The sequence below is a fragment of the Strigops habroptila genome, chromosome 8 (genome assembly GCF_004027225.2).
Source record: "Strigops habroptila isolate Jane chromosome 8, bStrHab1.2.pri, whole genome shotgun sequence".
NCBI classification, from domain to species: domain Eukaryota; kingdom Metazoa; phylum Chordata; class Aves; order Psittaciformes; family Psittacidae; genus Strigops; species Strigops habroptila.
In genome coordinates, this window is record NC_044284.2 from 2,833,889 (window position 1) to 3,105,274 (window position 271,386).

Genomic DNA, 271,386 nt, shown 5'->3' on the forward strand with positions numbered 1-271,386 from the left:
TGTCCTGTCAGTGATCCTCTGTAAACGCAAGAAGGCAAAAGCTGCAAGAGAAAAGGAACCACTTAATGGTGTCTAAGGAAAAGTTACTATCAACACTAATGTTTAACAACAGTCCAAAAACAAAGGAAAAACCCAAACCCCAAAAAACCCAACCAACAACAACAAAACCCATAAATTGGGAAATATGGCAAAGCCTTTTAGCCTCTCTAATATAGGAATTTTGAAGCCCAAACTTTACATGGATTCAAAAATCTGTTACAGTCACAGATGAAAACTCTAGAGGAAAAAATCCTGGGTCATCAGTGGCTGGAGGAGTTTTCTGGTGACCTGTTTCAGTAGCCCAACCCTGCTCATACACTCTTCCCAAACGCCTTCTGTTGTCCTGTTTGAAACAGGATTCTGAACTAGATGGACTTTGACTTGACCAGGTACAGCCATTCTGGAAGTATGGCCTTTTTGAGCCAGGAGATTTATGGTACTTGTGAGGGGGAAAAACACTACTTTTGAGAAATATGTGTCCTTTACCTAAGGAAAAGGAACATCTTTTTGTTTCTATGAAACAAAACCTGTATTTATCTGACTTTCTTTTAACATTATTAACTGGGGAAATGATCTGGTAGTTCAGGTGTGACAAAGACGCTACCATGATTTCTGCACTTCTTGGATAAAATTAACTTTGTTTATTTATCTTTGGATAGAGACAAAGGTAAATCAGCTGAAACTACTGTACTGGTGACTTGTAAGGAACACTCTTGAAGCAGGTAGCTGCTATCCATCCAGAAAGTATGTCCAGATTACACTACACCTAGAGCTATGCAGACAGGCTAATCTGATGGTTCCAAGTAAGTGTTACAACAAATGCTTTGCAGTTTTTGAGTCAGTAGTAACTCACTTCATGCAAGCACTGAGTAGGTAGCAGTATTTACTGCATTTTAAACCTTGGTTTTAATTAAACAGTTAGTGAATGCATAGCTTATGTGGTACAGAATCAAATCATCTCGGTGATGGGCCTTGGAGGTACCTGTTGCTTTGACTATTTTAATATTTATTTTATAAATGAGAATCTAATTTTTATACTGGTGATGTGTGTATTTATGATGGTAATTTATACTTTTCTAGGGAAATAAAGGTGACTGGCAAAATCAGACTTTGGCTTCTTTTGTTTTAAATGAAGCAAAATATTTATTCCAGAACCAAATTAGAAACACATGTAAGAGACTTCTCTTGTGCCAGCAGTGGAGGCAAGCTGCAGCTAATGCTGGGATTTGCTGCTGCTAATGATGCTAAATTGCTAACCGCTGCTAAACCAAATCAGAACAAATGGGAAAAAAAAAGTGCATTTTGTAGTTAGTACTAACTGACTGTATGTCTCAAAGCTTTGTATGTGTCTTAAAAGAAGATATTCACTGCATTTGGGAGAAGAAATAACATCAGGTAAAATTAATATCCCAATCTACCCCTTTTTACAGACTTGTATTTTATGTTTTTCACCCCTGCTCTATTACAGATCCCTTCTTTGTGTAGATTAAGGCTCCTCTGAACTTGAGTGTGGTTGACAGCAGTTTTCTTTGTTCTTCAATTCCCCTTTTATACAGAAGGAGGAAAACAAAACACCACATTTCTGCCACAAAAACCCCTCTTTACTTGCTATTGTGCAATAGATGCTTAATGAACTTTGTGCTGATGTATAAGGCTTGTAAGGAGGAGGAATTTTACAACAGCAATCAACCATAGAGCTTGTGGAATTAAATCCAAAACATTCCAAAGTTGTCATCACTACTTCCCTTCCCAGTGCTGTTCTGCTTCCTCAGCTTCATTCGTGCCAAGCTTAGCAAAGAGCTTGCAGGGAAGGAAAGCCTGAAGGGTTACAGCATCGCCTTTACTAAACTATAGCATGAGTTGATTGTCATAAGCTATGTAGGCAGATGTTATAAATCATGCTTCCACAGCTCAGAGTTTCTGAGGTTTTCTGAATATGTGGGTTGTTTTAATAGACAAAAAGAACCAACACCCACAGGAATGCAAACAAGTGCCTTAAATGGCATAAGAGTAAGCCACTGCTGCACGAGTGCTGGAGACTTGAAGTGCTTCTGTTCCCAAGGTGTGCAGTGTGTTACTATCCAACCACCAGTGTCACAGGGCTCACAGATCCCATTGCAAACAGGGTTTTTGCTCTGTGGAGCCGGTTGAGAAAGGGGCTTTTTTTATTGCAAACTTATGCATTACTGTCCCTTGGGCCAGTGCACTGAGCCCACACGAATGCCTTATGCAGAGATTTAGCTTCTTGAGAGCGTCAGGGTGGGCAGAAGGGGTTGTTGAATACAGGTATTGACACTAGGAAGAAAGATTAGGTGCTTGCTTCAGCGCTGTGCTGATTTAAGATGGAGCCAGCTACCCAGGGAATCAGTGTAAGGAAGGGAAGGCTTTTCATACATGCCTAAGTTCCCTGGCTTATCTTCTAAGCAGGTTTCTGTAATGTGTTCCTAATGAGGCTCCCGAATCCCCTGCTCCGCTTTGCTCCCTGTTGTCTGTTGCAGGAAAAGGTATCCAGTTATTTAAAGTAGATAAAAACATTTGCACAGCTCCCTGTGAGAGAACACAGCACTTGTGTTCTCTGCTTATACAAATGAACATGCAACACTGCATACTGGAATAAGCTACTTTCATTTTATAGCACTGTTTAAAACCACATTATTCTTCTTCACATGAGTGAATAAAGGCTGACATTGTTCTGCTTGTTTTCTGCTAGCCCTACTGGCATTACAGACAATAAAATTACTGCCATTACTTCAAACGAACAACTGCACAGGACTACATAAATGTGTATATCATGAAATCACAGAGTGGTTTGGGTTGGAAGGGACCTTAAAGATCTTGTAGTTCCAACCCCCTGCCACGGGCAGGGACACCTTCCACTAGCCCAGGTTACTCAATGTATGTATCAGATATATATATATATATGGTAGATAGGGCAGCAAAGAGCTTAGCTAATCTATTTCTAGCAGACTCAGCTCTCTGCTGTGAGAAGGCTGCTACTGAAAGGCATGTAATGATAAGAATGTGATTATAAGCTTAACTTGGATCACTAGTTATGTGGCAACTCAGGAGAAGGAGTTTCTGTATGAAGTAAGTGAGAATAAACAGCTGTGCTGGATTCTTTCTTGGTTCTGTAATGCTGATCATTTTGCAGGTTAAAAGTGATTGCTACTCAGTTTCAGAACCTTGTAATACACAGGAATCAGTGGGCTTTTGTCTAGCAGACCTGAGTCAATCAAGTAGTCTTCTAATTGCACAGTATTTATCCAGATACAAATAACCACACTTCCTATAGTCTACATTTGACAGGATGGGGCAGCCACAGCTTCTCTGGGCACCCTGTGCCAGCGCCTCAGCACCCTCCCAAGGGAGAGCTTCTTCCTAATGTCTGATTTAAATATACTCTCTGTCAGTTTATTTATTTATTTATTGAATAATGGTAATTAATTGAGTATTGGATCAATAACTTCCAGAATATTTCCTAGCACTGCTCTGAGTGCCTTTCTCAGTGCACCTATTTACCTGTAAATATTAATGGTTTTAGTGGCTTCTTTAGACTAGCAATGAAGTTACAAATCTGAACTCAAAGAATATTCACAGATTTGTTATATTTGCTGATGCATTTTCTCCTATTTTAATTTTCAAACTTTCTACCTTATTACTTCAAGAAATATTTAAATAGATTCTGTATCTTTTCAGTGAGTATATTCTGGATCCTTTTGAATACTTATGGCCTGAGATGTGTTGCAGAATTCTTCCCTGGAAATAAATGTGCAAGTCTAGTTACTGTATCTGGTGGAATAATTTAATTCCACGGTCATTTTGGTTTTAATGACTAATTTATAAACCTGACAATATTTGCTCAGATGAACAGTCATAAATGATATTGTTGGTGATGGATAACTTTAACATTTTAAGGATTACATTGTGTTGCTTGATAAAATATGTTTTAAATTATGCTTTAATAGGATTATATCTATTTTTAGCAGTATGTCAGCACTACTGCTTGTGTTCTCTCTTAAGCCCCAATATGAATATTCCTCAGCTTTTCTTTCTGTGACATTGGTTTCAATGGCCGGGCTAAGGTTGGGGGAATGCTCTTGTAGCATGAATGACAAAGGTGTTTGAATCAGCAGGGTGGGAAAGGGGCTTCATCTTCTTCCTGTGTCAGTGGGAGAACTCCAGCTGAAGCACAGTGAGGATCTGCGTCCCCATAGACTTCGTATGCTTGTAAAAAGGAATCAGCTTTTGATTTTGTTTTAGATTTCTTGTCAAGATGATGTTCACAGCATCAGATTTGGTTCTTGTTTGTATAATTCTAAATACTTCTTCCAGGAATGCTCATAAGCTCATAAAATCCATCTTTGCTTAGCAAAATACTTAAGCAACAATTAATTTTGAGGTGCATCTATAAAGTGATGTATATAATTTTAATCTAACTGCATGTTTTCCTGAATAGTTGCAAAAAAAAGTTATGAAGTATAGCTAAGGATTTGGGAATATAATCACTGGTCTGATGGAAGAGTAGTTAAATCTCAGCATTAAATCTTGGTGATGTCCTTTAGAGACTCTGACCCTTGATCCTATGAGCAGAATTTAGCAAGATTCCTTTTGAAGTAACAGGACCATGTGCAGAAAATCTCTTCCAGGTTCAGCTGGACCAGGACATCGATTTCCTACCCCTCTGCTGGACATTTCTGCTGCTCCTACTCTGCTGGTTTAACAGCCTCTGATTCACGTGAACAAAATCAGGCAGATTAGCTCAAGTTACTGGGTGGAAGTGCTGGAGGTAGCCCAGTGAAGGGTGGAGGTGCAGCAGGCTGCTGATGTGGCTGGTTATTGCTCCTTTTCTGTTGATGTGTGCTAGCAAGAGCAATCACCGTTACTGTCAATGGGATTTAAAAGGAAACATGTCAAAGTGTGTCAGTCTGGGTGCTGGGCGAGGGAAGACAGTTTGACTTCTTGCTTGCTTCCACTTCTGAGATGAACCTGATTGTTTTCTCTGATACTCACTACTTTGTGACATTCTTTGCCAGTCCTACACCGTATATAAATATGTGCTATTATTTTTATGCTTCCCATGGCTGTAGTGTGAGGGAACTGACTTCTGCTGGGATCTAAAGCTTAAGAGTCAAAGTTCAGAAGGAGGCAAGCCAGCCCCTAACGCACAAGGCTGCACGAGCAGCATGTGGGTTTTGTGAGGGCTTCACTTTGTTACACAGCAGGGTTTCAGTCTTAAAGTGTTCACATAAAGTTTGAGTCTGCTCCTTTGGTGGCATTTGATTTGTTTTAAACACAAGATAATCTTTACTCGAATATAATATAGTGTTTACTTGGAATTACAGTTGAATCGTTCAGTTGGAGTTTAACAGGCAACTTATTGTACTCTGTGATACCCTGTGTCTAGGTCTCCAACTAAAAACGAATTGTCATTTTCGCAGGAGGAATATGGAGTAACTTCTGTGGGCAGTCTTTGCTTAGAAGAAGAAAACTGTAACATTGAGAAGAAATATGAAGATCTTAAAAGGTAACTGTTTAAAAATCTGACTGCAATTAATTCCTGCACTGTCTGCTGGAGTGAATGACACTGCATTGATCTGTTCTGCATAAAGGCAATTAGAAAAGATGGAATTTCAGAATAAAGAACTCGCTTGTCAGCTCAGAAAAGAAGATGAGAGTCTGCAGTGCAGTCAATTGCAGCTTGAAGAGAAAATTGCAGAATATGAGGGATTAACCAGACAACTGGAATCGGCTTTGGAAGAAGGGAGAAAAATGGTATTGATGATTTAATACATCTCTTCGGCTTGTTTGCCATTTTTAGTTAAAAATAGCATTAAAACCAAACGTGCTTGAGAAGAAAAGATGGGACAAGATTGTTTTACATGAGGAGAGCAGTACTAAAAAGTGACTGGGAATTTTGGCATGTTTAAATATGGATTGTACAACTCAATTGCTCTGTGGAATTCGGATCCTGTTGAAATTAATGGCAAAGTTCAGAGGACAAACATTTCACCATCGTGTTTTTTAATGACAAATGAAAATGCTTTAACCACCTAATATTAAATCCCACAGAAAAGCCTCTGAACAACATCTTATTTTTTCCTGATTTTCTTTGAAAGAGGCAGCCCCCAAGAACTTCACTGTGAAGTTCTCACTTTAGAGGAAGGCTTTGCTCACTTCCAGTAGTCAGCAGAAATTTGTTATTCGTAGGAAGGATGCAAACAGTAAATCAAATGGAAGAGGAAGTGAGATTGCAGTTATTTGTTTAATCAGAAAATATGGATGAAATTGTCATTTCTTTCCCCGATGTTGAAATGTTGATCACTTGATGTGGAAATGAATGATCTGAATTTTCTCAGCACTGCCTGAGGATGTTGATTTGGTTTTGAAAAAAATAACAACTTTGGCTTAACTTACAAACGAGTTACAAAAGTAATAGCTCCTCCCTCCTTATGTTTTATCCAAATTGAAATTTCTTTCAGATTTAGCTAGAATATTTCCAAGGTTTGTTTAGTTTGTTCTGTGTATGGGGAATAACCCCCCACTTGTGGCACTGTGTGCGGTGCTGGTGTCCCCAGCGTCAGAAGGACATGGAGCAGTGTCTGAAGGGGGCTACAAGGATGCTGGGGAGGGACTCTGCATCAGGGGCTGGAGCGATAGGACAAGGGGTGATGGGTTCAAACTGAACCAGGGGAAGTTCAGGTTAGATCTAAGGCAGAAGCTCTTCCCTGTGAGGGTGCTGAGGCGCTGGCACAGGGTGCCCGGAGAAGCTGTGGCTGCCCCATCCCTGGCAGTGTTCAAGGCCAGGTTGGACACAGGGGCTTGGGTGACATGGTTTAGTGGGAGGCATCCCTGCCCATGGCAGGGGTTGGAACTGGCTGATCTTAAGGTCCTTTCCAACCCAAACCATTCTATGATTCTATTAGATGTCAGGATAGGCAGTGGAGCTATTAATGCTCAGGTATAAGAAAATAATTCGGTTTGGGTTTGAAATGAATCTACATCATTTCTCTCTCATTACCCTTACAGGTGGCTGAGGAACTGGAAAAAACGTCATGCAGAGAACAAGCCCTTCGGACAAAAATGCTGGTTCTTGAAGCTGAACTGAGAGAGGGGCAAGAACAGAGAAACCAACTCCTCTGTGTGTTTCACCACGTGAGTAAATAATGCTGGTTGCGACTCAAGGAGTTACTGCATCACCACTTACAGTCAAAGTTCCTCTTGCTGAAAATCACACTGCGGTGAAATTGATACACACTTGTGGGGAAGCAAATGAATTCAATCTGGCAATATACTTTGTGTATTGGCGTTTCTAATAGACTTACAGGATGCCCAGGCCAACTAAATCACTCGAGTAACATCGAGTTTACATCTCTTCTTCAATCCAGTTTTCCCAGCAAGGCGGAAATCAAAGAGTATGTATGAAGTTGTAATTTCCTTCCCAGATTAATCATGTTGAGCAAACACACCTAGATTTTAGTAAATGCATGATAGTTCCATGATGACATAGTGGTATCTTTTTAGTTTTTCCTGATTTGGTGACAAGATTCTGATCTAACTGGAATTTGTGAGAAGCTTTTATCTTACACACTGATGTTGCACAGAAACACAGTTAGTAACAGAGGAGATGTTCTCATTTTTCAAAGCATCGAGCCTTTAAATGCCCACGTTTATATGTTGTTACTGACCTATTCAGCAAAGCCACACTCTGAGAAGGTGTTTTGGGTGAGTAATATTCTCTGAAAATAAACAAAGGAATCTGTTTCATTGTTTCATCTAACCCAGAAAATTTCGGCACATTTTCTGTTAACAAAAGATCACACACGGCTGAATTCTCCAGACCAGCGATGGCAAATCAAATGCTTTAACCAAAGCTTTGATTCAGTTAGAGATGTGTCCTGTGATCAGCAAGAACAAGCTATGAAGCCATTTAAAATGAATATAGAAGACACTGAAAAGGTTTCCTGCCACTCTCCTAGACTTCCAAAAGCAATATTCTGTATTCTGACTTGCAGCATTCAAGATGAAATTCAAGCCAACAAAATGCAAACTCTAGTCAAGATTTAAATAAGACGTCAGAGATGTGGTTCTGAATTCAAGATGCCTTCACTAATTCTTATCTGTATCAAGTGCAACTTAATGTCTGCATTTACCCTAAGACAAAAGTGTTCTTAAAACAAAATCATTGGCTGGTGTTTTATTCTGCTTCAGATATTCTTCCATAGGAATTTCTTGCTATGTCAAAGTAAAATAGAAAAGAAATTGTCTTGTATTTTGTCCCAGGAAAGCTCCCAGTATGTTTTCAGATGGTTTCCATTTGAAGTTTGCAGGTAAAATATAAATGTGAAAGGTATTTATGTCTGAGAGAACTGTTCTAGGTGAAGTAGATGCTTTTTATTCCAATTACATTTACACATAACTGAGGATGCATTATGGGAAATGATGAAATGGCCTTATTCCTGATGTTGTAGTGAAACTGGGAAAAAAGAGGACTGTGAAGGTAACTTTATTCAGTTATTCATTCTGAGCTGATTATTGTTTCCTAAGGCTGGATTTAAATCTGAAGCTGTAATTCCATTTCTTTAAAAATGAATTTATTTTAACCAACCAGCTCTGAAATCTGTAACAGACATAACAGTAAATACCTGAATATCTGCAGTAGGTGTGTAACACACAACCTACGGTGTGCCCAGGGATGGAGCCGCTGAGCAGGCAGGGCTGCTGTCAGCCACCTGCTTTATAGCAGGAGCCATGGGCAGCAAAAATCACGTTGCATCAAATCTCAACAGCAGATGTTTCCTTGAGAAATCAATGTGAGAGGGAGCGTCGAGTCCGGGATGGATTTAAGCTGCCACGAGTCTCTCATGACAAAAATTCGGGAAGTTGGTTAGTTTTTACATTCCCAGGCCTTTTCCTGACCATCAGCCCACTCAAACACATCCATTTTGGCCCTGACTGAGCATAAATAAAGCTTTGATATTTTGTGGTCTTTTTGCAAACCTTCAGTTTTGTGGCGCCCCTGAAACCTGTTGCAGGTAAATAACACTTATAACCATTAGGGACCAGTTGTCTTACATGATTATTTGGTTGATTCGTGTTTTGCTTGTAAGTTCATTACATTTCTCTTTGTTTTTCCCTTTAGAACAGAAAGCACCATGAAGTGCATTTGAAAGAGCTGCAGAACAGCCTTCAGAAGTCAGAGAACAGGAACCAGAGCATGCAGAATTACCTGCAGTTCTTGAAAGCTTCGTACATAGTAACGTTTGGCTGAATTCTGTGTTTCAGTGCAAAGCAGCTTCCCAAGGTTTGGCTCTAAGTGTTGCTGCAGGCAGGGCAGGCTGCAGCCCAGCAGTGAGGGGTGTGAGCGCGGGCTGTGCACAGAGCTGGCTGTGCTCTGTGCATTCACGGCGTGTTAGCTCCTGTGCTCTGAAGTCTTGTGTGTGTCCGTCCAGCCCATGGTAAATACAGATGATCACAGGTTGCCTTTCAGGTCAGTGGGGGAAAAGAGCAGCCATGGGTGGGTTGCGCAGCACTTCGCCTATTTTAGTGATTAATAATTAAATGATATTTATCAGACATGACACGTCTGTAACTGTAGAAATGTGGTTGCCCAAGACAGTGATGTCTATCCTATTAAGACAGGCAAAACTTTAAGGAGCATTAGGTTCCCTTCCTTTCTTTTCCCTGTCGCTCAGCACCAGTACAGCACTCACTGCTGCTCTGCAGGAGATGGATGCCATCACAAGGCTGTGCCGTCCCACATCCCATTATGATCTGGAGCACGCTATAGTGATAGTTTAAAACAGAAGTAGGAAAGTGTTTTAGATACAGATGGAGTTTAAGCGCTGACTGTGCTGATGGACCCTTTCACAGCGACACGGCTCTAGTCGGGTGCTGAAGTGTTTGTGTACAAGAGCTGCTGGGCGCTGAAGTAAGACGGACTCAACTCCCAGGTTGCACACGTGTAACTGTGCAGCTGACACAGGGCTGACACAAAACCCAGCTCTGAGCGAGCAAGTGTTTTTATAGAAACATGCTGCGAGATGTTTGTCAAGAAGTAGTGTAACTTTCAGGTAAAAACAAGCAATTTGGAATGTGTATTTGTCTGCTTTTTGACTGAAAATGTAAGTTACTTCATGCACAGACACAACCTGTTCGTTAAACGTAGGATTTCCTTGTTAGTTCTAATGTGCAGAATGTTGATGTGTTCTTCTTTCCTTGCAATACTTGTCCATCGCGACAAATACTGACCTGTGCTAATGAGCTGCTTGGGGGCACTTGTAAAACATGAAAGTATTATTGTATATATTATTGTATATGACACACAGTAGTAAATATTTCTGTTAAATTTGGGGGTTTTCGTATTACACGCACACACTTAGACCCATGTTTGTGTTCATTTACTTCTGCTTGTGCTACTTTGAAAATAGCAAAACCTTTCTGAAAGTCATCAAATATGAAGAAAAGATTCCAGCAATAAAGTGTTGAATCCATGAAATGTATTTAAAAGCTCCTCATGGGCAATTTTATGCTCTTCATTGATGGATGATACACAGAGGGACAGCACCTGCCTTTTAGCCTGCAGGAACTTGGTGCACGGTGATACTAAAACCCACCCCCTGAGACACGAGCCCCTTGCCCACAGGGACCCTGACTCATGGGAGGTGTTGTTCCCCCGAGGAACACGCACCTTGCTCTCTGCTGTTCCATACAACCCCTATTCCATGTGCCTGGAATGCTGCGATGTTCCCGCAGCACCTCCCTGCTCCCACCCCCACCATTGCCCCCCCACAGCCGCAGGCACCGCTGTGCTGCCCCCCGATCCGCTAGGGGGCGACTCCGCTGAGCTGCCCGTGCTCCGCTAGGGGGCGCCATCACTCTGCTCTGCTCTCCACTAGGGGGTGACATCACTGTGCTGCCCTCCCTCCGCTAGGGGGCGCCACTTCTGTGCTGCCCTCCCTCCGCTAGGGGGCGACAACACACTGCTCTGCCCTCCGATAGGGGGCGCATCTGTGCTGCCCTCCCTCCGCTAGGGGGCGCCATCACACTGCTCTGCCCTCCACTAGGGGGCGACATCACTGTGCTGCCCTTCCTCCACTAGGGGGCGCCACAACTGTGCTGCCCCCCCGCTAGGGGGCGCCACAATTGTGCTACTCTCCCCCCGCTAGGGGGCGCCTCTGTGCTACCCTCCCTCCGCTAGGGGGCGCCACTTCTGTGCTGCCCTCCCTCCGCTAGGGGGCGCCATCACTCTGCTCTGCCCTCCACTAGGGGGCGACATCACTGTGCCGCCCTTCCTCCACTAGGGGGGGCCACAAATGTACTGCCCCCCCCCCCCGCTAGGGGGCGCCTATGTGCTACCCTTCCTCCGCTAGGGGGCGCCACAACTGTGCTGCCCCCCCCCCCCCGCTAGGGGGCGCCACAATTGTGCTACCCTCCCCCCGCTAGGGGGCGCCTCTGTGTTACCCTCCCTTCGCTAGGGGGCGCCACAACTGTGCTGCCCTTCAGCCACGGGGGGGGGGGTGGGGGGGTGGGCGGGTGGGGCTGCTGTGCTGCACCACCCCCACCCCCCTCTGGGGGGCACCACAACTGTGCTGCCCTCCCTCCACTAGGGGGCGACATCGCTGTGCTGCCCTCCCTCCGCTAGGGGGGGTGCCACAACTGTACTACCCCCCCACGCTCGTGGGCGCCTATGTGCTACCCTCCCTCCGCTAGGGGGCCCCACAACTGTGCTACGCTCCCTCCGCTAGGGGGCGCCTCTGTGCTACCCTCCCTCCGCTAGGGGGCCCCACAACTGTGCTGCCCTTCGGCCACTAGAGGGTGCCGCTGTGCTGCCCCCCACCCCTCCGCTAGGGGGCGCCACAGCTGTGATGCCCTCCCTCCGCTAGGGGGCGCCGCTGTCCTACTCTCCCTCCGCTAGGGGGCGACACCGCTACTGCCATTCCTCCCCTCCGCTAGGGGGCGACACCCCTGTGCTGCCATTCTTCCCCTCCGCTAGGAGGCGGCACCGCACCGCTCCCGCACCACCCCCCCGGCAGCCGCTGATTGGTCGGCCGAGTCCCGCCGAGTCCTGCCGAGTCCCGCGGGTCCAACCGGCCCCGGGGGTCTCCGAGGAGCGGGCGCAGAGACCGGGGCAGCTGCAACTCGTTGGTGCCCGGCGTCGCGGAGCAGCCGAAGTCGCTCAACTGCCCGCACCTGTCCCCCCGCCCGGCTCCTCCGCAGCTGCCGCCGGGTCCTGCCTTGGCTGCGGGTTTCCTCCTCCCCGGCTGCCTCCTGCTCCCGGCTCCCTCCGGCAGCGGCTGCCGGGAGCACGGACCCTCCAGCCCGGCGCGGGCTCTGCCGGGGCCGGGGAGCGCCCGGAGCGGGGAGTGCGGGGAGGCCGCGGGCAGCGGGTTCCCCCGGGGCAAGGAAGCCATGGGGGAGGAAGACATGGGCACGGGTTGGGGGTTTGGGCCCTGGTTTGCTTTTGGGTTCGTTTTTGGGTTGGGTTTGGGTTTTGTTTTGCTTGTTTTGATGTTGCTTGTTTGACCCGGATTTGGGTTGGTGTGTGTGCTGGTGTGTCCCTCAGGCCCAGCTCCTGCTCCGTTGCAGCTCCCGCTGGTTCCTGATCCGGGCTCAGCTCCAGCTCCCAGACAGCTCTGAACAGTTCGAGCTCCCAGTCGCTGCCAGGAGCTGCCGGTGCCACGGCTGCCCCTGCACAGGGATGGGCAGAGGAGCCCCAGACACAGCGTGTTGGGTGCGAGGCCCCAAGAAACAGCTTGGACATGGCTCCCGGTTGAGGGCTTGGGCCCCCCTTTCTGGGTGTGTGTGGGGAGTTTTGAGGTTGGGTTTGGGTTTGACTTTGGGTTGGGTTTGGGTTTGACTTTGGGTTGGTTTGTTTGATTTTGGGTTTGGATGTTGAGTTTGGGGTTTGGATTTGGTGGTTGTGTGTGCTGGTTCAGACACAGCTCCTGGACACCTCCAGCTCAGTTTTGGTTCTGGGTTCAGCTCCCGGCCGTCGTGGCTGCGGCCCATTTGCAGCTCCAGGGCAGTGGTTTCTGCCCCCCCAACAGCTCCATCTTTTGCAGCTCCAGCTCATTCCTGGCTCGGGCTCGCTGCAGCCTCAGGTCTCTGTTTCTGCCCTCCTGTTTCTCAGGCCCAGCCCCTGGATGGCTCCGGTTCCGCTGCGGCTGCAGCTCGTGTCCATCTCCAGCCCCAGCCAGTTACAGCTTGTGCCTGTTGAAGGGAGCCGGGCCTGTGGCCAGGCCATCAATCTGTCACTGTCAGGACGTGCAGATGAACAGGACCTGCCACAGCTGCTCCCTGTGCAGCCCCGGGCACTGGTTCTGCACCTGCAGTAAAGCAAGAGTTGGACCCAAGCACACTGTGAAAAGCACCTTTCGCCCCAGAGACCATCATCTCATGTGCTGAATTCAGGCTGGTGCGGGCCGGCGCCCCGGCACTGGGGAACCCCCCCTCCAGAGGGGGCCCGTGCACCACCCCCGCCAGGTCCCACCGTCCCCCCCCAAACCCTTCCTGAGCCCCCAAACCCCGGTGTCTGGGGCAGGCCCCGGCCGGCAGGACCCGGACCCTGCTCCGGGCACCGAAGCGCAGCTCTTGGTCTCGGTGCTTGGCTCAGCTCCAGCCACAGGACCCGGCTGCCGGCACCAAACGCGGCGCTTGGGCTCTGGTCCAAGCCCCCAAATGCAGCACTGGGCTCTCCTGGGGAGCCCCAAAGCAGGCCGAGGGACCCTGGTGCCCAGCACCCAAATGCAGCACTTGGTCTCGGTGCCTGAGCCCTACCATGAGCCACATCAGCCTCTGCACGGGCTCCAACACACAGCACTTGGTCTCCATTTCTCAGCTCTAACAGCAGCCCCATGAGCCCACTTTTCAATCCCCCAAAACACAGCATTTATTCTCATTGTGTGCCCCAAAATGCAGGACTCGGTCTCTGTTTCTCAGATGAAACACTGGCCACCTGAGCCCAGTGCTAAGTCCTCCAATGCAGCACTTAGTCTCTGTTCATGAGCCCTGCACCGAGCCCCCAAAACACAGGACTTAGTCTCTGAGCCCTAAATCTGGCCATATGAGCCCTCAAACTGCAGTACTTAGCGGGGTTTTTTGTGTTAGAGCCCGCCAATGAGCCTGGTGTCAAGCTCCCAAAACTGGCCCTGGGAGTGTGGTTTTGAGCCCCCAAAGGGCAGGACTTGGTTTCTGGTGCTGAGCAGCAAGAGGCAGGACTTGGGCTGTTTCTGAGCCCCAACATCAGCACCAGCTTTCGGTCGGGGCCCCTGAGGCTTCGCAGCAGGGTCTGGACGTTCGCACTGGGGGAACCTGGGGCACCCGATGGTGCTTCCCAGAGAGGCTTTGCCCACAGGGAGCTTCAGGGACTGGTGCCGGGGCTGCGGGAGCAGCCTGGGCCGAGCCGGCTCCTCGCTGCCAGGGGGAGCATCGCCCCGTGCCCCCCATCCCCAAGCACCCGCTGGGGGCTCTGCCCCGGCCCCGGGGCTCCGGTTCAGCTGTATCAGTGAAGGACTGACACCCTGAGAGCCACCTCTGCAGTACTGATTCTGCAGCTGTGGGTCTGGGCTTATGTTCCATGTGCCTAAAAAGGGGGACCCCGGGTGGCAAAAAAGGCATAATCAGCACGTTACAATCCAGGCAAGTACACGTACACCCTGTTTGAATCCAGGTTTCACCCACATTTGAAGGAAAAGGGCACGTGGAATTTGTTAAATCTTCTCTTTCCTAACAGTGCAAAGCAACAGTTTGAGCACTCAGTGAGGGCTGGCAGCAAGGGCAGAAGCAGCTCTGCCCCTGAGCACTCCTGTCCTCCACTGAGCCTGTGCTTCCCTCTGCCAGGTTCTCCCTGCCACTTCCCAAGCACTGCTGGAAACAAGGCTCCAGCTGACAACCCAACAGGCAGCAACAGGCGGTTATTCACCCAGCGTTTGCACAGCGGTGTCAGAGCCTGCACAAAACCACACTCCCTGCTCCTGACAACGTTCTCCTTTAGCCTCAGAACACTCAGGAGCAGCTGAGAAGTGGGAGAGTTTCACATTGAGTTTAAGCTTCTCACCAGAACTTTCTCCCTTGGTGTGGTTCAAACAGAAAACAGGTTCCTCTTGCTGCTCTTAGAGGAATGGACTGAGCACCCCAGAGAAGGGACTGACGTTTTCTAGGAGCACTGGCAATGTGTTACCACTGCACGTGTCCAATGGAGCTGTCAAAGTCCTCCAAGTCCTGCTGCAGTACAAGCTATGTCTGGAGCTGTGATAACGTGCTGTCAGGCCAGCGGCAAGGAAAAGAAAGGCACGGGTGGGAACAGCTGGAACGCAGCCGTGTTTGTAATGGGGCTATTTTGGGCTTTGAGTTCAAGAGTGTGGCCCCGCAGGGACAGTGACAGGCACAGGAGCCGGAACAGCTCCCAGCTGAGGGGCTGCTCATCGTACTGAGCCTCTCAGGTGGGTCACTGCCCTGTGGAGCAGCCTCAGGGACAACACTACACACGGTGTGCACAGAGTTACTGCTGCCCCTCAGACCCACCTTCTGTCCCTGCAGCGTGGTGCACCCAGTGCTTCAGAGGCGACACCCTGAGCACCAGGAGATTCCTGTCACCACTGGAGCAGTGACCTCGAGCAGCCTTTCCAACGCTCCCTCCTCAGGGCTATTATAAATACAACATTTCTAATTAAAAACCCTACTTTAAACGTTTTAATCATCCAGTTGGCATTTGTGGGTTAAAACAAGAGAAGAATGTCCATGTGCAGATCTGACCTTGGCCTTTAATTCCCTCCTAAGCTCCAAAACAATGTGCTAGTGGCTCCTGGCTTTCCAGAAGCCCTGTTGCAATACGTGGGATTGCAGCTGAGTTTTAAGCAGCCTCTCACACACATGCCTGTCTTTTTAACCACTGTTTTCCCAAATCCCTCTGCTCATCAGCCCCTCAGGACATACTCCATTATCTTTCAGTGTTTGCTGAGTCTGTCACATTGGCACCTCCTGGCACAGCTGGTTTCAGAGCTGTTGCTTTTATGCCAACACATTCCTGCAGTAGAACACCACAATGAAGTAACTAAATAAAGGCTTGTTCACACTATTCACCTTGTCCCAAGTCACACCAATTAAAACCAGGCAAATGGGGTTTAGCACCTGCTTGCACCCAACAGCTCAGCCTAAGGAAATGGTGCATTTGGTTACATACATCTCTTCAGTTGCCTCTGAGGAGTGCCCTTTCCCAGAGCAGCATCCCCCAAACTTTCCATTATCAAGCTTAAAAAATCAGCTTTGATTTGTGCCAAACTCTAAAGCTATTTTAACGCAGAAAACTGGCTCAGTCATGGAGGTGGAGCTCCCTATTTCTACCCAAGTGAACCAATCTGAGCAGTCTGAGTTTTGTCTGGACAGCACTGACCTGGTTTTTCCAGTTCTGCTCTATTTTGGTGCAGCACCATGTGTGGATGCCATTTGTTTCCCGGAATGAGGGAAGGGTGGGTCAGAAGGATGCTGGTTTGTGGACAAGCAGAGCAGGGAATGGGGCTGGGCACTGCAGCACCAGAGCTCCTTTTGCCAGGAAAAGCAGGGTCTTCCCTTTCTTTTTGTATTTTGTTTCAAGATGAAACCAGTTTCATTTGATGTTTGAACGCACACGACGGGATGGGTTTGACAAACAGATTGTAGGAACCTGTAACGTGCACAGCCAACCTAAACTTCCAGGTGAAGTTTAAGGCATCATCAATACAGGTCTGTCTGTATCCAGAGCACGAGCAAAAGCCTGGAGCCCCAACACGGGAAGGGAAAACCAACCAAGCAACCTCCTCCCAAAAGAGCTGCCCATCACTGGTTCATAAAACTAAGAAACCTCTTTCCATGCTCATGAGCAGGACTGGCACAAATCAACTGCTCTCTACACCTAATAGAGCAGCAAATACATGTACATTGAAATAAGTGTTTGGAACAGCAGTTCTATAAGCAGAAATTTGAGCTTCCACATTATTGATTTTCTTCTTGACAGGTGAAAGTTGCCCTTTATTTTTTTCTATATAAGCAAGGTAGCCTTTTCTTTTTCAAGGTAACCCTACTATTTCTCACAGTTGGGTTGCAGGTGCTCGTTAGCATGGGTGTTTCTGTGGACATCCCATAGTATCTATGACAACTATATATACATTTTAATAATGGATTTTTAACTCCTACCTTGATGACAGGCCAATCTTAATGGGTTTTTCACATTTCTAGCCCACTTCATAACACCAAGGATTAGGTGATGCACTGGTATCTGTCGAGTGTGCCGAAAGCTGCATCCAGTGGAAGAATCACCAAATTAGTTCTTTCTCTCCACTCCTAAGCCACAGGATATTTCTTCTTTATAGATTTAAGCAACATGATGACTGAATTTCCTATTCTGCAGAAACATAAGTCATTTGTCAACACTAGTTAGGATTGAATGAAAAGCCTGTCACGTAAGTGTCACAGTAGCACTTCACGCTGCACTCTTTTCCCTGGTCATTCTCCTCATCTTCTTTAGCACACAGCACAGAGCTAATGAAGTGGCAGCATATCCAGAATTTTCTTACAGTACAAATCACTTTGAAATGGTGCTAAAGTAATCTTGTATTTGGGATGTCCAGCCACGTGTGTCTACTCCACTATTGGTGCCACATTTGGGCAAGAAACATCCCTGCAGCATGCAGACTGGCTAGGATGCCAACTGTTCCCAGAAGCATTCAAACACTGCACCAAGGCTCCTCAACATCCTCAAAACATGGTGGATTGATCCTTGAGAAACAGCTGGAATTTGTTGCTCCATGGCTTCAGTTCTACTGTTCCAGGAACTGATGTTTTCACTCTACATAAGGAAGAATTAAAGTGTCAAGGCACACAAACCAAGCATTTGGAATGGCCTGGGTAGCAGAGAGCCCAGATTTAACAGCTGATCAGTGCATTCAGGCATATCTTGGTTTCACTCTTACACTACCAAGTTTCAAGTATCCTGACAGCTTGTATGTCCACCACAACAAAGGAAAACCATTAAAAATCACCAACACAAGTAGAGAGTGATTATCCCATTTTCCTTCAGTTAGTAAGATTAAAGAACACTCAAAAGAATCACCACATTAAGTACTTATATATTTTAATCTTATTCAGGCCCACTGTCATGGTTTAAGCCCAACCAGTAACTCAGAACCATGCAGCCGCTCGGTCACTCCCTCCCTTCTTCCCCTGCGCTCCTGGAGGGATGGGGAGGAGAATCAAAAGCATGTAAACCCCACGGGTTGAGATCAGAACAGTCCAGTAACTAAGGTATAATACAAACCACTACTGCTACCACCAATAATAATAACAATGATAAAGGAAATAACAAGGGGAGAGGATACAATTGCTCAGCACCCACTTACCGATACCCAGCCCAACCCGAGCAGTGATCTGGGCCTTCCCTGTGACTCCCCCCAGTTTCTGTACTGGGCATGACGTGCTGTGCTATGGAATACCCCTGTGGCCAGTTTGGGTCAGGTGTCCTGTCTCTGCTCCCTCCTGGCTTCCCATGCCCCTCCTCACTGGCAGAGCATGAGACTGAGAAGTCCTTCATCAGGGTAAGCATCACTTAGCAACAACTAAAACATCAGTGTGTTACCAGCGTTGTTCTCAGGCTGAAGTCAAAAACACAGCACTGCACCAGCTACTAGGAAAGAGAAAAATGACTGTTACAGCTGAACCTAAGACAATAAGAAATTAAATCAACTTTAAAATGCATTACATAAATACATTGCATAATAAAATTGTAAATGCGAATGATGAAAATAGAATTTTACATTTATTCCATAAGAATGTATTAGAAGGAATCTCAGCAGTAAGAATGAACTGCAAGTGATACCATTCTAACCAGTCCCTACGCCCTCACCGACTGCATCAGCACAGAAAACAATGACTAAGATCCAAGGATTGTACACCGGGTATTGAAAAATACTATTAAAAAATTACTTATGCAACATGAGGAAAGGGGTTCAAACTTTTCCATCAACAGACTGTATTATCTCCCAGCTGATCTCTTCATGGAGCTACACAGAATTAACATTGTATGTAGAATTAACCTTGTACCCCTTGTAGGAGTGATTTAGCATAATTGCTCATGTTCCCTTAACTCCTCCAGACACTGTCCTTGGGAATTACTCCTACCTACCCAAATACACTTGAGAGAGCAGAACATGTATTAGTCCAGCAACAGCCATAAACAGGATAATTGGAAGAGGTTCTTAACAACAGTCTCCCTGCTGGCAGCCTGGCAAATAAAGAGGGGAATTCTCCAGTGCCCTGATAGTCACATGGAGATTGTAGCCCCCACTGAGGAAAGGGCAGAGATGCAGAAGCATCTACAACATGAAGCATGTTAAGAAAATTAATAATAATAATAAAATTGCAAACTACCAAATGAAACCCTCCCTGAAGGAGTTCTTTTCAGTATCCTCAGGCCCTGTGCATCCCAACATTTTCCTGACCAGTTCAGAGTGCTTTCTCTTGCTGCACTACACAGAATTAATCATTCTAGCAGTAGGGTTGTAATAATCCCTGCTTCAAGGATGAGAAAGGGAAGAATCCGAAATGTACAGATTGTGTAACGGTCCTATTTAGGTGATCTGTACATGACAACCTCTTTGTCTGCAGCATTCTATGACCTCTTGCTCTCAACAAGTGTACTTACTATAAAGGTTTTTAGAGAAAAATGATGGTAGTTCCAACAAATATCCGTGGACGTGCTGTAAATTTGGAAACTGCCTTTTTAACAAAGTCACTAAATAAATTCACCAAAATTAGGTGGCTATACAGCACATAGGGCTGTTGGGTTCCAGGTACCAGCACAGATTAATTTGCTCCGTTGTTTTTGCCTAACACACCGCATTTCGTTAGTTCACGAACGCGGAGCTCTCCTGTTTCTCATGCAGCAGCTCCATCTGCTGCCCAAAAGGAAAGGCGGACTTTGCTTTCGGACTACATTTACAGGATACAATAGGCAATTGACTTGAATAATTTGAAGCATCCCTAGAAAATTTCCAAGCGCTCCCCCAGTCAGTCCTCCTGCATAAACAGAACCAACAGCCAGGCTTTACTTACCTGTGGAAACCAAGTGACCCAACCAAAAACATTAGAGGAAATAACGATCATGGGAGTGTTGGGATTGTTCACTTGCACACCTTGCACACCTTCAGTCTCTCAGCAGACTCTGATTCTTCATTATCTGCAGCCATTTAGTGCTGTGCTGCTCAAAAGTACCATGTTACCAAATCACACTGGTAAGGTACTGGCAATCACTTCACTGTAAATGTGCCCAGCTATTCACAAACTACAAGATGTTAATGGTGATTCTTAGTTACTTAAAGTGGTTTATTTCAGTTGCATAAACATAAAACTATTCTGAAGATCACCTCACTTCTTAAGAATGAAAATTCTGTTTCTTTTACGCAGTGCAAGGCCTTGAGAACTCAAAGGTTCCACACTTCACATTCCTTTATCAGGAGCACTATGAAGAGTTCTGTCCATAACAGAACAGTTGTGCTAATCCCATGGCGACCCAGAGCTTGTAAATGCGATCAGACCTGCTCTGAACCTTGCACAGCCTAGTAGTGATTCTTATTCCGTGTTTACAACACTCTGGCTCCACAAGAGTTTGTTAGCTTGGGGGATGTACTTGCTGTAACTACTGAACCCTTCCAGTAACCCCCCAGTTTCTGGGCAGCACTGCAGGAGCTATTTAGTAATCAGCCAGCTCATGAGCTTTGGCTCACTGCAGGCCACAGGCACACCAGCTGGAATCACGGGACACACTGCCAGTGTGCCTTCATTACCCAAGTCACCTTGGTACCTTGCACTCAGTATCTCAGCCCTTGATGCAGTGGCTGGTACATTGTGTATCCTAATCATTTTACATCAACTTGATTAGCTTCCTGGTTCCTCAGGTTTTAGAGTGCTGCCCTGTGCCCCCTCGCCAGGCCCAGCAGGGAGCGCAAAGCTATAGGCTTCACCTGGACCTGGCATTCAGTTTTGGGAGGGGCTAAAGAAAGAACAGCCTCATACTCTTGTCTTCTTGGGTTTCTAATATGGCTGCTCTTGATTTAAAAATAAAGACTTGTTTCAGACCATAATTACAGCTTTTAAGGAAAAAAATCTTGTTTCGCTGAATCCACTGGGGGGTTTTACTGTGGTTTTAGAACAGATACAGTTCCGTTATTGCTCTCTTTAATGGATTTAGGAATACGCATTCACAGCGTTTGGAATAATGACCCAAATAATACTGTAATGTTTTCACCCACATTGAAAATATTGTCACGTAATAGAATATTATTTCCCTAATTTATTTTCCTTTTTTTATTCTTTCCATTTACAAGGGTTTCTGTTCTCAGTCACGAATTTCCAGGTGCGTTTCCCACATCTTATTTCTCTACCTGTTGCCTCATAGAAGTTGCTGCAGTGTCTAGCAGAGGCTGCATAGACACAGCGTTACTGGTCACCTATGTAATGTCTTCCAGATTCCCAAACAGTATTTTTTTGTCCCGTGTGGCTCTGGAAAGCCAGCAAAACACTGCAGTGCATGGAATGACCAGTAAATAGAACCACAGCTTTCTAGGTTCCTTTAATTCAGACGCTGTTGTTTAACACACACACACACACACACACACACCCCCTTTAGACTATCCCTAAGAACCTACAGTGGTGGAAATCACCAATATTATAATATTTTCATTCCAAATAACTTTGGAACTGAAGCAGCGCTGCTTCCATATCTCTGATGCTGTGAGTGAAAGGTGGGGTTTTTGCCTGAAAAGTTCATGTTTACTCCAGGAATGGAATATTGTTAAAAGCACATTAAAAATTACTACAATATGAGAAATGTTCATATTTGTTAAAGCAAAATCATTTTATCTAATCCAGCAACGTGTTACCTTCATCTGTGTAACAAGACTCAATCCTCTGAAGGAATTACATTTTGCACAGAGGAATAAACCCTTATGCAAATTCATGGATCTTCAAAGGAACAGTTCCTCAGTATAAGGCAATCGTGGAATATAATTATACATCGAGGATTAACACTGAAAACGCCCAAATGAGATGATGACAGATACTGTGTATTGATTTACCGACGAACGTAAGAAAAACAGTCAGTCTTCCACAAGAAATAAGGACGCAGCCCTGTGGTGAGCACCTACCAGCAAGCTGTGGGCCCCCCCGGGGACGGCGCTCACAGCGGCACGGAGAGGCTGCCTCCAGACCCGGTTTATAAGACTCGGCCTATTCATACTGTTAAAAAACCCCAAATAAAAGGGATAAATAAAGGGAACAAGGACAGAGTGCTGCCCGCTCAGGGGCAAACATGGCTCCCCTCAGCCCGCGGCCCGCCGCGCGCAGGCTCTCTGCGCGGTGCGCAAAAACTCCAACAGGTGGCTCCGTGGCGCAATGGATAGCGCATTGGACTTCTAGAGGGTTGAAGGGATTCAAAGGTTCCGGGTTCGAGTCCCGGCGGAGTCGTGTAGTCTCTTTTACCTTTTTTGTTGTTTTTCCCCCCATTTCGGCTGAAACCCTTCTACCCCGCACTCCCGTCTCTTACCTCACCGCCGGAGCAATCCGGTTCACCGGCCTGGCGCTTCCCGGTGGCTGGCTCCCTCTCTCCAGCGATGCTCTCCGGTCCCGCCTCCCGGCGCGCCCGTCACAAAGCGGGCGGAGGAAACGGACCCGCCGCCTGCGCTCCAGCCGCGGCGGCGTCACAAGGCGCTGCGGGCACGCGCGGAGGCGAGCGGGAGCAGAGCTCTCCTCATGCCCCGGCCCGCCGCCCCACCGCGGTCCCACACACACCAGAGCCCCGCCGCAGCGACAGCCCCGGCAGAGCTGTCACGGCTCCGAGCCCGGCCGCCAGGTCTCCGGCACGGGAATGGGGCTGTGCCTTTCCCGGAGGCGCTCAGTGAAGGTCCACGGTACGGTTATGGTTATTTTCAAGCCACAAAACAAGCCGTAGACAAAACTGAAGCATTTAACCCTCGAATGAACACCATCTCTACTCCCTGACTTACACATGCCTACGGGAAGAAGATGAAGAGCCGGTTTAGTAACTGCAATCAGATAAAATCGAGTGGTAAAACACAAAACAGTAGCAGCACTGAACAAACCTCTATGGTTTTGCTCAGGCTTGAACCAATTATAAATTAACCTGAATTAAATCGTTCATAAATAAAAAATGAATCTGGGTTTGGGGTTTTTTTTGTTTTGCTCTTTAATAAATTGTTTTTCATCCTGTATTTGTGACTAAAACTGTTTTTTTCAAGCTGTAGTAATGTTTATTTAAAAGGAATGAAGGAAAAAGCCGTAATTGAAATGGAGCCATAATTGAAATTCCAATCTGTGATTGAAAATGAAACACACCATCTGGAATATTAACTACCACTGTTTTGCAGCACAGTAACCCACTCAAAAATGCCATCTAGCCATAAAATAGATATAGCCCTTTACAGAGTAACCATCAAACTTTATCCTAATTTGCAGATAAAGAGCAAAACCAAAACCTCTCTACACTAACCTCAAAAAAGCCACCAACTCATATGACACAAGACAAAACGTTCCTCCTTATTCAGTCACTTTCAGCAATGTATCGCAGTCCAAATACTCTTTCTACTTTTTGTATTTAAGGATAGCTTCGTAAGATTTGCTTAGTTCCTAGTTAAAAAACATTTCAAGGCAGAGGCTTTTACACACACGTTCGCATGTTGCAAGCAGTACTTACACTATCAATACTCCAGAAATGCATTTGTTAATTAAGGGCTTGTAATGATGATAAGGATTGTATCCAAAAGGAAAAGAGAAAATTGCAGGATCAAGGAGCAGTCCATCTCCTAGAGGTAAGCACAGGGACAGCATCCTGCAACACTGGCTGTGTAACAGATTCTAATGTGAACTCCATCCTTCAAGACCTGATTGTATAAAGCCCTGAGCAACCTGGTCTCATCCTGCCATGAGCAGCAGACTGGACAGGACACGCACTCGTGGTCCCTGCCAGCCTGCATTATCCCAAGTCTCAGCAGGACTTACCTAGGAAGTAAGACTGTGATAAAGACAGGACTTCTCAAACATTAAGAGATCAGAAAGTTTTATCACATGGGAAGTAGTAATGACGAGAAGAAACCTTCACTTTTAAGGAGACCGAGTTGATGGCAGAGAGAAAAGATCCCCAAAGGAAAAATGAAAGCACAACAGAGGAAAGTGAGCAGCATTTTACTTCTGTTCCTAAACTAAAATCATGCCTACTAGTGGCACAACACCAGCAACACCTCAGCCACTGTCAGCCTATTTTTCATTAGTCTTTTGGTTGTGACACCTAGGAGATGGACTGTGAACTCACTGGGCTGCACAACCACTGGATACTCTCTGCCCCAAAGGCAAGAAAAGAAGAAATATTGTCAAAACCAAGGGGAGCAGAAAGAGGTAGGAACTACTACCGTCCATACAAAACACTCCAGTGACATCCAAAACAGCAGTAGGTGCATATATAAAAAACCCAGCATGGTACCTCCTGCCCTTTAGTCTTAGGGAAATTTCTTGTTAATAATGATTTATGTCAATAAAGGCAGAATTACAAATTAACACAAGTATTTCTGACAGCCATTAAAAGAAAATATTCCTTGCAATGGACAGGCAAAGTTTCTGAAATGATGCTAGTATTTCACAAGTCATTTGTTGAGGTATTTGAGTATTTTCAGAGAAATCCAACAAGCTTAAGAAACAGACACTGAGTTGTTGCCTGCTGCTTAACACCAAAGCTTGCACCTCTCTTTTAAGGTCTTTCAGAGTTGCAGATTGCTTTCCCCAGGTTGCACTTGAACATCCAGGACGCAACAGAATGACAACTACTGTGGTGCCTTGTGTTCTTTCCTCAGCCTTCAGACTTAATCTTTCTGGGCTTCCATGTCTCATCCACAGAACAAGACACCAGAGTTGTTTTTATTGGCTTTTGATCATTTACAGAGAATCGAGATACTAGCATACATGTCATTGCACTAGAATAGCATCTATATAGCATGTTAGCTGGGACTTGGGGATAGGTGGTTCTACTTGCATGCGTTTGATACTTCTCAAGGAATTCACTTTACTTTGCACACCATTCATCTCCAGGCAGTCAAGACTTCTTAAGGAATCTAGAATCCCATCTGTCTCTGGCAGCGAAACATTATGATCAACTTCAGAAGAATATAAAAAACCCCCTAACGATCAGTGGAAAACTTCTTTCAAGCCTCAATTGGTGATCAATACATACCATGGTGCTCATTTCAGTTTAGCTATTTCCAGCACAAATAGCTAATCCTTACAAAAACCACCACTTCTCAGTAGTATACACTGTCATGGTTAAACACTGCTCAAGAGCATATTTCTTGCTTAAGATCTGCAACCTGTAAAATTCCATGTTCATATGATAAGAACACATTCAATATCACCGGTCCTCCAATAATCACTTCTAAACCTTTCTCACCCAGTGCACCTAAGACAACGTAGCGACAGTTTTATTTCTTCTATTATGCATCTTTTCTGTTACCTGAGGGCAGTAACCGAGTTACACTAATTGTAACAGCAATGTAATAACCAGGTCATTGGAAACCAACCAAATGCCACAAGAGTTCCAACAATCACAAAGGTTATGAACTGTCACTAAAGGGGAAATGAGCCATCTCTGGTTCTGTAACAGCAGCAGAAGCCTTCAAGCTCACTCTGTTCATTTACCTGAAGAACTACTCCGAGTCAGCTACCAGACCACAACCTGCACACCACAGCCCAGACAACGGACCCCCCCGCCAAGTTATTTTCTGAAAGATCATTAGACAATCATTAAATGGCCAAAACTTATAAAAGCAACATATGACAGTGTCAAAATTTTATATATCACATATTTATGTTGTTTTATTCATTAAACAATCTATAATTTATATATTCTTTATTACTTGCCTGTATTTATTTATAAATTACGTATCTCTCTGTATTTGAAAGAAAGCATATGTGTATATGCCGAATTCCAGGACATTCTCAATCCTGTTACGGTCAGTGTTAAAATAAACCCTTCACAACCAAACTATTTGTCCATATTTCCTATGACAGAATTGGCCAGCAGCACCTCTGACAAGACATGGAAAAATCTGTTCTGGCATGTAATGGGTGCCAAGGTGAATTATGGACATGATTTTAAACTGAATATACCAATTCACTGATGTAAAGACTGAAGGCTGACAAGACCACAATCCATGCAGTTGGATTTTGTGCTCAGATTTAACAATATGCTTTCATATCATTATCTTTTTCACATAAACATTAAGTAAAAAAATACTTAGATTTTTAAATCTAAAGTAATTTCAATTTAGATACGTGATAATTGGATAAAGCTCCCTACAAAACATTCTCACTGCAAGAAATTCCCTCTCAATTTGCAATCTTCAAAAAGAAAAAACCACCACAACCAAAGCATTCTGTAAAAAGTTTTATAACAAGAAGTTGTTCCACCTTTTTTATTTTTCTTGAAGTCTTAATTGTGAAATTTCTTCTTTTTCCGATTCCTCTTCCCTGCTGCAAAAGCTGCTTTTTCACTCATGATCTCCTGATACTTCTTTTTATTATATCTGAACAAAATAGATAATTTACTTTTAAGCACGGTAAACCAAAGTTCAGGAAAAAATAACATGGAAAGTACTCTACATACATCATTTGCCAAACTCAGTTCTCTCATGTTTTCCAAGGCAGATTTCTTCTGCATAGGTAAAAGGGAATCAATGCTTGGATTAATCATAAATATGGGTAAATTTGTCATGGAAGTAGATTTGATTAAAGGATCATTAATTTTGGCATAACCAGGGAGTTGTTCATTGCGCATACAATCACATTTTGGAGAGTTTGCCAAAACACTGCTACTGCTCATCAATTTTGACTATACCATGGACAAATTATACCCATCTTTATACTGCCTTCTCGGCAAACTCAAGATCATCAACTTTTCTCTACTCAAGCCTGAAAACAATGAAACACTAAACAATGAACAGGATATACTTACTGAGTATCAGTTGCTAGCTCCTAATACAGCTTCTTACGTACCTGTACCAATTACCACAACGGATCACTGAGCACTGAGCAGTACTGAGGCTTTGAACGGCAACACTGAAACCTGCCTAATACCTGCATTAATGCTGATGTATCTGGTTAAAGCCTTTGATTAGCCACACCATAAATTAACTGATCACATTTCAAAGACATCAATTGTTTAAAACAGTTTCTAACAAATATCAATCGGGTCAAGCTAGCTAGGTCAACTAGGTAAGAAACAGCTACACCAACACGCCTTCCCAACAGAAATAGTTAATTTACAAGCCTGACAACATTAACCTTACAATCCCAAATCATGCACTGCTTCCAAGAAACATTTCCTTATGTGAGAAAAAACAAGTGCAGGTTAACATCATGTAATAACCAATATAAAAATGGATCAACTGAGGGGTCTACTCCAGAAATTGCAGGTTAGGCAGACATTAATGAATCCAGTCATATTCCTTAAGTAAGACTTCTAGTGCTGTTTTGATTCCTATGACAGATGGCAGACTGCCATGCTTATAAAAGGAAATCATACCAACTCTCCTAGAATTACAGTCAGCACTTTTCATTTGGATCAATTATGCCAAGAAAAACTGACCTTTAAACAATGCAAACTAGTGCACGCATAGGCATAAATCACTTAGAGCCCTTGATCTTTGGTGTAAGCCTGTGCAGACACTTATCTTAGAAGTGAACCAGAATAGGGCTGATAAGTTATCTCTTCAACACTGACAGTATTTTAAGAGTGGCTGCCAATAGTGATGACCTGAGTTGGATAAAACCCTTTTATGAAGATAAAATATGCTGTCTCAGTCTAATTATCCCCTGTCCCTTAGACCTTCTCAATGGCAGTGCTGGTGAAGTGCTAAAAAGTTTTCTTTGATATATTAAAAAACCCCCATATAAACTGAGTAAACCCAAGTTATATTAAAAATACTCATCTCTTACACAGGATATTAGAACTACAAAACCATTTTTACATACCTCCTGAACTCAGAATCTGCCAGCAGCTCTTCAACAATTGTTCTCTTCCTTTGTTTCTTAGGGATTCGACTATGGTAAAAGTCTATGGGAGAATCAACCACAGTTCCAACCTAGAAGACAGAAATGAAACATTCTCACTGTACAGCAAGATGTTGATTATTTTGCCCCTTTGTTTTTTTAATCCTCCAAGTATAAAGCACCTCCAGAGAAGATCAGATTGGTATCATAAGGAAGTGCAAAATAGCAAGACACCTTTTGTGCCATTGTTCAGTGCACAGAGGAGGGTCTGAGCTTTAAGGCTCTACAGTTTTTAACACTGGACTGCTGCACCAACGCTTGTATTAAAAAACAAATCCAGTTCTTAACTTTTAAAGATTTTCCCAAGGAGGGAAAGGAAACCCTTAACGACCATCTTAACTGTCTCTGTCACTGTGGTGGTTTTGCTCGATGGCTACACAGCAGTTAATCCAGCTCTAATACAAGGGCTTCATTCTGGAATGCATCACATTGTTTCCAGCCAGCCAGTTCTGATGATTCAGGTCAGTAGTGGAGATAGACGGAGTCCGTGTTCCATGTAGTGAAGGCAGACCTGCACAGATCTCATTACGTGGAACACTTCCATCTGAAGTTTCTCCATGCCCAGAAATTTCAAACCATACAAGACCCACCCTTCAGAGTGAAGTGCTACTATGTTGGGAAATTAAACTAATTTCCTCAAGAATGCCAACTATTCAAACAGGCCTGAGCTGGTGGAAGCCCATTTCTATAGCTTCTGCATGCAAACCACTTCAAAACTCTCAAGTTCCAGCAGCAGCAATTCTGGCTGATCACAAAGCTAGCTGTCTCCGTTCAAACTGTATTAGCTGGTAAGAAAATCAAAGCTACTTATTTTCTACATATTGGTTAAAAAAAGACTAATACTTGAAAAAGCAGTAAAAATCTAGTCCACTGAGGCCTCAGAATACAGATTAAGTCAGATGTTTGTTCACTACTATGAGATCAGCTGAAATTAAAAAACCCCAGCATATACACATACGTAATAGAGAGTTAAGCAGTTGTAAACTGCAGCCAAGTAATGAAAACCACTTAAGAATTAAGCTGTAAAATTGTATCAACATGGAGGCTACCTACAAAATAGGCAGGGAAGAACAGCTGTTTAAAACTTCAGCAGTGCAACGCCATCTTCTGCTGCTTCCTTACCTGGAAGTACTTGGGTAGACCATCTCTATCATTCTTCTTATAGAAATGCTTCGGGTCCAGCGAAGCTCTCATCTTCAAAACTTTCAGATCATTCTTCAGTTCAGCTGTGATTTCTGGGGCTTTCATACCAAACCAACCGTCACCTGTGGTCTTCTCTCGCTCTGCCTAGGATGCAGTACCAAGAATAATAAATGTGCATTCAGCAACCAGGAGGCGATAGAGCAGGGAACTCTCCCCTCCAAAAGGTATTTAGAATGTAACTCTGTCCCTTTAAGAAGTGTATTTTATGACCCTTATTATAAGGTTATTGACACTGTATTAATGACAGGTTTGTACCATCTGAGTACATAATCTTTCACTTCACTGTCTCAGTGACTAAAAGGATGCTTTTCACAGGATGGCTCAAGAAGACATTAAACTGCACCACTTCCAGTGAGGCCAGTGCATGCACACAGTCCCAGCATGGGCTTTCTGCCGAAGCTTCTGTTGTTACCTGAGGCATGATCAGCTCTTCACTTACCCTGCGCTGTTTCTTCAGCTGGCGAAGTGATTCCCTGTAGGGTGGGACACATTCCTTTTTTTCAAAATCTGGAGTTATTACACTCTTCTGCAAGAGCTGTAAGAATTGTTTTTGACATTAGACAGTCATCTCACTGATACAAATCTTCCTGCTTAACAGTACGTACAGAACCTACTGAAGGAATCATGCAGAATCTAAGCAGCAATTGTAATAGAGCGCTTGAACTTCTTCCATCTACAACAAAAGTAGTAAGGATCTTCTGAACAGAACCCTGGCCAGCAACAGACAGCAGCTGGCTACTTCTGGAGATAGCAAATGCTCTACAATAAACAGAGGTATCATGGATGAGCCTACCAAGACAACCTTCCCGAAACACCACATTCCCTTTACCTCAAAGGGTGTTTTTGAAGTAAAACTGCTCATTCCAGACTGGGAAGATTATAGACCTTTATTTACTGAAATTCATTCTTGCTACAGAGTAAATACCTTGTTAGGAGACAGCTCATGTACCACTCAACTGCAAAACTGCAGGCATAATCAACCTGGGGTTATTTTACAAGGTAATGCTGGTATTTGCACTGCTTTCAGTTTCCAAAATGTCACATCTATTTAAATTCTTATCATTAAAACCAAACCCAAATCCACACTTTGGCCAAAAAGAATGGAAGTTCTCAGCAAACCTTACTTCTTTAAAAACAAGTAAACCCACCTTATTAAATTAACATCTTTGTGTTACTGTAGTCACATTACTTGCATTAATTGCAAACACATTACCTGGTCCTTCTTTTTCTCCTTCAGTTGTTTAATTACACTTGATTTAGGCTTCTGGTTTTCAGCATCAAAACTAATATATAAACCTCCAAGCTTCTTGATATTCAAACCAGGGTCTATGCTGCTGGAAAGATGTAAACTGGAGGAGAAATAGTTAATGATTAGTACATTGTAACAAGCATGCACCTAAACCTCCTACTGTCTTCTGAGAAAGATAAACTCATTCTTCTCATTTAGGTTCAGTTCTGCAATGATTTTAAGTCTTGGTATCTAGTAGATAATTTAAGGTGACAGAATTTGGGGAGGGAGGGTAATATAAATTGAGAGGCTATTAAAGAACAGTATCTGTGGAATCACTTCCACAAATCTTCCCTATTAACTCTAATACTGCATTCCTATCTTAGATAGTACTATCTCCTATAAAAGTGAATTCTTAATTTGTTTCACCTTGCTAAAAGAACTCAGGACTAGCATACTACTTCTATACACAGAGAAGCTTGCTAGCTAAAACTAAAAGGAAAACCACCACAAAAGCACAAACATATTGGTAGTAGAAATGTTGTCAGCTCTTAGTGGAAGAAAGGAGCTAGAATTCCTTCTAAGAATGTTTAAGACCTTTACTGTTTAACAGTACTAGGAATAACGTTATTAAACATTTCAAAGCTAGTTTATTTCAGTTTTTCATTACTTCAATCAGGCAGCCAAAGGAATGTATCCACAAAAAAAAGGTACAATGGCTCGGGTTTTTGATGACAAGAATGCTTAAAAGCTATAAAGTATTACAGAGAAATATGGCACAACAAATATTCATCATAGCCTGAACGCTTATTAATACAAACTCTTTAAAACTTTCTACTAAACCGTGACTAATCTTTTATAATGCCTTTACACTGAGTGCTTGGCTAAGTTTTTGTAAGGCTTCTGGCCCACCTCAAGGTTTTTAGAACATTAATAAGTAAGACTTATTTATCCAACCTGAACAGAGTATTATGTGGTAAATATATAAAGCATATAAGGAGATTTTAGCAGGAGCCGGATTACAAGAGTTCAGGAGGTCCTACCCCACCTAAATTATTCTATGATTCTATGCTGGGCTGATTTCACTTGAAGTGCCACTGTCCCACAGCATGAGAACTGAACACATTATTAAAGTATACGCGATTATTTAGGATTAAAAAGCATGATAGAATTAGCCAATGTGTAAGGAATTTACTGCACTTTTTGTTATTTATATCCAAACTAAAAACACAGTTAAGAAAGCTGCAACCCAAACAAGCTTTAACCCAGTTTCACACTCTGGTTTCTAAGCTGAACACATGCAAGGCCTCCAGATGCCCAACTATTTCAAACAGTTCTGTTCTGCTACATACAACACTGAAAAAAAACCCAAACTCTCCATTTATGGACTAAATTTGTACGTTATAATCTGTTCAACCCCACTTCACATGTCAATGACCTATGTGATGAGACTACTCCCTCATTTATTCCACATCATTTAGCACTGAATGTACAGCTCTTATGCATATGCTTGAATGAAATGCAGATTCTTTAGTTACTGCCAGAAAGATACTTACACATCAGTCTTATTTTTCAACAAATCATCTTCATCTTTCTCATCTTCATCTATGAATTCCTCTTCAGCCTTTTCCAGATCTGACAATTCTTCACCTTTTTCACTTCCTTCATGCTTACTTCCAGCATCACTAACTTGGTCTATCTGATCTAGGTAATACTTTTGGTCGGAACTTATGCCAGGCTTGGTATCAATTACGAAAAGCCCTTCAGCATGCAGTGAACTGGTTTCTAAAGATTTGCTGGGGGAAGGAGGCCCCTTATATACCTCTTTATAATACAGATTCTCTTCAGTTGTATTTATGTCTGCCACATCACTATCTTCAGATTCACCACTTTCATCTTCGGCCAGAAACAACGCAAGAGAATTGTTTCCACTGCTTGAAATTCCACTGCAGTGAGCTACAGGTTCAGCATCTTCTCCTGCTTGATCTTCAGCACTGTCCACACCGATTTCAAGCATCCCGCACCCGCTAACACTGTCGGTTCTCTGTGCAACAGCTTCATCCTTTCCCGGGCTCCTCACTTCATTAGCTTGCTCACCCTTTCCTAAGTTATCAGCATGGATGAGAGGCTGCTGTGGGTCTGCCTCAGCATCCGCTCTTTCGCATTCTGGTTTTTTTTTACCTTTATTTAGTGTTATTTGCCCCTGGAATTCTAAAAATTGTTTGGGACTCATGCACTCGGACAAATCCATGTGCTCTAACTTTTCCACCCTCACAACGATTTTACTGTGTTCTTCTCGTATTTGGCCACGTGCTTCCTCTGAATCATCAACCCCAACAGACTGTGTATTTTTAATTGCCCTTTTCTCGTGCAATTCGGTGTCACTTTGTTTCATTTCTGTAAGACTGCTGGGTGTCACATCATTCAAAGACTCTTCTTTCACGTCTCCACTCTGGGTTGTATTGGCAGATTTGCTTTTAGGTGAATTGGGTTCTTCATTACCCTCGGTGACAGGGGAAGCATCTTCTGTGTCAGAAACAACTTCTGCAGCAGGTCTAGAATCAGAAATGATTACTGGCTCAGATTTAACGGCGTCCTCAATTAAATTCTCATCTTCTGAAACAATTCTGTTTCCTTTCTCAGTCTGCTTAGTATTTTGTGCTTGTGATTTGATTTGCATGCTCCTAGTAACTCGTCTGTTAGTGACGGATGGTTCCATATGGGAACTTAAGCAGCACGAGTCTGCATCAGAAATATCTTCACTCTGGGCTTCATGAACTGTATCTGGCTGCAATTTCTTTTTGCTTTGCCTGCTTCTTCTAGTTCTAGTAACACCAGAAACAGCAGAGGAGCAAGACTCAGCTTCGGAAACATCATCTTCATCCAGAATCCTGTTTAACTTATTCAGAAAAGCTGTCTTGTCATGTCTTTTTTTGTCAGGAGAATCCGGCTGATAAGGAACTACAATTTGTCGTCGTCTCGTCACCCTTACAAACAAAGGTGTCTGAAGACCAGACACAGCAGAGCAGTTCGATTCTGCTTCTGACACATCCCCATCAGCTTGTGGTTCAGCAACTGATTGTGCTGAATGGACAGTTGTGTTCTCACTTCTAGTCGCTTCCATCTCTGAGCTATCTCCGACATCTGACTTGGTTTCTGCATGTTCCAACCCTTCAGACTGAGATTCCTGAATTACCTCTGGCTTATGAATTGATTTCGTTCTTCTCCTAGTCATCCTCATAGACACAGGAGTACTAAGTTTGGCAGCTGCCATCTAGAAAAGGAGTAAAAAACCATAAGTGTGCTATTGACAGATAAAATAACCCTATAAAAAGGATGCTATACAAATCACTAACCATCTTTTTAAAGAACTCCACTCAAGCTGACAACATATTACATGTCTCTGTGTGGAAGAAGTATTAACAAACCATCCTGTGCTCACGTTTGTCTACTCTCTTTTGGTCAAAGCAGGAGAAGAAACACACTTGTCCATTAAGAAATACAGATAAATGTCTTCTAATTCTGCAAGTTCTGGCAAGCTATCATAGGAAGGAAATTCAGAAGCGATGTACAGAAACATTCCAAGATCTGCTCAACTACAAAACCTAGCAAATGGCAGAATATGCCCCAAAATGGTTTCTCTGACCGATTTTAGCATTTTTAGGCACAGACTGGCCTCTCAGCAACTGCAACACTAGGTATAACCTGCTTCTTTAACGATGCTTCTAGTCCCCTAGGAAGCAATTCAAAACCTGGGAAAGAAGAAACACTGCGACAGCACGATATTCCCAAACCGCAGAACCACGCTGGATCAACACACACCACGCTACCTCCAGATCAGGATTTACGCAAGTGCTTGCCTGCCTGGTGGAAACGCCACAGAGAACTGCTAAAACAGCAGCAGCAGCGCAAAGGAAAACAAGATGTCATTCCCTCACCCTAAGCCGCGTTACACGTTGAACACGCGCCCCGCCGCCACCCCGCACCCGCGGCGCCGGCAGCTCCTTCGCGTGTGGCAGCGTGCGAAGATGGCGCCGCCGCGCTGCCGCTGCCACAGCCCCGCTCCGCGGCCTCCCGCGCCCCCGGCCCCGCTCACCTCCACCGCGCCGCCGGGCTCGGGCTCGGCCCCGGCGCCGGCCCCGGCCGGGCTGCCGCTGCCCCCCGCGGCCGGCGCCCCCGGCTGCCGGCGAAGTGCCCCGGCCCGCCTGGTGGCCACCATCTTGTCCCTGCGCCCGCCCCTTCCGCCCGCCCTTCCGCCGGCTGTCTCCGCGCTCCGCGTTAACCCGATGGGCGCACGGTGAGGGACACACGGCCTTGGATCACAGGAACCGCCGGGGGAGTTTGATGGCCAAAGTGTGGGAGACCGTGATTGAGGTGAGGAGAATTCATACAAAGCACAGATTTAAAAGCCTACAAGAATTCCAACTTTTAATTCAAACTTTCAAGTTACGGAAGGAAATCCCATCTCTTTGATGCAAAACGAGTTAATGAAATAACCTGATAAAATGTTACGCTGTCAGCAACTCTCAAAAAAAATCATCTCTTAAAATTACCATGTCTCACAGGAGGCTTTTCTACACAAGCAAACTGTCAGCAGGTTACAAACAGGAAATAAATAATTACCCCATTAGTGCAGCCTGCACATTTGAGCGCAATTCTTGTTTTGTAGCATCTCCATTCATAAAACTGAGCACACATGTGAGCAATACAATATAGAACATCAGCGGGCAAATGGAGACAGAAGGTACAGGTAGTGGTCAGCGGCAGCAGCACACAACTCAAAGCCGGCAGAGTAGTTTAAATGTAATTGATGCAAAGGAACCCAACATTTAAAAAAGAGCACATTTTGATGAGGATTAAAACAACCACCACCCCAAGCCAAACTTTTATTGATGCATTACTAGTCCCAGTTCCCCATCTCTCTCATTGATCATAAGAACTGAAGAAGTCCAGGGGAATTTCCCAGTATTTGCCACCTCCAGCTATTTAGGACTCAAAAGGTATCTTGAAAAATATTAATCTTATTAATTAAGATTAACTTAGTGGAATGGATTATAGGAAGCTGACACTCTAAACACTACCTACAGGCATTCAAATGCCACTAGCTGCCTACATGACAATTTGAAAGATGGTGGTGAAAATTCATTCCCTTTAGAGCCCAAGTCTCAGAATATACAGAACTAAGTTAATGAGTACGACTTGTATGGTCCTGCTCCTGCCTGAAATCAAAAGGAAAATCAGTATTTTAGACACTCAGCATCAAGCTCCTGCTGAACTACAAGTTGAGCTTTTGCTACCTATTCTGATTCAAAGGCCAAGGAAATAAAAAGGCGTTTCCAATGGAAAGACTACGTTAAACCAGAGGCCTTGCCTTAGCTGCAGCAATCTCTAGGATTCAAAAGCCAGTTTGCTAAGCTACTGCCACAGATATATACCTAACTTCAAGCTAACCCTTGCTTGCATCATTCCTGAATGGCACTCTAGCGATAAAGTTTCCTGGGCATCCTCAAAAGAAGTCATTTACCAATCCTATTGTGAGCAGCTTCAGCATTTGCTGTTCTGACTTGGCCCATTCCGATTGTGGAGTTCACAAGTGTCAAACACAGAAGCCATGGTGAGAAGACAGGCACAATTCAGCTTTTGATTAATAGGTTTTGTCATCACTTGTTTTCAACGCTTATTTGAAACATTCACACAATGATACATGTTCTATTTGAAACAGCAAAGATCCCATCACACGTGTGCAAACACTAACCAAAGCACACTGAGACACAGAGCAGCCAGAGGGAATTCAGGTAACAGTCAAAGTAACTGGGAAGATGCATTTTTTTCTAAAGCATAAAGGTCTTTTACACTATATTAAAAATAAACCAATTTTCCCACCACCCAAATTAAACAGCTGACTTGCCTATATATACATACCAAGTAATGAGATACCATTGCATTTTTCTGGGTAATTTTTCATAAAAGATTACCATTTTCTATAAAAAGCAGTCCGTGAATGCTTGAAATCTATGTGCCTCCCAGGTGAGGAACTCTTATTTAAGAGAAATTCATTCTTTTTAAATAAAAATATATAAGTTTCTCTCTACCACCCAATGGCAGCTACAATATAATGATAATTTTACAGTGAACTGGTCATAAAAAGAAACATATCTTAAACTGTTTCTCTATCGATAATTCAAACCACCCCCAAATATTTCATCTTTTAAATTAACTGGTCAATAGGTTAAGTAAGAAAAATCGTGTTAGAGCACTGTAGACACTCCTGCTGACAACACACCGAGTAATTACAACTTTTGGTCTTTGTTACAAATGCTGTAAAAGTGTTTCTATGAAAAAAGCAATGTTTCCCCCATCCCCAAGAAATGAAAACAGAAAGCCATTAAAGAAAAAAAAAAAAAAAAAAAAGTGTTTTAAAAGGAATTTCTTTTAGCTTGCATGATATAGCCTTTGGACTTGATAATTCCTCTGCTTTTAACAATGACTGAATACCGGAGAAGCCATAAAGGAATCCACTCATGTGCTTTCGTGTCCTGGATGCTTTCCTGAAGAACTTCTTGGAAACTCGCTTCACAAAGTAATTCTGAAGTTAAAAAGGGATATTCATGCTTTAAATAGTGTCATGTAAACAGCTGCAAAAAGTAACACTTAATAAGAGAAGCCTTTTCCTACAGTCAAAAACCTTAAGCAGTGCCAGATACTCCACAGATCCACTCTTCCGGAATGCACGTACAGTGAAAGCAGCCGAATATTCCTGAAGGAATCTTCAGGGCACCTTTGTTTGTTTCAACATTAAGTATATCCCACAAAACTGAGATTTCTATGGTATCAAATGGAGTTGAGCAACAGAGCCATTAGCAGGAGGAAAGTAAAATCTGAGAAGCTAGCTAGACAAACCAGAGGTAAGACATAAGGCTGCAATCAGCCAAGGACTGCGCGTTCTCAGTTACCTCCGCAGTCATGGAAAGCTCAACATTTACAGTATCTCCCACAACTGGGCTCATAACAACTGCAAGCCCAGAAAGCATTAAGAAAAATGGGCTTAAACGCCACAAAACGGAAAAGGAAGCCAAATACAAATCCCCCTGGTTTCCTCTGGAAAGCCAGCCAAGGGAACAATCTCTTTGATGAGGAGTGTTCCCAAAACATCAGTCTGAATACTCTTCAGCTGACCATTCCAGAAAAGTTAAGCTTAGCAAACAATGCATAAGGGAATCACGACTTGCTTTGTTTTCTATCCAAATCCTCCTCTTCAGTTCATGACTCTCATATTTATTAAATTAAAAGTTGCAATTTGGATTTCACAGTACATGGAAACGGTCAGACTGAATGGCAATTCATCTTGTACGCTGCCAAAGCAGTGCTGATACATGCTCAAGCAGTGATGAAATTCATCAGTTCTAACAGTGGTGCTATGAAGCCTGTAAATAAATAGCATTTCATACACTTTTTTTTTCAGGAGGGGAATGGGAAGAAAAAGAGAAGAAAAGTATGATCAGCAGGAATAAGGTCATAAGGAAGAATACAGGGAAGGAATTAACTGAATATTGTTTCAGACCTCTCAATTCCAGCAAGCTATTTAAGGTGTCATTATAGTAAAGATTAGATGATGTTTGAGAGAAACTAATCCCAGAATATTCTAGGGAGCTGGTAACTCAGAGCTCTCAAGTCTAAAGAAAACCCTCCAAGTCCTTCAGTCATTCAGTAAATTAATGACTGCACAAACCAAGAATTTACACTGACTGTTTTTGTAATAATGGGTTTTTAACAAGTCACTACTTTGAGCTTAAAGCACAGTAATGTTACATGTCTAACATTACCAAAGCATCGAAATCAACTCGAAAAATCAACTGACCATCAACATTTCCATGCAAGCTCTTTCACAGACAAGTTCTGGACAAGTGGACTTTCATTTGTCACTTACTGACCTTCAGCAACAGAACTGTCATTTCATTCTCTGTTTTGTGGAAATGAGCTATGCTAATTTTTGAACATACATAGTACAAATTTCTCTGTAGTTTGTTCTTCTGTTTATTTTCTCTGACAAAAACTATTTCGCTAAACTATCCAAGGGTGGAAGATTGCCCTTCCCCTCCTTTCCTGAAGGAAAAGCAAGAACTCAATGGAAATCTTTTATAAAGGAAAATCTTTTAGAATCCTTTGTTCCGTATTCAAATGCAATGAATGTTGAAGTTCAGAGAAAGATTATTCCGGATTTTTTACTGAATAATGCACTCAGAAGTCTTCCTTTAACTTATCTGCCCAAGCCTTACCTTTCGGGTCATTGTGAGTTAACAGCTGTATGTCAAACTGTTTTGCAAATGCTGTGAGATCAGGTGGCATCACACAACAGGAAGCTAGGTTCACCTGATTACTACTCGGCTTTACCTGAAAGTAACAAATACTTTTATAAGAAAAACACATAAATGTACTCATTGTAGTTGTTTCCCCTCATGCCCTTTATTACAACAGAAAGTTTTCTTTGAACAATTTGTTTTGAGCTAATTTAGCCTGCATGATGCTCAACAGGCAACTCCTGTCTCTGCAATTTCCTGCAGCACAGAGCCCAAAACAAGAATAGGATCTAACTTCAAGTGCTGCCACAGCAAGGTGAATACTAACCAATTCTGACTTCCTATCTGCTGTGCTCCCTAAACAGCAGCATTCCCCACCCCCCCCACCTCTGTAAAACCATAACGCGGGCATTAGTTTGATAAAGACTTTAAATAAAATGCAAATAAACTTTTTTAAGGATATATAATTTGCAGTCTTCCATGCCTTCAGGATTAAGTTAAAAAGGATGCTCTTCCACTGACTCTCTCAGTTAGTCACAAACTGCACTCATGGCCACCATGCAGATGGCTGTTAATCCCCTCAATTATCCTCCTCAGTACACACAAAACAGCAAGGAGCACAAATGAGGACTCTCAGCAGGACCTCTTCTGCAGATACACAATGTTCACATATCACAAGAAATGTCGTAAAAGGAGTATTCAAAGAACTAGTAAGGCAACAATAAATCCTTACCTGAGCATGGGGACATACTAGTACAGACCTCCATCAGTCTAAAGTTAGGAGTGGTTAGTCACATTGGACAACAAAATATTGTGCCACTTCATTCGTAACCTGTTTTCCTCTTTACATTTAACCTTAGCATTCAAACAGCATCTTTCCAAGGGGAAATCCCTTCATTCGTAACACAGCTTAAAGTGAAAACGGCTGTTTTCAGTGTCACTGGAGTAAATCTGGGGGTTTAAGAGTACTGTTTATACTCCTTCCTAAATATAGAAGCATTCAAAACTCAAACCTTCACTACTTCAAAGAACCTGCTAATGAATAGACCTGTGGTTTCCAGCCTTTGCTGGTCTGTATCCAAGAACACTGAACAAGTGACAGTCACACTCTGAGCCTCCCCCACCGTGAACAAGGTTGTGACCATCCATAAGATGCTAAAAATAATAGGGCTAACAAATATTTTGTATATAGACCCATCTATAACAAAAGTTTATAACAATGTGGCAGTCAGCAAAAGCAACAGTTATTCTGTCCTAGAAATCCTACAAATAGGAAGTTTGTTCTCACCTGTGCCCAGAGATACAGCTGTTCTAACAGTGTTTTATCTAGGTCAGAGGTACCTATGGCAACAATCTTGTTGTTTTGAACTAAATTTTCAAGTTCTTGCCAATAAGGCTGCAAATACTCCAAGGAGAAGCTAGTTCCATCTTCAACAGGAGGTGGGGCAATAATGACCGAGTCCAACTGAGCGACGCCGAGGGCAGAACAAGCTGAGGAAAAAGAACAGACACACTGCAGTCTTTGGTAAGATACAAACAAAAGCATCATGACTCAGCAAAACCCACACCTCCCGCCTCACTCTGCTAGCTTCCCATTCAGTTTCAGACTCTTCAGTGTATCAGCAGTCAAGGATAGCAACACATCGGTTTTAGAAAAGAATCAAACATACACCTGAAAGCCAACGTTCAGTTGTAGGTCTTGGGAAAAACAAAACCACCACCAAAGCAAGCCTGAAGCTTTTTTCTCTTTTTCTGTGTTAAAACTGTGTTTTTCTCTTAAGGCAGTACATGCAATTTTTGATTCCTTCACTCTCGATTTCTTCCAAAATGTGTAACTTCCACTATGAAGTCTAACTCAAGTACAGGGCATGGACTAGGAGGACTATTCACTACATGTGCGGAGTTAAGACTAAAGCACACGAAATATGGGGATTTAAAGTGCCAGAGAAGTGGCAAGTCCTGGAATATCACTGAGCTTTAAGAAAGATGCAAGTCATGAGGCCTCTTCTGCAAAGCAAAAAGAATAAAGCTAAGTAGCTAAATAAATTATTTTCTTCTGGAGGAGGATTCTATCAATGCATTCTTAACAAATGGTACCACAACTTACACTAACGAGGCTATTAACTGGGGTATCGAGAGAGAAGAATTATACCTGACCCTCTGTTCTTTGGTAACCCCTTATGCCTGACTATCTTCCAAAGTAGTGAAGTTCAGTGCTGCTCACAATACGTTAGGCTAACAGAACTTCATGTATCAGTGCAACCATTATTTTCAATAAAACTTCACTATTTCAGCAGTTGCTTGCAGCATTGTTTTATTTCTTAAATAATCTCTGAAATACTGCACAGTTAGTAGCAAAGTTCATCATGTTAAAAACAACTGGCAACTAACATCCAACTGCTAAGACCTATTGTATCACTGTTACTAAAACATAACATGGTATTCATTTTATAACAAGTTTTGTGTGAAAGAATAAAAACTTGCTCCTGCTCGAAGCAAGGAATCAGATTTGAGTTTGTGGACCCAAGGTTAGTGATCCACATTTAATAAGTTTGCTGACTGAACTAATGCATATATAGACTTGATTACCTGGGAAAAGAGGATATACTGTGGCAGTCACTAAACACACCTCTTGGATGGAAAAGGTTCTAATTTTATTTCTAAGCAGGGAAGTAAAAAGAAACCCTCCCAGAAGTTCGAGTTTCATACTTACCCAGGTCAACTGCATTTCTGATTGATGAAGAGTTTGATCCAACGATGAAGAGTTTTGCTGTTTCCAAAGAAACTATAATCAGTAACTAAACGCTATGATTGAACATATAGCTATTTACTTTTGCTATATACAATACTTACGAGTTCTCGGGTAAAGGGTTCTTACAATACACACCATTACTTTAAAAACTGGGAAAAATAGCCTGTATTTAATGGTCACTGCCCATTAAATACACTGTTCTCAAACTCCAAGGTTGTTGTGCAGTCTCAGAACAAGAAATCATTCAGTTAGATGATCTAATAAACTCTAAAGCTGGGACTTCAGCATCAAGACACTAAGCAATAACCATAACAACCTGTATAAAAACCCCAGATGTCATCGTACAAATGGACCTCTTCACAACTTATTAAGACTCCAATGTCCTAGTGTTATTGGACTGTGTCCTTCAAGTTCATCATATTCAACCTGGAGAAATCATACAAATGAATGTGCTTCCATTCCTATGTCTTAATTCCAGTGTTATCTGTAACATTTTGCTTCAGGAAAATCAAAGATTCACAGAATACATATAAAATGTCTTGAAGAAATGCAAGTTAAACTAAACTACAAAAATGCTGAGCTGCTTTAAAACCTGAAATATGAATTCAAGTCTTTCTTAGCCAACTTCTGGATTACCCGAAGTACAACAGTGTGCACTGATGTCATTTGACTTTGCAATTGCAAAACATGGGGGGGGAAATATATATGTATGAATATCCTAATAATGACTGCACACGAAAACTTCTTATGCCGCCAGATATTTTACCAGATTCTTACCTGATACTTTCAACTCATCCCTTTCTTCAGGATTTATTTTTTCTATAGCTTGAGCTACAGTACATTCCAGAACCTCCAGTATTTCCTGTAGTAAATACACGAGACTTAGGAACAAAAAAAATAAAAAAAATCAGGAAAGTTTGGGAGATTTCACCCTCTGAACTCATTTAAGACTAGGCTGACGTCTCATGTTAGCTGGCACAAGATGACTTTTTAGAGTCTTGACCTACATTAGATTTTGTATTATACACACAGAGAATATATTCAGTGAGTTCAAAGTATATTCAGAGAATTCTCCGTGCCATGCACCACCTCGCCCCCAACCAAGAATACTGGCAATTTTTGCTGCCCTATAAAGAAATCCTCAAGCAAGTCCTCGAGTTATTCCATACAGTCAGCATTTTAAACAAAAGTTGGTTTGGTTTGGTTTTGTGTGGTTTTGATGTTTTGGTTTGTTTTTTAATTACTGGAAACCAGTATAATCCATAAAAGAATGTGGAATTATGTAGTTAACACGTTTGGACAGTAAAACTTAGCTTACACTAAATAATTAACTTCAAATGGATCACTACATCTTACAGAGACAAGTGTTTGTGTTATCTTCTTAAGCAATCATTAGATCCTCCACAAATCATTCAACAGCTACTGCTTCTCCACACTCATGTGGAATGCAGCAACATGCAGCTGATGCCACAAGAACTGCTAACGAAACACGCGTACCACCTCTCGTACCTGATTTAGGTCTTGTCCAACCTTTGAGCTCCATTCAGTCAGTGTTTTCTGAATGCAGTCCCGCACCTACAAAATATTTGTTCATGTTGAAGAGGAGCTTCATGTTACAGCTGCACAGAAACACAGTGATTCATAGGCATGTGAGACAGACTGAGCAGGCGAACTAAGGACACCATTGGAGCAACCACAGAAGATTCTTCCTTCATAGCTTCCATGTGAAACTTGTTCAAACTAGTTTACTTGCTTTCCTCTCCTCTTTCATGAAGAGTTTTAGCAGTAATACAAGTACTGTACTAAACCTATTTCTCAGACCAATGCCATCTTTAAAGGAAAGAACAATACTAAGCAAGCAAGAACTACCTATTCCACTGTGCCAAACCACTAATGCTTTTAAATCCTTCATTAATGAAGGGGGAACCTTCAGATCCCACCCCACACTTGCATTTTCCTGCATCAAGAGATACAAAATAAACTTTACTAGAATTCTGAACATGGATTTTCTTGAACCTAGTAAGGTGTAACAATTAAGTCAGCTAATTAACTGCATATTATACCAGTGCTTCAGCTGTACCAGTGCTCTAGCTTCCCTCTGATACACCCTGGGAATTGTTACCCTGCAGGCTGAGTACATGCACTGTCAGGTCTGCTGTCTGCCACACACAGGAGCACTTTCCTGAGCTGCCGCTTCACTTTCAGCAACACATTTTATACCTACGTAAATACCTAGTTTTTAGACCATTAAATAGCAATTTCCTGAGACACCTAACATGAATTCCAAGAGTTCGTAATACCACACACGAACTAGAAGCCAAACCCACCCCACCCCTATAGAAAAAAACAACCCCAAAAGCCCTGGAGATAACAAAGTTTAAGACATAATACTGTAATACTACTTCACAAGCACAACATCTGCACATTCTTTCCCAGTCATTTAAAATGGCATGGAAAAAAATAACTAAGTCAAACAGCAAGAATTTATTCCCCCTCCTGAATCCACAATGCTGGAACACTTCAGCCTATTTCGATGCAGCTTTTAATGTTATCTTTTTCCTTTCTGAGGGAAGTGAGACAGTACTAAACATATATATTGAATATATTGCTACTTTGCAACTGTCACACTTGGTATTCCTCTTGCAGTTAGCACGGACCAGCCTCTGTCTCCAAAGCACACCGTTGCCATGCCCTCAATACAGTGTCTGACTGCTTTGGCCAGCTTTTCCAGACACAGCTACATCCCCAAACTTCTAACATTAGGGTTCACAGTCTGCAAAATCTTAGCTTACATTCTGCCACTGACAGTTATACACACACCACCTACACCAAACAAGAGTTAAAAGCCAATTTGTTTCTCATAATTAACACCAATTGTTTGCTTTTGGAATCCCAGCAACTCTGGAAAGCAGGCAGCCTTATATTTAAGTGCAGATTTCCCTGTAAACAAGTTGATTTGAATACCTTAACTGATCAGTTATGTACAGTGGCCACTCTTTATTTACCAGCCCTCCAGGAACTGCTCACACAAGTGTGCCCATTAGGATTCAGCTACCTCTCTGCTGCAGGATCTAGCCTTATTTCACACAGCTCACATGTTGTAATCAGCAGCCAAGCTAAATAAAAATGTTATTACTGCAGGACAGCTAAATTAAAGTATCATGAATCCTTCCTTGTCATCTTTCTTACTGTTTGTGCATGATTAATATGCAATAAACCAACTTCTAGACTATCAACAATGCCACTACGTAGTGATAAGCAGCCAAAACCACACTTCTTCTGATTAACTGTTAAATGCCCATTTTCAAATGGCTGTGTCATGACGAGACAGCAAATATAGCGGTTCTGAAGTTCACGGCTGCAGGATCTCCAGGCATTTTATCAGGATTACTAAGCGTTGACACATACTGCTAAAGGTAACAGTTTTAAAGTGACAATTTAAAAGTCCTTCCAACTTTTTAACAACGAACGGCCGCAATACTACTTCAAGACGACGACAGCGGCTGATCTTCCCGAGACCTTATATGAATTTCAGGTTAGAAAAAGCAATTTAGATCATTTGTAATGCAAGCTCCTATCCGTATCTTCCTCTTGCTACAGAAGCCTCGCGGTTCTCCTCTGCCATTACGGGCAGTACTTGGACAGCGGTTTAACTCCTCGCTTCCAAGCGCAGCGGCGCGCTCTGGTCTCTGCTCTGCCCACAGCGCCTCAAGCACAGCGCCGCGCTTCCGGAGGCAGCTCTTCCCTCCCACGGCGGGCCTCGGGCCACGCCACAAGCACGAACCCGGCGCTGCCCCGGAGCCCGCCCCGCCGCGGCGTCCCGAGGGGAGGCCCGGGGCCCGCCGCGCTCACCTCCTCGCCGGGGGTGGCCGGGCACTTCTTGCGCAGGCAGCCCCAGTTGAGGAGGTTGCCGGTCTGCAGCGTGAGGGTGCCCGCCCGCTCCAGCAGGACGCGAGCGCCGTCCGTCCCCATCGGGAAGCCGGGCACAGCCACAGCGGCGACCGCGCTCCGCGGCACCGGGCAGGGCCGCGCCGTGACTCAGCACAAATACCGGCGGCGGGATGCTTTGTAACCGGCCCCGGTCACATGGCACGAGCACAATGGGCGGCGGGGCGGGCCCAGTGCGGGAAGCAGCGATACAGCCTGGCACAGCGCCCCGCCTCGCCGCACCGCCCCGCCTCGCCGCACCGCCCCTCCGCTCCGCCCCGCCCCGCCTCGCCTCACCACACCGCCCCGCCGCGCCGCAGCGCCCCGGCACACGTCTCTGCCACACGGCCCCGCCGCACGGTCCCACCGCGCCCCGCCTCACGGCCCCGCCGCACGGCCGCGCTGCACCGCCCAGCCGCCCCCCCCCGCCGCACGGTCCCTCCTCACGGCTCTGTTACACGGCCCCGCCTCGCAGCCCCGCCGCACCGCCCCTCCGCACGGCCCCACCGCGCCCCGCCGCATGGCCCCACCTCACGGCCGCCCCGCTCCGCCCCGCCTCACGGCTCCCCCTCACGGCCTCTCCACACGATCTCGCCTCACGGTTCCCGCCTCCCGATCCCGCCTCCCGGCCCCGCCCGAGGCGGCTGCTCTCACCGCGCAGCGCCCCCTAGGCGGTGGCCGCGGCGCAGCGGTGCCTCGGGGGCGGTGCTTGGCGGGAGGGGCGGGGCGATGGTGCCGGGCGGGGCGCGGCAGGCTGAGCGCGGTCCCTGTGTCCGCGCATCGGTCTGTCCGGCCGGCGCAGGGTGGGCGAGGGCACCCGGCCCCGGGCACACGTCTCTGCTGGTACCACCCGCCGGTTTGGCCGCCGCACCCCGAGCCGCCTGCCCCGCTCCGTCCCTGCGGCGGGCCCTCGGTGGCTGGTGAGACTGTCGTACCACCGTAGAACCATCAGTCGTCAGCTGCTCCGCAGGCCTGGCCGAGTCAATGAAACCATCCGGATTGTAGCCGTGGCGCCTTTAGGTGACGGATAGTCGTTGATAGACCCTAAGTGGCCCAAAAGGGAACCAAGTGCTTACGTGGTTGGGCCATGTCTACATTTGATGGCACTTAAAACCTAACACCTAACCCTAACTCCAGTTTTACACCAGCCGATTTCAGTGCAGACACACCAGGGAAACTTAAAGGGTTACGGCTTGGAGGTATTTTTAAGACCAGGCAGCTTCTGGGAAGCCACACACTGAACCTTAAACTCCTGTATTGGAGATTTGGGGTAGTGGTGGTTGGTTTTAACTACAGTTAAGGGGAACAGTGAGGCACGAACTGTAGTTGTGCTGTCAGCACAGCGATGTGAGTTGCGTTTCTGACAGATCTTCCCTCTCCAGGCTGCACGTTGTGCTAACACAGGGGACTGATTTGCATAACTTCTGTCAGCCTGAAGAGCGCTGCCTGATCGCTCTCTGGCACAGAAGGTTATTTTAAATGTTCTTTCTATTTGCCTTCTGATTACTTTTCCATATTGGACTACTTTCACGTGTTTGAAATGTTTTCCATGCTGTACGAACACAGAGCATCTGAGACTGACACACACAGAGAGAGAATAGTCAGCTGATGTCAAAAAGCGGTAATCTTGTTTTCTTTTTCTTTGATGTAAAACCCCAAAAGGTCTGACCTGGCACAAAGTTAGACCATTCAGACTTGTGGTCATCTTGAGAAGGAGTGTACACATCCATACACCTCTCTGGCTTGCCCATATTTACACTAGTAGTAAATCCCGTCCTGTTGGGTGCCCCTGATCAGCCCTCTCTATCTTCCCAGCAGAGGCCTTTTCTTTGGGTGAAACTTCTTCTTTAATATTTCATTCAAGTAGCTTTGATAGTTAGAATTCCACAGAAGCAGGTTAAATTTAGGGGTTGCAGAAGGTTTTCAAACAGCACGTAGCATGTGTCTTTCTGTCTGATGGAAATTTATGGCAGTGAAAAAGCTATGTTCCTTTAGAGCAGCGTAGAATTTGCTGATATTTAATTAGCTTAGCTCTAGAAGAAGGATATCACATAAGGAAGACTGGGTGGAGGAAAAGCAGCGTCAGGCTCTGTCCTGCTTTATGCCATGCATTTAATTCTCAGTGGCGGCAGGAACACATCACAGGAGAAGAAGGGATCTCAGCAGAGTTCTGTTGTCAGTCCGATCCCCCCGAAACACAATGTAAACTATTAGAGGAAGAAAGGAGGATGTTTCCAGTGCACTGCCAGTTGTATTTTTGCAGGTTATCTCACGAAGCTACTTCAGAGCTGCTAAAAAACCCTGAAACACGATTGATTTCCTGCAGCATTTCTGCAACGCTCAAAGCAAAATACCCCCCCGTTCCCTTGACAGACAGGCCACAGAACCGACACGCCAGGCGGTGGGTGAGCATCGCTCTCCTCTCCCAGCCGGCCGCGGGCAGTGCACGGAGCCGCCGGGGCCCCGCAGCATGGACCCGGGCGGGGCGGGGGGTCCGGGCGCCGCCTGATTGGCCGCAGCGCGGTGCCCGGGGCCGGTGCCGCGGCGGGAGGCGGCGGGAGGCGGCCCGCAGGATGGGCACCAGAGCCGGCTTCTTCGAGGTGGGTGCGGGCCGCGCCGGGGGGGCGGACGGGGCGAGCCCGGGCCGGGCGCCGCAGCATCCTGCCGCCGGCGGACGGGGCTGTGCGGGGTCCCGGCGGGCTCCTCTCTTTTCCCCCTCCATCTGCATTGGAGCACCCGGGAGCCGGAGCCCAGCCAAGTGCCCGCCGTTGGCGCCGGGCGGAGGGAGCCGGGGGGGGGGGCACGCCGCTCGGGAGGGGGTTCCTCGGGGCGAGGGGGAGAAGCGGCTCCCGCCCGCCCTGTCCTTGCCTTCCCCGAGCACGCTCCCGTCGCCGCTCCTCGTCCCCGTGGCCCCGGTGGTCCTCGGACGTGGCCCCGGAGAGAGGGAGGCGAGGAGGAGTCCGCGGAGGCGCCGGATCAATAGCTCTGGGCTTCCCGGGGATTCTCCGGAGCCGCGCTCGGGCTGCCGGGGTGGGTCTGGCAGCGCATCCCGGCCGTAGGGAAGGAGCGAGAGCGAGGAATGTTCTCGGCACCTTCTGTCCCCAACTTCTCGGAAGACCCCGCCGCCCGGGGCATTCGAGCCTTGCGTGGGAAACGATAAATCGCCAGCCGGAGTTGAGTATAGCCAGCTCCTTGTTGCGTGCAGAAAGTGCAGAGTAACGTGCACTGGTGAGCGTGAGGGGTAATGGATCTCACCAACTTATATAAATAGCCACACCGACTCTTCGCTAGAATTAGTGAGGCTGGCGAACACAAAAATCCTGAAGAGTGGCTTGTGTTGCAGAAACAGGTCGGTACAAGCTAAACGGCAGCAATCCTGTGCTCCTGCAGGCTCACGCTTCAGTTTCCGCAGCACGACTTGCCTAAAAATGAACGCACCTCCTCCTCCCGGGCAAAATCCAAACCCTGATAACATTCACAGAATTCAAAACAACCTGAAAAGTGGCTGCTCCTCTAGTTACTTACCAGGGCCTGAAAGTTCCGATTTTGCTTTTCAAAGCTATCATGGAATCCTAGGTTGGAAGGGACCTTTCTAGGCAAAGCATGACCTAGACTAGATGTCCCAGCACCCTGTCCAGCCAAATCTTAACAGTGTCCAACACTGGGGAATAGAAATACTATCAAAGTGTTCTGGAAATGACAAACTATTTAGCAAAATAAGCTGTCTCTGGCTCTTGTGGGTGCGAGGTAGGGACCCACAACCTGCCTTTTCCTCTGCACTGTTGACTTCCCTGGTTTGTTAGGGAAAACAACCAAGCTTTTCACTGCCTCCTGCATTTCTACCAGTGTCCCAAACTCTTGGGAGATCCAAATGGAGGAGCAGGCACATGGGTACTACCCTTCTGAACGTCTTTGGTCATTGTCTGCTCTTGCAGGTTTGCTCTTCTGCCTGAACTCCTAAATAGCACTTGTTACTGGAAGACATCAAAAGCATGGACATCATTATTGTTACCTGACTTTGCAGATGGGGAAACACATGAAGGTGGAGTGACCTGCTCCATCTTGCTAGGCACAAATTCAGTCTTAGGTAGCTCTGAGCAGTGCTGTTGTGTATCATTTTCTGCACTGGTCTCCCCAAAGAGTTCATTTCTGTTATAAATTCAGTGAATTTGAATTCTGACTTGCATTTCTCCACCGTGCATTCAAACCTGAGTTTTCAAAAGAGAGAATATAAGTGTCTCACCTCTCCCAATCTCTATAGGTGCTACAAATGTTAACATTCCCATCCGAGGCACTGTCTCGTTCCGAACTTTCCCCCATACATCTTTAAACCATTTACCCTTTATTGCTATTCTATGGCACTTCCTTATAGGAATCATGAGGCACTTTACGATCACCAAACTGTGGCTGACTGAATTGTTTAGGATATGACTGTTACAAGTTTAGCAGAGGTTCATTGGTGAAATGTTTCTTCCTGTTTTGCTGAGTTCGTGCATTTGATCACGCCTAGAACACAATCAATTTCATAGGTTCCTGAGTACACAGTATGCATGGATAAAATTACTCTTTAGTAAACGGACCTACAAAAAGATGGGCAAGAACATCAGGCTGATTGTGAATGTCCGCTGGCTGTTAATTGCCTTCCTTTTCTTTATCGGAGTCTTTCTCAGTGCAGCTAAGACAGAAATACTTAAAAAATAGGCAACATGGTATTACAGTGACTATTAAGAAGCCTGCAAAAGACAGATTCAGCTTTGGAAGTACCTTTAACTCCTTATTTTGAATTGGCTAGTGTTCAAACAGAAACAAGAATTATGAGCAACTACCTAATTCAGCCAAAGTATGCTGAGTGTAATGGATGGACAGCAAAAAACCCCAGAGTATCTGAGTGATTTCCCTCTACCCATGTCTGTGTCAGAACCAGTGTGCTAAGCCAGGTCCCTGCACTCCTGCCTAGACCTGTGTCTCCCTGACTGCCTCTACATTTCTTATTGTGTAATAATGCCAGATTAGGTCTTGTTTACTTCAAGTATTGGTATGGTTCTAATTTCACCTCAGCTTTTTTATCACTTAATCACGTAGGAAAAGCTTAGCAAGAACAACTAGAGTTTAAAGAAATACGTGCATACCTGAAAGTACTGCACCTGATAATTTGAGGAGATTCACCTCCACGAATGTAGAGATTTATGAGAGACTTGTATGCAGATAACTAATATATTCTCTAGGAGTGCTCATTTCTCCAAACTGCTTAGAGAAGAACTCTTCTGACCTATTTCAGCTATGCTTCAGAGCTTATGATACAGTTTATCCTAAAAGTGCCTGCTTTTCTCCTTTCCATACAAAGGATGTCTATGTGCCATGCTCGGATGTAAATGTCTGCAGTAGAGAGCTCTGAAGTTAGGCTGATGAATTCCACCCTTTCTTTCTACTTGACAGGTCCAGGTCTTCAAAAGCATTTCATAGAAAGAAAATATTATGGTGCTCTGACTTCCCGGGGGAAAGATACTTGAACAAATGCACTCATACTGTAGAAAACCAGTGTCATAAGAGCCACAGTTGTACTTTTGCTTCCTTAACTGGTTTGGATGCAAAGTGCCTTTTGTGAGGAGCCAAAAGTGTTTTGGAGCCTTCACTCCCTGACGATAGACTGAACTGACATATGCAGTACAGTCTAAAGGCAATAATGTACTGCCCTCCCTTGCTGGCATTTAAAGTTTCCCCCCTTCTGCCTGTCATGAAAACCCTCTGGATGCAAGGCAGGGGGTGCCTGCTGCCAAGCTGACATTGCTGAGATGTCGCAGCTCCTGTTACAAAGGCTTCTCCCACTCAGAGCTTTGCTGTCTAGAGCCTCGTCGACTAAGAGCACTGAGAGCAAGTGCCAAAAGCAAGACTGCAGAGGAGTTTAAGAGCCTGTATTCTCCAAGAGCTGCCTGAACACGACAAGGCCACATATGAGATATTTGAATGATCATTTAAAGGGACACTGGTGGAAATTACCCTCCTATTTGGAGACGTTTGCTCTGTTCTCACAAGTAACACATAGATTATTATCACAGAAAGAGATGAGATGATAGAGAAAAACATTCTCCCTTTCTCTTCCTTCACCACTTCTCCACACACTTACCAACACATTCTAACACTTGGTTGTGCTGCTTCACTTAAAAGACAGCAATTTGTCCTTTTTTCTCTGTGAAGCTTGAGGGAGAAACCCAATTTTACATAGGAAAATATGCTAGTAAAACATTACTCAGCAGGAAGTACTCAGAATTTGAAGGCTATGTTTGAAATCAAGTCTTATTTTAGAAAAAATAATGGACTTCTTTGAAGCATATTTTAACCAATTAATACAAATCTTGTAAGTTCACCTGTCAGTGTAAGGTCCAAGCTTCCTAGGGCTTCCAGTCTTCCTGCCCTCTCAAAAACCAGCAGACCCACCCTTGATACCAAAGAGGTAAAAGGAAAAAGAAAAAAGGGAAAAAACATATCTCTCTTCATTCTCTTCAATTCCATGTCAAAAGCATACACTGGATATACATTTTTGACATCCATACACCAAATGATCCATGAAGAGTAGTAATGGAACTATAGACACTCTAGTTAAACATTGCAAATCACAGTGCAAAGAAATTATTATTATTTCAGTAAGAATTTATAAACCTCTTCTACTTGAATACTATCACCATAAACTAAAGCCCTGAGGCAAGAAACATTCTCTTGCACATGGAAAAGGCTACGCAGTGGTGTTGAAAAACTTGGATGTCTACTTAGTGTTGAGTCAAAGCTGGCTGAGGTTCTCAGATGGAGTTAATCCAGCCTGCTTCATAGTGACAGTGATACTCAGTGAATGATGTGACTCCTCAGTATGCCTGGGAAACTGGCAATGTGCAGCTCTCTGTTAGCCAGTGTAACTGAATACCCACTGAGTCAGTATTCACTGGTGCAGGTTCCTTTCCCATCTTGTGTATCCTCCTGGAAGATGTCACGCTAGTAAAAGCTGGAAACCTTTAGTAGGCTTTCAAGAGCCAGAATTCGCTGCGAAAGCACAAACCTCTAACAGATCTTCCTTTTGTGAGAAATAAACCAGCCTCCCACTCTGAGGGAATACACCTGCCTGACCATTCTTATACTGACTCCTTTTATCCCCTGTCAATTATATAAATGGATTTGTCTTTCTGAAGGATGACCATTTATTTGTGGCTCTACACCTGTTACCATCCTGGTCCAGGTCCACAAAACTACTTGTGGTTTGCCATGCCTTCAGGTTAGGCACCCAGCTGCAAGAGCAGATATGACAATTTGGTTAAGGTACCCAAGTTTACTTCAACTCTATCCCTTCGCTGTGTGGTATCCCAAAAGGCATCCACTGTAGGGAAATGCTGAACAGAATTACAATGGAAGGGACCAGGGCTTGAAGCAGCCCAGAGACAGGAATTCAGAATTCCTCTTTGTTAGGAGGCTGCCCTTTTCACTGCCCTTTTCACTGTCCTCTCCTGCCTGTACCTTTTGGTCTCTCTCGAATCCTTTATTCCTTGATGGTGGCTCAAGCCAGCTGTGGGCAGAGTGGGGAACGGCAGAATGCCTCTTCCTGGCAGTGTGTTCTAACCATTACCTATACAGCATGAAGAAGTAGATCATCTCCTTTGCTAATGGTTTAGTTTCATTCAAAAATAATCTAAATGCTGTGCACTGTGCTGACCTTGGGATAAGGATGCTTACTGGATCAAGGTCCTCGAGGATTTAGATGCAAGCATGCCTAACTAACAGATCTGAAACAGGTGAAAGAGCTAAAAATGCACCATGAGTTTCAGCACAGTTCAGACAGGGGTGCTCCTTGGTTTGCATAGGCGCAGAACTTAGGAAGCTGAGGAGTAAGCACCTAGTGTATATCTTGTGAACCTGTAAATGTTAAACATCTGAATTCTACAAAAGTGAAATTTAATTGCATAAAATCTTCCGAGTATGGGTGTCACTGTATCCTTTCTCTTTATACACAGTGAAATAATGTAATAAGGTTCTAGTTTCTTGAAATGTGAGCCAATTGCTTCAGAGAGGTAAGGCTTTACTTAGTTGGAATACTTACAGAATAAGGTACAGCCCTCCACAGGTATGATGATGACCTTTCACTTTGTGGTTGAACATTCGCCCTTGGTTCTGCTTTGGGATTCCTCATGCAGCATGTGGCTGAGCTATGGAACTCCTCGCCTCAGGACACTGTGCATGCAACAAGTTTACACAGGCTTAAAAGGCCCTTTGGCTTAACAATATTGACTTCAAGAAAGTTCTTCTTGATATGCTCTCGTGTGAGATCGCACTAAGGCATGCTTCCTTCCTTCAGGAATAAAACAATCTACCAGAAAAGTCTAAGGAAGTAGAGAAAATGGCTAACTCCATGGAAAAGAAAAAGGTTAGAAAAATGTAGTTAGGACTGGGCAACCTCAAAGTTAAACTCAAGGAACCTGACTTGTGTAAGCACTCTAATAGTTCAGACAGAATGAATTCTGCATTACTCTTTCTCAGGCTGATTAGTTCCTACACTGCAAAATAAGCAGGTTTTTTTTACTGAGTGATTTAGAAAGAAATCAATTCAATATATGCTTATGTCAGTCTCACAACACCTCTTTCAGCTGCAGTTTACTCAATCTGCTGAGTACAAATGGCTGCAAATACGACTTCCAAGATGCACAGACGTAAGTGTGCCAGTATTGCCATAATAGTTATCATATAATTTTTGAAGATCTGTTGATCCTTAAGCACTTGATATGGCTTTAAACTATTTAAACAGGAATTCGATCAACCATATTTTTTGTAATCCTATTGCAGGAACACTGCATCCTAAAAATTCATTTTTAAATGCTGTTTGCTCAACTGTTTTTCCCCTATGAATAAACTTTCCCCCTTCTGTTTTCTGAATTAAAGTTTAACTGTTGAAGGTACTTTTCTCTGCTTATCTCATACACCAATAATATCCTTTGCCCTCAAGCTTTTCTAAACAATAATAATCAAGATTTTTTCTGTTTTTAAAGACATTATCAATCTTTAATCCTTATACAATTTGTCTCCTAAACATTGGAGATACAGATTTATAGTCACTTATAAAAGAGTTTTAATATAGCTATCTTGCACAAATCTGCCTATTATTGATTAAGTTCTACTCAAAGTAGTTATAGAGAAGCTGTAATTTAAAATACCTTTAAAAATTCACAAAAGAAGTGGACTGTAAGTCATCCTGCACTAGTGCAGGCCAACAGTCAGTGTCTAAATGTGCTAAATGCTTTGAAAACACATGGAAATTCAAGTTCTCTGAGCCAAACAGTTTCTGTTTGAAAGAGATAATACCCATCAGTAAGTGTTCCAAAAACAGATTGCTGGGTATCTAGAAACTGTTGCCAGCCAACACATTAACTGACTTGGTGCTGTGCCTGAAGACTGGAAACACTGTGTTCAGTGCTACCTGGGTTCATGTGGTTGGGCCATTATGTTCAGAAAAGATAACATTTCTTGATATCAGAAACGATATCATTTCTGTCCCTTATGCAGGGAATATCTAAACTCTGGGGGATGCTCTGATACAGCTAAGAGGTGTGAAATTAGAAGAAATGATCACCTTGTTTTCACTCTCTCTTTGCTTTCTATGGAGTGGAGTGGAATCTGAAGTTGTGTTCCTGAATCCATCTTTCTGAAAAGGGAAAGAATGTTTGATATTTGCTTAGATCTTAAAAGTAACTGAAAGTAACTGAAATGTTTGAAGTTCAGGAATGGGTGTCCAAAAAAAAAAAAACCAAGGAAAAATAAAAATAGAAACACCATTGAATAATTTAGGTTGGAAGGGACTTCTTGAAGTCATGTAGTCCAAATCCTGCTCAAAGCAGATACAACTAGACCAAATGGCATTGGGTCTTGTCCAGTCCAATTTTAAGCACCTCCAAGGATGGAGATTCCACAGCCTCTCTAGGCAACATTTTTCCAATATTTGGCCGAGATCATGGTGAAAAAATCTCCTTGTATCTGATTGGATTTTCTCATATTGCAACTGGTGTCTGTTGCTTCTCACCATTAGCATAGAATGGTTTGGGTTGAAAGGACCTTAAAGCTCACCCAGTTCCAACCCCCTGCCACAGGCAGGGACACCTTCCACTAGAGCAGGTCGCTCCAAGCCCCTGTGTCCAACCTGGCCTTGAACACTGCCAGGGATGGGGCAGCCACAGCTTCTCTGGGCATCCTGTGCCAGCGCCTCAGCACCCTCACAGGGAAGAGCTTCTGCCTAAGAGCTCATCTCAATCATCTCCCCTCTTTCAGTTTAAACCCATTCCCCCTTGTCCTATCACTACATGCCCTTGTAAAAAGTCCCTCTCCAGCTTTCTTGTAGGCCCTTGTAGGTGCACATTATCACTGTGCATCTTCAAGAAGAGTCTGGATCCATTATCTTTATAGGCTTCCTTTAGGTATTTGAAGAAATAGGCCAGTACAGACAGGTATGTCAGTTTGCCACTTCAAAGAGACATGCTAGAATAGAACCAAAATCAGTACAGAAGATCTTGGATAATTTGTTTTCCCCACTGATTCCAAAGGTTCACAGAAATGCCTAAATTTCTGTACAGCCACTCCCACGCAAACCACAAAGCAAAAGAAAATGCTCTGTGATTTTCAGTCTTGCCTTGTGCATAATGAGAATAACCCTGTTAAAAGAGAATGAGTGGCAGAAAGACATCCAAAACCACTCTGTAATTGGCCTGGAGGAGGTTTCTCTAATACAGCCACTGAAGACCATAGACTAAAACTACCCCTGGGGAATCCTGATCCAAAATATATATCTGCTGGGAGTGGGTATGGAATGGGACGGAGAATGCTAAAACTGTGGGTACTGCTGCAATCTGTAGGGCAGCCCAATGGTATCCACTGACATAGAGCTTTGAGATACACCAAAGGTTTCAATAATCCTTGTAGGAACTCAGCATCAGAAGGGACAAGAAATGGTTTACAGGCCCCACAGTACTTGTTCTGTGGACTGCAACAGCCAAAATGCTATGTTTCAAGAACCACCCTCTGGGAAGGGAATTCACTTCGTTTGCTTTCCCAAGGAGATGATCCACAGGGACATTAAAACTTGAAACTTGCGTTATTTCAAATATAAAAATGAAGGGAAAACACATAATATCCCAATCATCTATCACATATTCGTTCCTTATCCCAAAGGAGGAAAAGTGCTTACCTCCCTTGATGTCCCACTTAGAGCTTACAACGCACAGGTAGAAAATATCACTGCATTGGTATCCCTTGTGGAGATCAAATTTGATAGTTTTGGCTGGAGCTGAAGTGCTCCATTGCTGCACCAATACAGAAAGAACAATTTGGGACAAGTAAAACACAGAAATAAGATACTCTAACCAAGTGATCCCTTCAAAGCAACCCTATTAGAAAGATACTGGACTGTGACTCCTATTTTTAGTGAGGAATCATATTTAAAGTCTAACGTTAATCCATCCTCTTGGCCAGTTAATACCAAACGTAATTAATGCTAGATGTTTATTTTAAATACCCCCACAAATCCAAACAACAAACTCTTTCGGTACAAGGTAATGACAGTCCCAGTCATTTAGTGTGACACATAAGCTCTGGACTTTCATTCTCAGCTCTACCACAAAGTTCCATTACAGTGTTTGACGAGAACAAATGAAATTAAAGCACCACCACTGTATTTCAGGTTTTGCTATCCTGCTGCAACTGGGCTTTGAGACATCTGGGACCTTTTCTGCTTGGCTGTTGATTAAAATCATAACCTTTTGCCAAAGTGCCATTTGATCATGGAAATAAACTGCTCTTTCCTTTTCAGAGCTGTAGCTAAACCATGGCTTGGAATATAAAATGCTAATATGTAGTTACTAATACAGGTGATCTGAGAGGCACGAGTAACGCTGAATATTCCTATAACAACCTCTTAAGGATCTGTGAAGTCCAGATCTTTAGCTGCATTTGTTTATTATGTCCACTGTTTTCCAACCTCTTTACAATTAAAATATTTTGGGAACAATGCACATTAATCTTCAATATGTATGTACTCTGAATATTGCTCACAGGCATATATATGCACTTCCCCCCAACTGTCTTTCTAGTCTTGCAAATCATAAACATTCTGTTCCTTAGTAATTCCTGTGACACTTCTCTATCCCTTATTTATTCCTCTTGCTCTAGCATAATACCCCAGATCAGTGTGTTTTGATCAATAAGTTAGCTACTTCTGCTTCTGAATATATCCAGGGATAGAATTTATTTGGCAAGAAGACTAGTTTATTTGCAAGTTGAGTGCTTTGAGAACCTGGCTATGATTAAAGCTGTCTCTTGAGCACAGCAGAAGTGTTTTCACCACAGTGCACAGATCTGAGAAAAATGGTGTCTCACTCTGAACAATGACTGTGAATTTGGGAAGCAACTGAGAGTTTAGAGATTATTTAGCTGATAATTAGTAATTCTAATTTTGTGTCCTATCAGGTGGAAATCCTTGACTGGAAGACAAAGGAACAGCTATGCTTCCTAGATAAGGTAAACCCAAAACCTGTTTAAAAGGCTAGGTGACTATTTAAAAAATCATAACTTTTCTTAAGTAAACTTAGTGTTTATGAAGGGTATTTAATCTCCTGATAGACTTCCTTTGGCCACTAAAGAGGCAATGATTACGCACACTTCATACTGACTATAGACTACTTCACCTCTTTTCCAAAAGGAGCTTTTGGGCAAAGAGGACAACTTCATCTGCTTCACTGAGACGGTGCCAGTTGTGTTTTATTCACTCATAAGCCACCAAAGTATCATTGCTGCTGTAGTAACTCTTGGTCACTGCTAGAGAAGCTGCCTCTGAAGCAGATGTTATGAATTATCTTCCCTTTTTCCTGCAAGAAGTACCCTGAATCACCCCTACCAATGCTGCCATCTGTAAAAAAGTTATACTGTCACATTGCTTGAGTAACATTTCTGCTTGAACAGTCTTAGACCTAGTAGTTGTCTTTCAAAATATGCATCTCACATATACAATGTTTTTTTGTTGCCTAGGTGGAACCAAATGCCACAATTAGGGAAATCAGATTGATGTTCCATAAATTATGTGAGTATAACTTTTGCAGCAGTTTGCATCACGACAGAATATCCAGTATATAAATAGGACAAAATTATGTCATTTGAAACATGTGATGTGCACACATAATGCTGAGTAACCTGCACATGAATGCAATCACAGGGAGATTTCAGTAGTTTTTTTATCCTGATACACCTTTGTATTTTTTCTGCTGCATAATTTCTCACAGATACTCCTATTGAATAAATATTCCTAAAGATTTTAACTAAATCTTCTCTTGTTGTGTTGCACTCATTATAGTATTGGATGATCTAAAGCAAACGTTGTATATCACACAATTCTGTATGGTCTTACAGATCCTCGGTGGTACCCAGCAAGGCAGTCAATAAAACTTGATCCAAGTAAGTACTTGTGAGGAACAGAGTAACAAAGCTCTGAGCAGGGGCCTGGCATAAAAGGTGTACTTTGCATGGGTATTAGCTCTTAGAAATGAGTTTCCAGCTATGTTAATTAGCACTACGAAGGCTGAAGAATAAATTTAGTACTTTGAAAGTATTGAACACATTTCCACCCATGTGCCTGGTGCTCGGTAATTAACTCAGGACTCTGCACATTGTTCCAATGCACTTTTTAACTACTGAGCACTTTTGTTCTCAAGACAGGCAGCACAGAATCGAGATACTAATTTCCCTTAGCTGCAGTGAAATGATCTCCACAGTGATACTGAGCTAGGAGTACTAAAAAGGGCTACGAGTTAGAGCTCTCAATTCACATAATCCTCTGCTATCAGGCAGGAATTACAGTTCTTTTGAGGTAAGCTAATGCAAAACACATTGCCATGGATGTAGGATTTGCTGACAAAGCTGATGCCAGCTGGCTGGCTTCGTTAATGCAGTAGTAGGTATTGCTACTAGAAGCCTCTTAGTACATGGCCTGGGTACACAAAAGAAAGTCTCATTGCTAAGCTGTGTTAATTCATCTTAGCATTCTGTACAAAATGTGGCACATTCTTCTTTTACTTCCATTAAGCATAATTTTATTTAAACAGTCCCTTACAAGTATACTGGTGAAAATCAGTTCAAAATTCAGAATCTGTTCATGGAAACAGGCCTATGAGTATCTTATATTTCCTTCTTCAAAGACCCACCTTGCCAGATTCCTCCATGGACTTACGATGTGAGACTTGCAATGAGAAAATGCTGGCCTTCTGGAGATTCCCCCAAATCTAGGCATTAAAAACTTGAGAATGAGCTAAAGTGCTGTGGAATCACCTCCTAGCTGGTTTGCTGGGCAAAAAATGAGGCATTGAAAATGTGTAGGAAAGCCTTCCTATCTCAGATTATCCTAGCTTCAGTTTGTCTGAGAGTGAGCAATAAGAGAGGAGAGAGATGGAGCTGCAGCTGACAAGGAGGTCAGTGAACGATGATGAAGGTCAGTGACCCATCAGTAAATTCTGCTGTAGCAGTAATGAAGCAAGTCTACGAGACTAGGCAGGCACATAGGACCAAGAATTCTCCTAACTGATCTAGAGGATCCAGGCTCATATGTGATTACAGGGGTAAATGGTAATTAAGTATAAACATCCTTAGTTTGTTTATCGAGATTCCGATAAACCCACATCACCTCAAAGACTCTCACAGATGGGTTAAAACACAATATAAAGCTAATACGCTGCCAAAGTTGACTTGAATTTCACTGATGTAATTACTTCTTTCCTTCTCAGAAGGAAAGTCCCTGAGGGATGAGGAAATCCTGCAGCACCTCCCTGTTGGCACAACTGCTACCTTATACTTTAAAGATTTAGGGCCACAGATAGGATGGACTACGGTGAGCTATGCTTCAAGCCTGAACCACTTTAATGGCTATTTTTCCTTACATCATTTTTTGTCTCCAATATTTCTGCATGATGCCTGCTCTGATAATGGATGCAGGCAATGAATCTTCATTGCTTCAGTTCATTTAATCAGGGAAAGCAGTAAGAGGATATTCTGAATGCCTAGTTCCCTGGGAGAGCAGCAGTGGAAAACTCGCTGCAGGGTAGGCTGGCTCTGCTGAACTAAACTGCAGGTTCGCAGATGGATTTAGATGTCTACTGCAAAATTAGCAGGAACTAGGTGCCTAAATGCTTTTGGGGATCTGCTTCACACTGCCTGTGTAACTCTTCTGACTAAGATCAGGATTATACTCCTACAAGTTTGTCCTGCAGAAAGGCATGTGACAACTTCACATGTCAGTAATTGAAGTGAGTTCACCAAGTCAGATCAGTAAGTAGCTGTCTGCGTGTGGCTGCTGGTGGCAGGCGAGTGACAGCTGATAATTTCTGCAGCATTAGCAGCCATTCACAAAGACCTCGCATATTTACCGTCTTAGCTCAAATGCAAATCCTGTACTTGGCAGGCAACTTGTTTATGCAGTAAGGTGACCAATGACCCTTCCAGTTCTTCAGAAAACCCATGATGCACAGATTACACTAGTTCTAATGAAACAGCACAGCCCGAAAGAAAAAACACCCCATAATTTAAAGGCATGTTTGCCATTTCTTACCTATGAGACATTAATAAAGTCTTGTGTTAATGACAAATAGCAAAGACAACGTTCATAGGAGGGAAAATAAAAAAAGTCAAATGTTCTGCAAGACTGAATCTTCACATCATTACTTGGCATGCAATGCTGATAAATCAGGCAGCTATTTCACAACAGTAAGACAGGCAAAAGCTTCTAATGGCCATGGAGACTCCAAGACACACATGCATTAATATATACCAAGATACCACAGTGCAGAGTAACACCAAACTTCTGCCATTCCATAAGCATTCCTTTCCATTCTGCTCTCCCTGGCCTTCAAGCTACTTCCAATGTGAACCAAGAAATACTTCAGTATTATAAAATAAAGAAGTTAAACTTGTCATCTACAACCAAATCTGATCTTCACTGGAGAAAATGCTGATTTTTACAGAAGTTGATAACACAGCTTGTCTGAGTGTCAAAATAACTATAATACGTTAGAAAACAGTGGTTGGGGTTTGGTTTCTGGTTTTGTTTTGGTTTTTATTGACAGAAGTACAATCAATTTCCCTTCTTTCTCCACAAATGAGGTATGGGCCTACCTTCCTCACCTACAGAAGTGTGAATAATTCAACTGTTAATGCTTGGTCCAAGGTTAACTTGAATTTAAAGCGATGCTCCTCAGAAATGCACACCTATCTGAAATGAAACCTAGTTAGATAATAGCTTCTTTGCTTTCCTCTCTTTATTTTTTTTTCCTATTTGTGTTCAAATTAAAGACTGTTTGAACACAGAATGTAGTGATTTTTTCCCAGGCTATCTGCTGTGCTAACTGTTCATACAGATGGGGTCACCTGTGAACACTTACAAGCTGTGTTTCCAGTTTAAACAAAATTAATTTATTAGAAACAAAGCTCCTCTTTTTCAAGACAAATTCTTCACCAGATTTCATTTTAACCCAAAATAAAGCAACAGTTTCTCAGGGCTAGAGGAGGGTGAGAACTGTGCAAATGTAACATGCATGCGTATTTATCATGATCTCTGGGCTGCTGTTACTATCTTTTCATACCCACACTGTGGCAGCTGCACTGGCAATGGCTGTTTGTGTGCAATGGAGGCAAACGCATTGCAAAATGTTTACATGCATGTCTACCAGTTTCATAGCCTAAGCCCAAACCTGCTGTTCCCTTCCTGCCTCTCTAAATGTCATGTTGGGTCAGTGGAGGGGTTTATCCCACTGCATCAGTTATCTCTAAGAAACCAAAGCAAAACCATCATCTAATTCAGCTGTCTAATGATTTTCTCTCTTTTTGCAGGTATTTTTGATAGAATATACAGGTCCATTGTTCATCTATTTTCTGTTTTATTTCCGCATGCCTTTTGTCTATGGACTGGATGAGAGGTTTACATCAAGTCCGCATCCAGTAGTTAAGTAAGTCCTTTTGGAGGCTTGAGCAAGTATTTCTTGTTAGCATTGTAGTCTTATTCCAAATGTCTTGCCACACTTGTTTTTTTAAGCACTCTTAAATGCTTTTGTCTTGCTGTTTCTAGCTTGGCATGTATCTGCCATTCTTTCCACTACATCAAAAGGTTGATTGAAACAGTATTTGTTCATCGGTTCTCCCATGGGACTATGCCACTGAGGAATATTGTGAAGGTAAATTGTGTCAGAATCTATCCATGGCCCCCCTTACAAATCCAACCTAGCCAACCTATGCTCTGCCTCTGCAGCACAGACCTTTTGGTGTGGCTTTTGCAGTAACGCACAGCGAATCTCACCTGTAAAGCTGTAGTTCTATCAAGAGGTTTCTTATGTCGCTATTGTATAACCCATATGTTGCCATACTGTTATTCACATTATAATAGTCTCATTGCTCTTTTAGACTCACTCAGCTAGCTCCCTGGCAGAGGTGGTTTTAGTAGCAACGTGAAGTTTTAACATAGGACAGGCAGGCACAGTGTTGAAGGGTTTTGCCCTCAACACTCTCTTTGCTGTTAAGCAACTGCTAATTTACCTTGGATCCAGCACAAAGTGGTTTGGTTGTTCTGCATTTTCTTCTCCCACAGGAGCACTCCCTGATGTTCCTGCTGCTGTTGTGCCATAGGCCAGTTGTTGAGATGCAGACCCCCTACTTCCTAGATGTCTGTGAAGTAGTACAGTGAACTGCATGGTTATGCATGGGCTGTAGTTATTTTACAAGTATTTGCAACAGAATACATACTGGTATTCAAATACATGCTTTATACTCAGGAAGACAGGGAACTGGAAAAGCATATAGTATCAGCATCTGGGTATCTAACCTTTGGTATTTAGACAGACCCTTGGAATTTGCCTTATGGCCATCGTACTTCCAGCAGCTGAAGCTCTACCTTGTGGCTAACTCCTAACAGATGTGTTCTGGTAGTTCTGGTAGTAGCTCCATGCTTCCCAAGTGGAGGGAGGGTCTGTAGTTGATCAGCGGCCCTCGGGAAGAACCCTTCCCAGTAATTTACTGTGTTTTCTGCAGTGCAAGAGTGCAGGGGTTGTTAAAAGTAGATCTCTTAAAGATTTGTTCTTGACACAAGAGTAGCTAATGCATGCTAAACAGCAGAAAAATGAGCAACTTTACCTTGAAAAAGGATGTGTGCAGTGTGATAAGTTTTGATCTTCTCACTGCCGTCTCTGACAACTACTCATTCCTTTCAGACCCCACAAACTGTTGTTGCTAAAATTGACATTTGTACTAGAAGCAATCATTCTGACTGCTTCTAGTTTTCCACCATCTCAGGTTGGTGGTACTTGCTTTCACCTGTAAAGTTGCTCACGGTTCTTCTACCTCTTAGCAGTGCTTGGGTTTGATTTGCTTTTATAATTTCATTGACTTCAGTGGTTTTGTGCCAGTGAGAAAAGTATCATATCCTCTTCCTTTTTTCTCTCACATGCAGATGGTAGACAAAGCTTCTTGCTTCAAGTGTTTGATCACATACATAGCAGATACACATACCTTATTTCCCAAGCACCTGGAATGTTATCTTTAATAAGACCCACTTCAGTCTCAGGAAGCAGAGATATGAGACAGGAATTGATGAGATTTGTGATTGTCATCCTTTGTTTCCCAAATGCAAATAGGAATAAATGGTGCCATAAAATGCAGCAGAGGTTCATCAAAAGCAGAAAGATAGAACACCTGATATATGTGGGTTTAGTAAACTCAGATTGAACAAGATAGGAATTAATACAAAAATTGTGTGGTGATAAAGGAATAACTAAAGGAAAGATGATCGTGGTTGTGCTGGAAAAGCATGTCAGACCTTTAATAACAGGGAAGTACCAGTGGAATTCCTCAAAGATTACAGCCTTCTGACTGGTCTTACTGAGCACTTTCACAGGTAAATACAAGGGATATTGCTGCTTTCTATAAAAACATCTGGAGGAAAGAAAACACTAGACGTAAAGAAATACCATTTAAACCAGAAGACAATGTAATGAGACAAACAGAAGGGTACATGCTAGTCATGAATAAACATAGGCAGGGCATTAAGAAATGGGTTTGGTCATCATAGGGATCGTCAGAATAGAAAAGACAGAAGTCCTAATCATAACTTTATAAACTTAGGAATAGTTTATTTATGGAATCCCTGCAATATTTGAACTTGATCCACGCTTATTATTTTATTAGAGATTGTTGTAAAACTTTATCATTTACCTGGAATATGAAATATGCACAGAAACAATTTCTCTCAAGTGAGTTTATGAAGTCTGCACGTACTCTGCTGTTCCTATCTGAACCTCACTGGAGGCTTTATGAGCAATAAGACTTCTAGTGGCAGCCGGACATTTGTAGTGTTACTGCTAAGGACCTCAGCAGTGGCAGACTCCACTCTGCTTGAAGCTCCTTTTCTTATAACTGAGGAATACTCTTGCAGCAAAACATGTTCTTTGCATGAACAGAACTTGCTCAGTTTAATTACAGCATGTATTTTTGGGAGCTGAGCCATGTTAATTTATTTATTTAATTTTACTTTACTGAAATACATTGTCATATGACCCATCCTGTGCCAAGCTCTGAAGTTAGGGAAAGGTTTTTCATAAGATGCATTTCAAGGTTACAAGAAACTGTTTCCACCTAAGTTCGTACAGCGGTTAGTAAACTGTAGGTTATGGTGGAAGAAGCTAGTGTTAGGCAGGAAGAAGTAGTTTATGGATAGAACACTAATGAAACTCTTCCTCACTGGAGTCATTCTTCTGGCTCTGCTGCTTTTCCTGAGGAAAAGGGACGTAATCACAGGGCACGGGGTTGGAACTAGATGATCTTAAGGTCCTTTCCAACCCTAACCATTCTATGATTCTATGATTTTCTTATGTCCCACCTGATTTGTAATTACTGGTTATTAATCTGCTCTTTCTCATCACTTATCTATTAATATATAATCTCAGAGCAAGGAAATACCATGTGCTTGTATTACAGCATACCCCAAAGGGTGTCCATTTTGTCTGAGGTCTGGACACTTCAATGGTTCAATTAACCCTGAAATGGAACTGGGAAGACAACAAAATGTTTGATACCAACATTTGCACAGATGGGAGGGCTTACCCTTCACCAGCATTTTCAGCAAAACACACCAGCAGACACTGCAGTCAGGTAGTGTGTGGGCTGCAGATGCTGAGATAATCACTTCTTTGGAGTATTATTACTAGCAATTCAGTTCTGGTTTGTATAGCAGAAAAGGCTGAAAAATTCCAAGTAAAAAACAAAAGTTAGACCAGCCAGGACAGGAAAGAATGCAGCCTTTGACAGGAATTTTGGCTTCATGAGCAGGAAAGGAAAGCTGTGAAGGAGGAAGCAGAAAGACCTAGAAATGTCTAAGGTACATGAACCTATTGGAAGGCCAGACAAAAGCATCACAAGAAAGAGTAAGAAGAGCAATGTTTCACTTAAGTGAAAATAGGAGGGAAGGAAAGATCAGAGAAAGGAAAAGAACCAGAGAAATGGTGAAAGGAAGATGAAGAGCTCAGTTTTGGTCTTGCTGAAGTCCAGGTGATAACCAAACATGCCCTAAAACATGAAAAGCTGAGGCACTAGGTTTGATAAAAGAAGAAACCTCAACCGATGAGAGGCAAATTTCTGAGTTGTGACAAGGGTTAAAGTCTGTCTCTGCAAGACCTAGAGGTGGGAGCATAGAGGAAGAGGAGGAATAGGCCAAGAAAGGGCCTTCCTCCTACCTACGGATATATAAAGTGGGAGAAGATAGCCTGTCACCAAGATAATGAATGTGTGTCATAAGAAAAGCCACAAATGGCAGGGCCAGGAAATCCAAATGAGAGGTAGAGACTGTCATTGTAAGTAGGTTTCTTTTCATGGATGAAGCCTGTGAACAAGCTTTGAGATTGGTCAGGAATGAGTCAGCCCGGCCATGAGGTATTTTAGCAGAGTTTAGAGAATGGAAGCTCGGTCACAGACAGCCAAAGACAGCAGCAAAAGAGACAAACTAAAGATATCGCAGTGCAAGGGCAAAGGAAAGCGTCAGGCACCATGACGGTAGGTAGGAAAAGTTAAAGCTTGGGAAAGAGGAAAGGCAAGAGATTGGGCAATACAAAGTTATAAGCAGGGAAGAAAGCCCAGTGCCTAAATCTGGTTTTACAAAGTCTCAGTGGTCAGCAAAACAGGTCTCTCTTCAACATACAGCCTATATGGATCTTCATTTTTGGCCAGTGGCTTGCCAGACAAAATAGATTTGTTTTCAGTAGTATCATCATATTTTCTAAAGCAGTTTATAAACTTAACAGCTCCAAGATATGTGGCAGGAAATCTTACTCTGTGAGCACTATGTCCTTCCTGTTATCTCCTGTTGTCTGCTCCCACCTTACCACACTTAGTATTGTCATTTTCTGTTGTATTATCAGCAGCTTGAAGAATCAGCCCAATTCATTGTTATCAGCGGTCCTTGCAGTGAATACTAGCCTAGAGGATTGTACTAAAACAAAGAAAAAATTCCCTGTTTTTCAGAACTGCTTGTATTACTGGGGATTTGCAGCTTGGCTTGCTTATTACATCAATCATCCTCTTTACACTCCTCCTTGTAAGTAGCAAAACAACTCTCAATATGATTTAAGTACTTATGTATTTGTCTATTTGTGCTACTCATATGTAAACTTTCTTTTTTTATAGCTTATGGGAAAAAACAGATAAATTTTGCCGTGATCATGTTCCTGGTAGGTTTGTTGTTCTTTTCATAAAATGACAAAACACATTGCTTTATATCTTATGTTGTATAAGCGGAGGAGTGAGTAGGATAAGCAGATACTTAGAACTTCCACACTTGGGACATACTATGAAGCTGACCACTCGCATGCTGAACAGATATATGTCAGTTTTTAATATGCTCTTGTACACAAGGGAAGATTTTGATTCAGTATCCATTCCAAGACTGGGATATTTATCTCTCATAATCTTTAAAAGCATCCTTGAACTAGCAGTTTGTGACACTGTTTAAAAGCCAGTGAGTTGGTTTTGTGAACTGGTTGAGTGTTAAGGATCACAACAGATCACAGAACTCAGAAAACTGGCCAACCAAGCAAGTACATACCTGTTGTTGATCATTTCCAGGGATAGACATTCATTTTGCTGGGCTTCAGAAATTTATTACAGCTTTCCTTACGAAGAAAAAGTCTTTAAGTCACTGCCTGTTCATTCTCACAATTCCTAGGAACATTTCATACATGCAGAAGCAACATTAGAGTAGCCAACAAAGATGTACCCATTTTTTCTACGTATACGTAACTTGTTTAGAACATCAGCTGTTCACTTGCTTTGAGAAACTGTCAGTGACCACAGGATCTCAAAGCAGCTTCCCAGTAGGAATATTCTGTGAGTTCATCATCCGTTTTCGTTTTATAGAGAGACTACATAACTGAAAGCACAGAGCTGGCAATAAAACTCAGGAGCTCTCACCAGCAGTCATCTGCTTCAATAGTTATGCTCTGCAGATGCTGGAGACTGCCCATAATCATTTAAATGGGTCATTTCAATACACTTCCTCCATAATTGGTTGGTGAAGCATTATTTCAAACCAGTGAAGGAAGCTGGGTCAATTGTATTTCATGATTTATATAAATTATACTCTAGAGAAGAAAACTTTAAGAGTCCTTAATCTTCCTTAGGATTTTAGCAACTTTTGAGAAACCAAAACTATTCAAATTAGGGGGGTTTTGGTGATTTTAAAGACATGAATATAATCAAAAGATAAAGCAAGTTTTTATCACAAGATAAGCAAGGTTTACTTTTATCCCCTTTGGTTTATTGCCTTTAGATCTCATAGGGATTATATAAATAGTAAATTTGATCCTTTGGACGGAGAGTCCACATTTGCTGGCAAATCTCATAAATATATGTGAGTATAATATGAGTACATATAAGTATAATATGGGCTCATGTTTGACCAAAGACATTCCATCCCCCTGTCAGACAGCGATTGTGGTTAAGGATATTTATTATGTTTATAATAGATTCTTTCTCCCTGTTTCTCCCTTTTTTTTAAGTACCCCAGGAAATAACAAAAGGAAGAAGAGTCAATAGAAGGAAAGCACGTGTTTAACTCTCTCATGCTTTTTTCTTGCAGCTGTGTGAAGCTGGGAATTTTTCCATTCATGTTGCACTCAGTGACCTCCAGAAAAATGGTAAAAACTGCACTTTGGTGCAGCCATTCAGTACTTCTACAGTTACTCTACCTCATGAACGATTGGTCCTGGAGGGTGCTGCTACCTGCTAGCTGACTGCTGTGGGAGCACAGGCTGCTCAGCGCTGTCAAGATTGGATCCTAGGGGAGATCAGACAGTGCAAGGAATCCAAGATTGTTAAACAGCACTTCTTATCTTACTGGGATTTTCATCAGTTCAGGTTGTGGTGGGGGGAGCAGTTATATCAGTTACACTGGTAGTGCAAAAGGAAACAGTGCTAGTGTAAGCTATGCTTTGGTGAGCCAGGGAAAGTAATTTCACTGGCTTCTATAGGGGGCACAAGATCTCTGTCCAGGCTGGGATTCCTTGGGCAGGAGTCAAACATCTTACAGCTATCAACTGTGACTGCTAAAATCCCATTTTGTGACAACCCAAGAAAACCTTTTACTTCTAAATCTAAAACTTAAGGTACCTCTTCTTACAGGAGTGGCTGTGATCAAAGGCACGTGTAGGTGATTTTCTAATGCCCAGAACATTTCCTCACAGCTATCCCATTCCTTCTTGTGGGTCCAGAGGACATCCTATTTTCCCCCCACATACTGCTTGTCCCTCTGACAGTGATGAGACACAAGAGTAAGCACAGTTGGGTTGTCTTTATAGGAAATAATGTATTTAGGAATGTGAATATTTTGTGATTTGTTTTCTAATCTATAGGATCCAAAACCCGTAAGATCCCATATCCAACAAAGAATCCTTTCACATGGCTGTTTTTCTTTGTATCTTGCCCTAACTATACATATGAGGTATGTATTTTCAAACAAGATGTTCAGACTTTAGTTTGGCTGAATATATTTTCATTTCTTTTGGAATGTTAAACGAAACAGTTCAGCTCAATACCTTTCCCCTCCTCCCCTAAACCCCGTGAAGTCAGATTTCAGACAGGAACTTGTCTGTTCTTCCTCTCCTCCATTGGGGCAGTACTTACAGGGCTAACCTTAGACAACCCAGACCCTGGGCCTGTGCTTCAGGTTGGACTTGATCTTAAAAGTCTTCTCCAGCCTAGTTGATTCTATGATTCTAAAGCAGTGCAAATTTTGCAGACAAGAACAGGGAGATTGGCACTGAATGTGTGCTGCAATGAGGGGATGGGGGCATCTGGTGGAGTTATAATATGAGGAATATCACAGACAAATAGAAGATACTGTGGTAGAGGAAAATAGACCCAGGTCATCCTCCCCATCTTCTTGTTACACAGTCGCTTGTGTTGGTTGTGATTGCTTTAGAAGCTTGAATCTGTTTGTTGCTTCATATTCCTCATTCAGGAGCCAAGCTAAGTTCAAAAGCAGTTAAAACCAGTGCAACTCAGTGTAAAATTCACTCTTGCACAGAAAGACAGCATCAGGTTTTAACTTCAGGGGTGATTAACAGACATTAATGAGAACAGAATTTGCCCTCAGACAGAAAGTTATCATTCCTGGCACTGGTGACAAATACAAAATAGGCAGAGAAATGGAAAGGACACCATGTTGTAATACTTACCTTTTTTTCATGATAATAGCTATGGAAGCAAACACGAAGGTTTTGTTTGTGATAATAAGGCACTGTTCACCTTTTTGGCTAAAGGTTATTAACACTAGAAACTGATCTGGCTGACCTTGGCTTTTTTATTTACCTATACTAGGACAAGGTTGGTTTTGATCAATAGAGACATAAATGCAAATGCTGTCACCAGAAATATTTTAAATTTCCTTGGCCAAAACAGGTGGGGACCTGGATCAGTTTCACTATCATGACTCAGTGTGTTCCAGGTGAGTAATGTTTTGGTACTTCATCCTGAAGTGATGTCAGCAACAAGAGAGAGTTTTTAATCTGATAATGAAATGTATCTTTTTCTCCCTTCTTTCCAGTGGGGCTGTTCACCTTGCTTTGCTTCATTCAGATGACAGTCTGGGCAAAGGATAAACACTGCACCTACCTACGAGAATTCAAGGATTATCCAAGTCTTCGAATGCCAATTATTCCCTTTTTGTTGTAAGAAAAAAGGTTTCATTTGAATATTGCACGGAACTTCAAGAAGAAAAAGCTCATAAGCCTCCTGCCAAATAAGTGAATAAATTTAAAGGGTTTTGATGCATGTTGAATCTCCACTGCTGAGGGAAGTTGTATGCACTTGAAAGCTACACTTCTTTACATTCAAGAATTCTCAACTCAGAAGCACCTTCTAGAAATAAGGCTTCGCTGCACAGCTGGCAGTCAAAAGCCTCTACAGTTCACTGTAACCTGATTGACTTAGATTTTCATGTACAAGTCTATTTAGATTGATGGATCAGAGATACTGAGAAGTCTGTGCTGAAAAGCAGCTCCAAATTTAGCAGTGGCATTCTGCAAGACATAAGTACATTGGAATGAGGACATACCAGCTAACTACTGGGGAGCTCAGTTCAGCCAGCATGGCCAGCTGGCCTGAAGACAGTTGCATGATCTGCCGCCTTCTGACTTGAAGAAGAGTGTGCTGCCTGGAGGCAGGTGCTTTGTAACACATAACATTACCAAAGAATACGAATGGTTTTATGGAATAAAGAAATAGGCAATATCTGCAATACCTGATTTGGGTCTAACCCCTAATTTGCCAAAAGAATCTCAAGTGAGAAGCATTTGTAGTATTTGGGGATGTAACACCCTGTGTTGGTGTTGATGGGGTTTTTGTTTGGTTGGTTTCAGTCTTCTTCATTAGTAAATTGCATACTAGTAAAAAAGGTTCAGAAGATCTGATCTAATGCTGTATCTGTGATATTTGGCCTGTTTTCATATAACAAGTCCTTATGATACTGAAGGACCTTTTACCCTGCATTTTATGTCAGTATTCTCTGAATATTTTTTTATACACTTTGTAGATACATGAAGTGACTGCTAGTCCTCAGCTCCCTTCCTATTTTCAGAGCCAAGAAGAAAAATCGGCTACAATTTTGGACTTCCTGTGTTTTCTTTTTCACAAGATGTTCAGTGGGACTTAGTTGGGTTTTGTGCAAAATCTAGTAAAAAAAGACTATTGCAATCTATCTGAATTACATTTTCAAGAAGCTATTTTAGCATATGAAGAGAATGCAGAGATACTGTTTTGTTTCATGATTCATTTATTTCTCTCTAATGGATGTATAGAAAGATTTTTTCCAACTATTTGTAAGGGTGAAATATGCAATAAATTCTAGACTCTATTTTGAAATCAGTTGAAATAATTATGGCAAAAGAAGAAGACTACAGCTGGTTGCTGAAGTTTCATAATATTTTGTACAGTAAAAGAATGTCCTTATATTAAAAAAATTCTACATCAAGTGATGAAAAAAACCCCTAACAAAGCAAAAAAAAAATACATGACCCAGATTTTATTTCTATATAACATATCTCAGAGAGGATTTCTTAGAAATGGTTAGATCTGGTAGGTAACTGAAGCAATACATCATCATGAATTTGTTTTGTGTTGTCGTTTTCCACTGGTTTAACCGTGAAGCAGACAAAAGAACTAAACATCAAATGGTTTCCCACTGAGTGCAGCGTGGAGTTGAAATTCTCCTTCTGAGCACAGAGAAAAGCACGTACCTTATTCACACTTTACACCCACTTCAGGTCCAATCACAGGAAAGAAATAAAAATTGATCTTGTTTAGTAACAAAGATACCTTTCCAGATCTCCCTGAGGAAACGAAACTTCTGGCAGATATGGACATACTTTCTTTCCTTTTAATCTCCATTTTGACATTTCTTCTATTTGAGAAACTGGAAGATGAGTATGAGATCATTTTCATTAAGGTTTGTTTAAAGCAAATTTCTTGCCTGGGTCTGAGATCTGAATTAATTCTTCCCATTCAGGCTGAAACAACTGTCTGTTTTCACTGGTAGTCTGGTGAGACAGCGAAGAAGTCTCCCAGCACTAGCCCCATCAGCCAGCACTGATGTTCTGACCTTGTATACTCAGGATGGCAGGAACCCACTTCTCAGCTGGGCAATGCTCTTTGCCTTGGGACCTGTCTGCTGACTGGCAGCAGTTGACTTAAGAGTTAAAAAAACCTACCAGCCTGAAAGGACCAGCTGGAGAAACTGTCTTTAATGCTCTTTACATGTCAACAAGGAAGAATGAGACATATCTTCTTGTATCTCATAATGAAGAAATATGTTAGAGGAAGATCTTGTTCTATAGCAAGGACCTGCCTTTCCTTTGACACTTTCAGCATATAGTGTTCCATATAGAGCAGCAGAAGTTTACTGTTGCTAGGGCTGTTGCTGTTGCAAGCACAGTGCTCAGAAAGGTGCAAAAAAAAGTCAGTCTAATACTCAGCGTGGGGACCTTTGTTTGAGCCTTGTACCGCTCTGGTATGGCACATCTTTGCACTGTGCACACTCTAAGTGCTAGTGACTGGAGGAACAGTCTATGCAACTGCCTGCTGACGCAAAGCAGGGGACACCTTTGCTTCTCGGCTGGCTCCAGCTGCACGGGGGTGCAAAGGAATTTCCTCATCCTCCATCTGCTGTTTAGCAAAGTCCACAAAAACCTGTGTGAGGAAAGCAGAAAATGTCACCATCTCATCAACTGAGATGACTAAGTGGAATGACTCTGTGCATTTGCATCCTCTTGGCCTCTCAGTAGGGAAGAGACAGGGAATTTGTAGATGTGAACCGAGACACTGCGCATCAGCAGAGATCATTAATTCCTTCTTTATTTTGATAAACTTCCTTGAAACTTCCTTCCTTTGGATGCATTTGCTTGTAACTAGAACCCTTTTCTCAAGCAGAAGATGGATTCAGCCAGGTTTGCATGGCATGAGTGAGTTTGGTTGTGATGGGAAAAAGGAGACTGAATATTTTAGTAGGAAGCTGTGAGGCAGCCAGGAATGTCTCTCTAGCATTCCCAAAGACACCTTTGAATATGTGGACCCTCAGCTGCCTCGGAAAGCAGGCAAATGAGGCTAATACCCCCTAGCAAGTGGGTGTTGCCAAAAGTCCCAGTGAACTTCCCAGGTTTTGTGTGTTTAACGCACATAAAAGTGCATGACAGGGAGATATAAACATTTAAGTAGACATCACGCTATCTCTGACACAACACAGTCCAAATCTCTTGTTAAAATAAAGCATTATTCCTGGCTCAGCAAGCCTCGTTCTGAATATCTGACCCTGCTCAGACTGCTGCTCCTGAAGGAATGGGTTGTATGAATTCTGCCATCTGGGAAACTGTCTTACCAGCTTTCAAATGACACTTATTTACACAGGGAATTAATCACAGACTTCATATCTGATCCACCCTCCTTGATGAGGGGTCTGGGAATTTTGCCTGAGAAAGAGGTGCGAGATACTTCTCTACTCTGAACAGTTTGATCCTTCAGTTGTTGGGATACATCCCCATTGCATTGCCAAGGTCTAGCCAGGCTTTCTCAGGGATGCTTTATTTTTTACTCACCTGATCTAAAGTTGTTTGAGACACAGAATATTCTTCAATATGCAAGTTCTCCTTATTGGAGACTATTAACCGAAAAATCTTCGCCAGAGAGGAGGAGCAGATCTGATACTGCAGCATATTGTAGTGTTTCTCTCTCTGTAAACTCCCTGGGAAGTTCATGCGTATGAATTGCTCAGCAGGAGTAGGATCTGGAGGCAGCCCAGACTTTGGAGCTTTGATTTTCAGAGTGACAATGTAGCCATCTCCAAACCTGGGAAACACATGTGGATGAAGAGATGGTTGCATTCTACAGGAAGGAAACTAATTTTCTGCAGCTATGAAAACATTAATAGTATCTGAAAGATAATGCATAATATCTAGCTTTGTAGGAGGCCTGGTATTTGCCCTGCAGAAGTGGTGGGTAGCACAACAGAGTTGAAATGACATCTGCTCAAATTGTCTAGGATACCACCGAGTTGCACCCAGAAATGGGTATGTTTAAACAACAGCTCTTTAGATTGGATTACTGTTTCGAGAATGGTACATGTCACATACACAAAGTTTTCCCATTAAAAACACCATAAAAGTATTCAACTTACTTGTATTTTAGCTGCTGAATTGTGCCCAGGCATTTGAAGGTACCTTTTACCATGATGGCTAAACGAGTACAGAGGGCTTCACATTCTTCCATACTGTCAAAACAGAGAACAGATACTTGAGGTAAAAGGCAGCAGATGAACTTCAGCTACTCTGGAATTCTGAATTCTAACTGTTTACCTGTGTGAGGTTAGAACCACAGCTCTCCCATCTCTGAGCACACTGACAATAGAATCCCACAGGAGGCGCCGGGACTGAGGGTCCATTCCAGTTGTTGGTTCATCCTGTAAGGGAAACGTTAAGACAGTCGGAGTCAGAGAAGCAGGTAAGAAAATCTATTTTGAATCAAGTCATTGTGTGTTTAGGTCTTAGCAAATTGCTGCTTCCTTGCTGAAATCTGTGCCTTCAGAAAGCACATGCAGCTTGAGAAGTATATGAGTAAATGGGTACTACTGTGCTTCTTGGCAGAAAGCAGTAAGGAAACAAGTACAAGAAACTGTAGGTGAGGATGTAATGCTGCCTGTGTAAGGCGCAGCTACAGGGAAGAGAACGCAGTGACCATCACAACAAAGGCAGCACCCACTCTAGGGTCTTAGGTATAAAAAATGTAAGCACTTGTGATACCCCATTATAAAACCACCCAAAATGTAACTAAATGGAAAGAAGCTTATGCAGTTACATCAAATTGTGTCAAGTTTGGCTCCCACGTTTTGATGGACACTAGAGATGTAGGTCAATATGCTGGAGAAACAAAGAGAAGAATCTTATATGTGTAATACTAGCTTTAAAGCAGAGATGGACACGTCAAATAAAATCTTTCTTTTCTAGGGCAACAACTCTTCTAAGAGGAGAATGAGTTCTCCTCACATAACCTTCTTGCGTACATAAACATATAGGAGAGATTTCTCCACCCAGGAAGCCAGTAAAGTTACTCTGATTCACACCAGCTAAGGATCTGGTCCTGCAAAAATCACTTAACCCAGTCAGTAACAAAAAAAGATTGAAAAAATCTTGGAGAAAAAAATATTCATTCAACATTTTGTCTTAAGAAATCATGAGAAAATACTGTAGCTGTTACGTACAGGCAGAATACATGTAAACGCAAATTAAGTGGCACAAGGAACCATACCATTATTAAAGTCTTTCTTTCAGCCTACAAATTACAGTGGCACAGTATAATCAAAAGAACTTTTGCAGTAATTGCATTGAAAGTTTTCCTCAAGATACACAATTATCCGATACGTTATTTGATGAGAGCTGCATTTCAGCGTCTGTATAGTTTAGCCTAAATTTGTATAATTTATTCCAAAGACACTAAAGGCTGCAAAATGATGGCTATTTTCCTCTGTTCTGCTGGATAAAGCAGCAAGGTATATGTCGTAAGATCATCTTTTACATGAGTGGTTCTAATCTGACAAAAAAAGGCAGACTGAATCCAAACAGGGATTTAAATTCAGACTTGTCTGGGCTATGGATTTTATCTCAAACCACTCTTTATTGAAGATCTTTCTTTCCTAATCACTTGGGGTCCACCGGAAACGGTTATGCATCCAAGTCTATCCCTGAAATTAAAGAGCTCAAAACTACACTGAAGTAGGTTTAAGTTGAGAGCAGGAAGGAGCTTGCAAGAACTGTCATAAACATCCTTGTACCATTTTAGCATGTAGTTTTATGAGATGTTATATTGAACTATTGCAGAGCTATGTTACCATGACACTTACAAGCAAGATGAGTGGTGGGCAGCCTATCAGTGCAATGGCAGTGGAAAGCTTGCGCTTGTTGCCACCACTGTAGGTACCAGCCAGGTGGTCTGCATACATTGGAAGCCCCAGCTTCTGGATGCCCCACTCAGCAACCTAGGAGAGAGACCATCTTTTTCACACAGCAGCTAATGCATAACAGACAGGACTGCTGATACATCCCTCTCCTGGCAGAGACATGGCAATCCCCTGGGTTTTAGCACTTTCATCTTAGAACTGGAGCAGGGCAGACCAAAAAATTTATGATGATGAGGGGAATTCTAACAACTTGAGGGAAAGCCATAAACCAGCCTTAGCTGTAGACTTCCTATCTGTGCAAGTATTTAAATTACTTTCTTCTGGAACCTTGTGTTTTCTTTCTTATTCATAAATATCTTTAAAGACAAGAACAAAACAGCAACCAGCGCAGTTCTGAGTCATGGCAACTGCATCTTTAGTCTTCCACAGTTAGCGCCACTATTTTTCAAGTACCATTAATGCTGAAGAATCAGCATTTGATAGTCTTGTATTTTACTGTCCAAATGACAGGAACCACTCCCAGGATTTCAACACAAAGAATGGCAAGCCCACTCTGGAATTTCTGGCCCATGGCATGTTATGAACCCAGATAATAACCACAAATATTTACTATAACTACATGTAAGTCAGAGGCAAGAATGCTTTACCCTTTCAATTTCTTCTGCTGGAACCCCCCGCAGACGTGCATATAAGTAGAGATGTTCTCGTCCTGTGAGAAGGTCATCGATGGCATCAAACTGAGGGCAGTATCCCATGTTTTGGTGGACATTAGAAATGTGGGTCAATATACTGGAGAAACAAAGAAAAGAATCTTAATTCTATAATACTACCTTTCTGACAGAGATGGACAGCTTGAATAAAATCTCTTCTTTACTGAGGCAACAACTCTTGTAAGAGGAGAATTAATTCTTCCTGACACAACATCCTACTAAAATACCTGTCTGTACAGAATAGCAAGGAATGTATTCTCATCTAAATCATGTTGGACTGGTATCTTCTGTTTGTGAGCTCTTGCCATTAGATCCAATTGCCTTGTCTCACTATTAGCATTACTATAACCAACCACAGATTTTACAACAGAGTATTAAAGGTATAAAGTGCCAGTGTGTTAGCTGTGCTCTCTCCCAGTACCACAAAACTGGAAAAGAGCTGCTAGGTCATTAAGACAATGATCTGGCCCATTCTACTGCGGTAAATGAACTGTCACAGTTGGTTTTATTAAGGTACTTACCTACTGCCAGCCACTACAGCATCTCCAGATGTCACATCAGTGTCTCCAGTTAGCATTTTGAATGTTGTTGTTTTGCCAGCACCATTCACTCCCAAAAGACCAAAGCACTAAATCACAAAATTTATCACATTCTTTAGTATTCCCATTTCAAATCAGCAGGGGCATTAAATCTGATCTGATCCATGGAATGTAATCAGTGTTATTGAACAACCTACCTCTCCGGGACGGATGCCAACGCAGAGTCTGTCCACTGCAGGCTTGTGCCTTCCTGCATAAATCTAAATCAATAGGAAAAAACCCAAGAAAAATCCTATTTAAAGACATCTACAGCAAAGAAAATATTCTGAAATGTTTAGTTTAATGCTATTGGGATGAGGCAACTTTAGAACCAAGTATACAAAAATTAAAATAACAAGAAAGAGCATTCTACAAAATCAGACATTTATTTACATTAAATGTGTTATGACCTCTAAAAATTCCTCATTTTCTGTCTGCAGCCTTTTACTTCCTATCTTTAGCACCAGAAGACAGACTTGATGTTTTGCTAGGACAAAGTATGTATCAAACCAAAGTGGGATGATGCAGCAAGATAGTCTGAAGAATGATACTCCAGTTCTCTATTCATGAGAACCCAGCAATGTGTGTAATCTTTGAATTTCTGTAGTTCAAGCTTGCATGCATTCTCATAGCATAACTCAGATGCCTTCAATGTCTGAAAAGAAGATAAATTAGCAACAGCTATAGCCCTCAACATGAAAGCAACCAAATAGTTAACTTGAGATTGAAACTCACCTATGGAAAAAACAGCACTGCAGAAGAAAAGACTAGTAGTAGGAGTGGAGATGCAATAGGTACCAGTCATGTCAGACAATGTGAGGTAAAAAAACCCGAAACCCAACCAAACCTTGTTTTCTAAGGCACAAGGTTGATTTTGAAAACAATACCATCTGAATCCACAGCTGAAATAGATTCTGAAAGAACAAATTGACACTAATTTGTTTCATTCTTCTCAAAGTATTACCTTGGTCAGTTCTTGTAATTGTAAGATATCTGTTTTGTTCCTTCCATTCATAATTCTTTTTCTTTCTTCTGCAACATCCTCATCTTCATCAATAATAGGTGACATGACAGTCTCAGCAAACCTGGAAAAACCCCAAGAGATTGACTGCAGAAACTACGAGTTGCCCTGCGTGCAGTTAAAATAACAGTGAGAAACAATAGCTGATCAATTGCTAAAAATGTGACTGGTGGAAGCAGTGGGGTTGAAACTTCCCAATGTGACACTGGCTGGAGCATTCCTGCTGTTGGGAGAATCCCTGACCTTTGAAAGTTAATCTCTAAATACTAAAAAGGAGGAAATGGCTTGCCCGAAAGAGCATGCCTTGTCAGCCACTGACATGACATAACCTGACCCGCAGCCACAGCTTTCGCTGTTTGGCTGCTCTTCAGTAGCTGGTGATAGTCCTTCTGCAGATCTTTTGAGCAGACCTCCCTGTAAGCCAGTATTTTATAACTGTATTGCAAGATAGTCTAAATGTACAATTAGTCCATTCAGCATTGCTGGCAACATTGAACAGAGTGAGTGACCCACTCACACCTGGAAAGTAGCTGCTTTCATTGAGGTGGAGGCACATTTGTAAAGCAGAGAGGGGAAGCTTGCACAGTGTCCAGACAGCAACTGCCCTGTCCCATTGGCTAGAATTCCTGCCCTGGGCTGTCAAGCTAATACCTCATGGCTGTACTTATGACATGACAAACTTTCCAAGTCAGTCTGTAATCTCACTATTACAGTGTCTTAATCTAAAAAAAAACCTACATTAAAACCTTAATTCAAGAAAACTAATTTCTTTAATAATACATTCCTAAATCCTATTAAGATAATGTAAATTTTTAAATGCTTTCTTGGACCAGGATGTCAACAAATTAGGATGAATTCAGGTAAGTAACAGCAAAAAGAAAAGCTGATCAATTCAGAGAAAAAGAAAGAAAAAAGAAACAAGGGACATAGAGAATAACAAAGATACACTGTTACTAAAGGAACATTAATACAGGATTTCAGACATACCATCTCATGGAGAACAAATGGTGCTGCATAAGCAGGTTCAGAAAGAAGAATGCAACCCCTTGAACAGCCATGGCAACCAGGTTCTTTCCAACAAAGCCCCACTGAAAAGGACTGGAAACATGTTCCTCACCTTTGGAGAAAGAGCACCAGAAAGCAAGGTGAAATACTGCTGAAACCCCCCACTGCTCCTCAGAACAAAAGGAATAATCATAACAGTTTAGGATGAAAATCTGCGCTTTATGTGATCATGATCAGGCAATGTCTTCATTTTCCAGTGTCTTACAAAGATTCTTAAGAAGATACACTTCCAGCTCAGCTGCTTGCTGCATGGGAGTAAAAATGAATATAAGCTCTCTCAATATGCACTAATTTGTATATCCTAACAAGCAATTTGCATGAATTATGTGAAAGACACACGTTTTCTGAATCAAACCAGCCGAGTTTTGCTATATGACTACTCTTTTAATAAGAAGTTGTCAGACAGCCATATCCCAAGAGGATGAATTTAAAGAGGAGAAGCCACTTTAAGAGTTAACAAGAAGGCCACTGAAGTATTCAAATGAAATGAAATAATAAATCCTCCTGTAATGTCTAAGGATTGTAGAACAAATGATAAAAAGACACTGGAGTTTGACACTGAACAAATGGGTTCATTTCCAATACAGACAAGTGGCTGGGCTGTAGAGTTCTGGCAGCTGTATCAGAAGCTGTGATTCCTTCAAAGAGGTTGAACTTTCATACTCATCATCCACCTCATTATGTGAAATGGGAGTATTCCAGAAACAGCCACTAATTTTCCAACACAACACTTCCAACCATCCCATCCATGGTCAGGACACGTGACACTGATAAAACTTGTTGCTTACTGTCTTTACTTACCAAACCTGGCATATACTTCAGTTACAGCTTGGTTCACAGCCAAGTCAATGAGTCCACGGCCCAGGCAAAAATGTGGGAAGACCATCAGCACATTTTTCAATGTTTTATTAAACTTCAATAAAGACTATGAGACAGAGAAACAACATAACAAGCAGTTGAAACTAGAAAACATAGCAACATGAGTGAAAAGTTCTTTGTCATGTCAGAGATACTGGATGTTCTGTGTTCTTACAACAGAGAAAACAGAGCATTTATCACGTTACACCCAAACGTATGCTTTGGTGCAATGTGGAGATACCCAAAACACTGTGCTAGTAGCAGCCTAGCTGCACCAACACCAAATCTCCCTCTGCTGACACAATGTCTGCAACAGAGACAGGGCCCTGCTGCCCCACAGATCGAAAGGCATTAGACTGAGCCCTGTGCTATCAAGAAGCATGGTTGAGAAAGCAGGAACACTAGAGACAAAGTATTGTAAATTTGGCCCTTGAATCCACGAACTTAACCAAAATCTGTTTCTCCTTTCTGGCAAATAACAATGCTTGATCAGCACACGGTGTTTGAAAACACACTATCACACGTAATGATAGCTAACTGGATTGCTGTCAGATGTAGAAAGGGTGTCAGTCAGTGGCGAGAGTATCGGCAACTGTAGAGGTGTAGTAGTGCATACAAGATACTGACCTCTTAGCCTAAGAACTAATTTTGGCACTCACTGTATTCTGTCTATTCTTGTATTTTCTGTCACCTTCCTGGTGGTGTTAAACCATTTTTGAGCAATTCGCAAAACGTTACTATAAGCAGAACATCTCCTCTAACATAATAACTTGCAGGAGTGTCTTTCCTTCCTTAGTGGTGACTCCATGATTTTCTACCATCTACACCTTCCTGCACAACCCAAGCTGTGGAAGCCAGCACAAAGTGCCATGTCCCTTCCTCCCCAGCTGTAAAAGTGTACAGAATTTTGCTCATAGGGATGAAAAACACTCAATGTCACTTGTGTGTGTGTAGCCCAAGATACCAAATGCCCTGAGTCGCTTCTCTGGGTTATTCTGCTCATCTGTCCTGCAGCTACTCAGCAAGTTGCCCACCCGTTTACTGCCAGAAAAAATGGGAAGGCAAAGAAAGACAGTTACTGTTGGAGATGGTTATGCTTGGACACCCTTTACACAGCCCTGTAAAACCAGGTGTTAACAAAAACATTACTTACCGGGTTGTTTTCAAATAACTCCAGGATGAATGTAATAGCACTGCTGTTGATCCCCACAAAGAGATTAATACAAGATAACGCAACATAAGCAGTGCTAGGGACATTGAAGAAAGAAGAAGCAGGGTACATCATGGGAATTACTGCCCATCTGCATGCAAAAGACAGAAAAACTATGACAACAGCTTCTCAGTATCCTCATGTCAGTTGACTTGATGAGAACACAAAGTTGAGTTTTGTTCTCATCCCAAGTGTAATGAAATGGTGTGACCCACCAGAGATGCCACCACAGCATTCTTGCCCCGGTTACTAGACAAAAAGCATTTTCTGCTTGGTCTTTTTTGCTGTTAAAATGCAGGGCAATAGAAACTGCTAGAACAGAGAAAACTTAACAACAAGCAGCTTATTATCACCCCAGTTATCCTTGCACATCTGACTGGATTGTACACCAGGAGGGGGAAACAAAGAAATGTCAGAGAAAGCAGATATGACATACTACTTTGCTAGATATTTCCCAGCCTTTGGAACAGCCCAAGTCAGAAATTCTGTAAATTTTGGTATTCTTTCTTTAACTCCTACACAATTTTTTTTCCCTACTCCTGATGTGGAGCTTCATGTGCTGTGGTTTCTGGGACATAGCAAATGCACATAGCAAATGCACATGCAGCAACACAAAAGGAGCATTCCTCTGGAATAAACTTACAATACTTAGCAACAATTAGTCCAACCAGGAAGAATTCAGTAACAACCACCTGAGTTGCTTAACAGGACAATACAACATGTTCAGAAAGGATCATCCTAAGTTTCCGCTTGTGACTGCAGCTGGCTACAAGGGCTAGTAGATGATTCTATGAATTTACCACCTTTCTGTTTTTCTGAGGAGCATATTATGAAATGATCATTGAGTGACTGCCTTGTGATTAAATATATTGCATCTTGGTAGATGTGTTAAAAAATGCAAATACATTTTAAATGTCCATCCACACAGCCATGAATGTACAGCCATTACTGTATTTGAGATAACACACAGAGCCACAGACAACTTGTTAAAGATACCACTATTATTGCACTTTAAAAAGAGAGAGTGACAAATTAAACCAAAAGAACATTCTGAACTGGGTATTTTCTGAGATTAAATGATGATCATGCTTTGCATTTTCTCAGGATTTTCATTCAAAAAACACAAAAACTTCAGAAAATTAAAGGTAGTCTGTCCTGAAAAGGACTGTTCCCTCTTAGGCTTAACTTGTAATATACATAAGGAGGATGCAGAAAGCTTCATCTTTCTCTTTAACTCTAGAAATAAACCTGGTTGACCATTTTGCCTAGACCACACTAGCTGCAGGGCTATCAGGAATATGATTTTACAGATAAAAGGATATGATCACTAATTAAATGAAAGTGAATTTCAGTCAGCCTTATAAAATGCTATTTTGCTAACAAAAATGCTCATTTTAAGTCAAAAGAAGCTTTGACTATGCAGTGCTCTTTGCCCTTGGGTCAAATGCTGAAAGATATTTTAGTATTGGCTGTGAACGAGATGAACGAACAACCACTGAATTCCTACACAATGTACATAGAAAGCAGCAAACCAAACGAATATATTTTCCTGTAAGGATCACATTTAATGCTTAAAAACACAAGGCAGTGACAAAAAAAGTCTCCTTTGCAGCATGTGGCCAGACAGAGTGTGTAAATATCTTGGAGCAGGGACAGAATCCAGTTCTAACCTGTATTGTACCCACTCACTTTTATTCTTTAAAGCTGGATTTCACTAAGTACTGAGCTCAATAACATGAAATCATTTCCATGTGGAATACAGGGCCCCATATGTAGGAGTAACATTGAACACTCACCCATACAGAAGCAGCAGGGCAATAAGCACAGGGAGGTTAGTTGGTGAAGTGTATGCTTTCTTGTTGAAGCCAGCGAATATAACCACAACCATTCCAGCACTCACTGCGTAATTCACCTGCCACATGACAGGGTGAAGAACAGTGTTTAAGACCTGAGAAGGTTTGCAACCATATCCAGATCCTACACATTATTCCAAAATGATTTTGTATTGAGGAACGGCAGAATTTATGAGCTAGACCAGTCACACTCAACCTTTTGGATCAATGGGTCCTTGGCAGTGCTCAGCATTTTTCTGAGACATCTTTTATCAGACTGTTCATCAAGAATACAACAGATATTGTTGTTTCTTAGATTATGGTTTGGGAGCCAATTATTTCATGGTCCTATTGGCAAGCTGCCCACAGAAAGAGGCTGTGGGTATGCAAGGGAAGTGCAGTTTCTGCTGATGCAAAGGCTGTGTAGGAGGGGAAAAGCTGGTTACTTGAGCCACATTCCCGTGAAGAGGCTAAAGTGAGTGTGCTTGGCCACCGCTCTTCTAAATTTCTCTGAGTGCTACTCTACTGCTATGCACAGAGCTCCTAATGCAGAATGGGGTGTTTCACGGAACTGCTAACACCAATAAATACCTTTGCATCACGCTGTCAAGGGCCACAGCCAAGCAGAATTCCTGCCAAGTTGCTGGGAGGCTGCTGTGACCAGCAGGGGACAGGAACTCAGAGACCTGCTTCTTTTCCCTCCTTTACTAAATGAATGCTTTGCTTTACCTTCTCCTGAAAGAGCACCTTCTGAAGCCCATAGAGTTTGTGCCTTTTCAATTTTTTTTCTTTTTCATTTTCTCACTTCCATGTTCATGCTTTTCTTATTGCACAGCCCTTGGCCACTCTCTTTGCTGAGAAGGCATGGCTAGAAAACAAGCCCCTTGCTCTGTTTCATCCAGGCAAAGAATTTGCTCCTTTGTGACAAAGCGGCCTGAAGTGTAATGGGAGGGTAACTGAGCCCTGACTGAGCAAGAGTGGGTTGTGTTCTAAAATCCTTTTGGAACAACACACAAATACATCTATGTCATTTTAGACACCCTAAACTATTTTGTCTGGCCTCCAGCTACTGTTCCAGCAGCCTGTGAATCTCCCCCACCTAGATTTCTTGAACATTTTGAAACATGTTATGGTTCTTCTAGAGGGCAGGAATGACTAGCATCAGGCAACTGGGCTTTCCTCTGCTTTGGTAAGTTGTACTTTATTGTACATTCAGTTGTAAAGATTGGAAACCTTAAGATTACAACAGTTTAAGCTTCATTTGTTGAATAATGAATTGTGCACCTGACTTAATTTTTACATCTGTAATTAGTTAGGAGGTCAAATCCTTATCCTGCTTTGCAATGCTCGGAATCACATTCACTCAATTCACCAGTTAGTTCCCAGTTCATGCAAACCCAGGAATAATTGCAGACTATGAAACCAGACCAGCAGTTACTCACTATGTCCCACATGAAGTTGGTTAGCCAGTAGATTGCAGGGCTCACACCACTGACAAACTGCAGATGCTTGGCTTGTGTTACACGTTCTTGAATCAGATATAAAACAAAACTGGCTGGTATAAAGGACATGGCAAAAATCACACAGATGGCAACAACAGCATCCACTGAAGTGGTCAGCCTACAACAGCACAAGAAGGGACTGTGAGCAAGGGAATGGATACAACAAACACTATAGTAGCAACTGGGGAATCTGGGAGGAATTTTAAGATCTAGAAGTAGCAAGGCTATTTCATAAGCAGAAGACTCTTCCAATTTCAAACGTGCTGCTGTATTTTCCCAAGTTGTGCTGGAGACTATAGCTAACAAGTAAGGATGATGGTATTTTCCCAAGTTGTGTTGGGGACTGTAGCTAACAAATATGGATGATGGTGGCACTATTCCCTGATTTTTCACTTGCTTTCATTCTCTGGGAACAGTTCAACTCCTATACATATCTCAGTTTGAAAGCCTTTCCTGTATGGTATGTCTTAGACTAGACATTAAGGCACAATAGTCAAAGGCCTGGGAGCTGGGAAAAGGGGGACTCAAAAAGCCAAGTTGCAGGTAGTGAGATGAAGCAGATCTTACCTCTGTGCTAAGGCAGGAGTTTTCAGTTTCACTGAATTCTGAACTTAACAGGAAACATGAGTGGGAAGCCATGTCTTCTTATGTCTTTTTCAAGAAATCAATGGCTTTTAGATTCTGGAATACACCAGCCCTACTATGTGCCACTGAAAATCTACCTATGTGCTGTCCTTGGCACCAAGACAGAGGTTGTTGACTACTGCCTACCTGTAGCCAAATTAAGAACAATTTCTGATTCCTTTTTTGATTATGATCTCTTGTGTTATTTCACAAGTAGATCTACTGGCTTTGGTGCATGAACAAAGACTTCAGAATCTTTGTGCTTGGGAATCAACATATGTGTGTAATCATATATAACCAGTGCTCATAGCTCTTACTTGGGATGGGAATGAACTCTTATAGGAATATAACGAGACAGAAAAGAATACATTGTATATGTAAATCTTGATTAGAATAAAACTCCAGGGAAATACCTCCAGGTTCTGTCAATTGAACTATTTCCCCACAGAGTATGAGTACGTTAGAGGTAGCAAGCTGCCAGGAGCGGGAGGGGTAAGAGCCAGCAGCAGAGCACAGGCAGACTTACACAGTGACTTCAGAGAGTTGCTCCTTAGTGAGGTTCAGAGGATGGTTTACAGCAGTGATCCCAAATTCTTCAGGGGCTTGGCCAGTCCGCAGGTTAGCTCTAAGGATTGCATTATTGGCTACATTAAGGAAACTAACCATAGCATGCCAGCCTTTATTGTTAAACCACACCTAAAAGAGTCAGAAAGCAGAGATTCATTTAAGAACCCTTCATTAATAACCCTGAGCTGCAAGAAAAAACTTGGCTGCCTTTTATCTACTTTGGTGGGCATTGTGAGCAGGGAGGAATCCAGGACCAGGAATCCATAGCTCCCAGGCACAGTCCAGCAGGAGGAGCTCACATCCTATGCTTTTAAAAGGGTTGGACAACCACTGTCAAGGGATTTTACAGAAGTACATTTGAAAATTTAGCAGAATGTGTCCTACTCAGCAGTATTTGGGACAGCCAAAGTACTAAGAACATGGTTAAAATCTCTCAAATTAGAAATAACTTTGCATTAACAATGTATCCCATCTTCACAAGAGTATTTCAGCTGTGGATGCATCTGAGAATGCGACCAGCAATATTCTCACAAGTTGAAGTCTATGTCTAGAAAGAATGGGAGCTAGCAGACTGCTTCCAGTAAAATACCTTAATATTATCTTCAGTTTCCATGTATTTTAGGAAATTAGTCATTTCTTTAGCAGCAGCCAGTGAAGTTCGGCCCTAAAATAAAGAAGAAAAGGTTAAAGCTCTGCTGTCTGGGTGAAATCCGGTGCTCAGGTCTTCAGCTTCATAATAATTCTTTAGCAAGGGGACAATAAAACCAAAGGAAATCTTGCTTACTCCTGTGATATTCATCACGCGGCCAAGATCACTTAAAAAATTGACAACTTGATCTCCAGAAACATGAAGGACTGGGAGCTTTCCTCCTATTGAAATTCCTCCGTATCTAACAAAGAGAACAGTATCATCAGTCACTTGTACCACACACCCAAAACTCTGTACTTTGACGGAAATACTAAAAACTCACTTAATGTAAGTTTGTTTTCTATACATCATATAATTCATGTATAGCAATCTTCACTCTTTTTCTAACAAGTTGTATTAGATTTTTTAGGGCTTACAAATAACAGACATTCTATCAGTTCCTGAGGGGTTCATGCCAAGATCCTGAAAAAATTACTTAGATGATAGAAGATTTGGAGCAAACAGTTCTTTGTACAGTGCAAAATCTTTAAGTCAAGATAATTGGCACGTAAATGTTTAGCCAGCATGGAGGACTAAGGACTATAAACCTCAGTTAAAATTTCAGTTGCCCTGAGAGGAGCAGGTATTCACCAATGCTGGTGCCAGGCAACACTCCATAACAATAAGTACTATTGCACGAGATGAACCATAATCTCATCCCATATAAAGTAATGCTTGCACATGAACAAGCAGATATTCTGTGACGGAAGCCAGTCATCCAGCTGCTACCTTTGAACTCCTGTTGCTGAAAAACTAAGTATGTTCTTCAGGCTAATCACTCATCTTTCTAAGCTTAGTATCTACACTGCAGACATCACACTGGGGTTGGCTGATGTCTCTACGTAAGTGTGGAGCACTAGTGGAATCTGTTTTATAACTACTGCACATGTTCAGAGCAGGGATGAGGAGTTGTGGTTGTTACTTCTATATCTGATAGTTTGGCGCCCAGGTTTCATCTTACCCTGGTCATTTCTTTTAAGGGTTCATATTTTCCTGCTGTCCTGTGAAAGAGCTGCGTCAGAGCACTGTCACAGTGTACGCATTATTGTATTCTAACTTTCCATCACTCAGATCCCATTAATCTGACTGCTGAGGTAATACAACTGTGATTGTTCCATTGTGTGCCTCGGGCCTTTATCCTTGTGGGTGTAGTCCAAATAAATGTAAACTCTTGTCTTTATAAAACCCTTGCTGACCCCCAGCCCATTTCCCACCGAAGCCATCTTTGTTCTATACTATCTGCCACAATTCCCCTTGTCCATTCAGAGAAACATTGTGAGGCTCCAGGTTAAACAGAAATCCATTGTTCCTTTGTTTACCACTATAATCTGTGAATTGGTTTCTTACCTTTGCTCATTGACCCAGTATTTGCTCTTCAAGCTGAAACAGACAAACAGAATCCCATCTCTTAATGCACAGAACCAGCCAATGGTATTGTCAGGCTTAAATGGAAATTAAAGGTGAATTCATGTGCTTTGCAGATCTCTAGTTTCCCCTAGATAGCCTTTCCCCCCTCTCTCCCCCTTTTTTATTTCTTTTTTTTGCTTTCTTTTTAAATGAATGTGATAACTGTGAGTTGTGGGGTTGTCAGGACTTTAGGTATTCCTTCCAGTGGTTTGGTTTTCTTTTCTGGCATGATTCATCTCCAGCTTATACAGAGATAAGAAAGATTTTGGAAGTGACACATACCGGTTCTATCCTAAATCCATAATGAACTGATTTAAAAAGATCTATCTATATGCTAAGAGGAATCAGTCAAAGGCAGCCAGCATATAGCTAGTATAATGGGAATTTCAAGAACTTTGCTGGGAATTGAAAAGGTAGGAAGGCCTGAATCAGAAATAATAGGCCATGGGCACTGCACAGCTAATGACCATGCATGACAGTCAGGCAAGTGAGGAGTTATCAGTAGGATAGATTGATCTAACATTATCCTTTGGCTCTTAAGCACTTTTGGGAAGCAAGTGATAATTCACTCGGGCAGATGGTCATGCTGTCATGGCTGCAGTTCTTCAGGGACACAAACCAGGATCTCTGCAAGGCAGTTCTCCATGCTGTGCAGAGGCACCAGTTTTCTCACCACTCACAGTTACCATTAACATCAACATTCCATCAACATCAGAACTTAGCTCTGCCTATAAAAGAGTACCTGATTATAAAAATAGGTACAATTAAAACAATTTAACTCCCCTAAAATGAGCATCTCTAGTTTTACATTAGGGATATGGACATGATGCTTGAGTCTACACAATACTGTGGCAAATCAGGTGCTTATGTTATTATTAAATGAGAATTTCATGGCCAGGTACAAAATACCACATGTGAAAAACAAAGATTCATCCCTACCTCCCTTTTATCAAAGTGGGGTATGTTTTCACCAGAAAATCTGAAATATTTCTGTGGGTCAGATCTTGAAGAATTTCTGTGCTGTGCTGCACCCTCTGACAAGAAAAGAAAACCTCATCAATCACAGGAAACTTTACAGTCTCTAAAGCTACTAAGTGTTTGCCAGGAAAAGAGCAGAAGTAGCTTTGGTCCAGAGGAATTGCTCAGGTTCATAGTATCAGTGGATTGGAATGGGTCATTCACTTTCTAGCCCAAACATCCTTACTTTACTAAGATTTCAGAAGAAATCATGCAATCACAGAAGTTTGCGAGGGCTGACACAAAACAGTTGCACTTTACTCTGAAACTTGGCCCAAGTTATTTGCAACAAAGGCCAAGGTTGCTCAAGGCTTTTTTTTCACTGTGACGGAAGCTTTTCAAACAAATTGAGGTCCCAGTGAAGATAAGGTGGTTTTCTATGATTTAACACATTGAAGTAAAAACTATGGAAACTTCACCTTCACTACCATGTTAGATACTTTGACTAAAGATTACTCTCTTTTTTTTTGTACTGAAAATGATGCCAAATGAAAATGATGCCAAATGAAAATGATGTATTTGTGAGGCTTTTGCAAACACAGGGTCACTGTGAAATGCAAGACCTCAAACTTGTTGAGTTTATCCCAAGGTAGAATATACTGTAAAAGGTTCCTGAGCAGTTTCAGAAGGGAAAGTTTGCAACCTGAAATGACCTAGTAATGACCTAGAAACTCTAATGAACTTTCCAGAAGTTCCTCCATTTGTCCACAGAGAGGCAGCACTGGAGGATACAGAAGATCATTACAGCTCCTTAGCTCATTCTAGACAATACAGACTGGTAGCATCCTCATAGTTCCTTCACTGAATGAGCTGTCTATGCTCAGACATCCTTCACAATTAGTTACACACTGTTGCTTCCCTGGAGGATCAAATGTAAACTGTTTCTTCCTGACAAGTTATACAAAATTATCATAACCTGCCAAATTGTCAGGATAGTATTATAATCAACACATTTTCCTTAGATGAGTAGAATCCCCATAAACAAGCAAAAAATTAGTTTTGTATCCTATTTGAATTTGAAGCTTTAGACTAAATTTCCTTCTTAAATACATGCATGCACTTCGCAAAATTCAACCTTTGCTGTTGACTGGACATGGATTACTTGGAAATCAGAAATAACTTGGGATGCTGTGAATAATGTCAGAATAGAATCTCTTTATTAATTTATTTTTTTGCTTCATAGACAGGAATTCTATCGATATTTAAACCAAGTTTATTTTGTTGTTTTGTGAATAATGGTAGAGAAACCAAAGCAAGCCAGGCCAGTATTTAAGAGATTTGGATTCAGAAACTTGTGACATCAGTATTAAAACTAGAATTATTTCAGTCATTTGGCTAATGTGTGCAGCCTGGCAAAGAGAATATTAAAGTTGAGACATTAAATGAGTGAGCTATTCCTCTGGCAGTGCCTCCAGTTCTGCTTTCTTTAACTTGTTAGAAAAACACCTAGAGAATGCAAACACCAACAGGCTATGATTTTCCTTTGCTCTCCAAAAAAAGCAAACACATTTTATAAAGGGCTCTACTAAGATTATTCATTGATAGAAGCAGGTAGGAATGTACTTCTCATCTCTTCTCCATATAGCACCAGTGGTTATTAACTGACTCATCTTCATGCACATGCATACAAATATAGAATCATAGAATCGTAGAATAGTTAGGGCTGGAAAGGACCTTTAGATCATCCAGTTCCAACCCCCCTGCATGGGCAGGGATGCCTCACACTAAACCATGTCACCCAAGACTCCATCCAATCTGGCCTTGAACACTGCCAGGGATGGAGCATTCACAATTCCTTGGGCAACCCACTCCAGCGCCTCACCCTCCTCACAGGGAAGAGCTTCTGCCTTAGATCTAACCTGAACTTCCCCTGGTTCAGTTTGAACCCATCACCCCTTGTCCTGTCGCTCCAGTCCCTGATGAAGAGTCCCTCTCCAGCATCCTTGTAGCCCCCTTCAGACACCGGAAGCTGCTCTGAAGTCTCCAAACAGCTTCTCTTCTCCAGGCTGAACAGCCCCAACTTTCTCAGCCTGTCTTCATATGGGAGGTGCTCCAGCCCCCTTAAATATTTGTTTTGCTAGCTGAGAACTAACTTTCTAGAACTAGAACCAAGGCATGCAAAAAAATAATCATTTGGGGTTGACTCAATGTTAATTTTTCCATGTTTAACGTGATGACCCCATTCCATGTTTTTCAAAACCATGACAGTTTTCTTTCCTTCCTCTCCTCTTTCTCCCTCCTTCAAAGAAAGGCAAACTTCTAAATAGAATTATCTTTGAGACAAAAAAAGGGTTTTTTTTTTAAATTATTTGATAAAATTGTTAAATTTTTGTGATTTTCTTCTAGATGAAAAAGTTGCAATTGAGATGAAAACAGTGATTAAATTTCATTGAAATGCGCAAGCTTTTCCAATACCTCTGAAACTCAATTCCAAATTCCAGCACCTCTTGCTCCATTAAGAAAACATACTCCATTCCTTTCATGCCCATTGGCACGGCAAGGTACTTCCATATTTATCCCTTTCCCAGCACTTGCCATGAAAGTTTTCTACAGAGATTTACAGCACAAGGACCCAACCTGTGGTGGGGGGAGGCCTCCTGCACCTGCAGGGCATTCGGGCAGCATAGTGAGTTTCTTGTGAGTGCTGCACTTGCAGGAAGGTGATGGATTCTCTGGGCTCCACTTGTGGCTCAGCAGGAGGCTGCTGAGGTTGGGATGAACAGCGGGTGTGTTCCAGGCAGTTGGCATATTGTTGCATGGGTAGTTCCTGTGTGGAGGAACACTCTTTAAGCTGTGCAGTGATACAGTTCATGAGAGCTCACAAAATTGCTGAAGCTATTGCTTCCAAACACACCAATGGGAACAGGAGAAACCTGAGGGGACTCACGTGTGGGAAGTGCCAGGGAAGCCATAAAGATTCTGTCAGCTGTAAAGAGCCTGACCTACTGACCTAAATTTTAAGGTTGCTTAATTCTCAATAGAAGGCTACATGAGCTGCTTTCCAGCTAGTCATATTGAGCACTCAGAATAATTCTTAATCCAGTGGCATTGTCACCTTGTCATTTGCTTGTTACTTTTGACCCGATACTAAATATTATTGTCAACAGTATATCTGAAGCACTGGCTGTAGTGAAAAGCCAAGCCAATTCATTCTTGTTTCTCTCCTCAAGACCCTGTAGTAATACCCTGCTAGAATCTTGTTCCAGAGAGGTTATCCAGCAACTTACGGAAGAGGCTGATTCTTCATGCAGCGATTTCCAAATCCCGGTTTATTCAAGAAAGCATCAGTGAGGGAGACCATCTGCTCACTGCCAGGACGCTCATTGCTAAGGGAAGAACACAGGACTTTCTCTATAGAAATGTTTTTCAAACTATTGCACTGGAATACACATAGCAACTGGTGAAGGACACCCATATGGCAGAACCAGCTGCCCCCCTCCAAATGCTTCTGATTTAGTTGGTTTATTTCTTTATGCAAAACCCTAGAGCCTTCCAAGATAATTAACAGGCTAAAGCAATGGTCCTTTGCTCCTAATATTAAAGCATGACTTCTGACACAGACTGATAGCAACAGTCTCCAAAAAGGCTTGAATTTCTACCCTCTCAGCCCCGTCACAGTCAGCAATCAGAAGATGAGAAACACTCTGCATTCTCATTTGCTGAGGCCAAAGAGATAACACTGCTAATAGTGAAGTGTCTGCAACCAACAGAATAACACCAGACTACAGAATATCGCTAGTGCCAAGTGTTATACAAGTATGAATATCAAACTCTGTTCCACACACTGCAATGTATACATTCAATTAAAGTTCCATGTGAATTTTCAGTATGAAACTCAAGGAAAAAGCTTCAGAATTATTGCCTTCAGTTTTGCTGCTTTCTGCTAGTTGGGGTCTGGTCTAGGACTTTAAACTTAGTTTATAAATCTCCTCTGCATTGCACATGTTTTGACTCGGTGCAAGTTCAGCTTTGGAATGTGTGGAAGTGAAGGTGAAACAAGTGTTCAGGAGAGCACAGAGTTGCTGTGCAGGGACTTGGAAAGAACAGAACTGAAGCTTCTATGAAGAATGAAAGGAGACATAGTGCTGGTAGACCAAAAAAATCAAATTCAGACCCAGCCAAAGAACACTGTGTGGGGAGAAACTGCTGAGCAGCAGCACTAATAAAACCTGAGAGTCTCTGCTTTCATCTTGTTTCCATAACTTTGCCCAAATGCTGTCCTAACTTTAAATAAATCTACCACAGGTCAGCAGATAGGCTTGAATCTCATTGTTCTCTAAGATTATGAATATACGAGTAGTTCAATGGCATATCAGAAAGTCAGATTTCTTACTGTCCTGGATCTCCTGTTAGGCAGGATATGTAACTTTGTAAGTGCTGAGGTAATGAATTCAGGTAGGAAGAGGAGAGTACCAAAGATAGCAAGATATGTGAAGCACTCTTAGTTTGACATACATGCAGCTGTATTCTCCACTTGCACCAATTTCATGCTATTTTAAATCCTTTTTTACACCACATAGAGTGAGAAAAGCCCACTAAGACAGGGCCCCATAATCCTAAAAGCTAGGGAGGAAAGGATGTATACATGACAGACATACTTTTACTCTATGATTCCTCTCACCTGAAGAAAGTAAACTGTTGTCCATAGATCCAAGGGTGTAAGGTTAAGGCAGGATATTCTCCAAATGGAGGAATAATGACTGTAAGTATTAAAGACAGCAACACAAAACTAGCAGGGAGAACAATCTGCAGGGAACATGAAAACATCACATTAGGTTATTAGACATGTTGTAGAGCGACACTATACAGGCCTCATAATATATGGAAACAAAGGAGGGACAGCGTGAGCACACAGATCAGATCTGGTTTATCTCCTGCACACCAAAAATTTAATCTCTAATGCTTTCAGTTAAGAGTCTGTTTGTCACAGAACTGTATTATGTTAAAAATAAAATGCCAGGCTAGTAGTGATTGAATCATGAACTTGGTGTGGGTGACAGACTCTAGGCAGAAAGAAATAGAATAAGAGGCAGAACAGTTGGAATCATAATCAGAACAGGGACATTGTTACCCATTTGCAATAAATACCTCTGTTGCTTTGCACATAGACAATGCTGGGAAAGACAGCATTTAGGATGTTGTGAGAGAGTCAGGAACAGCAAGAGCCAGCCAGTACCTGGGCTAGGAAGTCCTTATGGCTGCGGGACGCGTGGTGGAACCGTTTGATGAGCAGCGCTTTGATCTGCTGAAGTACAAGCTGAAAACCTTTATACTGTCGGGACCCTTTGCCTTCATTTTGGTCTCCTGCTACGCCTACTGGCATTCGAGAAGTGGCATTAGCTTTCAGTGTGGTTTGTTCAGCTGGTTTGTTCTCAGTAGAAGTTTTGCCAAGGGGAGAACCATTTTCTTGAGTGTCTCCTAGGTTAAGATGAAAAGGAGCAGAGAACACACTTTATCTTTCATACATGAACGTAGCACAGACATTCTAGTGAGCTCCAGATTTTACTGACTGTACGTATCACATCACCAGATTGCTTTAATTATAACTGTTCCACTGTGGCTGTATCTAGTGGCATCATACAGGTTAACACTCTTCTTACTCGGCAGGATGAACAAGTTAATCATGTATGTAGTTTCTGGACTAATGGTCAGCTTATGGACTAATGGTCAAGTACTTTCTACAAAACTACTAAAGCCATTGACATCTGGGGCCTTGACACTCCCTCTACTTACACAGTTAAGAATCTCATCCAATCTAAATAAAAGTCTTTCTGCTGACTTCATCTTATTTCTCAGGTGTCATGTCAGGCCCTAAAATCAGATATCTGCTGACCAAATTTGTTTTGGCAAGAACACCTACAGAGACTAAAAGTTCTGAAGTTCCTCTTTACTCGGCAGTCCCAGGAAAAGTTTATCAAGTACTGATTCATGGATCTTTACCTGCTTTCTGCATTCCAGGGTCAGCTTCTGCCGTGACCTTTAGGAAAACCTGCCATAGACAAATACATCTCCTGGTTAGGAATGGGACGGGTACAATAACCTGACTTCTGGAGCACTATATATCATCATCTAATGTAAAAGAAAAAAAATCAGATAGCTTTGCAGGACTCCTGCTTATTACACAACCAGAGGTCTCTTATGAAATATCTCAGAAAATAAAGAAAGGAACAAGCTAAGATACAAAGACAGATTTCAGGCTAATGAGTCATGTTCCACGAGGCTATCACGAAGTGATGCTTGGATCCTTTCTCTACGCCTATTCCAAAGGCTTCCTGAGTGTGCCATAGCATATGTGAGTAGGTTTTGAAGGGGGTATTAGAATCACATGTTTAAGAACAGGAACTGTCTCAGAAAACATTTTGGGGACTGATGGTAAGATCAGCAGGTATCAGAGGTCTGTTACCTCTTCAAGTGGTGTGTCTGAAACTCCAAAACTGCTGAGTCCCAGGTCATCCAATGTTTCCTCCAGTTCTCTGAAGAGACTGGCGTAAGATCGCTGTTTAAAGTGTTTACTGGGCAGAAGGTAAACTAGTTCCTGACCAATGCTTTCAATTAATTTTGCTTCTGGGACATGATGATGAATGACTTCTGTGAGCTCATTCAGATCTCCTGTGAAAATTGAAATCAGTGTTCAAAAAATGAATATTTAACCATGCTAAGCATGACTTCAAAAGCTGTTGTTTGCACTATATAAATGGGGACTGCTCTATTGCATAACTTAGATATCTCAGTTAATTCTGTACTAGGCTGGGCTATGTTGCTAATTATGCCCTGGAACTATGTAGCAGGAAACTATTTCAGGTCTGTTAAGAAAGCACAACAAAATCTTCAGCAATATCTACTTAAGTTCTTAATATCTTCAGCAATATCTTCCTAAGTTCTTCTCTTATGTAGAAAAGTCAAAACAACCTTTGTCTGAGAAAGACAGTTTCCTTTGCTCTAGACACGCTTCAGTTTTCATGAACAAATAACACATTTTGGTGCAGAGTAGCTCAAAACTCAGCTTACACTTCTAAAGCACACAAACTTCCAGTTCATCATCTGTACCTGAGACCACATATACATCAAAAGGGGGCAATAGGAAGCAAAGCCACAAAGAAGCTTTATCAAATTCATGTTACAGTGCAATACAGATGTTAGACACAAGCACCGAAGAAGTGGGTATCTGAAGCATTGATACGTAAAATGAGATTGCAGCATAACCAGAGACAGAACTACCTGTTGGAATGCCAAACCATCCCACTTCTTACCATCCAGTTCCTGCTCTGGACCTCCTTCGTCCCTGTGTGCACAGCTGGAGCAGGAGCAGGAGCACTGAGATCCACAGCTGCAAAGTGACTAGCATGGACAAGCGACAGATACAAAGATGAAAGTGCTTCAGATACATGCAAAACAGGCTGTAAGTAAGGGCTGTCAGACTTTGAAGGTGGAGACAGTGAAAAATCGGTCATATCTGGAGCATCTTGAACATATTATACTGAAAGTCATCTGAGGAGTGGATTCAGCAATGCAGAAAATATAAATCCACTTGCACAAAGCGTATCTGTCAGTTCTAAACTGCATGCAAAAAACCTGGGGAAATGTGATCAGCAGTGGCCATGAGCATACAAATCATGTTGTTGCTAAGACTGGAAGCACTACTAACAAGAGAAATAATCCAGATCCCTATTTCAAGCTGTGCGAGGCTGGTTTAGCTACGGATAAACGTAGACTCTTCTGGTGTCTGAGCTAGTTACCAGACAACATCATGTTTACAACCAGTGTACTGCAAAAGCAAGCATTAGAAAGACCTGATCATAAAATCATGGAATGGTTGGGGTTGGAAAGAACCTTATAGATCATCTAGTTCCAACCCCCCTGCCACAGGCAGGCACACCTTCCACTAGGCCAGGTTGCTGAAAAGACAAAGGCAACTTGACTGGTAAAAGTTGAGACATACTTAACTGATGAGAATGAATTGCAGACCATGGAGGGCTTTCTATCCACCTATGATTTTCACCTGTCTGGCTGGCCGTATATTTATATATTTATAATATATTTATAATATATTTATATTTATTTTCTCATGGTTTTCTCCATTTGGAAGTCAGTTTTGTACATAACCTCGAGCAGCATTTAACTGCTTTCTACCTTGGTGCAGTGCATGACTGTGTGCAAGCATTTTTCACATTCCATGTGCAGGGAGGGAGCCACATACTTACTGAAGCCCTCCCAATTTTGGTGTTTTTCATCTTGCGAACAAGAGTGAGGTAGAAGCCAGACCCAAAGCAGTTCTTTAGGAATACAGGAGAACCTGAGCAGAAGAGTTTCCCTTGGGATATGATGGCTACTCTGTCTCCAAGAATGTCTGCCTCATCCATGTGATGAGTTGAGAGGATGATGGTTCTGCCTAGAAGGAATAAGGAGGAATGTTCAAGGAATGGACTCTCTCTTGAACTCAACTGTGCTTAGTGTTTTGGCAATTAAGGTAGGATTTTCTCTGCACCAGAGCAAGGTCTCAGGTTTGCCACATCCACACGTATCTGTTCAAAGAACCTTGTTTGCCTGTTTTCATATCCCACTACTTGTGAGTTTAACCAGCAGCCACATGTTGCATCTACAACAGGTTTAAATAAAACCAACCAAACAAAAAAACCCCACACAAACAATTTCCACTCTCAGAGCTGTTACCTGAGCGATACTTCAGCAGGAGATCCCAGATAGATCGCCTGGAATATGGATCAACTCCAGAAGTGGGCTCATCCAAGACTACCACTTTCGCTTCACCCACAAAGGCAATGGCAACAGACAGTTTCCTTTGCATTCCACCTACCAGAGGACAGACACGTCCAGGAGTCTGAGATGAGTTACATGAGTGGCAAGGATGCAATGACACTGCTTTTCACTGGGGGGACTGGTACAAGTTACAATCAAGGATAAAGTAGTATAAGAGCACCTGGCTATTTATTCAAATCAGCTTCTGAATCTCAACATGAGATGTGTTCAAACACACTACATGCATGTGCACATTTAGAATGAAAGAAATTACTCCTACCAAATACTACAGTAGCATAGAGTACTGATCCAAACAGTGGAGCTGCATGATAGTATAATAGTTCATTTGCCTTTAAATAATAGAACATTGAATTTTGGTTTTATTCTTACATTGACGGATTTTTTTTTTTTTTATATACTTATTAAAAAAACCAGCTTTAAGTATATTTAAATTTGTTATGTATTTGAATCTGTTGTATATTTAGGGACAGGTTGTGCCAGCTTTACAATTTGTACAATCCCATTTACTCTTAAGAGAGTGCACTCCCCAGTGCACAGTGATGTGCCAGAATATGTCTTCAAACATGTAATTCAAACTATAATTGCCCAAAGACAAAGAAAAAGCAGCAGAAAAAACATCTTAGAACAATCCTATGGGCACCTGACAAATTCTGAGCCTCTTCATTCCTTTTATGGGTGAGGCCCATGTCTTCCAGCATTGTTTCCAACTCTTGCTCAGCTTCATCCCTGGATCTCCCTTTCAGTTGAGAATAAAACAAGATGTGCTCTGCTACAGTAAGGCTGTGAAACCAGACAGAAAGGCACCAGGGCAATTGAAATGAATAAGCAGATTTTTGTTCCCAAGCAGCAATAAATTCACTCTAGATAAATTTCCTTTATCTTGCTAAAGGAAGAGAGGCTGCTTTACCCTAAATCTGGATTACAGATCTTATTTGGGATCAATATGCTTCCCTCAGATGTCATAGGCTCTTTCTCTGTCTTTTCAAAGCAGAACCTGCTCCTAAAGGAACAGGTATAGCAGGCATAAGCTATCCATTTATGTGAATAAAACGGGAGCTAATGTAAGAGCTGCATTAAGGAAAAGAGTCTGCTTTAAGATGAACACAAACTAAAGGCAGTGAAGCTGGAAATCACCCAAGAAGGTAGTAAATAGCTGGGTGATAGTGGAAAATGGGCATTAAAATATCCTGCTACTGGGCTGTCGGCCTAGATTTTTATGCTTTAGGAGGCATGAATCCCCAGGCTGAACTCCTGCTAACCCACCCTGCAACAGAATACACCAACACCAGAAGCACCATCATTTTCCTTGGAAACTTCTTTGTTCCCAGCTAAATGATGCAGGAGATTTCTACTGGAGGAGGACGCTACCTACCCTATGTGAGTGCTAAGAGCTGGAGGAGCACCTCTGAGATGTATCTACTGTCAGCACAGTAAGAGAAACAACACAGGCTTTGTGGCTTTGTCAAGCATGCAGATTGGAACCCTTACTCTTAAAAAGCTAGTATGGAATATTACTTACTGGTTGAATAAGATGTTGTACTGAGGGCACATGCCTAATGTGGGCCGAATGGAGTCCATGTGAGTCTGAATATCCAAGCCGCCAACCAGCACAGTGCCAGAAGTGGGTGGGAAGAGGCCTGTCAGTATCGACCTGAGAAAATAGAATGAGAACATTCCCACTCTCCTCCTTCCCTGCCACGTTAGGAAGATGCATTGCAGGATTCCACTAGATGGAGCATGATGACTTCTTACTATGGGCCTCGATGGAACAACTGCAGTCAAAAAGCATACATGTAAATACTCTTGCCCTGCTACACTGAGAATCTTGTGGCTCTGCAGATCAGAATGCTTTTGCTTTGGGTCAACCATACTTATTGTGGAACAATTACAAAAAAAAATAAAAGGCAATTTAAAGTGCATTTGAAATAAAACTAATTTGTAATAAAAAACCCCTAAAGTGTTCTGCTGGGAAAAAAATCACAATGAAACACTTCAGTTCTTTCAACGTTTGTTGAACTTGTCACAGACTCATGAAATATATTGTTCATCAATTCATCCTATTTTGCCAAGTAAAGTTCTGTATAAAGGAAATTAAATATTCCTAAAGTCCAGCTTTCTGAGATGCCAGGGCTCTAGGACTAGAGGAACATTTTAATCTGGACATGGATCTTGCATATATATAATCATTTTGTCTAAACAGGATCTATATTTTATACTCCTTCGCACATCAAGATAAAAAAAGACGACTGGCAAATTCAGACAGAGAAATTAAGAACATGTGGAGTGCGGTGGCTTTCAAACCTTCAGTTCTTTCAGCCAGATCCTTCTCTTTCTCCACCTACTGGGAGTCTGGCCATGGGAAATGAATTGTGAGGGAGAGAATCGCTTCCTTCTCTCTAGACTTTCACTTGTTTGTGTCATGCATTGCCTCCCTCCCTGGGCTTTAGCTAATCCAGGATATCTTCTCTTTGCCTAAGGGCAGCATTTCCCTGTCTGGAAAATCTTGATGTTGTGCATCAAGCTAGCTGCAGGGGTGGTAGAGAGACAAGAGAAGAGTGAAAAGAGGAAGGCTGCTCCTCAGGACACAGCAACAGAGCATTTCCCTGAGTTTGCTGCTTCTAAAACACAGACTTACATGGTGGTTGTCTTTCCTGCTCCATTGTGACCAAGGAATGCTGTGATCTGGCCTTCATAAAAGGTGATACTCATCCCATCTACTGCTGGTTTGGGCCTGTTTGCAAAAATCTTCACCAGGTTCTGAATGCATACTCCAGGAACCAATCCTGTTGGCTCAGGCTCAAAGAAGGTATTTACTTGAAAGGCAAGAAATCAAGAATGAAAACAGAATAAAAGCACATTTTAATCCTAGTTCTGATGATGACATATCAATAAGTGCAGAAGCAACAGCACATACCCAGTAAAATACAGCATCATGTGCCAGTGCCAGATTCTCCAGTCACACCACTACCAAACTGAGGCAAGATTTCTAACCACAGTGCAATTTAGTTGCACTCACCCACAGATCAATAGAAGGGGAGCCCAGAATTGTAATAATCTGTGGAGAGATAACTCATTGGGTCAGGTGAAGCTGAACGTGCTTTCTGTTTTCATTGTGTAGCAGGAAGATTATTTGGGAATGTTGTCTGAAGATACTTAGATAGGCTGAGAGATTAAACAAGCAGCAGGTTGCCTTTCTAGCCAGGCTGAAATCTGCCATTCAAACCATGTGCCCAGCTGTGCATTCTTTTACCACGCTGCTTTAAAAATAACCCCCATTTGCCTTTAATCCTGGTAGGTGAAATTTCCCCCCTTGCTGAGGCCAGCTCAAGATTTCGGCAGTACCTAACGTGAGCACTACACTGGATGGCTTTCTCTCCGGATTAAAAATGCATTATTGCAAATAGCACCATCAAGATGTTTTATTGCATCAGCTTCTAGACAAAACAAACTTCCTTTGAAGTAAATTAAGCCCTTGGGCAATGTGAATGATGGGAGTTGAGAAATTTAAAGACCCCCGTCCACTTTTGTTTACACAGAATGCTTAAGGCTTTGTAGGGAGGCTTGTTTTGCAATTGCAGCTCAGTTAAATTGCTCAGTACCCAGCAGGCCTGTGTGGAGGGCAGCCAATGCCATCTGTGTGAAACCAGCCCCACCTCCAGCAGTGGCTGCTACGACTGTCATTACAAACAATACTCAGGAACACGTCCCAGATCTGTTGTACATGCCAGGGCTGTACAGAGCTGAAATAATTCATTCAGAACAGGTAGCTTTATTTAAAATAAAATTACATTTATGACAAACTTTTCTTTTGCTTTGTGAAGGAATTTAGGTTTCCTTTTGTCCTGCTAAGCCAAATGCATACATCCCTGTGTTTACAGAAGTTCACATGGAGTCTGGCTAGATAGTTATGCATATATTGGCAACTGAGGTACCATCCTTTTACATGTATCATGAGCTCAAGTCGTATTTGCCTGCAAGACTCACTGACAAGTTCTGAGGCAAATTTTCTGATGATCTGCTTTGCATCACTTGAAGGACACTCGTAGAGGGTTAAACTCCCTTTTTTTGTGATTCATATTTCTCCATTCTGACCCTATTCCCTCAGTGCAATTTTGGGCCATTTAGGTTTTCCTTCAGAGATGGCAGCAGTTGTTGGGGAGGTTAATGGGGCTTTGGTGAAGGATCTGCTTAAAGCGTATCAAGCAATTAGGACAGGTTTATAGAGTCTCTGCCCTGTTTGCTAACCTGTGCTTTGGACTGCACTAGAGTTAAGCCATTAGAACTATTCTCCATTTCACATCCCATTACTCTTACACAAAGCTCTAGCTCTTACATGAAGCCATTTTGGAAACTGCCCTTGGACCATACCAGGTCTGCTCTTGGCTTCTCCATGTCTCTCAGACCCTGTGTGGCTGGCTGAAAGGGAAGGCAGGCTTTCTTGTGCAGTGACAGGCAAAGCCCTTCCTCTGTGGCCACGGAACAGCTGGAACCTGGGAGCTGACGAGTACAGCACCGCAAAGATAAGGCAGCACTAGGAGAAGATTGGCTGAAATAACCTTTGCCCTCTGCCTGTCTTTTTGCTTTTGAAGTCTGTCCTGTTTCCATTCACCCTGAATGCATGTTTTCAGTGCCTACGTGAGGAGCTCTGATGACCCCACTTTTATCTCTAGCTTTTCAAGAGTCAGAGTGGGCTCAGAGCTCTCTGTAGCAGTTACTTTTGCTACAGAATCCACATGCATTCCTCTGAGCATCACATTCAGAAAACTCCTCTGGCTCCCCACAAAAGAAGACATAGGGACAAGGCAGGTCATTCAGGAATTCTTAGGTGGTGGCTAATGTCAGCATCAGAAAAGGCTGCAGACAGACACACAGAACACTTCAGATAAACCCCTTTGAAACCAGCCTTTCCTTATAGATGCAACACGCACTAAAGATAGGGGGGATAAAAGAGGGAGGGGGGGTTGAAGAACATTCCTCCCAGTGTTAAGTATTTCTATTGAAGTCATGGGTCTGTTTAATTCTAAGAAGTTAATGTATGTGTCTCTGAGGCTCCCCTCATAGCATGGACACTAACTTGCCATAGAAACAGCCTGCATTTGCACAATAAAGAACAAGTTACAGAGATCTTCTGGAAGGCAGCTCTCATATATGATGGCTAAAATAGTCTAAGGAATTGTGAATGTAGAGGAATCAGTAAGAAGGTAGCTGGGAGAGTCAGTGCTTCCCTGAGCTTAGCTCAGGCAGTCTCATGCTATGCTCTGTAGCCTCCTGGGCTCTTCTAGTTTGACTCCAATCAGTCCTACTTCTAGTTGGTTACGAAATACAATAAGTATGGTATCTCAGATGTATTCAAATTTCCCTCTCTGCTTACTATGAATTTCATCTTTGTCCTGGGCACCTGTCTGAGGCTTCCCCTGCTCGCCGGGTTCTCTTTCTCGTTTGTGTTTACACTGCTTGTTTTTACCATCCTTCTCCCCCTGGTTGTCACTCTTTTCTGCTGGCTTTTCTGGCTCTTCAGGTTTCCTTGTTCTGCTTTCATTTTTTTCCCCTTCCATGGTCTTCTGATCCACGCAGCCTCCTGACTCCAGGCTTTTTTCTAAATCAACCAAAAATAACCAAGATTTAATTAACCAAACTTGAATTTCCTCTTAAGTCTGGAGGTGCTTTGAGGAAAAGGAGGTAGTCCTTCCTAAGCCTTGAGCTCTCCAAGAGCATTAATCATCAGTGCTTTACTCAGGTTAGGTACAGCACTCAAAGCCCTCTACCTTAAAATCTTCACAGTGTCAGGAACAGATATTTAAGGAACATGACTGACAATTTTGCAATTAGAGACTCAGAGTAGAAGATCCTGACTAATATTAGGCACATGCGTTATATTTTGTCCACGCAGCTCTAGACCAAATTCTTCACCACTTGAAGAGAAACACCATACAGACATTTCCCAGACTTGCAGGGAGTGAGAGGGAGAAAAACAAAACAAGGTTAAATGAAAAGCAAACTGCCACTTAAGAGACTTGCTCCAGGCTGGAATGAATGAGCTGCTGTTAACTTTTGTACAAGAATTTTACAAAGGAAAACAGTCACATAAAGCCACTAATGGGGACAGGCTTAAAGCAGGAAGTACAGTGATGATAGAAGAGGGAGCTCCTGAAGCAACCAACTCATTAATTAGTTATGATAAATTAAGAAAATGCTTAGTATTATCCCTGAAGGAAAGATATGAGTTGAGAAAAGTTCTACAGTTGTTCATGTAAGCTGAGGCACTGAAGAGTCTTAGTTCTTCAAATAGGTAAGAATCACGTGCCTCCTACAAAGGCATTAATCAGAGATGAGTTTTCCAACTGCCCCTGCTTGAGAAAACACAAGGCAATCAGCATCCCATGTATGTTATATGCTCCAGCTCCTAAACAACTTGGTGGCTCTTTCCCAAAATCCCTCCAGTAACTCTTTCTTTCAATGAGGATCCCTAAACTGGACAACGCAGTCCAGATAATCTCACAAGTGCTAACTGGAAGGGAAGAATTACTTCTCTTGAACTGACGGCTATACTCTTGTTTATAAAGTTCAGGATGCCTCTGGTCTTCTTGGCTACTCGGGCACACTTGGTGGCTCATGTTCAACATGTCACCCAGACCTTTTCTCCAAAGCTGCCCGCCATCCAGGTGGTGGCCAGTCTGCACTGTCCTGTGGAGTTATCCCATCCCAGACACAGTATTATGCATTTACTTTTGTTGAACTCCATGAGGTTCCTATAAATCCCTTTCTGCAGCCTCTCTAGGTTGCTCTGCAAAGCTGCCCTGCACTCCCTGTTCCCTCCAAATTGGTATTTTCCATTAACTTGCTCCCACCCAGGCTGTTAATAAAGGTATTATACAGTATTAAGCCCAGTGTCAGTCCCTATCAGGCCCCTGCTACTAAGAACTGGCCCCCAGTTATGCTTTGTACTGCTGATCACAATCCTTTGGGCTCACCAGTTCAGCCAATTTTCTACCCACTTTAGCGTCCACTCAAACAGCCTGTATCGCATCAACTTGGCTATCAGAATACTTTGCAAACGCGTGCTAAAGCCCTTGCTAAAGTCAAGTTAAATAGCTTCCACTGCTCTCTCTTTGTCCATTGATACATTCATCACAGAAGAAAGTCAGACTGGTTAGGCAAGATTTGCTCTTCATAAATCCATGTTCATTATTTCCTATCAATCACCTTATCCTTCATGTTCTTGGGAATGGCTTCCGGAAGGATCTACCACTTAATCTTCTTAATCTTACCAGGGACTATCAGCAGAACTAGAATGAGAGCTGTGGAGGGGACTGCAAGATTGCCCCATTATTTCTCAACAGTGAACTGTTAGATCAGCTCAGCTACCTGATGTAACCTCACCTGCAAAATAAACTCCAGGCTTCACTTAAGCAAAATGTTTTATCCAAGTAATCTAAAAAATGCTAATATAAACTCATCAAATTTATTTCAAAAATGGCAATAAAGTAGTAGCCATAAACTTTTCTGTTGCTGATCTACCTGAGCAACTGAATATTTTGGGGCTTTCAAGCTTTCTCACAACCTTTAGTTTGGGTACTAAGAAATCATGAGTCTGCCTTGTACTGGAAATATGTTAAGGAACACATAGAACTTATTAAGCATTAAGAAAACCAGACAATCGATTTTATTTCTACTAAATTTAGGCTCAAACTGAAAAAAAAGATAATGTTAAAATCCTGTAAGTAACTGCTCCAAATTTGAGACTTGGAGGAGGAAAGAGCCAAAGGAGGACTTGGAGCTCTGGTGCGGGATGTGCCCAAACTCCACCTAAAGTCAATGAGATGCAGTGGCTGACATCTATGAGAGTCTTGGGAAATATTCCATTCATCTATAAACATACTCCAAGTCCTCCTTCGGCTCTTTCCTCCTCCTTCCTGTACAGACACATTCTAACCTGGTGCGCAGCGTTTGCAAAGCTGAAGCAGGTAACAGACTCCATAACATCTAGGCAAGCCTCTATCATTCTGAATACTCTCACATCAAGGCCAAAGGAAAACCTGATCATTCCCTCAGAATGTACCAGAAGGCAAAGCCTCTTCGAAATCCCCCGTTATAACCTCTTTTCTGATCAAAATGTGAGCAGTGGATGGCACGTTCACAGAAAGGATTAACTCCCTTCTGATTTATAGGTATCATCCGGAGATGAGAGTGCCTTGTCAGCAGTCTGAGTTGATGAAGGGAAGGATAGTAATGAGATTATTTCTTCGTCTGTCATTTTGACTGGTTTCACTGTTACCTTGTAAATTTAAGACAGATTTCAAAACACCACCTTTAGCAAGCCTCTAGTCTAAACATTAATTATTCTGCATTAATTCCTATTTAAATAGTCACCTACATGTTCTTAACTACTCCAGTATCAAAGCACAGATAAAAATAACCCATAAAAGCAGGACTTTTGAACTCATGTGCACTGTTGGTCCAAGGGTAGCATGAATTTTGATCTTGCTTACAAACCCAAAGTAAACTGACAGAAATTAGTGTCAAACTAGATAGAAAATAACCCATTTTAGAAAGATGGGAGAGCCTCAGTGTAAGAAAGATCAACATTTCACAAATGCTATGTTGAGCAATAAGAACTCCTCGAGTGTCTCAAAGAGTGTTGGTTAGAGAGTGGGGGTTTGATGTTGCTTGTTAAGCCCTGCTTTAAAGGCTCCCAGATGGAACAGTGACTCACCTCTAATAACTCTAATAATAGCAGGCCACTGCAAGTTCAAAGGCACCTGCTGATGTTCCCAGTGTATGGGTGCCTCTAATCTTTGCAGCAGCTCAGGTAATGGAAACGTTACGTAGCCACCTCTAAGCGGATCAGTGGGTTTGAAGTTATTTAAAAGAACTCACCATCAGCAGTTGCTGTTTTCTCAGCTTTTGGGTTTCTAGGGCCAAGCCAGTAAGATTCTTGCACAGGGAAATACCAAGGCTGCGGTAGCCCATAGTCCCCTAAAACAAAAATAAGAAGGCAAAGTGCACTGCATAAACACATTCCTCAGTAGGCACAAATTCATCTAGGGGAAGTCTGAGCTGTAATTATAAACACTTGCAGTCCTAGTGTTGTGTATCAGAAGGGTAAACCATCCACCAAGTACCTAACAGAGCAGATTCTGTTTGCAGGTATTTTCTTTTCTTTTGGACAGGAGGAAAATATGCAGAAAATATGTGATCTCATTGGCCTTACCTTTGCTGAAATAGAATGTGGTTTAATTACAAAATGAAGCTACTCCTTGCATGGGACAATTTGAACCCTCACCAACAGGGCAGCAGCTGCCAAGGAACACCCTGACTGCTTCAGATGGGATCCCAGCTTCACTCAGGGATTTTCTTTCAAGGCCCCTTGAACACTTGAGGGTCGACATGAGTGAAAAGCTTATTATATTTACACTTATCACCCTGGGCCTGAATTCACAACTGGCAGCGAGAAAAGAGACTCTGGCTGTTATTTCAGCACACAGGAAAAGTGACAACAGAGTAAGCAGAAATGGACTTTTTTAGTCACAGATTAATTCTGCTTTGAAAAGCTAAAGTACAATAACATTATCAGTTGTTGTCAGGCCAGGGCAGTGTTAGTGCAAGCCAACACTGCTTTCTGGATCATACTGATACATACAATGCAGGGATTTGAGCTGCTATGTTTAAAACTGGCATCCTTGTGAACCCAGATGATACTGGCCTTGTGCTACTTACTCAAAATAAGCTTAAGGAATTTGTGATGTTTTCTGAAAAGTGGTCAGTTCTTCTATATTGAAGATCACTGTTGACAAGTGTCTGTTTATTTCTGACTTACCAAAAATACCCTGTATTTCAGGCAACCACTTGTACACATACACCCTGTCTGCATCCGTAAGCAGTTTGTCTTGTACTTGTTACGGACTGAATTACACCTCTTTGAAGCTGGTGGCTAAAACAACTGCTTCTCATTCAGGATGAGTGCAAACCCCTCCATTACAGAGCAAAAGGCTCAAACATCCAACAGCCCAGTGTGCCAGTGGGAGGTTGGCTGCAGAGAAAGCTTGAACAGGAGCTGAACCATGTGGTTCAAAGGGTTATCCAGGGAATTCATATAGTAAGCTCAGAGACTACAGTATTGATTTGGTAGTTCTGCATGTGTGTGATGGAGAAATGTTATGGGAAATTCCACAGAAAGAGAGGAGCAGAAAGCCAAGGAGGAATTGAAGCTAATGAATAGAAGCCCTGAGAGGCATTGATTTTGTGTAAAGTGCAGGCATGAAAAAACCTCAACTTGGATCTAGGAGCAAAGAAACTCCTGTTATTGAATTCCTGCTGTGTTCATGGAAATAGTACATTGTCCATTCTTTTTTAAATGAACAGAGTTGCAACATGGGCTTCAACGAGGAACTTTTAACGAAAATTACTGCAAATAAGCTTTTAAACAAGTGTATTAAAATTGCATTAAACTGCTTTGTGAGGACACATTTGTTAAAAACTGAGTAGGCATGAATTTGGTGTAGCACAGCTCACTTTGGTAGGGACACAAAGCAGGCTTTAGGTCATATTTTCATTTTGAAACAAAATGTCCTCAGGCACACCTAAAATCATTTAGCAAATCCTTCTCTTTTCTTGATTTGGGTTAACTACCATAAATGACGTGTGCAGATAAACACCATCTTACCTTGCTCATCAGTCACTTTCCTCCATAGCTAGAAAATCTGCAAGATCTCAAATTCTGCAGAACCACTCAAGGGAGAAAAAATAAATAAAAGAAACCCCACAGCCATCTGCCAAGATACACATTCTGGAACTGTGGAACTGCAGTTCATATGTGGGAGTAATAGATTGATGAAAAGAAAGCTCACTTGCTCGTACAGCAGAAGAGTCTGCATTTATTATACTGCAACAATGTTCAATAAAAAGATAACTATTGAAGCTGCAAGGACAAACTGTTTTCTTACAAAGAAAGTTCCCAAACTTTGTAACTCATGATAAAGAAAATCCTTTTGTGAACTTGCACTGGAACCAGGATTCCCATTTAGACATACAATCAATCCACACAGGCTCTTTCACAGCTGCCTAGGACACAGTATGTGTCTCAGGAAACAGTACCATCCTTTAAGAAACCGTTGGCCTAACGTGGCCATAGTGTATATGTGAACTAGATCTGCTGTTTCCATTTTCAAAACCTAAAAAATTCTCACTAGAAATGGTTAAAACTCCTCAAATGAAATGTAGGTACACAAATTGGCTGTTGGCAGATGATATCTCTGTAGATTTATTTTCTATTTCAACTTTAAAACAGGACCAGAAATTGCATCTTTGTCCTTACTCCTTCCTCATTTTCTATTCTTTTCAAAACTAAAACAGGAGAAAGGAAAAAGAAAGAGAGTAAAGTGAAAGCCCTTACTAAAGCAGTGGTGCTATACTGGGTAAGACTCATGGTCTACAGTGTCAAATATCCTTTTTCTGACAAAGCAATATTCAGAGACTGATGAGACTAACGGTTTACAACAACTACCACTACTTTGTATGAATAAGAAATAGACATACCTGGAAAAACGTTATCAAGATACCAAGAAAGTATTCCATAGAGAAAAGCATCAAAAAGCATCATTTTTATGGAGAAAAGAAAACTATATTCATCTCCTTCCAAGGGACTGGTTCTGATGTTACCCCACTGTAGGCCAAGACCTTGCTCTTCATAGCGTGACAAGTATTCTGTACCGAACCCAAAGGCTACTTGAGAAAGCAAACTCTGGAATAGAAGAAAAATGACATTCAACTCAGACAGAGGGGTATTTTGTAAAGAAAGCACAAAGAAAGATGACCTTTAAGGACTGGACTTCAAATCATAGAATCATAGAATCAACTAGGTTGGAAAAGACCTTTAAGATCATCAAGTCCAACCATTAGAACTTGATAATGCCTAATGAATTATTAGGGAACAGTGGTTTCACTTTTATGTTGGACTGGGATGTTTAAGCCTCTGAATGGCAGCAATTCTAAGCAGTATTTAGCCTTAACAGATTGAATTCAACTTTGGCTGTACTTTCTTTAGCTACCAGGCAACCTTCATGGCTTGTTTTTTTCCATTAGTGTCTCTGCTCAGAAAGTACTATAGATGCTTTTACAAGTTTGCAGGGTAGACCTTTGCCTGCCTTGGAGAAACAAAGCATTTCTTGAGTGTATGGGGCAGGGCCACTGTGAGTAACAAGACAGAAAGTACACCAGATGCTCAGGAGAAGAAAAACCACAACCATCGCCTCTCCTCTGGTGTGTCTGCTACCTGCTTCTCACACTACAAAGTAACAAGTACAGTACCCAAACATCTTCAATGTTGCACTGCAAAAACAGAGCAAGAAGTGATATAGAGCTGTTTTATGGAATGTGTATAGTTCAGCCAGGAATGCCAGACCTTAGGAAAATGAGGAGTCAAGAGGGATCCCAATAGCAACTCTGTGAGGCACTCCCCTGGCGTGCTAAGTAAAAACTGTTTGGTTTTCAGCAACACATACTTTATTCAATTACATTGCCCTTAAAACCTTTTCTTTTTTCTCCAGCCCCCCTCCACATCCATACCCTGCCCCTTATCCTCCCTTGTAATCAGCTCTTCTTCAGAACTAACCTTTGAACAACAAATGAAAGACCAAACCTATCAGGAACAGATTAAAATATTCATGGCTTTCAGCCAGCAAATATCCTTCCTTACACTGGTGCTTCCTCCTGCACTTTAGAGTGCTTAAACTGTGTGCTAGTCTCAAGATTTCTTCCCAAATCAGAATCAGGCCAACCCTACTTCTTTCATGACTTAATGGCAGGATCAAGTTTTGCACATGATTGCCTTAATCAGTAGAACTAAAAAAGTTATATACTACATATGCATAGTATAGCAGTTAAGAAAGCTAATTCACAGCCATATTTACACTTAGGTACAGCTTTTGAAGTGTTTTGTTTTCTTTTTCATCTTTCATTAGATTTCCAAGTGCAAGAGAAGACAGTTCTTCTCTTTTACCTACGTTGTGAGAATGCTCATTCAAAGATGGGGAGACTGGATTCAAACACTTGCTCCCCTACCTGATCCCTTGAGTAACAGAAAATGATGTTGTAATCTCACAGTTCCATTTCAGAAAACAGAAAGAAATTTTCAGCTCCACTGAATTATTAATTATCTTACTTATAATGGAGAGAGCCAGCAAGGAAGCACTGCAGGACAATGTCTACAACTTCTTAGATGGAAGATACTTCTCAGAGCTTTGGGTTCAGATCCTAACTCTATGTTCAGATCCTAACTCTGTGTTCAGATAAACAAGCAATGTGAATTTGAGGTCTTCTCATCCTTAGATATTACCCTGTTAACTAGGTTAGAACACATAACTGTTCTCATTTTGTGAATTGCCTTTGTATTTATTAAACACATGACAAATCAAATTTGCTTTGATTTCTAAGGAGGTGTTCAAAACATTATGCTTATTTCCTAGCATTCAAAAAGTAGAATAAATTCTGTTGATCTTTCTAAAAGCCACGAAAATCTCTCTCAGTTGCCAGGCCTGCTAAAGGCTTACTCACTTTCAATCCCTAATTATTTGAGAGAGATTCAGAGGTCTCCCTTTCTCAATCAAAAAAGCAAAGAGGAAGAAGAGTGCAATGATTTGCTACTCACATATGCACCATGAGAAGGGCAGTTAAAATGTGAAGCCCAAGATACCACATAATCAGTGAAAGGCTTACTGCTAGGATCTTCCCTTCCACAGTCATGCGGTCTTGCCAGGCGAAGCAGACAATGTGAGGCAGGTACAAGGTGAAGTAGATGACTCCACTGCAGGCAGCTGCCAGATTTGCTTTGGAGAAGAAGGTGCTGAACAGGAAACACTGCATGATGGTGGCTGTGGTGAATGTCAGAAGGAACAGAAAGAAGAGGAGAGGACTGCTATAATGTAGTACTTGTCCGTGCTGTAAGGAAAAGGAAAATGGAAACATTTAGAAGTTTTGCCACCTTCTGAACTAGCAGAAAAGGTCAGAATTGCCACTGACATGTAACATGCGATGAGTAATAAGGCAGTCTTTCTTACCTAACATGACTTCTAACTCTTCCAGGCAGTAGTTTCAACACCTGAGCTCATTACAGTAACAAATCCTCCATCTAATTTTATCCCTGCTCCTGAATTGTCACTTAATAGTCACTTAATAGTACAATAAACTGTGGAGTTCATATTGACATTTGATGACTGAATTAAGATCAAAACTGATGGAAAGCAGACATTCTGTCCCTGCCTTAATAACAAAAGATTCCAAGCAAGATGTGCTTGGAAGTTCATACATTTTAAATAAAACTATTTGAACTATCATAATCAATCTTTGTTGGTCTCATTTTCTCCTCAGTCCACTTGCTTGATGTGCAGGAAAAACTATGTATGGAATCCTGACGAAATGCACCTTAAAAAAGCCAAAGCAAATCAGGAAAATGATAAAGCTTCTGCACCTAAATGACATTCAAACTCCAGAAGGGTACCACAGCTGAGGAATCCAAGTGCAGTTTCACACAGATCCCTGGGTACTAACCAGCCCACTTGGTAATCTTTTATTGACCTTTCTTCCTTAGAGCTGTTGTAGATCAAACGCTCCCTCTCAAGAAGAGCATGGTCTGCTGTTGTATCTATTTACTCCTAAAAAACAATGTTGAGGCCTTATATAAGGCTCAAATGGGTCTATAAGGGTATAAATAGGTCTCGATATTGTTGCAACATCCCACTGGGCCTCTGAGACTGACTTTATCAACAGTGACACAACCTCTTGTAAGAATGTATTTACAAAGGTGCCTCACACTGGCAAAGTGAAATCCAGGAAAAGAAGTGAATTATAGGTTTAAGCACATTCCTCTCTGGCATGAACTACCTCCTGATTTTTAATTAAACCACTGTAGCAAATAAAGCAAGCTTTCTTTATCCACCTAAGGTATAATGGAACACAAGGAATGAGAACGACTCATCAGGGCAGGCTGATAAGATAGAGCAGAGTGAACCCTAACAATGCATTTATGCCAATACCAGTTCCCCACAACAAAAAAGATGCAAGTGCATTCTTCCTTATCAAAATGCTATAGACTTGTATCATTAACTAGAGTAGCCAGGAGGAGCTTGGGTCTCAGGTGGCAGAGAGAAGAGGTAGTCCTTCAAGACAACACCCAAACTGGCCTGAAATGTTACACAACACAGCAATTGGGGTCACAGAAGCAAAAAGCAGGTTTTTATTAATTTTGGGGGGTTTGTTTAGGGGTTTTTTTGTTTTGGTTTGTTTTGCAGGTTGTCCTGAAATTTGTGTCCTTGCAGCCTCTTTTTCCATCGAAATAGTGGCATAATTGCTAAGCAGGTAAGCACTGAATATTATAAATGAATCACATATGGTGAATTACAAGATTAAAATTCTTCACGTTATGATCCCTTCTATCTAAAGCAACAATTTTTATTTACTGCAAGATCTGCCTCTGTCTACAGGAAACACAATATACAGAGTAATCAGCTGGATGTATTGTTCTGTGGGGGATCTTACAATAAATCTTATTAGTGAATTCATCTTCCTGCCAAGTGCTGATGATGGCATGAAGTCTGCTTAGCACAATGTGCCTGCTACGTGCTGCTGTCAGAACAAGCCACCAGCCATTCACATCACCCTAGAACAGGCCACTATTTTTTCTCAACAGCAAAGTGGTATCAGCAGTGCAAACACAACAGTGAGGTGGAGAGTGGCAATCCTTACCATGATCAGCGCTGTGAGGAGGAACGTGCTCACAGCCATCATGAAGAAGCTGTCTAGGAACCAAGTGCACCAAATCACCCCATTAGTTATACCCCTGTTCTTCATAGCCTCTTTCAGACGCATTTCCTTCTCCAGCACTATACTCTTCACAGTCATGGAAACTGAGTATACCCAAGCTAGCACCATGAAGATGGGAAAGGCGCGGTTTAAGGTGATCATGAAGCTACCAAAGCAAAAAGGGAGAGATGGATTAAATTTAGCTAAACCAGAAATATTGAGATGAGAAGGAAGAACAAAAATGGAGTGAGGAAGAATGCATTTATTCAGCATGGGACTGGAAATTCTCAGTCTAAACATCAATAACATGTTGCTAGTGAACTTCACAAGCGACCTAAATATTAATGAACTAATGGTTGCTGCACCCCCATGAGAAAGATAAATGTTATTTCTATTTTACAAAGGGGTTCTAAGGGTTACTGAAGGCTTCAAAAACATGTGGTGGCTCATGAAAATACATCTTTCACAGTGAACTGCCATAATGCTTTTACTATGATGTACAAAGAGTATTTTAAGACATGCTAATGTTAATAGTTTGGGAGTGTCACTGTCTTTTTATGCTCCCAAGATTCACTGGCAAAATAATTAAATTAGGCATTAGAAGCACCAGATACTGCCAGGAAGGCTGCTGAAATTCATACAGTGATGGCTCTGGGATGTGATGGGACTGTCTCACACAGTACAGTGCTGGGACAGGCTGCTGAGGGTGGCCCTCCATGGGACGAAGGTGCTGCTCCCTTTCTCCATCACTCCACCCAGACTCCATGGCTGCTCAGCCCCTGGAGATGCTCCTTGGAGAAAGACTGCCCCAAGTGTGCTGTTACGGTGAGAAAGATTTTGGGGTGAAAAAGCCAAAACCATTTTCTATGACTTTGGCTTTGTAATTTTTCAGTGAAATTACCTTTAAAACCAGGTGGAATTGATTGTTTCAAGGCCAAAAGCTTAGAGCTGCTAAAAATAAAATGGAGCAAAAACCCTTTGGCTTCCTAAATCTGAGCCCTACAGAACTACATTTTTGCCATATGCTCTCATAGCTACTCCATTGTCAAAACAAATGGAAAACTTTCACTTTTTCACCAAAAAATTCATGCAGAGCAATCTGGCTGCTGAAACGAAGCCATGCTTTAGTGGAATGGCCTGGGGTACACTGGGGTTTGCCTGCTGGTGGATGCATGTAACCCAGCACTAGGCCATGCACAACATCCATGTTTTCCATTAGGATACCCTTGCTTCACCTAAGCAGGCTCTCTACAGAGGCCATCACTGGGTTTGGGTGTGAGCCCTGAGCTCTGTGTGGCAGCTGCAGAGAACTTCTGCACAGATGGGCTTTCTGCCCCTGCAGTATTCCCAAAGCAGGCTTGCCAGGGACACATTGTGTCAGACCAACAGGTAACGACTGATGTAAATGACAGGTCAAATTACGCACATCTGCATTAGCTGAAGTATCAGCATTTGCCTGCACAGAACACATTGACAGAACTATGAAATAAGTCCTATAGTGCCTTTTTCTTTTGACGAAATGTATATACCAAGACACTTGCAGTAGCATGGATTGCAGCACTGGAACAGGCACACTGTCAACAGGGAAGCACATGTGCTGGTTCAGGTAGTGCTAATGGGGGTCACAGCATCTACAGCCCCTCTGCCTCCATGGAGTCACAAAATCTCCACACCCGGGAGCACATTCTCTTTTTTGTTACAGAGCAACAAACCGCCTTCTTCTCCCTTAGCTTCTTTATTCTGCTCTTCACCAGGGAAAGAAGCTCATGGTGCCTACAATAACAAACTGCAGCCACAGTCCTGGAATCTTTTGCTGGATTCATGTGGAATTTAAAACAAAACCCAGTCAATCTGCACAAAAATCAGGGTCAGGAATTAGGGAGAAGGTTAGAGAACATCAGGTTATTGTTGAAAACTGTAGCATCTGCAAGGGAAGGAAAGGGACTGATGTTAAAGAAAATGCTACATAGCCAGTTTGATTGCAGATAACAGTCATGTAGTTATAATTGAAATCCTGTTTAAGGATGTGGTTAGGATTTTGGAAAGAAAGAGTTTCAAGAGCCTAAATTGTCTTGGGATTCTGCAAGGCCTGTAGGTGTTTTCAACGACCAAAACCTACAGCTTTGGGTATTGGTATACCTATATATGATTAAGTCTTTGGTTAGCATTTGGTAATATAGTTGAAGAGACTGGGCTGCTTGATTCTTCACGACTTACAGAGACAGCAAGAGAGGTACAAATTCCATTGGGACAAGCACTTTCTGTTCAATTTTTCTTTAGGACATGATTCTTTGGGTATAAAGAAAACTGGGGTTTAGAAAAGCACTTAGGCAAAAGAAGTTTACTACACTTCAGTGGGTCCTGCACAGTTAACTGAAGGATGTGGTGTTTGTTTTAACACGGGTCAGTGCTTTGTGTTCAGTTTTGCTACAGGCACTGATCATATGCTATAGCATGAGGCTTAGTTTTAGTTAGATAAAACCTATCTAAAAGCTCACAGTTTTGCTGGGTCCTCCCAGGGGTAGTTCCAGGGCTGACATTGTTAGGGATCAAAGTGCTATAGATGGGGTGCCATGCTAACAAGGGATTCTGGGCTGCAATCAGTGTGAAAGTTCAGCTTAGGCTGTTATTATTGCCTGGAAAAGGAAAACCAGAAAAGCCCCAGACTATTTTGTTTTGTGTGATATGCAAAATTGGAAGAAAACCACTGCTTGCAAGGGGCAGTGTTTAGTGTTCATTTTAGGTCTGGACACTGGTTGCCTCGATACAACATAGGCCAGGACTGGGATTAGGGGTAGAAACTTGGCAAAGGCTGCTTCTGGAGTTAGGGTTATGACAGGATAAGGAAAAGAACAAATTCATTCAGTTATGTCTCAGTTATTGCTTTTGCATATATACCTTAGGACTAGGTGCTTGAGAGTCTTAAAGCACCCAGTAATGCAAATATTCATGAGAATTAAGACAGCTTTTACTCACACATCATCCACAAAACATGGATATGGCATTTGCTGGAGATAAATTCCTATCGGCACTTCAGTGTTGGTCTGGGTCTTTATAATCCCATGCTCAATCATGTCTTGGAGATATGCAAAGCCTCCCCAGATATAACGTAAATCATCCACAGGATCAGCTCTTGGACCAGGATCCCAGTACCTCAAAGGAAAATTCACATGGCAATCACTTGGGTAAGCAGTGGCTTTAGGGGAGGGGCAGGAGGGAAATGAATAGGTACATAAAAATCTTCCTACTGAACTGTAGGAGCACTGCCTGGAGTTGTCTTTTCTAGATTTTGGTCTGTCAGATGATATTGCTTGAGAAAGTTTCTGACCTAGAAGGTTCCTTTGCTTTAATTTGCTCTACACTGACACAGAATAGCAATTTTGGCAAAAAATGTACACAAATTAATCATGTAACAGAGTAACTGTTCTAGAACAGAAATTACTATATTTGGAGTACAGCATCCTTGGAGATTAAACTGCAACAATTGGATTGTAACTACCAGACAACATTGTATTCCTCCATGTAGACAAACCTGAGAAAATATTTCTACTACCCCTTTAAGTCCATTTGAGGGGGACTTGAAGGGGAACAGCAGAGCAGTTCTGCTGTCCTGGTGAAGGAGACCTAGGTCACAGTCCACATAGGACTTCCTTGTCTGCCTCTCCCATTGATGGAGCCAACTAAAAACTTCAGGTTACTGAACAGATTCTGAGCAGTCATTCCCTTTGCCATGTATCCATGTACCGACCCACTGCCTGGCCTGTCAGAAGAGTGATAGCACTTGTGGTACTGTTACCACCTGGTAACTGGAGATGGATTCTGCTTTGCATTTACATCCTAACTATTGGTGAATACAGCTGGATTTCATGCATGTATGCGATGCAGGTTCCAATGTCCTTATGTCTCTCATATTCATGTTATGGCACGCAAGAACTGAGAAGGAACCATCACTTACCTGTCTTTGATTTTGTTTGTTTTCTGCACTGCATCTATGTCCATCCGGATCTTGTATTTCACATGTGGAGGAAGACTGCTGGCTGTAGGCTCTATGTCTGGAAAAACCACACCAGCCCAGAATTTGTTTTCCTCCAGCAGATGAAGGGCTTGATGAGTCAGTTGAGTTTCATCAAGATAACCTTCAAATTTATCCAAGGTCAAACACTACAAATAATCACAAAGGTAAAAAATCACGTGAGAATAGACTAGTAAGAGGTACACATTAATGCAAACAGCAGTGGCTGAAAACAGAAAAGGGAGGTAGGTTCATTTGACATACTTGCTATTTTCACCTTTAAAAGCTTATGCTGAAACTACTAAAAGACTTTCACCTCCCTCCTGAAACCTTGCCCATTCTTAGTCTAATTCTTATGACAAATTCAAACCACAGCATTAGCAATACAAGCTCAGAAACATCATTCTCCCTAAGAAGGACTCTAAACCTCAGATTTAGCATTGCTGCGGCCAATGTGAGTGAATGGAATCATTTTGAAAGTAGTTTATTCCTGATATTTAAGGATCACCTTCCCCAAGCTCAAGAAATGTCCATTCTGATGAGCAAGAAATTAAGCAAGAAATAAAGCAGGAGCTGCTGTTGCAATCTAAGTATGAGAGGGCAAATCTGATGTATCCATGCAGGATATAGTCAGTACTAGGTTCAACCAAAACCCATGCTGCCACATTTACTAATTAGGTAGAACGAAATAATAATTCACAATCCATTTATGCCACTGAAATCAGCCAGCCATGGACACATGAACTCTGCCACTTGGACTATACTTGGAAGATTCCCTCAAAAAGGCAAATATCTGAATTGGAAGGGCTAAAGCTGTGGCAAAGATGAGATCCCAGTATCGGGAACTGTCTCCGGAATCTGCATCCAGGAGATAAATTAACTCAGCTATAAAATAAATCTGGCCACAAGAGTTTTTTAGCAGTCCAACTGAACCAAAACATGATCCTTCTTCAAGTTTTGGGACTTCTTTTCAGCCTAGGAAGTACCTGAGTGAACACCGCAGAGCTAAAGGATGACTGATCCATAAGAAAAGCACATCAGCCAGAGACTTCAGTTGAAAAGCACTTTGTCAAGCAAAGCACTGGGAAAGTCAGAGCATAAATTTGAATCTTAGGTATTGAGGCATTTATTCCTATTTAATGCCAGTCAAGTAGTCAATTGATTTTACTGATAATATTGTGTCCCTACTGAATTCTGGTATGTGATTAACCTGCTGGCTTCAGTTAATATGCTTTGCCTATCTCAATAATAGAATGCAGTTTCCACTTCACAGCAAACTGTCGTATTTTAGTGTCTGTCATTATTACAAAATGTATTACCAGTCCATATACAAGACATCAAGTCAACAAAATCTAAGCCCTTTACGTCCCCCCATTTAAATCCTACTTAACAGGCACTGTAAGACAAAAGGATTGTGAACACTACAAACTCTGTCATTAGTTAGCTGTAAAATGATGGACTGATGTTTGCCTGTTTAGCTTCTGCCCTTCAGAACTGGCAAGACATTACCAGAGAGTAGAAGTGCACAATCCCTGCTGGAATGGGAAGATACTTACTGAATCACCTTGCTTCGTAAAATTCAGGAGGCTAACTTGGGTGATCTGATCTTCTTGATCACCTCTTGCAGGTCAATAACCAAAAATCACGCTACATCAAAGTACTCATACAGGCAACTTACTATTTAATGGGAAGACATCTTAAAGATTCCTTTACTTAACCTTTCCCTGTGGAAAATCATGCTCTGTTTCCTTTAAAACTTGAAGTATCACAATTTAATGGGACCTATAGCAAAGTGTATTTTTAACTGGCAGCAAAACAAAACAGCTTAAATTGATAACTTAATTATTTTGTAGCTTTACATTTCCTGATGTTTTGCAAATGTTCATTCTCCAAGTTTGCTTTACAAGATTAAACTACATAGAGCATCATATCAGAAAGCAAAATAAAGCAGAAAAGCTTCCTGGCTTGTATGCCAGAAGAGAAATCAGACTGATGGGTCAGGTTGTATTAATTTTTTTAATTAACCCTATCCTATGTTTATCCTACATCGTTAATGAGTTTAGTTCTTGCCAAAGTGTCAGTGTTTCCCAGCAAAGTCCTACTGTGGAACTGTGTCTCTGCAGTGTCTGGAGGAATATCTGCTGTTTCTTTGTTATGAGGAATGTTTTTCGAGGTACTCATTGCAGCTGCAGAACTCTTGCAGTTCTCCAGGGGAATCTGTGGGAATGGCACTGGCAAAGTACTGACAGACAACTGGGGTTAAGATTTTCACTGCAGATTAGATAGTTTTGGGACTGTGCTGAGGAGCAATATAGGCCATCCAGGCATCTAGCTGAGGAAGCAGCAAGCTTTTGAAACATAAACCAGAAATGCTTGTAGATCTTCTGCGAGAAGAGTGAAACCAAAGCTTGTATAAGAACATAGGCTAAGACACCAGTGTTGCAATAACTCACATAATTTGGAAGTGAAAAGAGATTTTACATTGTAATCTACTAGCCAAAAGCTAGAATTTCTTTCTCGTAACATTAACTGTATTCAAAACAAAGGGTGTCTGCTACTAACTTTGCCTTTTTTTCAGTGAATTGCAATTCAATTTATGAAGGCATTTACGTGCCTTCATAAACCTCACTATATCAAAACTCATTCATCAACCACTTGGGGAAATTTATGTCATATTTTCTCCCAGTAACTATTTAACAATTTAAAATGGTCCAGGGAAGATGGGAAAACCAAAACTGAAATACAAAGAACAGGCTTGGAAAAGAAAGCCGGAAAATAGTAAGTATAAAGAGGTGACCAGGTAGGTCTCACAAACAGCTTAGCTCTTCTGTGGCCTAAGGTAATCTAAGGGAAGAACAAGAAATTCCTGGGGTAGTGAGGATGAGCAGCCACTGCATAATCTGTGGGCTTCTCAGCTGCACCAGAGGTGGAGTTTCCCAAGATAGTTGCTGACATCACACCTCATTGCATATTACGGCAAGCAGTAGGGTGTCCCTGAAAGGGAGCTGTTTGTTCCCATTGTGCTTGGCACAGTGTGAAAACATTCTCAAATGTTAACATCTCAGTGTAAGCAGCATTCTTAAAAGAATAAGCTCATTACAAAGAACTTTAGGACACAAAGATCTACTACCAGGCACAGTAACTGCCCTGATGCTGTGGATGTTCCAGTACTGAGGTGCTGCGAGCAATATATTTAACTCAGGTTGAGCAGGAAATAATTCTGCTAACACGAAGCAAAAAGATGATCAGAAGAATCAGCAGAGCTTTGTGCAAAAGCTTTATTGTTCCCTCCTGTAACAGCTATATGAAGCCAGACAGGTCCTCAGTTCTTGTCTTCTTGCAGGGGATGAATGGTCTTTTAGACTGAACTCGATTGGAACCGGGAGAGCTAGGCTTGGTCCTGTTGCCTGCAACTAGTATCAATTTTCTCTGTGAGCTTGAGGCTTAGCTTATTTAACCATTAAATAACTAAATACTTGCATTTCTTTCAGAGATGCTTGTAAAATGTAATTAATCTCCATAAAAACCTTGACCCTCATATGGCAGATGCTAACTGTTGAGCTCCCAAGTATTCATATCACTACCAACAGCAGTAGCTTTTTTAACACTGAGTTAACGCCGCAACATTGCAGGGCCCTCCAGTTTTGTCTGGGCTCAGAAGTTTGCAAAGAAGAGTTGGCATTTCATTTACCCAACTTAGCAGGAATCCACCCTATCCCAGGTCTAGTTCCAACACATTTTTACCTGCAGTTGGAAATATAGAGGATTAAAAAGCCCCCAAAACCTAGACTGAAAAACCTCACAGACTAATGAGTCTGATGAACTTGTTGGTAGGATTGTCCACACCAGAGTATCTTCTTACTCAAAGTATCTTCCAGATATTTTTACAATGATATTATAAAAACATCAAGCCATAATATCAATATATTATGATGTATTTTTAATATTTTTCATAATATATTAAATTTGATAATTGATATTTTCACTTACAATTTTATCATTTTGTAAATTAATGTAATGAAACTTCACCTCTCCTTCTGCACTGTGGCTCTCAAAAAGCCTCATAGAGCCGCACTAAAAAACACAGCACCCTAGAGAAAGGGGATACAGACTCCAGGAAAGACACACGGACATCTTTTGGAAGTAGCTACAGAACAAGTGGAAACTCCCTTATTGGTTTCAAAGGAATTTTGATCAGGTGCTTAAAAACCCGGAGGGGGACTTACGAAAGAATTATTAGCTTCTTTGGCCCTGGTCTTGCTGAAATTAGTGGCCTCTCAGTTATTAGTACTTGCAAAAAACATTTCCTTGAGGTTTTGCATTCACTTTCTGCCTCAGCATCAAAGTGTATGCACGCATTCAACCAACACTCTGAATATAGAATTTGGGGTTCATCAAATTGAAGGTTTGAAACAAATAAAGATGTCTTATGATTTTAACCTTGTCTGTTGCCACAGAGTGTAAGTACGGCTTACCCTGCGTTAAGATATTCTGCACAAGCATTCCCAGCAGTGGGAAGGCTGCCCTTACCTCCAGATACTGACTGAGCAAACGCAGAGCTCGGTCTGCAGCACTGAAGATGTTCCGCCAGTCAAAGTCTGCCATTCCCTTCTCCCGGCTTCCTGGGGGCCCGTTGTGGAGAAAGTTGATTATGTGTTCAGCAGTTAAGCCTTCAGCACCCAGCTGGCTGTTCAAGAAGTCCCTCACTGTAGGGTGCTTCAGAGAGTCCTGAGGAAACATATCAAGACAGCTTCACTACAATAACCCTCTTTGTATGCCCTGTTTAGCTAGAAAGGTTTCCATTTCCACAGCTCTTTTTGAGCCATGAAGTAGTACAAAAGGTTGTGCGAAAGAATTAATTTCCTAAGTCAGCAACCGCATAGCTGAACTAAGGGGAAACTTGAAGAATGGATGAAAATAAACCTTGACAATTTTTTGTATTATTTCCTTATAAATAAGAGGATAAATGCAATAAATGTCTAATTTAAAATAGAAGAGTGTGGAAAAACAAATGTTTTCTCTAGTATGAACTGCTTTATAAACTTTAACTGCAGATATTGCTCGCAGCTGATCAAAGTCAGATCTAAGAGATGTGGAAATAGGCAATTTCCTAAGGTAGTAAACTGCTGGGCCCACCAAAAACATGGTCCTACTGGCTGCTTCACCTATGCAGAACACAAGAAAATCAAGTTGTCTGTTCTTGAAAGACATTCTGGAGAGATAGAGAAGCAGCAATTGCTGCCTTTATTAAGAAGTCATTAGCCAGATTCTGGAGTGTCCAGATCTGAGGTTTTGTCACAGAGATGCTGTAATGCCTTCAAACCAAGCCCAGTAACCAGTCCAACAGCCTTAAAGGCCACAGGTTCCTTGCTGCAAAGGCTGTGCTTCCAGCCAAATCCCACAAATTAATTCTCTTCTCTCTTAGTAAAAACCAAGGACAGTGACAGGCTGCTCTTACTGAGGATCCCTGCTAAGTTATAACATACACGGATCATATTCATTTGCAGGCTGTTTTGAAAGAAGTACCACAGCTGAGGTCCCACTTCTTCCCAAGCTTTGGTCAACAGTCTGAGGCGTTCAAGTTCCTCAAAAGTGGAGTTTGCCTGAGGAATAAACCAGCAGAAACGAGTGTTGAAAGCTGAGGAGATAAATGGAATTTATGAAGCAGCCACTCAGTGACAGAGAAACCTGTATCTAACAAATGTTGTAGTTTTTACTTTCACATTTGATAAACTTGTTAAAATAGCAGAAATGTTAATAATCCTTGGAAAAGAATTTGTAAAATCCAACAGGAATCAAAGTCACTTAGGATAAATTTCTATTGTATATGCAATGGAAAAAACAAGTGCATATTAACCCCAGTTAACTTCAATTCCTTTAAATACTAAGGTTCTAGCTAGAATTCCTTTAAATACTCAGGTTTTAGGTAGACAATTTCTCTCCATCAAGAACTGAAAAGAAAGATGATGTTGTGGGTAGATGAATGAATGGGAGGCAGCTGGAGAAGACAGATACTCTCATAGTTAAGTTATTAGTTAAGACTTGAAATGTTGGGCTGCTGTAAATCTGATGTTTTCCTGTGTGCACTACGAGCAGCAGTTCTCCTGTGCCTTACATAGCTGTTGAGACGTGGCCAAAACCTAGGTCATATGTGACCTTGATTTACCTAATCAGATTAATTTCACCCAACTTCAGGCACTTAACTGAAATATCCAGGCTCCACCTTATTTTCATGAAGTGACAATTATTTATCATCTCAACATAATAATACTAAACCACGATGTTGCTATTGGCTTGTAATCTCTCAGTGTTAGGTCTCAACGAGTCTATCGAAGCCTCATAACTGCCCCATTTAAATATTTACTGGCACAGAGCTGCTGATGTTCCTCCATCTGTAAAATATATATAAACATTACAATTTTTACTAGTGCAAGTGTGGATTCATGCCAACAAAAGACAATTTAAGCTGAAACCAGCATGTAGTGTAGACTACGATGGTCAGTGAAGATCTGACTCCTGGTTTTTAAACGAAGAGTAACTGTCCCTCCCCTGAGGACCATCAGAACAAATGGAGTTCTGAGAAGAAAATCTGAATAGGTTGATGTGCTGGGTCACTGTTTTTCACAGGATGTTTCTTAGGACGCACTTTGTGAGAAATAAGCAGTTTTGTATTTCAGAAGTACTTACATTTTTTAGGATTTGCCGTACAGAAGGTGAATCAGGAGCAAAGAGAATTTTTCCCATCAGCAGGGGCTTCACAGCACTCCAGGCTATTTTGGTTAAAGGGTTTGATTCCAAGTTCTGGATCAATGCATTACAAAAGGGTGCTAAAGACAGAAAGAAAGACAGTCTTTATGTAACCGTACTCAAATCCTATCATACATAACATCCTGCAGGGCTTTTTACTGGCAATATGGTCAGTTTAAAGCATTTTGAAGCTGAATGGCTTAAGCACATTCTGCAGTGTAGAAGTACAATATCTGAGCAGACAGTAAAGACTATTAAGTAGGTATTTGGAGTTGTAAAGTAGGCAGCATGGAAATTAGAAGAGCAAACAAATAAATCTAACCCTTTGAAAGTTGCTGTTATTTATAAGGTATTTCAAATGGAAGGAAATCAGACAGTTCAGATCACACTGAACAATTTTGAATTCTAACTGCTTTTCTCCTAATGACTTAGCTCCTCTGAATCATAGCTGATACTGATAAAAAGCTATTTTTAGTCCTATTAGTGGTTAATTCTTACACAGTGTAAACTGTTGGACTGGAGATCCAGCAGGCTTGGATGTTGAACTCTGAAACAGTTCAGATTTGGATCCTACAATGATTTAGAACTAAACATTTTAATGTAAACATTTCTATCTTGCTCCTGCACTATGAAGTAATTAGTCTACTTGGATAGCATCCAACTATTTTGTTCCCTGGCTGAAGAAATGAAGTACTGAGCCCTTTACAGGTCTTTTGAAGATTCAGACATAAATAGAGCCAAGTATTAACACTAACAGTGAAAGGCAGGAATCTCTCCTCAGGCAAAGTGCTTACCTGTACTTTGCAACCATCCCTATGATAGCAAAATAGGCAGAGAAATCTACTACCAGCTATAATATGGCTGTTAGTGCAGAAAAAAATTGCTGGTGTAGAGAAAAAACTAAATGGCAAACAGAAGGGGACATAATAAAACCATAAAATAATGAGTGGTAGGAAAGGGAAACTTGGTTCCTCTTTCCATTCTCTCCTATTACAATAGCAAGAAGTGAGGAAATCAAAGCAACAAAAACTAGAAAATTGAAATACTGTCTATGCAAGACTTAATTATGCTGCAGAACTTTAGTGCTATAAAAATATATACATTTATGCAGGAAGAGAACAGCTGCCACATTATCTTGGAGAAAATTCCAGAATGCAGCACTGCATTTTCCAGAGCCTTCTTCAGAAACACTTAGTTCTCCCTGATATCAGTAGCATATATTAGAAGACATATATTATATATAGAAGCATATATTAGAAGAGGGACTTATGTCTTAATGATGATGGTTACTATGTTTATCCCTTCATATTGAAAGCAAATGCATATTTCTGTTCTCAATTCCTGGGCTTCTCTGCTTCCTAGCTATGAAATAAGTAGTATGTCAAATAATTTCACCCATCTCTAATTTCTTGAATCAACTGCTTAAAAGTGTTATTTTATAAGAGCAACAGTGGTATTCTACCAGAAGTTATACCTGTCTACAGTCTCTGTAATGGTTTGGTGGAAAAACTTACTGGTTGTATTATCATAAAGATAACTGGATTTCTTCCTTGTTGAATCAATTCCCAGGAAAGCTTTATAGTTATTATCTTCATACCAGTTGAATGAAAGCACTCGGGATCCACCTCCTTCTGGGTAGCCACAGAAAAGATCAGACAGGGAGCTCACCAAGTGGCCTAAGGATTCTGGCCTCTCATCTTGTCCAAATGCTTGCAGAAACATCAGAAGGTCCTGAACACTTGGCTTCCTGGCTAGCTGCAGTAAGACAAGGCTTTGTTAATCACAACCCTCAAAGTAGCAGCTGGTGAGGTCTCAGCTGTGCCCACACTGGCAAAGCATGCAGTCACAACCTCATTCTCTTATCTCCTCTGCTCTGGTCATAGGCACCATTTTCAGTTCTTGTTCTCTCAGGTCTTTTCTGAAGAAAAGGCTATAGAATCATAATTGCCAGTGCTTCCTTCTACATTTATTTTGTAATGAGAGAAGAATTAATTTCTAAGGAATCAGCTCTCTCCAAACAAGTCTACTTTCTTTCTGATAAAGCAGGTAACTGGAACATAAAAAGAACAAAGGAAAAGGAGGGTTATGTGCTACCTAGAAAAGTGATGTCATTTTTAATAGACCACTTACCTTTTGCACTGCCTGGGTGACGCCAGACATCACCCTCCCCCAGGCCTTCAGGTCAGCACCTGGAGAGTTTCTGTTCAGCACAGTGGGAAGCTGTGAATACATCAGAAACACAGATGAGTTTTGTATTGTTCCTACATGACAACAGCTATTACAATAAGAGAAGAAAATCCAAATGGCATCTCTTTAGCTCAAACACCTTGAGTTATTTGGAACAGTGTCTTGTAAGCCTGTCTTGTGGGGCCACAAATCCAGTACCCATGTGCAGACTCACATAGCAGCCTGTGTAAGCATTCTTACCAACATGAGGCTGAAACAGTTACAGGCCACTGAAAATATAAGCTTGGAATTTGTTTTGCTTATCTAAGCTCACCATGCCAAAAGGTGCAAAAATGGAGGAGGAATGTGGGAACTAGGATTTCTGAGAAGCTGCTTCTCACAGAGGCTATTCTTCCAGTGACATGTACGGACTCTTGGTAACTTGTGAATTCAGCAAAGGTTGTGATACAGAAGACTCATTTACCATGAAGGTAAATAACAGGTAGTACTTTACACTTGAGAGATATCCTGATTCTGAAGGCAGCCTGGTCCTCGCTGTCCTAAAAAGACTTCTCCAAAACGATGTAGCTGATTGTTATATACACCCTGCTGATTCCCTGCCACTCCTTTCAGTCAGTAGGTGGTTAAGAAAGCAAGAGACAGCTGCACTGTACCTGGCAGGAAATCACAAAGGCAAGAGTTTTTATGGAAAGCTTATGTTAGCGTGTTCTGATCTGTCACTTGCAGTTCAGGCAGGAAATACATACACACAGAGCTTCAAATACACTCTTCCTTTGTCCCCTAAGGAGAACTAGTTTTTGCAAAGATTATACAGGATTCTTGGAGCATTTGCCCTAACCTGGCTTTTTTTGCAACTGCGAGCAACAGGTATTGTGAACAATTTGAAGCAAACCAGAGAAAAGCCCAGAATAAACATGAAATTAAGAACCTGCTTCATGTAGCTAGAGGAAAAGAAAAGAGAAATAGGGGCAAAACTACACATTTGCTCCTAAATACTACTTCTTGCAAGAGGCATTCAGTATGAATCAGGTCTTAATAGAAACATCCTAAAATGACTCAGTATGTACTCAGCTAGTTCATGTTCTGTAGAAGCATACGACAGGATCAGCAGACATTATATACAAACTACACTCTCATCTGATCTAAAAACCAGAGCATACAGCTGGAAATGTTTATTGACGCTAAGCACAGAGGAGGATGAAAGTTTTCCCAAAAAATATTTATCCAACTATTTTCATATTCGCTGGAAATGAATGTGGTGTCATGCCAAAAAAAAAAGGAAGAGCATAATTGTTGAACAGTTTCTTTCCAGCAATAGAAGGCCCACAGTCAGCTGTCCATCCTAAAATAAGCCCTACTCAAACAAAACCAAACCTGGTATGTGATTGGTTATACTATGCAGCTGGAGCCTGAAGACCATGATGTACAGAGTGACTGATAGTGTAAGAGTGCAGAAAATGACATGGGTCTTGAATATACAGGTATTTCTAGAAGTTTTAAAGCTAACGTAGAAGTTTTAAACAGTTCAATGAAGATCCATTCTGCATATGTAACTGAGTGTAGCTCTACACTCGGTTTGATTATCTATCAAGCGTATGTGGTGATACTGATCAAAGCAGCTCTTTCAGCAACACGTGTCTATGCTTGGTGATAAGAATCTGCTTATCGCCACCCAAAATCACAATAAGGTGTCCTGGTTTCAGCTGCAGCAGTCATTTTTCTCCTTCTTAGTAGTTGGTGCAGTGCTGTGTTTTTGACTTTCAGCCTGGGAACAACACTGATAACACCGATGTTTTAGTTGTTGCTCAGTGATCTTTACCCTGATCAAGGACTTTTCAGTCTCAGGCTCTGCCAGGGAGGAGGGGCACAAGAAGCCGGGAGGAAGCAGAGACAGGACACCTGACCCAAACTGGCCAAAGGGGTATTCCATACCACAGCACGTCATGCCCAGTATAGAAACTGGGGGGAGTCACAGGGAAGGCCAGATCGCTGCTCGGGTCGGGCTGGGTATCAGTCAGTGGGTGGTGAGCAATTGTATCCTCTCCCCTTGTTATTTCCCTTATCGTTATTATTATTGGTGGTAGCAGTAGTAGTTTTGTATTATACAAATGATGCTACGTTTATCTGGCTACAATTCCAGAGTTCTATTTTAATTTCTTTATAAGGTTTAAAGGACTTCAAACGAAGCTGAAAGAGGCAGGTTCAAGAACAGCAGTGCTCCACAAAGACGCTCATTTTCCTTGTGGTGGCTGAGCCAGACAGTAACGTCTGAGCCTTATTTTTCTGTCTCTGCTATCCAAAATGTGCTTTAATTTCTGTCAAAAGCCCTGGAGGGTATACATGAGCACATGAAGGGTTTGAGTGGATGTTTATGCACATACCTGAATACGTTCAAGTACCACAAATTCAAAAAGAAACATTAATTTCGAAGCAGATTCTAAGCATTACTGCAGCAAGGAGTGCTTATGCAGAGTCTACCTTTTTGGTGAAAAGGAGTAACCAAGATAGATTATTGATTTAAAAGGAGGACTTCTGCCTTGGAAAAACACAGAATTTTATCTAAATTATTATTTAGCAACTATAATGATGGGAGTGTGGGAAAGCTTCTACCAACTTGAGGTCTCATTGTGCCGGGCATCATGAAAAGATAAACCCTCTTCTTCACAGCTGGGTGCATATTATAACCCACTGGGAATCAGGCTTCCAATACTCTGGGAAAATCTTGGCAGCCAGATCTGGTAGTAACAGACCAGACCATAAGCCTGCATCTGAACACCCAGTCTTTCACAACTCCAGGTTTTGGTTTCAGCTTTATGTTTCTATATTTCCCACGAGTCTATTTTATTTTAAACACAGACAACTGCTTCATCAAATCTCAACTTTCCCCTTTATTTGACATGGCAGCAAAATCATGATATGTTAGCAGATTAATGTGAAAGCTGGGCAGTGCAGTGTGCATCTTCACCTGAAGTCCTTAAATGCTGAAAGCCTACCTTAGAAGTACTGTAGCATTAATCCTCTGCTACTTCCAGTGAGCATCAGACATAGGAAAATATCTGAGTGTATCTTCAGCAATGGAAACCAGCAGCTTTCCAAAGCTGACTACAGACTCTTATCAGGATTGGCAAAATCACACAGGCACAATGAATGACTGCCAATGCTCCAGTAATCTAACAGTAATTTGGCTGGCGAGTCAACTAAAGCTTCTGGCATAGCCTGTTCCCAGTTTATTCAACTCAAAGCTGAATAAAATCCATGTTGAATTCATCATGATGTTACACTGCTGTGGCAGAAAACTCCAGTCAATAGTTTCTATGCAACTTTAGCAGCTGCTCATATATCCTGCCTGCTGTATACAACCAACTGACAATGTGCTGGTCCCATGACATTCAGTTACAAGCTGAAAATCAGCAAATTCAATTTGTCATCGAAAATGTGAAGTCCTGATCATGGGGAAAACAAACACAAAAGATGTATACACACTGATGGGTTCTGAGGATCAGGAGGAAAGAGACCTTGGAGTCTTTATGAATAGTTCTATGAAAGCACCAGCTCAGTGTGCAGAATACAAATGGAGTATTAGAAAAATATTAGGAAAAGAACAGAGAGCACAAGTAAAAAACACCCCACCCCAGTATGCCATTTTAATATATATATAAATATATTAATGTTATCCATTTTATACTTATATAAATACAAATAAGAAAATATATATCTATAAATGGCATAATATCTCCATACTGAACCAAAGATGCAGTTGTGGTTAATTTATGGCAGGAAGGTCACAGCCAAAACAGGAACAGCACAAAGGGCAATGAAGATGAAGAGAAGTGAGGAAAAGCTTCTATAGAAAAAGCAGTGCAAACCAGTACAACTCGTTTGGTTAGGTTTTTTGGTTGGTTGGTTGGGTTGGGTTTTTTGTTGTTGTTGTGTTTAGTTTGCTTTGGTGGGTTTTTGGGGTGGTGGTTTTTTTAAAGGCTTATATCTCAACTCAATGTGCATCATGGCTTTGACTCCAGCACTGAATTCTGCCATGCTGGGTGAAGCAAAGATAGAATAGGTTGTGGGGGTATTTTCAGAACCCTCAGTAAGGTCCCTGTAGTTCTTGCCACACACTGTTTTGCTACACAGACTGGAAAGACTCGGTAATACTTCCACACACACTCTGACTTTAAAATTGCATTTGAATGGTACTGTGAATTCCATCTGTTTCACCCCAAAGCATACTCAGAACTGCCTAGTGTCCTGCTGACAGTAGGTTAATAATCACACATCTGTAACCTTACATTTGCAGGGGTAAATAAACAAAGACCACTTGGAACATTGCTGGTGTATTACAAAGAGAATTTTTGAAGGGCAATGAAATATCAGCCAAAAAAAAGACAACAAAAGGCAGGATGATTGTGTTAATACTTACCAGCTGAAACAGCTTAAAGAAATCAACATTTGCATACAAGGCATCTTCCACTCTCTGTAGGCTTTCCTGGGACAAGGCACACATGGCCTTGTGCACTGAAGGGAGACTTCTGCTGCTGCTGAAGATAATAAAGCGGTCCAGGAGCAGCTGACTGCAAGCAATGTCCTTCAGAGTCAAGTTAGGGACACCGCTGGCAAACTGCAACCAGAAACAATGGCTCATTTACTGTTGTGGAACTTCACACTGCTCAGGAACAATAAAGATTTATCAAAAGTGGACACCTTGGTATCAGACCCTCCTAATATTTTCATGAATGGCAGAAGGATGTGGCCAGCTGACGCATCAACTGTTGAACCACCTTCACTTGATGTTACGCTAAACCACTTTGCTTCAGTCATATTTTTCCTCTTCTCATTAGGGATTCTTCTTTTCATGGCAAAAGTTCTTGTGAGTCTTCCCTTTATCATCTAAGCACAACTGATGCCATCCCACCCATCTTTGTGGTTAAGGAGAGATAGCTACGGCTTGCTTGAAAGTATTCCCCAGGTCCATCTGATTGTGCCACATCATTCTACCTTTTGTGTTTAGGTAGTTGTATTTTTGCTGTCAGTTGCTCTAAGAGAACAAGGCCAGTTCCACTGACTCTTCAGCTCCATTTCCCTCAGTATTTCACTTATGACTATTCCACCCCAACGCTTCCCCACAGCCATTACTCACTGTCCCTGTGCACAGGCATACACCCAGGCTTTACAAAACCATTTTACATTAAACCACATCCACCTATTGATTAGCACTTCTAATATAAACATGGGACAGAAAAAGCCCACAACAATTATTATCTTTAGTGTTTAACCACTGGAACAGATTAGTTTATAGTTAAACCAATGTAAATGCATAATAACCAATAGTTAAACCAATGTAAATGCATAATACCTTCACAGAAATCAGTAAGAGTTACCTAGGATTTGCATTGCTGTAATGGAATGCTCTTGGTAGTCTATGGTTCAGTTCTACTTGCTTTATAATGCACAGAATACATGGCAATATAAGTAGCACTGGAAATTGCACACAAGCTCATGTTCCCATGCTCTGTCCGCCTCATTTCATGGTACAAATTGCAAGGAAAAGACCTCCCAACACTGTGATGACTGTAAATGCCTCCTGTGCTTGAGAGGAACACAGGCTTTCAGACAAACAAGCACTATGCACTGACACAATATCATTAGGCTAAATGCATTTCATGAGCTGCATAGAAAAAGAAATTGTCAAAATCAGCTCAGAATCTAATTATCTTTAGAAAAGTAATCTACTGAGCATTCCAGTCTTTGAGACATTTGGATCAAAACAAACACACCACACTTCTACCAGGTCAGACATAGATGCACATTTATTTCCTACCTAAGAAAGTCAACAAGGCCATCTAAGACATTCTGAACATTATCAGAACCTTGCATCTGCAAATCTCCTACAGTTAGAAGCTGAGATTTGTTTGGTGGTGCTTGTAAAGGGAAATATATAAAACCCCAGAGAATTATGGTGCAAAAAAGGGATGTAAATTTCTAGTAAAAGTATCTGAGAGGTACTGTCACTCTGCTCTGCAAAAATCCTCCAAAACCAAACTGGAATTTGAAGTGGATTTAACTGACTTTCTGTCAGTGAAAGAATTTGCTTATTTGCCCTGTCACTTATGTCCTGGGGATGTGTGTGAAAAGAACAGCCTTTTTAAACCATATACTCCTGCTCTGGCATGGTCCTCATCAGCCAGTGGGAGCTGCAATGAAACTGAGCTGCACAGGGAGGCAGCCTGGGAACCTTGTTCTGACTTGTGAAACGAGGAAACTGTGACATTAACATCACTGAGCAGGATTAAACAGAGAAAAGAAAAAAAAAAAGACCGAAAAACCAGTATCCAAAGAAAGGTTATTTACAAACTGTAACTGCATTTCAAGAATGTTCATGAACAGACAGGATTAGGAAAACATCAAACCTCCGCCCTTCCAATTTTTCCGGTAGGGTGGGCTGTTGCCAATCTTTCCTGAACTTCTCATTGTGTTTGAACATCAGTCTCTTATCCTTATCTGAGAATGACTCAGAAAAGCAGGCCCTCAGAGGAAAACTTCAATGCTACTTGGGGTTTTTTTTAATCAATGTGTCACCGTTTGGCCGAAGCTGGCAAGACGAAGTCCAAATGAGTTTTTCAGCTAGTTGGCTGTTTGATCAGCTTTAGCTTTTCAGCACCGTATGTCATTTCCTGCACTCCCAGGCGGCTCAGACCTAGATCTGCAGCCAGCTGCTGGCAACAGTGGGGCTCTTGTAAGCAAGTTGCTTTCAGGTTGATCAGTTCCGTGCTGTCAGAGCCAGGGGGAGAGGGTGTGCAGCGATATGCAAGCAAACACAGGGTAGAGCAGCATGAAGAACTAGAGAGGAAATACCATAGTTGACACTTACTTAAGACAACCACAGATCTAGGTTCTAGTCATGGCTCTGCAATTCTACCTCAATCAACTGTAAGTCCAGCTTGAGTAACTTGCTTATCAAGGTCTACAGGAATTAAATGATTTCTCCCCCATAGATCAAGTGCTCAAGTTCTACTGAAAAGAATTCTCGTGTGGTCTTTTGAAAGTTAAGTTTTTCTGCATCAGCACTTTCTTTCCTGATGGCTGTAAATCAGGTCTTGTTAGATGATCTTGCATCCCCTGTGATTACTGCTACCAAGAAAACTTTATGGAGGACAACAGAAGTGGTATTTAACACCAGGTCACCTCCAGCTTCCTCTCTTAAGTGTTCAAATTTCTTTCATTTCCAGCATAAAGAGAACTACATCTCTTTCCACATCAGCACAGAAAATACAGCAGAAAGACACCATGTTCCAGAAGGCTTCAATCATACTTTCAGTGATGGTGTTGAGAACTTCAGTCCTGCACACACTGGCAGGCAGAGTTTTGAACAGTAGATGAATGAATGCCACTGGGGAGCTAATAGAGACTAACAAAGCAGCACACAGTTCTCCTGGTGCAACAGATCTCTGAGGAAGAAGAGGCTAGGGATGAAAGGGAAAGAGAAGCCCAGCAGGATATCTGTATATATTCTTCTTGTCACAAGAGGCAAGGAAGCAAATTTTCACCATCTCAGCTGATATGGAGGTGTGAAAATAAGTAGGATGTATCAATTGACACTGGCTCTGGTATGGTCTTGTGGTAATGCTTCATGACAAAGTGAGGAGAGGGGAGGGCTTCCCCTGGTACTAATCAAGAACACTGCAGATAAGTAATCTGGCTACTAGTCACCCCAGCTGGAACCTCTGGTGCACTAAAGGAACTGCATTCAAGGTTATTAATACCCTCCCTCTTTCTGGCCACACACAGTTCCAGCATTTGTGTTTTATGTGGCAGTGAAAAAGAGGAATTGTGTCTTTCAGCCTCAGTTATTCACTTGCTTCCACCCACACATTAACGCAGTGTAGAAATTGTTCCAGAGTTCTGATTCAGCAACATTCATTCATTAATACAGCATTCCTCACAGAGCTCCCAGCACCAGCACAATGCAGAGGCAGCCTGGACTTGGTCAAACAGTCCCCTGCTTAGGAGGGATCTGACCTGCAGTTTTCACTCCAAATTTTCTGAGCAGACCTATTAATCAGAATCCAAGAAAGTGGGTCTGCTTCTCCACTCCCACCTATTCATGTGAGACAATGCCATAAAGCCCCCATATTACTTTGCTGACATCAGGGCAGAGAATTAAAATGCGAAATTAAGAACCTCAAATACTTCTCTGCTGCTATTCATCAGGAGGGCTGTCTCAAAAGGACCCACAGCTGCTTTATGGTTTGAGCCAAGACTTTAATCATGGGGATGGATGCACTGCTTGGCAGTATCATTTCTTATTGCTTGTTATTTGGGAACAATGACAGTATCAAACCAAATATCTGTATTTAATGAATATTCAAAAAGGATTTTAAAAGACAAAACAAACACCTCTTCCTTTAGATTGACAAAAAAAAAGCAAAAACAAAAACAAAGGCCGAAATTGCACATGCAACCTATAAGACAGGCTGAGAAAGTTGGGGCTGTTCAGCCTGGAGAAGAGAAGCTGCGTGGAGACCTCAGAGCAGCTTCCAGTGTCTGAAGGGGGCTACGAGGATGCTGGAGAGGGACTCTGCATCAGGGACTGCAGCAATAGGACAAGGGCTAATGGCTTCAAACTTAAACAGGGGAAATTTAGATTAGCTATAAGGAAGAAGTTCTTTACAGTGAGGGTGCTGAGGCACTGGAATGGGCTGCCCCAGGAAGTTGTGAATGCTCCATCCCTGGCAGTGTTCAAGGCCAGGCTGGACAGAGTCTTGGGTGACATGGTTTAGTGTGAGGTGTCCCTGCCCATGGCAGGGGGTTGGAACTGGATGATCTTAAGGTCCTTTCCAACCCTAATTATTCTATGATTCTATAAGGCAGCAGGTATTCTGGGAACAAGGCCCTCACTGGGGCTGTTTGCATGTACAGCTCCAGAGATGGCATTCCAGGCAGGTAACAGCTTGGCAGCTGTTATACTCTACCTACCTGTTCAGGGCGCACTTGAGCATTAATAAGCTGGAAAACAACGATATCTGGGAGGCCAACATCTTCCAGTAAGAAGGAAGTGAGGGTCTCTCCATCTTTCAAAATGTCTAGAATTCGTATTCCTCTTCCTGCATGAAGAAATGAGTGCAGAGATCAGTGAGATATCAAATGAAGGAAGTTAAAGAACAACTCATACCCTGGCTTAAACCTGCAAAAAGTGTGTACTTTGGCTCATATACTTAGTAGTGACTAATGGGGTCCAGAACTACTTTTGAAATTTAAAATCATTTCAATCCTCTGTTGGGGAATGATCATCAGAAATTGCTCAGTGTTCTGACTGTGCATAACCGACCTCTCAAAGACGTTTCAGACTAGAGCTCCAGCAATGGGAGTTTTGAAAGCATCCCTGACTGTGTTTGAAAGTCTCTGCCTTTTTTCTGAGGTAATGCTTGATTTTAAACGGTAAGATTCAAGTATGCTCCTGAGGTTTGGGTCCTTTCTGCTCGACCTCTTGTAAATAACTTTAGCCAATGCTTTACATTTACATTAATCACTTGCTGTCAATTTAACTAGTTAATCTTATTCATTAGTGTTGTAAAACTGACTCTTTTTGAAAATCTCCCACAAGAAAAAACCTCATTTTCTTTGGAGAAGCATAACTTGTTGGTAGTTTCATAGCCATATTAACCTGGATTACCAACGATTAAACTAAAAACTGGCAAATCTTCAGGCAAACCAATGAGACTACCCACGGCTAAATTCAACATATGTGAGAGGCCACCGAATTTCCCTCACTCCACCTAGAACAATATGCAAAATATACTGCTCCTAAAGTCAAAAGTGCCAGCCTTTTTTAACCTGTCTCTATTACAAACCAGCATCAGAGTAAGTTCTGCCTCAGTATGGTCCAAGTGAAAGCTTAGAAAGTGAATGTTGTTCATGTCCTTTGAATGTTACAGCCTTTATTAAAGGTAGTTCACATAGCATCAACAGACTTGGATCAAGAATGCTTGAAAAGCACTAATTCTTCCAGTCTGTAGAACAGGCAATTGCAACTGATAGAAGCAGCACTGGGGAGTTGGAACTAGATGATCTTAAGGTTCTTTCCAACCCTAACCATTCTACAACTCTATGTACCACACTGCCATGGGGCAGAACTTCTTCAATTGCTTCTCCATGTATTTATTCAAACAGTAAACACTGAAAACAATAGCAGGGGCCTGTCCCTCATTCTCACTGATGCCCTTCCTGGCACCCAGGCATTATTGTGGAAGAAAAAGCACACTACAGGAACACATCTTGTCAAATGTGACAATGCAAGGAGGGAACGGGATGAGGAAGGAAGGCTCAAGAGGCAGATGTGGTTTAAGGAATCAGCAGGAGAAGCAATCTCAATTCCGACATTTGATAATGTTTCATTGCTCAGTGTTGCACCTATAACAATATTCTGTTGAGATTGTTACAGGCAATAGAAGTAAGCTACAGAGAGAACTTAAAATGTCAATTCTGCCCTACTTCTTCCTGTATGGAAAAAGGTGGCAATTCACATTCTATTAGTTTAGCTCCAGAACTTTGTTACTTTGTTTTATGAAACAGGAAATTCCAAGCTTTTTGGTTTTTTTCTTTTTTTTTAAGTAAAACACATTAACTCCCCCCAGATTCTGAAGGAGCATTAACATTATAATTCACAGGAGCAGGGAGGAATGTACTCTACTCTCCAACTGCTGAGTAAAGTTGATATGGGATGCAAAGGCAACTTCCCAAACTATGGGGTGGGGTCCCTTAGCAGTATGTTGCAATCATATGGCATGTCATGCTTTTCCTCACTTCTCAATTGGCAGGTTTGCTTTCTATAGCTGTGTACAAACCACAGCTCAGATTATACTCAAGTTCTTGTTTGCATTCTGGGGTGTTTTGATTGCCTCATTGTTATTTACAATGAGATAGTCCCTTTTTCACTTCTAGCTAGAAACTGCTGATAAGATAGTGGAGCATGTGTATCAGATGGTTTATACACTTCTCATTAAAAATATATGGAGAATGACTATTTGAATTTAGTAAGAATATTATTCCTGTGCCAAAGGACTTGAGAATGGGACAGATCAATTCTCAAAGCCAGTCTATTTTATTGCCTTTAGTTTTAGGAGTATCTTTTCAAATTCTGTACTTAAAGACCAAATATTGCATTTAAAATTTATTAGTAAACCATTTTCTGTTTTTTCCCCAGGACTGTGTTTTGAGTTTGGAAGATTGTTTTAGGTAAAAATTATCAGAGTCTAATTCACAACACTGCTTATAACAAGTGTGCAACACCTCCTCTCCATACACATCATCAAAATAAGCAGTTTCTTCTTCACTTTCAGCTAACACTTGAAACAAAGTTTCTCTAAGCTTTTCTCTGGGCTATGCTCCTAGCATATATTCAGGTATATTCCTAGCTTGCACTCCTCTGCATCTTCCAGTGATGCCTTCTTACTGCTTCTCCCTCTACTGTAATAATAATGAATGAAATCTCTTTATCCACATGTTTGGATGGTGACATATCCATGTTTTTGTGTTTTGAGTTTTGTCTACTGTTATTTAAGGAAGACAGCTGTAGGAAAGAGCTGATTGCCTGTGCCCTTCCTCTCAAATGAAAGGTGTTTGTCACAACACTGGATGAGTTTTAACTTTTACCTTAACAGCAAGCAGAGTAACAGCTACAAGTGAAGTACCTTATAATGTTATCAGGCTGCAGGTACTAGTCAGCTCTCAGAAGGGAAAATTCAAGAGTCTAAGGGATACAGACAAAACAATTACCTGCAATTCTTTCAGGATTCGTTCTCATTGTTTCCATAAACTGAGTCATAATAATCAGTTCTTCCCAGATTCTGCCAAGGTCACGGATTTCAGGGGCTTCCAGTAAGAGCTCCTGAGCATCTTTATATACCCTCGCAAGGCTGAAAGAAGAAATAGTGAATCAACAATAATTTAAGACTGATGGCTCTTGAGAACTTTTCATATAAAAAAAGTTGATTTTCTCTGTGTTAAGGATGAGGAAAAAAAACCAAAACAATTCTCAACCCAAAACAATGATGAAAACAGAGCAGTTTCAGGTGGTGTGGGATTCAGTTAGATCTGGAAGTTCACAGAAGCTTTAAGAGGGCTACTGGTATTGCAGAAGGTTGGCCATTCATACACTTTCTTCATTAGCAATGCTGATTTTGCTGGGGAGGCAGGACCCTCCCCAGACAGCATTCATTTCACAGCTATGGTGCAGATCTGCTCTGGTCCTCTCCCAGGCTCAGCTCCAGCAGTTGGATGGGGCACTCTGGGCACATGCAGCCCTGCTCTGGCAGGTAAGTGACATGGAATCACTCAGACACAGAATGCTCCTCCCTCTTCCAGCTCAGTCTTCTCCAATATAAGAGTGGTTTTTAGGTCCCTTCAAAACATTTCTTCCAGGTGAGGCAGGAAAACATGAGTGACAAACTGTCACAGGCAGCCATTCACCTACTGGTTCTGGGTCAGAACAGGCGGTTCAAGCAGGGACGCAATCAGGTCCTGTGCTCATAACCAGGTACAAAATAATTCTTATTAGCAGAGGGGAGACCATTACATTTCTTTAACAGTGCTGTGGTTTTCCATACATGGAATGGTATATCTCAGTCCCCATGACTTTTTTTAGCTTACAGGAAACAGCAAACAGGAAAGACTAAATTCTTTCAGAAAACACAATGTATTTGCTTCCTCTGTTATGCACTGAACTTACTCTGACTCACAGTTTGCTCTGTAATAGCAACATAGAAAAGCCAGAATGTATAGAGAACAGAACCCTCTAGCTTTAGTGTGTGATTAACCACACCCCACAAGAAAAGTCCAGCTGACGACTTTAAATCCTGTTCACTAGGAACAAAAGGTCAAATGCTACGTTAGCTACAAGCTTATGGGACCTTCATGAGACTGGAGCTTTAATGGCCTTGGCATTGTTAGCATGTTAATTTTAATCACTGGATGCTCCAAGATGGACTATGCAAAGGGAGATTGGGAGCATTATTTATAGCTATTCTAACAGGTTTTTACTGTAAGGCTCTTTGTCCACTCTGCATGACTCAGCTGTAACAATGTAATAGGGCACTCCCACAGCAGTTTTTCACTAACAGTCTGGAAATCTCCCATCCTCCTGTTTTGTTAATAAGCTTAGTATCTGAAGGTTACTATGCTGATTAAAGTATATGACCAAAGCAGGTGCTACGTAAGAAGTGGCAGGGCAGATTTTCCTTTGTTGCTACTTCATCAGAGCTCTCATTCAGAAGGTCAATTCAAGTGAAAAGAAAGCTTAGGGGTTTCATACTCTTATACCAGAAAGATTTATCCTGAGACATTCACTAAGCAGTAGGCAATAGAAAGGATGCATTTTATTAAGTGTGTGCTCCCTCAAGACTAGCACAACTGAACTCTTCCTCAAAAAGGCCCAAATCATCATGAGCTCTGCTTCAACTTTGCTGACCATTGCTGGAATGATGTGCTAGAAATGTGTCCATGAATGCTCAACAGGTGCCCAGAGCAGGCTACAAGCAGTTGCCTAGCAAGACTGTATTATTACAGCCAAGTGTCACACATACAGCTCTGCTTACATGGAATTGTTGTAGTTGGACACAACACCTGGACCCTCTCCTGGGGTTGGGCTGCGGAAACAGGGGTTGTTCATGTTGCAGAAGATGCCATGTAACCATGGCAGTGTTCCTGCAGATGGCATTGCCTTGTTTGGGAAGTGACCTGGAGTACAGAAACACAAAATATCAATGATTAGGTGTCTTCTCTAATGCAGCCTGTGGGAATCCAAATAGGATGATGGCTTACTACAGGCTGAACACGGTGGAAATCATGTAGGTTTCTCTTTTATGAAGCCAAAAAGTAAGTCAATATAAACAATACGGCTATTTTCAACTGAAATAAAAACTGAGCTACTTTTTTTAACAGATTTACAAAAATCCACAACTGGATACACTCTTGAGACCTTATGTAAGTCTGATCACAAAGCATCTCACAAGAAAATTAGAGCTTCCCCACACACACTGGTTATTCTTACAATCTATGGCTATAAATAACTAAACTACCTGAAGCAAAATCTGTTCTTTTGCTGCTGGAGAATAATAGTCAGCAAACAGGTCCCAGTTTCTCTGTCTGAGAACATCTAGTCATTATCTAGCACAATTCAGAGCATGAAAACATTTAAAATGTTCTTACATTCATGTTGGCGATAGAGTGGATTAGTTTTCCTCAGCCAGACAAGGGCAAGAAATAAGGACAGAGGCCATAGGAGCTCCACCAGGAAACGAAGCTGGGAAAAGAAGGAAAAAATAAATCCAAAGTAAATTTTACAGCTGAACCATGTATACAGTCACTGGCTAGAAGGCTGAGGCCTCTTCTCGCAGCAGCAATGCTCAGCGCAACATGTACCCAGGGTTATTTCTTGCCTGTTTCACCACTTGGAAAGTACAAGGATTTCATCAGAGCCCCATGAAGCGTCACCATTAACTAATTCAGTGGCTTCCCCTCTCTTCTAAAGAAACATTTAAGCATCCTGACTGAGGTAGAGAGAGGTGGCAAGTAGTACTAAACTGCCGCAGAGACCAGATGTTAAGTCCAAATAGTTTTTATACAAAGAGGATGACAATGATAATACCGGAAAATAGATGCAAGAGAGAGAAAGTGTAGGGTTTCTTGTTATCCACACTTTTGCAATGCTGAGCTCAGCAGCAGGCTGTCAGTGCACTGTGCTTACCCAAAGGTAAAAGACCTTAGCATAAGCTTACATTCTTTGATCTTTACTTTAGCCTTTTTGTCATAATTCATTTCCATATTATTAATTTTCTAATACAGGTAGAAATGTATACATTAAGATCAAACACCTTATTCAATAACATAGAAGACCCCATCAAAGGCCACTTTATTGCTCAGATCGTTCAACACACTTAGAACAGTCACCAGCTCCCAGTCACGTCAGAAAATCAAGGGCACTGCTTTACCACAGAGCAACATCCTGCCTGGTTTTTGGTCTGTTTCCTCCACTCCTGCGTTTCAGTTTGTTTTGCTGCCTCTGTGTGTTTTGGCAGAGGTTTGAAACTACAACCCTTTGATCCTGTGACACAGGCTTTGGGCTCTGAGGACCAGCTATGGGATTTCTGTGTCCAGCCACGTGGCACTTCTTTTCTCCTCCCTACAAGAGCCCAGACAAACTCTCTCCAGAACCAGGGTTGTAGCACACACACAGGAAAGCACTCCCTGCCTTCTTTCCTTTGCTCCTGCCTCCCCGACTGGGCAACAAATATGCAACAATAATGCGTACAGCAGCAGAGCCAGAGACAAGATGGGTCACGTGTGAATTCCAACCCTCCCAGACTGAGCCAGTGCAGGGCAAAAGACACTCCCCAGCTTAATTAAGAACAGGTTTTTGGAGCTGCCCTGTTTTTTCCACTATAACTTTGTCTACCAGCTTTAGGTAAGCACAGCTTGTGCTTACAGCAAAAGGGTAGAAAGCTTTACACCAGGCAACCATTTCCTATTTCACACTTTTTCTCTTAAGGCTTTCCTTTTAAAACAGAACAGCACCAAACCCCCCCACATACCTAGGAAGTTAAGCATGCCTGGGATTTTTAAAGCCAGACTAAATCTTACCAGCAGCAAAGGGCAGATGACACAATTATTTGAGAAGGAAACCTGCCATCGCAACTCTTCTCCTGACAGCTGCTGTGCACAGCTCAGAAGAGTGTTACAGACCATTCCCAGCAGGGGTCTACAAGGTCTTATCAACACCCACAGCCATCCAGTTGATAAGATGTTTGGGACAAGCACTACACACCCATAGACTCAGAGGGGTAAGAACTGGAGAGACTCCTTGGTTATCATCTTTGCTGCAAAGTTACTCTGGATTATTGCTCAGGTGACGATTCCTACTTCATTCCCAGGAAAGAGAAAATCCTCAGGCTTGAATTCAGTAATTCCTTTCTGTCTGAGCTAACTGGTTTGGAAGGGATGAAAGCTAAAGCACAAAGGAAGCTTGCTTTCAAGCTGGTACACAATGTGTCAAGAGACAAGGACAGAGCAAGTGCTGTCAGCCCTCCGATTCTTTCCTGTGATCCTTTTCCTGAGGACACACAGGTGTCTCAGAACTCACTAGAAGGATCAGAGAGCAGCCCATAAGCCTGCAGAACCACAAGATAAACAGTCAGAAATCACAGCAATATGCACAGAGAAATGTAATATCCAGATGAAGCTGTAAAGGACCAAGCACAGTGATAGGACCATATGAATGTGACAAGCTTAAATGGCTATGGATCAGCTGTTAACTCTGTAATGAAGTTTTGCCTCTTGTGAATCAGACTAAACGATGAACTTGAGCAGAAGATTGGATATGCCTCCATTTATAGTACTACATGATGGTTAACAAAACCCAGCCTGCTTTTCCCCAAACACATTTTATAGCTACTTTTGACATTATGGGGTTTTGTTTTGGTTGCCTTGTTTCTTGATGAGGACGAATAAGCAGGTAGGTTTATATACTTGGAAAAGGAAATGATTTTTACTGACTCTGTTGTAAAATATTTTACTCTTCAGAGTGGAGAAAATATTTCTCTGTTGTGGATTATATCACTGCACTTACAAGCTAGCAGTGATCATCACAGAAAGGGATCTCTGGCAACAGCAGGAAACACCAAGTTAGCATTTTTATAAGTTTTATAGGAAAAAGAGAATTCCTGAAATCTAAGCAGGCACTTAGGGTCACATATATGAGCAGTACATTTCATACACTAATAATACTAAAGAATTAGATAAAGATGCATTTGCTAAAGATTAAACCCCAGCGACTTCCAATTCTCTCAGTAACCACATCTGAAGATCAGAAAGACATGGATTTTATGTTTGGTGAGGTTTTTTGGTTTTGTTTTTTGGGGTTTTCTCTGAACTTGAGAACCAAACTACTACAGCTCCCTGACAACCAGCAACTGAAGTCCAACTTCAGAAAGGTGTAATTTAGCTCAAGTATGGATTGGTGACTTGATACTGTATTAAATAATGAGCTGGCAATGCTACATGCAGACTCTTGATGCAATGTAGACTGTGGGAGAAAGTCTACTGGGAAGCTATGAAAGGACATTCAATTTGTCTATGAAGAAAATCAGATAATCCTTTGATCCTGGAAATTTCAGCACGTGAGTCATTCCTAATGACAAAAAGCAGGTCACACAGGTAAGCACTGTAACTCACTCCATGGTTCAGTTCGACCCCATTGATCTCTTATTATGGCCAAATAGTTTGCATGGCTGTTACAACCTCATAGATGTCCTAAAGTACATTTTTATTATTTTTAGTTTGAAACAGGTAATTATCTCTACAGGTTCTCAACGGGACTTCCTTTGCTGGACAGAAGTAGTTGCAGTACAACAAATGACCGAGATCCTAGTTTGAGGTTTTGTTTGAGACTAAGAAAATTTGGCTTAAAGGGGAAAAGAGCAATGATTTAGGGCAAAGTAACAGATGAATTTTCCCTAAGACAAAATCTGTGTGAATTTTAGGACCTTGACTGGATTCACCTCTAAGAGCAGCTGGATGTGAGAAGCAAAGCTAAAATTAGGAATCAAACCTCCCTGAGCTGAACGGTGCCCACGATGATTTCTAAAGATAGATCTTTTTCTGTGGAAATACAAAAATACTACTACCCACAACTATTCTCCTGGTCCTCAATACTATTTGTCAAAGAAACCCCTGGTAACAGTATTCTATGTTTAAACTGTAAAGAGCAGCTTTGAAAAGTGCACCAGCCAAGATCTCAGACAGCAGGCCCAAAGATCACACTGGATCCTTTAAGGAATTGGTGATTTTTACATGCTGACAAACATACCAGTCACTTCATCCAGTGGAGTGCATGGGCCAAAGCTGAAATCCAAAGAATATTACCTTACCTTTTGTCTTTTCCGGAGGATCCAGTTCTTCCAGAGCAGAAGTCTGACTTGCCTGAAGAAGCTCATTCTTCTGCACCAACACTTCTGGTTAACCTGTTGCAAAGGTTGCATTGCCATTTCTCAGCTGACAGAAACAGACCTCAGAGCAAAATAACAGCTTTCTGTTCTTAGTTTAAGATTATGTTATCATAGAGATTGGTTCCTTTCATTGTTTGCACCATTTCATTTTGCACTTGATGCACTATCATACATGAAAAGTCATGGTTTTCCTTTGTTGGGAGGCTGCTTCCTGTGACATGTTTATCAGCACAAAAAGCAATAGAGAGGAAAAGCAACTCTTTCAAATGCAAAAAAGTCATTAACATTGAATTCAGCTATTCACTGGGACTTGCAAGTAATGAAAGCAGTTACTTGTATTATTTATCCGATTAAACCTGTGCTTTCAAACTGTTTTTTACAATAAAAGATGGATTTACAACTGGACATTTGTTTATATAAAACTGATTAGTTATTATGATAAAGACATAACTAGGTTTTCTATTCAGACATTGAATACAACATACAATAAATGTATATTGATTAACACAGCCTGGAATGGGTTTTGTAAAGGCAAATCCATTGTATTGCCATTTTATTAAAAAATACAGGATCTCATATTTTCATGCCTTTAAATTTGGCAACTCCCACTACATTCTTAGTAGGGATGCAACAGAATTTAAACCATTCTATGCTCTGTTTTCTAGGTTCATGACTCATTTTAATCACTATGAATTCTGACCTTCAAAAGGAAAAGGAGAATGTGACCTATAAATCTAAATACCAGGTACAGGGACCTGTTAAAAAAACAAACTATTTGAATTTGCTACCTGTACCAGATTCCTACTTTCGAGCTGCCTTATGGGATTCAAATGACTGAAGAGCAGTTTCTTCATGAATGGTTAGTAACTGGGACAGTGTGGAGAAGGAAGCGGAAGTTAAATATTGGAAAACTCTTTCTAATTAAAAGAATGGTGAAGTACTAGAACTGATTGGAGGGCTGTGGGGCCTCTGTTGCTGGAGATTACTCAAACCTCCATCAAGATTGACACAGGTAAAACTGCTCATGGATTAGATGATTCGTTGATCCTCTCTTACCACTATTGTTCTGGAATTTTGTTTCTTGAAAATCTACCAAGCGGAGGAGATTTTGTCTGATTTTAAGAGATAAGGTTTGGAAAAAGTCAAAATACTTCAGCCTAATCTGTCAACAAAGCATTAGTTAAAAGCTAACAATCAGTAATAATGATTTGACTGGCTCAGAAAAACATCTCAGGTCCACATTTTATCAACTGAAAAGGAATTTAGACTTCAACCAAGGAGGAGGTGGGGAAAGGGTTGGCACCAGCCCTCACTACCTAGAGGTAGTGAGCAAGTAAGTGGCTGTGTGGTGCCAGTTGCTGGCTGGGGTTAAACCACAACAGCTGCTCACTGGGGTCAAATAACAAAGCAACAATTATGCAGAAGGGATATCCATGCAAAACCAATGATGCCAAAACTTGGAGAATTTCCCATATTTTGTAGGTCAACAGTTTCATGCAATTTTCAGTGTCACTCCATCAGCTATAACCGCTTCAGTTACAGAGCACCACAAGAAGTGAGACTGGCTATAAAAAGCTATTGTTGTTGTAAAGACTAAATGGATTAACACTTGATGGGCTGAAGAGATATGACAGCCTCCCACTGAGTGGATAACAGCGGAAGGCAACAAAAACCCCACAGCTTGGTGACTTTGCCCAACACCATGAGTTGAAAAGTGATCTTAGTAGTACAGACAACACTGGGATCATAAACATGCACTATAACATGCAGAAGAGGACCAGTTTTGTTTTGGGAGATCAAGCTCCACACCGATGGGATCTGAAGCCTATTTCAACCCATTATGGGAGGAAACACTATTGAAGTCTTGATATTGAAACCAAAGAAATGAATCCAGAGGAATAAGAAATGATGTACCACATCGGCTAAAGGCTAGTCCTTCCAGAGTTTGCCACATTTGTATTTGTGCAAAAGGGCATCCAGCCACGTAGTAACAGAGGTCAATTTCACAAGCCTAAGTGTCAGAACACAGATACCACTTTCACAGGGCTGACACTAGGAAACCAGTCTAGGTCCATTATTTGAGTGCTGAGTGTGCTCAGCAGACAGAAAAGGCTAAATTTAGACACCTACATTCAAAAATTTTCTCCCCTTCACTAAGTAAGTGAAAAGAAGCACATCTAGTTCTTATTCAGATGTTTACACAATCCAGGGCCCTTCTGTGTAACTAGGTGCTGGAAGGGTTTAAGAATCCAGGAATAAAACTGGCTGAGCATCATCAAGAAAAGACGACACTTCTGCAGTTTCACTAGTGGCAGTAGCTTCTGTTTACAGCTGATGGCTCATAAGAACACTCTTACATGGAAAGCTGTCCTATATTTGGTTGCAGGCAGGTCCCAGCAATCACCTCAGGTGTTTCCCGTGAGGTTCTCTTCACACAGCTGACAACTATGGGCAGTCGGATGGCTTTCTGACACTGCTGCATAACCCAGGCTCTCCAACCTGCTGCTGTTCTGCAGAACGAATCCTGCAGCTGAACGAATGAGGAAGAGCCAGTTTAGTTCCAGCTCCCCTTGCCTTCCTCTAAATCCCAGATTGACACTGCAATCTCTCTGCAACAGCTGTGAAAGGAAACTCAAGCCTTCACGTCAAGGCCATAAAATCTATAGTCTGCCAATGGCCTGGCCTCTCCTCTTCCTCCTGGCTCTTTACTGAGCCATGTATCATTAAAAGTTTCTGTCTCAATGACAGATTCTCTAATAGTACACAAAGTCTTCACTCATGTTCCTAACCTCTCGCTACGTATGACATACCTGCACCACTTTGTAACTGTCACTACCATTAGCAAGAATATTTGTAATGCAAGGCCAGAAATGGGTTTAGGTTTGCCAGCTAAAACGGCTGTTAGCATTTACTATGGAAATTCTAGCTCTTTCTCTGAGACTAAAATTATAAGTAGTAAAAAAGCCAAAACAAATAACACTGGGGGGGGAGAGGGGAAGGGCAGTAAGTAAGGTTATCCAGATTATGCTTGCTTTTTAACCTTCAAGGTTTTTTACATTAAACCTTGCTAGTTACATTTGCTGATAGACGGGGAGAGCTGTTCCTTCCAAGAGGAGTAACTCAATCCAGACAGCAAATTTATATGCACAAAGTGCCAAAGGAATTACTCTTTAAGAAAGTGACTACCAGATTGATTACCAAGGATAAATTTCTGCTGAATCAGAGTTTAAAAGTACTTTTCCTTTTGGCCTAAACAAAACTACTTAAGTTACGGCATTCACACATAAAGTGCAATCAACATACAAAACTTATAAAGAAAGATTTAATTTTAATTGTCAGACACAGTTTAGAATCATCTTTAATTTTAGGATGAAAAAGAATACATTTGTATTTCCCCAGACTGCTTCGCTTCACTAGGAGCTAAAGGGAAAGAACCTTGCTTTCATAAATGGAACAGCTTCCCAGATGGAAGTGTGGAAGTATATTAACCTTATACTGCTTAGAAATCTGAATTAGACAGGTGAACATGAGACAAAAGGGTAGGAAAAGAGGAACTTAATGCAATCAGAAGACACTGGACAGATAAGCCTAAGATTCTGTATCAGCGCAGAATAAATAAGCAATATTTAATTTTTAATCTTGAAATATCCTTTCCTATCTGAGCACCACTTAGACAGAATAACACAGAATTGTGTGGTTAAGATTCAAGCTCTATTAATTTAATTAGAGCAAACCACTGTAGGTTAAAAATAATTAACTATAATGAAATAATGGAGTAGGACCATGATAAAAGGAGTACCTAGCAGTAATGTGTGGAGAACTCCCCTTGGGGTCAGGAGGTACATGAACTTCTGGAGTGATTAGTCATGGTGGAGACCTATCTTCATTCTTTAAAGGCAGCACCCTGCTCACAAGATCAGCGTTGGCTTGATACACCTGTAATTAAAACCAGCACAGGCACTAGAAGAAATTCAGTTTCCAAAAAAGCAAAGTTTATTTATTAACATAGACATTAAACCCCTCCTAAAACCAGAAAAAGCCCCACACATTTATGAACTCTTCATTCAGTTTTTCATTAAGAAGCTAATGCAAACGATGACTTACTATTCAGAATGGCTTTTGCTGCTGCCTGAAGACAACATGCTCAGGGGCAGTGAATTCTATCTATGGCACATGAAACCGGTGTTTTGTCAGTTTTCCTTTTGCAGGAACTGACTGCCTTTCCAGAGAGCTGGTTGTAAGGACCAACAAAAATAACTGGGTTCTAACATACTACTGAAGCATGGGGAAGGCTCTTACAAAGCCCCAACTCACAAAATTGGAAAATAGCAATTTTTTACTTTTTCCTCTTCCCCCCCCCCCAGCAGTTCATAGTGTAACATGGAAGAATGATCTGCTGCATACATTCAGAAAGAAAACTCACAGATATTATTGACAGAAGACAAGAAAGTGATTAGTTGCATCAGCCACTACCACTAGTTTTAATCCACAGTACAATAAATCTAAATACTGATTTTATATCAGTAGAATTAATTTTTACATTTCAAAATATCAAATTTCTCAAAGTTCAATCCTATTTTACATACACCCTCCAGGAAAACATCAGAAAGAAACAAGGGTTAAAAATATCTTTAAGCAATGAAGTAATAAAAAAGGCCTTTTCTTCACTCCTTTTCTGGCTTTTGCACTTCAGTGGTGAAATATGGTGACAGCTTTTATCACTTAGAGCTTCTTGCTAGACAGCACATATTGTAGTGTTACAGCTGGAACCACAACAAGGTGTACAGGGTAGGAATGAAGTTAACAGTTTATTTTTCCAGCTGGCACTACAGGAGGCTGAATATGGTCATGCGGTGAATCATGGATTTCTGTATTTTACTTGGTGTGAGGGGAGGAACAGGGAGGCCTAGAAATGAGGTAAGCAAATGAGCATCGTGGAGAATAAGGATTCAGATTCTGACTGGCTGCCAACAACAAACAATAGTTCTTCCCTGATTTCATCCTGGAGCTTCAGTAGAACATTCCTGGCTTCTAGGTTGTTAACAGCAGTTAGCAAAGGGTCCTCTTACTCTGTTTATATCAATTATACCTTATTATCAAAAGCTATCAAGAATTTCTCTCAACTGAGCATTTCTTTAAGCCATTGTCTGAATTTAATCATTACTTACAGTATGTTCCTGCTTTTTCTGAGGAGCCTGAGCTCCAGGGGTACTAACATACACAGCCATCCTCAAAGCATCAAGTTAACATCAGTGCAACGTGTTCATTAGTTCTATAAGTCTTTAATATTATCAAACAAATATCGTCCTGCGTAACGTTCTGAGCAGATTCTTTCAACAGTATGTCTGCTGCTATAGCCTTAGAGAAGGCAGAAGTCTTTCCCACTACTCCAAAATGGAGTTCATTGGGTTTTCAAGCTTTCTGTAAGCTCCACTTTTTTCATGAAGGCAGCACGAGTGTTTTTGTCTATTGAAGACAACGTTTTAGAGACCAGGATTTTCTTTCTAAGCTTCCTAGACAAATCAGAACTGCAGCAACTGGAGAAGATGGGTTTTTTTTCACTCCACTTTCACAAATTATTCTGACAAAAGTAATGTCCTTGCTATTGCTATAGTTCCCCTGTGAAAGGCCAGGGAAGTTTGTTCTTGTAACATCTGCATGGGCAGAAATACAAGTAGTTCAGTACGTTTCTTCATGGACCATTACTCTCTAAGAACAGAGACAGCGAGACACAAAAGTAACTGTTTCACACCACCACTGCAGGAGAAGAAAAGAACTCATTCTTCTCATCTGAACTTCGGCTTCATATTTTCTAGAACTTCTAAAATGTCAGCAAGCTGCAAGCTCACACAGAAATACATTAAAGCTAAATACAACATGACCTTACGTATGTTCAGACTCGGACTTCCAGAGATGCATTCAGAGAGCTTTTCAACAAACTCTGTCCTACACCAACTAACATTCACTAAAGCAAGTTACATATTAGTATTAAATGGCTCATTTCACATTTCCAACCCAAATTACCCACAAGTAGTAGGGTCTGATCCAGAAGCAAGAAAGCACTAAGCGAACACTGAATTCTTTATAGATTTTCATCTGTAAGGGTTGAAAAAGACAGCAATGCAGCAAAACCTCCCACCAGTGCTCATGCTGAGCAATGGCTCTGTACAAGCATTACCACAGCTTCTCTCACTGCGCCTAAAGCAGAAGCTGAGCACCAATCCAGCCTCTGTTATTTAAAATAAATACATTAAAAAGGCCACGGCAGCGTTTTGCCTGTTCTTTCTCCTTCACAGGGCTTTGGGGAGACCTTTGAGAATCCTCCACAAACCTTTGTTTCACTGAATTTAACAAGAGGTTTATCAAACCACACTGCACCCAGCACACTGGTTCCTTCCAGCACCACCTCAGGACCTTGAAGCCTCTGCACAATTTGCCACCTAAACCACTGACTTTAACCTGGCTTCTTTCACAAAGGATGACACAGCAACCTCCTCTTTCACAAGTGGCTTTGGTCTAGTTTCTGTTGGACATACGTTCTTATCACAGCTGAGACTGACCCTGCTGCCATGATGACAGAGAAACAAGGGGCTTTATAAAGCCACAAGGGGAAATGCACTCTGATTAATAGCAGTGCAAAGCCAAGCAAATAGTGCTGCTGCTGCTCGGCTGTAGATTGTGTTTAAGCACCACAACTATGTCCAAGGCAAGCAGACACTTTAATAGTTTTATTCAGCAAACAACCACTTTAATCCTAAGATTCTAAGTCAAATTATTTTAAGAAAATGGATCCTTTTTTCTTTTTGCTGCCCACATGTAGAGAGACACAGCTCTAATGGATTAAACTAATCTCTCTAAGCAGATTTTTCACAGCACAATTGGATAAGGGTGGAGTATATTTGTTTTCTATGTTCAGCTACATCAGCTGTGACCCATTTTTGCTTTGTGAAGCATGGGATCCTTGAAAGTAAACAGAGAAAGCTTATGTGGGGCCTATTATTTCACACAGGAGGGGAAAATGCTGCTTGGCCATCAAATTATGAACACATCCCTAGTAAACTCTCTCATAATGCAAGTAAATATTTGTCCAAAATGAACAGAATTTACAAATTACCTGCAAGGATAGCTTTGAAAATATGCACTCGTTTACTGGGTGTGCTCATGGGCCAACACTTCTCATTTGCAGGAAAAATGCATTCCAGCATCCAGGCAACTTCTTAACTGGCGAGGTGTTCTTTCTTACATATGGAGTAGAGCATGTCCCTACACACAGCCTCACTGGAAAGCTAACACAACTGATGTTAACACAGTTTTGCCCAGGCAAACTGTAGGCCTGTGCGTGAATAAATCTATATAAATGTACAGACAAACAGATACACCTCTGTGTGCATGTGTGTGTAGGGAAAACTACACACACACAAGCTGGGGTTTTCTGAGCTAAGCTTTGAACCCGGCTATCTTAAACTACTGGGGAAAACCCAAGCTCAAGGTTTTTAAATTTTCCCCAATGTGTTCCAGAGGTCTCCATCCAGGAAATAAATAAGGAGTGACCTGAAGGATAAGAATGGGACGTTCCGGTGAGCTGGGATCAAATGACACTTCTTGGATATGGCTGCTAGTAAAAAACTTAAAGAAAGGAGATGGAAAGTGAGGAAACGAACTACTTGACTAGATGGCAAAGAAGCAGCTGCAAAGAAATGAGTGCACAGAAACTGCTAGAAGCTCTACTATTCACAAGCTTGCTGATATAGTGTTTCAAGGGGAGTGCTGACAAGAAATCAAAGAGAATAAGGGCCCAGTGAAACCTCTGTTTGAAACATGTATTTCTAAGAATCAGACTCCTCCACACATTAAATACAGCGAAATGTGGCATCTTAAACAGATCCTGCTACATAAGCACAAAGCACACCACGTGCAAACTCAGAAGGCATGTTTTCTAGTTCTGGTGTAACCCAGTTTACTTCACATAGACACTCTTCTGTCATCCGGAAGCATAAGAGCTGAGGAGTGAGGATTTTCCTAGCATTCACCTGCCTCAAACATTTCATATTTGGGAAGATTTAGGATGGCTTTTTATTCTACTTGTGAGTGAAAACACTTTTCAAGGATCCCACGAATCTCTGATTAGAAACAGAACTCCTTTCTCCCTATGATTATCCCTAAGATAAATGGGCATGCAGATAGAACATTTTATTCAGAAAGACTTGTCTCCAAAGCATCCTTCTGTGAAATTTATTTCCATATTGACTTATTTATATAAAATAGCACTGTTTGTAAATACCAGCCATCCTCCCCCAACTTTACCAGTAGAAGGTTGAAATGGTTTGTCCCATTTTCCCCAACATGTTCAGTCTGTGTGTACATTGACAAGTGGGATGGCCCAGTAAGAGCAGGTTTATAGTGAAACAGTGAGTGCTGAGGACCCAGCCCCACAGGTTGCACGTCTGAGGGTTATTTCAGATGAGCTCCAGTCCGGCCCTAGGGGCTGAACATGCATTAGCGGTTGCAGCACATTAGGTACACTGCTGAAGCACAAGTTCCAGTTTGGTCTTATCCAAAAAGCATCAGGTGGTCAGCGATCACTCTGTACTGTGAGCTATAGCAGTGTGTAGAGGAGTCACTTAAAAAGCACAAACATGCTCTGAATTAAGTTAGCAATGTTAGCCTACACACACTAGCTGCCTACACAGAGCATTTCATGTCGCTTTCAGATTAACTCGGGCCACTGCTACACTACAGAAGCTAAAGAATTCATGGATTTGCAAGCAAAACTAGGACTCCTTAAATAGAAGCAATAAAAACGTGGAAAACTTACCACAAAAGCTTACCTCATGTGTGAGCACTGCTGTGCTATGCGAAAGAGAAAGGTTTCTGAAGGAATGTTCAGCTTGGCCGCAAAGAAACACATATCTTAGGCGCAGTTAGCACTTGCAGAGTAACACTGCTCAGTTATAAGGAGATTGTTTTAATCCCCTGCTTGATACAGAACAGCTCAATCTGCAAGTTTAAGGACTCCTGAATAAAAATCCTCCCAAATATCCAATATGACCAGCACAAAGACAACAAAGTCTGTACTAGAAGTCTGATACTTCCGAAGGTACTTCCACAGATCTAAACAAGCCCCGTATTTGAAAAGACAGCTTCAGAAGGGTAGTTCTGGTAGCATTAGGGGCCCTGCTAAACAAACAGCTGCCATGACTAATTAGGTCAGCAGTTTATGAAAGTCAGTACCCTGCCAAAGCTTTAAGAGGGATGAGGCAGTGCATTATGACTTCAGAAAACGCCATTACCAAGCAAATCTGCCACAGAAAGGTTTCCTCCCGAGGGCAAGCCGCAGGGTGCCGCCACTTCCAGCACCGCTCACCTTGGGCAGGCGGGCGGGATCATGGAGATCCTCGAAGCCATTCCAAACACCAGCCCTAGGGAAATCTGCATCAGAACCGAAACAAACAATAGGGGCCATCAGGAGCATTTCCAATCTAAAAGAAAACCAGTCTTTTCCACAGGGAAAAAGCTCCGCGGCTGCAGCCCGTCACGTCCCGCCGCCCGCCCCTCACGGCTCCCTGAGGCACTTCCTCACACGGAGGGAAGGCCTCAGCGTCCCGGCCTGACCGAAACGCCGCCTCGGCACCATGGTGCGAAACGCTTACACGTTAAAAAGTCACACACCGGCCCCTTGGACTTGATGATCTTAAAGGTCTTTTCCATCCTGGTTGACTCGATGATTAAGCCATTGCCTCACAGCCCTCAGGCGGCGGCCCTGCCCCGCTCTGGCGGGAAAGGTCTGGAAGCAGCCCCCGCCACAGCGCCTGCCGCTGGGTAAGCGGGGTCACGACTCCTAAACAGGCTTCAAATGTTCTCATTTCAAAAGCAGCACTTCACTCGTATTGCATAAAAAGAGTCAAAAGACATTATAAAGCAGGGACAGGTGTAATTGACCTTTCGAAAGTGATGATTTGTTCATAAAATAACGCGGTTTTATGAAGCTCCCCTGCAGGGAGCTGCCTGGCTCTGGGAAACACTGAACAAAGACCCCAAACACATTTAAAACCTTTCACACTAGAAAGACACGGAAGCAATGTGGTAACAACAAGTAGTAACCGATATTATGACTTGGTTAAGGTACATTGTTTCTCACCAGTTTGTATACACTGTCACAGTTCTCCATCATAGCAGCCTGCCTTGGGCGGTACTGGATACCCTCCATCCGACTAGAGAAACAGGTTTTATTACAAGTTCTTGAGACATTAGCATATGCATGACTGCCACGACAAGGCAGAAAAGAATGAAGATCACTGAAAATGTGGTTCTGATCCAGGCTTACAGCATCAGAGTCCACTGGAAAGGAATGAGTAAAATATCAAGCCCAAAGAATAAATATGCAGAGGAAAACAAAAGGATGGCTTGTGCCTAGCCTACAAAGGGACGGGCTTTTTACTAGGACACGTAGGGACAGGCCAAGGGGAATGGCTTTAATCTGCCAGAGGAGAGATTGAGATGAGCTCTTGGGCAGAAGTTCTTCCCTGTGAGGGTGCTGAGGCGCTGGCACAGGGTGCCCAGAGAAGCTGTGGCTGCCCCATCCCTGGCAGTGTTCAAGGCCAGGTTGGACACAGGGGCTTGCAGCGACTTGCTCTAGTGGAAGGTGTCCCTGCCCGTGGCAGGGGTTGGAGCTGGGTGAGCTTTAAGGTTCCTTCCAACACAAACCAGTCTGTGATTCTATATTCAGTGTTAGACATACACTAAAACACTTAAAAACTAAGTGAGAGAATATAGTTAATGGTAGTCCACAAATTAATATGCTTCTTGTGGCCCTAATCTATACTGATCAGCACCATCCTTTCATAACTATGCTATGAGGTTCTGCTACAATGTCTGTAATGTTTCAGTAACGCTATTTCAGCTTTTTAACCAGTTGTGTGGGGTTCCCCCTTCCCCCCATTCTCAGAGTGGAACAAACTCCCATCTACATCAAGAAGTCTTTATCCTTCCTCTTATTTTACCATGCAACTCACAATACCAGCCTGGGCAGATAGCATCTGGCATCTTCAGCTTTTCTGTAGTACGCAGCAAAGAAACAGCTCCTAACATGGCCTTTGCCAAAAGTGCAAGTCATGCTTGTATGGAAGTGTGACAAGGAATCAGAAGTTCAGCTTTGAGGATATCATCTTTTGTTCTGGAAACTGAAATCAGATTACACCTACTGAATGCAGCGTGGGATTTTATTTGGGGTATTTTGGGTAGAAGGGCACAGGGGATGGAGTAGATAAGCCCAGTAAATTTTTCTTGTAAAAACAGAAAAGCGATTCTTTGCTTTTCCTGTCCTCTGAGTCTCCTCTTGGTTCCTGTATCAGTAGAAAATACCATGCTAAAATATCTGTACTCTATAGTATGTAAGCAAGGGTCAAGCTAATTGTAATCTCATTGAGAAAAGCATGCCACCCCCATCCCTGGAAGACAGATGCAGCAGAGTACTGTACTATTGCAAAGGCCACATGTCTGTATTTTAATAAGTTAGAAGAAATCCAGATATAGAAGCCATAGAGTCACTGAAATGTTAACAAGTTAATATATTTTAAAGCAAATATAACAGTGTACACATAAAAACCATTTAATACAAAGTGAAAACCATTAGATGCACCTACTAATGCAGATTTTTGGTTATTTTCAGCTCTTTCACTGAAACTTGGAAACAATGCTCTTCATTTCAGTTACACCACCTGGTAAGTAATGAAACTGATCTACAGCAAGCATATCACTGCCTTTTCATTCACCTGGGAAAGAAACGGCACCACTGCAACTGATAGTTTCTCCAGAAGGGCATCCAAACGAAACAGGCTGTGCATATCTGCCCCACTTGCTAAGCTATACAAGAATGTGGATTGATTGATTGCTGCTTCTGAATAGTAAAGCTCAGTAAGTGCATCCTTCTGTACAAAAACAAAAAAATATTAAAGTGACAACATAGAAAACTGGCAACAGATAACCATGTCTGCCTAAAATATACACATATGGTACATCATTATGGGCCATGCTGGCCAGTACGTGAGTCTGTTCAGGAGCAAAGCTTTAATTGCACAGATTAGAAAACTGAACAAATGCTTTTACAGAGCAAAGCACAAGCTTTGGTTTATGCTTAGACAACGAACATTAAACCTTCCATTTTTATTATAACATCTATTATGAAAAATGGCTCCTTTCACAGCTACATGCGATAGTTGTTTCTCTATGAATAAGCACTCCATTCCATACAATGAAATGAAGCTCGGTGTCTTATTCAATGAGCCCATTCGCTGTATCTAAGACTGGGAATCCATTTAACTTTATGAAAAGCTACTGAATTACAAAAAGTTTGACTTATCTCCTTCACAATTCCCCAGCCCTCCCCCCCTTTTTAAAATGCTGCATATATAAAAATAACTCCAATATGGCACAAAAGTGGGATTCTCAAGGGAAGATAAAGGATAAAGGGGCAAAGGGAAGCCTCCACTGGCAACATCAAATTGCATTCAGTCCAAGAAGAATTTGCACCCTATACAAAATGAGCTTCCCTGTGTTCCAGTTCTTGGATCCTTTTTGGTCTTAGTCTCTGGTAAGTAGGCTTCAGATCTGCGGGGTGAGTATCCTCTGAGCTAGTTTTTTGTTCATTTGTGTTTTGTTCAGGATCACCTGATGGAAGTGCAGAGCTCCTAGCCGGTTTCACAGTATTATCCTGGTGAAGCACAGAGCTAGCACTGGCTGGTGCACAAGCTTTAGCAAAAGGACCCTCTCCATTTTGTTTTGATTTGTTAGAGGGTGGTTTATAAAATGTCCCTGGGGGTGGCTGCAATGTTCTTGGTGCCCTGAAGGTAGCAGGAGGATTGGCATCAGAACTATTTCCTTCTGTTGCTGTCCTTCCTGACCCAGCTGAAACAGAATATGGCTTACTAGGAAGAATGGCATTAGCTGAATTGTTACCAGTGCTGCATGATGAAGATAAAGCACCTGCAGTTCCACTCTCAAGCGCTCGGTTCTCCTGGGGCACATTAGTCACAATCATTGCTGTCCTTGCTGTGATATCATACTGTTTATATTGCTTGTCCCAAGTTTTACGCAGCACCTGGGTGTCGTAACAAGGAAGTCTGCAGCAGGTATTAGCAGCAGGGAGTGCCTTCACCTCTGAGACTTCTTCAATAGTAGGGCTCCTGCCAAGCTTCTCTGGACTTACTGCTCCTGCGTTTCGTGAATTTCTCTCATTCAAAACACAAGAAGGAAGTATTCGGTCCACAGGTAGGCTCAGAGGCCGAGTAGCTGGCTTTGTCCTTGGAACCCGCAATGGAACTTTGGTAATCTGACGGGTAGGTTTTGCAGGAAATAAGTTAGTTTTAGAGCTGTCTTCACCTAGAGAAACAAATGAATCGCTGTCTCTCTCTGAAGCTGGACTCACAGCATCACCTAGAAACACACAAATAATGTGACTGGATCTTTGCATCACGTATAAAGAAAAGTCAGCAAGACTTTTGCCAACAGGATATGAACTTTATTAATGATCCCCCAACAGCTGGTACTTTAACGGGATAACAGTTTTTAGGTATACCTTGTACATATACTAGGAGTATCCTACTCTAACCAAATGTCAGCATTTCAGCATCAGTAAAACATACTGGACAGATGTACGAGGAAGACACAAGGAGAAAACAGGCAAAGAGACACTACACCTTTTTTGACTGGTGCTTTCCCATCCCTGAGTATTTTCAGTTTTAATATGTTTCAGAAAGTTGCACTATTCATGACTGAACTGGTAGCACCAGCTGAAAATTGGTATAATTAAAAGGGATCATCTATAGTTACTCCTAAATAAAGTAGATGAAATCATAGCTACATTAAAACGAACCACTGTAGCACAGGCAAATAAACAGGAAAATATCTTTTAGAAGATTGATAGGTTAGCAAACCTGGCTTCTTTGGAGCAGAAATATTAACATCCAAAAGGCTGGCAGCTGATGATTCTGTCAGAAAATTATTCTTCCCAGAGCCATCTAGTTTAGTTCCTGTGAGTGGCAATGATACATATTCTGAGGGAAAGCAATGGTCAAAACATGTTGATTGCTGGATATTGGTTTGCAGCATCTTAGTGGACTTCAGAAATCCACAGTCACTGCATAATTTCCTTTTTATTTTGTCAAAGGGAGAAACTAAAACTCTTGCCAAATACTTTAAGCTCTGATTCTAAAAACACAGGTTTCTTAAAAGCCTTTAGAAAGATTTAATTCTGTTGCTCTTACGAAAGATAAAACTGTATTATCAAGCACTGATAAGCAGGTTTTATCACTTGCTTCTGTCTAAATTGAAGAGCTGCATGTGCTATAATCTAATGCATCCATGGCTGCCTACTCACCCATCCCAAGATTAAATAAAAGCACACTAACCAGTTACAGATGTATCTACTTGTTCTTTCATATTCTTGCTATTGTTTGATTCCAAAAATGATGCAGCTGTTTCTGAAGCTCTGCTTTCACTTGGTGTGATCAGAATACCCTGTTAGCAAAAGTCAGAGCAGAAGTAAATGAGAAGAAAAGGCACTCTGTAACAACAAAAAAAACAAACCACAAAGATTTAATAGAAACAGGCTCTGAAATGCTGCAGCATTTGTCACAGAAGTTAAGATGGCTCCAGTAACATTGCAGCAGCAGCACAAGGAACGTCACTCACTTCCTTTACAGCAACAAATGACTTCCTCTGCTGCTGTGGCTCCTTGTCTTCTGCTGATAAAGCAACTCTGACCATAAGGGCAGTTTCTTCAGGCTGAGATATGTTCAGAAGTGGTTTCAATGAAACATCAAATATCTTTTCATAGTATGTTATGAGCAGCTCCACTACCCGGGCTTGATAAGGGTAATCCACAAGCGATGACAAAGAAACTGTAGCATCCGTTTGACGTGGCCTGATCAGAGTTGGGCCAAATATTATGCCAAGGTTGCTGGCTGACATTTTATTTTCATCACACTGTTCCGTAACCCTGCATAAAAAGGGGAAAAAACCCCACCAAAACCCCAAGAGTTAAAGAGTTTTACTACTACAGAAATATTTCTGATATTAAAACATTATATTTAGACATAAGAGGCTGAAAGACAAATACTGAAGGTGCATTTGGTAGGCAGGTAGAATCATTGCAGGCTACGTTTAACAGCAGCTTGGATTAAATGCTTTCCACACAGGGTGTTTTTCTGTCCCATTTGGTCAATGTTATTTGTGGCTATTTGGCATTGCTGTGGTTGGGGAAAAGAATGTCTCTCTCATCCTAAGCAATAATAGCTGTAGCCCAACATTACTTATTTTTATTGGTAGTCATCAACTTGGTACATCCTCATCACACATCATCATACAGTCCAGCATTCAGAGGACAAAGAAGTGAAATGTAACTGCAGAATGGTCATTAACAGACATGATACAAGTTCCAATTTTCTGTTAATAGCCACCAAATCACTGCCCCATCTGGGTCATATCCTGATTGAAATCACACCTAGGTCCCTGCAGCTGCCACTAGGTACTACTTGCTAACTCCAATGCTAGCACAGAATCAAGAATATTGGAGCTCAACTCTTTCCCTCCTTTCTTTCAATTTTCTAGTCTTCTTTCACGCAAGAATTCATTACACTGGAAAAAAACCCAGCAACAGAACAACATCGTTTAAGGCATACGTGACTTCTTCCTCGACAGCCATCAAAGAAGTACAAGAGTTTCCTAGTACACAACATGTAACAGTTTATTTTTCAACATCAGTTTTCATTTGAAGTCTTCTCTCACCTGTGAAGGTGTCCAATAAGGTACTGAAGAGTGTTATAGTTTGGTACAGGCAGTTGTTTCAGAAGATCTTTAATTTTAATGATGATCCTATTCAGTTCAATACAGATTGACTGTCTTTTCTTTGATTTGGGGCTAGCTTGTTTAGCATCCAGCTCCTCATTCACATTCTGGCTTTCTTTTGCAAGTCCAATAAACTCATTGTAAAGCCGAAACAAAATCAAGGGTTCTGGAAGCTGAAGAAGAACGAACATTTCAGAAGCATGCTCATGTCTGAATTGTAACTTTGTTGTTTCCTTCCTTTTTAACTTCACCTTTGTCTGGTCTAGCATCTTTTCTTAAATGATGACATTGTTTAATCCTCCATTAGCTCAAACCACAGTTTGTCAAACCCAATCCCAGGCAACAAAACCACTCCTCCCTACATCTTCTTCAGATGTCTTTTGCTAGCCCTTTCCTGCAATAACTTCAAGACTGAGCATTTATCAATACAGAGTTCAAGGAAGTGATTGCTGTGAGGGAGGGTGTTACACTGCATATGCACAAATACCACAATAATAGAGCAGTTATTTACTTTTTTCAGTCTTTGACAATATATGATGTGGTATCAAATTTGGTCCATAATCCATTATTTAAAATTGGATTTCAGGCCACATAACATTCATTTTTCATTGTGCTTTAAGTATTCTCTCAGTATGAAAATGAATGCTAATAATCATAAGTTATGATCCCTATTCAAAATACAGCCCAGTGCCTCAAACTGGTACCCCAGTCTGATACATCTAATATGCAACCTTTTGACTTAAGTAGGCAGAGTGCATCTTTGTAAATTTTCAGAAGCACTTAATGGTGGTGATCATGGGATTGGGATGTTCATCTGTGACAGCCAGTGTAAGGTAGAGGACAGGACCATGCAGCTAAGGATTAGTTCTTTCAGGGTTAACAAGTTTTCACAGTGACTCAGGAATTTCACTGGGCAATATCACAGCTTCATTCTTTCAGATACATACTGAAACTGTTCTAGAAAACTCCACCACAAAGCTTTAAAGCTCCGTTTTGAAAGAAAGAGGTGGATAATTCCTCTGTAACAAACACAGAATCATGACCATTACGACTGCTTAATGAAATTTGTTAGTATATATAAACAGCAATATATTAGCATCATCTGCCTAATGGGAAGATGGGAGTGTTTTCAACATCATGTAAGACAGGCCAAATTCAGTAACCAGGAACATTTTAGAAATCAAAGCTTCACTACAAGTGGATAACCCAACGCTTGTTCTGCATATAGTACTAGTACTTAAAGAGACACTATGCCCATGTGGAATTGTAATACAAGCAGTTTTCCCTGCCTCTGTCACAGGCTCCATGTGAAAATAAAGCAGCCTCCTGCAAACGTACAAGGCCCTCATCTGCTGCAGGACTACCAGAAAGGCTTTTTTTTGTTTTTCCCTCTTGTACTGAAGAAATGTACTACACTACTTTGGATTTCCATCTGACCTCTCAAGTGCATACCTGGCGAAGATACAGCTTGAGAACATTGCTGATATCGTGCGCATAGAGTTCCGAGAGTTCGACCAAATCCTTCCCATTTTCAAAAGCTTGACAAAGCTTTTCAACTCTTGATTTGGCTCCATTCACACGATAAATGCCCTAAAATTAAGAGACCAGCACAACTCTGTTTTAATTTGAAAGGCCAGTGTAAAATACAGATGATATCAACAGTACAGCATTAACGTCTTAAGAGATTTCCATTTTAAAGATGGTTTGTAATGAAGTTCTATAACCGAACTTGAGCATACCTTGACATTCAGTGCTCTGCTTTCAATTTCTGAGGTACACTTTTTGATGATGAAAGGAATGCCATCAGGAACGTTTTTAGCAGCTTGGGCAAATTCCACACCAAACAAGTGAAGCCTTCCATGAAGTTTTTTGTGCCCACATTGAATAGCTAAAGTCTCTAAACATTTTTTATGGCATGCAAGTGAACACTACAGGGGAGGGAAAAAAAAAAAACCACATGGTTTGATACAATCTAACACCATAAGAACTATCTCTGCTGTTTGTCACCCCATATATGAGCAAAGATTTATTAGTCTGTTGTGCTTTTGCTTTGAGTTCATCATGATCCTACGAGCCATAATTACTGTACTTTTTTAATAGGCAAAAATAATGCAAGTTTCCAAATCTCCTGACTTTACATAAATCCCAAGCTTTTCAACTTACCTCCTCACATTCAGCTCCATGAAATACCACTAAGCTGTCACATTCTCTGCATTTAGATGGAGCTCTCAGCTTCCGGAGCTTGTGTGTTTGTGCTGCTTTGGACATATTAGCGTTTCTAAAAGGTCCTGGAGAATTTGCAGTTTCAGATGTCATATCATTTAAACCTGGAGAGAATTTCTCTGTTACAGTCATTCTAATATCAACTATTGAGATAAGATATTTATTCTGATTTTTAGACAGAATTCTAAGCAACAGAAACTATCAAAGTAATCAGAAACATTTCAATCACAAGGAAGCAAACCAATGTTAGAGTTTACATCACGGACACTTTAACTGTCAGATCATCTTACATAAAAAGTGGAATCAAACAGGAAGTTTTTATTTTTAAGTGTTTCAATCTTCTCTTGTGTTAATGGCAACTAAAACATTCAGACATTTAATTCCAACTGCTTTGCTGCTCAGGCAACTATTAACGAAAGTTTCATTCTGTGTATTTCAGAGCCTTGTACTAGAGGGTGAGAGATGACATTAGTGTTGCCCTGTGCTGTTTCTGAAGTACTTCACAGCAAAATATTTTCTAGAGAATTCCAAAGCAGAATTCTAGAGAACATCTAAACCAGTAACTGATGCTTTTTGTGAGCAATTTTTTTCAAGCAATTTACTTTAAAGGCTACCAACAACTCTGTGAACCAAAATCCTTTGTTTTACAGATAAAAACTTACAATTAACACACACAGTTAATTGCCCAGAAAGGTTCTGGAAAACTCAAGTATCGATTAAACAATACCACTCCAAGAGGAAGTTTACATTCATTAACATGTTGCCATGCCTTAAATCTGGATCTAATTAGCACTGTTAACCACAGGCTCATTCCTAGAAGGCAAAGTACACATTTAGGAAATAAGGACTAACCAAAGAATTTCCTGAAGGCTCTAGTGAGCAAGTGCCACAAACACTGCAGAGCTATTTATAAGTACTGCAGACATCCCATAGAACTATTTCTGATAATCCAGTTATTCAGGTTTCAGTACCTGTGGCAACATTGTCTTTATATGGTCAAAATTAATTTGAAAATTAGGAATGGTCTGGTCAGATCTGGGACAGACGTTACCAAACTTGCTTATCTAAGTTGAAAAGGGTAAAATCCCAGTTATTACCCTAAACATTTGGATCTACTTCTTTCCAGTTTGCCAGTTACCAAGTCTCTGTATCTGCTTAGAAGTGATCTTACACACCTCAGTGCCATGCGGCTAATTTTAAATGCACATGGCTGGAGGGAATGGTGAGTGGATCAATTATGTTTACCTCAGGAGGGTGAAGACACTAGAAATGTTCAAAGGCTGCTCATACACTTAATCTAAATGTACAAAGACAATTCTGCACCACTTCATTAAGATGACCTGAACATTATTCTTCAGCTCTCAACCTCAACTGGCTGCACACTGTATTGAAAAGCAATGCTGTTGGCAATCACAGCCTTGTTAATGCACTTTTCTCTTAAGCACATTAAAAACAAAAGCCACACTCTACAACAAAAAGCATGTTCTAGGGACTTCAGGTATGGAAACAACATTACCACAGTCTGAAGGAGATGGTGGCTCTCTTTCATCAAGATCATCTGCAGATGACATAGTACCAGTGGAAGGTGTTCGGGGAAGTCGTCTTTTAAAGTCCCCTAGCAGATGAGAAACATTTTCAGGAAGCTGTAAGTATCAGTTCCACCCACCTGCTCATTTTCATTACAGGCTCTATCCAACACTTGCTAAACTAGCACTGTCTTCATTAATGTAAAACAGCCCAAAGAAAAGACTTCAAATGGAGGACAGCAGTGAGTGTAGCTGTACCTGGGCTAGCAGATGGAGAATCCATGGATCGTGACTCGCTGCTTCCCCCTGCGCTTTCAGAGTCACTGCACATGCCTCCACTCTGGTTGCCAACTGACCATGATCTGAATGGTGGTGGCCCTCGTATTGCTTTTGAAAAGAAAATGCACAAATTGCAAGCGTCAAGGACAAAATTACATTATTATTTGAAGACTATGATTATATTGAAAATAGGAAAATACTGCAAAAGTTACACAAACATGCAATACAGTGACAAAAACCAAACCACAGAATATAGTCCTCTAAAAGCCTCAGGATGTAAGAAAGTGAATTTCAGAAATTGACACTTGTGCTTTTACAAGACCTGAAATCAACACAGTACTTAAAAAACCCCTATGGATTCTGAATTGCTCAAGTTAACTGAAGTAATTTAGTACACTGAGCTTGACAGTACTTGCTGTTTGAAGTGCATCTCACCTTTCTTGTCAAAGAATCTCGACATATAGGCAGTATTCCATTTGCACTCAAGTACAGAACTGTTTTTATAGGCTTTGAACTTTAAAATACCTTTTTTACCCCCTTCAGTGCTTCACTTCTGACAGTGAGACACCAAGGACCTGGGGTTTTCTAGTCTTTTTTGTTTAGAGACTAAACTCCAGATGAAATACAGAACTACCTTGGATATCTGTGCTGCTGGAAGATCTCTTCTCTCCAATCTTTTGTGAAGGATGATAAATTGGGCTTCCCACATCATCTAATGTCTGAGCAGGAAAGTCTCCTGAATACTGAGATAAGTTACCATGGGATGTATGGACACTGTTGCTTGATTGCTTATTAAAAACCCTTCAGAAAGAAAAAAATTAATTTGAAGAGTGAATAAGATAGAACTAAATGAGAAACAGTGTGTTTTTTTTAATCCATGGGCACTAAAAAAGCTTCATTTAATTACTGCTTGCGAACATACACATGTGTAACTTCAAAAAACCCCACAAACTGGACTTTAAAAAGACAGAAACCAGCAAATCTGTTCATCTAAAGATCAGAATAATTCAGAGGCCATTGCATTCTGCTCTTATTTCCTGCAAAGGTTTCTCTGGGCAGCCGTGAGGACCATTTGCCTATAAACAAATAGGGGTTAAAATGCTGTACTTTTTAAAGTATGGAACATATGTTGAAGCTGCCAGAGAGCTTATAAAATCTGCTGTCAAGATAGGGATAGGAAAGTGTTAACAGTAAGTAATGTAAAATGCTGAAGCACCCTATGGACAAAATGGTCCGCCAGCCAAATTTAGCAGTCAGGAAGCTATTCCTTAATCAGTTCTCTCCTAACCAGCTGAATGAAGTAAAGACTTAAAAACATTCAAGTTTGCATTTGTCCAAGCTACTGTCCCTTAAATCAATGCAGGCCTAAGCAAAAACAGTGATCACTTCAAGTCCATGAAGAATCACAAGGCCACGACAAAGAAAACAAAAGGCAGGGAGAGAGGAAGAGAAAAACCACTCTCCTATAAATCTTTAGCAGTAAATAGCTGTGAGAGCACACAAAGAGTTTGAAATTTCATGCTCATCAGTTTCTCCTCAGGGAGCTGCATAGTTAAATCTCTCTCAGTCAAAGTTTATGAGTATAACCTAAATCAGTCTTAAAAGGCAGGAAATTTACAGACAAGAACTAAGAATCTCAGCTTTAACTTTGAATTTCCTGGCTTTTGTTGGTAGAAGTCTGACTCAAGCTTAGGTTTTTTGTATTTAGCTTCCTTTTGAAAGACGATGACGACACTTTCCTGTAGAACTGTGAAACATGCAGATTGGAATGGATATTCTGGTGCTTTAGTGCCAAGAAGGCTATTTTACAACAAGTTAAAGGTGCAAAAGCATTTGGCACACTGACACAGAGGGGTTGTCTTTTTTGTCTTGTAGTCTTTACTTCCACATTAGCTGGATCTTTAACAGATTAACGTTAAAAATCCCATTTCACACAGGTTGGAAAAAACCAATCTCTAACGTAGGGACATGTGGACTTTAAGCTTTTTTTTAGTTCCATAGCATGAGACTAAAATCAAGCACCACTTCCTGCCAAGAAGTTGCCACAGGTAAAGAGTGTGAAAGAAGGTATGTAACAGTAAGGCCTGCAGCACAGGGAAACTACCTCCTCAGGCTTCCTAAACTGGTTATCAAATCCTACTGCCACACCACACTAAAATGTACATTTTTTCATATTAACCAGTATCTACATTACTATAACAAGAAGACAATTCTTGCACAATTGCCAATGTCTTAACAAGTCTTACTACACAAAATGACATTCTGCTTTGGAATTTGAAGTCAGGTTTTAATGTCAACATTATATATATATATATATATATATATATATATAAAATCTGCCAAAAGATAAGTCAAAGGAGTAAAGAATTGTAAAGCATGGTAGAACACCAGGATTCCTTTCATTCCTCCAAAAATCACTGTTGCGCACACGTGCTTAGCATTTAATTCTAAACCAAGCAAACACCACCTGTAGTCTGGGACTTACCCATCAACCTGGGAACTCTGGGTTTCAAAAGAACCTGGTTCAATAGGAATACCTTCCTTTGGCAAACTTTTCACAAACTCCAAATACTGCTGACCAGGGTCATAGAGTTTGGCACTTTCACAGAGGGACTGGCAGTTAACTGGAAGAGATACAACCTGAGCGTGCTGCAGCTGGAACAGGTTAACTGTTGCCTGTTGGGAGAAAACCACTTCAGTATTTGTAGATCATTTACTGCATGTTTCACTTGTACATTTCTCTACCCAAATTCATATCCCAACAGGAAATTATTTAAACAGTAAGAGTAGGTAAAATTATAGTAACATTCGTAGGGGTGGACTTCGTGCAAGATTCCTCAAAGTCAACTGCAAAAGCTTCATCTATAGCATAGGTACTGGTATTCCTCTTCTCTCGGGTTTATTCAATGCTCCAGGTAGCAAAGGCAGTTCCAATGGCCTCCCACTTTGGGTTGAACAAGGATTCAAGGTTGAACAAGGATTTTTGCTACTAAAAAAGCATTTTTCACACTCTGGGAGGAATTTTAGTCACCACTACAATGATGAAATAGTCAGAATTCCAAACCCAGACGAGGTCCGTATCACCTCAAGACAAGAAAGGAACAAAACTCTGTCCCAACAGAACAGGTTAACTGAACACTTTGTTAAATGACATAAAACCTCTAAAATACTTTACAGCACAATGCAGAGACCAGGGAAAGGGACATACACGGCTGCTTCTTCAGCTTTGGAGTTGCAAAGTTGTTTGCAATTTAGATATACTTGAACTATCAAGTTTGTCTAAGCTTTCTACTTATGGGTGGGTTTTGGGGTTGCTTGGGGAGAGGTGTATGTGCATGTTGTTTCTTATTTCCCCCCTCAGCATTACATTGTCTTTGTCTCATCTAAAAAAAGTACACATCTATTGGTATAAAGCACTCTTAAAGCTTCTTTAAAAACTGTGTACGTACATACACTGGCTTGACAATTTTCTTTGCTTATTTACATGCGTCAAATTAACACATTAAATTAGGTGCAATGGATCCTGTAGTAACTGAACTGTCATCAAGATTAGCAGGCTCCATGTTGCAGCATGTTAATGTCCATTCTGTACTTCAGCCAAACATCTTTCCTAATGCACTGATGAAAGTAATGGGAATAGGAGCTGTACTCTTAAGCACCAGAGTGACACTACTGCCATCAATATTCTTAGAGAGGTTCTACAAGAACCGAGTAGCCAGGGTTCTTGCACAGCAACAGCTCATAAAAACCCCAGAAATATTCAAGACACGTATAACACACCTTTGCCTTTTTAAACTCTTAACAGAAAGAGCACACCACAAACATATTAAAAGTTTTCCTTCTTTTTCTATTGGCTTGACCTCTGTCCTTTGACAGCTTTCTATTTTAAGCAGTTAACGCTGTAGATGGGACCTCCCCTTAGTCTTAATATCTCTGTGCCAAACCTATTTTAAAAAGCATGCTTACAGCTTTAAGAGTAAGATCACACTGGTAAATCAGCTCCCGAAGCTGTGTTAAGACATCACTTTTAAAGCTTTCCAAATAACTCCTTTTCTCTTCAACCTCTGCCATGCTTGATTTATAGTGTTCATTGGCCTCTTCAGCCTAGAGGGAACACAAGTAGAAAGGATTGATGGACTACACACCTTGAAAGCAAGAGAAAAAAAAAACCCACACAAGATGCTTGTAATTGGAAAGCCCCATTGAGGATAAAAGCCCAGAAGAGCATAGCATCATTAAAATTAAGAATTATGAACAGAACACTGGCTCAAATGCTCCCGTTGGAAAAGCATGAGTAAAACTAGCGTAGCCTTAATACAAAAAGCAAGGAACAAAACCTCTTACTTTTTGAAGAGCTTCCTCTTCCAGCCTTCGTTTTTTTTCCAGCTGCTTGCTGAAATCTTTCACGAAGCTTCCACTTGAGCTCAGCTGTTCCTCCTCAGCACGAGCAGTGCAGGATCTGGCCTTTTCATACTCATCTTGACGCTGTGTATATAGCGACTTTGCTTTCCTGAGAGAAGCTTCCAGCTCTTGCTGCAGAATACAACAAAGGAAAAAAGCAAAAGAATGGATTTTTTAAATTTTCCAGTTATTTAATGTGATGTTTACAGAGGTCTGTACACTGCAATTCAAAGTACGTAGTCATAGAAAGATAAACTTACAAACACAAGATTGCCATGAGGTTGACAGTTACATACTATATCCAACAAGCCCTATAGATTCAACATACAACTTTAAGTGCATAACAGCCTAGTTTGAAAGTTTCATCCCTTTCAAGAATTTTAGATTTTAACTATTACATACGAAAGAAATACCAACCATTTTTTTCTGCTCTCGCTGCCAAAGCTCCTTAATATCTTTCCTTTGTCTGTCCAACTCGTTCTTCCTTCCAAGAAGAGGCTAGATAGGAAACATTAATAGAGTATGTCAAAGACTTACAGGCGAGTCTGTTCTTTTGAATCATGTGTGCTATACAAAGCTTTTTAAATACCTAAAAATACCTTGGTCTTTCTCTTTTAAGCTTACCTGCACAAATTTGTTAGACTGGAGAGCAGCAGCTGTTTGTTGCCAAAGCTGATTGTTCTCAATATCATTTTGAAAAGCATTAATGAATATTGATTGGAATGGCATATAATCCTAAAATTACACACAACAAAACATTAGTGGTCTAGGTGAGGCAGAAGCATGCTGACATTCTAAATGTCCGAACAATTTACCTAGATTTTCACTTAAACTTAGGAAAGTATTTCTCTTACATACAGAGTTAGGTATGGATGGAGAAAATGACTCATTTCTCAGCTACGTTTCATTTTACTAGGAAAACACTTAAAGAGAAGTCTACAAGTCCAAATTATGAAGCATACGAGAAACAGAGAAAAGTCAATTGTAAAAGTATAAGGTCGTTCTGCATTTTCAACAAAATAAATGTATATATCCAAATTTCTATAGGAGATGGGAACACATTAAAATACAGCAGATTTTTTAACCAGTGATTTACAGGATAAATCAATTCTGTATCAACTTAAAAAGCCATTCCTCAACATCCCCAACGTTTCACTTTTGGGCAAGGCATCCAAGGGGTATTCAAGACTTTAAAATCAAGCCCTAAGATATACTCACCTGGTGTCCAACAACAGCTTTAGCAGTTTCAGCCATTTTTGCTAAGTTTTTAGCACACTCCACTTCTGTAAAAAGAAATTCACATTTACTGTTTACAGTACCAGTTGTACCACATGCTAAATGCTTTTTACATTCTTCCTCTAACAGGCTACAGAGGGGACCACCTCCACTTTGTTACAGGCTTTTAATTATAGGAAATGCATGATAGTTCTGTCCACTTCAGCGGAACAGCTACTAATTTAGAAATCACATTACTGACAGTCTGCAGCACAGAGGCCTGACAACAGATTGAATTTCACCATGACAAAGCTGATTAAATGCCAGAAAGAGCCACTCACCCAAGCTCAGCTTTTTTTCTACCCATGCGACTACATCCTTGGTATATTTTGACCATGCTTTAGCATAGGACAGAGCCGATTCGATTCCACTGTCATTTCTCAGGAGCATGCTATCAACCTCCTCTGCTCGAAGATGTCCTGAGAATAAAGCATCCAATACAAGTGAATTTTAGACATTACCACATGCTGAGAGCAAAGCCAGTATTAGCCAACTGCGAATGCTTAAGCAGCTCTGACCTGGAGTTGGTCTTTAATGCTAGTTGACTCTAAACAGGACTGACAGGGGGTTTAGAACAAATTAAAGGGTCATAGTATTTTATCTGTAGTAGTCATATGGTCAGCATAACTTTCTTAAAGAAAGTGAGCCAACAAAACACTGATCACATGCTGACATACAGAAGTGCTTCAGGCCCCGGTTCTTCCCACATCCCCAAAAAGCAACCCAGGTTGGTTACTCACAAAAGCAGAAACCCTCTGCTACAGCAAGTTTTTACAGTGAGGTTTTAATGGCAGCAGAGGTGTAAAAAAAAAAATGACCAAGCAACTTATAACATTTTAGAAGATCAAAACACAGAATGGTGTTTACTAATATTAAATGAATGGCCTACCTTGAATATCATCCCTTTCATGCAGTGAACCCCCAGACTCCACAGAAAGATTCTCAAAAGACTGGTGTACAAGAAACAAAGCATTAAGTTAGTGAAGAAAAGCTCTCACTGGAACTGACAGGCTAACAAGACAAATGGCATCATCTGCCCCCTTCTTTTTTGCAGATAAAGCAACAAGCTGTACTGTAACTCCCTCTCAATCTAAGGCACAATACCTTCTAAGCTGTTGATTGAGACATAATAAATAGCAAGGAATCATTCTATACCTTTAAATGAACAATCTTGAAAGGCTGTGATGAAAGAGGTAATTGTTTAACAAAATGGGCTGATATTTAAGTGAGCTCCAGCTTTTCTTAGATCCCTGCCTATCTTTTGAAAAAGCATTTCACAGACCTAATGTCATGTACATATAACAGACACTATTCTGCAAGCCATTAGAACCCTGCATTTCTTCCTCAAGGGAATGAAGTTAAGAGTTCCTCCTCAATGACTTGCAGGTGTGCACTGTAGGCACAACAGCTGACTGGTAACATTTGCTAATGAAGCCCTGACAACCACAACAACCTGACAGAATTTAATCCGATAATAAAAGGTACTCAGCACAAGATTTCATCCCTACCTTTGTGCTCACATTGCGTTTTGCTACCCTTTTAACTGTGGAAGGTGAACTATTTGCAGGGCTGTGCTGTAAACCACACCACTGAACAGATTTAAATGAACAAGAAGTTTACCTCTTTAACCATGACCCCTTTAAAAACAAAAACCCAAAGAAAACCAAAACCCTACATCATTTTAAATGAATAAATTACTCTTAACTCAGAAGCAGAGAGCACACAGAAGACAAAGGCCAAGAAATAGCTGCAAAGTGGCTTTAAGCTTTACAAGAACAGCTTGTTTCCATTTTAGACTTTGGTCCCATTTTCTTTTCAGACTTAAAGCACAGTAACAAGAATGCAAGTAGTTCTTTTATGTTTGTTTGTTTGAAATGTTAAAGGAAACCAATCCTAAATCACACAAAAATCCCTCAATCATTGTTTACTTCACAGCCAAAGAAGCTCTTCCATATACCAAACTATGCAAAGTATTAATCATCAATTACATTGAACAGAATCAAACCACTCTAAAGAACAGCTTCATTCCTAAGAAAGTGGAACACTAATACAATCACTGTCTAATAAAAGAGAGGTTCAGTAAAATGGAAGGGCTTTTTCATGAGGCCCTTTTCCATTCAAAGCTATCAACCAAACAGTTAAAAAAAAAAAAATCAAATCTGACTTCAGAGATGGGTCAATATTCAGTTGCAAAGAAGGCCTGAAGATTCCTAGATTTAGTTCTGATTTGGATATAAGGTATTACTGTCTTCAAGTAGATTTTAAAGTGGCATAAAGTTCCGGGAGAACAAATAAGAGGGAAAAAACCCCCACATGCTTTGTATTAATTCAGGAGGCACTTAGAAATTCTGTTTCTAAAAACTATCTCCTGTTCTGTAAGACCGAAATCATTTCAGTCCTGAGCAGCATTCACCCCTTCCAGCAATTCAGGCACACAGTCTAGTCAGGGCAGTTAATCAATGCTCATTCATCCATCCACTTTCACCCCACTTCAAATATGTAACACCATGCTTTAAAAGCAAGTGTGTGGACAACCCCTTTGCCCTACAGCTTATGAGAACTGGACCCATACAGCTTGCCCCCTCAAGCATCCAACGACTTCTGCGTAGATTTAACTTCTCAAACCAGTCTCTTGGGTCTTTTTTCCCCATTACCCAAGAACTCTCTGGGTAATATCTGACAGAGGCAAATGTCTGCATGTATTCTGCTTTATTACACTCTCAGATCTACAGAGCATCAAATAGCATTCAAATAGCTTGTTCGGTAATGAAAGGTCATACATGCCTGTCTCGTCTCTTCCAATGTATTCTAAAGCTCTTCTGGTTTTAATTAAGAAATATCTTTGCTTCCACCTTGTCCTTCTGGTTGTAGTACAAGGGCTAAAATGAGAACTATTACATTTGCTAAGAGGGGGTATACATATCATTTAACTTAAGCTTCCAAGTGGAATGCCTAACTAAAGAATGCAGACTCCCCTGCAGTCAAGACAAGCAAGATCAGCCTCCCCCCACCCAGCTCAGAGCAATCCTATCCTCAACAGCTTAGTTAGTGGGGTCCCTAATGTAACAAGCAATTAAAATCTCTCTCCTTAATTAACCTTCAAAGCATTTACATGTTAAATTCTACCAAAATGCTATTCTCTAATCTTAAAGATATAGCCAGCTGCTACATTCAACCACTGAACGCACACATCTACAGGAAAAGTTAATACAGCTAAGTAGTTTGCATTTAACTCCTCCTACCACTTAACTCCTGGTTGGCCTCCAAATTGCTCTCTGAACTGCAAATCAAAGTGAAATGCTTCATCTGTTACATGTGCATTTATTTGCCTAAATGAAAATGCACTTAAATCTAAGACAGATTCCTAAGAAATCGAACCATATTATCCTACCTGCTCTAACATTTATAATTGTCCCCTTCCACATTAGGAAAAGCAAATGATGATACAAAAAGGGGGTTTTAAATACAAGCCAGGGATTTCTGGAGCGTCTAGGACAGAATCCCTTCTTCATTTCACTATATTCTAATTTCCCCTTGGTCTTCCCCCACCCTGGTGCTCAGGAGAGTGACCCTTTAGCCACACACTCACTTCACAATACAATATATGAGACCATCTCCCTCCACAGGAGCACATTTTTGCATTGCAAAGCCATTACAAGATTAAAATGTTGGCAAATTCAGCACCTTCCTTCTGCTGTTGACCCAATTAGCTGAAGTAGTACTTGCTCGAATAATCTCATTTCAGTTACATGAGATGCAGGCTTCCATACTTTATTTCGTACTTTCTATCAGCAACCTAATCCTCTGATTCCAAGCCTGCTGGAACCAGTTTTCTGAGTAGCCTCCCTTCCTCTCCATGTTGTTCGTGAAGATGAGCTTTCCAGCAGCTGCCCAAGAACTTCTGTGATCATCCATCTTTCTCACATGTGTTATCAGCCATAGCGAAAAGTTAAAGACTATGTCTCAGCTGTAGCTGCACAGCATTGCTACGATCGATCCTGGGTGAAGGAATGCTAAACTTTAAGTATGTTTCAACAAAGCCTTTTAAAAACCCCATTAGCTTGTCACATACAACAATTATCAACTGCATTTCCCCTGCATGTAACTTTTCATGTGACTTATTTGAAAGTCTGCTTCCAGATACACAAAAATTCAGAAGTTGGTACAGAGCACTTTTTAATCTCACCTTCCAAGCATTTAAAGGTGAGTTTAAAAAGCTAATGTTTTTCTTTGACTACCTATAAATTGGCAGTGCTGTTTCAGTTCTCTTAGTGAATTGTTGCAACAGCTACAGCACAACCTGGGCTCTGGAAGAAAAGGTTGTTTTGTTATGAATATTATTAGTCTTTAAAAGCCAAAGAGAGGTCATTAAACCTTTAGCTTCTAGGTCTAACAGGTCTATTCTAACTACTACAGCATGCAAATCATTCAAGTATCTTACTTTTAACTATTCAGTTCTTTTCACTTAACCCATTTAAAACTCTACAATTACAGCAGGTTGTTATTCACCTATTTGAGTACTAGCCCTGCCGAGTCATCACTGGCATTTAAACCTGAGAATACATTCAAGTATTTGAAACATTGAATGCATTTTTGTCATGGGTTTAATCTTGTTTTAACACTCAGATAACTCCAAGTGTCTCAGCCTTATGATAAATAGAGTTTTAGCGTAAATGAAACTCTCCTTTAAAAGATCTCAGTGCACACTCCAGGAGAACGTGTTTAGCTTACCCGACTTCTCCGAGATACAGGAAGTCCCAGTGACGAGCCATTGTCTACATCTCCCATAAGGAAGTCTGAAATACTGCCAGAAAAACAAAGACTTGTGTTATTTCATTTCTTTACCTCATCGAGAACAAAAATTGTTTCTAATAGCCTTTAAAATGGCTGCAAGCAATTTTTTAGCCTTAAATTCCCTGCAATTTCTAGACCATCACCATTTTCCTTTTTAAGAAAACCAAACCCAAATACCCAAACAAAGCAGTAAAATTGGTCTGATGTGGTTCATTTAAGCTAGCTTTCTTTTGGACAAATGTTAACTGATAAATTAGAGTTTTGATTGCTGTTGTTTAGTCTTCATTTGATTCAGCTCCACTAAGCTCTTGAAAAACTCCTTCTGGATTCCAACTTACACGTTTCCAAAGGTGAATGCCAATGTTTCAATGGAAGAAAATATTTCACTGAAGAGCTCTCTCTTGTTCTCTTCGTTAACTTCTTTGAAGTTCACCGCTTAGGGGGAAAAAAATGACAACCCAAGGGTGAGAGGTGGGGTCAAGCAAGTTTACTAGGCCTAAAGACAGATTTTATACAGTCTCCTACAGAACATGCAACATTATACTGGCCTGAACAACTGACAAAACACTGTTTTAAAGGATATTAGTAAGAAAGTAAACACTAGAGGAAAGAAATTAACACAATCCAGATGCTTCCCACAATGAAATCAGATTATTCTTTCACTTCCTATAGCTTCCTACTTCAGCAGCAGCTTTGTATGGGAACGTGAAGGGAAGAGAAAACACACACTCATTTACCAGCCAAAGCTACACACAAAGCAGCCCACGAATGCAGTCACGTTATTTAAAAACCTGTTTCTTTTCTGGGTAGAAATTCCAGCATTCAGAAGACGAGCAGTAGTTTATGGGGGTGCACACACTCCCAACTGCATGCAATCCTGTTGCATCCAGAACATTTGATTTCTGGCTTGAATACAGCCAAATAGAAAGCTATCAAGACGTAGTGTCCCTAGCAAAACCCTTTAATTATTAGCTCCGTAATCTCGCAAAAGCCCCTCAGTTTTGCCCATTAAAAGCAGGGAAGAAAGTCAGCATAACTATTGCTGTTCCGGACAAACTAGATGGTTTAAACTGGTGCTCAGGACAAGTATTCAGCCACTCAACACTGAGCCTTTAACATGCTCCCATGACAAACTGGAATAATGAGAAGACAAGCCATTTGTCCAGAGTTTCTATTAACTGGACAAGGGGGAGAAGGGAGGAAGGAGAAGACAAAAAGCACAACCATTTTTATCCATTTCCAACTTAATTCCTTAATCATTGCTGAGTGTGAATTATTTTTGTAGAGAAGTTGCATAGAGAATTATTTATTGGAGCATAAAGCTGAGACCTCTGTATGCAAGTTCTCAATTTGATATTGCAAGAAGAGATAATTTCACGTGAGCTATTCACTCTGATTCATCGCTTTCTGCAGGACCTGTGACAATGTTGGGATAACTTTCTTAAATTTCAAGTACAAATATGGAAAGAACGGACCATAATGACTTTTACAAGTAGCAAAAATTACATCATCTTCAATGTTGCCCATTCTATGCTCGTTTTCTTAGCAAATTAAAGTAACAGACTTTAATCTTTAAAAGTATCCAAACTTCCTGCCAGGTGCCTAAACACTAATGGGTAACAAACAAAGAAAGTACAGTGATCTGCTCCCCCATTAGACTTCCTCTGTGAAAGGAAAAGTTGTTAACCAGTAAATTAACACAGTTTGAATCCACTCCTTTTTACACAGCAATCCTGATCAACATTTTAATAACAACTATTGCTAGACAATGCTATTACAGAAATATGAGCACTCTCATGGGCTATTTTCACCATCACTTGCAGATCTGGAATAACGTGTTGTAATAACCTACAGCCAAAAAAAAGCCATATATTGTAAAAAAAAAAAAAATTAACAGTCTCTGTCACCACAGTTCACTCCTAAATTAAGGCTTTTCCTACCTCTTCCTTCTTCTACACTTCATAATTACATTAAAAAGTACCTCCAGCACCTTTGCAGTTTGAAATAAGACTCGATAAAGCTCCACAGATTATATATAAAATCTGTGGAGCTTTATTATATGTATATACACACACACTTCTTAAACAGCAGTGGATTTATTTTTGTTAATCCAGGTTAGTGGAAAACCTCAGCTTTCCAGAGATAACCCTGCTTCTAAGCCTAAACTTTGCATTCCAAATCATTAAGCAACAAGAGTGACTATGAGATCTACACATTACAAGCCACTAATGACTAGAAAAACCATTGGAGTGCCAGCATGAAACACAAACTGTTTCAAAATTAAAGATCCCTGCAAAAACTGTCTATAGATTCAAAGCACTTACCACTGAAACATTCATATATCCATCAGCTGGGCTGTCTTCAGAGAAAGAGCACTTCTTTCACTTTGCTAATGAGACATTAATACAGACAGCCCTAAAGAAATGCCGTCTGTTTCGCTCTGCCTTCCTGTTCCAGGAAGAGTTGTATTAAGCTTTATACTTTACATGCTAGAGAAATCCTTCCTTTTCAGGATCCATCACAAACAGAATAACTAATCTGAAGTTGCTTCAAAATTGCCACTTTTGCCTACAAGGTTAGTGCAAGCTGTTAGTAAATCAGTGGAATACAAGCAGCTTTCTTCTAGCTTACTACCACCGGAATGCTGATGTACTTAACATCAACTTTAAACCATGCACTCTCTTTCCCCAGGACATCCTGACTGCACACAATAGCCACTGACAACAATGAACTTTAGTAATCTTTCCATGTCTGGAAATGACAGCTATCTATCTATAGTTCTACAGATTTCAAAGCAAGTATACAACTTAACAACACTTTTAAGTAAGACTTCAGATGGCATATAATTAACTTTAAAGAAAGAAATTGTATTATAGCAATATATTAAACTTTGGACTCCAGTATGTGAAATGCAAGCCTAGCTTGCATTAAAAGTGGATCTCTATTTCCAAAGCTAGCAAAGCTGTCTTCAAACTGAGGTGGCTTTGGCAACCTCATCAAAATGCTGCAAGACAATGCAAAGTTACTACTCTTGTTGAAAGCCTCTATACCAGCCAAAAGCTTTCCGATTCAAGCACAGAACAGGCTGGGGAGCCAGCAACAGCCATGGAAGTTTTGGAAGCCAGAATTCCAGAAGCTGAAGCAGCATCTAAGGACATTTAAGCAATGCTTCTGAAACCATGAAGAGGGTGTCAGCTGTCAAGACCGAAGTGGAACCAGGGCCTTTAGAAGGTGAAGCTTAGCTCACCGCGACCACAGCACACAAGATTCTGTGATGCTCTCTTGTCCCCTTCCAGTCAAATCAACACAGCACAGCCCAGGAAATCCAGGGGACATGGCCACAGCAGATGGAGTCTGCAGGAGTTTGCTTGCTTTCTGCTTCCCCCTCCCCATGTGCATGTGCAGGACTGGCAGCAGCAAAGCCCGGATAAGTCTAAACTCCATCAGCTTGCAGAATTTACTCTCCTCAGGTCAGTTTTCTCAGACCTAATAGACATATATGGTAACACTACCATCTATTTCCTTAGATAGGAATCCATACACTTTACTAGCTGACTTTTAACTCATAAGCAACTGACTGACTTACTGGAATTGAATATCTTTGCAATCAATTTTCAGTCCTTAAACTCCCAAAAATGCTATCAAGAACCTTTCTGAACTATTTCAAAACCAAAAAAACACCCAAGCAAACAAAAAAACTCAACCAAGACTAAAAATCACACCCTCTCCCAAAGCAAAGACTTGTAATACTTCTTGTTATTGCCCCTCATCTCTAAAAATGTATGTGAAAAACATGGTGGGAGGACTCTGAGTGAAGAGCAGTAGCATGCAGACTGGTAAGAGGCAGAAGAGCATTCTCAGGATCTCATAGCTAGAGGGGATCAGCAGGCTGTACAGGCCCTGCTTTTCTACTTTTAGGTCTCTGTGCCATATAATTTCACCAGCCTTTACCCTTTACTTACTACCAAGTCTGGCGGCCTCCCCAACTTCAGCCGAATGCCAACAAGTTTGAGGAACTGTTTCCTACTCCCTCCATAATATATTGTGCTCTGAATTTACATCACAGATACACCAACAAAATTCAAATTACTTCACCTTGCTAGAAGAATTTAGTTTCGATGCAGAACAATTAGAGCAAAAGAACGTACAGAAACCGGCAATTTCTACAAGTGCAATTTTCAACTTTAGCAGGAATCTGCATTGATTCTAGTGATCCAGTTAAGTCAAAAGGTGCAATTTAGAGCAAAAGAACAGCACAAACTTGAATTCGGCATGGTATCAGAACCACGTACTCCAGAGCCATCAACTATTGGAAGACACTGAGTGGGGAAAATAACAACCATGAGTATGATGGTGGGCCAGACTGGGAAGTGACTTCCAGAAATAGGATTCTAAACAGGTTGCAGGCAAGATGCTTCAGTAAGTCTCAATTCTTCCACATTAAGTGAAGGGTCATTTAAAAGGCACTCATCACAAAGTACCCAAATAAGCATGTATAAGTAGTAGAGTCCAAGCAAAGAGGCCCAGTGAACCATGTTCAAGATTCAATCGGAGAAATCAAAGGGGGTTTTGCCTGCACTTTCCTGAAACATCAGTCTAAAATAGTAAGAATGTGACATTATCTGTTCTGCCAAACACCATTCTCTGTGGCAAGATTAAGATAACATGCTAAAGCTAGTTTTTCCTTCAATCTGTTTGAAAGGAAAAGCATGAGACATCCAAAGCAGAACAAGCAGCACATTCAGATCGTTCCCATTGAAGGACCAGAGGAATGGCTGAGAGGCTTGAAGGAGGGGCACAGGCACTCTAGTTTTTACTAGCATTCCAAAATATTCCCACTTGCAGTAATTTAAAGGGGGTGGTCTGTGTGCACTGGGCATTCCCTTTAAATCACAGTGCAACTCCTCATACTTTAAAAGCCAGAGTCACTGAGAGTTGCTGGTTCCAAAGTTATTGGAACTGATATCACCAAGAGCAAAAGCAGTCATTTGTTCAAATGACTATTTGCCCCTATATAAAGTACCAAATACAAACTAGATTTGAAACTCCAGCATTATGCAAAGATTCAAAAAGGTCTTTCTAGAACCTAAGCCAGTTATGCTTACGTTCTAGAAGGTGGAGAAGGAAAAAAAGAGATCATGCGTAAATCCCAGCTTGTTTCTATTTCATCCTCTCCTAAATAAACATCAGAAATTTTCCATGCCAGGTTAATCTTCTTCCTAGTCATAAATCTGACTACAGATACAGAGTACTTCCACGTCTTTTTATAGTTCTGTCCTCCAATGACAAGAAACAGATGAGTCACATGAACTTCTTTCATAATGTCACATTAACATAGCCTGAGAAGACAGAGGAAAAAGGATACTGGTTCTGTCCTACCAGCTCCTCACATTCTTGTAGCTTCCTGTTTATTTAACAGTTACATTAGTTCTAGTGAAATAACCACAGCTGAAAAGCTGTGAATGCATGTGTTTCTGACAGGCCAGTGTAAGCAAACTTGAGGTCTGATATGCTTACGATTCATCACAACCTGCTGTATTTTTACCTCAGCTTCCTCAGTTCCAGCAGTCATACACTTCAGTTTGAATACAAATACAGCGCAGTATGATCCTCACACAAAAACCAGCTGTGAAAACCAAGCAGGCTCTAAAGACAAACTGCTTTCACACTTACCACAGGCTGTGCTTTTTCATACAGCAAAGGTTTTGTTGTTCCTAAGAGAAGTAGGGCTTGAGTACCTGTCAGAAAGAGCTGAAGCCCTGAAACTCCCTGTTTCCATCTCCAGACACATGAGGAATACAATACATGGCTGAACACTGATAGGCCTTACTACAGCCTTCATATGAAAGTATTCTTTGTATGAAGCAGGCTACAAAACTGAGGCAGGACTGACCGAGACTGCCTTCTTCAGTGTGATCCAGAGCTCCCTTCCTTGCTATTAACTTGGGAACTCCACAAGGCCAGGTCACACGGCACTGGATCACTCACTCTGTGGTGAATCATGTTCGCTTTAGCCAAAAAGCAACCAGTTCATGCCAGCCTCTCTGCTCTAGGTCCAGAATGCATGCTGCTTACCAGAGAGATGAGCAACTCAGGAAGAAATGAGAATGCTGTGAACAGCCATTGCATGCCATAATCTTTTATTCCATCAGAAAACACTTTTTATCTATTTAGTCAAGCTGGAAGAACACATTTGTATCAGATGGGCACTGTATCATCACTGCACTTTAGATGCCATAGCGGGAGTCCTAAAGCTAGGCCTTCAGTACTGTCAAACCATTGCCAATGAGAAAGTTCTTCACAGTGTAACAAGGGGGAAAAGAGTCAAAACCTGAGCTCTGTTCCAGGGGAAGGACAAAGACTGTTACCATAACAAAATCAACTCCTTTCATGCCTTTCTTCTTCAAGAGGTTTCTCATCATACAAGATCATATTTAAGATAGTTCAAGCGAGCTATAGCCAAACGGAGACACTTCAAACGTACCTAAAAGTAGACTTATAACTTGACCTACTTCAACACACTTGACAGAAAACTGGAAGCCATGACTGTACTGCTTTTGTTTCAAGTGGCATTCTTAAAACAACAACGAGCACAGCCACTTCCAGCATTCTGTAATTATGCAATATGCACAGTGCTTTCCTTACAGTAGTTTTTCTTTGCATACAGAAAAGAATGCAATCCCTCCATGATGATATAAACTCAATATATTAACATTGAATGAACTCAACAGTGCAAACACTAGCAGTTAGCTGATTTTAAGTGCAAACATTTATATGAACTGAAATGTGTTTGAGAGGAAAGAGCTAAAAAGTATGTGTGAATATCTGTATTGCCAAAAAAAAGGCTTAGCACTAAAGTTATTTCTTCTGTTCACTATCAAGAGAAATGAAAGAATCCTAAAATAACTATTCAAAGAACAGCTACTTATCAAACCAGGCAGAAACAGATACATATAAGATGTATGAAACACCAATGTGTCTTCCCAGGGTTAAGTGCTATTGAAATTGTATGATGGAACAGCATGCAGCAAGAAGAGAAAAAAAATATGTATGGCATCAAGTTCAGGAAGCTGCAAGTACTCTGGATCATGTCATTCAATGAAGCGCTTGATTCTCCACTTCAGAAGTAGAAGGGTCGGAAGGAGAATACATAAATGTAGATCAATCCAATAACGTTACCATGCGAGACAGGGAAAGTAATTCTACTGCTTTATTCTACAATTGTGAACTTGGACAGTACAGAAAGTGAACAATTTGGGGCACTGTGTATCAAGAACAGCCTTGAGAAACTACATAGTCCAGAGAGAATAGATATTATTGCAATAGCTTCTGGAAACATCATTTAGCAAAGGTGGATGTAATTTGATTTACTTGCTACCTTAAGTCAGTTCTCAACAAATTTAAGAAAGAGCAGTCGAACATTGTCCTGCATCCACTGAAATTAGGGGGGAGTGGAAGACAAATGGTAATCTTACCATAGCATTTAAGCATGGAAACAGCTCGTCTAGGGTGGATGCACAAGTATGTTCACTAAACATTTAACCTGTTCTCATGTAAGTATCTGATTGTGCACATGTACTTAACTCTTCCTGAGATCATCAAGACAAACAGCAACCTCTCATGGATACCCTCTGCATTCCTACTGTTATGTACAATTCTCTAAAGCAAGTTCAGAAGTTGCAGAGTTATAATCCTGTGATCATTTCAAATACCGGGGACAGATATATGGAATCTCTACATGTAGTGAGAAGAAATTGCAAGATCAAACTGGCAAAATTACACATCTATGTGAAGAATCTGTAAGAAGCTTGGAGGAATCCAAGATGTAGGAATTGGGAAGCTAACACGTTAGTATTTTAACTTACGGTCCTACTTTACTGAATCAGCAGTGTATGTTCAGACATCCTACGGTAATTAGAAAACAAGAGAAGAAACCCTAGAACAAGGAGAACAACTAAATCGTGCATCTCTGAAGCGAGATGTTCCACATGGTTTAACACAGGCAAGAGGTGGAGATTTAACCCTACTGAAAAGCATTCTCCATGCCAAATGGAAGAACCGATACTGATTCCACAGTAATATACTGGACTTCCTCCAGAGTAGGGAGAGCTGCAATCAAAGGCTACACAGAGAAGAAACAGCTATGGTTTATGAGGCTGGGGCAATTTTGTGCTTCACCATTTGCATTCATCTGACACACAGAGAACCGCAGCAGCAAAGGTCAGCAACAGAAAGTATTAACATGTACGTCTGCAAAGGCTTTTTGTTGCTGTTGACACCTTTATCATGCTTATGATGTGTTTATGGAAGTTATAAATAAGTGTCAGGCCAAGCAGATTTGGATTGCTCATTCAGATATTTCTTCACTTGATATAAATACACCACCATCCCTACAAATCCATAGAATTAAGCAAACATTTCTGGCAACTCTTTAAGTGGATAAATGTGTGGTTTATTTTTCTGTGATATTATTCTGTGATACACAGGTAAAGCAAAGCTCAAGACTGAAGGCTTGTGCTTTTGGAATTCGGTGGGGGTTTGCAGCTAGCTTCCTATAAGCAGAATTTTACTAAATCAACAGGAGAACAAGTTATTTAATATCACTTTTCAGTTAGAAAAGGTATTTTTAAACAAGTATTAAGTCTTAAAACCCCCCATTTCTTCTCTATACATAGAGTTACACCCATAACTCTAAGCCAATCAAGACACTAATTACAATTTTCCAGGAATATGAAAGGTAATAATTCCTTACCTTTTACTTTTGCAATAACTGTTCCTGCAGCACTAAGGATATCGACTGAGTTTAGATTCTGATATTTATTTATCACTGCCTTTAAAACACGCAGCAACTCCCCCAGGCGTTCATGTACTACCTGGTGCAGTCCATCTTGATTCTCTGCAAAGAGTAAAGGAGAAACTGTATTAAAATGGTGAATTAGAACCCAATCACATTCAAACCACTTCGACGGCGCATAGCTGGACTGAGGTCTAGGCCATATGGAAGCTGGGCCTGCTTAGAACAAAGAAATTGTTAAAACAAGGAAAAGGTATTATACAGGCATTTGCCAACAGTTTACTTGTAATATCGTATGCGTTTTACATAAAGACTCATTTCTCCCCAAAACTCAAGTAAGTATACTTAAAATAAAGACTCTACAGCAATACCCTAAGATTTCTGAGTTAAACCATCTCCTTTATCTCATGTCATTTCATCAACCACCGATTTTGATCATTACATATATTCAACACAGAGTATCAACAAAAGCACATTAGGATTGCTCAGTTGATATTTCTTCACCCGATACAAATTCAACACAATTTCTCTCCAGTCATAAAATTAAACACAGATTTTTGGCAAAATGTTGGCTAACTTTTAACTCCAATGTCTGTCAAATCTTACACATCTTTAACATATATGCCTAGATCTACAAAGGGCTGTCTTTAAGCATGTCAGTCCTCATAAAGTAGTTTTGTGGAATCAGGCCTAATCAGAAAAATCCTGGAACAAGTGATGTTTTTTACAGCATATGCCTCCTGCTATGTGTCGCTAAAGCCCTCCCACCTTATTGTTCAACAACATAGTTCTTGTTGTATACATGGCCCAGGTTAAACCACAAGCTCTTCCGTTCTGTTACAGAAGAGGTGCTGGTGCACGGAATGAAAGGTTCACATGCACCAGAGTGCTGCGTTGCAAGTTGTGGTAAAAAGCTTTCAAATTCAGGAAAGTCTAGCTTATGAAAAAGAAAAAGAGGATCTAATACAAGCTGACTCACTTCCCCAGTGAGCAAAAAGGAATGGCAATTCTGTGTAGTCTGTGGCCATGATAACAAACAGGTCAATACAGACAATCACAGTACAGTGCAAATTGATCCAGGGTTACTCAGAGAACAGTTTCAAATCTGAGCCATTTTGTTCTGACTACAAGACACGATATTTAGGCTAGAAGCCTAACAAATACAGCCTAACACATCAGTACAGTGTATCACTACTGGCAGGTGGGTAGGTTGAGGGGACTACACACAAATCACATGCAATTGTCATCAAGTACAAAAGCAAGCCTTCGAAAGACCACTGTGCTTTATCTCCCTATATATCAAATATCAAGAGGGTTTTTTTCAACTCAGAGTAGCTTATACATGGTCAAAGGAAAAACCCTGACTCAGGAAGTGGACTAAGGCAAAAACTTTATCTACCATTCACCGGCACTTTGCATGTTTTTTCCTGCTGGAGGGGAGTAGGAAGCTCTATCCGTAACAGGATACACAAAAGTCTAGGAAAACCCATCTTGCACAGCAGTAAATTAAGCAAACTAATTCATTAAAGCAGCATAGTTGTGGCTTTCTCTTCATTTACATGTATACATAATGTTTTTTAACTGAGGACTCAAGTGACAAGTTATTTTCAGGAAACAGGCTATTAGATAGTTAAAGGCAATTCCAAGTAGTTCATTAATAAGACTGTAGTGTGTAGACTTAAATCCTCAGGAGGTGGTCTGTGGTGGTGGTGTCTCTTTTCTTCATACAAACCTCCAGCGGCAGACGAAATTCTCTGCAACCCTTCACTGAGACTCGTGACTTACACTGGCAGGACTGGGGCAGATAGGCTTTCATGAGGGCATTTGAAAGCTATATGCCACAAACCTTCTGCATCACCTGTCTCTGTCTAACCAGAATATATACAGTCCTCACAGGAAGGGCATGAATACTACGGTCAACTGACCAGAGACGGTCTGCACAAGCACACCATTTGGCTAGAACTGCATTTCTTGCCTAGACAAAGGTGTCCCTGCCTTCTGATGTGCACCTCTGGCTGGAGAGAAAAGAGTTCTTAATCATGTGAGCAGGAATACCCCATAACCAGGTCCTCTTGGCAACGTGGTGGGTAGACTTTTGGACCCTTAACAAGTAGGTGAGGGGAAACAAGGCAGGAAAGCAGATAAATCAATCTACAGATTACTCCCAGCTTGAGAGTCTTCAGGAAGGAGTGCATCACAGGCATACAACAAACTGCATGCATTATTGTGGGGAGTTCAGAGAGACCTACAACTACAGGCTTGTCATTACAGGACAAAACAGCCTCTTGGGGTTCCTTACAGATTAGCTCAAAGACAACAACAACAAAAAAAAAAAATCATACAGAAGACTAATTACAGCATATCTGATCTCAAAATGCAGTTTCTTCACATTAATTTTGATAATATTTTACCAGACCAACAGAGATGGAAGAAAAAAAGCAAAGTAAGTGGGAGAGGGAAGAGAGAAAGAGGAAAAAACACAACTCAAGGGAAACAAGCCTCTTCAAGTCTGAAACAGAAACAGTAAGCTTCAAAGGGAAATGCAAGCTGAAAACAACTGCTGAGTTGAATTAAATGTTTATCATACCATCCGAGAGAACACTATCACTAAAATAATGCATTCAAGCATGAGATTAGTTATTTGTACTCTCAAAAGCAAAGGTCTGGCTACACCCAACTGTGATTTCTTTGTATTCCATCACCGTTTTATTTGTTTACAAAATACCTAAAACATTGTTTTCTGTGCCTCCAGAAGACAAAAGGTCTGTGACAAGTCGTGCCTGGGAGAGGGGTGGGGGCAGAAGCCATCAGGAACCACAGCTACGCTGCATTCAGCAACTGATACTCACCAGACACACACTTAAACAGAGATTTCCTGCTCGGGACACATTTATAAACCACAGGTAGTAAAACAATCTAAATATGCCAGATTAACAGAAACATAGTTTTGATACTAAGGAGTCCAAAACCGGCTAAGAGGCCAAAACAACAGTAGAGCAAGTACTGTTTATAGTGAAAAGAATGCATGAGGAAATGTGTCTCCAACAAGTTCCTGCAGCAATCCAATCTGACTTAAGCACTCATGAAAATTCATATTTACTTTCAGTTTTTCTTCTGTCCCTTGTCTGACTGTATACATTCATTTATCTACATGAAGCCCAGCAGGAAATTCCTCCACCAGTGGATGCTTCTTGGATCTTTCTCAGGCTTAATAACATGAATTGTAATACTACAGAAGACTAGGCAGCAACTTGGGACCAGAGGACCCTGCTGATCCTGCAGCAGAGAGGACCCCTGTGGGCACATGAGTTGAGCTGTTTCCTTAGGGGACTACAGGAATCTCCCAGGAGAATCAGTCAGCCCTCTACTCCCCAGAAGGAAAAAACCCCAGAACTCTTAAAACTGTAGGAAAACCGAAAAGGCTTGGAGAGAGCTTAGTAGCCTATCTGTGAATCTTCTTTCACTGGGGTTCAAACTGTCATTTACATAGGCTGAAAACAAGCTTTTCCAAAATGTAAAGGCAACCACATGAAAGCGTACTCTGTAGAAGAAGTGGAGAAAGAGGAATAGAGTGAAAATTGTGTATTCAACACTGCCGAACATAATGCAGAAGGAAGACAGCACAGAGCAGCCAAGCAGCCTGTCAGTGTTAGCCAAGCCATCTCAGCAGCACATTAGCATTGCACTCCTTGATGGTTTTGTCCCCACATTTCATAACCACTCATCCATCTTTATTGTAAAAACACCATAAGCTACCTGTTTTCTCATTTTAGGTGTTTCTCAACAGGAAGCCTTTGTTTAGTAAACCAGCAAGCAGTAACAGCCTTACAGCTATGGATTCTGTTCACGCAGAACTAAATCAAATTTACTCATCAAGCTTGTGAGCACCAGTCACCCTCCCTGCCAAGTCAGGGCTGGTCACAATACATGCGGTCAGGAAAGGCACTGCTGTGTCAGTTGGCTGCTATTCTTTTGTCTGACCTGATTTATTGTTGGCCCAAACTTTTCTGAAGCTGTTTATGTCAACAAATGTTTGCCAGGACAAGTTTAAACACAGACTAACATGCAGTTTTTCCCCTCCATGGCCATCACCTATCCTCTATTACTGTTCAGACCCCTACAGAAGATGCATGCACCATTCTGCTTATCACTTCTCCACCTACAACATTAATGCTAACAGCAGGAGACTCTCCTTCCAGTACCAAATTTCCACCAGTCATAAGAGGAACAATTATACAACTTGTTTTGCTGTGGTTAAAAGTTTGTTTAAATTGTAACCAACTGAAGTCGGTCACATTGATAGACAGAAAAGATAAGGCATCCATCTAGATAAACCAACTGAAAAGTAACACATCTGTGAAAAAGTCTTGAAGTCTTGAAACTTTCGAAGCACATATTCTAGTTCACACCCTCTAATATGGTCTTGCTTTACCCAAGAAGCTTTCTTACAGGTAAAAAGATGCGATGATTTACTTCATGCGTTCAGTACCTTTCAACAATGTTACACACAGTGACAGACAGCACCAATGCAGAACAACCTGCCATGCATACTCTCTACAGCCACAAGCTTATATACATAGAACAGTCTTTTGACTATGGGGGTGTGAGGAATTATATATAAACTTACTCATTATGAAAGTCTTACTATAAACCAGGTAACCTGTATTTTTGTATAAATAATTTCTCCATCTACCCTCATGGACACTATTAAATACCTTGTCTTTGGTAAGTGTCTACCACAAACTAACTCACACTATGGATGTTCCCACTAGTTTAAGATGATGAATGAATGCAATTGATGAGAACAGTTAAATGCCAGTTGTGTACAAAGCCACCGGGCCACAGCCAGGGGCAGAAACTAACCATCACCCTGGCTAGGTCTAGTCCCCATTTTGAGAACTGCCTTTGTAAACTGCAGCTGATCAACTAAGTGTGTACTTCAGCTTCCCTTTCACTTCTACTGAAACACAGGAGCCTCAGTTCTGGTTTGAAGTACCACTTTATATCTTCTGCATAAATCCCCATCTCCTTCAGGAGAAAGGGAGAAGCCAGACAAAAGTCTTGCAAGGTGGTGGCAAGAACAAGCACGCAAACTGGGAAGCAATTCCCTCAATATCTGAATACCTGGATCCCAAACTTATTAAAGTCTCACCTTACGGAATGTGAACAGTCAGCTCCTTTCAATCTTGGAAGGATTCAGACGAAGTAAGTTTGAGTAACCAACATTTCACTCTGCAAGACCAACATCTTGGCTAAAAGACTGTCAACTCTTATTTACCAATAACCTCATTTTTGGCATTAAGGTAAATCACATGCTGTTTCCATTATGTTACAAAGAAGGACTACATGGCACCAGCTACCTAGGTTGGGGGGGGTGGAAGTCAGCATTGAGATGGAGTTGATCCAAAGCAAAATAACTTTAACCTAAAATTGCATTACTATCGTCTTCAATGTTCATATTGCATACTAGGAAACTGTCAGCACTCAGGTCTGAACCTGACCCAGACTATGAGACTTCCCAGTGAGCATCACAGAGTAGGCAAAACAATCATACAACAACAAACTGTGTGGAAATCACCTCGTTCCTACATCTGCAGTTTGAGAAACAGCCCCAGATTAACCCATCATTTTCTTTTTGCTCTCCTCTCCGTCAGCCCCGTTCTAACACGATTAAGAGCCTGCTGGATTTGTCTGATTTGACAGAGGTCACTATCACACTCGAAACACAACAAGAACTAATCAAACACACAGAAAGCATGTTTCACACTTTGGCTTGACCAAAGGCTTGGTGGATATTTTAGGTGTTAGCAGCCACAGCTCAGGAGTGATGAGAAAACAGCAGTCTTAGGCTATCATAATTCTTCCTTTATTTAGCTGTATAAACATGCTGCAGATGTAAGGAATGAAAGATTTTAATTCACTAAAAACCAAAACCTTAACGAATTTCTGGAAGAATTTAAGCGTGTAAAATCTCTAAGAAGGCTGGAAGCTGCCAAAAGGCACTAGTGAAGTCATCATATTTCAAAGCTGTGTTGTAATGCAGAATCAGAAGCTACCTACTCATCTCTATGTCAGGAAACATCTTACTTGAAGCTTTTAAAACAGCAGGATAGCCAGTCCTAGCTTTTTTGTTATCAGTATCATGGCAACCCTTGTTGTCATGGCATCATTAAAAGACACCACACCAAATTCATAAGAGTTTTTGGCAACATGTGCTCCAGAATCCACTGCACACAATGATATTATATGCAGCAAAACTGGGAATTTATGGAAAAATAAACACTTAAACAATTATTTCAATGAAGAAAATCTAAGGACATGTGAAGTTTGAGTAGGAATGAGGAAAAGAAAAGCATAAAAATAGCAAGCCAAGCCCCTAACATTTGACATAAAAGCATTAATGTTTGGGAGGGGCTTGTTTGGGAAGAGTAATATGGAGATCCAATTCAGTGAGAATGCATGGAAAGTTCCTGCAAACAGCTTACTGAATACAGTATATTGAAAGTAGCAATGTCTGATTTATTACACACATATAATGTTTTTATAATACAAGAAAAGAATTAACACTTGGCAAGTCACTTGCCCATTTACTGCCACTAAAATTAAGCTGTACAAATTCAGGTTACAATTAAAAAGCAGGTGGTATTTACAGGTTTGTGGTATTTTCAGGGCAGAAGTCTCTCTTGGCTTTTTGAAATAAGCAGGGACAAAGTGCAGGCTTGCAATTTCTGCAGGAATATTGCTCCTGAATAAAACCCAAAACTCTCTTTCCTTGGAAAGGCTGGAGTAATGGAGGCTTCTAGCATGATGAGCTTCTGTTGTGTACCACAAACACCCAAACAGCCCTCTTAGATTTCTCATTTGCTGTCAGGGATTGGCCAAAATACATCAGTGAATCCATTCAGATTCAAGCATTAACCATGCTGACTGGCCTCTGATGCGACCTGAAGCTGTGGTGGGTTTTGCTTGTTTGTTTTTCAACTGGGGTAACATTCCTATCCCATTCAATTCTGGTCCAATTCTATACTACTGAGAAGTAAAAGCTTGCGTTAGAAGTCCTTCTTGCCTGTGTAAACAGGGCAAACCAAGAGCACATTCATTTTCAGAAATCAAAGTTATAAACATCAAGATGTCTCTAAAACAAATCTTTTCAAGAAGTCAAATAAGTAGACAGTGTCATGCAAAATACATCAGAATAATCCAAATCTTGTAATTCTACCTCCACTGAAAGCAGTTAAATATTTCCATGATGTTGGTTTGCCAACTGACATCAACAGAACAGTTGTTACTTCGCATTCACTTCACATTTAAATTCATAGATGAACTCCCCATTTGTGGATGTGGGGAAGCCTTTCAGAAAAACCCTACCACAATGCAGCTTTTCATTCATCTATTTCAATACACTGGATGTTACATTCCTTCAACTTTTGTATTCTACTAGCCTTGAGATTCCAGTCAACTAACCTAGATGTGCTCAGCCATGCAGTTTAATCTTTAGAATACATGAATCTTTTATTAACCCCAAATTTAAAGTCCAGAAAACAGTAACGAAAAATGCTGGACTCCCTTTATTTACCTTTTTCTGACAAATGAGTGAACACACTACATGGCTATTTTAGCTACTGTTCATATCATTTCCCTGAGTTTGCCTGGAGTTTAAGCGTAAAACCAGGTGATGACAATGCTTCAGCACTCTCAGAACACATTGTAAGTTAGAAATTATCGAGTGGATGCAAGACTGATGAATACACCCACAACAAACCTGATCGGTCACCTTTCATCAGAAAGTCATATCCACCAGGATTAGCGACTATCCTTTACAAGTATGCTACTTTTTTCTTATTCAAGGGCATTTCAAGTCCCTGGACTGAACAGTTGCCAATGGAAGATGCTGTTAAAATAAACTGAGAAACCTTTTATGCTTTAAGCAACTCTGCTCCTTGCATATTGGTTCAAGTTCTGAAAACATAGGAAGTAATACTCAGCTTCCACAATACAAGTTTCTGAAGAAAGAACCAGTTGAAATAGGAAAGACTAGCCCCAGAAAGTTGATCTTACCAAATTGAACTGGCACACAGAGGAGGTGGGAGGAAAGTTTTGTTTCATTCATTCAAAAGAAAATAAATTTAACCTTTGCTAACCCACATCAAGAGATTATATTAAAAAACAACCTTAACCTTTAACTCATTTTACTTTTAGTCTGAAATACTATTTGTTCTACATGGCTGCTCCTTCCACTTTTAGCCTAAGTCACCAATTGATTGAAGAAGCTGTTTTATTGCTGCCAGCCCACCTACCTTTCAAAAGACCACACAAAGCCAGGATTATGAGATTATATGGTGTTAAACAAGAGGTGCATTACTTTGTGCATTTCTTTTAAAGGATCCTTTAAACACAATTATGGCCTGCTATAGGATGTGACAGTATTCAATTTCTGTTTTGTCAATTAAAAGCTGTGCAAAATCAGCTTAGATTTTAAGTGGGATTCAAATCACTAAAGCAGCAGCCAGTACCATTGGTTGTCTAGAAAACTGATGAACATAAAGGATTAATTATTTGAAGCTCCAGCATTGCAGTCCTGCTGAAACAACCACCCAAGAGAGTAAAGCCTGACTACATAGCTTGCACAGGTAACACAGAGGGATGAGCCATTTGAATGCTCAAGAAGAAATCCTTTCCCACTTCCCAAATTCAGGAACAGTCAACCCCCTCTGCAATCTAACTTTCTGATAGCAGATAGTTCACATCTACATATCTTTGACAATTTCACGTGAAGAGAAAACACTACAGCCCTGTCATTATAGCAGTAACTGATGTCCCACTGGTACTTGCATGCCCCAAAAGACAACAGTAACCCACTGCACAGCTCACTGCGTTTTTAATTGAGTAGTATTTCTTCACAAATAACTTACAGAGAAAGGTGAAAAAGACAACTACAGAATCTGTTTGCTTTATGGTTCTGGAGTTACACAGATGTTTCCCCCAGTACCACTGAAATTCTCACTCCACATACTCAATGCTAAACTAAAAATCCCGAAACCAACTACCAAAGGATGTGCCGGTCAGTAAAAGCTACCGAATGTAACAATTATAATAGAAAGAGGCAGAACTTGGTCAGCTCTATATGTGAATATTAGCCACATGCACTTCATTTTTCATTCATGCCCCTTCAGATTTAAGCAACAATGGGGCTTACTCAAATATCTGAAGCACTTTTGCCATGACACAGAACACAACCCTGCAGAGGTAAGTTTGAGAAACCAACCGTCATCCTAAATTGACAGAATCTCCAAAATAAAGATAACCAAGACTGGCAAATAGCAGTTCCTATATACTTCTAAAAATCAGCCCAAGAAAGTACCATCAAATGGTAAACCAGGAAAAAAAGGCAAAAGGAAAAAAATCCTTTGTTCAGGTAAACCACAAAAAAAAAAAAAAAAGAATTCTTTAAGTGCTGTGATTTGCAGTTGCGCTGTTCTGTAACGAATGTCAGCAAGATGAAAGTTTAACCCAAACACAACTATGTTCTACAGCCTTTCATGAGTCACCTCCATCTTCTCTAAAAAGGGACATTTTAGGGTGACAAAGGAATAACCCCCATAAAATCCCTACTTTCCTTAAAAAAGGGAAATGGCTATCTACAAAGATCAAGATCCAGGCTCTGTATCACAGCTCCAACCTGCCATGCAGTTCTACCTCCAGTCCGTTAAAGAGATGTTAGATCCAACATAACCAAACCACCGCAACACTTGCTTAATTAAGAGACAAGTCAGCTTCAGTCCTGTGACCTTGCTACATAAACGGGAAGGACAAACACTCCCAATGAAACTAGTGGAAAAGGAATGATTCAGTCTATGAAATATTCATAAAGTCAAAATCATTAAGATGACAGTTAAACTTTATGCTGTTCAGCATACAAAATTTACTTGTATTGATGGTTTATGTTGCAACTTTGATAAACTGATGCATCAGAGAAGTGAGAAAATGGAATATTTTTGTGGGTACACTACAGTGCATTTTGCCCTTAGTTTCCATTAGGAAACTAAGTTAGGGCAAGGGGAGGTTGTTCTGTTTTTAAACAAAAGAAGCTCCTACATGTACACTGGAACTGCTGTTAAGAACACAAGACTTGTCACTGGGTATGGATCAAATCTTATCTTTCACGTGTTGGGGCAGAGTCGAGATAGAAAGGTTTTTGTGTCCAGGTGTCCTCCTGTTTCTTAAGCTTCAAACTATATTACAAGCATTTTTGTTGTTGAAAGGCCTAATTTTACATTTACATTCAAAGAAGAAAAACTGACTATTCATCCTCTTCCTCAGTACTCACTTTTCATCTTGCTAATCTTGTCATTAGTGTAGTTGCTGTGATGGAAAGAGAAAGTAATTCTAATAAACTATGTAGCTAAGGCTCTGTAAGTGTGTTGAGATTCTTTTGTACATCAGAATTGCAAAAAGAAGGAAGGATGGAGTTTTCCTATTACATTTTCATGCTTCAATGGAACAGAAAAATGGGAAATGCTTGTTCTCTCTTATAACCAGTTCAGAGTTTTCCTAAAGGGAGATAATGATGATTATTTAAGTCAACACAACTATCCAGACTGCACGTAAGGGTTAATTTCACATCTTTAACACTCAGGCCTTCAAGACACACACACACACCCTGCTCCTGACTGCTGATCTTGGACACTATAGCAACAAGTGAACATTTGTTCTAAAGGAATGCAGAGTATGCAACTGGGGGAAGGGTAGTACTATCAGCCACAAACTTATCTCCTGGTCCACTAAGTTATTATTTAACTTCAGTCTTCCCTGAAACTGAAGAAACAGCATTTACTACCCAACATTACTGACCCGCATTTAACAAGCAGCTTACACTTTGACTACGAAGAGCCCAGCTTTACTTGAACTGAAGTTCAAAAGGAGGTTGAGGTTTTTTTCCTCTGCTTGTTCAGAGTACTGGAAACAGCAGAATTATTCCATGACTGCAGATTAATTAATAGTGCTCCAATACTGCAAACCTGCAAAGCAAAAACACATAGAACATGCCCAGCTCCTCTGACTCTGGTCACATCTGGAAGTCCAAGACTCCCCAACAAAAGCCTGCAAGACAGCAGACTTACAGAAAACAAGAAACCTGGGTAAAATAGTTTGTGGAATGATCTGGAGTGAAATAGGAAGGCGGAAAGTTTTCTCTCCCAGCTTAAACGTAACATTCCTTGGGAAAACCATGGCCTGTAGCTACAGCTGCCTCCCATAAACTTGGACTGTAAACTACTTTTTGTTGGATTCTTGTGGGCTTGCCTTCATTCAGGCTTCACTAGTTCTTTTATGGACCAGGTTCTCTGGAGTACATCAAGCTTCTGCTTGCTTTGCAGAACTTCTCAGGTTTGAGGAATCTGGCACTGGACAGGAAGAGGACTCACAGCCAGGGATCTCAATGCTTTCTGATCTTGAGAGGATCCAAGAAGAAAGGACAGTGTGAAAGTCAGGAAAGCATGGGAAAATGGCCAGGTCTCTGGCTTGCTGTAGTCCTACAGCTGAACTAAGAGAAACAGTTTACATGCCTGTATTTTTCTTTCTTCCTCTGAGCCTTGCCACAAAAAGCATCAGAAGCTGTTTAAAAACCACTACTATTGGCTTTGGGTTCTTAGTAATAATTGCACTTTGTTAAAAAAGTTAAGGAAGCATTTAATTTGTTCTTATCCTTATTTATATCCTTTACAGCTCTTACCTTGAAAGACTGTTTCACATTTGTCAGAAAACAGTTTCAATTTCAGATTGATAGAACTAATATTTAGAAGTGACTATTATTTGGAGATATGTGAAAGGGTGGACTAAAGAATTTCCAGGCCAGAAAGACTGCAAGCACATACATCTTTGCATACAAGAAGCAGATTTTAGGAAGGCAAGTCTAAAAGATGACTGTCAAATTCAAATATGCCAAAAGCTCAGAGCTATACAAGATAAACTGAATAAGCTGCTGATTATGTTGACACCTACAAAGGGCATTCTTTGCTTTCTGTTCTCCCCACCTTTCATATACCCCTGTCAAATCAGCATTCAGTAGAGCAGACAAAAGAGTTGGTTCAGGTTTTTAGCAGCATATGCTGTAGTGTCAGGGTGCAGTGCCATGCCAGCTCTGCCTAGACCTTCACAGTCTTGTTCCATTTTAACCTCTGGCCACTCATTCCTTTGCCAGCCACCTTCTCCCTTTGTTGCCAGTACTCTGTACAACTTTACAGTCAGCTCATGGAACTGACCTGGCTGAAAATGCATTTCTTTCTTCCCAGGACTACTGTTCAGGCAGACCTACCCCTAGAACTGGCTTGCTATGCAGCCACCAGAAAACCACTGCCAGTGCCAGGAAGAAGTGGCGAGATCAGAGCAGCTCACACTTAAGTTTGTTCTCTAAGCTGCTCTGGAAATATTCTATTAGTATCTTTAAAAATAAAGCCCTAAACAAGCTTTCTAATAAGAAAACAACAATTTCAGATGCATCTCGTCCATTTTCAGCAGTTGCAGAACTCCACCATCAATTCAGCTGCTGGTGAGGAAGAAAAACCCGGAATTTCTGAGGAGCACCTTCACAAGTTATTCCTTCCAGCTGCCTTACTCCTGCCGAAATCTAGTTTAGACCTGGCTTCCCTGCTACCGTGACTCACAAGGTGACTTCTGCCAGCTCTGCTATGGGAACGATACCATCCAAAGCAGCAAATACAAACTGTCAGAATTCACCTCTTCACATCTTATTTGGGTCAGCAAGAGGATGAACAATATAATTACAGCCTAATACATTAAAAACATGCAGTTAGTTCCTTGTTGACCAAGTTTGAAGAGAACTATAAAGTATAAAAAAGGTAATATTTTAATACCAAGTTACAGAATTATTCTTCAGGTATTACAACTATGTAACACTTCAGTAGATCCTGGAAGTGATTAACATTAAAATCCCGCTTCAGACTATTTGTCAACATCCTCAAACATTGTGATTTCTGTAACAGGAATTATTATCTACTAGACAGCTTGTTTTCCCCTTTTTTTCATGCTACAAGGAATAAAGGAAACAACGTGCTACGATTTACACTAATTCCTCTGCCTTTTCCTGAGGATCCTCGACAGTCATTTCATCAATTCACAAGCAGATTACTGACACATTTGATATGTTCTATGCTCTGACAGTCCCTGGAAGTCAGCTGCCCTGACAGCATTTTACTTTCTTTCTTTGCCTTTTTTACCTTCTTTTTTACCTTCTCCTATAAAGGTTTATTTAAGACACAAAATACTAACAAACAGAAAACCAGCACCATCTTCACAAAAGCTTTAAAGAAATCAGTCCAACTTCCCTTAAAACAAACACACCCCACCCCAACCCAAATGTTTCTTCCAGAGACTTGCCCCGCATGTTCCTTACAGAGACTTGCAAAGAAAGGCAAACACTTCCTCAGATCCTTGTTTCGAGCAGTTTGCCCACCTACCAAGCATTCATACTAAGAGGTGTCATTAGACAGGTAAATACATCCAAGTTTAAGGTGTATCAAAGACAGCACCTTTCATTGAGAAACATCAAAATCGTAATAAAGAACAAACAGCAAAATTACACCCAGTATTATAAATTATCATAATTTCAATCTGTAATCTTCGCTGCAATAGCTAATGAACTTCAGATTTCCCTAGCAAAACAGGACCAACTGACTTGCAAGAAGACTGCCTCAGAAAAAGGACATTACTGTTTTACATTATAAGAAAATAAATAAGAATCAAATGCTAAATATACTACAGTACCTTAACTGTACTAAAATATGGACAAAAAATAAGGCACATATTACCAAAGCCTGGAAGGGCTGAAGAGAAATTATCCCTCTTTGACCCTCAGGCATTACATTCAGACAGCTTCTGCCTTTTAGTGTAGCATGTGATTTATACCAGCCTCTGTGATGCTAAAACAAGGGTTTGAAGTCACTAGAGATTACAAGTTCCTTATTTTGAGGAAACTATTTCACTTGACACACCTTTAAAATCGTCCCACTGGGCTGAATATCTTACCCTTCAAAAATAAGGACCTGAGAGGTTTCAAGTTAGGTAGCATTCCTCATCCTTTACAAGTCTTGGTGCTACGCTAAGGAGGATGCAGACGTTCCTGACCAGGCCATCCAGCTTCACCTGTATTTTTTACCTCTGCTTCAGTTTTAAAAGAAATAATAATAATAATCAAAAAATCTTAAACTCAAGGAAACCAGACAGCAAAATCTGATCCCCACAGAAAAATCAGTGATGAAAGGTGTGAGCTTTATCTTGCTATTCTGCCTTCTAAAATATCTGGGTTGAAGATAGGATGAGCTTGAGGAAAAGTGTTTGCTCATGAAAAGGATGCAGAATTACCCACATGAAGCACACAACATCACACTTTGAAGATTACTTCAAAGTTCATGATAAAGCAAGCAATAATTCCAAAATATATTCTGTTATAAAGTACAAAGTAAAATACTCCTGCATTTTTAAAGCACATGCAAATTTTACTCTTACAGCTATTTGTAATGAAACACAGCATTTCCCACAGTCCCAAAGGCAGAACTTACAGTATGAAGCATACATTACATTCCTTAAAAAATAAATGAAGAGCAGATGTCACAAAACGAGTAGCTAACTAGCTTCAGACTAGGGAAACAGGAATGGTTCCCCCTTCTCTGATGTGATACAAGTAAAAGCTACTATTTACTGTTTAGAAGTGAAACACTTAGCAAAATGTATTCTAATTAGGAACTCAGACTGTGTCCTAAATATTCTTTTGTGTGGTCCTTTTAAACCCGAGTAAATGAATCTCATTTGAGCAAAGACCACCGCAAAGTGGCATCATTTGCTTAAAGCAACAGTGGAATGTACTACATGCAATAATAGCACAGACTGTAGTGTCACCAAGCTCATACATACCTACTCTTAAATACATTCTCAACTTTGAGTATCTGTGCAATAAGCAATGCTACTTTTGAACTGATAAATTCTCTAATAGAAATTTGTGAGAGAGGTCCTGCATGTTCTGTCCTAAAAAGCAGCTGACATGCTTTCTGTACAACTTTGATGAGGTAGAGACACCCTTATCTTTTCAAAGGTTTGGACAGGATACCACTGTTAACCCACACCTCCTATTCTCCAAAAGAACATACTATGCATGTTGAACGTACCCAGCCACAAAATTCAACAGCACTCACCTGCAGATGCATTAAACCCGTGCTTTGGGACAAGAATTAATCTCTTCAAATGGCAGGATTTACCTTAAGTATAACCTCACACACTTCAAATGACACAGTATTCTCAATACTATGGTCAGGTTGTTAAGCTCTCAGCAGGCCTCAATTGGAGGCAAACAATTCAGTTCCTAAAACATTCTCTACCATGGAAAGTCACTTCTCTCCTTGAGCACCACTACCTCTGAAGATCATAGACAGCTCCAGCCTTTAGATAGTACTTCCCTGTATGTCCTACCTTTTCAAACGGGGGTGCAAGCTGAAGGCAACACTTGGTTCTCACACTCTGAACCAACAGCTGAAAAGCTACTGTTGGAGCTCAAAACACAAAGAGAAAACTCACCAGCTTCCAAGCCATTATGTCTTAACAATTTGTACTTAGGATATACATTAAAACTGAAAGAACTGAACCTGAGGTACACTGAGAATACAGAATACCATCAGTAAAAGTGAAAACTCAAATGAACAGTCTTAGAGCAGCACAGATTGCAGGCAATTTTCAGAGTCTTCTATGTATTGAACAAATACTCTGAAGTTTGGCTTTCCAGGCAGGGATTTCTGAGGAACTGCTTTAATTTTCTTATCAGAAAGGAAAGATGACTGACTTATTTTGAGCCTCCTCAATGTATTCCAGTTATCTCTGACCTCACAAAGTAGGAATGCTACAAATGAAGACAGCCTGCCAGTTCAAACACAAAGATACGATGACAATATAACTATCCTTACAAATATCAGCCATTTGACACTATCTTGCTCATCTGGAAATGTAACTGAAGACTGGACCAAGAGACCGATGCACTGTTTGTGCAGTTCAAACACTACAAGTTCAGCCTGTCATCAAGTACAATTAAATATAAGTTTTGTGAAACAGCACTGCATTCTTTGACCTATGTTCAAAAAATGCCCAGACCTCCTCTTTAACAAAGACATTTAAGACACGAGTAAAGTATCTTGATCCTATGCCTCAAGTTGGATTGCTTCTAACGGATTGTTACATCCAGTGAGTACAATGCCTAGATTCAAAAGGGAATTCAAAAGAAACAGGCAGCAAGAACTGAAGTGTGTGGAACACATGGTATTCCAGTCAACACAAGAGGCAACTGCAGCTCCCTCATGTTCAAACAGCTGACAAACTTTTCAACTCTAGCTACATTCAGAGGGTTTTTTGTTTGTGTGTTTGGGATGGGGGGTTTTATGGTGGTGGGGTTTTTTTGGGGGTGGGGGTGGTTTTTTTATGTAAAGTATCATCAAGAAGCAAGTTTCCTACTTGGTGCCAGCAAGGAGATTAGATTGCAGTTTATATAACAAACATTGTTGTGAGTCTGAAAAATGATCAAAGTTACAATGCTGGGTTTACTTTGTTGAGAAGCAACATCCCAGATTTATTCAGCATTATGAACATGAGACTACTGTGAGAAATGAAATTATATTAGCATAAGTAATGCAAAGAGAAATACCCTTGAAATATACTGAAAACTTCAGTTATATAGCACTCTCTCCTTAAGAGATCTCAGCTCACTCTTCATGTTAGATGTTGACTTGCATTGGTACTGTACAAAGCACAGTACAAGTCTATAATCAAAGGCACTTATGATCTAGTTTAGACATGAACACAAGTTCTAATCCAAAATAGCTTAGATTTCTCATCCAAGATAGTATCACTACATCAGGAGAATGTTAAGCGAAGCATAGCTGAAAAACAGCTAGGCTCTTCCAAGGCAGCTCAGATAACACCAGCAGGGAACACAACCAGCAGGCGGGATGAAATTCCAGGCATGCACCCACTGGAATCAGCCCACCTATGGCTGCAGACCTCAGCCCAAGAGGGAGGTTAGTGTGCATGGAAAGGAGGTTAGACAAATCTGCCAAAGCAGCAACACTCCGACTAAGAGCAGACGCAGAAGCTATCTGAGGGAATAGCGGCTAGAGGCTGGAAGGCCTGCAGCAAGCTCTAGGAATGCTTACCAGGCAAATACAAGAGTTCACTGGTGCAACCCTGTTGCATGACTTGTATTTGCCACTTCTGAACTGCTTAAAGATGCAGCACATACACAAAACTTATTATTCCAGTAACTGGTAGCAGAATTTTTAGTTATTTCATAAACTTCAAAGTTTTACTATTCAACAAAATCTACATTGATTAATGTTGTCCAAACGGAATTCATTTCCTGTCCCTGCAACTGATTCCACCTTGGAGTCATTCACGTCACTAATTTCAGGATGGTGCTAAGCTGCAAACATCAGGAGCCAGAATTTTATGTGCAAGAAGTCTGTTCTATCACCTTAGTAAGTCTTTGCTAATTTTTGGACAAGTGCAAACATTTCCAAAGATAAATCAAATGGAGAAATGTAACCCAAACTATGCAGCTTCCAGGAAGTTGTCTCCAGCCAGCAGAAGGCAAGCCCAGTATTACAGAACTCACTCTATCACGAGATTTTGGAGACAGAGGTCAAAACGAACACTCGAAACTGTGGAAAAGAAACAATCCTCCTTTATAAATTAACAGTCCTTTAAATGGCCAACACTTTCACAAACTAACTGTACAATGTGGTATAAAACAAGATAACAACTCCTGTCTTCCATGTTAGTCATTTGGATCTTCTGAGTCCAACATTTTAACCTGAACATTTAATTCCCAACTGCTGTGTGGCAATGGAACATTTGGGCAGGCCTTTCCTCCGGGGTGCCCTTTTCAGCGTCAGTAGGCACCAAGCACCTCACACACACCTCTGCTCACCCTGTGCGCTCAGCAAAACCACTGTCAGCATGAAGTGGTCACTGGTCTCAAATGGTTGCCCTGTTAAGGTTTGTTCACACCTTTTGGCAGAGCTAGCTCAGCTGTGTGCAGACTCACTTGACACAGAGGGGACTGCAAACGCTTAGCACTCGGTTCACCTTATAGCAAACAGCTCTGGATGCTATTTCAGCTATTAACATGATCACATTTCTGTACAAGTTAGATAAAAGCTTTTCTGCTGATGGCCAAAATGAACATGATTTCCCTAAAGGAATAAGAACACCACACACTAACGCACACTCCTCCTGAGCAAGGAACTTTGCAGTTTCCACCTACTGGCAAAAGATGGTAAATACTTATCTCGTAGAAGGACGAAGTGCAGTTACATCCTACCTTAAAACTCAAACTACTAGCACAGAAGACTTTAAAAACCCAAACCTAGCCTAGAAAAATCACCAAAATATTAACAGAATTCTTTGGAATTATAAAAAAACCCATTCAGGTGGGTAAAAACTAATCAGTTCATGGTCTTGCTAATTTTTAGCATCAGCCTACGCTGCCTGCTAAAGCGTATTTTGCTTTGTTATGATTATGAAACGTATTGCAGTGTTCTGGTGAGGAAATACAGAACCCAAACTAACCACCACCACTTCCCGTAGTCATCATGCTGGGGGAGGGGAGGAAGGGAGGATAAAGGGGGAAGGTAAAAGCCCAGAGGGAACAACCACTGCAAAGACCAGTTAAAACATATGGAGTTGTGAGAATTCCAGAGAATATAAGAATTCAGACCAACTGACATACCTTCTGAACAAATGGCTTCCTTCAAATACAGCAGCACGTCTGCAAACTTCCTGACGTCATTCACCAGTTGCGTGATATATTCTGGATCCACAACAGGATTATCATAGCAGTCCGAGTTGGAGCTGATGCTGCTCAGAGAGCTGCTCTTGGTGCTGCGCCCCATTCCCCAGTTTCCTGAATTGGAGATGGTGAAGAAGTTGGAGGTAGACAGTCGGGCTAATCCCAAACCACGCTTGTTGCTTCCACCGTTCTGCCGCAACATCCCAGCAGCCGCTGTGCTTGTAGAGCTCCTGCAGGTAACGCTCAGCAGTGCTTCAGGTCCATTGGACAAGCCAAGGATGAAACCCTTAAAAATTGAGGGGAGGAAGGAGGTGGAGGAGAAGGAAAAATGATGATTAGTATAGAGATACATGGGAAGTAATACTTTTGTACTGACAAGATCCAAAACTTCTTTCAATATGACACTGCCTTACATTACAATCCTTAACTGAAGTATTACAAGCGTTTCTGACCGTTTGAGGTGATTTCAATTCCTGCAACAGATAGAGTGTTGCACAGAAATCAAAGGTATGCAGAAATTATTTCAAAACCTAACTCGTGAGCAATGTTTCTGCCCTGAATATTTATTCTGGAAACCTTAAGAATCAAGTTGTTTACATTTACCAAGACCTGTTCTTTACCATGATATGTTACTACAACTGAATACAACTGCAAAAACACTTGATTCGATATAGACCATGAGCAACTTCCCTGCTTGCATCAACCACCAAGCTGTGTTCAGCATCCTGTCCCAAGATAATAGACAGCCTTGATCTGATAGGATGAATTCTCTTTGTGTAGAGCAAGAAACCATGGGCTACCACAGCTCATCTCAGAAAAGAAAACATCCTGAAAGAAGTTATGTGTCTTTTCAGCCTGCAACCTTTTAACATGAAGGGCAATCAAAGGGAAAACACAGAAAAGAGATTTAAAAATACTGTAGTATCAAAGCGTATCTACAAATCTCAGTGCACTTATCTCGAAGGGTGTTGCTCTGCTTTAGTAGCCCTTAGAAGTTCCACCATAAAAGTGCACAAATTTGGGGAAGGTTCTCCCGGTATATCTAAGCAGCAACCTGCATTTGTTCTGCTCAGAAAACCCAGAGCGCTGCTGCAAATTGCCCCACGTCAGGTTAAGCGATTCATTTCAAGGCAGCAAACTCCAGGTGGCAGAGTCAGGTATGGTGCCAGCAGCTCCCACAATGCCTGCTTTTATTCCCTCAACACCAGGAGAAATCCTCAATGTTTACACTATATGGCAAACACTACATGGGGAAAAACAACCAAAAACCAAACTGCAACATGACAGCTACAAAGTTAACATGGGTTGCAGGCTTATCTGTAGCAAGAGTTCAAATTCAACTCCTTTTAGCTCAAAATAAAAGTTCTTACAATCTAAAAACGCAGGTTGAGATGAGTTCTCCTGCTTATGTTTGTATTTGGTTCGACCAACTTAAGAAGTAGCACCTTTAACGTTTAGAACACTGTATTTCAACAGGCGTCATTCTAAGGCACTTCAATTATTTTTCCATTATTTCTGCTTTATTTCTCTTCACAATTCAAAAATATCAGAGGAAACGTGGCCAAAGCAGTTGGTTTTGCAATTAATCTGGCAGGGAGGGCGTGCTGGGGGAGCGGGGAGAAAACTTCAGCATTTAACACAAATTAACTGCTCTAATTTCTATTTACTCTTTAAAGTCAGTACCTGTAAGAGTACTACACAAATAATATAATTAAGCAATTCCAAACACCTCAAGTAGATTGAGGTGAGGTTTACATTAAACATAATGTTTAAGCAAGTTTCTTCTGTTCCCACATGTAATTCTCATGGCTACAAAGCTACTTTGCAATTCCACCTTGCAATTACAGCAGAAGAAGCCACAAAACCTCCCTTCCTTTTAACAAGTGTGATATGTATTTATATCGAGACAGAGATTTTCATAGTATTTAAAAGACATGCTGCTTTTAAGTCTGGCCAGCTTCAGAGTCAACTTAAAAGTAGCACGATGTGTTAGACCTGTTCCCGAAGCCAGTCCACGCTTTTAGAGCTGGGTTATTTTAGAGATAGGTTGCCTTATTTTCATTCATTTAGACGAGCAACAAGCAGTACAATAATTCCATCGCAAGTATAAGACTGATGTCAAAGTATTTCTGCATAGGAAAAACTCGAAACTTTTGCTGTAAAGTAGCAGCAGAACCAAACCCGAAGAGTTCAGCACAACAGCCACCTTTCCCCTCGTAAACATTTAGCCCTGCTTCTCCCGCGTTACAAGGCAGATGGGGAAAAGTTTCCCCTCACATGCCTTTCGTCATTGAGAAGTGTTTCATATTTCTTCAGGAGGCTCTGCCTTTGAGAACGCAGAGCGGCCACCAGCTTCTCTATAAACGCCTCCAGACTGCTCCGGTTAGGAGCGAGCGGTCAGAAAAGGGGGAAAGAAAAGCGTACAGCGCCAGACAGCTCAGCAGTTCGCTCTCCCAGCACCACAATCCCCCCGGTGGGGAAGGGGAAGGAAAGACAGAACCAAAGAGAGGGGACGGCCCCGAAGGGGCCACGTCGCCCGGCCGAGGGCAGGGCCGCTCCCGGGCGGGGGGTCGCGCGTTGCCGGCGCCCTGCCCCGCCGCCACACCGCACGTCCTCCGCGCCCAGCGCCCTCCCCGCGGAGGTGCGGTGCGGGGCAGGGCGGGGGTGAGCCCCCGGCCCCCACCCGGTGCCGCTCCGGCGGTGGCAGACGAGCACCCCCAACCTTCCTTCCTCCCTCCCTCCCTCCCTCCCTCCCTCCCTCCCTCCCGCCGCCGGCCCTTACCGGAGAGCGGCGGCCGAGCGCAGGCAGCAGCCGGGCCGCCGCGGGCCCTTCGCTCCGCCGCCGCGCTGCCCATGGAGCGCCCTCACTGCCCTCAGCGCGGCCCGCGCCGCCGCCCCCGGGGTCGCCGCCGCTCCCGGCGCCGCCTCCCCGCACGCCCGCCGCGGGGCGGGGCTCCGCACAGCGCACACCCCCCAGCACCTCCGCCTTCCTGCCGCGGGCGCGCAGCGGCGGCTGTGGGGCTGAGATGGACGCGATAAGGCGAACAATGGCCGGTGGGACACGGGAAGGGAGGATTCGCCCTCCCGCTCCCGCATCACGCGTCCCGGCACCGCACGGCGCAGCCCGTGCCCCCTCCGGAAAGGGAGTTGTAGCTGCCGGGCACTCAGCGTGTGTGTTGCAAGCGCAGGAGCTGCACACAAACGGGGTTCAGAAGCCCAAATCCAGGCTGGGCGGTGTTTAGCAAACAGGGTTTGCTTTTAAGTGATTTTCCCAACAAGAAACAAACAGACCGTGGCAAAGGGGAGAATAATGTTTCTCATGCTTGAGTCCCCCCACGCTTTCTACTGCTGAATCTGGTATGTCACTCGCTGTGCAGCCTCTGCTATTGTTATGAGTGAGTAAGATGTGTGTGTACACACACACACACGCACACTTCCCTTCCTACCAAGCTCGCTTTTATTTCTGGATGAGCTCTGCTAGCTACTTAGGGAAAAGAAAAGCAGCAACGAAATCCAAGTATAACAACGCCAGACTATACCCGCAGGGTGGGAGTGGATTCAGCCCACATTTTGGCATAGTGTAGCTTCCGAGTTTAGTTGCATGTGCACATATACGCGCCTTTTATTTTGGTTAAGAAGGAAAAGAAAGTTGGAAAAGCAGGAGTTTGCAGCATCATACAGAAACTCAAATAGTTACCAGCGGCATCAGGACCTTTAGACTTCTATATGGCCCTTTCTTACGTCAGCTGACGGCAGCAGTAAGATTTCCACCTTCTAGAGGCAAGGATTACAAACCCACACTTTATTCCTCGCTTACTAAAAGGCCATTTAAATTCAGCAATCTTCAGTCCAATGTCCAAGCTCTGGGATGGGACATACTTTCAATAATGTATGAAAACATCTAATTCTTAGCCCTGCCTCTTAACCCCAGCAGTTTCAGGCTTTATATCTTGAAATTCTCCACCCTTGCTCCAGTCTCCTTCCACTGCCCATCCAGGATTTTGTGTCAGATCACAACCTTCTCCTTGTTCCATTCTTCCTCTCTGTATATGCCATAATTTCTTTTATTGGAAGACTTTTATTCCATTTCTGTTGGAATTTATAAAGCCTGAAACTAAGCGACCAAACTAAACCAAGCTGTGACATTACTTACCTCTAGTGTCAATGTTAAACATTGTTCAATAACTTTTCTTTACCTTAAAAGAAATCCTAAATGTGATGTAACCTTAGAAATCCAGTAAAAGTTATAAATTCCTCAAGTCTTCAAAGTATGGAGAAAAGCAAACAAAGAAAACAATGCTCTGAGCTTCAAAAAGATTTTGATCATTCAGGTAATTGACCCAGCAGATGTCAAAATTAGGCCAGAGTAAACAATTGTAAATGAATTCAATGTGAAAGCAAGGAACTATGGTGGGGAATGCGAGTTAAATAGTACAATCAACAATCACATCAGCAGAAAAAAAAGTATTAAAGCTTTTTGTGGGAAAAGTCATTGAAACCATTAGGTAAGTGTCCAGTAGCAATAAAAAAGATCAACAAGTAATTTCACCTATACTTATCAATAGATAGAATACAAAGCAATGGATACTACTTGGTGTGCCAAACCTTTGTTAGAAAGAAAAGCATACAGCTACAGCAGACTCTCTCTTCCTTACAGACGGTCTTTTTGAGAACAGAAGGGGCTTTATCTTGCCATCATGACACCATTACAGAAAACGCAAGGAAGGATAAACTCAGCTGTTCCAAGTACATACCCTGCTACAGGCCTTCTGCTGTTTCTGAAGTAGACATTCATTTCATGATCCTTTGGCCCCTCTATGCGTTTCTCTTCTCTCTCTCTCATCTCAAGCTCCCACATAAGCTAACCTGCAGCCGTGCAAGAATTCAGCAATTATTTTTGTTTTGGTGAATCATTTATTTGCCAAATAGAATAAAATAAAATTTAATTTCGTGTTTTTATGCTTCTGAAATATTTTGTTTCAGGCACTTTTGATTTAAAACATAAAAGTGTTCTGCATGGTGGGAGGCCTAGCTTCAAACATGTTTGGAAAAACATGTTCTGAGCCCACATCTGCCACATGATGTGAACGTTAAGTGAAGTTTTGGGTTTTCCTCAAAGGAAAACAACAAACAATTGTCCTCTTTCAATTTAGTTGTCCAGAGCTTTTTTCCCTCCACGCTTTCAGTTTGCCTGCCAAATTGAATACAGAGCCCTCTGCATTCCCCCTGAATGAAGACAAGCATGAAACAGCTTCAACCATGTCCCAGACTGTGCAGTGTTGATTACCTCCTAAATTGCTTTGGAAACTATTACATGAAAGAGAACTGGAAATAAAAGATCTACCTTCAAGAAAACACAGCTTGTATAAAAGGCCAGGTGTACATCACAGCCTGCTACTTCTGCTGCAGTGGATCAACTGGAAGAAGAATTAAGGGTCTGACAGCTGCTGTATGTTGGTCATCCTTTGCTAGTTTACAGGGCTAATGCCCCTTTTTAGCCAAGTATAACCTGCAGCATCACTAATGCAGTAGAGGACGTGAGAGGTTGTTTAAAGTCACCTTTTTTCTGCACTTCATCCAACTGTCCTAGTTTGCTTGGAATGAACAATCGGTTTGTTCAACGAACAATCAGTTATTAGGCAAATAGTGAAGAGGGGGCAATAAAACCAGCACAGTGCCTCAACTGTGTATTCTCTAAGAATAGGCACCCAAATCAAATTCGTTTTCGTTACAAATGCTGAATTTTCCTGTGAGAAATCTCTAATTCCTTAAGAGCCACTTGTGTGATTCTTTTAACAGTTGTTTTTGTTTTCTGATGGAGCATGTGTTCACAGGGAACTAAAAGCTATAGCACAGCTCTTTAAAAACAAACCAACCAACCAACCCACCCAAAAAAACCCACCCAAACCCCAATCTATGAAGAAAACTCCAAGTACCTGATTCTCCCTTCTCAGGGTTGAACAGTACTTTACTCACGCAGAAGTCCCTTTGAAATCCAAGGAAAAGCCTGCCTGATGCAGCTTCCATAACTGTTAAGAGAAGAAATATTTCTAGGTAGCAGAATTTAATGTAACTAGAACCGGGAAAGTGACATTTGTTAAGAAATCAGCTTCAAAATATACTGTCTCTATTCCATATATCTGCAGAAGTGTCAAATACTCTAGACTAGTTGGAAGACATAAGAACTGCAAGCAATAGGATTTCAATACAGAGCTCGATAGTTGTTCATATTGTTAACCACCAAGTCAGCAAGGGAAGCAAGAGCTGAGAAGGGAACCCAATTCTAGCCACACACTGAGCATCACTATAAATAATTGTAAACAGATGACTTAGAGAGGTAACTTGGTAGAAGTTTCCACCTTCTGCTTACATTCCAGCGAGCTGGGTTCTGCTCTCAAGCAGTATTTCCATAAACCATTTCTTTCCGAGAATCTTATATACAGGCTCCTACAAAAGGCCAACATCATTTGTATATCAGAAAGCAGTTCAAGACTCAACCTGAAAATGAGTTGTATGAAGTCTGAGATAACCCAGGAAATCGCTCCCCCAGCCCCGCTGCATCTACTGCTGCTTTATAAAAGAATATATACTTTTTGTTCCTCACACAAGATCTCCATTTTGGCTGTAACAAATGCCACCCACCTACCTGAGAACCCATCAAGATACCGAGATTCAGACACACTTCCTAGAACATCCTGCATTTCAGCCAGTGCACCAAATGCCCTGAGGGGAGCTACGTGGGTGAAACTGCGGCAGCCGCTGTGCACTGGAATGAACCTGCAGAGCCAACCAATGCAGAGCAGAAGCACCCCATCTCCTGCAGACATGCTTCTCACCCAGGGATCAGCCACCCCCCTCTTCTCAGTCCTGATCTTGAGGCAGACCAAAAAACACTTCAACAAATGAGCAAGGGAAATGAAATGTGTAGCTTTAGCAGGTATTAAAACCTGTATATTTTGTTTAATGGCTCATTACAATTCACCTCCAAGATAATCCCTCCATGCTTTTTAACGTGATGAATGAGGCCTCTCTTTTCTATAGGAGATAATCACTTAATCACCTCTCCCCTTGCTAATAGTCCTCCACTAATCTCTATTTCACGATTATTGCCTGTTTTTTTCTTATATTCTGATATTTAGCCTAATGCAGAGCAGTTATTTGCAGTTATTCTCAAACCTGATGCCCCCAAACTTGTCGGCTTTTTCTTTTCAGTTATACCAACTGATCTCATTTAAAACTCTTTCTCTGGTCTTCTCTCTTCTCATGTAACATCCTGCCGTGCTCAGGATGAGCTACATACCAGGATAAACTACATCTCAAAAATGATGCAAGGCTGGAAGCATGAGAAATGCAGCTGGACAGAAAACAGCTCAATTTGCTAATCCTCCAGGGAAAAGGGTTGCCTCTGGCACGGGCAGCACCCCATTTCCTAACTTTTAATGAGCAGTTTCTTAAAAAACTTCCACCTTAACTAGCAATTGCCAAGGAGGACAGTGGGTGGTGAGGAATGAGAAGAAAGTCGGCACGAAGGAAACAACTTCCAGAACCTTCGGAGCTTGTCAAACGCGCTATTAACCACCGGCAATTACGGCGCAGCGACCTGCTGCTTTGGGAGCCAGGAGGCCTGAAGGTAACCACCATGGCTCAGTTAGCCTCGCCTGCCGTACTGGTACCAGCTGGATTGAAGAGAGGGAAAGCCCAGCAATTAAGGGTTAGCAGAGAAACAGGCTGTTTCTACAGGGAACAGGAGGTTTGGCTGGGAACTACTTGTAGGTGGTATCTTGCCAAGGGCTGTCGGGTGGGTGGCTGTTGGTTTGATGTGCTCTGGGGAGCAGGGTGACTGCCTGCCAGCAGAGAGAGAGGTGGAAAGCAAAGCTGCCAGGGCTGGTTTTGCCTTGCAGGAGAAGGGGGTTGTGCTGTAGCTTTATGTTTTGAGTTAAGGGTTGGAAGTAGGTTGTAAGATACAGAGACAGTGTTAGCCAGTTTCTGAAAGTCCTCAGGATGCTGGGCCTGCGAGTGCTTTGGGGGTTTCTCTTGTTGCTGGGTTTCTTTCTCATTGCTCTAGAGCATGCCAAAATCCTCCTGAAAGTGCTGACCATTGCTGCTCTCAGCTGTAAAGCAAAAATTCCTTTATATGTTCTCAACAGTCCTTAGTAGCTTAAGTGTTTGATGAATCAGATGAAAAACAGCAACAAAAAAATGTGTGACTAGGAACTTTTCCTTCCTTCCATTTGCACAATTTGTAACACTACAGTAAGTCAATTCAAGTCTCATAACTATTGTTAGAGGAAAAATGGAGTGTAAGTTAAAAATACTTCTTTGCCAGAGAGAAGAGTGTACTTCAGGTTGGGAGAGCAGGTAAGGTCCTTAAGTAGCAATCAAACGCACTACATGTAATTAAGTGGTTTCTATTTCCAGATCTATTCTTTTGCCTCTTCCTTCCTTCTGCCTCTGATGTTGTGGCATGATTGTCCAAATCCAGTCCTGACAAAACCATCCAGGTTAAAAGAACCCCTATAGTTAAAGGTGTTGCAGTTCACTGGGGTCACTGTGCCAAGAGGGTGAGTACAGCTTGCCTTGATGCTGGCAAACCAAAGCATGATAGTTTATGATGGGGTAGGGAGCTTCAACCGCACAACCTGCTGTAGGTGAAGCTGGAATAGTATTTCCCATTGTGGCTTAGGGTTTTCTGTGCTAGTTTCCAGTACAGAAAGACTCTCTATGGCTTCTCTATGCGATTTTCTTGCCAGGGATCATGGTTTTATATTGGAGCCTAGACAAATAAGAGAGAGACGCAACTAAAAATCGGCGCTGTTGATACCTTGGCTGTTACAAAGTTTGTGCAGGAAGAAACTCTTTCATATTCAGGTTTTATACTAATATATCTATTTCAGATACAATAATGTGTGTTTTCTGGGTTATTCTCATCATTACAGAGCAAGGTATACTTTATCCTTACTATAACTCATAAATAATTAAGCTTTATGCTAATGTAGATCTATCTGGTTATTCTGCTTTCTCACTACAGAGGCAGCATCTGACCATAATATTACCAAGGACAGGAAAGCAGCTATAATGTACGGCTGGTCTGAAGTCCTACTGAGTTTCATATGCTGGTCACATTACCTGAGGAAGTATTTTTTCTACAAGGAGCTCATTCAGTGGTTTTCATCCTGGACTTTATAATCTGAATATCTCAGCCAAGTTCTTTCTACCATTTCCTTACCAAGTTAAGTATTACAGTCTGCTTCGTGATTATGGTTCCATATCATCTGTATTAATTTAGGTCTTTCAAATGACATCCCACTTTACTGAACACTGAGGAGCATACATGCTAGAGGGTATAATATTGTTTAATGAAGTTGCTAAAGTGATCACAGTGTGTTCATAGGTTTTGAAAGTACAGTGCTGTTGCTCATCCCTTTCGGTATTAGTGACTTCAGATCAGTCTCCCGAGGCAATATTGTCACAAGGACTCTGTAGCATGGAACTAGATTTGCAGCAAAGGTGAGCCTCAGGAGAGAGCTCTGCTCCTAGTTCTATGTAACAAGTTACATGATTCGTCAGTGGTGTTTCTCATCTAAAAAAAATCTGATTGCTCCTAATTATGAATGATAATGAATATGAGCCTCAGACAAAGCTTCTGGGAGAGGTATTACTGCTCAAACTGAGCTTTTACACCCATCAGTATTCCCTGTCTTTCCAAATATTGGACCTTCACTTAAGTGGTATGATTACAAACATCTGTCATGCAGTTGTGAGACTTAGACGTGGTATAACTAAATGCAAGTAGAAAAGATACAGGTATGGGCCCTGTAAGGGTGAGAAAGTTACTAAATGACTCTTAACTGTCTTTGAGTGCTGTAATCCCTGAACTACTGTACAAGCGCCTCAATAAAAATACTGAATGCTGTTCTGTTTCTGATGAAGCAGTTGTAGGTGCCTGGTCTCGAGGGACAATTCCTGAGCAGATCTCAGCTGTGAACCTTCCCACAGCCTAAGTGCAGCACCTGCATTCCTGAAGGGGATCTCCTGCTGACCTCAATGGCCCTTTGCTCAGGGCACAGGTTGTTCAGCTCTCCTATAATGAGGCTCCTAAATCTTCCTATTCACAATACAGGGAGTGTAGGTGCCTAATACAGGATTCCCTGCAGGTCATGGGCTGGGACAGCAAGTGTTACAACCCTTCAGTCTCTCACTGGACCTGGCCCAGAAGTTGCTAATCCAGCACTCAGCAGAGGTTTGTCTGTTTTGTTTCCTGTTTTTGCTTTAAATAGTAATGCTGAATCTGATTAGCTGCAAGACAGCAGATGCTGTGGTAATGTAAGATTTGAATAACAGATGTGAGAACAGATTCTGGCCTCAGTTTAAATGACATATTTATTATTATTTAACATTTTGTTGTGCAATGGAAGCTAGGGCTCCAACACCTTGCTCTTGGAGAAACTCCTTAGTGAATAATATGTACAAAAACAGGACCATTATTATTTTATATGTGTGTATATATATCAATCTGAGAAAACAAATTTGCTGTATCTAAAAGAGCAGGATATATTTTGAAAGATGATACTGATCACAGAGGGGGTAAGTGATAAGCTAATAAACTCCTCTATTTCTGTCATCTCACCTAGGTAAAATAATCCAATGTACTTGCACTTAAAGATCCACCAGGGAAATGGGTAAAGCTCTGTTACTTTTGGTTATGAATACGGATAAAAATACGGAGTACAATTCACTACATTGAAAACCACAGTGTTTTAACAAGTCTACTGTGACAAAAGCCACAAATGCCTTGAACTTACTGACAGCTATTGGAAAGTTTAGTTTCAGCAAATATTATTTCATAAATCTGTAGCCCGAATTAGATACCCAAATTCTATATAAATAGAAAACTGCAGTATTAAATAAAAATAAGCCAAGCCCTACTTGTTTATGTCCAAGTTATTACTGGTTCATTGCCACCTCAGCAATACGGAACTGGGTTTGATACCAGCATGAATGAGAAATCAAAGATGATGATAGGTTTTAGTGAATGGAAAGGCCACTGATGTAGCCTCGAGCTGTGGCAGCATGCACACCAACTGGAGACCCTCCTCAGCTTCCGCTTGTGAATTTACTTGTCTTGGTAAGAACACGTGGGGATTCCCTGTGAGTACCCCAGCTTGCCCCATGATCCAGAAAGATGGAGGTCTCCTCCTCTGTGAGGAGGAGTGAGTGCAGACAGAGTCCTTTTGCTTTGGCAAATGCTGCTGGCAACTGCTCTGGGAAGAGCACTTCAAGCAGGTAAAAGCTTATGGAAAGGCAAATTCCATTCTTCTAGAACCAGAGGCCTTTACTGAGGGCAGGCCACAAACCTGGGCTGGTCCCTTCCTCACCACCCTTGTGGAATGGCTTTGGGAGACCATCCTCTTCAGGCAGACAGCCTCCAAGTCAAGATTTAGCCATGAAGCAGCATATAATCAAGAAGGCAACACTGGCAATCTTCTTCAGCGTAGGAATGTGACTCCAGTGCTGATGGAGCCTTCGCCATCTAATTTCAGTAACTTCTTCCAACCAATAGAAAATCTCTGAGACAGGCTTGGCTGCCAAACATTAGAGGCTTTGAAGTCTGCTGGCAGGTGAAACTGCATGTCAGTGACCTACAAAAACATCAAAAGGTACATCAGGGAATGCTGTTGCAAGGGCTGGAAGCTGGAAATCTAAAAGAAAATCCTCAAAGATAATATTAAAGGACTTCAAAGGTAGGAGATCTGCCGAAAAACAACACTGGTCAAAATCAGACAGAGAAACAAAAGTTTTCCTGACTTGAGTAAAAGTTGGAAAGGAAATGAAAGGGAGAAATATGTACGACTTTTAATGTTCACATGTGTACATGTACTGTGTAAGCAACAGCTATCCTGTCTTCAAGGTATATATATCAGTATGCTCAGAATAGAAATAGATACAGTTAATGCCTGAGAAGGAGAGTAATAATCGGTATCCATATTTTTCTTTTTACTTGCCTACCTAAAAGTGCTGTTTAATAGGTTGGTTTGTTTTAATAACCTAATTTATCACAATGTAGCGAGTATCAAACAGTGAAAGCCACTATCGTTAAAGATCAGGTCCTTCACATACCCTGCTAGAATCCAAATGCAGGACCTAAAAGACTAAAAGTGAAAGCATGAATGTAGGAAATTTACTCAGCTATGGGTTAATCTCAACAGTATAAGGCTTTTTATAATCTCTGGTACTTTATCTCTTCAGGAAGGATTTTTTTCTTGGCAATAACCTAACGCAAGAGCATAGAATTTATGTAGAAGGAACTGGAAATAGGTGATGTTTCAAAATAAGACCAGGCTGGGTAAGACCAAGAATCCAGTAGGACCAGTATCCTGCTTCTCATAATAGCTGTGAGTGGATGCTTAAGGAAGATACGAAACACTGGACAGGAATCTATAACACTTTCCTTGAGCTTCCAGCTGTTTGCAACTGAGAAAGTTCCTGAGCTAAGCAGGATTTCTGTGTATCTGCTCATTCTCAGGGAATTCTTCTCCAAAGAACCTGGGAGAACTGGAGCTTTCCTGAAACTAAACTTTTAGCAAACACAACATCGTGTGGCAGGGAGTTCTCAGCTTTACAAACACTGTGAAGAACTGCCACCCCTCCACCTCCCCAGCTTAGACACTGGAGAGTCACAGTCACCGTGCTGAGATTCAGCCTGGGTTTCTGACTCTGGCTCCTGCCACGAAGCCTGTGAAGACAGTCTCTATCAGAACAAGATGCAGGAGCAGGTCCTTCATCAATGCTATTGTGCAATGAGTGAAACAAGACATAAAGGAGAAAGAAATAGCAGCAGTATATGATCTTGCACATCAAAACGACCATGTGAAGACGTTTTGAAAGTGCATGATATAGCACACTTGTGTGTGCTCTGTGCTTTCCCCTGGTGCCAGAGTGCACAGGCCTGTAGTTAAAATTCCATTCATATTTTTGTTTCCTTTTCATGAAGTTCTGTTTTCAATTTTCGGTGTGTAGCAGTGTTACCAAATAAGGGAGAATCCGCTACCACTCTGGACCTGTAGCACTGCCTGTGCACTGGGATGCAGAACACAAATGGATTTCTTTCTTGGAATTCCAATGGAAAGTACTGATTCCCTGTAGCCTCCAGCGCAGACAGAGAAGCTTTCAGGCAGATGGTATGGTAGATCAGATTTTTCCTGCTTTGCATCCATGCAATTAAAAAGGGAAAAGAAAGAAGCCATGCAAAGTAATGTTGTTGAAAATACCACATGGAGTAAGAAGGGTTAAGCTGTCCAGATCACCTGCTTCAGATGCAACATAAAACTTGTTAGGTTTTTTTTACTCCTCTAGGAGGAAAATAAACAGTTCCCTTGAACCTGGGGTGGTAGCAAGCCCTAACAAGGAAAAGCAGGACACATTCCTTCCTTTATAACTAGTCACTGAATTGCTCCCAACACATTCCAGATCTGGTAAGATTGTCTTCACCTGGAGGCCACCGCCTGAATTCCTGCCAGTTAATAAAACACCTATGGAAAAAGGAACCACGCTTTCTTCCTGATGGAAGTGAGTGATTGCACCCAGTCCCATGGTCATGAGCAGCCTCATTTGTGTCTGAAGATTTATGAGTTTCCTGGGTGTTCCTGTGCCTATAAAAGCTTGAGTCTGGAAGTGTCATCTAACATAATTCTTCCCTAAAGACTTAGAACAGATATATGAAAGATGAAGAACTGTTTGTTGTACTAAGTTGTGGTTAAGAGTGACATTTTGAATTGCTTCCTTTACAATGAAAGGTTTGTAGGGGAAGGGAATGCTGCTGGTTTGCTTTCACTGATGGTGAAATAGGGAAATGTCCATACCAATTCATGATCAGGTGTGCAGTGTTTATGCCAGAAGGCAGCTGAAATTTTGCAGAGCTATTCAGACGATAATTCTCATCACAGAATGTTGTCAGTCAGTACTCTGGGTCATAACTCCCCATTTCTGTACTTACAGATACCGTTCACATGGAATGTCAAGAGGAGTCCCAAGATTCAAAACCTGAACCAGTAGGAAAACAACCAGTTTATACCTTTTTCCAAACAAACAGCTAGACAATTCAACCAGAAAAATAGAAATATTTAAGCATCCAGACTCAAGGTAATTTCTCAGTGTTATGTACTTGTTCTATTCCTACCATCATTTAGGAAGTAGTTTGAAACCTCCCTCGTGTTGGCCAATTCTGTTCCAAGTGAAGGGAAATGTGAATGTTGTTACAGAGAAAGACTCTGGAATGGCACTGAAAGCAGTTGCTTCCTAGAAAACATTTGGGTGGTTTGGTGAGGCATTAGGGAGTTCCACTAGGCAGCATCTCATCACAGTATTGCAGAGATGGCCAGAGTAAGTTTCAACATAGACCAGTGATGGCTCTTTATGCATATGTCCACTGCAGAAGTGAAAATCCAGTAAGACCAGGCAGCCTCCAAGGCTCTAAACCCATGGTAAGCATTACTCTGAAAGAAGTAACAATGTATGAGACTGCAAAACAGCATGATAAGAACCAGAGTGAGAATATTAATAATGCTATTTTACCTATGTTTTCTGAATATAGATTTTGAGAGGAATAAGGATTTGATGTAAGACTTCTGGCAACAAAATAAGAGAATTACCTAAATGGGAGACAAGTATAGAAGGGAATGAGGAAAAAAGATTCCTGATTAAGAAAAGGCATCTTTTTTACCAATGATATCCTGATATACTCTAAGTGTTAATCTAAACTGGACTGAAAGCTTATATAAATCAGAGCCTTGAATTCCCATCAACTACGAAACAAATACTGCTTTTTGGAGAAAAAGCATATAGTTATGGTACATTGTATACTCTTGTATATATCCTGAATCAACAAGTCTGTATTTGGGGTTTTATTCAGAGATACTGGAAGCTGTAGCCCCAGGCATGTAGCTGCTTGTGATTAATATCAAAATAACCTTGAGACAGAGGGGTCCTAAACATGTACATGGCTCCTACTAGAGTGACCTTAATGGTATCATTTTCTTCTTAAGCTCAAAAGAATAAGTTCTGTGGCAAACAACAAAAAGCATCTGACAATGTTAGTCACTTTAGTTTTATTTTACAGATCATCTCAACTATTTCAGGTATATAAGTATTTTTAGGAACTTGGTTTTTTCTTTATGTAAAGATCTTTTAACATACCCCAGAAAGGGAATGGAATACCTGTTTCTCAAGTGTCATACTTGTACAAGTCTGCTTCTTCACTGCTTCACTGGTTTAAGTGCTATGACAGCAGAAGGAATATGCTCATTGAATACACTTTTAGTAAATTAAATGAGATCTGTAGATGATTAGCTTCATAGTTACACTGCTAATATTATTTCTACACAATGTGTTTTACAGATATTCCATAATATCAAAGTTATGGAGGCAAAGAGGGCTATGCTTTTTCACCAGCGATAAGCCTGTACTGTACAGATGTTCCCTTCCTCTATAGCTAGTCCACAGAGTCACCTCTAATACACACAAGAGACCTGGAAATGAAGATGAGATGAATACAAACCTAACTGCAACATTTAAATTATCTGATAAGATATGTCCTTCCATGAAGTGTATCGTATTTGCATGGATTATTTCCTTTATAATTCGCTTTTTTAGGACGTTAATCTAAGTGGCAGCTGACGGTTTATAACTCTAACCTTATGGCACCATCCTGTGGCATAGGTGGTAATTGCACGACTGCTCCAATTGAAAGTGGTTTGTAGGGAAGGGAGTTTTCCCTACTGTCCTAAAACTGACTAAAATATACTCCTCAACCCATGGCTAGTGTAATTAATACACATAAAATGCAGAATTGGCAGCTATGTGTTTGAAGAAGACAAACTCGGATTGGCTGGTCTGAAAATCTTCATCCCCAAATCCTGAAACAACTGTGAGAACAAGACTGGGATTGGTTCTATGAAAAGTATTTCAAACAAATATATAAAGTCAGGGTGGTATATGGTTGGAGACCAGGCAATACAGTGTCTGACTGTATAAAGGACAGAGAGGACAGACCTGATTCATATCTGAAATGAACCTGAATTTGACCTAAGTTGTCTGCAATGATTTAAAGCAAATAGCCAGTGAATAATCAGATGTAAAAGCAGACAAGATTGTATTGGACTTAGCTGGTTTGTTTGGGGTTTGGTTTGGTTTCTGGCTGTTCTTTTTGTTTGCCTCTTTGTTTTTCCCAAAATATAACTTGACACTTTATTCAAGTGAATATTCACAAAACACATTATTTGGTGCCACTCCGAAATGTATCAATGAAGCTGTCCAAGTTGATAATTTTTATAAGGATTCTAATACAGGCAAGGAACTGCTAAATGTGGTAACGTAGTGAATGGTTTTTGAACAGTGAATCCAGCTAGAAGAAAGCTATTATATTTAAATATAGTCAATAGTGACCTCACATAAATGAAACTAGTGCTCTGTTGACAAAGCAATTCGAAGGTATCATTAATATTGTGGAGGGAAAAAAAAGGTTTATCCTAAGAAACAGAGGCATAAGAGAGTGAAATTCTATAAGACCAACTGTAAACCATACTTCAGGAAAATAATAACAAAGGGTGCACTATAAGGAGAACACAGTATTTGGAAATAGCAAAACAGGTTGATCTAGTTTATACAGGATGATGACAAGTGCGATAGAGTTGTAAAAAGAGCAGGATTTACTTACCACCAGTGGTATTTCCTGCAGAAACAGGAGTGACACTAAGACTTTAAAATGGAATATTCAAGTAAATCAATATGCAGAAAAGACACACATCACATCTGGCACATGTGCAGACATGATTACTGAGGTGACCAAGAGGAGACAAAAAAAAGGCTGAGATTAGACACAATTGTGGCATATAAAGGCATTAACCAGGTAAACAGCAAGGAGGGAGGTCTGCTAAAGCAAAAGGGCAATCAGTGATGAGGAAAAATAATCCAGTATAAGATGCCAATTTGTAAATTAAGATTAGAATTTAGGAGAATGATACTAACCCAGAGGAGTGAGTTTCTAGAACAGATTTCCATTGGAACGTGGGAGCAAAATGTTCATTGGTGAATCTAAACAGAAGAAACAAGGTGCTACAGCGCCTCCAATAACAAGAAATGGACTTGATCTGCGTCTCTTCCAGGTTTATATTCTTCTTATACTGTTATTCTGAAGACTAATTAATGATGCCTTTTTGCTAATATGACCCTAGAATGTGAATTTATTAGCCTTACACTATTTGTGTTTTAGCCCCCAGCTGACAAGAAAACTTCTGGGGAGAAACCCCAACCTATAGAGCACAATGTCCCGCATAGCATCGCTCTCCCCAGTGTCAATCTTGAACAGACTGTGCTTCAGGAAACGTTGTTGAGTTCAAAAGTTGTCAGCCCAGCCTTACCTGTGGTGGATCTGGTACTTCCCAGATGATCCTATCAACTGCAGACTGGTAGGATGTGTTTATTTATTAGAGCCAGCTAAGAAGCAGCTGAATGCTACCTTCAAAAGGTAAGAGTGTAGTTAAATAAGATACCTGTACAGTGAATGGTCACAAGCATAGTGAAATTCCTGGTTTTATGGCATAGGTTGACTGAGTTTTGTGCTACTAGTAGGTTCTTGTATGCCTTAATATTGCCTTGGAAAAGCAAACAAACAAAGCCCACAACCAAACTAAGCCCACAGCTACACTGAATATGTGAAGAGCTAGTCTGGCCTCCCAACCCAAGAATTCACTATCACCTATGCAGTCATTTTGAGTTCTTTTGCAGAACACTGCTTTTATTAACTAGTATCTGGGAAGAAAACTATTGTGTTTTGGTTGGGTGTTAGTCAAAGCATTTCTTGCTGTTGGAGGGAGACTATGTAGCTTAAAAGTGAACCTTCAGAGCATTTTAATCCCTATTCTCACATTTGCTCCATTTTTCTATTAGTTCTATTGCAATTTGTTGTGATTTTATTTTAGTTCAATGATGGAGTTCTGAAAACAGCACAAGTGAAAATATCCTCAAAATGCTAACGCTGTGCTCACTGTGGGATTGCATTTTGCATTCAAATGGAAGATGGTGACTCTAGAATTTTTGGAGAAGATCCTTGAAGTTAGTTTGGATCATTATCCAGAAGTTTGGAAGGTGAGTTAAATTTTATTGAACCAGTGAGGTACTGCTTATCTGACCACAACAGAACTGAATAAACTTGGAGTCTAAAACCTGCTACTGCGAATGGGAGGTCCCATTATCTACCTCTAGAACTTCTAAGGACCAACTGTTATGACTTTGTAAGAACCTCCCCCCCTTTTCTCTTTCCTCCTTCCCTAGACTTTTCTTGCCTGTTTTAACCTTTCCTTCCGAGATTTCAATTGCTACTTTGCTTCCTTCCTTTATCCAAAGTAAGAGTCAGTGCTCTGCTTTCCTACATTGCTCAAGGATGTAATATTTTCCTCACAGATATTCTCTTCCCAGCAGCAGAGAGAGCACAGGCTGTTGTTGTGCTACATTCCTACACAAGCCCATCTTCCACCATTATGAACAAAAGCTTCAGATTTTCCTTCCTGAGATCTTGGAAGAAGTAGACACACATGTTTCTTAAGACATGAGGTCCCTCTGTAATTGGGACAACTGCTTTAAGCTGTGAGACAGCACAGAAGATGAGCCTGTTGAATATCCGTCTTAGAAAAGGCAATTTCGGTGGTGCCTGAAGTAAACTCTGCAAAATGTGCCTGCAGGAACTACTCAGTACTTGCATGTCTTGACGTCGTGACTGCTTTTAGCAATTTCTTTCATCCTCCTCTTCTGCAGGACTACAGGGCTTCTTGGACTGAAAGGCATTTCAATAGTACAATCTGGATAACATAACTGCTCTGCTTCTGATTTACCATAGTAGTCCTATGAGCCCTATGATTTACAAGTTCAGATTACAAAAAGAAATAAATAATAAGCTTAAAGATAGCACAGGTGTTTCTGAACATCAAATGTATGGCACAACTAAGTTTACAAAAAGAATTAGGAGGATTAAGTTTAAATTTCTTCTTGCTTTGTTAACATACAACTATTAAAGGTTTGATCCATGCTTAGTATTTGGTTACTTCTGCTGCCTGTTTATGCTATTCCCATCCAGTTAGTGTGAGAGAAACTAGGGTGTGAACTAAGCCGTGATAATAACATGTCTTTACCTGTGGTAAAGCTCACTCTCATCTTATTTCAGATAACAGGGCAATTGGCAGTTGACGTTTGACTTGGCATGATGTAATTTGGGTGATTATTTACTTAATAGTTAAACTGTGTATCTTCTATTTATGTATTCTGCATTAAGATGAACTGTGTGGGTTCAGTCTTGCTGAGCAGGAGCAAAGATTCCTGCCCTGCCTTATAACCTGTGCCTTAGCTGGCAGGCAGACAGGATGAGCTTTCAGCTGCGGCTTAGGGTGTAGCTCCATGTAGGAAGGAACAGAATTTTCTCACGTTAGTTACAGACATACAACTTCATGCCTCAAGGCTGAAGAGTAATATTGTTTTGCTTTCCTCCCGCTAGAATGGGATGAAACTTCACTCTCTATCTTTTCCTGTGAATGAAAGATGAATTTATTTTCTGCACCAAAAAAGGAGAAAGTGTGTGTACATATCTGTGTATTTATATTATACACATACACGCATGTATATTTACATACCTACAGAAATGTTTTCACCATGTTTTTCTTAAAACATGTCAAACACTGGTCTATATAGCATGAGGGCAACTGTCCTGATTGGTGTCACATTTGGACAGTTATGTACCTTATATTCCCTGCTGAATTCAGTTTCAAATTTTAATTTCCAGTGGGCATGAGCTATATTAGAAAGCCCCATAAGCAGTACCTTAAAAGATGTTTAACTGCTAGCAATTTCTTGGGTACTACCACTCTAAATAACTTCACCTAGTGAGCTGACTTTAAATGTCTATTCATCAGTAGTAGCAGAAACTATTAGTAGTAGAAAGATGTAGCATTAATTAGTACCAAAAATTATTAGTAGCAGATATTAGTAGCAATATGTAGTATTATTAAGTAGTAGTAATAACATATAGCAGTAACATCCTTTCCTAAAAAGTAGAACACCAGCAGTCTCTATGTATATTCATGGAGAGGAGCTCCATATATCTTCAGAACTTCACTATTTTCTTCACATTCTTCAAGGGTCTACTTTCTGCCTCCTCCTCTGCTGTTATTGTTCCTATGCTTATTTAACAAAAGCTTATTTGTTTCACGTTTGAGTTTTACTCATTAAATTACAGATTTTGTTACCTATTTCACAATGTATTAGCAGCATACCTCTTCCTGCTTGTTCCATACAACTAAGTTTACTCTGTTAATAACCTTGTTTCTCAGGCCTTTTTAATTCCTCTCATTCTGTATTATCTTTGTTGGAGACCATCTGGATGATTCCGAAGTATGATCTAGCCCTGGTTTTTATGGTTCTGTGATCTTTAATCAACACTGAGATCTAAAGTCTCTCTTGGTTTTTTCAATCGAATTTAAGATCCACCACTTCTGTACCTTCTGTATAGCTCCACTGCACTCTCTATTTTCTTATCACTAGACAAGTATCAGCCATTCGTTATTCACACCTTTCCTTTCTGCTTTCTACTCTGTTACCAGTGCATTTCCTTCCAAAACTGTGAGTAAATTCAAATGCTTTGAGAGAGAAAGCGGGCACCTAGATCCTATCTATGGGAAGATTTTTAGATCCTAAGGGTACAGATCTAAGCCAACACCTCATTATGACAACTACTGGAAGGCAGTGCATGCACCAGTAAAACACCTTTTTGCAGAAAAGGTTGCTAAGTAAAGCAGCTGGATTCTGCACGTGTGTCTCCTGGAATAGTCCCAAAGAAGTCTGCCACAGAAGTGATTAAAACTGCCCAAGAAGCTTTAATTAAGGCTGTATCAGGATGCGACCTTTAATTATATGGCTTCATATGTTTTTACCACAGGATTGTTGCCTCATTCAGTGAGTAGACAGTTACTTAGTATTCATTTCTAATATTAAATGCATTTGTAATCAGTACCTAGCACTAGAGTTTAATGAACACCACCAAAATACAAGGCAAAATTTAAAAATACATATTAAATGCTAAGTATTTTAAAAATTATTATGTTTAAAGAAAGCTCCACCTAACTGCAACCACTTAGCACAGAACGCTTCTGCAAATACCTCTCTGATATATCTCCTGATAAATAGTCTGAAAATATGGAAAGATGCAATTACAGGCCGGCTTTGAATGTGTTTAGATAACTTACCCACAGGAAGCACCCAACAGGGATTCTGTGGCAGAGCTGAAGTGGTAGTTCAGATCATTTTATCAGCATTTATCTGCCTTAGCCATAGAACTATCATTGTTCTTCCCATCATATGGGAAGCCTCATATGCTGTGTCTTAAAACGTTTGTAATATATGACAGAGCAGGCCTGTAGGCTGCTGCTGTGCAATCCTAATCCAGTACAGGTTCATGCAAGAAGGAAACTGGGGTTGTTTAGCCTGGAGAAAATGAGGCCAAGGGGAGACCTTATTGCTCTTATCGTAGTCCTATTACTACAACTACCTGAAAGGAGGTTGTAGCGAGGTGGCTGTCAGTCTCTTCTCCCTAGTGACAAACAATAGGACAAGAGGAAATGGCCTCAAGCTGTGCCAGGGGAGGTTTAGACTGGATATTAGGAACAATTTCTTCACCAAAAGGGTTGTCAAGCATTGGAACAGGCTTCCCAGGGTAGTGGTTGAATCCCTGGAGGTATTGAAAAGCCATGCAGACGTGGCACTTAGGGACAAGGTTTAGTGCTGGACTTTGCAGTGCTAGGTTTACAGCTGGACTCTATGATCTCAAAGGTCTTTTCCAACTTAAATGACCCTATGACACTAAGATCTGCACTTGACCTCCCTGTCAAATAGTTCTCCTACCCCGTTTCCCCTATCTCTTCCACCATAAATTGCTAGCTCAGGTACCACCAGCTCCTGGTCTAGCCAGTTCCATCTCAAATTTAAGTTGCCTTCTCTCAACCTTTTTCTTCTCCAGTCAAGTATCTCTAAATCCCTCCTTTCCATTTTGCTCAGTAGCTCCAAGTGTCACCTTCCTGTTTTGCAACACAGGTCCAGTCTGCTTTTCTTGCCTAATCACTTAATTCCCTTCCAGTATCAGAATCACCAGTCTAATCTCCTTGTTCAGCTGGTCTTTATGTCCTCCTTCCACTGGCTTCCTGACACGAGGTGGCTCAGCCTCCTTTCCTAAATACTGTCTTGCTAAGCCACTCCAGTTTCTGTAGCCCTTCTTCATTCATTTCTTGTCAAACCATTTATTTCTCTTCCCCTCTCCATCTTGTCTCATCCTAATGCATTCCTTTAATCCCTTACCTGGTTTTATCCCCCTGCATTCAGATCAGTGAGCTCACTATTAAGGGCAAAACATGTTACCTATGCTCAGTCCCCATGTCTAGCTGCATTTTGGTATAACACCCACTGCATGAAAAGCCTTTGAGCTTGCATAGTACTTATCAACAGCTGACTGCTTAGTCTGTATGGAGGAAGGCAGAGACTTCAAGTTATCACATTGCTCCTTCACCTTCTATCTTCCTTCAGCTGGTGAGTGTGCAGCAAAATAGTAACTGAGCCTGAGTGTTAACAAATGCAAGAGGAGAAATTCTAAGCCTACTTTAATTCTCAAAAAAAAAAAATCTGAACTATATTGGCTCAAAACAATAATTAAGAAATATTGTACTTGCCAAGAAGTTTAATGTGTAAAAAGTACTAAATACTAAATAGTTTGAAACTCCCTGTAGTGAAAGGAAGTAGGAGACAACAGTTCCCAGGGATATGCCAACAGGGAGAACAGTTCTGCATAGTCTACAAATTGGACCCTCACTACTAATTTTTCATGGTGATTAACTAAGCAGACAGACCTGCACACAGAATGTATTACAAGCCTTGTTCTGTTCTACTAGCATCCTTTCTACATTACCAATGTTAAAAACAAACTTTGTTTAAAGAACACATCATCATAATGTGTATTTGTGGCCACAGCTCCTGGAAAACAGAAAGATGGGTCTGATAACGTTATTATGGTTTAAATCTAATGTCTGATACATCTTGACCAAATATGAAAGAGTGATATGATTCCTTTTTGAGCAGTTGTAACAATTCAAGCTTCATCACCTGAACAAAAAGGAAGCATAGTATAAAGAATGATGCTGACACAGCTTTTCAGAACTTATGTGGCTCTCGTATAAGCTAGTCTCTCCCAAATTTGAGCCTGCATTGCAAAGCACAATGACCTAAAAGCTTGTTACGTTTTCATAATATATTGAAAGTATTGTATTTTTCCATTGCCTTATTCTCAGAAATAATTGGACCCCAATGGCATGGCGTCTTTTCTTAAATAAATTAATAAGGTGAGGCAGAAAATTTCTGTCAACTTTCAGTTTGCATCATTATAAATCAGCAAAGACATAAAGAGCACTCCTTCTAAGGGAATTGGGGGGCAATCTCAACAAAAAAATTCCAGCTCTACCCAGGAAAAAGGATTTAGTTGTAAACCTATTTTAAATGCCTTTGTTTAAATTACTGACTTCAGATATGAAACTTGACACCTTGACTTTGCGAAGATCCATTATACTGTTCAAGAACACCTTTTCAGTAAAACGTTCCTTAAAAACTTCCTTCAGTTTTCTTTTCTCACTTTCAGATGAAAAAAGGGAACAGTTTTCTAACCAAGAATTATTCTAAGTACAATAGGAAGTAAACATTGATTAATGACTTCTGGTCTTCTATTTGATGGAATAAACCAACACAATATTTGAGATAAGATAGAAATAAATGTTGAGCAGTGAAAGACCTTGGCTTTCAGATCACCAAAACATGTCAAGATCAAATTGAGCTGTGATTCACTTCAGGAAAAAGACTGAACAAGCTAAACAGGAACATTTAGTTTCAGTTACCATTCTTCTACCCACTCACCTAGTCCAAACAGGATAGGCAAGTGAAGGACAAAATGCTGACTGACACTGACTGTTCAGAAATGTGGGGTACTACATTTTGGAGGGAAAATCTAACTCTGGATTTATTTCATACAGACTGTCCAGTGACATTGACTCACAAAAGGAATCTCAGCATCACTGTGGATGGCTCAGTGAAAACATCTTTCTGTAAAAGTCAAAACCAGAAACTAACTAACAGGGAAAGCAAATGAAAACAGTAAGTAAAATAAAACTGAATTCTTACTACAGACCAGTGGTTTGCTCTCATGTGAAATACTAGGTGTGTTTTCTGGGTTCAGAATATGAGTAATTCTAACACTTCATGACGACCAAAATTAGAATGGATGTCAAACATCATACTTTAGAACTAAGTCAACATGTAAATCTTTGGAATTAGAGTAAGATCCACTATGAAAGCAAATGTGTGGAGCCTATACTGTCTCCTAGAATATCTGATGCTATCCATGCACAGAGAGGAGAGCAGATAATTTCTGAGTCTGGTCTAATAATTGTACTTCCTATGTATTTTCACATTTTCACCTGGACTTTCAAATTTATGAGCTGTGCTTATAAAAACTGATCTGTTCTCTTGTATTTTGGAAAGGCATAAGGTATTAAGTAGAGATAAGAGTTGTTTTTATAGAAGATCCATCATAGACACATTAAAAACAACAAGTGTATAGAGCAAAAAATATGGTCAGAAATCAAGGCAATGCAGAAAGTAGACTTGTGTGTAGCAATTAAGCTCTTGCAGGTTACGGTGTCAATTAGGACAAGTACTCCTATCCCCAGACACTGGGGAAGTAAAGCAGTAATAGCACAGAAAGTCTGCAAGCATACATGTATTTAAGCTAATGTTCCATTCATCCTAAACTCTCTAAGCATTTTTTTTAATATACACCCCTTATCTTCTTCTCCCCACATTATTCCCAAATTTTACTTTCAGATCAGAAGGACTATCTTCCCACATCTTAAATTCCTGTAACATCCCAGTCATCTGAGGGGCATGCAGGTGGTAGGTAAGAAAAGGGCAAGGACAAGAAGAGAAAACATGAGATACAAAGAAAAGGAAGCATGTCTCCTCTCTCTGTTCTGCAGATCAAAGCAAGTTTATGTCCATTTCAACTTCACCCTGTAGGCCCCACTCTGAAGATCAAACCTGTGTTACAATCGGCATATGTTTCATGGACATGGAGGTTTGTGGGTTTTGAGTGGCTGATACCATATCCACACTACTTCACCCACACTGGAATTTCAAGTTGTATGAAGTTACTAAACACATAATGATTAGATTTGGTTGATATTAGCTGTACTGATGAGGCTGTCATTGGGAATAGTCTGTATTATTCATATACGCACACGTACACATAAATGAACTGATACATAATTAAACGTAGCTCAACTTCAGATGGTGTCATTTCTTTCCCTTAAAAATCAAGCAACAAAGCAATACTCTGCTGTAGCACTTCAAGAGAATGACAAAACCTTATCGCTTAACACTGATGACTGCATTAATGGAGCAGTTCATTAATTTCCCCACAAACCATGCCAAATTCTACAACTAAGAGATATTCTTAAGAGATAACACAGATTTCACAAAGAGACCACATCAATCCCTGGCACAGTCCTTCTTGCTCCACTAGTTAGTAAGTTTTCAACTATCATAGTATTTAACATTAAACAAGAGAACAATCTTGCTGAATTTATAAGGACTAAAAAATTAAGCAAGTGCAAGGCTACAGAATGGACACCAGCACTATACAAATTACCTTAAAACTTAACTAACATACATGGCACAGTTTGCATCTTACAGCTTACCTCAGCTTACGTAAATGAATCTCATTCTTCTGCTACCTTTCACAACATCTGTAAATTGCTCTCCATGATATTAATGTATGTTACATTGGACCTATACTTTTTCATTTAATTATTGGATGATATGTTGTTCTCAGAACATAGTTGGGTGTTGTATGCCAAGTGCCAACAGCAAATAATACAGGTTCTTCCTGTTCTGAGAGAAACCAAATCAGAGCATCTTCTGATTTGTTAACCCAGACTCCATTAAAAAAATGTATTCACATAACTATTTGTGGGACAAAATATTCGCTTCATAAAAATGTACTGTATTCTTGACTTTGACTCCTTAAAACTCAACTGGCTAAAATCAAGGTTGACTGAGGACATGACTTCGGAATCTGAACTGTTTAGCAATTTTGTTACTGCTTTTTATTAAGCAGAGGGGGTTTTTTTAATTGTGGAAACTGAAGAACTGCTTAGGCAGATACTGCTGCTTAACACTTCAGATACAGCACCATAGCCTAACTCTTGCTTTTATGAGGTCTCCTGATGCCCTTTATAGAGTTTTCAGGCTTTAATAGTGAATATGCATTTTTCTTCCTACAGGCTTCCGTCTTCTGGAATGCACTTTCTGGTTTAAATAGCTTGCTTTCTATTGATGTTCTTGCATAGCCAGAAAGAAGTTTGAACCATACCATAGACCATATTAAAAGCACAGTTGCCAACTTGATCTTGTTTCTTCAGAGAAACTACACACACTATTATTAATACGGGTGACAGGCGTGGTACTCCTTGCTTTCTTTCAGGCTCCCTCTCCACCTCCACCTTTTACATTTGGAATACATTTGCATTAATGTTACTGTCATTTGCTACCTTGGAAAACTCTCACAGTTGACTTGTACCGAGAATACCAAGAAAACAAAAGGGCTGCAAGGTATAAAGTATGTGTAAGTGCAGCAGATCTCAAACTGCAGAACAAAAAAAGGAGCTTTTGTCACAAAAGCATCTGATCAGTGTGGGTGACTTTATCAAGGATATGCTTAGCCATGAGTGTTGGAAACTGATGAAATAATGGATCAATAAAAACCTCATGTTTTGCATTAAGTGCCCTTTTATCAATCAGGCTAACAAAGTTACTCTGAAAAAAAAAGTAACATTCAGGAGTGGAAGCAGTAGAAGGAACAATGGAGGACTGGATGCACAAGACAAGTTGCTTCGATTATAAGTGTGTGTGAAATTATTTAAGGAAAAGTTAGAAGATAAATAAATTATGTAACAGGGCATGGTATTGGCTAGCCTCAAAAAGTGGGATAAGGACACTGCAGAACTCAAACACAGCAGAAGGCAAGCCGTGCAAACAACCATGGTCAGCACGACCCAAACAGATGGACATTGTATGTAAACAAGGTTAGGCTATATTAGGTAACTAGTTCTGTGGAAGGTTACAACCAACCTAAGCTTAAGGACGGAAGAGGACTTGTACAAAAACACATAGCAATATCATAGTGCTCTTGATCTCCACACAGATATTGAGATTAAAAGTAGCAGCAAAACTGTACTTTAAAGATTAGGAAGCCTGTAGTAAAACTTGTAGAAATTTCCATTTTCGTAACAATTTGAGTATAAGAAGCTTACTTTGATGAAGAAACTACCTTTTCTTGGGTTCTCACATCTACCTACTGCCAAAGTATCTAAGATTTAAAAAAACAAGATATTTTTACAAACATTTATCTTATAAACCAAGATGAATTTATTAATGCTGTGTGATTCTGGTCTCTATTTTCATGAAGATCAGAAACACTTTAAATAGTTTATGATTTTTTTCCCCCAAAACCCACCAATGTGCAGCAGATATTTTAAAGTAGGGAGGTTACTGATTTCTCCAAAGTCACAGAACAAGTGCCAAAGAAGTAGTTACAGCAGCATTGACTCTAGTGCTCCAGAAAATGTGAACTCTTTGATGTTTTGAGACTCTGTCTTTTACATCACAACATAAACTTCCACCCAAATGCCTGATGATACCAAGGATGGGGAGAGGGAGTAAGAAAGGAAAGTACATGTAGAGATTCACAATGAAGAGAGGTTACTTCTCATCAAACTACAGTAGCTTTGCTGCTCCAGGAAGACATATTTCAAAGAAATAGGAATAGCTGATAAAGAGACTGAACTATGCACACACTCTCATATCACAGTAACAAAAGCACAACACTGAAAGCTATTCAAATCTTTTTAAAAGCTTGCACGAAAACCTTTTTTAGACTAAAAGAAATAGATACATTGATTTAAATCGAATTTTGATCTGCATTTAAGTTTGACCAGAGAAATCGTTTTGTCATTTCAGTGTTAACCACTGCACCAATACAGGCTTTATGTATTTAACTGACCAGTTCCTGTAGAAAGTACAGCCACTTCTTACACATTATCAGATGTCTTTCTGAGGGATATGACCACAGGGGAAGAGCCAGTGTAAATAGTTATGCTGGCATGGGTGTTTTTGCTGGTATAGCTTGGCTGGGCAAGCTGTTATTAACTCTGCTGTGCGAGTGTAACTGGTTTTATAGGAGGAGGCAGGCTGGTATCTCCTGCTGTACCTGGTGTGGATCTGCTCCTGATAGGAATTGTTTTCCTCGTCTTAGACAGGTGACAACTCATTCCACCCTCAGCCTGAAAGTCACTCTCAGCAACTCCTTTCATGGCCCTAAAAACAAAACAAATCCCAAACAGATAGCACGACAAAACTTACATCAAAGCCTCTCCTACAAGTTTATTTCGTGTTGTCTCCACTTTTATACGACATTCAAAAGTCACACTGGGGAATCACACTGTACGCCCCGGGAAAGCGAGTGACCGGAGGAGGAGGCGCCAAGCCGGGGGTGCCTGAGGTAACGAAGGCACAGCCTGAGGGGTCCGGCAAGGACAGCCGGCGGCGGGCCCGGCCCCTTCCCTTTCACCGCTCCCCGGCGAGGGGACGCGCCCGCTGGCATGGGACATGGGGAAGGAGCGTTAATTACCGCTGCCCCCGTTGCACAACCCGCCCTCGCCACCGCTCCTCAGGCGCCGCTCGCCTCGCTCCGTCCCCTCAGCGGGGGAGCGGCCGGGCGGGCTCCGCCCCGCTCCGCTCCCGGCATTCTCTGCGCCCGCTCGGCAGGGCTCGGCTCCGCTCGGCTCTGCTCGGCGGCTGCACTCGCGCCATGGCCGCCTACAGCAAGTACCTGACCGCGCGCCACTCCGCCATCGTCGGGGCCGCCGCCGCCGCCGCCGCCTGCGCGCTGCTCGGGCTGCTCGGCAAGCGGCGGGCGGCGGCGCAGCACGGGTGAGGCTTGGGGGCCGCGGGCCGGGAGGGGCGGCGGGGCCGGCGCTGCCGGGCTGGGGACGGGGAGGGCTGTGGCCTGGAGGAGGGGGCACCCCCGGGCGCTGCTGCTGCGGGCACCGTCCTCCCGGCACCCTCCTCCCCTGGCGGCTGAGGAGAGGGGTCAGGCGGCTGCTTCCCCTTCCCGCCTTCCCTGAGGCGCAGTAATGGAATCATAGGATCAACCAGGTTGGAAAATAGCTTTAAGATCATCCAATCCAACCATTCCCAGCACTGCCAAGGCCACCACTAACCCATGGCACTGAGGCCTCGTCTACACGGTGTGTGAACACTTGCAGGGACGGTGACTCCAGCACTGCCCTGGGCAGCCTGTTCCAATGCCTGAGCACCCTTTGGGGAAGGAATTGTTCCTCATCTCCATCTAAACCTGCCCTGGTGCAGCTTGAGGCCGTTTCCTCTTGTCCCATCCCTTGTTCCTTGGGAGCGGAGACCAGCCCCCTCCTGGCTCCATCCTCCTGTCAGGCAGTTGTAGAGAGCGATAAGGTCCCCCCTGAGCCTTCTCTTCTCCAGACTGAACCCCCCCAGGTCCCTCAGCCGTTCCTCATCACACTTGTGCTCCAGGCCCTGCACCAGCTCCAGTGCCCTTCTCTGGCCCCGCTCCAGCACCTCAATGTCTCTCTTGTAGTGAGGGGCCCAGAACTGAACACAGGATTCAAGTATCTTCAAGGCTTCTGCAGCTTCTTCTGAGGTCTTGGATCAAAAAGGAAGCATTAGATGCTTGAGTAATAGGGATGTCCTAGGATGCCTTATCCGCACAGGCAAATAATGGACTCGAGCTGTTGTTGTAGTGCTGCCGTGTGGCATTAAGGTACATGGGTAACGATTTCAAAGAGGTATTATCTGGTTATGTTGCTTACAAGGATGGCTTCCAGGTGTACGTGTGCTAGGCTGTGTATTTGTTAATCTCCTGTGAAGCACTTGGGTACTATAAGGTATGTAAGATGAAGAATGTACCTCAGACTCAATACTTCTGTGATTTTAGCATACTTTAGGCTGCAGATTATTGACCATGTGTTAAAGACCTGCTATGTTACAGTAGCACAGTTAGTTATCATGTAGTCGCTACAAACTTACCCTGGTGCTAGATCTTGAAGGTGAAATGGACTTACTCAACAGAGTTAAGTAATAACATACCTGCCGATTAAGCAACAATCTAGTTTTATTTTAACTAATTCCTTTCATACACATGATAGTCTTTAAGAGCTTTGTGAAAGTTAGGTAACCTTGCCATATAACATGTCAGCAATTAATGCGCTGCTGGCAATTTATGCATTTGCTACCTTGCATTGTTTGTATGAAAGTCAAGAACACAAGATACCAAACCATTGCTGAGAGTTATTCTATCAGACTTGTAGGGAGGGATCATATTTTTCAGGTATCTTGGCTTAACTTAGTAAAATACTGTTGTAAAAAAGGGGAAAAGCTATATAGAAGGGCATAAAATGGTGAGCTGGGCGAGTTACTGAGACTGTAGTGCAAGATTTTCATGCTTAAAGTGTTACTGTGATGTTTTCAAGAAGGACTAAGCCATGCAGATGTTCTGCCTAGGAGCATCTACATTTTAATTCAGATTAAGAGTATTCTTTTAAAGTGACTCTCTGAATTGTCCATGCTTACCTTGCTCTGCTTTTATTGAGGAGTGATCTTGGAGCTAGGTTACATTCAGATCAGAGCACATCTTCAAACGCAGGTGCAAGCACAGTGTAGTTTCGAAGTGCATTTAGTTTATATTCCCACTACCAGTAGCATTCAGTTGACAGGAGCAGGCTAGAACTTGTCCAGAGTAATCCATCTATCCCTGAAATAAATATTATGTGGATCCTTGGTTGTCCCCATAAACTGTTTTGCTTGCAGATCTTCTGGTGCTGATCTGCATGACTTGACAGTGGCAACAGCTTGAGAGTCAATATACTGAAAGGGAGCGTTGGCCTTGATACTGAAGACTATGTTTGGAATATGTGCTTCCCATATGAATCTTTGATTCTACTAGGTACAGTGCTAAAAATCTGAGACATTCATATGTATTAAGTAGGCCAGATGCTATTACAAGATTAGTGAGAATTGGAAAGTGGAAATGATTTATGAATTACGTTCTAGCTCATTTAGGAGTTGAATGGAGTTGTGAGAGCCTGATGTGATCCGTCCCTTTTCCTTTATCTGTACTGCAGTCTTTCCAATAACTTGTGCTTTACTTCTGTAATCTTCCTCTCTAAAGCCATTTTGCATTCTCAAATCTATGAGAAATGCAGTTGCTAAAATAAGTACCATGCTTGCAAACTTCATTGTTCCACTTGTGCGTATGTGCTGCTTTATGCTTTTAGTCCCTGCACAGCTCTTATTTACTACTGGTACTGTATTGTGGTCATGGATTCCAAAGTCTAACATCCAGCATTCAGTTGTTTCAGTAATAGTTGTGCTGCTACTAGAATGCTATTTTTGAGGATGGTTTTTGCCCACTGGTCTTCATTCTTTTCTCCATGTTTCCTTGTGAGGCAAGCCTGGCCCAGAGCCTCACAGAGTGCTACCCGTCAGGTTTAGGCAGTAGGAAAGCTGCATTGCCTACGTCACCAGCCTCGACAAAACCATCCAGTTATTACCACTGCCTCGTCCTCCTTTAGTCTCATTAATTTGTGTATCATTCATTTCTTAAGGCATTGTTGCTAATGTAAATTATAGCATACTTTTGGAAAGGATTCTGCATCGTTGTGGTGATATATGATGCTGACATATAATAACAAGTGGTAAACCTTGGTGCAGCAAGGATAAAAATCTCCAGGGCCTAGTGTACCCTCTAATTTCTGTGTTGAATTTCTCCCTGTCTCTTTGGGAAGAGGGAGAAGTTAGGAGGGTACAACCATCCTAAATCTGTTTCCTTATTCCTATGGAGAAGAATTGCGCTTGGTGATCTAGATAGTCTGGAAGAGGCAATGTATGTGATGCTTGAGCTTGACTGAGTAAAGACTGTGAGGATTAGTGGTGGTTTATTTTTGTATATGTGAATTTCTTTGTTAAGCTTGGTATATAATGCCTGAAAATGTCATGTCATGCTAGTGTGAGATGAACTTTCACCTACTTTCCTGCTGTTAGACAATAGAGACAAGGTCCAGTACAACTCCTATCAAGTAGTAATGTATGAATAATTAAGCTGTATATTTTATGCTAACCTGCCTTAGTAGGTCAAAGATCACTCAATTAGTGCTAGCTGGGTTAGTCACAGATGTTCTTCCGTAAGAGCTATTACACTGCTCCTCAGTTTTGCAGTACTGAGAGGTGATATCACTTGCAGTTTACAGTATATTTTAACCACAGTTTTCTAAAACCCTCCAATAGAATGACATAGCATTGTTTGCTTATAGTAACTTGGTAGCGTTCCATGTTACTTCCTTGGAGTAAAGCACAGAAAGCAAAATAAAACTGTTTCTCTATTCAGGTTGCTTCCCTCCGTAAGTCTGTTTCCTTGGAAAAACTTCATTTCTTCTTGGGAGGGGGGAAGTTGTTACATGTAAATGCAATTATGACTTCAGTTGTAGTATTTGGGGTTTTTAGAATTGTAAGAAGTTGTTTTGTTTGAGAAACTACATTATCCTGGGTATATGATACAGGAAAAAACAATCAGTCCATTCTGTTTATGTTTTTTTCCCTCATCCGGCCTCAAACAAGAAGCAGCAGAATATTTGCTCAAGAGTTGATTGCTTCGGAAATAAAAAACCTTAAGGGGTGCTACATAAAGGAGCTGGATATTGTCTGTTATCCCTCTAATGAGAATTGTTCATGAATATCCCTGTAGCTTAAAATAAAGTACTTACACAAGCGGAGAATGAACTTGGATTACTCTCAAAAAGAAGGTATTTAACTCATACAGCTTTATGCTGGAAGAAGGAGTAATAGGAGGTAATTAGGCCAGAGAGTTTGGAACTGCAAGATTAGGGAAAAGAAAGAAACAGAATGGAGTTAAGAGGAAGGAATTTGTAACAGATTAAAAGATTTTAGAAGCTGCCTGAGGACACTCTGGCCTTTCCTATCACCTGGTCCTGTCCATTAGAATCTAAGAGTATGCTAGGGTATGGACATTGAATTTTATATAAATTGAGCTTCTGAACCCCAAGTGTTTGGCATCCCTCCTGTGGAGAAGAATAATGCATAGGGGAAGAACAATGTGTGCTTGGGGCTTTAGGGGTTAGACACACCTAAAGCGAGGGGAAAGGCTCATTTGTGTGGATGTACACAGAGTTGTTGACACAGTGTACATCAAATAGGGTTTTGCCCAGTTCATCTTAGGTGACACATGACCTATGCTCTTGCCTGTCACTGGGCTTCTCATCCTCTGTCTTCTGACAGGGTGGAAGTAGATGTTCTGCTTATGTCATCAGCTGGACTGCCTATGAACCTAGTTTGACAGTGATTGATGCAAGGACAATCAGCAGTGATGGACACATGCTCAAACATTGGGAGGAGCTTTCAAATGTAACGCAGAAGTTTAAACATAGCAAGTAGCTGTTATAACTTGAAGCAAGTAGTGCATTTTTATTCTGGTTTTGTACATTTATGACGTTATCTTTTGTTTGCCTCATTTCTTTAGGTTCTGAAGATGTTTGGGTGAGCCTTACTAGTGTACTTTGCATAAAGGGACCTATTCTAGATGAGTCTCCCATGACAAGAAGGGTGAAATGATGCTGCAATAGATTAATAGACTGCTTCCATGTATGTAAAAGCCTTAAATGGAACCTGTGCTGCTTTGTGAAAAGCAGGCAGGTATCAAAAAACCCAAATCAAAACCAACCAACCAACCAAAAAACTCTGTGCCAACTACATTAAAGTAGGTTAATCCAGAATGTGAATGTGACTCTTCAGCCTGTTACTTTCTGTATGTGCATTTGAAAACAAAACAAAAAAGACAAAACATACACATGGGATTGCTTCTAAATGCATCTAAAATCTAATGTTGTACAAAAACCTGCCTGGGGCTCAGAAAACCTGTCTCCAGCTTGAGGGTATGGAAACGGGAGATACCAGATGACTCAGCCCTGCTCCTAGCATTCAGACTGCCTTTGTTTTGGGCCTGGATAGTTAATTAGTGGTTTCTCTTTTTATTACATAAAATTATTGCTGTCTAAACCAAGATCTAGTGTGTGTGTAACTGTGAAACTTTTATTTTTCACTTTGCAAGGAACTAGCTAGAAATCTTCCACTGTTACCCATGAGGGAGAACTAGAGCCAAAGCACAAGTGTGTGGAAAAACTAACAGCTCTAAGGTTTTTCTTTACATGTTACTTTATTGAGATGCAGACTTCTACTGAAGGTTAAGATTTCCTCTACAGTTCTGCTTTCTTGCTGCCTTCTCAAATGTTTAGAAACTTTCAGAGCAGTTCAGGGCCCTTGCTTGCAGTGACATAGCTGTCTGTGACCTTCTCAGAGTCCACTTCTTGGTTGCCTGAGTGCATTCCCCTCACATTATTTTTGCTCATGCTGCAACTAGCCACCAACTTAGAGCCAAGAAGATAGTGCTCCTGGTTTCTGTGTGTGCTCAGAGTGCACTGTGTAAATGGGCATGCTTTTGGACTGTGCCCAGGCTTCTGAGTAAGGTTGCTGCCCATGACCTGAAATAACTGTACAGTTGCTCTCTGTTCCTCTGTGTGGTGTATGCAGTATGAAACTGTGTCTACCAGTGAGTGTGCTGTGAGTGACTCTGTACTTTTCTTGTAGCTGTTATTTCTTCACATGGTAACCAAGGTATGCTGTTGCATTCAGTCTTTGAATTACTGTTGCATTCAGTAATTTGAATTGTATTCTGTCTTTACAGTGTCCCAGTAGTATCTTGACTGCAACACTAACCTGAAAACTGCACAAATAATTGTGGGCTACTATAAAATTGTACCTGTTTAGTGGTTTTTTTGGTTGTGTGGTGTTGGGGTTTTTTTTGAAGCTATGAAAATTGCCCAGTACCATTCTAGAGTGTAAGGTGTGCAAAATACAAATACAAAGGTTGCTGAGAGGTAACAACTCTTTGAAAAGCTCCACTTAACTCTAAGCCAGATATTTTTCTTTTGCACTGTGATGAGCAGAAGCTAGTCATCCTCCTCTACAGAAGGAAGGTAGCATGACCTTCCATGAAATACGGAGCTGTTTTTGCAGTCAAGCACAACATAACATTTTTCAACCCCTTGTTTTCTCTTCACCTGTCATTGAACTGGAAGTCTTGCTTATCTCTCTCTTCCTCTGCAATTCTGTTATGCTTAGCTGGGTGTAGATTGCTTCGGCTGAACTTTGTTCTGGAAGGATGCAGGTATTACCAAAGGCAGCAGTCCTTTTACCTTTTTCCTGTTTGCTAGTAAATACCACAGCACTAGTATTCCTGAGACCTTTAGTAACTAGGCTCAATGGCCTCTTGAAGGCTTTTCCCAGTTTCTCAAATCACTTTCTTCTTCAGCAGGGTTGAGAATGAGTAACCACCACTGTTGCATGTTTCTTTAGAGAGAATAGCTTCACTGGTACAGAAATAGAGTTAAACCCAAAGGCTGAATGCTATGACCAACACTTATTTGGAGACTGAAATTGCATGAGATTGTCATAAATTTTTGTCTTGGGTTTTTTAACACTGAGATCCAGTTAGAACCTCTCCAATTCAGTTCATGTCTGTTGTCTCTTCTGCTGTGTGCCCATGTAAAGAGTCCAGTGCTGTCTCAGTGGCCTCTTAGGTAATGGAAAACTGCTATTAGGTTCTCCCAATGCTGCTTTTTCTCCAGGATGATCAAACCTTCTTCCTTCAACTTCCCCTTACTGGGCTAATGCTCCACCTCCTGACTATCAGCATAGCCCTCTGCCCTTTTTGTTTGTATTGGTGGTCCAAAACTGATCTTAGGACTCCCTATCATAAATGATAACCTTGATAAGGAATGTCTAAGACATTGTTGTGGTTAAAAGTGGCTTTTCATGTACGCCTGTTGTAGTCACTGGACCGTTAGTTTGATTTGAGTCTGACTTTAAACACCATGAGCATAGAGAATAAATTTGAAAGAATGCTTTGATTTGTTTAGCATGAAGGTAGCAATCAGAAGAAACACCATGAAATTTGATGTAGATTAAACTCACTCTGATCTTTGTTTTATTTACCATAGATGGTCACGTGAAGCAGATGAAAGTTGCAGGTTCTTAAATTATTATTAGTATTGTATTTATAGGACTAAGTCTTTATAGAAGCTCCTTCTCTCCCCATCCTCAGTACAGAGGAAGACTTTTATAGAATTACTTGGTCTAGGTATTCTGGAAGCTTATTTCGTAGACAGATCATCTGAATCGAAAGTACTTTGTGTCTCATTCTACATGATCTCTTCTTGGGTTTGTGATCTGCATTGCTGCAGAGGGGGTGCCGCATCAACCGTGGTGACCTATGGATGAAGTTCTGTCTTTGAAAGTAGAATTTGACTTACTGATTGCTTTAAAACTTAAACCTGAGGCTATGGGAGTTTAGAGAGAGACTTAACTAGTGTAGAAGTAGTACCTGATGAATAGAGGCAGAGGGGTGTATATGATTAAGACTTTTAATGCTTCCATAGAAAATTGTAAAGAAACTATGCAGAAACACTTTGAAGTGTTGTTTCATCTTGGAATATTCTGTGTTCCTATCCTTACCCAAAACTATTCCTATCTAAACCAATAGATTGGCTCAGTGTTAGAAATATTTCAGTAACATTATTTTTCTTATCTAGATATTGTCTCAGTAACCCTTTTCAAAAACCTCACCATCAGCACCCTTCCTTGGCTGTGAGGGCATGAAGGAAGCTCAAAAGTTAGTCTGCCCATCAGCTACATGGTCAAGTCTGTTATTTCATTACTGTCTTGGCAGGTCTTTTTTCTTAACTCCCTGCCAGTAAACGTAGTTTCAGTCAAGCATCTTCCACATGGAAAACTGAAAAGCAAGCAGACTTTGGAGATGAGTTGTAGTAAGTTAAATGATTCTGCTACACAACTTGAGATTCTACTGGTACAGTAAGAGCTTGGAAGAAAGCTGGCTTTTATATTTCTATGGGTTTTATTATTTCAGATAAATAGAGCAGCTCAATATAAAAGTTTTTGTGTAGTTCTGAGCAACTGTTACTGTATTAATTTGTGCTTGGCTCATGCTTTCCAAATGTCAAACACTTTCCAAAAGTGTTAAAAAACATTCTTTCCAAATGTAAACTGTCCTGGTTATTGTAGTTTAAATTGAGGGGCAGGGAAGTAAAAACCCATGGTATAGATAAGAACAGTTTTAAACAGGTTTTTTTATTCAAATAAAAGTAAAATATAATAATAGGAAATAGAGGAAGGAATAAACAGATGATGCGCAACACAATTTCTCAGCACCTGCTGACCGATACCCAGCCTGAGCCGAGCAGCAATTGGCCCCTTCTGGGTCACTCCCCCCAGTTTCTATACTGGGCATGATGTCCTGTGCTATGGAATACCCCTTTGGCCAGTTTGGGTCAGGAGTCCTGGCTCTGCTTCCTCCCGACTTCCTGTGCCCCTCCTCACGGGCAGAGCATGAGACGGAAAAGTCCTTGATCGGGATAAGCATCACTTAGCAACAACTAAAACATCGACGTGTTATCAACATTGTTTTCAGACTAAAGCCAAACCACAGCACTGCACCAGGTACTAGGAGGAGAATTAACTCTATCCCATCTGAAACCAGGACAGTGGTTCAGTTTAAAATCACATAATTTTTAAACTGCAGTTGGGCATTCATAAGTTCAAAAACGTAATGAATTATTTTCCTGGATGAGATGGCTTCATGGTGTATGCCATACTTTTTTTCTTCTCATGCTTGTTCTTGTAGTCTTGTTCTGTCACCGTACCTTGTTTTGATCACCTAAAGTAAGGTCATATATTCTCTTAGTAACTGTAATTATTGAATTCTTTTTGCTAAAATCTAATGCCCCAGGGGAACTGATGGCTGGAAGTAAAAAAGCAATCCAAATGCAGGGAAGGGCAAGAGAAAAATCTCAGGACTTTCCAGTATAGAAGGGGGGAAATGAATGGTGAACAGTCGCTGCACAGTTCTGACTTCGAGGTAGAGAGGAATATAAATGGGTTCCATATGGAGCATGTTCTGTATCGCTGCTACTCCCATTCAAACTGTCTGGAAGTTGTTTTTACTTTGGGATCTTTCATTGCCCCAGCCAGCCCAGTTTCAGCCTCAATACATACACTCTGGGAATGGTTTCATCATGAGTAACTTGTGATGAAGTGAGAGGAGCTACAGTAAAGATCAAAAGAAGAGCTCTCCTGCAATTTCATAGCTGCCTGAATTAGTAATCTTGATAGAATAAGCATGTGATGAATTGTACTAACCTGAGCTGCATCGTACCTGTTGCCCTACCACAGCACCAGGTCAAGCATCAGTAGCACTTGAGCTTCAGGGCACTCCTGTGATAATAAAAAGCACAGTTCAACCCAAACTGGAAAGTGATATTGGTGGATAGGGTAATCTCTAAAGTTAACAATGCAGAAAAAGGCAGCTTTATGTTTTTGTTCCAAGCAGTCCTTATGTTGTGCTGCTTGACGAGGGCCCCTACACCAGAGGAATTACTTGCAGTAGAGAATTTGGACAGCATGTAGCAATTGCCTTCCTTCACAATAAGGGCTGTGATGCTCCAGCATTAAGCAAATGAGAGGTCCGTAACAGGGAGCTTGAATCTATTCCAAAGTGAGAGTTCTCTGTAACCAGATAGTCTTCTTGTATTCTTGCTGACTAATTGAGGGTGTTATTTAGGCTTTAAATTCAATGAGAATGCTACCACAATTCTCACAAACATAAATCTATGAGAGTGTAATGGAGTCTGGAGTAGTGCCAGTAGGTATTGGACTGAAAAAAATGAGGCTCTTGAGAAGGAAAAGTTCTATGGAAGTTATACTCCAGGCAGAACTATGGTGCAGTCTTTTGTTGCAAGTAGAATGGTTTTACTTGTTAAAAGGAAAATGGATTTATTTAATAGCAAGAGCAATGTTTTTGGAGCTATGTAGCCACCTTGATTTCACTGCTTCTAGATAATCCGGACTTTGTATATAACATCGTTTCCTTTCTTGTTGAACTACTAGTCTTGTTTGGAGCTTGCATGATTGATTAATTGATTGATTTATTAGAAAAAAGAGAACAAAACACTTAAAGCTCTTTTTCATTAGGTTTTGATTTTTCAAATAGTTTTAACCTTTATAAATATAAATTCTAATTAAATGGGACTTCACAATTAAGTATAATCTCACTATTTCTGAACAGTCCTTTCACTTTAATGGATAATCAGTTTCAGCTCAGTAGTTCCAGCTGCTGAATTTCTCCCAATAGGCTACTGTAGGAAAAAATGATTGATAAATACATCAAGGGTATTCAGCTGCCAGAGTAATTCTGGGCCTCATCTTCTTGATATATTACTATTTGAATGTACTCACTTCTGGTCCTTTCAAAGCTGAAGTAATTGTGTATTACAAGTGTTGTGACTTCAGACATTGGCAGGCAAAGCCTGGAATTATCACAGTATATCTGGAAGAGCAGCATCTGATTGTGCATTACAGTAAGTCAGATCGCCATAGCTTGATAACAACTTATTCACAGCGAAGAAGACTCCTTTTCTCCTAGTCCCAAAACAGATGTCATTGGACTGATCCGTACTCAAAGACACTTCCAAAATATGCCAGGTTTTTGTACTTTGAAAAATTACAAGATGTGTATTGAGAAGTTTCTTGTACCAGCAATACATTGCTCCTGCCTGGCCAGGATGTAGTCTCTAACTACATTGTTCCGTAGACTTTGCACACTGTTTCCATTTCTGGAGACATGCTTCCATCATGGCCTGATTAAGTGTTGTATCTCTTCTGAGCTTTTATTAAGTCATTTCTCCCCAGTCTGCCCTCTGCTGTCCTCTTCATGTTCTTTGTTTTGTCTTTGCGCAAGTAGTCTTACAAGATTTTTATCTTCTCTCAGGCTTCCATCTCACCATTACCTGTAATTAACTTCTTGTTAAACTGGCATCTCTCCCTTCTCACTTTCATGGTCTCCTCCTTCCCTTTTCTCATGTTCTTCTCCTACCTTGCCTATTCCTTCCATAATAAGTTATTTCTCTTCACTGGTCAGTGACAGTCACAGATCTTTCTAATCATCATAAATCAAAATAGGCATGGTTTCATCCTGGATGTTTTCTTCGCTGAGGTTTAAGGTACATGTGTGAAACGATGCTGTTGATAAAGTTGCAGGATAGCTGGTTGGGTGGCAGTCTGTTGCTGTTTTGATGTTGAAGGCGGAAGGAGCAGTGCCTTACATAGTTTTTGCTGCCCTGTAATTTCCTAGGTGCTGTCTTGAAAGCATATGGACGTTGTAGGCTTAAGGCAGCCTGCTCTCAGTGTTATAGTATGATGGTTGAGAAATGGCAGGTTACAGTTTAATGTGGTTAGCTGTCACTTTTAAACTACATAAATGCATGAGCTCTCCCTACAGCTTCATGTGCTTGTCTGATGCTTGGTCAGAAAGGAAAACAGACAAACTGGAAGTACCTTATATGTCAGCTTGCCTTTCTTAAAAGGAGAGGACAAAAGAATAGCATTGCACTTTGAAATGTTTGCTTAGCACTAGTTGATAAATACTTTTCCTCTACCTGTTCTGTAAAATGCAGGGGAAGGAAAAAGGACGGAATAAAAACTAGCTCCCCTTCCAGTGCATACCCTTGCATGAACTTGGTTTCGTAGGCTCTGACTTTATTTTCCCCTGCAGCAAATTTTACTACATATAATCTTTATATGTAGTAAAATGTTATTTGAAAGTCAAATATAATGCAAAACAGATCTGTCTGGCTTAAGCAGATAGTGCAAAACATCAAAGTTGGGTTGCTTGGGTTACTGAATCTGCATTCACGTAGTTTTCATTTGTGGTCGGTGGAACCATGTGGCCATGCTTGCAGAGCGTATGTGAGAAACAGAAAACCACGAGTTCATGATACAGAAACCAAGGTAAAACAAAACTTGGAGATGAAAGAACGAGATTTATTTTCCCTACATGAAACTGAATACTCAAAGTCAGGTTTCATTGAAATTGTATAAAACCAACACGTGAGTTTCACATAAAAGGTAGCCCTGCTGTGAAGATGTTGGACTCCTTTGAAAGAGATTAATAGGGATAAAATCCCAAACTTTCCTTTTTCTCTTTTCTGTGTAGAGATCAACACAGAGAAGTGTGTTAATAACAAGTAAAATATTTTTTCCTCTACAGTAAAAGAAGTGGAAAACAAGCATTGCAGAATAATGAGGTAAACTATTTCTTCATGTAATACATTTTTAATAATACTGATTTTTTTTTTTTAAGGTCACATAATTGTAGTTTTATTTTGGACAGAATGATGGCTGTGATGCAGATGTGGTTTGAATGATACTTTAAGACTTCTTGCATTGGTTAAACAAATGGAATAATCAGGTTAACCACATGTAGTTGAAGTTTGATTGCATAATGATATGTGCTTGATGTGTACCATGTGCTTTTTCATCTTTGTGCCTTATGAATGTTTAAGGACTAGTGTAAGTTTGGCTGTATTCATGGCAACAAAGAACTGACTGTAGGTTTGGTGTGACTTGTATTTGCTTTTTATTTAAAAGAAAGTATGGAACAAGATGTAGAGTGTGACAATTTCTGAAAAGTACTACAAACTTCTGGTAGCAGGTTTGGCATTTCCCTGGTCTTTTGTGTGACACTTAATTCATTTCTTTGGAAAGGTTATATTATAGCCCTTTAAGTCAGGCTTTTTGTTCCGTGTTCAAATAAAATGCAACAGTTAGCCCAAAGGGCAGAGCCCATGATTTAAGATATTTGGTCATATGATGGCATGAATAAATAACTATTCCACATACTTCCATCTTAGCTGAAAACTTAAGGCTTGCACTGGATAAATATAAAGGTGTATGCAAGCATCATGTTCACTTTTAGCCGCACTTTGACTGCACTATATGCCATAAACACTTGTATTTTGCATAGCTATACCTATTTGTAGAAATTTTACCTAGGTTTCCCTTATTCCTGCCCATCCTGGATATAATTATTATGAATGAGGAATTAACAGCCTAAGGAAAAAACGTTTGGGAAAGCCATTGTGTTTTTCAGTTCTATTACAGAAAAGCAGTAACGTGTAGGGTCATGCTTCATTAGGCCTGGAAGGTGATCTTTAGTTGGTGGGATTGCTTGATTTTTTGGGTAAATATTTTTAAATTAAACTAACTTTATCTACCATATAATATCCTATCTGGCTGGAATTTTTATCCACACTTTGCATTCACATCATTTTTTGAAAAGGGCAGGACTAGGGTTAACTTCATCCCATGAAAAATAGCTGTAGGCTTATTCACAGTGTTCAGAGTAAATCCATGTTTGCTAGAGCTCAGAGCTTTCCACTTGTTGCCCATTACATTGCATACGTAAACAGTAAGGGAAGAGATTAAGCTGGGCTCTTTGTGCACGTTTCTTTCGTTTAATCATCCTTGGGAGTAAAAATAGAGTGCTTGACAGGATTGTCCGAGTTGATTAATGCTGAATCACAGGCTACTTTCTTTGTCTGCACTATCCTGTCTCCCTAGTTTTTTCCTTTCAGGTTTCCTGTCTGAGAATGTTGTAGAATTGCTATAGGCGTGGATAATTTATACTTCACATGAGTCTTGGTCAGCAAAGATACCAGGATTAGGTCAATTAGGCAGGACTTGTTTTAAGCACCACGTGTGCCCTTTTAGTCTGTTTTCAGGACTGAATCCTTATGTCCCAACTGCGAAAGAAAAGACTAAAAACAAAAGAAAGAAAGGATACCTGGACTTGTTAAAAAAGTGTTGAGGTTAGTCAGAGTAGAAGATAAGGGTATATAGAGTAAACAAATGCAACTGACCTAAATAAAAGCTGTTTGGCTATACAAAGGTTTTTAAGTCTATAGATTTAGATCACTAGGAGTGTGCTGCACTGGTTTTTAGAAGTAAAGGAATACCGGATTCTGGTTTCACTTGCAGCAAGTTTGGGATGTACAGTCAAGGGGTTTAAACCACTGATGGTCTAGACAAATGATGGAAGGCATCTTTAAAAATACTGGCTGATGGTGTCTTCTAGAGATTGTAGATGGCATTATAAGTTGTAATTGGATGTTTTAATGTGGTCTGTATTGTTTGTTTATCCCTTTGAGTGTAGATTTGAAATAGATTCTTTTGTATCATGGCAGCAACTTATTGCAATTTGTATTGATAGCCTAACTCACTCACTTAGGATTTTCCTAGCTGTGAGGGCATATGCCCCTGATTCTGATATTTTATTCAACTTGTGTAAGCAAGTCTTAAATTGGCGGGAAATGCTACAGAAGGAATGTAGCTGTAAATAACTTGGGTAAGGAAAATATCACAATCACATTTAAATAATACCTTACAGAAGAATCTCACTTTTCTTGTTTTGCTTGTTTGGTGTGCAGCAGAAAGAGGGAAAGAAGGAGCGAGCAGTGGTGGACAGAGTGTTTATTGCAAGAATATGTCGAATCCTGAAAATAATGGTCCCTCGAACTTTTTGTAAAGAGGTAAGCATTGCCTGCAGTAACAAATACAATTTTTGGAGTCACATTTTATTTCATAATTAATCAGAATTTAAACAAAAGCATATACATTACTTGAATAAGACTAAATGCTACTAACTGCTTTAAAATAGCAACATATTAATATAAAAATCTACCTGTCCAGTTGTTAGATCACTACTAAGTTGCATTCTGTTTTCCATTACAAGATAAGCCATTTACTGTGAGCTAGTAACTGCTATCTGCATATCTTTTAAAAGGGCATCTGAGCTTTGCTTGGTTCCATGCAAGGTAGTACACTTCTCTGTGCAAATGCTTCCTATCTTTAAATAGCATGCTGTTCATCCAGATTTTGGCTTTTTTAACTTATATCTAGGCCAGCCTTTATTAGAAAGTGAATTTGTCCAAAAATCTGTCAGCATCATTTCAGGAAAGCTATGCAGACTGGATTTTAGCAGGGCGAAATCGTTTGCTTTGGCATCTTTCTCATGCTTTCTAGAATGCTTTTTTCAAAGGAGTATTAGTTGAGCTCAGAACTTAAGTGATGAACTGTAATATATTAGAACTTCAACGTACATCAGGCACAAAAGCAGTGAATTCCAATGTACACAATGTAGAGCGAGCATGGCAGCCAGCTAGCCTGGATGAAGAGGGATCTTTGACAGCTTGTCCACAAACAGGAAGTATGCATAAGGTAGAAGCATGGATGGCAATGCCTCTGATGCTTCTGGGAGTGCTGACAGAGCTGGCCTCCATCACCATCAAAAGGTCATGGCCTCCAGAAGAGGTTACTGATAATCCACCCCAAAAAACAAACATCACTTCCATCTTCAAAAACAAGTGTACTGGAAGCTACAGACTGGTCAGCTTCAAAGTGTGCTTGGTCGTGCTGTGATCAAATCCTCCTGGAAGCTAACTCTGGCCGCCTGAAGGACAAAAAGGTGATTGCAAAGAGCCAGCCTGGATTTATGGATCATGCCTTACTAACCTGATTGCTTTCAGTGATGAGATGTGTGGCCATGTGCGTAAGGGAAGAACAGAGAATGTTGAATACTTTGATTTCAGCAAGGCTTTGAGACTAAGGTCTCCCCTTACTGCCCTGATAGCCAAGCTAAATTGGCTGGGCAAGTGGAGAATGAGGTGGATGGAAAACTGGTTGAACTGTGGGCTTCAAGGGTATTGATCAATGGCACAAGGTCTGAGTGGTAACTGGTTACCTGTGGCCCTGTTTGAGTGGGGAGTTCAAGGAGAGTGACATTCGGGGGTCCCTTGCAACCTGTATGATCCTATGCTTATGGGAGAAAGGTGTCTCAGAATAGCAGTAACTTCTTTATCCCTGCAGTACTTATAGGATGTGACCAATGTGTGTATCAACCAAATACAGCTTTTTAAAAGACAAACCTTCTCCATAAAAATGTAATCAGTATTTTATCAAATATAGTGTATAGCAATGCGTTTCCTGCAAAGTAAGCAAATATTACATTAGCTGGGAGCAGCAAGGTAATACTTTTCTGCTAGAAATGGTTAGACTACTTAGTAGGGAAAAGTAGTGAATTTTATCCCGTGTTTAAGTGTTACACTTCTATTTTTTCTGTACTAGACAGGTTATTTGCTGCTTATTGCTGTGATGCTGGTAGTCCGCACCTATTGTGATATTTGGATGATTCAAAATGGAACAGTCATTGAAAGGTATCTATAAACTTGTTGGTTTTCTTTTTCTAAAGAAAAATAAATACATTTAGTCAACTGTTTTTTCTGCTGTGGATGAAATCTTGTTGTTTTTTTTTTTAACCAAAATTTTCTTATGAAATGATTTTTAGTTCTTTTGGTCACATTTTGTACACTGAAGACTCTAAATCTTCATCTGAATGGCCAAGAAGGCACTTCAGGATAGTGGCACAGTGGTTCTATGTCATAGACTCAGACATGTTACTTGGATATTAGGACTGCTACTTCTTCCTACTGAGCTGTTTGCACTTTAGATTGATAAACACAATGTTTTCAGTCTTATTGTTTTAGAAAGTATTTTCTAGACCTCTGATTATTCTTGTTTCTCTTGTTGCTGACTGAAGCAAGTCAGAATCTGTCTTGAAGTGTGAATTCAAAATGACATTTCAGGAGAGACTTTCAGTGCTTTGTAGAATTGAAGGACTGCTTTGTTTCTCTGGTGAGAATCTATGAAAGCGAAGAAGGAAAGGAACTGGTATTCTGTGCCCGTGAATTTCTGAGCCTTTAATGCAGGCAGTTACTGCAGGAGGGTATAGTTGCTTAGTCTGTCACTTACCATTTGCAGGTCTGTCATATTTAATCCTACAGCTGATAATACAGATTTCCACGATGATTTTTTTGTTTTCTCTGTGTGGTCCACTGAGAATTTATCCACTTAAGACATGCTGTAGTTTATACTTTGTTGTTTCTGCTGTGTCTAACTCTTAGTTGATGGTTGTTTTCAGTGCTATCATTGGGCGCAGCAGAAAAGATTTCAAGAAATACTTATTCAACTTCATTGCTGCAATGCCTGCTGTAAGTGCTTTTCTTGTGCCAGCCTTTAAGCAGAACATACTTCAAATGCAAATTAAGAATTTGAGGAGAAGATCTCAAATAAATAGCCTAATACCCATAGAAATTAGCTATTTTATGTGCAGGTCTGTATTAAGATGCATTTAAGTTTTTGGCTTCAGTGGGGGGGACTTCATCAGCATGTTTCCTTATTGATTGCAACTATATTTCTGACAGATATATTTGGGGTTTAGGTTATTTTTGTTGATAGTAACTTTGATAGCTTAACATGCCACCTATAGGCCTGCATAATATCTTATGGATTAGATGATGTTTCAGCATTGTAGGTTTGGGATTCTTTTGACACCATTGAAGATGAAGTTTTCTTTCTAGTCTTTATTTTTTATATTTCTTACAGCTTTTTCCAAGATTTATTATGTTTTTTTCTCACCCTTTAACTTCTCTTCAGCTTGTCAACATCTCTGACCTGCATTAGACGTACTTGTTACTATCTAATAGATATTGTACCTGCTTTACAATAGATTTAAAATCAAATTGATAAAGTAGTGGTTGTCAAATGGTGGCTCTTTTCTAGAACTTACCAGAAGAGCTCAGGATATACTTTAGTTTTCAAAAATGTAGACAGGAACCTCATCAGTGGTCTTGCACAAGCTACAGGGTTGGTCTTCAGAGTGTTAATAGTATTACCGACTTCAAGGGGAAAATTCACCTGTTCTAAAGAGTTTACACTATTTGTGCTGCAAACTGGTCTAAATATAATAAATCTTGTTAGGTAAATATTGAAATACTGTCTCTTATTTTTAGATCTCTTTAGTGAATAACTTCCTGAAGTATGGTCTAAATGAATTGAAACTTTGCTTCCGAGTAAGACTTACCAGATACCTCTATGAGGAATATCTTAAGTAAGTAACACCTTGTTAATGTCTAAAGGTTTTAAAAACTAAATTGATTAAAATCAAACCAGGTAATTTTAAGTACATAGTAAGAAGGTAGCAAGGTGCATGATAGAACAGGTATACTGTTCAGGAAAGGTTTTTGGTTGCAATTAACTTGCAGTTAAGGATGAGTGGCTTATCTGGGTTGTAGGTGGTACAGATAGAAAGACAGCAAAGTTGTCTCAATTGGGGTAGTGGTGGTGGGGAACCACTGCTGCTTCCACTGCTGGGTCAGCTTCTAGAGTATTTAAGTTGCTTTCATATAGTGGTAATAATCCTGCAGATTGAATTGGATGCATGGAACTGAGTAGCTGCTTATGTCCTCCTGCACTGAATTGTGGTGGTCAGGTGTGCTGATGCAGAGTTTGTGAGGGTTTTCTAACTCTAAGTACAGCAGCAGTGCGTAGAGCAGCCTGAGCTTCACCTGAGACATTCTGGAGCCTAAACAGTTCTACAGGATTTAATGTGGATCTGGGCAGGCAGAAACACAAGTTACGTTGACTCCATGCAGCCATTTAATGTTTGTTTGCACTACTTTCCATCTTGGTTGCGTGAAGCAGGGAGTTCCAGTTATTTCAGATCCCAGGAAATGAATTTTTTTCTGCCTTGTTTTATCTCAGAGCTTATACGTACTACAAAATGGGAAATCTGGACAACAGAATAGCTAATCCAGATCAACTCCTTACACAAGATGTGGAAAAGTTCTGTAACAGTGTAGTAGACCTGTATTCAAACCTGAGCAAGGTAAGTTTATCCAGCTAGAACTTTGAGGGATAGCTGTGGGTGTTTAGGATGTGATGTCAGAGCTCAAAACAATTACTTGCATTTATATGTGTATTGCTTGGAGTATGGTGCTAAAAAACCTGCTGATGATATTACATCATTTCACCGTGTCTGTGGTTTCCATGACCTCTGCCAAAGCATGGCTGTGGGTTGCTCCAGTTTGTGTTAAATTTTGTCTTAAAGAACTTGGCACATTCTTTTGCAGTTGAACAATGATGAGTAAACTTTCTCAGCTCGTTAGGCTTCAGAAGAAGATAATGGCTAGCTTTTAGTTATGTAGGAATAATCTTCCAGATAGGGAGGTATGGTTGAATAAACTTTTCACTCTCTAGTGTAAATTTTAGAGGGTTTAGGTAATGAAGTAAAATACTGTTAAAATTTTTAAACTAGGTTTGGTTTTTCTGATGTGATGTTGTTCATTCAAGCAGAAGTATAAAGCAAAATTCAAGTTGATACATTCAGAAATTCTGCATGCGAAACCTATAGTTCAGCTGCTCTAGCTTTGAGAGAGAGTGTATAGAACAGGATGCTTGCAAATTGGGATGTTGCTTGTACTAGGTACATAGGCAACTATATGACATTATCCTTCTGCTCAGTATTCCTCACAATTACTTCAGTTAAGTAACCATAGGGTCTAGTCCAACTTTGCTTCATGAGCAGGGTGTTATTACAGACCTCAAATAGTGAAGTACTCTTTTACATACTTTATCTAAAGATATGATGCATTTATGTTCAATTCTTGAGTGAATTCTTTCAGGAGAATGTCATGGAGCCAAGATTCCTTTTGTTTTAATAGCTTTAGTTTGTATAAGTTAAGCAGTATTGTGCTTTTAATGCAGAGCTATAACTGTTGTTGGGGTGGTTGGTGGTTTTTATGTTGGTGTTCTAATGCCTTTTTTTCCTGTGCTTCTCTTACAGCCCTTCTTGGATATAGTTTTGTATATCTTCAAGCTAACAAGTGCAATAGGAGCTCAGGTAAATTGAGTGGGGTTTTTAGCATTATAAGAAAATGTTCTTTTCTTCAGTTATAGCCCTTGTATCTGTTTAAAGTCTGAGGAAAACTCTACACGTTAATTGTAGATTCAGCCATTATTTGAAGGGATATACTGAAACTATGCTTTTATGCTTCATGTTTTATATGCTTTAGTGCTCTCTTATCTTGAGGCAAGCAAAATAAAAACAGCATTTGCAGGAATTCAATCAACAATTTGAGAAAACAAGAAAATTCATTGTTTTCTTCTGGCAGTTACTTGGGAATCCTATTTAGTAGAGTACCCTTCTGGCTGCTTATGTCTTGCATGGCTTCCATTTAAGGGACAAAATAAGTTTTCTGTTTCTTTGCAGCCCCTATAAAGGAGTCATTCCTTGCATTCAGCTGTATGACCATTATATTACCTCCACCATAAACTGAATAATTTCATAATTCTTCAGCTTAGTAAAACTATGCATTATCAGAGATGTTCAGGGTTTGACAAGAAGTGCCTTTGGGACACATGATTTTGTTGGAATAGGCTGCAGTAAGGCTTAGCTGAACCTAGGTAGTTTTTCTAGTCTCTGTCTTAGCGTTGCTCTCTGTAGTATTTAGTTATTACAGGCAGTTTATGCCAAATTCAGTTTATGCCTTTGGTTTTTACTGTGCCATACTTCAGTACTATTTAAGCATGCTGTTTGAGAGCCCTGGTCTATTGAATCTTAGGATCCAGAAGAATAAGAGTTCCCCCCAATGATTGCTTAAGAGAAGCAGGAAATGTGTTGGGAGATGTATGGATCAAAGAAGGGAATGGGATTGAAATATTGACTGCTATGACAGTGTAGCAAATACAGAGAAAATGAAGTCAGTAGAAATGAAGGAGAGGAAACGAGAAACGACAAGGAAATTCTTAATGAAATAAGCTAGGACAGTAGGACACAGGTGGCATAGAACTTGAGTAGAAGGCTGGGATGGGAAGGGCATCTAGGGACAGAGCATTGGTAAAATTAATAAAACAGTATCTACAACATGAAAGAAAGGAACATGGCGGGAATTGCAAGGGTAACTGAAGTGGTAACAGACACATAGAAGGTGAGAATCCAGGGATTAGTGCTTTCTGGGCATTTTGTGTATAGATGTTACAATTTGGGACCATCTAGATGGTGAGCTTTTCCTCTGGTTTGATGTTCACAGGGTCCAGCTAGCATGATGGCTTACTTGATTATTTCGGGGTTCTTCCTTACCCGTTTAAGACGACCAATTGGCAAGATGACTATTATAGAACAGAAGTATGAAGGGGAGTACAGATATGTCAACTCACGGCTTATTACAAACAGGTATAGATTTACTTGGATGGCAAGATGCAAGTGACAAATTAATACTGTGGTATAGATGCAGAAGCTGTATGTTAACATGTATTTGGGAAGTCTGATGCTATCAGTTCTGAGCAAAGTGTTTGCATCTTTATGCAGATTATTTTTAACTAATTTGAATGTGCATTCTATTTCTAATTTATAAGACAAACTGTAGCTGGGGTATGAAAAGCTTACCTTCTACTGTTGTGAAAATGTAAAGACTCTTACTTTGTAAAGTAACTGAAAGAGCTATATTCCTGTGTTTTATGGCTGACTCCTTCAAAGACTGATGTCAAAAACTTGTTCTTTTTTTTAGTGAAGAAATTGCTTTTTATAATGGAAACTTGAGAGAAAAACAGACTATTCACAAAACCTTCCGTAAACTGGTAAGACTTCTTTTATCTTTTAAAACATCTTAAGCAAAACTTCAATTAATTTTAGGATGGTGATTCTTGACATATTTTAGTATAGATTGAATTATATGGCTTGATGTTTATGCTGCTACAGTCGTTAGATTTAAAAATGAGTAGGCTGTAAGCAGAACACAGGTTTCTGATAAAATGGTCTTTCTCTTGCCACTTACCTCCTTTCACCCTTTTCACTACAAAAACTATTCTTTCACTGCTCAGTTTCAAGTGTAGGTTGTGTTGATCCTGGAGTGCAGGTCTTTGCCAGCAGGGACATTGTGCAGTGCTCGTCACTGTTACAGGTGCATTGAAGTATCTGTGACTTAAGGAAAAATAACTGTTGGGAGTCAAATGTCTGTAAAATAATAAAAGATAATAAAAAAGGTACTGATCTAACTTGACCTTGTTTCTTCTGTAACTTACCAGGTGGAACACTTGCATAATTTCATCCTGTTCAGGTTCTCGATGGGTTTCATTGATACCATCATTGCCAAATGTAAGTGTTTATCCAGTGCTAATGGATTGCTAGAAATAACAAAGTGCTCAACTTTTAAAATGAGAATTCTTTTTTTCTTACTGCTTTAATTAATGTGTAGCTTAATATTTACTCTTAAACTTCAGACCTTGCCACTGTGGTTGGTTACCTGGTTGTTAGTCGCCCATTTCTGAACCTGGCTGATCCTCGTCACCAGAACAGTACTCATGCAGAACTTTTGGAGGTAAATAGAACAGAATTAAAACCATTTCCTGAATTTAAATTCTGTTAGTCTACATAAAGAAACTTTCTTCTACTCTAGGATTACTACCAAAGTGGAAGAATGTTACTGAGAATGTCTCAAGCCTTGGGCAGAATAGTTCTAGCAGGCCGTGAAATGACAAGATTGGCTGGGTAAGCTTCATAAGTAGTTGTGTAAAATTATCTTTCTTAAAGTTATGTTGTTGCTGGTTTTCATCTCATTTCAAGAAACCAACTGTAGAATTAAAATGATTTTGTGTGGTTTGTCCACTGCAGCACCCTAGAAATCTAGAGATTAAAAATACTTTATGCTGAAAACATATCTGAAGGTGTGATAATTATGTCCACTAGTAATTTCATATCTGAACAGTAGCAGCATACGGTTTGAATGTTTAATTGAAACAACATCTAAGAAGAAAAGTTACCAAATATTTGCCTATTACAGGAAAAGTTCTTGAAAGTATTGTGAATATTGGACAACCTCAGTGCAACTCTAAAATGTTAATGTTCTGTTTCTGTGCTGGGTTGAATAACTTTGTCATTTTGATAGTTTAACCAAGTACTCATTAGAGCTTCTCTTGATTTCTGAAACTTCTAAAAATTAATTATAGTTAATTTTATGGTTTTTTTGTGGTTTGTTTTTAGTTTCACAGCTCGAATTACAGAATTAATGCAGGTTCTGAAGGACTTAAATGGTGGCAAATATCAGCGTACGATGGTATCACAGGAGAAAGGTAGATATGACATAATATGCAATATGTGCATCTCTGTGTAGTGTTCCAGTCTCTAACACTTTTTTCTTATTTTAAGACACAGATAAAAAGCAAGTTTTGCCTTTGATACCTGGATCTGGAGAAATTATCAACACTGATAACCTTATCAAGTATGTTTACAAAGTTTCCACAACTTCAGTATTTTTAACATACCCTGGAAAGACATAAGTCTTTGCTTCTGTTAATAGAGGTTTTAATACACATTATTACAATGTGCAACTCCTGCTTTACTATAGTTTATTTACAAATAATTCTGCCTCACTCCCTTTCAGCATTTCTATTGTGTAAGTCAATCCTTATCCTCTCATGTTAGCAGAAGACATAATATGCTGTCCTGACTTAGCCTTTTTAGTAATATTTCCAGCTGTCCTTTGGAATATGACTTCTCAGACCTTTTTGTTAACACTTTATCAGATTTCTTCTTAGAAATAAGTTGGTTACAGATTCTATTCCATGACACAAATTAGTGCTAAAATGCAGGGGCAAGTCTGTGTTCAGCTTGTATATCTGCATGCTTGGACCCTTCACTGATGTACCTAAGTAACAATCAGTTTCTCAGGTTTTTGCAGTTTGAGGGTCATAGTATTGACATAGTAATACTACCTGAAGACATGGAGTAAAGCCAATTAAGAGATGAAATAGCCTCCATCTGGACAATGTGGAAAGCAGATAGTGGAGTAGAGGGGAGTGAGAGGAGAAAGGAGATGCTAGAGTTAATTTTATTGTTTTATTGAGGGGAAAAAAACCCCAAAAGCAAGGGAGAGGAGAGCAGAGAATCATTCATTGTGTATCCTAGAACTAATGGACAACACTTAGCTACTAGATTTAAAATGAAGAGCATCTTTAAATGTAGGTTTATATCCACAAGGTCTTTTGGAGACCAAAGGCTTTTAAGGATTCAGAAAACAAATATATGAAGACAAAAAAGTATCAACAAACTATAGATACTTGTTAAACAATAAGGTACCATTTGTGGCTCAAGAACTTCCTTAGCTGTTAACTGTTTTTTATTTTAAATGTTGTAACACAGGTTTGATCATGTTCCATTGGTGACACCTAATGGAGATGTTTTGATTCAAGACCTTAACTTTGAGGTAAGTTTCTTAATATCATAGAAAACGATATTCATCTAAAACTTTAAAGTGGAGATAGTTTCAGAGGTAATCTGATTTATAAAGCAATGTACAATGAAAGAGAGGTGCTTATATGGTATGCTTAAATCTGAACAAAATTAATCCTCATGTTAGTTCAAAATGAGAAAATAAAAAGGCAATAAGCTATTTGCCCAAAAATGTTTTTATTGTTACAGATGTGTTTTTTCCCAGCTGCAGTTGGTGCTAGACTAGTTGGGAAAGACAAAAAATGATTAGTGGAAATCACTCCTTGTAGTGTCAGAAAGTGCTATGTACAAGCCTACAAGGATACCAGCTTGTCTTAGTGTTTGCAGAAGCTTTCACCAGTACTTCCTCACTACACTTTTAATGTGTTGGCTTTGCATTTTTAGGTTCGATCTGGTGCAAATGTATTGATTTGTGGGCCAAATGGGTGTGGGAAGAGCTCACTTTTCCGTGTTCTTGGTGAGGTAAGGGAACTTGTAAAAATGAACAGCAGAGACTCCAAAACACTGTTGTAATTGGACTTTTTTTAGTCAAGTTTAAACCTTTTTCTTGTTGCAGTTGTGGCCTTTGTTTGGTGGGCGTTTAACAAAGCCAATAAGAGGAAAGTTGTTCTATGTTCCCCAGGTGAGGCAAAGTATTTTAATAGACAGTAGTTTTTCTCTTTCTTCCTACTTTAGCTATGTTTAGAAATATTTGACCTACCTTTTTGTTTGTATCTCAGAGACCATATATGACTCTTGGAACACTCAGAGATCAAGTTATATATCCAGATACTTTAGAAGATCAGAAAAAGAAAGGTATTTCTGACCAGGTAATGATAATTAATTCATTAACTCTTTCTCTTGCTTAAGATGTGTAATGCTTCAGATTTAAAAATACTGAAACTGCTTTTAAAACCACTGCATTTGGTTTAATATTTATCAAGGTTGATGGTACACCATTATAATAGTATAACCCTTTATAACCTTCTTCAGCCATTACTTTAAGTTCACTTAAGCTCTACTTGTCATTTCTGTTTCATTAAAAGGTGCTGAAGGAATATTTGGATAATGTCCAGCTGGGTCACATCTTGGAACGTGAAGGAGGCTGGGATACTGTTCAGGATTGGATGGATGTACTCAGCGGGGGAGAGAAGCAGAGGATGGCAGTATGTGTCTGTGATTCTATGTCTCAACAATGTAGAATACTTAACAAATACAGGACCTGGTCAGAAATGTAACCTGAATTGTAAGCAATTTCTGTTTACTAAATATTAGTATTTTACTTAAAAGGAACCCTCAAAATATGAAATACCTGAATACTGAGGGGAAAAAAACCCCCAAACTAAAATAGTGGTGTTTGTATAAAAAATTTAATAGGAAATATTGACCTTTTGTCACCCCTTACACTTTGGTTATATAAACAGAAGTTCACCAGTGGATGCCAACCTAAAACAAATTCCATTGCCACAGTAAATTTTTGGACACTAAGTCTTAGTTTAACTTGTAACATGCCTTGGTTGTAGTGCTATATCCACAGTAGCTTTTTGGTTTGCATTGCAGATGGCAAGGTTATTTTACCATAAGCCCCAGTTTGCAATTCTGGATGAATGTACCAGTGCTGTTAGTGTTGATGTAGAAGGCTACATTTACAGCCACTGCCGAAAGGTAAGCTCTTTGTTGCTAGAATTCTGTCTCTCTATGTTAAGAGGAAACCTAAAATGATACAAGGCACCCAAAATCTTAGCAGGGCATGCAAGGACCCTTTATGCACGCTAGACTTCAATAATTGTTTTGTAGCCTTAGGATGATTTAGATGTACACATGGCCTCTGTATATCAGAGAACTCTTACTAACTGCTAAGTAACCTTACTTTTCCAGATAAACTCTTAAGAATGTCAAGTGAAGACCAAATAATCTGAAATTTTATACTTTTTTTGTTGTTTAAGAGCCTTCTTTTGGCCAGGACAACAAAATGAGAGGGTGGAAATTAGCATTTCCAGCTATTTTGAGATACGAAAAGCCAAGCACTCTAGGAAAACATGATGATATTGAATATACTTCTTCCTTTCTCTCTTAAACTCACCATTTCAGATTCTATGTAGTGCAATGTGAAATATCAATAGAATCCAATTTCACACCCTCAGCCTAGGAAAGAATGGACTTGAAATAACATTAATTGTTCAGCAGCAATATTCTCAGAATGCTAATGGAGCAAACCTGTGCATCCACTGAAATATGTGCTTGAAACTTGAAGTGGGAACTTAAGGAGGCTTCTGTGGTAGTAAATTCACACTGGTGAGGACTCTGCAGAAGAATGGACATAATTTCTTCATTTTACCATATTAATATCAATACCCTGACAACTTTCTAAGTCTGTTTTGCATATACTTGTTATTCTGTTAATTTGAATGTTCACTTGTGGTTTAGAGTTCCTGTTGCCAAATGGCTAATACATGTTCCTGGCAAATGGGATTCCTGGTTAAGCTGTCCTTGCAGAAAGAAAAGATGCTACCCTGCTTTATCATCAGAGCCATTTTGTCTTTTAATTGGTGCTGCTGTTAGGGATGCATAATCAACTGAGTTGCAAGGAGACTGAGGAAGATTATTCACCTTTAAATTGTTACTTTAGAATGTATTAATAGCTTTTGTGGTTTGAGGTGGTTTTGCTGTTAAAGTAGACTTCTTTTAATCAACAGGTTTGTTGGTTTACCTACCTCCTACTTTGCTTCCTTTGCCCCATTTATGTTTTGCCAAATCATTAGGAGCAAAAGAATGGTGAAATCAATTTAGAAAAGAGAAATCCCTCCTGCTTTTAAATTTATTTATTCAACTGCAAAATTATAAAGGCTGCATATGTAAACTGTTAATAATAGGGTCTGGAGGTTTGTGTTTATGAATGTAAGCTCTTCAGCTGATGCTGACAAATAAATAACACCTAACCCATGAGACAAATTAACTGCTTTATTGTGTGTATTTTCTTCATGTAGGTCGGCATCACTCTCTTCACTGTCTCCCACAGAAAGTCACTCTGGAAACATCATGATGTATGTACCTTTGCTTTTGCTAAGGGTGTCTGTGGGTGTAGGTGTTTTGTTGTTTGACTTTCAAGGTGTTCTCATTTTAGGTCCTTATAGATGATGCTCTGTTTTATTAAAAATGTTTTAGTTTCATCATCCAGTGGCATATTTGAAATATTCTTACTCTTCTAGTTATGAAAACTAAACAAAAGTCCTTAAATGCCTCAAAACTATGGAAGGCTCATTAGGTACTTAAGTCTTCCTCCTTAGCCTCAAAAACCCCTTCATCCAGAATCCAGTAAACAGCATGAAATTTTTGCTTTCAAGATACTTAATATATCTATGCTTAAAAGTTAATCTGTAATACATGGGCTTCTTTCCTTCCAAGCTGAGATTTTACTGTTGCTATTACTTCTTATGCAGAAAGACTGTATGTGTGTATGGAAAATACTGAATTAATACGCAGGGATGAGCGTGTAACTTAAATATATTATCACAAAGCACAACATAGCAGTGTTAAGTCTAGCTGTGACCATTAGCAGACTGATGATAACCCTTTGGCTAGTTTGGGTCAGGTGTCCTGGCTCTGCTTTCTCCCGGCTTCCCATGTCCCTCCTCACTGGCAGAGCATGAGACTGAGAAGTCCTTGATCAGGGTAAGCATCACTTAGCAACAACTAAAACATCAGTGTGTTACCAGCGTTGTTCTCAGACTAAAGTCCGAAACACAGCGCTGCACCAGCTGCTAAGAAGGAGAAAAATTACTGCTACTGCTGAACCCAGGACAGTTACTAAGGGAAAGAAACAGCAGAGAGTTCAACTTCTTTCCAGAGGCAGTTGAATTTAGTGAAATGTGAGGAGGAAGAAGCTAAAGACTTGGTAATTTTCAACTGATTGATAACATATGTTCTTCTGTTTCAGTTTTACTTGCACATGGATGGCAGAGGAAACTACGAGTTCAAGAAAATAACTGAAGACACAGTTGCATTTGGATCTTAAAGTCGTGAACTGAGCTGCTACAGAGACTGATTACAGGAAGTGTGTAGTATGGCAGACATTGTACAATACAACTACTCAGCTTGTTTTTTAAACAAATTAACTAGGATAACCCAAAACAAGCTGATAAGCATTTACTCTTATGTAGGATATTGCTAATTGTGTATATGTTGGTTTAATTATTGATATGTACTAAGAATGTCCTTATTCTTGTGGTTTAAAAACCTGCCTAAATTAAATTGGGCTTAAATCAGTGTAACCTGATTCATCCTGGGATGCAAACCATTTGAAATCAGCTGATTTGACTTTTGTAGACCTTCTTTCCCTTGAGTGAAAAGCCCTGTTAAAATTAGGGTTGCTACCTCTCTTGTTCCTGCAAAGCAGTCTTGGATTTTTGCTCTGTTCTATGCATATTTCTGAGTTATCTCACAAAGTGCAGGACATTCTCCCATCTTCAGATCTGTGCCCAGTTCAATGAAAGAGCCTTTTCCTTGACCAAGCCTTGTGATGTAGCCAATATGCCCTTGCTGATAAAAGATGGACTGAACCTAAAAGACAAAACTAATTCCTTCTAGTAAAAAATGAAACTCATTCTTTGCTGGGTTTTGGATTCTCTTTAACATCTTTTTGTCCATGCAATTCTCTCTGCTGCTCAGCAATCCCATTCTCTCTTAATTTAGCAAGAGATTCATCCATCCCCTACCCCAGCAGCACTTTTTGTGTCAGAGAAATACTTGGGTAATGAAGAGTTGAGAGGAAGTTGAGGGAGGAAAGAAATGAGCAGGAAGAAAAGGAAAGAAAAGTCACGCTTCTAGTATAAAACAATCTCGTGCATATTTTCAGCTCTGAAGAAATGAATGGCTCCCACAAGAAGAAACAGAGAAGAGAATAAGAGAATGTGGGTCCAGTCATTCTTCTCTTGAAATCAGAAGGGGTTAGCATGGACTCAAGAATGTTAATCTGTGAAATAGCAGACTCTTGTCTGTCCTTTGTGTGTTCAGTCCTGTAATACAGCAGGTGCTTTTTCCAAATTCCTCTTTGCCCTCTTCAAAAAAAAACAAAGAAGATATCTCCTCATGGTTTTAGCTGCCTTTCAGACCTGAGATTGAAACTAAGTGATAATGGGACTTGCTTGGTCTTTTAGGCTGTAAAGCCTACAATGACGCTTTCATCCTTCATATTTATCCTCTTATTCATCATGAGGTTTCTTGATTTCTGATACAAATTATTCACCAGTGATTCTCCCTGTTGTCTAAGGACCTCTAGTCCCTGCTGGTTTTCTTGTTCCAGCTGCCAAATCCCCTTGTAGAAACCCAACTCTTTAAATAGTTTACTGCAACTGTTTTCTCTACACAAATTATTTTGTGGTTGCCATGTGACTTTGACAAACATAAATGCAGCAAGGTGATGGTTTTTTTTTGTGATCGGGGAAGAGGAAGGTATAACTCAAACTGAATCACTGTTCAGGCTTTAAAACACAAATTACCAATACGTGTTGTTCAGTGAAGGTCTAGTAGTTTTTTAGTGTTCCATATCAGATACAATGTAGGAATGCACTACATGAAGGCATGCATAAAATATGCAATAAATCTGTTCTCTGTGCATCTTTTATCAAGGGTTTAGATTAAAAACAAACCCGGTTTTTTATAGAATGGGTACATACTTGAATGCACTTCTGTCTGTCAGTTTTTACCAGATTTGATCAGTCATCATCTTTTGTGTTGAAATCACTACCTGTTAATACTTTTCCTTTTATCCTTGTCCGTGCCCATTCTGGTTAGTGCTATTATTCTTTCATAGTACTCAAATGCAAACAGCTACACTGGTACAAGAATCTAGTGACCACAGTAGATTCATAGTATAATGCATCAATGAAAATCAAAAAAAGCCTCTCTGAGGTGTGACGTATTCAAGAGAGTAAGGTACCTGAGTAAATTTCCATGCTTGATCCACAAGAAGGCAAACAGATATCTCATTTTACTAATTTTCTTTCTGTTCCTTCAGATTCTCACATCAGCCATAACGTAGCAGGTAGCAGCGTGCTGTATGTGAGGTGATAGTCTTTTGTTAATGGTAACCATGACAATAGGGATGCCAGATAGTTTGTTGTGTGGGGTTTTGGGGGTTTGGTTTTGTTTCTTTTTGTGAAAGTTCTCAGCACAAATGCAACTTCTCTCGGAAGGGATCTTTTAGTAACCTTTTAAATATACAAGTTAAAAATCTCTAAAATGAGAAGTTGCTGTTAACTTTGTGGCTAGGGCAGGCTTTGCAGTGGAGTAGTGAACTTGGTATTCTTTAATGTATTTTGACACTGGCAAGCAAACCCCCACACAGCTCACTTCCATAGCACCCCAACAGCCAATCCCAAGGTACTTTACATTTCAATTGGTTAATAACAGAATCGTGTGTAATCTCAGATTAATTTCAAATACTAAAATCAAATTAAAAATCCAACTCCATGAGCAAGGAGGAATAGGTTTGCCTTTAGATGCCGTGAAGTTCACTGGAACTGAGGATGCTCATATCTCCTTAGGGCCAGGACTAAGTGTTTCTGAATATACTGGAAGGAAAGAAAAACATTCTTCCGCGCTTGATTGTAAGAGAGGCTTATAAAGAAAGTATAAACAAGAATGATGTTTTAGAACGATATTCTTAAAAGGCCTTAAAGTATTTTGAGATAGACTTGATCTAATGAAAGATTGTAACAAATCTAATGGCAATGCTCCATGTCTCAGTTCTGTTGCAGAATTGCACTGTGATACTGTATTTTAGCTGTTACGTCTTTTTAATAGCACAAGATGGAAGTTTGTACATTGGAATTCTGAACTAGCAAGACAAAGTACTGATGGATATTTCCAGTCTCAGATGGTTGGTGTTTTGAAGATGGTACTGGTAGTAGTCAGATGGCTGCATTTCAACAGTGGTGGGAAACATTCCTGTATGTATATACTGTAAAGTGTTTTGGAGGAGAAATCGGCGCTATATAAATGTAAGACATTAAGTGCCTCAAATAATAATAAATCTAAAGATAAAATATATCTAGGCTTTTTTATGTTTCTTGATGATGTGATTAGGAATTTTTAGCAATACAGTGAATGCATGCTCAACAAACCTCAAGTTGTTTAATGAGTGGATCATAGATGCACTAATCTGCTTTAAGTCTACACTGGTTCTGACCTCTCTCACCATTATCCACTGGCCACTTCTTTTCCCTTCAAGTTTATTGTTTTTAGAAGTGTGGGCCTGAATAAGGTTAAAATATATCAGTACTTAATGTGGTGATTCTTTTGAGTGTTCTTTAATCTTAGTAACTTGAGGAAAATAGGATAATTGCTCTCCACCTTTATTGTATTGGTGATTTTTAATGGTTTTCCTTTGTTGTGGTGGACATACAAGCTGTCAGGATACTTAAAACTTGGTAGTGTAACAGTGAAACTGAGATATACCTGAATGCACTGATAAGCTGTTTACTCTCGGCTCTCTGCTACCCAGGCCATTCCAAATGCTTGGTTTGTGTGCCTCGACACTTTGATTCTTCCTTATGTAGAGTGAAAACATCAGTTCCTGGAACAGTAGAACTGAAGCCATGGAGCAACGAATTCCAGCTGTTTCTCAAGGATCAATCCACCATCTTTTGAGGATGTTCAGGAGCCTTAGTCTGGTGTTTGAATTCTGGGAACAGTTGGCATCCTAGCCAGTGTCAGGGTCCAACTGGAGAAAAACCCAGTATCGGACCTGTTGCGTTCGTGATTCCCAGAGTGAAATTAAGACACAAATGAGGTCAGGTACCATAATCAATCAGTTGGTTTATTGCAAAAAGACAAGTATTATTAAAAAGGGATATTATTATTAAAAAAAGAAAAAGATACTGATAGGACAGATCAGAAAAAAGATAGAAATTAAGAAAGAATTAGGGTGCAGAGAGATAGTCACCACTGTGACAGCGGTGTCCCGGGGGTCTGTAGTCGTTGTCCTCGGTGGTGGGAGTCCTCCAGGGTCTGTAGTCAGCATCGGAGGAGAGTGTCCCAAAGGGTCTGTAGTAGTCGTTGGAGGTGGGTGTCCCGGTGGTGATTACCTTTTCCCCCTTTTATTATGAGTTGGGGGAGTACCTCTGTTCTTAATGTCAGGCAGTGCATGTTCCTGGTGGAGCAGTTTTGCTGGTCTTGCAGCCAGCTCTTCAACTGCGCATCTGCAGCAATTCCTGAGGTAATGGGCAGCAAATCCTCACACCAATCCTTGAGATAAAGGATGGAAGATTCTTATCTCAGCTCCTCCCACCCATCTCTCAGGCAATGGGCAGTGGAATCCCATCTCAGCTTCCCGTACCAATCTTTGAGACAGTGGAGTCTGATTTCAGTTCAGTCTCTCACAGCCAGTCTGCATGCTGCAGGGATGTTTCTTGCCCAAATGTGGCACCAATAGTGGAGTAGAGACACGTGGCTGGACATCCCAAATTCAAGATTATTTTAGCATCATTTCAAAGTGATTTGTACTGTAAGAAAATTACGGGTATGCTGCCACTTCATTAGCTCTGTGCTGTGTGCTAGAGAAGATGAGGAGAATGACCAGGGAAGAGAGTGCAGAATGGAGTGTTACCATGACAATCCTACCTAGTATTGACATTTTCATTCAATCCTACCTAGTACTGACAAATTATTTATGTTTCTGCAGAATAGGAAATTCAGTCATCATGTTGTTTAAATCTATAAAGAAGAAATATCCTGTGGCTTAGGAGTGGAGAGAAAGAACTAATTTAGTGATTCTTCCACTGGATGCAGCTTTCGGCACACTCGACAGATACCAGTGCATCACCTAATCCTTGGTGTTCTGAAGTGAGCTAGAAATGTGAAAAACCCATTAAGATTGGCCTGTCATCAAGGTAGGAGTTAAAAATCCATTATTAACATGTATATATAGTTGTCATAGATACTGTGGGATGTCCACAGAAACACCCATGCTAACGAGCACCTGCAACCCAACTGTGAGAAATAGTAGGGTTACCTTGAAAAAGAAAAGGTTACCTTGCTTACATAGAAAAAAATAAAGGGCAACTTTCACCTGTCAAGAAGAAAATCAATAATGTGGAAGCTCAAATTTCTGCTTATAGAACTGCTGTTCCAAACACTTATTTCAATGTACATGTATTTGCTGCTTTATTAGGTGTAGAGAGCAGTTGGTTTGTGCCAGTCCTGCTCATGAGCATGGAAAGAGGTTTCTTAGTTTTACGAACCAGTGATGGGCAGCTCTTTTGGGAGGAGGTTGCTTGGTTGGTTTTCCCTTCCCATGTTGGGGCTCCAGGCTTTTGCTTGTGCTCTGGATACAGACAGACCTGTATTGATGATGCCTTAAACTCCACCTGCAAGTTTAGGTTGGCTGTGCACGTTACAGGTTCCTACAATCTGTTTGTCAAACCCATCCCGTCGTGTGCGTTCAAACATCAAATGAAACTGGTTTCATCTTGAAACAAAATGCAAAAAGAAAGGGGAAACCCTGCTTTTCCTGGCAAAAGGAGCTCTGGTGCTGCAGTGCCCAGCCCCATTCCCTGCTCTGCTTGTCCACAAACCAGCATCCTTCTGACCCACCCTTCCCTCATTCCGGGAAACAAATGGCATCCACACATGGTGCTGCACCAAAATAGAGCAGAACTGGAAAAACCAGGTCAGTGCTGTCTGGACAAAACTCAGACTGCTCAGATTGGTTTACTTGGGTAGAAATAGGGAACTCCACCTCCATGACTGAGCCAGTTTTCTGCGTTAAAATAGCTTTAGAGTTTGGCACAAATCAAAGCTGATTTTTTAAGCTTGATAATGGAAAGTTTGGGGGATGCTGCTCTGGGAAAGGGCATTCCTCAGAGGCAACTGAAGAGATGTATGTAACCAAATGCACCATTTCCTTAGGCTGAGCTGTTGGGTGCAAGCAGGTGCTAAATCCTATTTGCCTGGTTTTAATTGGTGTGACTTGGGACAAGGTGAATAGTGTGAATAAGCCTTTATGTAGTTACTTCATTGTGGTGTTCTACTGCAGGAATGTGTTGGCATAAAAGCAACAGCTCTAAAACCAGCTGTGCCAGAAGGTGCCAATGTGACAGACTCAGCAAATACTGAAAGATAATGGAGTATGTCCCGAGGGGCTGATGAGCAGAGGGATTTGGGAAAACAGTGGTTAAAAAGACAGGCATGTGTGTGAGAGGCTGCTTAAAACTCAGCTGCAATCCCACATATTGCAACAGGGCTTCTGGAAAGCCAGGAGCCGCTAGCACATTGTTTTGGAGCTTAGGAGGGGGAATTAAAGGCCAAGGTCAGATCTGCACATGGACATTCTTCTCTTGTTTTAACCCACAAATGCCAACTGGATGATTAAAACGTTTAAAGTAGGGGTTTTAATTAGAAATGTTGTATTTATAATAGCCCTGAGGAGAGAGCGTTGGAAAGGCTGCTCGAGGTCACTGCTCCAGTGGTGACAGGAATCTCCTGGTGCTCAGGGTGTCGCCTCTGAAGCACTGGGTGCACCACGCTGCTGGGACAGAAGGTGGGTCTGAGGGGCAGCAGTAACTCTGTGCACACCGTGTGTAGTGTTGTCCCTGAGGCTGTTCCACAGGGCAGTGACCCACCTGAGAGGCTCAGTACGGATGAGCAGCCCCTCAGCTGGGACCTGTTCCGGCTCCTGTGCCTGTCACTGTCCCTGCGAGGCCACTCTCTCAAAAGAACTCAAAGCCCAAAATAGCCCCGTTACAGCTGCATTCCAGCTGTTCCCACCCGTGCCTTTCTTTTCCTTGCCGCTGGCCTGATAGCACGTTATCACAGCTCCAAACATAGCTTGTACTGCAGCATGACTTGGAGGACTTTGACAGCTCCATTGGACACGTGCAGTGGTAACACATTGCCAGTGCTCCTAGAAAACGTCAGTCCCTTCTCTGGGGTGCTCAGTCCATTCCTCTAAGAGCAGCAAGAGGAATCTGTTTTCTGTTTGAACCACACCAAGGGAGAAAGTTCTGGTGAGAAGCTTAACTCAATGTGAAACTCTCCCACTTCTGAGCTGCTCCTGAGTGTTCTGAGGCTAAAGGAGAACGTTGTCAGGAGCAGGGAGTGTGGTTTTGTGCAGGCTCTGACACCGCTGTGCAAACGCTGGGTGAATAAGCGCCTGTTGCTGCCTGTTGGGTTGTCAGCTGGAGCCTTGTTTCCAGCAGTGCTTGGGAAGTGGGCAGGGAGAACCTGGCAGAGGGAGGCACAGGCTCAGTGGAGGACAGGAGTGTTCAGGGGCAGAGCTGCTTCTGCCCTTGCTGCCAGCCCTCACTGAGCGCTCAAACTGTTGCTTTTCACTGCTAGGAAAGAGAAGATTTAACAAATTCCACGTGCCCTTTTCCTTCAAATTTGGGTGAAACCTGGATTCAAACAGGGTGTACGTGTACTAGTCTGGATTGTAACGTACTGATTATGCCTTTTTTGCCACTTGGGGTCCCCCTTTTTAGGCACATGGAACATAAGCCCAGACCCACAGCTGCAGAATCAGTACTGCAGAGGTGGCTCTCAGGGTGTCAGTCCTTCACTGATACAGCTGAACCGGAGCCCCGGGGCAGAGCCCCCAGCGGGTGCTTGGGGATGGGGGGCACGGGGCGATGCTCCCCATGGCAGCGAGGAGCCGGCTCGGCCCAGGCTGCTCCCGCGGCCCCGGCCCCAGTCCCTGAAGCTCCCTGTGGGCAAAGCCTCTCTGGGAAGCACCATCGGGTGCCCCAGGTTCCCCCAGTGCGAACGTCCAGACCCTGCTGCGAAGCCTCGGGGGCCCCGACCGAAAGCTGGTGCTGATGTTGGGGCTCAGAAACAGCCCAAGTCCTGCCTTTTGCTGCTCAGCACCAGAAACCAAGTCCTGCCCTTTGGGGGCTCAAAACCACACTCCCAGGGCCAGTTTTGGGGGCTTGACACCAGGCTCATTGGCCGGCTCTAACACGAAAAACCCCACTAAGTACTGCAGTTTGAGGGCTCATATGGCCAGATTTAGGGCTCAGAGACTAAGTCCTGTGATTTGGGGGCCAGGTTCAGGGCTCAGGAGCAGACAGTGCTGTGTTTTTGGGGTGTGAACCCGGGGTCACTCAGCCAGTTTTAGGGCTCACACAAAAAAGCTCACTAAGTGCTGCGTTTGGAGGGCTCAAAACCAGGCTCATTTGGCCAGATTTAGGGCTCAGAGAGACTAAGTCCTGTGTTTTGGGGGCTCGGTGCAGGGCTCATGAGCAGAGACTAAGTGCTGCATTGGGGGGCTCAGCACTGGGCTCGGGTGGCCAGTGTTTCATCTGAGAAACAGAGACCGAGTCCTGCGTTTTGGGGCACACAATGAGACTAAATGCTGTGGTTTGGGGGGCTGAAAAGTGGGCTCATGGGGCTGCTGTTAGAGCTGAGAAATGGAGACCAAGTGCTGAGTGTTGGAGCCCATGCAGAGGCTGATGTGGCTCATGGTAGGGCTCAGGCACCGAGACCAAGTGCTGCATTTGGGTGCTGGGCACCAGGGTCCCTCGGCCCGCTTTGGGGCTCCCCAGGAGAGCCCAGTGCTGCGTTTGGGGGGCTTGAACCAGAGCCCAAGCGCCGCGTTTGGCGCCGGGAGCAGGGTCCTGCGGCCGCGCTCGGAGCAGAGGCTCGGGGCCGCGGCCAGGGGGCAGAGCCCCAGCCCCGCCCGGGGCCGCGGGAGGCCGAGACGGGCGGTACCGGCCGGAGCCGCCGCGGCCCCGGGAGCCCCCACCCGCTCCCGGGCTCTGCGCGGCGGACTGCGGCCCCGCTCCCCGCTGCGGGCCCGGCCCCGGGGGCAGCTCCGCGGCGCCGGGACGGAGGCGGCGAGGCCGGACCTGGGCCCAGCTCCGCCGCGGCGCCCGCGCCAAGCCCGGGAAGCGGCCCCGGCCCCATCTCACCCCGCGGGCTCCGCGCACCCTGGACCCGGCCGAGCCCCCTGCCCGCACCCCGACGGGCCGGAGCCGCCGCCGCCGGCGGAAGAGGCTGCGCGGGGCGGGGCGAGGGCGGGGCCTCGGCAGGGGCGGGGCCTCGGCACCTCCCTGCGGCTCGTTCCCGCCGCGGCCGGCCCGGGCTGCCCCGGGGCGGCCCAGGTGAGCGCGGTGGGGCTCGGCCCGGGCGGAACCGGGAGCGGGAGCCGGGGCAGGGCCGGGCCCGGTGGGTGTCGGGGCCCGGGGGGTCCGGAGCAGCGGCGGGGCTCGGAGTGCCGCGGGATAAAGCCCCGAGGGCTGGAGCCGGCGCCCCCCGTCCTCGCCCGCGCCGCTCGCGGCAGGGCCCGTCCCGCGGGTCCCCCCGGTCGGTTCCCAAGCACCGCCCCGCCCCGCCGGGGCTCCGCGGCCGTCCCGCAGCACAGGGGCTCGGGGCCAGCCGGGGCCGGGTCGCGGCTCAGGAGCGGTTTGGGGCTCAGGAGGGGTTTGGGGGGGGACGGTGGGACCTGGGGGGGGTGGTGCACGGCCCCCTCCGGAAGGGAGTCCCCAGTGCCGGGGCGCCGGCCCGCACCAGCCCGAATTCAGCACATGAGATGGTCTCTGGGGCGAAAGGTGCTTTTCACAGTGTGCTTGGGTCCAACTCTTGCTTTACTGCAGGTGCAGAACCAGCGCCCGGGGCTGCACAGGGAGCAGCTGTGGCAGGTCCTGTTCATCTGCACGTCCTGACAGTGACTGATTGATGGCTCGGCCACAGGCCCGGCTCCCTTCAACAGGCACGAGCTGTAACTGGCTGGGGCTGGAGATGGACACGGGCTGCAGCCGCAGCGGAACCGGAGCCATCCAGGGGCTGGGCCTGAGAAACAGGAGGGCAGAAATAGAGACCTGAGGCTGCAGCGAGCCCGAGCCAGGAATGAGCTGGAGCTGCAAAAGATGGAGCTGTTGGGGGGGCAGAAACCACTGCCCTGGAGCTGCAAATGGGCCGCAGCCACGACGGGCGGGAGCTGAACCCAGAGCCAAAACTGAGCTGGAGGTGTCCAGGAGCTGAGCCCAGAGCCAAAACTGAGCTGGAGGTGTCCAGGAGCTGAACCCAGAGCCAAAACTGACCTCGAGGTGTCCAGGAGCTGTGGCTGAACCAGCACACAAAACAACCAAATCCAAACCCCAAACTCAACATCCAAACCCAAAATCAAACCAACCAACCCAAAGTCAAACCCAAACCAAACCCAAACACAACCTCAAAACTCCCCCCACACACCCAGAAAGAGGGGGCCCAAGCCCCCAACCGGGAGCCGTGTCCAAGCTGCTTCTTGGGGCTTCACACCCCACACGCTGTGTCGGGCTCCTCTGCCCATCCCTGCGCAGGGGCAGACGTGGCACCGGCAGCTCTTGGCAGCGACTGGGAGCTCGAACTGGTCAGAGACCCCCCCGGTGTCTCGTTCGCTCCCTCGTCTGGGTCGGGGCTCCCGATGCCGGGGTCGTGCCCGGGTGCGCGGGAATGTCCAGCCTGCGCAGCCCGGCCCGTGCTGGCGTGTGCGGGGCTGGGAATGGAGCGTGTCTCGTTGCGGGATGCAGCAAATCCCGCAGCGCTCGCGGCGCGAGGGGACCTCGAACCACAAAAACGCCCCAAAACCGCATTAATGGCACCAGAAGGACCCTGCACACGGCTCCTCCCGCCGCGCACAGCCCGGCCCCGCCACAGCCCCTGACCCAGCGCTACCGGGGCCTCAGACGCGCCGGGTCCCGGCCCCTCCCGGCAGCCGCGGCTCGGCCGCGCCCCCTGGCGGCTGCTGCGGGGCCGGCCCCGGAGCCGGTTGGACCCGCGGGGGCGCTCGGCGGGACTCGGCAGGACTCGGCCGACCAATCAGCGGCTACCGGGGGGGGGGGGGGAGGGGGGTGAGGGGGGGCGGGAGCGGTGCGGTGCCGCCTCCTAGCGGAGGGGAGGAATGGCAGCACAGGGGTGTCGCCCCCTAGCGGA

The 271,386-nt window shown here is 41.4% G+C and overlaps 8 protein-coding genes, 2 long non-coding RNA genes and 1 other non-coding gene across 24 annotated transcripts in view; 6 read left to right on the top strand and 5 right to left on the bottom strand.

Annotated features, from left to right (window-relative positions):
* Positions 1 to 1,145, top strand: part of F3 (coagulation factor III, tissue factor) — a 7,252-nt gene extending 6,107 nt beyond the window's left edge. Inside the window, exon 6 of the mRNA XM_030496304.1 lies at positions 1 to 1,145. This exon is cut by the window's left edge and continues 64 nt beyond it. Coding sequence (XP_030352164.1) covers positions 1 to 76 — 76 coding nt within the window. The 3' untranslated portion in view covers positions 77 to 1,145.
* A 4,071-nt stretch (positions 1,146 to 5,216) lies between these two features.
* Positions 5,217 to 10,494, top strand: LOC115612255 (protein BCAP-like). Of its 2 annotated transcripts, none has more exons than XM_030496306.1 (4): positions 5,217 to 5,563; positions 5,649 to 5,811; positions 7,066 to 7,191; positions 9,179 to 10,494. In XM_030496306.1, exons 2-4 carry the CDS (start codon positions 5,662 to 5,664, stop codon positions 9,305 to 9,307), a joined length of 405 nt encoding a protein of 134 aa, XP_030352166.1. In that variant the 5' UTR covers positions 5,217 to 5,563; positions 5,649 to 5,661; the 3' UTR covers positions 9,308 to 10,494. The 2 variants fall into 2 exon arrangements, with proteins under 2 accessions (XP_030352166.1, XP_030352167.1); XM_030496307.1 differs by having other exon boundaries at positions 9,184 to 9,285.
* A 5,286-nt stretch (positions 10,495 to 15,780) lies between these two features.
* On the bottom strand, positions 15,781 to 18,683 carry LOC115612256. Of its 2 annotated transcripts, none has more exons than XR_003992917.1 (2): positions 18,647 to 18,683; positions 15,781 to 17,860 (listed from the first exon to the last, which is right to left on the bottom strand). It is a non-coding gene; the product is annotated as an uncharacterized LOC115612256 (long non-coding RNA). The 2 variants fall into 2 exon arrangements; XR_003992916.1 differs by lacking the exon at positions 18,647 to 18,683 and adding an exon at positions 18,411 to 18,545.
* A 3,761-nt stretch (positions 18,684 to 22,444) lies between these two features.
* Positions 22,445 to 22,530, top strand: TRNAR-UCU. Its single transcript is given in 2 exon segments — positions 22,445 to 22,481; positions 22,495 to 22,530. It is a non-coding gene; the product is annotated as a tRNA-Arg (tRNA).
* A 2,427-nt stretch (positions 22,531 to 24,957) lies between these two features.
* On the bottom strand, positions 24,958 to 34,853 carry DNTTIP2 (deoxynucleotidyltransferase terminal interacting protein 2). The gene is made up of 7 exons (XM_030496299.1): positions 34,704 to 34,853; positions 32,164 to 33,881; positions 30,593 to 30,728; positions 29,819 to 29,914; positions 29,299 to 29,463; positions 28,099 to 28,208; positions 24,958 to 26,651 (listed from the first exon to the last, which is right to left on the bottom strand). The coding sequence occupies exons 1-7, from the start codon at positions 34,824 to 34,826 to the stop codon at positions 26,558 to 26,560; spliced, it is 2,442 nt and encodes an 813-aa protein (XP_030352159.1). The 5' UTR covers positions 34,827 to 34,853; the 3' UTR covers positions 24,958 to 26,557.
* A 155-nt stretch (positions 34,854 to 35,008) lies between these two features.
* Positions 35,009 to 46,160, bottom strand: GCLM (glutamate-cysteine ligase modifier subunit). The gene is made up of 7 exons (XM_030496305.1): positions 45,509 to 46,160; positions 43,166 to 43,231; positions 42,434 to 42,518; positions 41,618 to 41,674; positions 40,193 to 40,395; positions 38,884 to 38,998; positions 35,009 to 37,193 (listed from the first exon to the last, which is right to left on the bottom strand). The coding sequence occupies exons 1-7, from the start codon at positions 45,626 to 45,628 to the stop codon at positions 37,024 to 37,026; spliced, it is 816 nt and encodes a 271-aa protein (XP_030352165.1). The 5' UTR covers positions 45,629 to 46,160; the 3' UTR covers positions 35,009 to 37,023.
* A 1,064-nt stretch (positions 46,161 to 47,224) lies between these two features.
* Positions 47,225 to 71,833, top strand: TECR (trans-2,3-enoyl-CoA reductase). 5 transcript variants are annotated; one of them, XM_030496309.1, is made up of 13 exons: positions 47,225 to 48,183; positions 58,070 to 58,120; positions 58,628 to 58,679; positions 59,006 to 59,050; positions 60,373 to 60,476; positions 62,471 to 62,586; positions 62,706 to 62,811; positions 67,142 to 67,214; positions 67,304 to 67,347; positions 68,754 to 68,811; positions 69,526 to 69,614; positions 70,574 to 70,619; positions 70,719 to 71,833. In XM_030496309.1, the coding sequence occupies exons 1-13, from the start codon at positions 47,812 to 47,814 to the stop codon at positions 70,844 to 70,846; spliced, it is 1,284 nt and encodes a 427-aa protein (XP_030352169.1). In that variant the 5' UTR covers positions 47,225 to 47,811; the 3' UTR covers positions 70,847 to 71,833. The 5 variants fall into 5 exon arrangements, with proteins under 5 accessions (XP_030352169.1, XP_030352170.1, XP_030352172.1 ...); XM_030496310.1 differs by having other exon boundaries at positions 60,376 to 60,476; XM_030496312.2 differs by lacking the exon at positions 70,574 to 70,619.
* On the bottom strand, positions 71,111 to 149,109 carry ABCA4 (ATP binding cassette subfamily A member 4). Its single transcript, XM_030496308.1, has 50 exons — positions 149,001 to 149,109; positions 145,124 to 145,216; positions 141,408 to 141,501; positions 140,795 to 140,936; positions 138,978 to 139,117; positions 136,179 to 136,306; positions 131,626 to 131,823; positions 127,152 to 127,241; positions 126,536 to 126,776; positions 124,962 to 125,101; positions 123,761 to 123,877; positions 122,805 to 123,002; positions 118,218 to 118,423; positions 117,239 to 117,415; positions 114,206 to 114,428; positions 112,181 to 112,402; positions 110,003 to 110,207; positions 107,345 to 107,443; positions 103,839 to 104,063; positions 101,103 to 101,280; positions 99,987 to 100,118; positions 99,108 to 99,247; positions 98,363 to 98,500; positions 97,886 to 98,081; positions 96,943 to 97,019; positions 96,096 to 96,301; positions 95,633 to 95,681; positions 94,869 to 95,110; positions 94,314 to 94,438; positions 92,920 to 93,018; positions 92,270 to 92,459; positions 89,615 to 89,709; positions 88,616 to 88,648; positions 87,365 to 87,470; positions 87,170 to 87,244; positions 86,540 to 86,709; positions 85,330 to 85,507; positions 83,852 to 83,967; positions 81,999 to 82,146; positions 80,789 to 80,912; positions 79,910 to 80,039; positions 78,866 to 78,986; positions 78,060 to 78,122; positions 77,845 to 77,951; positions 77,261 to 77,402; positions 76,557 to 76,691; positions 75,016 to 75,119; positions 74,838 to 74,930; positions 74,260 to 74,509; positions 71,111 to 73,357 (listed from the first exon to the last, which is right to left on the bottom strand). Exons 2-50 carry the CDS (start codon positions 145,187 to 145,189, stop codon positions 73,235 to 73,237), a joined length of 6,996 nt encoding a protein of 2,331 aa, XP_030352168.1. The 5' UTR covers positions 145,190 to 145,216; positions 149,001 to 149,109; the 3' UTR covers positions 71,111 to 73,234.
* A 7,569-nt stretch (positions 149,110 to 156,678) lies between these two features.
* Positions 156,679 to 206,079, bottom strand: ARHGAP29 (Rho GTPase activating protein 29). Of its 7 annotated transcripts, none has more exons than XM_030496316.1 (24): positions 205,960 to 206,079; positions 203,118 to 203,463; positions 184,295 to 184,438; positions 175,881 to 175,977; positions 175,480 to 175,552; positions 171,638 to 171,698; positions 171,030 to 171,167; positions 170,692 to 170,756; positions 170,098 to 170,208; positions 169,891 to 169,971; positions 169,417 to 169,605; positions 169,039 to 169,176; positions 167,558 to 167,748; positions 165,707 to 165,873; positions 165,052 to 165,180; positions 164,787 to 164,882; positions 163,208 to 163,371; positions 162,784 to 162,972; positions 162,497 to 162,634; positions 160,985 to 161,217; positions 159,890 to 160,196; positions 159,607 to 159,715; positions 159,133 to 159,252; positions 156,679 to 158,632 (listed from the first exon to the last, which is right to left on the bottom strand). In XM_030496316.1, the coding sequence occupies exons 2-24, from the start codon at positions 203,377 to 203,379 to the stop codon at positions 157,731 to 157,733; spliced, it is 4,104 nt and encodes a 1,367-aa protein (XP_030352176.1). In that variant the 5' UTR covers positions 203,380 to 203,463; positions 205,960 to 206,079; the 3' UTR covers positions 156,679 to 157,730. The 7 variants fall into 7 exon arrangements, with proteins under 7 accessions (XP_030352176.1, XP_030352177.1, XP_030352178.1 ...); XM_030496317.1 differs by having other exon boundaries at positions 159,133 to 159,228; positions 164,784 to 164,882; XM_030496318.1 differs by having other exon boundaries at positions 156,679 to 158,578; positions 164,784 to 164,882.
* A 15,105-nt stretch (positions 206,080 to 221,184) lies between these two features.
* LOC115612263 lies at positions 221,185 to 228,410 on the top strand. The gene is made up of 3 exons (XR_003992919.1): positions 221,185 to 221,318; positions 227,282 to 227,402; positions 228,132 to 228,410. It is a non-coding gene; the product is annotated as an uncharacterized LOC115612263 (long non-coding RNA).
* A 3,699-nt stretch (positions 228,411 to 232,109) lies between these two features.
* On the top strand, positions 232,110 to 263,529 carry ABCD3 (ATP binding cassette subfamily D member 3). 2 transcript variants are annotated; one of them, XM_030496322.1, is made up of 23 exons: positions 232,110 to 232,295; positions 244,588 to 244,624; positions 246,806 to 246,907; positions 248,502 to 248,590; positions 249,355 to 249,424; positions 250,226 to 250,323; positions 250,977 to 251,100; positions 252,058 to 252,114; positions 253,304 to 253,446; positions 253,781 to 253,850; positions 254,298 to 254,367; positions 254,493 to 254,590; positions 254,669 to 254,760; positions 255,253 to 255,341; positions 255,418 to 255,490; positions 256,411 to 256,474; positions 256,885 to 256,962; positions 257,057 to 257,122; positions 257,220 to 257,309; positions 257,526 to 257,645; positions 258,040 to 258,144; positions 259,467 to 259,523; positions 260,417 to 263,529. In XM_030496322.1, exons 1-23 carry the CDS (start codon positions 232,174 to 232,176, stop codon positions 260,492 to 260,494), a joined length of 1,992 nt encoding a protein of 663 aa, XP_030352182.1. In that variant the 5' UTR covers positions 232,110 to 232,173; the 3' UTR covers positions 260,495 to 263,529. The 2 variants fall into 2 exon arrangements, with proteins under 2 accessions (XP_030352182.1, XP_030352183.1); XM_030496323.1 differs by lacking the exon at positions 232,110 to 232,295 and adding an exon at positions 247,967 to 248,076 and having other exon boundaries at positions 244,375 to 244,624.
* Positions 263,530 to 271,386: the final 7,857 nt, after the last annotated feature.

Excerpts from the sequence above, each read along its gene's own strand:
- DNTTIP2 (XM_030496299.1), bottom strand. The coding sequence starts at position 34,826 with ATGGTGGCCACCAGGCGGGCCGGGGCACTTCGCCGGCAGCCGGGGGCG. Across the intron at positions 33,882-34,703 it reads AGCCCGGCGGCGCGGTGGAG|ATGGCAGCTGCCAAACTTAG; the intron begins GTGAGCGGGGCC and ends CTCCTTTTCTAG. Across the intron at positions 30,729-32,163 it reads TTGAAAAATAAGACTGATGT|TTTACATCTTTCCAGCAGCA; the intron begins GTAAGTATCTTT and ends TTTCTCCTCCAG.
- GCLM (XM_030496305.1), bottom strand. The coding sequence starts at position 45,628 with ATGGGGACGGACGGCGCTCGCGTCCTGCTGGAGCGGGCGGGCACCCTC. Across the intron at positions 43,232-45,508 it reads CGGCCACCCCCGGCGAGGAG|GTGCGGGACTGCATTCAGAA; the intron begins GTGAGCGCGGCG and ends AATATTTTGTAG. Across the intron at positions 41,675-42,433 it reads GGATGAGTTGAAAGTATCAG|CAAAACTCTTCATCGTTGGA; the intron begins GTAAGAATCTGG and ends CTTTGGAAACAG.
- ARHGAP29 (XM_030496315.1), bottom strand. The coding sequence starts at position 203,379 with ATGTTGCGGCAGAACGGTGGAAGCAACAAGCGTGGTTTGGGATTAGCC. Across the intron at positions 170,757-171,029 it reads AGAAAAAAAGCTGAGCTTGG|AAGTGGAGTGTGCTAAAAAC; the intron begins GTGAGTGGCTCT and ends TTCTTTTTACAG. Across the intron at positions 164,883-165,051 it reads TTCTCCATCTGCTAGCCCAG|GGGACTTTAAAAGACGACTT; the intron begins GTACAGCTACAC and ends CTCATCTGCTAG.
- ABCA4 (XM_030496308.1), bottom strand. The coding sequence starts at position 145,189 with ATGAGCTTCTTCAGGCAAGTCAGACTTCTGCTCTGGAAGAACTGGATC. Across the intron at positions 123,878-124,961 it reads TACGGCAAATCCTAAAAAAT|GCAAACTCCACTTTTGAGGA; the intron begins GTAAGTACTTCT and ends TTTATTCCTCAG. Across the intron at positions 82,147-83,851 it reads GCCCTGCTGCTTCTGTATGG|ATGGGCAGTAATTCCCATGA; the intron begins GTGAGTGTTCAA and ends TTTTGCATGCAG.
- ABCD3 (XM_030496322.1), top strand. The coding sequence starts at position 232,174 with ATGGCCGCCTACAGCAAGTACCTGACCGCGCGCCACTCCGCCATCGTC. Across the intron at positions 232,296-244,587 it reads CGGGCGGCGGCGCAGCACGG|TAAAAGAAGTGGAAAACAAG; the intron begins GTGAGGCTTGGG and ends TTTCCTCTACAG. Across the intron at positions 249,425-250,225 it reads TCATTGCTGCAATGCCTGCT|ATCTCTTTAGTGAATAACTT; the intron begins GTAAGTGCTTTT and ends TCTTATTTTTAG.
- LOC115612255 (XM_030496306.1), top strand. The coding sequence starts at position 5,662 with ATGGAATTTCAGAATAAAGAACTCGCTTGTCAGCTCAGAAAAGAAGAT. Across the intron at positions 5,812-7,065 it reads TGGAAGAAGGGAGAAAAATG|GTGGCTGAGGAACTGGAAAA; the intron begins GTATTGATGATT and ends TTACCCTTACAG. Across the intron at positions 7,192-9,178 it reads TCCTCTGTGTGTTTCACCAC|AACAGAAAGCACCATGAAGT; the intron begins GTGAGTAAATAA and ends TTTTCCCTTTAG.
- TECR (XM_030496309.1), top strand. The coding sequence starts at position 47,812 with ATGTTTCCAGTGCACTGCCAGTTGTATTTTTGCAGGTTATCTCACGAA. Across the intron at positions 48,184-58,069 it reads CCAGAGCCGGCTTCTTCGAG|GTGGAAATCCTTGACTGGAA; the intron begins GTGGGTGCGGGC and ends GTGTCCTATCAG. Across the intron at positions 60,477-62,470 it reads CACAGATAGGATGGACTACG|GTATTTTTGATAGAATATAC; the intron begins GTGAGCTATGCT and ends CTCTTTTTGCAG.